Source organism: Ovis canadensis, chromosome 1 (assembly GCF_042477335.2).
Source record: "Ovis canadensis isolate MfBH-ARS-UI-01 breed Bighorn chromosome 1, ARS-UI_OviCan_v2, whole genome shotgun sequence".
Lineage (NCBI taxonomy): Eukaryota > Metazoa > Chordata > Mammalia > Artiodactyla > Bovidae > Ovis > Ovis canadensis.
Genome location: NC_091245.1, coordinates 70406888 through 70666184, shown reverse-complemented (window position 1 = coordinate 70666184; position 259297 = coordinate 70406888). Strand labels below are relative to the sequence as shown.

General features: G+C 37.7%; 1 protein-coding gene and 1 pseudogene across 17 annotated transcripts; one reads left to right on the top strand and one right to left on the bottom strand.

The window, feature by feature from the left end:
* The first annotated feature begins 18374 nt into the window (after nucleotides 1-18374).
* EVI5 (ecotropic viral integration site 5) lies at nucleotides 18375-245867 on the top strand. 17 transcript variants are annotated; one of them, XM_069597972.1, is made up of 20 exons: nucleotides 18375-19043; nucleotides 79678-79907; nucleotides 100709-100898; nucleotides 101534-101758; nucleotides 102553-102627; nucleotides 106939-107064; nucleotides 108483-108626; nucleotides 109585-109674; nucleotides 109780-109877; nucleotides 118580-118640; nucleotides 130475-130528; nucleotides 132374-132406; nucleotides 132963-133109; nucleotides 154552-154644; nucleotides 157937-158077; nucleotides 160028-160186; nucleotides 171581-171727; nucleotides 180622-180717; nucleotides 210368-210463; nucleotides 241650-245867. In XM_069597972.1, exons 2-20 carry the CDS (start codon nucleotides 79759-79761, stop codon nucleotides 241959-241961), a joined length of 2436 nt encoding a protein of 811 aa, XP_069454073.1. In that variant the 5' UTR covers nucleotides 18375-19043; nucleotides 79678-79758; the 3' UTR covers nucleotides 241962-245867. The 17 variants fall into 17 exon arrangements, with proteins under 17 accessions (XP_069454073.1, XP_069454070.1, XP_069454078.1 ...); XM_069597969.1 differs by having other exon boundaries at nucleotides 154510-154644; XM_069597965.1 differs by lacking the exon at nucleotides 18375-19043 and adding an exon at nucleotides 19061-19604.
* LOC138428547 (small ribosomal subunit protein mS38 pseudogene) lies at nucleotides 23835-26867 on the bottom strand (annotated as a pseudogene).
* Nucleotides 245868-259297: the final 13430 nt, after the last annotated feature.

Sequence of the window (259297 nt, the reverse complement as noted above, 5' to 3'; positions counted from 1 at the left end):
TGAATATTTATATTAAAAAATAGATAAAGCTCATAGAGTCTTAGGTGATAGTTTACAACTGATTGATAATTTCTTGACTACATACAGATAGCAATAAGTCAGACTTGATTATCATTCAGGCAAAATATATAAGTGGATTACATACACAACGTTTTTCAGAATCATTGTTAGATGTTAATTGTGAGCTGAATTAGATGTTATTTGAGACTCACAAAGTGCTGCACTCAATATGCCAGGAAATTTGGAAAACTCAGCAGTGGCCACAGGACTGGAAAAGGTCAGCTCTCATTCCAATCCCAAAGAAAGGCAATGCCAAAGAATGCTCAAACTACCACACAATTACACTCATCTCATGGACTAGCAAAATAATGCTCAAAATTCTCCAAACCAGGCTTCAACAGTACATGAATCATGAAATTCCAGATGTTCAAGCTGGATTTAGAAAACGCAGAGGAACCAGAGATCAAATTGTCAACATCGACTGGATTATTGAAAAAGCAAGAGAGTTCCAGAAAAACATCTACTTCTGCTTTATTGACCATGCCAAAGCCTTTGACTGTGTGGGTCACAACAAACTGAAAAATTCTGAAACAGATGGGAATACTAGACCACCTGACCTGCCTCCTGAGAAATCTATATGCAGGTCAAGAAGCAACAGTTAGGACTGGACATGGAACAACAGACTGATTCCAAATTGAAAAAGGTATATGTCAAGGCTGCATGTTGTCACCTTGCTTATTTAACTTCTAGGCAGAGTACAGCATGTGAAATGCCAGGCTGGATAAAGCACAAGCTGGAATCACGATTGCCGGGAGAAATATCAATAACCTCAGATATGCAGATGACACCACTCTTATGCCGGAAAGCAAAGAGGAACTAAATAGCCTTTTGATGAAAGTGAAAGAGGAGAGTGAAAAAGTTGGCTTAAAACTCAACATTCAAAAAACCAAGATCATGGCATCCAGTCCCATCACTTCATGACAAATAGATGGGGAAATAGTGGAAACAGTGACAGACTTAATTTTCTTGGGCTCCAAAATCACTGAAGATGGTGACAGCAGTCATGAAATTAAAAGACGCTTATTCCTTGAAAGAAAAGTTATGACAAATCTAGACAACATTTTAAAAGGCAGAGATAATACCTGACCAACAAAAGTCCATCTAGTCAAGACTATGGTTTTTCCAGTGGTCATGTAAGGTTGTGAGAGTTGGACCATAAAGAAAGCTGAGCGCCAAAGAATTGATGCTTTTGAACTGTGGTGCTGGAGAAGACTCTTGAGAGTCCCTTGGACTGCAGGGAGATCCAACCAGCCAATCCTAATGGAAATCAGTCCTGAATATTCACTGAAAGGACAGATGCTGAAGCTGAAGCTCCAGTGCTTTGGCCACTGATGGGAAGAATTGACTCATTGGAAAAGACCCTGATACTGAGAAAGCTTGAAGGCAGGAGGAGAAGGGGACGACAGAGGATGAGATGGTTGGATGACATCGCCAACTCGATGTACATGAGTTTGAGTAAACTCCAGGAGTTGGTGATGGACAGGGAAGCCTGGCGTGCTACAGTCCATGAGGTCCCAAAGAGTTGGACACGACTGAGTGAACTGAACTGAGACTCACAAAACTATAGTTTTGCCTTTTTTATACTTAAGTATCAGAAAACTAAGATCATGGCATCTGGTCCCATCACTTCATGGGAAATAGATGGGGAAACAGTGGAAACAGTGTCAGACTTTATTTTTTTGAGTTCCAGAATCACTGGAGATGGTGACTGCAGCCATGAAATTAAAAGACACTTACTCCTTGGAAGGAAAGTTATGACCAACCTAGATAGCATATTCAAAAGCAGAGACATTACTTTGCCAACAAAGGTCCATCTAGATAAGGCTATGGTTTTTCCGGTAGTCATGTATGGATGTGAGAGTTGGACTGTGAAGAAAGCTGAGCACCGAAGAATTGATGTTTTTGAACTGTGTTGTTGGAGAAGACCCTTGAGAGTCCCTTGGACTGCAAGGAGAGCCAACCAGTCCACTTTGAAGGAGATCAACCCTGGGATTTCTTTGGAAGGAATGATGCTAAAGCTGTAACTCCAGTACTTTGGCCACCTCATGTGAAGAGTTGACTCATAGGAAAAGACTCTGATGCTGGGAGGGATTGGAGGTAGGAGGAGAAGGGGACGACAGGGGATGAGATGGCTGGATGGCATCACGGACTCGATGGACGTGAGTTTGAGTGAACTCTGGGAGTTGGTGATTGTCAGGGAGGCCTGGCGTGCTGCAATTCATGGAGTCGCAAAGAGTTGGACACGACTGAGCGACTTAACTGAACTGAACTGACTGATACTTAATTATTAGGAAAACCGTATGGATCATAACTAGATAGGAGTTAAGCCCTTTAAATTCTGATAGGCCAGAGATAATAGAATTCTGTACCATTGTTTCAGGTCTACATCAAAAGATTACAGTCTTTCTATGGAACTCATCCATAGAAAAAGGACGAGATATTGCCATTTGCAGCAACATGGATGGACCTAGAGAGTTTCATTCTAAGAAAGTAAGTCAGACAGAGAAAGATATATAGTATATAACATTACTTAGATGTAGAATCTAAAAAATAATACAAATGAATCTATATATAAAAGAGAAACAGACTCACAAATGTAAAAAACACACTTATGGTTACCAAAGAGGAAAGGCAACAGGAGAGAGATAAATTAGGAATGTGGGATTAACAACTAGATAGCAACAATATTTACTGTTTAGCACAGTGAACTATAGAAAGATATCTTGTAATAATCTAATATGTAAAACAATCAAAGTAAAACCAAATCACTTTGTTGTACACTTGAAACTAACACAACGTTGTAAATCACTATATTTCAATTAAAAAACCTTAAATGATGAAATGAGCACAGGCTAGGATCCAGGACTAGTAAATTGTGTGTTGCCCATAACTTCCTCTTAATTACAAACAAAGATAAAATGTTCTCTTTCACTTTCCCCGCAATTATTACAGAATGAGTAGTATTGGGGCAGGGAAACCACTAACAGATATCAGTCTTTCGTTCCTTGTAAATGGAAACTCCATCCTTCTATTTGCCCAATCCCCAAATGTTGGAGTCATCTCTGATTTCTCTCTTTTAACCCACAGCCAACCTGAAGACAAATCATGTTGACTGAAAATACATTGATCACCTCTCACCTACTTGAACTTCCTACTCTGGCCCAGTCATTTTCTCATTAGCTTCCCTGTTTCTACCTTTCCCTAGAATCAATTTTGAGAAGGAAACGGCAACCCACTCCAGTATTCTTGCCTAGAGAATCCTGTGGACAGAGGAGCCTGGTGGGCTGCTGTCCATAGGGTCACATAGAGTCGGACACGACTGAAGCTACTTAAAATGCATTTATGCATTGGAAAAGGAAATGGCAACCCACTCTAGTGTTCTTGCCTGGAGAATCCCAGGGACGGAGGAGCCTGGTGGGCTGCCGTCTATGAGGTCGCACAGAGTCGGACACGACTGAAGCGACTTAGCAGCCCCAGCAGCTAGAATCAATTCGCTGCACAGCAGCCTGATGCTTTTAAACATAAAACAGATCAGAGCATGTCACTCTGCTTATCCATCCCACTTGAAGTAAAAGCCAAAGGCCTGAAGATGGCCTTCAGGGCACACTTTGTATCCTGGTTCTGTTTCTCTCTGATTTCATATCCTAGCATTTTCTATGTTGCTCATGCCATTCTAACAATAACACTAGCCTCTTTTCTGTTGCTTGATTACACTAGGTATATTCCTGCCTCGGAGCCTTTGTACTTGCTTTTCTCTCTGCCTGAAATACTCTTTGCTGGATGACTTGCTCTCTTACTACCTTGTTTGTGAGATCTTCCTCTGACTATTTTATTTAATAATTTAATAACCCTTCCCCATACTCCTTCCTTTCTGTGTTTTAATTTTCTCCTTGTACTTACACCATCGTATATACCATATATTTCTGGAAGGTTGTTTATATATTCAACTCACTATTTCAACTAAGTCAACTCAAGATTCTCTTTCTCATTTTTAGGAGGCTTTCTTTTCTCTTCCTATTGTGGAAATATATACATATATATCATGAAGTTTGCTATTTTAACTGTTTTTAGATCTACAATTCAGTGACATTAAGTACATTCACAATATTGTATAACCATCACCATTATCTAGTTTCAAAATATGTTCATTTCCTCAATCAGAAACTCTCTGCCCATTTAAGACTAATTTCCCACGTTCCCTTCCCCTGGACCCTAGTAACCCCTATTTTACTTTCTGTCTCTGTGAATACCTAGATAGCTCATACATGTGGAATCATATAATATTTGCTCTTTTGTGTCTGGTTTATTTCACTTAACATATTTGAGCTTTATTCATCTTGTAGTATATGGCACCCCACTCCAGTACTCTTGCCTGGAAAATCCCATGGAGGGAGGAGCCTGGTGGGTTGCAGTCCACCGGGTCGCTAAGAGTCGGACACGACTGAGCGACTTCACTTTCACTTTTCACGTTCATGCATTGGAGAAGGAAATGGCAACCCACTCCAGTGTTCTTGCCTGGAGAATCCCAGGGACGGCGGAGCCTGGTGGGCTGCCGTCTATGGGGTCGCACAGAGTCGAATACGACTGAAGTGACTTAGCAGCAGCAGCAGCAGCAGTATGTATCAGAACTTCATTGCCTTTTACAGCTGAATAATATTCCATTGTATGGATATACCATATCTTTTTTATCCATTCATTTGTTGATAGATTCTTGGGTTGTTTCTCCTTTTGGCCATTATAGATAGTGCTGCTATAAACTCTGGTGTATCTGTTTAAGTTTCTGAATTCCTTTAAGCAGCTTGAAAGATAATTTCAGGGTCAAATGGTGATTTTGTTTAACTGTTTGAGGAACTGCCAACTGTTTTCCACAGTGGCTTCATCAGTTTACATGTCCATCAGCAATGTGTAAGGGTTCTAATTTCTCCATGTACTCTGAAATATTTGTAATTTTCTGATTTTTTTTTCCTAATAGCCACCATACTGAGTGTCAAATGGTATTTCATTGTGGTGTTCATTTGCATTTTTCTAATGACTAATAATATTGTGCATCCTCTCAGGTGCTGTTTTATATCTTTTTTGGGTGAAATGTCTGTTCATGTTTTTTCCCCATTTTTTAATTGGCTTATTTGCTTTTTTGTTATTCAACTGTAGCATTCCTTTATATAGCTTAGATATTAATTCCTTATCAACTATATGATTTGAAAATATTTTCTCCCATTCCATGAGTTATTTTATAACTGTTTTGATAGTGTCCTTTGATGCAGACACATTTTTAATTTTGATGAAATCCAATTTATGTATTTTTCCTTTTGTTGCCTGTGTTTTTGGTGTCACATTTAAGAAATCCAATGTTATAAAAGTTTCCCCCTATTTTTAAAATGAGTTTATAGCTTCAATTCTTAAGTTGAAGTCTTTGATCCACTTTGAATTAATTTTTTTATGTGGTAGAAGACAAGGGTCCAACTTCATTCTTTTACATGTGGATATTCAGCTTTCCTAGTATTTTTTTTGCTTATAGTATATATCTGTTTATTGCCTGTTTTCTCCCACAAGAATTTGAGCTACGTGAAGGCATGGTTTCTGTCTGTTCTTGTCATTGACATATTGTATTAACTTTTTTTACTATTGCCATTTATTGCTATTTGTAGTAAAAAAAAAAAATTACTTTAAAATTTAGTGCCTGAGAACAGCAATAAGCATTTATTATTATTTAGGGTTTTTGGCTTCGCTGGGTCTTCGCCGCTGTGCGCAGGTTCCCCTAGCCATGGTGCGTGCGGGTTACTCCGTTGTGTGCACGGGTTTCTCACTGCGTTGGCTTCTCCTGGTGCAGAACTCTGGCTCGAGAAGGCAGGCTCAGTAGTTGTGGTGCAGAGGCTGATCATCTCGGACCAGGAACCAGACCAGTGTCCCCTGCCTTGGTGGGCGGATTCTCAACCCCTGGACCACCAGGGAAGCCCTAATAAATGTTTATTATCCCTTACAGTTTTGACATGTCAGGAATTTGGGAGCAGCTTGCTGAATGGCCCTGGTTTAGGGTTTCTTGTGGGATTCAGTCAGGTGTGGTCTAGGACTGAAGTCATCTGAAAACTTGACTGGGACTAAAGGGTCTATTTCCAAGGTGGTTCATTGACATGGGTTTCAAATTGGTTCTAGATGCTGATGGGAGGCTGTAGTTTTTGTTCTTAACAGAGTTGCTCACACATAGCTGCTGACTTCCCCCAAAGCAGGCAATCTAAGAGAACAGGGGAAAACTACAGTACCCTAACAACATTGTCTCAGAGGTTATAACCTATGCTTTTCCTGTATTTTATAGGTCACACAGTCCAGCCCTTATCGATGTGGGAGGGACTATACAAGGATAGAAGAATAAGCAGCAAGGATCACTGGGGGCCCCAAATAGAGGCTGGCTACCACTTGTATGTATCCCCAGTGCCTAGAAGAGTACCTAGAATAATAATCTGGTATAATAAGCCATATATTATTTAGGCAGCATATATATGTAAATGTTCAGAAAATACTTGATGAGTGAATGAGTTGCTTGGAGGTTCTTGGTGAGGCCACAGCATTAAAGAAAAATCAGAGCAACAGAGGCTTAGGAAAGGCAGGATTGACTGGAACCGAGGATTCTATATCTTCAGGATGCTCTCTGTTTCATTTTTTACTTCTTTGAGAATAGCCAGGATCTCTGGATTCAAATCCCTGAGCTTCATAATGAGAAGGCAAAGGGCAGCTTTGGCCTGAAAAATCCTCGGGGAGGTTTCTCCCAAGCCTACCCCCTTGAGCCAGTTATTGTGGTCAGGGGATCAAGGTAACATGATCGGTTTAGCTTGAGGTCAGGTGTCTACACCTGTTATTAGAAGATGGAAGGGGATGTGGGCAGATAAAAATAGTACAACTCCTTGGCCAGATTAAGTAGATCCCCATTCTGTATGTTCCAGTCATAGTATATCTCCAAATAATAGAACATATCATTATTGTCCATTTATTTGTTCACATGTCTGTCTTGTATAGGAAACCATATGTTCTTAAACTAGAGTCTCAACACAGGTACTACATTTTTGTAACTCCAAACAACACAGTGAAGAGAGAACTGTGATTGCATTTTTGCTTTTTGTTTTTCTGTCATTGTGGTTTTGGGCCAGCCATAGTGTCCTCGTCTTTTACATGGGCCAAATGATAGCTGTGGGCTTTCCAGGTGGTACCAGTGGTAAAGAACCCACTTGCCAATGCTGGAGGTATAAAAGTGCCTGACACAATTCTATGTTCTTGATAGGTTTGTAAGTGAATGATTGAATGAGTAAATAAATGAAGCATTCTTAGTGATTTGCTTGGGTTCACTTATCAGTTCAGTTCAGTTCAGTTCAGTCACTCAGTCGTGTCCGACTCTTTGCAACCCCGTGAATCGCAGCACGCCAGGCCTCCCTGTCCATCACCAACTCCCGGAGTTCACTCAGACTCACATCCATTGAGTCAGTGATGCCATCCAGCCATCTCATCCTCTGTTGTCCCCTTCTCCTCCTGCCCCCAATCCCTCCCAGCATCAGAGTCTTTTCCAATGAGTCAACTCTTTGCATGAGGTGGCCAAAGTACTGGAGTTTCAGCTTCAGCATCATTTCCTCCAGGGAAATCCCAGGGCTGATCTCCTTTAGAATGGACTGGTTGGATCTCCTTGCAGTCCAAGGGACTCTCAAGAGTCTTCTCCAGCACCACAGTTTAAAAGTATCAATTCTTTGGCGCTCAGCCTTCTTCACAATCCAACTCTCACATTCATACATGACCACAGGAAAAGCCATAACCTTGACTAGATGGACCTTAGTCAGCAAGGTAATGTCTCTGCTTTTGAATATACTATCTAGGTTGGTCATAACTTTTCTTCCAAGGAGCAAGTGTCTTTTAATTTCATGGCTGCAATCACCATCTGCAGTGATTTTGGAACCCAAAAAAATGAAGTCTGACACTGTTTCCACTGTTTCCCTATCTATTTCCCATGAAGTGATGGGACTGGATGCCATGATCTTTGTTTTCTGAATGTTGAGCTTTAAGCCAACTTTTTCACTCTCCTCTTTTACTTTCATCAAGAGGCTTTTTAGTTCTTCTTCACTTTCTGCCATAAGGGTGGTGTCATCTGCATATCTGAGGATATTGATATTTCTCCTGGCAATCTTGATTCCAGCTTGTGTTTCTTCCAGCCCAGCATTTCTCATGATGTACTCTGTATATAAGTTAAATAAGCAGGGTGACAATATACAGCCTTGACGTAGTCCTTTTCCTATTTGGAACCAGTCTGTTGTTCCATGTCCATTTCGAACTGTTGCTTCCTGACCTGCATACAGATTTCTCAAGAGGCAGGTCAGGTGGTCTGGTATTCCCATCTCTTGAAGAATTTTCCACAGTTTATTGTGGTTCACTTATAAATGAGGATAATAATAGGGTTACGGTGAAGATCGCCCAGTCGTGTCCGACTCTTTGCGACCCCATGGACTGTAGCCTACCAGGCTCCTCTGTCCATGGGATTTTCCAGGCAATAGTACTGGAGTGGACTGCCATTTCCTTCTCCAGGGACCATCCCAACCCAGGGATCAAATCTGGGTCTCCACATTGTTGACAGATGCTTAACTGTCTGAGCCACCAGGGAAGTTCCTCTTAAATAAAAAGTGCTTCCATAGCCCAACTCATGGAGAGTGGCTTATCTCTATTCAGATATCTCTCATAAGGTATATAACTTGCCTCTGTATTTCATAAAAACTGTCAATGAATAATCCTGAATAACACAAATGCAATATCCATTAACACAGTAGCCTGCAGTATTCCAAAACCTCAATTAAAGAGTAGAAAAAAACAAAAAATAGAACTTAACAAACTAATAATTTTGTCTAGAGTCAAATTTAGATACTGAAAGCAGCTAATATAAAGAAGCTTCTAACCAGTGGCTCAGACTTGGCACCCCAAACACAATAACAGTTAGTATTATAATTGTCATTCTGAGACAAATCAAATCATTGAAAGGAGGAAAGAAGGAAGGAAAATGAAAGAAAGAAAAGGGAGAGATGGAGGAAGAAAGGAAGGAAAGCTGGGGAAAAAAATTAGCACGCTTATGCCCAAAAAGCTTTGTTTATTACATTCCTAGTCCTCCATTCCCAGCTTCCCCCAGGGGTGCTACCTAAACAAAGGTATAGGGTGGAACTGAAAGGGTGTTGAATGGGCGGATCCCAGTGGCAATGTCATGTAAACACTCCCTATGAGTCAGCTATAAATTCAATTCAAATCCCCGGTCTCCCTGCCTTTGCTTATCATGGTTACCACCAAAATGATTTCTGCCTTTAGAAGGCCTAATAGGAAACAGGTAAATGTCTAAAACAATGTTTGATTTTTCATTAAAACTTTTGAAAATGTTATTACTCTAACAAGATACTTTGTGATTGAGTTAGGGTTAATATACCTTGCTTGATCTTCAAGTCACAGGAACAGCTTATTAACATATCAGCTTTATTTTGAGACTGTTATCTCCTTATTCTGCGGCCATTTGAGTGTCAGACAAAAATTTATGAAGTGTTAGGTTTAATTCCACACCTGTAAGAAAGGTTATTTTAATAACTGACTTCTGTAATTCAATACTGTTTCTCTCCTTGCTGTAATTGGCTGCTGGTTATCTTTTCTGAAAGTTCTTTTTCAGAGGAGACAGTGTGGCTGCATGGGTTTCAAATTTCTCATGTGGAGAAAATGATTAACTGGGGAAAAACCTGGTTACCACAGACTTTGCTGACAAATTCTGTTTGGTGGCAATGTTGATCGTTGTATGGCCTTTCAGTGATGACTTCAATAGTGGTTGCTACCAAGTTGTGTTTTGATGCTAAATTAATTTTATCGTAAAGTAAAATGTTACCTTCCTAATTGACCAACCTAGATAGCATATTCAAAAGCAGAGACATTACTTTGCCGACTAAGGTCCGACTAGTCAAGGCTATGGTTTTTCCTGTGGTCATATATGGATGTGAGAGTTGGACTGTGAAGAAGGCTGAGCACTGAAGAATTGATGCTTTTGAACTGTGGTGTTGGAGAAGACTCTTGAAAGTCCCTTGGACTGCAAGGAGATCTAACCAATCCCTTCTAAAGGAGATCAGTCCTGGATGTTCTTTGTAAGGAATGATGCTGAAGCTGAAACTCCAGTACTTTGGCCACCTCATGTGAAGAGTTGACTCATTGGAAAAGACTCTGATGCTGGGAGGGGTTGGGAGCAGGAGGAGAAGGGGCCGACAGAGGATGCCATGGCTGGATGGCATCACTGACTCGATGGACGTGAGTCTGAGTGAACTCTGGGAGTTGGTGATGGACAGGGAGGCCTGGCGTGCTGCGATTCATGGGATCGCAAAGAGTGGGACATGACTGAGCGACTGAACTGAACTGAACTGAATGTAGTTACTTAGTTTCATTTTTGGTAGAGGTTGAGACAAATTTAATTAACATTAGCTGATATTGTACTTTACTGTTTTTAGACATTTCTCACACAAATAACACTTCTGTTGTTGGCAACTCTTATTCTTACTTATCTGATGAAACAAGCTTACAGAGGCCAAACAATTATTAGCAGGTGGTAGAGTCAGGATTTTTCTGTTGCGGAGTCTTTTAGAAATCTATTTAAGTTTTTTTCATATTGATGTTTTGTAACTTTGGATAACAGCAATTACCATTCACTGAATGCTTATTTTGTGCCTTGGGTATATTATTTCACTTAATTGTCACTTCAATGGGTAAGTAGATCATTTTATTCTTTCCAGTTTATAATGAGAAGACAGGAGCTCAAAGAGGTTAAACACACTTTTGGCAAACACAGGTGAAATTTTAGGTTACAATCTAGTCACGTGCATTAATTTGGAAGTTACTAGTTCCCAGATAATTGGATAGATTGGAATTGCTACTCTAATTGCACTAAGTTTTGTCTTGCTCTAAAACAGACATTTTAGACTGTCAAGAAAAGAATGGACTTCTCCCTTGGTGGGTGAGGTGAAAACTGGCATAAAAGCTGTTGTTGGATTGATAGCATGAATGTCTGATATCGCAAGTAGAAATGATGCCCAATCACTGGAGCCCAAGACCTGGTTCTTTACAACTATGGCAGATCTAGTCCCTACTCGTGCACAAGTGCCAAGAGATGGCAATCAAATTGTGCGCCTCTTAACAATGTTCTTTCCTAATATAATGTGTCTTGCAAACCACAGAATGTGGTGGAGGTGAAGTGGTGAGGTTAAAGCCATTTTTATCACCTCAGTACAAAGAGAGGCCACAGCTTTTGTGCTTGAGTGCCTTTTGGTTTGCGCTATGGAAAGCACTGAACCAAGTGAAATAGGCTTTCATTTCACTATTTCATTGTGAGCCTTTGGGCTGAAGGTCACAATGGAGTGTTGTTCCTCCTTTTTCTGGAATAGTGCTGCCAAGAGAACTTTCTAATGGATAGAAATGGTGTATGTGTGCTGCCCAACTTAGTGACTAGCTGCCACATGTAGGCTATTATTAAACACTTGAAAGGTGTGACTGCTACTGAGAAACTGAAATTTTAAGTTTCAATGTAAATAGTCACATGGGGCTAGTGGCTGATGTATTGGACAGTGCAGTCCTAGAATGTAACTGAGATGCCCAAAGTGAAAATGGGCAGTGAGTTTAACACTAGTTAGTTCCTTTTCTGGACTCTGAGTAGTTTTTGCCTTTCATGGGAATATACTGAGGTTATAAGAGTGCCTCCCTTGCCTTTCCTTTCTGTGAGCAATGAGGCTCACATGGCTGACTCATAAAACATTGTTGGTGACTGAGAGCACAATGCTCTGATGTTTAAGCCTTACTTGGTTTAGAGGGGACTAGAACTCAGACGCTCCTTCTGTTCCCCTCCTAGTGTGTGCATGCAAAGTTGCTTCAGTCGTATCTGACTCTTTGCAAACCTGTGGACTGTAGCCTGTCAGGCTCCTCTGTCCATGGGAATCTTCAGGCAAGAATACTGGAGTGGGTTGCCATGCCCTCCTCCAGGGGATCTTCCTGACCCAGGGATCGAAATTGCATCCCCTGTGGCTCCTGAATTGCAGGCAGATTCTTTACAACTGAGCCGCCAGAGCAGCCCTCCCTTCTTAGATAGTGACCCAAATCAATATCAGAGGTGTGTGGTATTAGAACACAGGGAATCTTGAATCGCTAACTGAATTTGCCTCAGATTCAACTGTCTCTGAGGAGGGGACCCCTGCTCACTGCACCCACACTTCCTCTATCTTCTATTCTAGTTTCATTCGGAGTGTGAACAGCCAGGTGGCAGAGGGCTGAAGCAGAGGTGGTGTTGGTGTGAGATTCACACGGTGCAATTTCACTTATGCAAGTGTTTAAGCACTTGGGAGAAGTTAGAATTAGCTATTTCTCTAGTTAGATTTAGCTTTAACTTTAATCTTATTATTTATTTATACAGATTTTTTAAATTTTAAAAGAAAAAATTAATTTTCCAGTGAAAAACTAAAGTGTAAACTCTTTCATCAAATGAATAGGATGGTTAGAGCTAATGGGAGAAGCTTCTCTCCTCAGGCCTATGATCTCATTAGAGATAGTACATCTTAGGCACTTAACACAATGGTACTGATTATTTAGACTGTTTAGAATATTACACACACACACACACACACACACACATGCAAGCGCACACGTGTGCTCAGTCACTTTAGTCATGTTGGACTCTCTGAGGCTCTATGGGCTGTAGCCTGTCAGGCTCCTCTGTCCATGGGAATCCTCAGGCAAGAATACTGGAGTGGGTTGCCATGCCCTCCTCCAGGGGATCTTTCTGACCCAGGGATCAAAACTGTGTCCCCTGTGGCTCCTGAATTTGTACCAATTAAAAATACATAATTTGTACCAATAAAATCAACACCAAGCTTGTTCTTTATCATTCATTCAAAATATGTTAAGCAGCTACTAAGCAAAGTGCTGGGGCAACTGAATAGTCTAAGACAAAATATGATTTCAATCTTTGCAAAGCTCTTGATCTAGTGGGTAAGTAATATAAACCACTTCTGACATTAGACTTTCTGGGTTCAACCCCCATCATTTTCTATTTTTATAGATAGGGGCAAGTTACATGGTATTTACTAAGTCTTAGTTTTCTTATCTGCAAGGGGGTTATACTGATACCAGCCTCATGAACATAGCATGAGGATTAAAAGAAAAATTGTATTAATATATACAGTCCTTAGCCAATACTTACAGAGTGCACAACTGTATATTAGCTTATTTTTTAAATTGAATTGACTCATGATATATTAGTTTCAGATGTACGACATAGTGATTTGATGTTTTTATACATTACAAAATGATCACAACAGTATGGCTAGTTATTGGGTTGGTGCAAATGTAATCGTGGTTTTGGACTGTGAATTTTAAATAATTATAACTAGGCTCAAACACATCTTTATTAATCAAAATAGGAAACCATTACAATCAACACATTTTTGCCAATGAGAAATGTTTGTTTATTAATGTAGTATAAAAATCCATGCTTCTGGATTTGATGAACTCTTGGAAAGCATTTTCTGTCTCCTGTTGGTTGTGAAAACATTTTCCCTTCAAAAAGTTGTTGAGATGCTTGAAGAAGTGGTAGTCAGTTGGTGAGAGGTCAAGTGAATATGGCAGATGAGGCAAAATTTCAGGGCCTAATTTTTGTAGCATTGGTTGTGGGACATGCGGTCATGCATTGTTGTAGAGAAGAACTGGGCCTTTCCTGTTGGCCAGTGCCGGCTGCAGGGGCTGCAGTTTCTGGTGCATCTCATTGACTTGCTGAGCTTGCTTCTCAGATGTAATGGTTTTACCAGGACTCAGAAAGCTGTCGTGGAGCAGACTGGCAGCAGACCACCAGTGACCACGACTTGTTTTTTGGGTGCAACTCTGGCTTTGGGAAGTGCTTTGGAGCTTTTTCCAAAGCACTAAGCTGGTCCACTGAGCAGGTCGTCTCCAGTTATCCACTTTTCATCGCACATCACAATTCGATCGAGAGATGATTCATTGTTCTGTAGAATAAGAGAAGACGACACTTGAAAATGACAATTTTTTTGATTTTCAGTCAGCTCATGAGGAATTCACTTATAGAACTTTTTCACCTTTCCAATTTGCTTCAAATGCTGAACGACCTTAGCATGGTTGATGTTGAGTTCTTTGGCAACTTCTTGTGTAGTTTGTAAGAGGATCAGCTTCGATGATCCTCTCAATTGGTTGTTGTTAACTTCTGCTGGCCTGCCACTGTGCTCCTCATCTCGTCTCAAGGCTCTCATCTCCACTGCAAAACCAGCACTGCTCTGTACATTTGTTAGCAATTCCAAATGCGTTGTTGATGTTGCGAGTTGTCTCTGCTACTTTATGACCCATTTTGAACTTGAATAAGAAAACTGCTTAGGGAACTTCCCTGGCAGTTTAGACTTTCCTTTCCAATGCAGGGGGTGCAGGTTGGATCCCTAGTCGGAGAGCTAAGATCCCACATGCCTCATGGCCAAAAAGCCAAAAACATAAAACATAAATAATATTGTAAAAAATTCAATAAAGACTTTAGAAAAAAGAAAATTGCTTGAATTTGCTTTTTGTCTAACATCATTTTCCCAGTCTAAAATAAATATAAATACACAGCAAGTAATAAGCAAACAAAATAAAAGGAGAAATGTGCATTAAAATGATGTATAACATAACCACATTTATTTAAGAATGTATTCCAATATCAAACAGCAAATGTCAACAATATAAAACTGCAATTATTTTTGCACCAACCTAATATACTGTCACCAAAGTTATCACAACATTATTGATTATATTCTCTATATTACACTGTATATTACATTCCCATGACTTATTTTATTACTGGACATTTGTACTTCTTAATTCCCATAGCCTATTTCACTCAATTCCCCATTTGATTTGTTCTCTGAGTGTTTCTATTTTGTTATGTTTGTTTTGTTTTTTAGAGTCCACCTATAAGTGAAAACATATGATATTTTTTTTTCTCTGCCTGACTTTTTTTATATAGCATATTCCCTCTAGGTACATCTACGTTGTTGCAAATGGCAAGATTTCATTCTTTTTTATGACTAACATTTCACTGTGTTATATACACCATATCTTTATTCATTCATCTACTGATGGACACTTAAGTTGCTTCCATATCTTGGCTATTGTAAATAATCCTGCCGTGAACTTTGGGTGCACATATCTTTTGTTTTTTTGGCCACACTGAGAGGCTTGTGGGCTCTTAGTTTCCCAACCAGGAATCGAACTCGAGCCCCATGTAGGAGAAGCACTGAGTCCTAACCACTGGACCACCAGGGTATTCTCTGCACATATCTTTTTAAATTAGTGTTTTCATTTTCTTCAGATAAATATTCAGAAGTGAAATTGCTGGATTGTATGGTAGTTTTCAATTTTTTGAGGAATTTCCATACCATTTTCTACAGTGGTTGCACCAATAATGTGTTACTATTTTGAGTACTTGAACTCTCTAATCAGTAGAAATTGATAAAAGGCCAGATGAGAAATCCAGGCAAGTTATTGGATCTCATGCTGCAGCACAAGGGAAGCAAAATGAGTAACAGATGCCCTTACTGGCTCCAAGGGGTGGTGGGAGGCAAGATGGTTTCTTAAACGGACTGAGGGGATGGGCAAGTTGGTGGATTGGGCAGGAAGCATAGCTTCCTAAAAATATCCTATGGTACTTTGGGAGAAAAAGCACGGTCCGTCCACCCAACTGGTGGTGCTGTGTGCAGGAGTCATACATAGTACCCTGCTTTTGCTCCTGACACCTTGGAAACGGCAGTTGGTTTCTGATCTTTTTGTATCTGCACATGTGTGCAAGTATTTTTAGTCCCTTATAGCTCCTTTGTGTTCTGTTGCTTACGGAAATATTTGTGCATGTGAAAGCACTCCGGTAAAGAGTCCCAGGTCCCAGCCTAGCCCAAGCGGGACAGTTTTAAGACCCAGAAATTTCTCTCATGTACCTTCCCAATTTCCTGCCAGAGGCAATCCGTTACGATTTTTTCATCACAAACTAGTTTTGCCTTTTCTGGAATTTCAAATAAATAGAATCAGAGTATGAACTCTTTTGTGTTTTTATTTTCAAATAGGTAATATATTCACATGGCTTGAAATTAAGAAGGTACAAAAGGGCAGGCAGTCAAAAATCTTCCTCCCAGCCTTGACTCCCATTCAGTCTTCCTCCCTTGAAGCAACCATTATTAGGTTTACGTGGGACCATCCCATAGCAATCATTATTAATTCAGGGCTTTCTTTATACAGGTACTTTGAGAATTCAGTTTTAAAGGTTACCCAAAGGATCTTCGGACAACTCAGCTAATCAAAATAAAATCAATTTTAAAAATTACTGGAGTTCTTTTTAGACTCTGATTCCAAATGTCAGATTGTGACATTTTACCTATCTATGACTTAGGTCACCTTCAAACCATATCTAGTTCAAGTTCTAGTATTAGAATAATTAATTATTAATTACTTCTCATTTATTGAATTAACAAAACATACATTGAACAAACATAGAAATAGAGCCATGAACCAAAGAAAACCAAGCTTCTGGCCGGCCTCATTGGTGTAATTAGTTGAGTGAGGGAAACAAAAATCCACCAAAAAACCCCACATAATTACAGTTTCAGTGCCATGTGATATGAAAGGACCAAGGCAGGGGAGTCTGAAGGTACTTCTCAGGGGCAGAGACTAGAGGTGTGGTCAGAAGGATGAGTACTGGAAAAGGTTTCCAGGCACAGAGCAAAGCACACATGAAAAGTCTCTGGAGGGAGAAAACTGAGGAACTGGAAGAGGTCAGTGTGGCTGGAACAGAGATAGGACAGAATGTGGTCTGAGCAGTGAGAAGAGGTGGAGAGGTGGAGAAGAGGCCGCATGATCATGCAGATTAGTTAAGAGGTTTTGTCTAAGGAAGTGGGAAGCCATTGAAGTGGTAGTGCTGTGGTACACAGAGCCATTTGTGTGGAGACAGGATTAGAGTGGGGTAATGGCACCCCACTCCAGTGCTCTTGCCTGGCAAATCCCATGGACGGAGGAGCCTGGTAGGCTGCAGTCCATGGGGTCGCGAAGAGTCGGAGACGACTGAGCGACTTCACTTTCACTTTTCACTTTCATGCATTGGAGAAGGAAATGGCAACCCACTCCAGTGTTCTTGCCTGGAGAATCCCAGGGACAGAGGAGCCTGGTGGGCTGCCGTCTATAGGGTCCCACAGAGTCGGAAACGACTGAAGCGACTTGGCAGCAGCAGCAGAGGGCATGAAAGTAAACCAATCAGAGACTAAGTTAGTAGCCCAGGGCTTCCCTGGTAGCTCAGTCGGTAAAGAATCCGCCTGCAGCACAGGAGACCACGTTCCATCCCTGGGTGAGGAAGATCCCCTGGAGCAGGAAATGGCAATCCACTCCAGTATTCTTGCCTGGAAAATCTTACAGACAGAGGAGCCTGGCGGGTTACAGTCCATGGGGTCGCAAGAGTTGGACACAATTTAGTGACTAAACCACCATCACCCAGGCCCCTGGTCCTCCTAGGCAAAGGTAGTTTGGACTAGGGAGGTGATGGAAGACATAGAAGAGGCCAGATTCAAGGAAAATTTGGTAGGTAAAAATCTACAGGATTTTCTGATAAATGGAATTTAGGAAGGAAAGGTAGATTAACATGGTGTCTCAGCTTTCTTATACAAGATAGATTCAGCTGTGATGAAACTTGGTTGAAATTACTTTAATAACGCCATAATCTAAAGTTATGCAAAATTTTGCCTCAGATAAAATTTCAAGTTTTTATCTGCGTGGAAGGACATGGCTCTACTTCCTATTTTTTGAACTTCCTAATCTTTCTTTTTTTTTTTTAAATGGAGAGGTGGGTTTTTTTTTTTTTTTAAATGCTTATTACAGTGGAACCCTATCTGGAAATTATGGTTTTCAATTAGATAATAACCAGGGCTATCTAATTTCTAGGTTCTTTTTTGGGTGCTAATTACTATCATTTTGTCACTTCTAAATGTCTAATGAAAGTCATTTATATTGCTTTTGTTATTATTTTTTTTTTCCCGTTTTTCTGGGATTTGACTGGGATTAGTAGCTTGTTTCTGTTCCTCACTAAGTACTTTCCTTCTAAGAATGTCTTCGTTGATATTGGATGACTGCCCGACTGGACATCACATATTCGTGCCCATGTTCTGCCCGCTGCCGGACTCTGCATACCAATGTGTCGAGACGACTGATGGTCGAGGGATTTGCAATCACAAGTGCCATTTACACGTTAATTGTTTTTTCAGAGTGATCTGGTTGCCTCTCGAGGACGCTCTGGCGGCCGCTGGAAGCTTGCGCGTCTGCATCGCGTGGCCCCAGCCTGGGACCCCTGGCGCGTGGGCGGTGCGGCAATGCCAAGCCGGCAGCCTTAATGCTGGGGTCGCTTCGGGCCGGGAGCGGGAACGTTTGGTGCAGCTCTTACAGTCAAGGGGCGGTTCTAGAGACTGGGGAAGTCAGCAGTTTGTGCGTCCGATGGCTGGAGCTTTGAGAGAGAGGCGGAGGAACAGGCGAGAGCTCTCCGCCCCCGGTCCCCACTGTCCAATCCCTTCGGCTTCTCCTATTCTCGGCTGGCCGGCCCGACCCCTAACCTGCTCGAACCCATTATGCGGTAGAGACGGCCGGGTCTCTTTAAGGCCCTTGCCGCGCCTGCGCCTTAAGCCTTCCTGACGCGGCCGGGCCGGACCCGGGAGGAGCCGGCGGCGGGCACGCTGGGGGTCGGGTTGTAGTTGAAACCGCGGCGGCTCTGCAAGAGTGGGGTCAGGGTCGGAGGCTGCCCCGAGCTCCTGAGTGAGCGCGGCGCTCGAGAGGAGGCGCAGAGGGCGGCCCGCGAAGCCGGGAGCGAGGCCGAGGCGCTGAGACGCGGCGGCTCGGCTGCCGGCTGGATGGGAAGTTAATGTTTACGACGGAGTCCACCCAACGTTTCCAAGGTGAGGGGCGCCGCGCCAGGCCGGGCGGGCCGGGAGGCCGGGCGGGCCGCGAGCCCGAGTTCCGCGGGACGCACAGCCGGGCCGAGGCGCGGCGAGTCGGGGCCGCCGCTAAACTTGCGGCGCGAGCGGGGCGGGCGCCTCCGGCCCTACTGGGGCCTAAGTTCCCTGTGGCCACCGGGACCCTCCCCACCGCGGTCGCTGCGGAAGAAACTCGCCAGCGGGACTTCCAGTAGATTGCCAGGGAGGTGAAGGGACGAGGCTGCTTCGGGGGCGCTCCCTCGATATCCTGTGGGGCACACTGACTCTTCACCCCCGCCCTCGAGGCCAGGAGTCTGTTCCCTCCTGGGAGACCAGATGGGGCGAGACTGTCCGCGCCTCTTGCGAAGTTGGCGTCTTCGCTTGGCCTCGGGGATTCTGCGTAAGGCCGTGTCTCCAGGCAGGTGATGGGCGAGCCAGGTGTGTTAAATGACGCCCAAGGATGCAGTTGGGAGCGTTTGTAGCCATCACTATAATCACTTTATGACTAGAGGGGCAAGCCTCAAATTAACCACAGAATTTCCGGTAGGTTGGATTGTGGTAGTGTCTGATTTAGAGTTGCTGTGATTTCTTTGTGTTTTTCGTTCTGTCTTTTGGGCATCATAGATCAGCTCAGTTGGCATCCTTTCACTGAAGAGTTAACCAAAACTTTTGGAATGGTTCCTTCACTTTACTCCTGTCTGTCGTTGTTAGAAGTGGTTTCAAAAGGCAGCATTTTCTTGCAGAGATAGCTCTTCTGTGGGTTTCAGTGTAGAATAACAGAATTCTTCCATTGGTGAAAGCAATCTGGTGCTTCATGAAAATCAAGAAGTTATCTGTTCGTAGTTTTTACCTTTGTTCTGAACTGAAATGTATTAGTAGCTTTTTTGTTTTGTTTTTCAAAAATGTTATTAATGAAGTTTCTGCAGTTTACCAGACACTCCTATTCTAAAATGCTAGCCTTAAGGTCTCTGAGAAATTTGTGTTAAAGAGGTCTTAGAAAACTTATTGTAGTATAACGTGTTTTTTAAAAGTGCCAATCTTGAGTATGCAGGTAAAGACTTTTTACTAAGTGTACTATTACAGGTCAAGAAACAGAACATTGCAGGATTGGGGTATATATCCAGGAGTAGAACTGTTGATTTATGAGGTATGTGAATAATAAAATGTTAGCATTAGATCCAGTTGAACATTTTCCCAAAGTAGTTTTACTTTGGGAATTAGCAGGGAATGGTATTCCCATTTACCTCATATCCTTGCTAATGCTTCTCAGTTTTAAAAAATTTTGCTATTTTGGTTGAAGTGCAGTAATATATATGTAGCTTTATTTTACATTTTTCTGATGATTGTGGTTGAGTACCTTTTGTTGGCCATTTATATGTTGTCTTTTGTGAAGTGCCTGTTAAGTCTTCTTATTTTTTAAATTGGTTTGTAATTCTTTATTCAGAATATAAGTTCTGTTTGTGTGTGTGTATGTGTATGTATATACACATCTATTTCCCATGAGTCCTTTCTGGACTTAATCATTGTCCACTTTGTATCTTGTCTTTTCAATCTTGATGGCCTTTTTTTTTTGAAGAATGAAAATTGCTAATTTTAATGAAATATACTTAATCCTTGTCTTTATGATTACTGTTGTTTGTGACCTATTAAAGAAATCTTTGCTTCGCCTAAGAATATGGAGATGATTTCTCATGTTACCAAGTATGTGTGCTCAGTTGCTTCAGTTGTGTCTGGCTCTTTGTGACCTTAGCCTATGGACCTTAGCCGATTTGGCTTCTCCGTCCATGGGATTTTCCAGGCAAGAATACTGGAGTGGGTTGCCTTTGCCTGCTCCACCCATGTTATCATTACAGAAGTTTTATTTTTACTTTTTACATTTAAGTTGTACGATTTACAGTGAGTTGTAGGTGGATTGTAGGGGTCAAGATTCACTTTTTACCATATGGGTATATATTTGACCCAGCACCATTCACTGAATATATATCATCCCTGCCCCTCTGCACTGTGTGATACTTTTTTGTAAGTTAGGTGAACGTAGAAGTGTGGATCTGTTTCTGAACACTATTCTGTTTCATTGGTCTATTTGTTACCCTTGCGCCAATATCACTGTATTATTGATATAACTTTATAATAAGCCTTGATTTGGGTCATTCCTATTTTGTTCTTTAAGATGGTCTGGGCAGTTCTTGGCTCTCAATGTTTCCACATAAATTTCAGAATCTTGTCCATTCATACAGATTTTGGAGATTGGAATTGAATCTATTTATCAATTTGGAGAGAATTCAGTTCTTAACAGAACTGAGTTTTCCAGTTTATGAACGTGGTATGTTCTTCCACTTATGTCTTTTAAAATTTCTCTGATGTTTTGTAGTTTTCTGTATTAAAGTCTTGCATACCATTTGTTATTTATTTGTAGGTATTTTATATTTCTAATGTTGTTGTAAATGATATTTTAAAGCATTTGTGGCCAGTATACAGAAATACAACTGATTTTGGGAGTGAGGGGAGTGGCTCAGAAATTATTTTAAAACAAATCCCAGACATCATTTCATTAATAAATCCTAAATTTTTAATCTCCCTTCAAGACCTAGTCCAGATTACACCTTGTATGTTCTAATTTTCCAAGGTTTTCTAATCTTCTTCTATTTGCATGTTATCTCCTGGGTCGGAGACAAAGATTTGTAGAGTGTTTAATATAACGTGTGAATGTGTTAGGCTCTGGGGATACAAAGCTGATTAAGATGCTGCCCCTGCTTTTAAGGAGTTTAGAGTCTAGGAGCAGTTGGAGAAATTCAAGAAAAGACCTTTATCTTGCTATGATGAAAATTGGTTTGGCTGCATGCAAAAGGGACATTTAAATCAAACTGTGGGGGAGGTAATATGCCTGGCTCCCAGTGTTCTGAGAGCTGGGCAAAGGAAGTGGGCTGTGGGTGGGGGCTGCTATTCGCTATACATACTTCTGCTTTATTCCTTGGCTTTCAGCCTTGAGCCTCTCTCCACTCTTCTTGAGTCTGGAGTCTCTCCAAGTCTGTGTTTCCAGAGAATAAATTTATGAGAGGACGTGAATGGGGGAGAAGGGAAACTGCAGGTCCATATACAGACTTTGTGTGTGTGTGCTCAGTCATGCCCAACTCTTTGCGACCCCATGGACTGTAGCCCACCAGGCTCCTCTGTCCATGGGATTCTCCAGGCAAGAGTACTGGAGGGGGTTGCCATTTCCTTCTCCTGTGTAATTAACACACAGTACAGAGCATAGTGAAAAACCCAGACAATTCCTTCATATTCCTTTATCCTGTCTTCCCCATTCCCCGCCCAGAGGCAACCCCTATTCTGATTTCTCTCTGCATAGATTAGCACCAGTATTTTCTAAAGTTGCCCAGGTGATTCAAATGTATGGTCAGGATTGAAGCCGTTGGTTTGAGTAGGCTGTTTGAGCCTCTCTCCAGTGTCTGTCTTTCCTTTTGGCCTGATTCTATTTCCCAGAGAGTATGGAAATTTTCTGCTTGGAAGGCAGAGGTCTAGTTGCCAGTGGTCTGGGAACTCAGGAAAGGAGAGTCGGGTAATGAGCCATAAAGCATGTAATGTGAAGGGATACATATTGGCTTCATCTTTCGCAATGTTTGGTTTTACCCTTTTTAGAGACTGAATCCCTAATCTGCTGCCTTACTGAGATTAGATCACTCAGTGGCTTGAAAGAGGAATGCAGGTCTAGGTTTCTAACTATTCAAACAGTTTTCACCCCATCTTTCCTTCTTCAGTCCCCTACTTCTTTGCTCTGGCAGCTCCGGAACCCTTTGAGGATTCTGTACTGTCAACTGGGTTTGTTCTTGGTGGTCAGCGCACTGCTGTCTTTGCAAACACTACTTGTCTTTGACCAAATCAGTTACCACTCATCCATCTCTCCAGCCTTCAAGGGTTTGTTGCTGTTGTTTGTTCCATTCTCTTGATCCTTATGGTTAGTGTCCTAAAAACAACTGCAAAGTTTTCTTTATCCTTGTTTTATTAGAGTTTAGTTGTTGTTTAGTCACAGTACTGTCTAACTCTTCTGCGGTCCCATGAGCTGTAGCCGCCAGGCTCCTCTGTTCATAGGATTTCCCAAATAAGAGGTACTGGAGTGGGTTGCCGTTTCCTCCTCCAAGGAATCTTCCCAACCCAGGGATCGAACCCATGTCTCCTGCATTGCGAGACACATTCTTTACCACCGAGCCACCAAGGCAGCCCTGTTAGGATTCTGGGAGAGAGAATTAGATGTGTGTGATCCATCTGCCGTCTTAACCTGGAAGTCCCTCATCTTTCATCATACAAAAATGTGTTGCCATCTGTCCATCACTGTTGTCTCCTCCCTGTGGGGTTATAGCTTTTAAAGTTTCTTTACTGTTATCTACATAGAATGGTAGGAGGGAGAGCATCTAAATACTGGATCAAACTGTCATTTCTGTAGAAATCCCTAAATTCTTTTGAGACGTATCCTTTGTCCCAGAGTTTTATAATCTCAGGATTGGAAGTGATTTTAAAGATAAGACAGCTTAGTGAGCTATTTGATACTTTCTGTAGTGGGGACTCACATAGAAGAGATGAATGACTGGAGAAATGGAGTGGGCTGTGGATCTCTGCACTGGGTCTGGAAATCCATATGTGCATTAAACATTTAATAGTGAGTGAACAAATAGATCTTGCATATTTGTAACATATAAAAGTTATTAAAAAGTCATGTTGGTTTTGTTATTTTAATCAATAATTCTTAAATCTAGCTATGGTCATGGGGGGTAATACTTACAATTTTTTGTTTTTTGCTTTTGACTGAGTTCTCTGAATATTTATCACATAGGTCACAGCAGTAGCAGGGGTGAGGGAGAGACAGGAGACTCCTTTACCCTTTAGGTAGCTCTTGGAGGTCTGCCAGCCTACGGGGGTTTCCTTCAGGCCTGGCTTCTGCCAGATGTGCCTCAAGTTTGTCTTGAATTTGATCTGCTTCGCTTCCAGGCTGACTTTCCACTGCAGGAATCAGGTCCTCTTGACCAACTTGCAGTGCTTGAGGTGATGTTGGCACATCTTGAGCACATCTTTGCAGTACATCTCAGACCTCCTCACCCCCTCCTGCCTAACCCCTTCCCCAGCCTGGCTGGGCGGACGCTCAGAGTTGGGGTGAGGAGGTAGCAAATGGTCAGCCAGTTCTCCAGGGGCTGATGGATATCTTCCTGGGGACCAGCATCCCCTCAAACTCTGGGTGGACCTGCTGGCCAGGAAGGGAGGCAGCCCCGTGTGGGCCTGTTGGTTGCATGCTGTAGTGAGACTGGCAGTCTAGCCTGCCCAGCACCCCCGAGACAGGCCAGGGCTCACTGCAGCCTGCCCCAGGGTACATCCCCGAGCAGCTGGGAGTCAGGTGTGCCAGAACGTGGTCTGTGTGTGGCAGCAGCCTCGTGTGCTCAGCAGGGCCTTCCTGAGCCTCAGCTTCACTCTGAGGCGCCCACAGTGCGTTGCAGGTGGTATGGGTGCCTTGGCTGTTCCTGGAACCCACAGACTGTGGCCTCACGCTGACCCTCTCCAGATGTGGCCAGGCGACTGACCATTCCACCACCCAGAATTTTTTGTTTTGAAACACAAGATTCTGTACCAGAAAAAGTTGATAAATTGCTAAAGTTGTTGAAATCTTGATAGTTAACTTAAACTGGTAAGTTAATTAGAACTACCATTAAAACCTCTGTTACTCCTTTAATAACTTTGTTATGCTTTGCACTCTTTTTTTTTTGCTTTAAAACACTAAGTAGGTTTCCAAATGCTTTTTGAAATAAAAGTTTTTATCATAGAGTTCATGATATGAAAATATTATTCTCAATGTTACTTGCTTTCTGTTAGGCTAAATTTATAAAATTTTATTTGTTTACCCTTCAGTTGTATCCATGTTTCTGGGTTTCAGTGTCTTTTTGTTGTTGTTGCTCTTGTTCAGTCGCTCAGCTATATCCGACTCTTTGCAACCCGATGGACTGCAGCATACCAGGCTTCCCTGTCCTTCACCATCTCCTAGAGTTTGCTCAGACTCATATCCATTGAGTCCATGATGACATCCAATCAATCTCATCCTCTGTCACCCTCTTCTCCTCCTGCCCTCAATCTTTCTCAGCATCAAGGTCTTTTCCAGTGAATCAGCTGTTCTCATCAGGTGGCCAGAGTATTGGAGCTTCAGCATCAGTCCTTCCAGGGAATTTCAGGGTTGATTTCCTTTAGGATTGACTGGTTTGAGTTCTTTGCTGTCCAAGGGACTCTGAAGAGTCTGTCTCAAGAGTACTGTCTCTGTGCTTCATGAGAGGGTTCCCTGCCTGTGCTGTTTGTAGTTTATTAAGTAGCCAAAGACAATGTGGCTTTAGTGCTTGTTTATTTTACTTTGTACTAATCCAACCCTCACAGTTGTACTTTGAAAAATGTTCCCTAAAGCTGGTTAAACTGGCTTTTAATCTGGATTTTCATTGTAGGTTTTGGTATTCAGTGTCTTATGAATTTATGATTAGGGCTCTATCTTTAAGGAACTGCTGGCTCCTGTGTTCTTGAAAGGAACCTTGAAAGAGATAGGAACAGAATGGTTTTCTTATGGATCATTGCCCTTTTTGTTTTTCACAAGAACGTGTAAGCACTGACAGAGAAGTGACCATGGGCATTTTGTCTTACCTTTGAATTGGTGCTCAAATGATTAGTTGCTGTATTCGGCTTGGTACAGTTCTTTTGCCGTGTTAAAAATGAATCTAGGGACTTTCCTGGTGGTCTGGTGGTTAAGAATCCATCCTCCAGTGCAGGAGGCACGGATTTTATGCCTGATCGGGGAACTAAGATCCCACAGGCCATGGGGCAACTAAGCCCACGCACAGCTTCTACTGTCCCTGAGTATCACAACTAGAGAGCCTTTGTACTGCAATGAAAGACCCGATGCAGCCAAAAATAAATAAATCTTTTAGAAAATGAATGGAGCTTTCTCATAAATTATGCTAGTAAGTTTGTTAGAACAGTGTTAACAGATATATGGGATAAAAGTTTTACTTTAATGAACAATTGTGTAATATGATATTTGAATGAGATACATGAGAGAAAGAAAAATTTAATATATTTGGGTATACTAGAAATCATGATAGTTTAGAAGACTGAGCCAGAATTTGGTGGTGAGAAGATATAAGTAAATTGAAAATGAATCCTAGCTCATGCACCAAGTGTAGTGGCTTTAAATATTTAATTGAAATGCATGTAAGAGAGGAGCACAATGTTAAAGACTGAACTTGGCTCCCTTTTTGAAACTGGGGAGAAGCTTCTTTGCCACTGCTGGATGAACAAGGTTATAAATGTTGTCAAGCGTGGTATATTGACATTTAACACACAAGATCAGAAAAATGAATCAGTAGATGATCTAAAAATTTAATGGAGTTATAAACATTGTCAGTAAGTCATTAAGAATCAGCAAAGATAACATATATATAGCATCCCAAATGTGTCAAGTATAAGGATGGGTGTTGGGGTAATTGTGATCAATTCTCCATAGACAGAATCTTTGCTTTCACGGAATTTATAAACCAGAGGAACACACGGTGGCTACAGTCTTGCTTCTTTACTTTCTTTGTGTTTGGCCACACTGCTCAGCTTGTGGGATCTTAGATAGTTCCCCAACCAGTGATCGAACCCGGGCATATGGCATTGAGAATGCCAAGTCGTAACCACTGGACCGCCGGGTAATTTCTGGTGTAGTCTTGTTTCTGAGTGAGGCGATAAATAAAGAAGGGGGGGGGTGATTTAGTGATTGGTTTGTTTTAAATCTTGAGCCTTACAAAAAAATGAAGTATAATTGATTTTCAATGATGTGTTTCAGGTATACAGCAAAGTGATTCAGTTGTACATATATCCTTTTTCAGATTCTTTTTCTTTATAGGTTATTATAAGATATTAAATATAGGCCCCTATGCTATATAGTAGGTCTTCATTGTATATATAGTAGTATGTATCTGTTAATCCCAGTCTCCTATTTATCCCTCCTTTCCCCCACCTTTTTGCTTTGGTAACCATAAATTTATTTTTTATGTCTGTGAGTCTATTTCTGTTTTGTAAATAAGATCATTTGTATCTTTTCTTTTTTTTGATTCCACATATAAGTGATATCATATATTTGTTTTTCTCTGTCTGATTTACTTCACTTGGTATGATAATCTCCACAGGTCTGTCTGTGCTGCTGCAAATGGAATTATTTTATTCTTTTTTATGTGACTGAATAATATTCCAGTGTGCATGTATATATACCACATCTTTATCCATTCATTTCTGGATGGACATTTAGGTTGTTTCCATGTCTTGGTTATTTTCAGTAGCGCTGCTCTAAATATTGGAGTGCATGTATCTTTTCAAATTAGAATTTTTGTCTTGTTTGAATATATGCTCAGGAGTGGGATTGCTGGATCAGATGGTAACTCTCCTTTAGTTTTTATAAGGAACATCCAGACTGTTTCCATAGTGGCTGCACCAATTTACATTCCCACCAACAGTACAGGAGGGTTCTCTTTTTTCCCACAGCCTCTCCAGTGTTTGTTATTTGTAGACTTTGGTGATGGCTATTCTGACAGCTATGAGGCTTTTATATGGAAAAATGATGAGTTTTAAAAGTTTTAAATCTTAATATTTGCTTTAGAAATATTTGAGGTGAAGTTTATGTGTAGCGAAATGCTCAGAACTTAATTATAAAGCTGAATGAGTTTTTTAAAAATTGATGTGTAATTGTTTTACAGTGTTGTGTTTCTGCTGTACAGCAATGTGAATCAGCTGTAAGTATACATATACCCCCTCTCTTTAGCCTCCCTCCCATTTCAGCCTCCTAGGTCATCACAGAGCACGGAGCTGAGCTCCCTGTGTTCTGTACGGCAGCTTCACACCAGCTGTCTGTTTTATGCGAGGCAGTGGATAGATGTCAGTGTCCCTCTCTCAGTTTGGCTCACTTGCCCTCTCTTTCCCCTGCTGTGTCCACAAGTCCATTCTCTGCGTCTGCGTCTCTCTTCTTGCTTTGCAGATAGGTTTATCAGTATCATTTTTTCTAGTGAATGAGTTTCAATAAATATGTGCTCTTGTGTGACTCTCTGCCTTCCCAATAATCCCACGTAGTTCCTTTAATCAATTCCTGTTCTGATACTACCAGTTTAGTTTTTCTAGGTCTTGAATGTCACCTAATAGAAAAGTAGAATAAGCGTGTATTCTTTTCAGGCTGGCTTCTTTAGTTCAGTGTAATGTCTTTGAAATTCATCCATTGTTGCTCTTATCAGTAGTTCTTTTTTTTTTTCCTGTTGCTCGTTGGGGTATATCTGTCGTCTTCCTTTTTTAAAAAAAATTTAATTTTTTTTTTTTATTGAAGGATAGTTGCTTCGGTAGTTCTTTATAATTGATGTGTAGTAAAACATATGGGCTTCCCTGGTAGCTCTGCTGGTAAAGAATCCGCCTGAAATGCAGGAGACCCCAATTCAATTTCTGGGTCAGGAAGATCCCCTGGAGGAGGGCATGGCATCCCACTCCAGTATTCTTGCTAGGAGAATCCCAATGGACAGAGGAACTTGGTGGGCTACAGTCAGTGGGGTCACAAAGAGTCAGGTACAGCTGAGCAACTAAAGACAGCACAATACATTATATAACTAGAACAGTTTATTTATTCTCCCTTTAGGCTATTGTGAATATAACTGTTATGAACACATAACTGCTAGTCTTCTTGTAGACATACATTTTCATTTCTCTTGTATAAATAACTAATGGTGGATTTACTGCCTCATAGGGCAGCTGTATGTTTAACTTTAGAAGACATTGCCAATTTTCCCAAGGGGATATATCATTTTACATTGCAACCAGCAGCCTATGAAAGATCTACTTGAATGACACATCAGAACTGAGTTTCAGAAAGCCTTTTCTGGCACAGTGGGGTGTGAGACTTGAGATAGGGAGCATGCACAGTGAAGCGCCACAGCTGGAAACTGGTGTATTCCTGTTCTAAGGAACCGATAGGTCAGGAGAGAATCTTATGGACTCTAGAGCCTATGGTGTGTGGGGGGAACATAAAGCAGGGGTCAGGTGATCCCCACATGTCTGCCCATGTGTTAGTCGTTCAGTGGTGTCCAACCCTTTGGGACCCCATGGACTGTAGCCCGCCAGGCTCCTCTGTCCACGAGATTCTCCGGACAAGAATACTGGAGTGGGTAGCCATTCTCTTCTCTAGGGGATCTTTGTAATCCAGGTCTCCTGCTTTGCAGGCAGATTCTTTACCATTTAAGCCACCAGGGAAGTGCATATCTGCCATAGGCTGTTGGATATTGGTGCACCGGTCATTAATAAAATGGAGGAGTACATTTTAGCGGGAAGAGGGAGAAATCTGTTTGTAAGTAGTAATTGGGGTAAAAGGAAGTAGATGAGATAGCTGTGTATAAAGAGGAGAAAGCCCAGGATGGAATTGGAATTTTGGGGACCACTGACATGTAAGAAATAAGCTGATGAAGAGAAGTCTGGAAAGGAGCAGGAGGAATTCAGTAACTACTACAGAAGGGACACCGGAAGCAATTTTAACAAACTGAAAGAGTTAAACTTTGAAGAAGGGGGGAGAGGCTTGAATGTTGTTAATGTGAATAAACAGTGATAATAGCCTTTTTGGAGATTAACTTAAAAATCCATTAAAACTTAAAATATAATGTTATTTGACCAAATAGTTGCACTTTATGGAATAACTTCTAGAGAAATGTAGTATCTTACAGTTATGGAGGCCAGAAGTCTCAAGTGTTTTACTGGGCTAAAGTCAAGGTATTGACTCTTGCTGGTTACTGAGGTAGAATCCATTTCCTTCCCTTTTCCAGCTGTTAGAGTTGCATTTTGTGTATTCCTTGCATTGCATTCCTTGACCTCTTCCTGCATCTTCAAAGTCAACTGCATTGCATCTTCATGTGGGCCCAACTCAGATAATTCAGGATAATCTCTTCATCACAAAACCTTTCTCTTAAGTACCTCTGCAATATAAGTCCCTTTTGCAATTTAAGATAACATGCCCAGGTTCTGGGTTTTATAATGAGCTCTTTTGTTGTTGTTTAGTTGCTAAATTGTGTCTTGACTCTTTTGCAACCCCATGAACTGGAGCCTGCCGGACTCCTCGGTCCATGGAGTTTCCAGGCAAGAGTATTTGAGTGGGTTCACATTTCCTTCTTCCTGACTTAGGGATTGAACCTGCATCTCCTGCTTTGGCAGGTGAATTCTTTACCACTGAGCTTCTAGGCAAGAATACTGGGGTGGGTTGCCATGCCCTTCTGCTGGGGATCTTCCTGACTGAGGGATCGAATCCAGACCTCCTGCATTGCAGGTGCATTCTTTACCACCTGAGCCGCCAGGGAACCCTGAGTTCTTTAGGAGGCCGTTAATTATGCTGTCACATAATACTAACAAAGAAAATCAGGCACATTATGTAAAAATTTCTCAAAAATATATAGTATGATTTTTTTTTTTTTTGGCTGGGCTGAGCAGCATATGGGATCTTAGTTCCCAGACCAGGGATTGAACCCATGTTCCCTACAGTAATAGCTTGGAGTCTTAACCACTGGTCCACCAGGAAAGTCCCCAAGTATGATCTAATTTTTTGTTAACTTAATACATATACCCATATAGTAGCATATGTATAGCAATCTTAATGAATATATACTGTACTGCTAACAGTGGCTGTTTTTGAGAGTGGGATTACAGAGTACTCAAACTTTTCTGTTTTTTTCTATGATAATTTCAGTTCTTAATGAGCATGTATTTACTGATGAGAAAAATAAAAAACAAAAGGAAAGAGTATTGTGTGGGTCACATGTTACAGAGAGATCTGCAAGTCAGATGAAGATTGTAAATCATGTACTGAATTTAGCGCAAAGAGGCTGTTGGTGAGTGACTTTGATAAGTGTGGTTTTAGTAAAATGGTATGGTGGAAACCACATTGCAGTGAAAAAGTGGGAAATGAAGTAGGGAAGAATGAAAATTGAACGTGTGTCCAGTTGCGTAGCTGTGGGGGAGGGACAGTACTGTGAGACAGGGGGTATTTAGTGGGATGTAAGATCCAGTGAGAGTTCTCAATATGGCAGAGCAGCCTCTGTAAAAGATGAGAGCAGAAACTGGGAAGAAGAGACAGACTGCCTCCTGAGTTCCAGGACGAGAACAGGAGGCCTGTCTTCTGACTTTAGACAGAAACCCTACTTCTCTGTGGCTTGTGAGACTAGAGAGGTATGGATATGTGTAGTAGTTAAGATTATAACATTTTTGTTTTCTTTAACATTATCAGATTAAAAAAAAAAAAAATCTCTCGTAGTCCTAAATGTTCCTCTGGCATCTTGTTAAAGTCTCAAGTTATTGTGTACCTGGGTTAATTTACTCGAGTACTTGCTAATGTACTCCCACTTTGTTGGTTTGTCCCAGAACTTCTGATTGTTTCTGTAGCCTCATAGTGTATATGAGGTTCAGGGAATGAGACCTAGGTTTTCGAGTGCAGTGTTTTGGGGATTCCCCCTACTCCCTTGCCCCTTTGTTATTGAAACTAATAATACATAAAAATCTGCTGGTATGAGCTGATCGATTTTCTTTTGGCTCTACAATGTCTGAACAGAAAGGCATTGGAGATACCATTCACCCCAACCTTTTTTTTTTTTTTTAAGTTCTGACAAGGAAACAAGGATTAAAAACACTTTAACTTGTGAAGGCCCTGTGGCTTTGGTTGCTTGCATGCTCAGAAGGCCCTATGCACTTTGTCAGTAAAATGTGGTGCTTTTACCTTCCTGAAATGCTGAGGACCTTTCAAAAAATCATTTCATTGTTACTATATTTCTGCAAGGATTTCTTGAGTTTTCATGTGTCCTTCTATCCAATTTCAATTAACATACATTTTCCACTTCTTATTTCAATCAGTTTTTTTAAACCAGTATCAGTGTAATTAAATTAATTTAAATGGCAATTTAAAATATTTTTTAGGCCTTGCCATGATCTGTGCATTATTTGCCTGTTTTGGAGAATTATGTTACAGATTTTTATTGACATTTTAGGATTTTTCAAAACAGTGGTAATTCATTTTTTATTTCACCCTTGGTATGGAGTAATAGTGCTTAACACACTTTTTTTTTTTTTCACACTTCTTGGCATATTGTGTACATTAAATAAAAGATTCATGTAATGTGTGATATATTTTAAGAGATACTTGCTCTGAATTTGTGCTTTTTTCATACTAGATGGAAGCATAAGAAAAAAGGTATTTTAGTACTCTTGCTGCTGCCAGGAAAAAATTGTGTGTGCGGATATGCTTTTTTTAAAAAAACAATTTTGTGTTTGTAACAATAGAAGGTCGAGGTTGGGAACAGGCTTATTAGCTCTTTACTCATGAACTTGAACACCTTGGCTATAGAAATTTTAGGTTCAGCTCACAATGGCCAAATTTTAGTTATCTAGTATTCTTATCAGTGTATTTTACATAGCACTCTCTTCCAGTTTTAGTGCAAAAGTATTGATGGAGAAATTATATCAGTAGTTTGGTAATACAGTAAAATATTTCACATAATAGGAATTGCCTTTTCTTTGAAGGAAAGCAGCAGTAGTTTTTATTGAAGCAAGTGAAGTTCTGTTTCAGGAAGAATTTCGTTATGATATGAATTGATGGCCAGAGGGGAACAAAGTGGCATAATGTAGAAAGTGTGTGTTAGTCGCTCAGTCATGTCTGACTCTTTGCAACTCCAGGGTCTGTCCATGGAATTCTCCAGGCAAGGATACTGGAGTGGGCTGCCATTCTCTTCTCCAGGGCATCTTTCCAACCCAGGGATCGAACCTGGGTCTTCTGCATTGCAGGCAGATTCTTTACCATCTGAATAAAAAGAGCAAGCGTTTTGCTTTGTCATTTTCCTTCTCCTTTTAACCTGTCTGGGTCTGTTTCTTTATCAGAAGAATGTGTGTTTTCATATTTACCATGCAATATTGTTCATGAGGAATGGAAATAATAAATGTAAAGTATCTGGAACAGTGCTTGGCCTGTGTTTTGTGCTCAATATAAATAGCTGTTACGATTTTGTGGTTATCAGTTTCATAAAGGAAGTTTAAAAGAATGCAGAAAGCATGAATGGAATTGACTATAAAATATAAGGAAGACCCTTCTGATAGCAGGGTTGGTTTCAGTTTTGTGTTCAGTTTTCAATTACCAGAATGTCTCAAGTGGATTGCCAGAACTACCTGTGAGTTAGTTTTTTCCTGTCAGTCTGAGGAATTAATGCTGTACCTCATAAAGTTGTTTGATGCATTGTATATACTTAAAAATACTGATTATCTTATTTGAATGGTTTGGCCTATAGCAGGCAAGATTCTAGTTTTATATACTTTTTAAAATAGGTTGTGTCTGCCGAAGTATATAGCATTAAATAAGTCATTTTTAAGCATGAACAAAATTTAATTCAGATCCATAGCTCATGGTAATTTTTGTTTTATGATCAAGGTGATTTAAAAGGTCACTATTTTTTCTTAAAAAACCTAGCAATGACTATCCTGAATGTATGAAAACTCTTAATACTAGGTAGTAGGTGAAATGTCCAGTTAAAAGATTTCATTAAATCTTTGAATAAAATTGAACTTGAATAGCTCTTAGGTTTCAAAGACTGAAACAAATGCTAATTCCTTAAGATAACTAAGTACTATGTCTGGTACAGTTTTGTATGTTTAAAACATTTAAAATGCTAAACTTAGGACCTTATTCACGTGTAATGCTTCAATCACATAGTCTCTAAATATCGGCAGTACTCAGGTGTTTTGAATGGTTGGAAAAGTGTGTGAACCTTGTATGTAGTTTAAGGCATTTCTGAGCTGTGGCAGTCCATAGAGTTAAGGGCATTTGGTTAGCTAGAGAACAATGCATGCAGTTCTTTAAAGCTGAGTATAGATACAGATTTGCAGCTGTTAAACCATGAGCTTATGCTTTTGGAGCATCCAACAATACTGACATTTTATGTTTAGAAGATTTTTAGAAAACTTATAATTTATAAACAAGTTAGATCAGTTGCAGTTGAATGTTTCTGTTCCCCTTGGTAAATTTCCTTTTATCTCTGTTTCAGGCATGTAATTGTGATGTGGTTGCCGATGGTTGCTTTTCACTGTTCATTTTCTTTTCTTCCTTTCCTTCTTTTTCTTTAGAAATTACTGCTGTAGCTTACAAAGTGGGATGGTTTTCTTTTGTGCAAAATGTTAAAGTCAGGAAAATGTCAAATATTTCTGCAGTTATGCAGATCTGTTTACACTTACTATAAAAATTATAAAAGAGGTTTTTGTTGATATTCTTGAGACTTTTCTTTACACCAGTATTATACATTGATATAAAAGATAAAATAGTCAATAATACGCTCTTGTCAAAGGAAGTAGGAGTTTTGTGATACATTGACAGTTTATTTTCAAATATAGTTTCCATCTCGATATTTTAGTTAATTGAATCTCTTATAAGTAATCAGATTGGTTTGGGGCAGGTCCTGTCTGTCTGGCAAAATCCTTAGAGTCATGACATGTTCTGATGTGCTGTGTTTTTACTTTTATGCTCTTCTGTTAGTTTAGCTCACCTTCCGTTCAATGATTTACACTTGTGAAGACATTTTGGTTTTTAGGGCTGAATGTTTAGTATCCTGGCTCCATCACTTATTGGCTAATGGCTTCTTGGGCCAGTTGTTTAACCTCTATCAGTCAGTTCAGTTCAGTTGCTCAGTCGTGTCCAACTGTGACACCATGGACTGCTGCATGCCAGGCCTCCCTGTCCATCACCAGCTCTTGGAGTTTACTCAAACTCATGTCCATTGAGTCAGTGATGCCATCCAACCATCTCATCCTCTTGTCATCCCCTTCTCCTCTTGCCTTCAATCTTTCACAGCATCAGGGTCTTTTCAAATGAGTCAGTAGTTCGTATCAGATGGCCAAAGTATTGGAGTTTCAGCTTTAACATCAGTCCTTCCAATCAACATTCAGGACTGATTTCCTTTAGGTTGGACTGGTTGGATCTCCTTGCAGTCCAGGGGACTCTTAAGAGTCTTCTCCAACACCGAAGTTCAAAAGCATCAGTTCTTCGGTGCACAGCTTTCCTTATGGTCCAACTCTCACATCCATACATGACTACTGGAAAAACCATAGCTTTGACTGGATGGACCTTTGTTGGCAGAGTAGTGTCTCTGCTTTTTAATCTGCTGTCTAAGTTGATCATAACTTTTCTTCCAAGGAACAAGCGTCTTTTAATTTCATGGCTGCAGTCACCATCTGCAGTGATTTTGGAGCCCCCCAAAATAAAGTTTAACTTCTGTAAACTTCAGTAAAATCTGTATCTGGATTATCGTGAGGATTAAATAAGATAATGAATGTAAGTCTTGTCATAGTGCCTGGTAACGTAGTAAAATATACAGCAGCAATAATATATCACTGTGTGCAAATTTTCTGTTTCTTTTTTAAAAATTATAGTTGATTTACAATGTCATGTTAGTTGCAAGTTTTCTTTTCTGAAACTTTGCCCTAGAGGTAGGAAGGATCAGAGAGAGATGAATATATGCTGTGTGCATATTGAAAATAAATTAACTCAAGAGAAATTTGTCATATAGACATCTAAAGGAAGAAGACTTGTCAGCAGTGTTACCCTTTCTTCTGTTTTTTTCCCCTTTCGGTGTAATTTCTGTTTGCTATTTTTTTCTATTCTTATTGAAGTCAGTGTTTTTTATCTTTCTCTTCTTCCATCTGACAACTGTTAAATAAGTGAAAGACATAATTTGAAATTCTTCTTTGAAGATATTTATAGATTTTTAAAGATCTGTACTCCATATTTATTGATAATACTCAAAACATGCAAAACATTGCTGTTTATAATGTTGTTTATTCCCACATTTACAGAGCTGGAATAATACTTCCTTAGGACCTGCTTAAAGACTGAAGATAGATATTATATTTGTGTCAACTTTAAATCCTATTGGACTAATACTGAGTATAAATACATATATATTTTGCTTTCTACATGTTTTTCAGTTGTATATCAAGTTCTTTTATGGGTTCAGAATTTCTAGTACTTTGAAGAATAATGATGTGTGCAGATCACAAATTGATTATTTTTTATATTTATGTTGGCATAGACCATTTTGAAATTTGAGCATATATTTTAGGTGTATTTCTAAGTTTGATACATTGCTGTTTATTTTGGAAGCAAAGATGAAAAGACCTCTCTGGACCCATTTGGCAATACACACAGACAAATACCCACTTAAAAAGTATGATACTATAAGTTAACTCTGGGTTTGCAATCTTGTTAAGCAGTTAGAGTTGTAGTTTAAATAATAGTCCTAGAGGTGCAATTGCCTGTCATTCAGGTACTGGCCAATTTCTCCATAAGTTCATATAAAACTTACTGAAACTTGAGATGTTTCTAATAGTCCATTTCAGACTTGAGTATGAATACTTTAAAAAATATGATGTAGTTGGAGGAGCTCAGAGAGCTATAGAATTTGTCATCTATTTTTTAACCAATTTTTGTTGTTGAGTTTCTGATATGTACCAGGTGCTGTGCTAGGCATCACAGAGGGCAAGTAATACTTTGGTCAGTACAAAAAGGAGATGCCTTCTCAATAGTGCTCCTAACCTCAATCCTGACCTCAGTAATGATTTCTTAATATGTTATTTCAGTATTGTTGCTCTCTCCCTTTTGTTTCCTTGTTGCAAATATATTTTTCAGATTAGAACATATATAGTTGTCATGATTGGAGAAGGCAATGGCAACCCACTCCAGTACCCTTGCCTGGAAAATCCCATCGGCGGAGGGGCCTGGTGGGCTGTAGTCCATGGGGTCGTGAAAAGTCGGACACGACTGAGCGACTTCCCTTTCACTTTTCACTTTCATGCATTGGAGAAGGAAATGGCAGCCCACTCCAGTGTTCTTGCCTAGAGAATCCCAGGGACGGGGGAGCCTGGTGGGCTTCCGTCTATGGGGTCACACAGAGTCGGACACGACTGAAGCGACTTAGCAGCAGCAGTAGTCTGTCATGATAGAGGAGTCTAAAAAATGATTTCCCCTCAATAATGCACATAATACATATCTGTTTAGGAAAATTTGGAAAAATCAGAAGTATGGATAATTTTAAAACCATAAAGTTGGGACTTCCTCAGTGGTCCAGTGGTTAAGACTCTGTGCTTGCACTGCAGGGATTCTCTGCCTGGTCAGGGAACCAAGATCCTGCATGCCATGTGGTGCAGCTGAAAAAAAAATCCGTGAAGTTAATGTCTTATATTCTGTTCAATTCTGTTGTGGTAATTGCTGCTGGCAGCTTCTGTTGCTGTTTTCCTTTAGCCAGAGCAGACTATTAAAGGTCTGTTTGGCATTTGTATGCCGTGTTCATAGCAGCATTATTCACAATAACACAAAGTTGGCAACAACCCACATGTCCATCAATAGAAGAAGGGATAAACATTAGATGAGTAGAGTTCTTTCTTTCCTTCCTCTCTCCCTCCCTTCTCTCTCCTTCCACCTCCCCACAACCCTTCCTCCCTCCATACCTTCCTTTCTCTCTCCAGTTTTTCATGCCCTGAGTTTCTATTCTAGCACCATGAAGAATGAGAAAAGTATATATAATAGAATATTGTTCAGTCATAAAAAGAAATGAAGTTCTGATACATGCTGCCGTGTGGATGAACCTTGAAAACTTTATGGTGAATGAAATAAGCCAAGACACAAAAGGACAAATATTATATGTATTGTTTGCTGTTGTTTAGTCACTAAGTCATGTCTGACTCTTTGTGATCCTATGGACTGTAGCCTACCAGGCTCCTCTGTCCATGGGATTTCCCAGGCAAGAATACTGGAGTGGGTTGTCATTTCCTCCTCCAGATTGTATGTATTAATATGATTCTATTTGTATTTCTAGAATAGTTAAATTCACAAAGTCAGACAGTAGATTAGAGGTTACCTGAGGCTATGGAGAAAGAGGAATGGTAGTTTCTGTTTGGTAAAGAAAATGTTTTGGAAATAGACAGTGGTGATAGTTGTACCTCATTGTACATATAATTAATTCCAGTGAATTGCACACTTAAAAATTGTTACAACGGTGGGTTTTTATGTCCTGTATATTTTACCCTAGTTAGGAAACAGTCTGTTTGGAAACTGTGAGAGCCTTGTGGCTAGTTCACAGTTTTACTTCTTCGTAAGGCTAGGGTCTCATTCATGCTTCTTCATGTTTCCCTTCTTCATGCTCCATCGTTTTTGAAAAGAAAGACTAGCGCTGATTGAGTGGTGATTTTATGGATAATTTTTCTTCATGGTTTTTTCATTTTTTTTGTAAATATGGATCACAAATGAAAATATTCATAAACGAGACTTATTTTAAAAACAAATTAAAAAAATCAGAAAATATTTATCTTCTTTGTCTTATTACATAGTATTCTTTCTTTTAACCTTTATTTCTTCTTGATCATTTCACTTCCACTTCTTTCACTGTTTTTGGATGTATGTATCATTCTGTAATTTTATAGTTTTTAGTATAACTAAATTGGAGATAATTGGAAAAGGAAAGGATTCTTCACATCCCCACAATTCACTACTATATCATTGAGTTTCTTGGTTTTAATTTTAATATATTTTCTTCTATTCTCTTCTTTGCTTATGTCTTTGTCCTTATAAAAATTTATGTATAATTTGAGTTCCTTTTTCACTTTTTGCTACATTAGCATTCTGCATGTGGTCTGCCTTGTCTTCCTAACCATCTTTTTTTCCCCTAACCATCTTTTTAAAATAAAGTTACAACTTCCAGTTTCTGCAGTCAAATGCTCCACCCCTGAGCTGTACCCCGCTAATTTCCAGTTTCTGGTTCAGCATGGAAGTTGCCACTTCCCCTTAACAACAGGTGAAAAACTAAACAAAGTGAAAAATCAGTGATTCTTATATTCACAAAAAGTGAGGCCACAAGACAGAGCACTGCCCGCGAAGTTGGAGAAACACAGAGGTAGATACGGAGAATTACAACTTACTGGAGAGAAACCTGTGAGTTTGAACCTCTGTGGGAACTGGTGGTAGGGAAGGGAAGCCTGAACTAAAACTGATGAATTGCTGCAGGCTCAGTGTGAACAGGTCTGAGAGATAAAAACTCCAAGGGGACCCAGTCTTTGGTGCCCCAACACTTTTGTGAATTTTGCCTCCAGGAGCTTAGCCAGGTTTTCATAGTGAATATGAGAAAAAAAATCCCCTCTTGCTTCCAGCTGGAGGAAAAGAAAAGGAAATGTTTAGAAATATACCACAATATTCTTTTCTTAACAACATCTGCCCTCAGGAGAAAGTGTTTAACCAGAGCCTCATCTCCTGGAGTTTGATCAGGGCCTAACTGACCTGGGGGAAATAAACAGCTCTGGCCTTGTCTGGCCATTTTGTCTCACATAAGGGGAGGGAAGTGATGGGAGAGGGAGATGACTGAGTGGCACATGTAAAGTTCAAAGTTCAGAGATACAGGCTCACTGAGAGACTAAGATCTAATCATAGGACTATAAAATGCTTCCCTTCCCTCCACACTGTACTACCACATTGTTAATAAAGGGCTATTTACAGTAGTTCCTTTTACCCAGTACATCATATCTATAAAGCAGTTATAAGACACACTAAAGATGAAAAACAATTTGAAGAGATAGTGCAAGCATTAGAACCAGACTCAGATATGGTAAGGATGTTGGAATTATCAGACAAAAGAAGATTTTAAAGCAACTGTGATTAAGATGCTAAGGCCTCTAATGGGTAAAGTACATAGCTGACACGATAGATGGGCAATATTAGGAGAGGGTGGAAATTATAAGAAAGAAACCAAAAATAAATGGTAGAGATCAAAAACACTGTAACAGAAATGAAGAATGTATTTGGTTCAGCTTATAGTAGACTGGATATGCCTCAGGAAAGAATCTCTGAGTTTAAGAATAGCTAGGTAGAAACCACCAAAACTGAAAGGCAAAGAGGAAAAGTGACTAAAAAAATAGAATATCCAGTAATTGTGGGATAACTGCAAAAGGTATAACACATGTGTAATGGGAATTCCAGAAGGAAAGCAAAGAGAAAAGAAGAAATAATTGAAGCAATAATGACTGAGAATCGCCCTAAATTAATGTTGCATACCAAATCATAGATCCAGGAAACTCAGAATGAAGCAGGATAGGTGCCCAGAAAAATACATAGGCATATCATTTTCAAACTACAGAAAATCAAAGATTAAGAAAAAAAAAAAAATCCTGAAAGAAGCCAGAGCAAAAAAACACCTTACCTATAGAGAAGCAATTTTAAGAGTTACATCCAACTTCTCAGGAATCACATGATCAAGAAGGGAACAGAGCGAAATACTTAAAAGTGCTGAGAAGAATTCTGTGCTTTGCAGTATTATTCTTCAAAAGTGAGGGAAAAATAAAGATTTTCTCAGTCAAACAAAAATTAAGGGTTTTTGTTGCCAGTAGAGCTGCCTTGCAAGAAATGTTAAAATAAGTTCTTTACAGAGAAGGAAAGTAATGTAGATCAGAACCTCAGACCTTACTTCCTTAAATAAGGAAAAGAAGGGTCATGAAAAAAGGAATAAGTGAAGGTAAAATAAAACCTTTAATTTTTTTGTTATCATTGACCTAATAGATAAGTTTGTTCAAGATAATGTCAGTAGTGTGTTTCATTATGTATTCTTACATATATATATTTATGTATTCTTACATATATATGTATACACACACACACACACGTATGCTATGCATCAGTTCAGTCACTCAGTCGTGTCCAACTCTGCGACCCCGTGAATCGCAGCACGCCAGTACTCCCTGTTCATCACCATCTCCCGGGGTTCACTCAGACTCACGTCCGTCGAGTCCGTGATGCCATCTGGCCATCTCATCCTCGGTCGTCCCCTTCTCCTCCTGCCCCCAATCCCTCCCAGCATCAGAGTATTTTCCAGTGAGTCAACTCTTCTCATCAGGTGGCCAGAGTACTGGAGTTTCAGCTTCAGCATCATTCCTTCCAAAGAAATCCCAGGGTTGATCTCCTTCAGAATGGACTGGTTGGACCTCTTTGCAGTCCAAGGGACTCTCAAGAGTCTTCTCCAGCACCACAATTTAAAAGCATCAATTCTTTGGCACTCAGCCTTCTTCACAGTCCAACTCTCACATCCATACATGACCACAGGAAAAACCATAGCCTTGACTAGACGGACCTTAGTCGGCAAAGTAATGTCTCTGCTTTTGAATATACTATCTAGGTTGGTCATAACTTTTTTTCCAAAGAGTAAGCGTCTTTTAATTTCATGGCTGCAGTCACCATCTGCAGTGATTTTGGAGCCCCCCCAAAATAAAGTCTGACACTGTTTTCACTGTTTCCCCATCTATTTGCCATGAAGTGATGGGACCGGATGCCATGATCTTCGTTTTCTGAATGTTGAGCTTTAAGCCAACTTTTTCACTCTCCTCTTTCACTTTCATCAAGAGGCTTTTTAGTTCCTCTTCACTTTCTGCCATAAGGGTGGTGTCATCTGCATATCTGAAGTTATTGAAATTTCTCCCAGCAATCTTGATTCCAGCTTGTGTTTCTTCCAGTCCAGCATTTCTCATGATGTACTCTGCATGTAAGTTAAATAAGCAGGGTGACAATATACAGCCTTGACATACTCCTTTTCCTATTTGGAACCAGTCTGTTGTACCATGTCCAGTTCTAACTGTTGCTTCCTGACCTGCATACAGATTTCTCAAGAGGCAGTTCAGGTGGTCTGACTATTCCCATCTCTTTCAGAATTTTCCACAGTCTGTTGTGATCCACACAGTCAAAGGCTTTGGCATAGTCAAGAAAGCAGAAATAGATGTTTTTCTGGAACTCTCTTGCTTTTCCCATGATCCAGCGGATGTTGGCAATTTGATCTCTGGTTCCTCTGCCTTTTCGAAAACCAGCTTGAACATCAGGGAGTTCACGGTTCACGTATTGCTGAAGCCTGGCTTGGAGAATTTTGAGCATTACTTTACTAGCGTGTGAGATGAGTGCAATTGTGTGATAGTTTGAGCATTCTTTGGCATTGCCTTTCTTTGGGATTGGAATGAAAACGGACCTTTTCCAGTCCTGTGGCCACTGCTGAGTTTTCCAAATGTGCTGGCATACTGAGTGCAGCACTTTCACAGCATCATCCTTCAGGATTTTAAATAGCTCAACTGGAATTTCATTACCTCCACTAGCTTTGTTCGTAGTGATGCTTTCTAAGGCCCACTTGACTTCACTTTCCAAGATGTCTGGCTCTAGATTAGTGATCACATCATCATGATTATCTGGGTTGTGAAGATCTTTTTTGTACAGTTCTTCTGTGTATTCTTGCCACCTCTTCTTAGTATCTTCTGTTTCTGTTAGGTCCAGATCATTTCTGTCCTTTATCGAGCCCATCTTTGCATGAAATGTTCCCTTGGTGTCTCTAATTTTCTTGAAGCAATCTCTAGTCTTTCCCATTCTGTTGTTTCCCTCTATTTCTTTGCATTGATCGCTGGAGAAGGCTTTCTTATCTCTCCTTGCTATTCTTTGGAACTCTGCATTCAAATGGGTGTATCTTTCCTTTTCTCCTTTGCTTTTCGCCTCTCTTCTTTTCACAGCTATTTGTAAGGCCTCCCCAGACAGCCATTTTGCTTTTTGGCATTTCTTTTCCGTGGGGATGGTCTTGATCCCTGTCTCCTGTACAGTGTCACTAACCTCATTCCATAGTTCATCAGGCACTCTATCTATCAGATCTAAGCCCTTAAATCTATTTCTCACTTCTACTGTATAATCATAAGGGATTTGATTTAAGTCATACCGGAATGGTCTAGCAGTTTTCCCTACTTTCCTCAATTTAAGTCTGAATTTGGCAATAAGGAGTTCATGATCGGAGCCACAGTCAGCTCCTGGTCTTGTTCTTGTTGACTGTACAGAGCTTCTCCATCTTTGGCTGCATAGAAGCGTGGTCCACTGACAGAGCGTGGTCCACTGAAGAAGGGAATGGCAAGCCACTTCAGTATTCTTGCCTTGAGAACCCCATGAATAGTAGGAAAAGGCAATATGATAGGATACCAAAAGAGGAACTCCCCAGATCATTAGGTGCCCGATATGCTACTGGAGATCAGTGGAGAAATAACTCCAGAAAGAATGAAGGGATGAAGCCAAAGCGAAAACAATACCCAGTTGTGGATGTGACTGGTGATAGAAGCAAGGTCCGATGCTGTAAAGAGCAATGTTGCATAGGAACCTGGAATGTCAGGTCCATGAATCAAGGCAAATTGGAAGTGGTCAAACAAGAGATGGCAAGGGTGAACGTCGACATTCTAGGAATCAGCGAACTAAAATGGACTGGAATGGGTGAATTTAACTCAGATGACCATTATATCTACTACTGCGGGCAGGAATCCCGTAGAAGAAATGAAGTAGCCATTATAGTCAACAAGAGAGTCTGAAATGCAGTACTTGGATGCAATCTCAAAAATGAGAGAATGATCTCTGTTCGTCTCCAAGGCAAACCATTCAGTATCACAGTAATCCAAGTCTATGCCCCAGCCAGTAACGCTGAAGAAACTGAAGTTGAACGGTTCTATGAAGACCTACAAGACCTTTTAGAACTAACACCCAAAAAAGATGTCCTTTTCATTATAGGGGACTGGAATGCAAAAGTAGCAAGTCAAGAAACACCTGGAGTAACAGGCAAATTTGGCCTTCGAATGTGGAATGAAGCAGGGCAAAGACTAATAGAGTTTTGCCAAGAAAATGCACTGGTCATAGCAAACACCCTCTTCCAACAACACAAGAGAAGACTCTACACATGGACATCACCAGATGCTATGCATAAGTGCAATGAATAATACCAATGAAACATGGGCATGGGGGGAGGGGAGGATTTAGGATTATTTCCATATCATAAGGTTCTTATACTACCCATAAAGTGGTATAGTGTTCTTTGAAAGTAGAATTGGATTAGCTGTAATTGGGTAACCACTAAAAAATGTATAAAGGAAAAAATATAACCAATATACTAAGAAAGGAGAGAAAATAGAATCATATAAAGTTATTCTTAAAACCATGAAAGTCAGAATAGAAGACAAAAATAGCAACAAAGAACAAGGAAGCAAACAATAACAAATTTGGTAGGTATTAGTCCAACTGTATCAGTAATCACTTTGAATATCAATAGTATAAATGCACAAATTAAAAGAGATTGTTAGAGCAGGTAAAAAATAAGATTCAGCTATGTTGTCTATAGGAAATCCTCTTTAAATATAAAGACCCATACAGACAGGGGATTAAGAGGTTCAGACTACTATATATACAGTAAATAAGCTATAGGGATAGATAGTACAGGAAATGAATATAGCCAATGTTTTATAATAACCAAAAGTAGAGTATAGCCCTTAAAAATTGTGAATCACTGTTAGACACCTGAAACTTATATAATATTGTAAATCAACTATACCTCAAAAAAAAAAACCACATAGATTAAAAGTGAATGAATGGAGAAAGATATAAAAGATACACAGTTGCTAACACTCATTAAGACAGAACAGCTGTATTAATTTCAGACAGCAGATTTCAGACCAAGGAAATTTTTCAGGAATGAGCAGAGAAGGGGATATATAATGATAAGGGGATCAGTTCATCAGGAAGACATAACAATCCTTGATATGTATACATCTAAACCAGGACACCAAACTGAGACAAAAACTGAAGAATTGCAAGGAGAAATAAATGAATCCATTTTCATAGCTGGAGGCTTTAATACCCCTCTAAGAAATGGATGAACAAAGCTAGTGCAGGTAATGAAATTCCAGTTGAGCTATTTAAAATCCTGAAGGATGATGCTGTGAAAGTGCTGCACTCAGTATGCCAGCACATTTGGAAAACTCAGCAGTGGCCACAGGACTGGAAAAGGTCCGTTTTCATTCCAATCCCAAAGAAAGGCAATGCCAAAGAATGCTCAAACTATCACACAATTGCACTCATCTCACACGCTAGTAAAGTAATGCTCAAAATTCTCCAAGCCAGGCTTCAGCAATACGTGAACCGTGAACTCCCTGATGTTCAAGCTGGTTTTCGAAAAGGCAGAGGAACCAGAGATCAAATTGCCAACATCCGCTGGATCATGGGAAAAGCAAGAGAGTTCCAGAAAAACATCTATTTCTGCTTTCTTGACTATGCCAAAGCCTTTGACTGTGTGGATCACAACAGACTGTGGAAAATTCTGAAAGAGATGGGAATACCAGAGCACCTGACCTGCCTCTTGAGAAACCTATATGCAGGTCAGGAAGCAACAGTTAGAACTGGACATGGAACAACAGACTGGTTCCAAATAGGAAAAGGTTGTATATTGTCACCCTGCTTATTTAACTTACATGCAGAGTACATCATGAGAAACGCTGGACTGGAAGAAACACAAGCTGGAATCAAGATTGCTGGGAGAAATATCAATAACCTCAGATATGCAGATGACACCACCCTTATGGCAGAAAGTGAAGAGGAACTAAAAAGCCTCTTGATGAAAGTGAAAGAGGAGAGTGAAAAAGTTGGCTTAAAGCTCAACATTCAGAAAACGAAGATCATGGCATCCAGTCCCATCACTTCGTGGGAAATAGATGGGGAAACAGTGTCAGACTTTATTTTGGGGGGCTCCAAAATCACTGCAGATGGTGACTGCAGCCATGAAAGTAAAAGTTGCTTACTCTTGGAAGAAAAGTTATGACCAACCTAGATAGCATATTGAAAAGCAGAGACATTACTTTGGCACCAAAGGTCTGTCTTCGTCAAGGCTACGGTTTTTCCAGTGGTCATGTATGGATGTGAGAGTTGGACTATAAAGAAAGCTTAGCACCGAAGAATTGATGCTTTTGAACTGTGGTGCTGGAGAAGACTCTTGAGAGTCCCTTGGACTGCAAGGAGATCCAACCAGTCCATTCTGAAGGAGATCAGCCCTGGGATTTCTTTGGAAAGAATGATGCTAAAGCTGAAACTCTAGTACTTTGGCCACCTGATGAGAAGAGTTGACTCATAGGAAAAGACTGTGATGCTGGGAGGGATTGGGGGCAGGAGGAGAAAGGGACGACAGAGGATGAGATGGCTGGATGGCATCACTGACTTGATGGATGTGAGTGTGAGTGAACTCCGGGAGATGGTGATGAACAGGGAAGCCTGGCGTGCTGCGATTCATGGGGTCGCAAAGAGTTGGACGTGACTGAGCGACTGAACTGAACTGAAGAAATGGACACATTCAGTGGACAGTGAGGGCACAGTTGAGTTCAATAGCACCATCCATCAACTAAATATAACAAAAGTCTGTTAATACAGACTGCTTCATCCAACAACAGTAGAATGTACAGACTACTAAAGCTTACATGGAAGATTCATCAAGACAGATGACATTCTACCAATTGCTTGAGAGACACCATCTGCCCCAACTCACAGAAGAACAGGCAGGTTTTTTAATTAAAAATCTTTAATTATAAGATTTTTTTGGCCACACCATGCAGCATGTGAGATCTTAGCTTAGTTCTCTGACCAAAGATCCAACCCCTGCTCCTTGTAGTAGAAACATGGAGTCATAATCAGTGATCTGCCCGGGAAGTCCCAAGAGTTGACAATTTCTATTAAAGTAATTGAATCAAATTTAATAACATTCCAGAACAGAAAATACTAGACCCCTGTGAATTCACTGGTGAATTCTACTGAACAGTTAAGGATAAAATTATATCAATTCTCTACAGTCTCTTTAGGAAGATAGAAGCAGAGGAAGTACTTCCTAACTACATTCTGTGAGGCCAGCATTACCCTAATACCAAAACTGGACAAAGACATTAAAAGATAGCATGCAGACCCAAATATCTCATGAACGTAGATGGAAAAATTCTCAACAAAATATTAGCAAATTGAATCCAACAATGTATAAAAAGAATAACATTGTGATGAAATGGGATTCATCTCAGTTATGAAGCACTGGTGTAAGTTTTGAAAATCAGTTAATATAATCTACCACATCAACAGGCTAAAGTAGAAAAATTGTATCAATAGATGCAGAAAAGCATTTGACAAAATCCATCACCCATTTATGATGAAAACACCTAGCAAACTCTCTTTGAACTTGATAAAGAATGTATGCAAAATTATACAGCTGTTGTACTTAATAGTGAGAAACCTGTAGCTTTCCCACTAAGATCAGGAACAAAGCAAGGATGTTCCCTATCCCACTGCATTTCAACACTGTACTGGAAGTCCTAGTTAATGCAGTAAGATTCTTTTTTTTTTAAAAAGGGAAGGTAAAGGTATACAGACTGGGAGCAACAACAGCGAAAACTGTTCACAGATGACATGACTTAGAAACTCTGAAAGGTTTCCACCACAAAAACTTCATGGAACTAATAAGCAATTATAGGAGGGTTACAGGAAAAAAAACATAGTCAATTGATTTACTATATATCAGCAATGAATAGGTGGAATTTAAATTGAAAAGCACAATGCCATTTACAGTAACACCTTGAAAAATGAATTATTTAGGTATAAATCTAACAGTATATGCAGGGTCTATTTGAGGAAAACTATAAAACTCTGAATGAAAAAAGCTACTAAATAAATAGATATTCCATATTCATAGATTGAAATGCTCAGTTTGTAAGAAGGTCAGTTCTTGCCAACTTAAATCTGTAGATTCAATGCAATCCCTGTAAAACCCCCAGAAAATTATCTTGTTGATTTTGGCAGACTGACTGTAAAGTTTATAAGGAGAAGCAAAAGATCCAGAACAGCCAACACTGTTCAAGGTGAAGAAGAAAGCTGGAAGACTGACACAATTCGATTTTAAGATATACTATAAAGCTACAGTAATCAAGACAGTATGGTGGAGAGGAAGGGATAAATTGGGAGATTGGGATTGGCATATACACACTACTGTATATAAATAGATGACTAATAAGGACCTACTGTATAGCACAGGGAACTTTACTCAGCGCTCTGTAATGACCTATATGGGTAAAGAATCTAAAAAAGAGTGGGTATATGTATAACTGACTCACTTTGCTGTATAGCAGAAGCTAACATACATTGTAAATCAACTATACTTTAATAAAAATGAAAATTTTTTCTAAAGGGAGGGAGGAGAAAGGAATGAGTTGATGGTGACAGACAGATGGACAAACTCCACATGTTGATTGGGAGAAAAAAAAGGCAGTATGATGGATAAATAACAAGGTCCTATTGTATAACATGGGGAACTATACTCAGTATCCTGTGATAAACAATAATGGGAAAAGAATGTGAAAAAGTTATATATATATATGTATATATAATTGAATCACTTTGCTGTACCCTAGAAATTAACACTGTAAATCAACTATACTTCAATTAAAAAGTATAGTATTGATGAAAGAATATACAAAACAATAGAATGAAATAGCCCAGAAGTAGTCACACATAAATAGTCAACTGATTTTTGACAAAGGAACAAAGGCAATGAGATGGAGAGAAGATGTGTGTGGGTTAGTTGCTCAGTTGTGTGTGACTCTTTGCATCCCCACAAACTGTAGCCCGTCAGGCTCCTCTATCCATGAGATTCTCCAGGCAAGAATACTGGAGTGGATTGCCATTCCCTTCTCCAGAGGATCTTCCTCACCCAGGGATCGAACCCAGGTCTCCTGCATTGCAGGCAGATTCTTTAACATCTGAGCCACCAGGGAAGATCTCAGAGAGAAGATAGTCATTTCAACAAAAGATAACTGGAGTAACTAGGTATCTACATTAAAAAAAAAAAAAGGGTTCTAGGTATAGACTGTACATCCTTCACAAAAATTAATTCAAAATGGATCACAAACCTAAATGTGAAAGGCAAAACTGTAAAATCCCTAGAGGATAACATAGTAGAAAATCTAAGTGACCTTGGATTTGGCAATGACTTTTTAGACACAACACCAAAGGCACAATCCATGAAAAAAGAATTCATGCTTGAATTTCATTAAAATTAAAAATTTCTACTTTGTGTAAGACACTGTAATGAGAATGAAAAGGCAAGCCAAAAAATGAGAGTATTTTCTAAAGACGTATGTGATAGTGAAACCACACTCCTATTCACATAGGGTTTGAACTCAGCCAAAACTAAGGTTGAACCCATGGGCTAGGACTTGAAGCCACTGTCTTTTAATTAAAATCCGCTACTGAAGCTCAGTAAGGTTCTTTTTTCTCTGATATGGAAAATGTGGCCTGAGGCAAAGCGATTGGTAAAAAGTGAGTTTATTAGCATTGGACACTTTTGTAGGCAAGAGAGCACAGCTCTGAAAACAAAGAGGGCTTGATTTTTATGATCAAAGAAAAAGTAGGGAGGGAATAAGACCACCTTCTTCCTCATTCTTGGATAGATGTCAATCAGGGCTTTCATCATTAGTTCCTCTTTTGACCCTTTATGATCTGAGACTGTCATGATGCTATTTAAATCATATGTATATTAGCATACGAGTAGTTTAGTCAAGGCTATGGTTTTTCCAGTGGTCATGTATGGATGTAAGAGTTGGACTGTGAAGAAAGCTGAGCGCCGAAGAATTCATGCTTTTGAAGTGTGGTATTGGAGAAGACTCTTGAGAGTCCCTTGGACTGCAAGGAGATCCAACCAGTCCATTCTAAAGGAGATCAGTCCTGGGATTTCTTTGGAAGGAATGATGCTAAAGCTGAAACTCCAGTACTTTGGCCACCTCGTGCAAATAGTTGACTCATTGGAAAAAACTCTGATGCTGGGAGGGATTAGGGGCAGGAGGAGAAGGGGACGACAGAGGATGAGATGGCTGGATGGCATCACTGACTTGATGGATGTGAGTGTGAGTGAACTCCGGGAGATGGTGATGGACAGGGAGGCCTGGCGTGCTGCAATTCATGGGGTCGCAAAGAGTCGGACATGGCTGAGCGACTGAACTGAACTGAGTAACATAAATTAATATATGATAATTCACCTCAGCTTTCCTTATAAGGTACCCTTTCACTTACATTCCTGTTTTAGCTACATGCAGAGATGCTGCTTTTCAAGGACCGTTAGCTCCCTGACTTCAGGTAACAGGAGTCAGACCCCATGTCTATTATCTTGTGTTTTAGTTATCAGGATTTATGACTTGAGTGTGCCTGGTCTTCCTTCAACGTGTAGATTGTTGCTAGGTTCCTGTATTCTTTCCTTGAATGGTCATTGACTTATATCAGTTTCCCAAGACTCTCTTAAAATTCTGTCTCTGTCTTTAATCCCCTAGTGGAATTTTTAAACTAACCTTTTAATTTTCCTACTTTATCTGATATCCCTACTGATAGCCTATCAGTAATGGACTTTTTCTGATATCCCTATCAGTAATGGACTGTTAGCCAAAAATAGAGAATTCTTAAAACTCAACAGTAAGAGCTCAACACAATTAAGAAATGGACCAAAGACCTTATCAGACACCTCACCAAAGATATATAGAAGGAAAAAGCATATGAAAAGAAAACCCCACAACATATGTCATCCAGGAAATGCAAATTAAGATAACTGTAAAATACTACCATATTCTTATTGGAATAGCCACAATCTAGAACACTGACAACAACAAATACTGACAAGGCTATGGAGCAAGAGGAGCTATCATTCACTACTTGTTGCAATGCAAAATGGTACAGCCACTTTGGAACAGTTTGTCCAGTTTTTACAAAAGTGAACATACTTTTACCACACAGTCCAGAAGTTATACTCCTTGGTGTTTACTGAAAGGATTTGAAAAGTTACATCAATACAAAACCTACGTATAGATGTTTATAGCATCTTTACTCACAATTGCTAAAACTTGGAAACAACCAAGATATCCTTCAGTAAGGATAATGGGTAAGTAAACTGTGGTACATCCAGACAGTGGAATATTATTTAGCACTAAAAAGAAATGAGCTATTAAGCCCTGCCAAGACATCCAGGAAACTTAAATGCCTGTTACTAAGGAAAAGAAGCCAGTCTGAAAAGGCTTTACATAGTAAGAGTCCAACTCCATGATATTCTGGAAAAGGCAAAACCATAGAGATAGTAAATGGGTAAGTTGTTGCCAGGCATTGGGAGGAAAGATGAGATGAAAAAGCAGAGCACAGAGAATTTTTTGGGCAGTGCAGCCACTATGTATAATGCAATTGGACTTCCTTATTCTTGGGTTTCTCATTCATGGATTCAACCAACTACAGATGAAAATATTTTAAGAAATTCCAGGGACTTCTTTGGCACTCCAGTGGTTAATTAAGAATCTGGGTGCCAGTGCAGGGGACATGGGTTTGATCTGCAGTCCAGGAAGATTCTGCATGCCGTGGAACAACTTAAACCCATGTGCCACAACTACTGAGCCCACGCCCTAGAGCCTGTGCTCCACTAGAGAAGCCACTGCAATGAGCCCACGCACTGCAATGAAAGCCCAGTGCAGCCAAAAATACATATTTTTAAAAAATTCCAGAAAGTTCCAAAAAGCACAACTCGAATTTGCCACACTTCAGCAACTAGAATTATAAGTAATCTAAAGATGGTAAAGTATAGGAGGATGTATACAGGTCATATCCAAATACTACACCATTGTGAACATCCACAGATTTTGGTGTCCACAGGGGTTCCTGAAATCAATCCTCTGTGGATACTGAAGGGTGACTGCACTGTAATGATGAATACATACCTTTACGCATTTGTCTAAACCCACAGAATGTGCCGTAATTTAAATAATGGAATGACAGAATGGGAATAATGGAGTGGGAGGAATACAAATCAGCTAGGATCTTTTGTCAGTGTGACCAAAGCCATTCAATAATACCTTTGAACCCTTTGCTGCTGCTGCTGCTAAGTCTCTTCAGTCATGTCTGACTCTGTGCGACCCCATGGACGGCAGCCAATCAGGCTCCCCTGTCCCCGGGATTCTCCAGGCATGAACACTGGAGTGGGTCGCCATTTCCTTTACTTCTAGCCAAAGATGCAGAATTATTTGTTTATTTCTGTGTTACCTTTTATATGGTTCTTCAGCTTTTGTTACTTTATGTGTTAATTGTTTTTATGTTTGTCTGCTTACACTTCCATCAGTGGTGCTACTTGAGGACAGGGCAAGACAGGAACCAAATATATTCTTCTTCCCACTCAATGCTGTGCTTAGTAAATATCTGTTGAGTGAAATTATAGGGGCTTTGTGGAAGTAAATAAGTTAGAAGAAATGTTAAATTCCTGAAGCTGAGATAGGCAGGTTTTTGAGTCATTGTTAATGTGTGTAGACCACCCTGTTTCTTCTGAAGAGTGGTAACAGTAAGCTTCTGAACTACTAATGCCACTTTGGCTGTAGGAGTTTGGCACTGATTTTGAAGTCTTGGCATTTGGCTTTTATTTTGTTATTGTTCTCTGGGGCTTGGTTTAGGAGAAAATGTCTTCTGTAAAAGATTTTAATTGCAAACTCCTTCAGGGCATATTAATTGAAGGTAAACGTTTTTTTCTTTTCATTTTTCAAAATATGAAAGTGTAATAAAAGACTTAAAGGCCTTTCACTTGAGGATTTTGCTGATGGTGTCCTCAGGAGGCCATGCTTAGCTTCAGCTACATCCTAATGTGTTATTTTTATTTATAGATTTTGGAGAGACAGTGTATTTCTGTAGAGAGTAATATACCTAATTTTAGAATATCAAGGTTTGAGTCTCACTTTTAGTTTTTATTTTTAAGTGTGAGCCTCTCAGAACCTGTTTTCTTATTTGGAAAAGATTTCATGTTCATGAACTGTAGCACTCCCTGCCAAATAACAAAATGCCAATTTCTCTGGTTTTGGTAAATAGTGCCATCAGTTGCTCAAGTCAGAATAGATTGTACTCTTGATTTGTCTTTCGCCCTCATTGTCTACATCTGCTTCATCAGAAAGTCATTTTGTTTCCATCTCCACAGTATTATTTCGGGGGTAAATATTACATCTATTTTCTTAGTCTGTGCTGCCCTGTAATAGCTTAAATCTTGTTTCTTACCCAGATTTATGTAACAGTTTCCCACCTAGTCTCCCTACTTCTTCTCTTACTCCCCTATAATCTGTTTATAAAGTAGGGTACTTTTTTTTTTTTTGATAGAAAAGACCATATTATTCTTCTACACATGGTTAACATCTTAAATGACTCTCATATTCCAAATAGTTTCCTTTCTTACAAGATCCTTCCTGACTGAGCCCTGGTTGACTTTTCTAGTTTCATCTTTTTGCATGTCCCCTTAAACTACTATGAATTAGCCGTAATGCTCTCATCTTAGTTCTAACCTCTGCTGTTCAGTATGGAGGCCACTAGTCACGTATAACTGTTGAGCACTTGAACTGTGACTAGTCTCAACTGAAATGTGCTCCAAGTATAAAATAAGCTTCCTGGGTGGATCAGTAATAATCTGCCTGCCGATGCAGAAGATGCAGGAGACATGGGTTTGATCCCTGGGTCAGGAAGGTCCTCTGGAGTGGGAAATGGCAATCTGCTGCAATGTTCTTGTCTGGAAAATTCCATGGACAGAGGAACCTGGTGGACTATATATTTCATGGGGTCTGAAAGAGTCAAACACGACTGAGTACGCACTCACATACGTAAGTATAAAATACGCACTGAATTTCAGACTTAGTATTAAGGACAGAATGTAAAATATTTCATTAAATATTCATTTTCTGTTGAAATAATGTTTTTGGTATATTTGAGTTAAATAAAAGAATTTTATTTGCTTTTACTTTTTAAAGTTTAGCTACTAAAAAATTTAAAATAACTATTGTGGCTTGCACTAGGGCTCATCTTATATTTCTTTTGGGCAGCTCTTTTCTAACACATTAAGTTTCTTTGCTTAGCTCTTTGTATAGCTGGCTTCTTCTTGCTCACTTGGAAGATCCTAACTTGAATAATGCCTCCTCAGAAAGGCAGTCCTTAACTGCCCTAACAAATTGAGTTCTTGTTTGTTGTCCTCATGCCATATAACCTTCCATGCCTTTGTTCACAGTTTGTCTGGTTTAACTAGTTCCTTGAAGGTAAAGAACATGTCTCTTTTCGTTATGACTACATATTCATGTATATTTATCACCCAGTAAAGTGGTTTTCAGATTGGGTTCTAAATAACTGTGACTTGTCAAATAATACTTGTCAACATAATGATACTGGACGACTTCTCAGATCTGTTGTAAGAATTAAATATATGAAAATATTTTGTAAAGGCCAGTAGCAATGTTATTTGCTGGAGAAATTGGTTATGTGCCTCCTGAGAAATTAAAAATCAGTTAGATGAAGCAGTCTGAATTTAGCCTGCAGTTTGATGTGTCCTTCAACCTTTGCCTCTGATAGTTTGACACAACGGTACATGTATTATGTGACTTAGAACTTTGGAGGATTGTCATGTTTTAAAAATGGTTTTTTGGAAGGTTTTTTTACCTCTGTTTCTTTTCTCCAGTAGTTATTTTTATAGCTTTTATTTTCTTTGTTGGGTAGTTAGGGTATTCATTTAAAATAGTACCAGATCTCAGAATAGGTGATGGAGTACTTGTAGGTGTATTGTTACCTTCAGTTTTGACCATGTCTTTTTCTTGGCCGTTCCTTAAATATGCTGAGATTATCAGAATAAAACTTAGTATTCTAGTCAATATTCAGGTATCACTCATGCTAAGTTAAGATGACATTCTTTAAGAAATTATCTCCATAGGAAGAATTCTTGTCAAAAAGAAAATTTAATTTGATTTTTTATTCAGTGATTTCACAGATATATATTTTTATTTTAGAAAATAAAGGTTAACTCATGTAGTTTGTGACATACTGATTATAAACCCATCAATAGCAGAGATCTGGAGAACAATAATTCTTTTTTTAAAATTATTATTATTATTATTTTTACTTTACAATACTGTATTGGTTTTGCCATACATTGACATGAATCCACCATGGGTGTACATGAGTTCCCAATCCTGAACCCCCCTCCCACCACCCTCCCCATACCATCTCTCTGGGTATCCCAGTGCACCAGCCCCAAGCATCCTGTATCCTGTATCGAACCTAGACTGGCGATTCGTTTCTTACATGATAGTATACATGTTTCAATGCCATTCTCCCAAATGATCCCATCCTCTCCCTCTCCCACAGAGTCCAAAATTCTGTTCTGTACATCTGTGTCTCTTTTGCTGTCTCGCATACAGGGTCATCATTACCATCTTTCTAAATTCCATATATATGCATTAGTATACTGTATTGGTGTTTTTCTTTCTGGCTTACTTCACTCTGTATAATCAGCTCCAGTTTCATCCACCTCATTAGAACTGATTCAAATGTATTCTTTTTAATGGCTGAGTAATACTCCATTGTGTATATGTACCACAGCTTTCTTATCCATTCATCTGCTGATGGACATCTAGGTTGCTTCCATGTCCTGGCTATTATAAACAGTGCTGCGATGAACATTGGAGTACATGTGTCTCTTTCGATTCTGGTTTCCTCGGTGTGTATGCCCAGAAGTGGGATTGCTGGGTCATAAGGCAGTTCTATTTCCAGTTTTTTAAGGACTCTCCACACTGTGGAGAACAATAATTCTTACTTTGTGAACTATTAAAGATTGGGAGAGGAGACAAGCAAGGGTCCAGATATAATTAGTTTAAGCCTCTTGTAAAAGCTTAGGGGCTTCCCAGGTAGCTCAGTTGTAAAGCATCTGCCTGTCAGTGCAGGAGTGGTGGGTTCGATCCCTGGGTCGGGAAGATCCCCTGGGGCAGGACATGGCAGCGCCCTCCAGTGTTCTTGCCTGGAGAACCCCATGGACAGAGGCGCCTGCAGGCTGCAGCCTATGGGGTAGCAGAGTCCAGCACAAATGAATGATAGCACACACGCACAAACACAAAAGCTTAGGGGATAGTGGGGAGCACATCATGAGTCTGTTATTAATTAACAAATATGCAGCAGCATAGGCAGTAGAGGTAGCACTGATACAGCAGTCGTGGCAGGAGTTTGACTGCCTGCAGTGCCACGTGGCCTTCCAAGTGTCAGAAAAACATAGTTTTCATGACAGTCATAGGATATATGTTATCAACTCACTTCTATTTTTTCCCCATTTGGGGGTTAGAGGCATCAAGTGATGAAACAAATTGCCCAGGGTCACACGGCAACATCTGGGTACAGAGTTTGTGTTTGATTCAGCACAGAGTAAAAAGAGAAGTGGCCAAAGATGGACATCTGATAAAGCATAGAAAGGATCTAGCAAGAAAGAAACCTAAGAAGTAGAAGGAAAAACCTAAGAGCATGTCATCATAAAGGCTCCAGGAAGAGAGAGAAGAGGAAAGATTGTTAGGATGAAAATAGCTGCGTTTATTGAGTGCTCTACATATGCCAAATGCTTTGATTACATTTTATCTTTTATTTTTGACCCTGTTTTAGAGATAAGAAACTGAGACTTATTATTATCAGTAGTAAGGAGAGGAGCTGGTGTTGCACCCAGGTCTTTTTCCTTTTTTACTGGGGTATAGCCAGTTAACAATGTTGTGATAGTTTCACGTGAACAGTGAAGGAGACTCAGGCATACATATACATGCATTCATTTTCCCCCGACTGTCCTCCTCTCCAGGCTGCCACATAACATTGAGCAGAGTTCCCCATGCCATACAGGATTTCCTTGTTGGTTACCCATTTTAAATCTAGCTGTGTTTACCTGTCCACCCCAAACTCCCAAACTATCCCATCCCCCCAGCAACAGTAAGTTCGTTCTCTAAGTCTGTGAGTCTGATTCTATTTTGTAAGTAAGGAACCTCGGTCTCTAATTTCAAAGACCAAGTGCTCAATCTCTAAGCTGTCCTGGTTCCTAACAATATGAGGGTTTGTGGCAAATAGTGATCAAATTGGGAGGAACAGTAAATGTAGGAATCCAGCCCAAGAAGTACAGTAACTGAATAAGATGACTTTGGAAAAAAATATTGTCAAAGAAACAAATCAGGAAAACTTCCCAGAACTGAAGGACATGAATTTCTAAGTTAAAAGAGCCCGTCAGAGTGTTGAGCACAATGGAGGAGAAAAAGATTTGTATCAAAGCATTTCATTGCAAACTTTTACAACTTAAGAAACCAGAGAGTTGGAGAACTTCCCAGAGATGAAGGGAAAATGGGTTAATTAATAAAATTAGAGTGGTTTCAGATTTTTCAGTTAGAACAGTGAAAGGTAAAAGACAATTGAGTGCTATATCTACAAAATCTCAGGGAAAATTATTTCTAATCTGGTTTGTAATGCAGCCAGATTTTGAAGTGTGAGAATAGAATATAGATATTTTCAGGTATGCAGTGTCTCAAATTTACCTCTCATTCAGCCCTTCTCAGAGGCTTTTGAAGGTGTTAACCCACCAGAATGAGAGAATGTACCAACAAATAGAAAGACACAGGGTTTAGGAAGTAAATTACCCAAGCCAAATGAGGAATGGATAACAGTGAAGGGAAGTCCCTGAAGGACAGTTGTATACCAGGTGTAGAGAGCAATCAGTCCAGAATGGAGCAGGTCAGTTTTCAGAATGGACATGGTCAAAAATTGGTTACTCGTGTGATAAATATGTTGTGGAGATTTATAAAACTGGATGAACTGGGGAATAATTGGGCATGAATTAATAATGCATACATATTAAATAAAATGAAGATGTTTCTTAAGGGTATGTGAAAAGTACCTCTTCATGCACCACACCCTTGTCATGGTAAAGGGGCTTGCATTACTCCGTGAAGCTGAGCCATGTCATTTAGGGCCACCCAGGATGGATGGGTCACAGGGCAGAGTTCTGAAGGGTCTTAGTGAAGAGTTTTCTGGGTCCACTGCAGGAGGAAGTGGCAACCCACTCCAGTATTCTTGCCATGAGAACCCCATGGACAGTATGAAAAGGCAAAAAGATGACACTGGAAATGGGCCCCTAGGTTGGAAGGTATCCAGTGTGCTACTGGGTAAGAGCAGAGGACTATTACTAACAGCTCCAGAAAGAATGAAGCTGCTGAGCCAAAGCGGAAACAATGCTTAGTTGTGGATGTGTCTGGTAGTGAAAGTAAAGTCCAGTGCTGTAAAGAACAATATTGCATAGGAACCTGAGATGTTAGGTCCATGTATCAAAGTAAATTAGACATGGTCAAACAGGAGATGGCAAGATTGAACATTAACATCTTATGAATCAGTGAACTAAAATAGATGGGAATAGGTGAATTTAATTCAGATGACCATTATATCTACTACTGTGGGCAAGAATCCTTTAGAAGAAATGGAGTAGCCCTCATAGCCAACAGAAGAGTATGAATGCAGTACTTGGGTGCAACCTCAAAAACGGCAGGATGATCTCAGTTCATTTCCAAGGCAGACCATTCAGCATTACAGTAATCTAAGTTTATCTCCCAACCACTGATGCCAGAGAAGCTGAAGTTGACTGGTTCTGTGAAGACTTAGAACACCTTTTAAAACTAATTCCAAAAAAGATAACCTTTTCATCAGAGGGGATTGGAGTGCAAAAGTAAGAAGTCAGGAGATACCTGGAATAACTGGCAAGTTTGGCCTTGAAGTTCAATATGAAGCAGGGCAAAGACTAACAGAGAACATGCTGGTGATAACAAACACCCTTTTCCAACAACCCATGAGATGACTCTACACATGGACATCACCAGATGGTCAGTACCAAAATCAGATTGATTATGTTTGCAGCCAGAGGTAGAGAAGCTCTATACAGTCAGCAGAAACAAGACCTGGAGCTGACTGGCTCAGATTATGAGCTCCCTATTGCAAAATTCAGGCTTAAATTGAAGAAAGTAGAGAAAACCACTAGACCATTCTGATATGACCTAAATCAAATCTCTTATGATTATACAGTGGAAGTGACAAATAGATTTAAAGGATTAGATTTGGTAGACAGAATGCCTGAAGAACTATGGATGGAGGTTCATAACATTGTACAGCAAGCAGTACCCAAAACCATCCCAAAGGAAAAAAAAAATGAAAGAAGGCAAAGTGGTTGTCTGAGGAAGCCTTACCAATAGCTGAGAAAAGGAGAGAAGTGAAAGGCAAAGGAGAAAGGGAAAGATAGACACAACTGAATGCAGAGTTCCAGAGAACAGTCAGGAGAGATAAGAAAGCCTTCTTCAATGAGCAACGTGAAGAACTAGAGCAAGACAATAGAATGGGAAAGACTGGAGATCTCTTCAAGAAAATCAGAGATACCAAGGGAACTTTTCATCCCAAGTTGGGCACAATAAAGGAGAGAAATGGTATGGACCTAACAGAAGCAGGAGATATTATGAAGTGGAAGAATACACAGAAGAACTATACAAAAAAGATCTTCATGACCCAGATAACCATGATGATATCATCCCTCACCTAGAGTCAGACGTTCTCGAATGCAAGGTCAAGTGGGCCTTGGGAAGCATCACTATGAACACAGCTGGTGGAGGTGATGGAATTCCAGTTGAGCTATTTCTAATCCTAAAAGATGATGCTGTGAAAGTGCTGCACTCAATATGCCAGCAAATTTGTAAAACTCAGCAGTGGCCACAGGACTGGAAAAGGTCAGTTTTCATTCCAGTCCCAAAGAAAGGCAATGCCAAAGAATGCTCAAACTACTGCACACTTGCACTCATCTCACATGCTAGTAAAGTGAAGTGAAGTCGCTCAGTCGTGTCTGACTCTTTGCGACCCCATGGACTGTAGCCTACCAGGCTCCTCTGTCCATGGGATTTTCCAGGCAATGGTACTGGAGTGGATTGCCATTTCCTTAAGTAATGCTCAAAATTCTCCAAGCCAGGCTTCAATACTACGTGAACCATGAACTTCCAGATGTTCAAGCTGGATTTAGAAAAGGCAAATTGCCAACGTGTGTTGGATCATTGAAAAAGCAACAGAGTTCCAGAAAAACATCTATTTTTGCTTCATTGAGTATGCCAAAACCTTTGACTGTGTGGTACACAACAGACTGTGGAAAATTCAAGAGATTGGAATACCAGACCACCTGACCTGCCTCCTGAGAAATATGTGTGCAGGTCAAGAAGCAACAGTTAGAACTGAACATGGAACAACAGACTGGTTCCAAATAGGAAAAGGAGTACGTCAAAGCTGTATGTTGTCACCCTGCTTATTTAACTTATATACAGAGTACATCATGGCTGGGCTGGAGGAAGCACAAGTTGGAATCAAGATTGCCGGGAGAAATATCAATAACCTCAGATATGCAGATGACACCACCCTATGGCAGAAAGTGAAGAAGAACTAAAGAGCCTCTTGATGAAAGTGAAACAGGAGAGTGAAAAAGTTGGCTTAAAAATCAACATTCAGAAAACTAAGCTCCTGGCATCTGGTCCCATAACTTCATGGCAAATAGATGGGGAAACAATGGAAACATGAGAGACTATTTTTTGAGGCTCCAGAATCACTGCAGATGGTGATTGCAGTCAGGAAATGAAAAGACACATGCTCCTTGGAAGAAAAGTTATGACCAACCTAGACAGCATATTCAAAAGCAGAGACATTTCTTTGCCAGCAAAGGTCTGTCTAGTCAAAGCTATGGTTTTTCCAGTAGTCATGCATGGATGTGATAGTTGTAGTATAAAGAAAGCTGAGCGCCAAAGAATTGATGCTTTTGAACTGTGGTGTTAGAGAAGACTCTTGAGAGTCCTTTGGACTTCAAGGAGATCCAACCAGTCCATCCTAAAGGAGATCAGTCCTGAATATTCATTGGAAGGACTGATGCTAAACCTGCAACTCTAGTACTGTGGCCACCTGGTGTGAAGAACTGACTCCTTTCAAAAGACCCTAATGCTGGGGAAGATTGAAGGTGGGAGGAGAAGGGGATAACAGAGGATGTGATGGTTGGATGTCATCACCGACTCAATGGACATGAGTTTGAGTAAGCTCTGAGAACTGGTGATGGACAAGGGAGTCCTGGTGTGCTGCAGTCCATGGGGTTGCAAAGAATTGTACACGACTGAACTAAACTGAACTGAATGTAAAAGTAAAATGTGAAAAAGTAAAACAGATTTTACTTTTTTGGGCTCCAAAATCACTGGACAGTGACTGCAGCCATGAAATTAAAAGACTCTTGCTTCTTGGAAGGAAAGCTGTGACAAACCTAGGCAGTGTATTAAAAACCAGAGGTATCACTTTGCTGACAAAGATCCATATACTCAAATCTATGGCTTTTCAGTAGTCATGTACTGATGTGAGAGTTGGATCATGGATCATAAACAGGACTGTGTGTTGAAGAATTGATGCTTTTGAATTCTGGTATTGAAGACTCTTGAGAGTACCGTGGGCAGCAAGGAAGGAGTTTAAACCAGTCAATCCTTAACGAGATCAACCCGGAGTATTCATTGGAAGAACTGATGCTGAAGTGAAGCTCCAATACTTTGGCCATCTGATGTGAAGAGCTGTTTCATTGGAAAAGACTCTGTTGCTGGGCCAGATGGAAGGCCAGTGCAGAGGGCTTTAGTTAAATGGTTTGACAGCATCACTGACTCAATGGGCATGAATTTGAGCACACTTCGGGCAATAGTGGAAGACAGAGGACCTGAATAACAACAGCAACAGTGTAAAATGTTGGGCTAAGGGACTGTGAAGAAAGCTGAGCACCTAAGAATTGATGCTTTTGAACTGTGGTGTTGGAGAAGACTCTTGAGAGTCCCTTGGACTGCAAGGAGATCCAACCAGTCCATTCTAAAGGAGATCGGTCCTGGGTGTTCTTTGGAAGGAATGATGCTAAAACTCTTGGCCACCTTGTGCAGAGTTGACTCATTGGAAAAGACTCTGATGCTGGGAGGGATTGGGGGCAGGAGGAGAAGGGGGTGACAGAGGATGAGATGGCTGGATGGCATCACTGACTGGATGGACGTGAGTTTGAGTGAACTCCGGGAGTTGGTGATGGACAGGGAGGCCTGGCGTGCTGCAGTTTACGGGGTCGCAAAGAGTTGGACATAACTGACTGAGCGACTGAACTGAACTGAAGGGAGTAAAAGTAAACACAGCCAGTTTATAGAACTGCTGTGACTTAAGTTACATAGTCATGTTAATGTATATACTGAATCTTGATGTGACCAAAACTATGTTTTAATTAGGTAAGAGTGGTGAAATGTAAGAGATGTGTGCATGTTATGGTAGGCAAGGCATGGATGGTGTGGGTGATGGGGAAGAGAACTAAATTGTCCTGTTTCATAGGGAGAGGTCAGTAGATAAATTATTTAAAACTTTCTTTTTGGTCATAGACCTCATATGCTGATAAACATAGTGGGAGTAAGGGGAAGTAACAGTGACGGATCAGACATTAGCTGAAGGAAGGCCTGGTTTTCTCATTCGTGTGTCTGTGTGTTATGTGTACCTTTGAAAGCTATTTGCAAAATTTTGTTTATATGTTCCTGAAGTTTTCAGAGTGACCTTAAAAAATGTCCGGACTTCTGTCTTATAGGAGAAGTGTAAGGGGTGGTATGATTATAGTGATGGTGGTTTTCAGCATGCTTGACAGCTGAGGTTGTTTTGGTGTTGATTCTTTTTTTTTTTAATTTATTTTTTAAAAGTATTTTGGCTCCATGGCATGTAGGATTTTAGATTCCTGACCAGGGATTGAACCCTGCCCCCTGCACTGAAAGTACAGAGTCTTAACCACTGGACTGCCAGGCAAGTCCCCTGGTGTTGATTCTTGATTCATGTTTTTCTTCATGTATTATTTAATCATCTTATATGAAAAAAAAAAATCAGAGAGGGCAATGGCAACCCACTCCAGTGTTCTTGCCTGGAGGATCCCAGGGGTGGTGGAGCCTGGTGGTCAGCCGTCCATGGGGTCGCACAGAGTCCGACACTACCGAAGCGACTTAGCAGCAGCAGCATATGAAAAATGACATTGGGAAACTAACTACCATTTTGTTTCTGGTCCTTTATCAAGATAAATCTCTGGAGTATTGCTTTGTATCTTTGTGCTGCTTTATAAGTTAATATTCAGTTCTTCTAGTTCACCGATTTCCTCTTTATGGTTGGTTGTAACCTGTTTAACTCTCTCTCTCCCCCATCCTTCTCATTCCTGGTTTTTTCCTTGCTCATTTAAGATACTTTCTTTTATTGCTTTCAGCGTTGTAGATGTACTTAATTTATATTCTGTATTTGGTAACTCTAGTAGTCGAAGTGCTTCTTGATCTAATTCTGTGTTTATTTAATTTGTCATTATTATTTATATTATTATTATTTTTGACCACTGCAAGATCTTAGTTCCCTGATCAGGGGTCCTTTCCCCAGTTGAAGTGTGAAGTCTTAACCACTAGACTGCTAGAGAAGTCTTCAGTTGTTCTTTGAGCTTTGTTTCCTGTGTGCATTGTATTTTTAAATTGTGAGCTTTTTTCCATCTGTGTCTACTTTGGTGGTTTGATTAAGCATTTTTAATTAGAGAGATTTTAAGAGCAGTTATGTGAACATGAGTTAGTGTGGACATTTGGAAATTTGAGGTTGTGGGCCCAGTTTTAGCAGGATGCATATTGCACATGATAAGATAGAATCTGCATTTTAAAGATCATTTGAGTACTTAGCAAACTGCTTTATTTTTTAATGCCTTCGTGTGCTCTAAATAGGGAGGGAATTTCCCCCTAGATGTCTTGATGTCAGCATGATTTGGCTAATTGAATACGTATTGTATTTACTGGTTATTACTCTCATTTATTTTATATGTAACTTACTCTTCATTGCACAGACATCTGTTGAGTATCTGCTTTATGGTAGACGCAGTCTTTGGTACTAGGGATATATACATAGTCTTTGGTACTTGTATCTTGTACTAAGATACAAGACACAGTATCTTCTTTTGGGGAAGTCAAGTAGCAGTTGAAACTGAGAAAAACCTTCTTGAGAACTTACAAATTTCTCCATAAAATAACAAAGACCAGTTTATGATGCAGACAGTGCTTGACAGCTCTCCTTAGTTGTGGCATATGAGATCTAGTTCCCTGAGCAGGCATAGAACCTGGGCCCCCTGCATTGGGAGCACAGTCTTAGCCCCTGGACCACACGGAAAGTCTTTTTTTTTTTTTAAGTTAGGAGATTTGATTAGAGGTGAGGAGAGTTGTCAAGTATTGTCTGCATCATAAACTGGTCTTTGTTATTTTATGGAGAAATTTGTTCTAACCTAAATTTTATGTTGTTTTATATACACTATAATGCTAATTTTATTTAAAACACATAAAGTATGGAAGAAAATATATCCAATATTAATGGTACTGATCTGGAATTTTTTTTTTTTTTTTTTGTGGCTGTGCCGCGAGGCTTGTAGAATCTTAATTCCAGGGATTGAATCTGGGCCCTTGGCAGTGAGGCACTGAGTTCTAACTGCTGGACCACCTGGAATTCTCTGACCTGAACCTGAAAATTTTTAAATTTTATTCTGTTTTTTTGACTCTACTGGATCTTCGTTGCTACACACTAGCTTTCTTTAGTTGTGGTGAGGGGAGGATACTCTTTAGTTGTGATGCATGGGTTTCTCATTGTAGTGGCTTCTCTTGTTGAGGATCACAGGGTCCAGAGGGTGAGAGCTTAGTAGTTGTGGCACACGGACTTGGTTGCTCTATGAAATGTAGAATCTCTCGGACCAGGGATCGAACCTGTGTCCCTGCACTGGTCAGTGGATTCTTAACCACTGGATCATCAAGGAAGTCCTAACCTGAATTTTTAAAATAACCTTTTTTCAGACGTAATTTACCTCCTATACAATTCACCCATTTAAAATATATAATTGAATGGTTTTTGGTATATTCACAGGCATGTGCAACCGTCATCATAAACAATTTTAGAACATTTTCATCACTGCAGAAAGAAACCTAGTGCCCTTTAGCCGCCATCACATCCTGTTCCTACATCCTCCCCAGTCCTACGTAATCATTAATCAGCTTTTTGTCTCTAAGTAATGCCTATTCTAGACATCTCTTGTAAATGGGATCATTATTTGTGGTATTTTGTGGCGAGTTTCTTTTACTTAGTATAGACTATAGCTAGTTCATTCTGTTTTTAGCTGTGACCTATTTTTTAAAATGCAAATTTAATTAAAACTGCTTATACCATTGAACTAAGCTTTTTTGGATATTTTTACTGAAAGATTTCTTTCAGTAAAATAGAATAGGTTTCTATTTTAGTCACTTGTCTTAGTTAAAATATAAATATTTACAACTGTATCTTCAACTTAATTATATCCTGTATTACTCAAAAAACAAGGTTTCTATTTTAAGAGAATAGCCTACTTGTTAAACAAAAGGCTTCTTTGAATATCTTACTTCTTGGCATTGCTTTAACATACAATCAAAATGCTGTTTTAATAGCAGTGAAAAAATAATAACATGATTTAAAAGCATTTGACTCTGAGCTGCAAGTCAAGTGATACATTTTCTAATTTAATTAAATGCTGTTCTTTTAGCCTTTGGAACATTAATTTTATTTTCTGGTTCTGCTATTTACTTATATTTTCCTAGTATACTAACTTTGTTTTTTCTCAATTACATGTGTCCTCCATCCTCTCAAAAGCAAAAACAAGTGCAGTATGATGTCTCTACTAATGCAACTTCCTGGCTTTATTTTAAGTTTTGTTAAATATTTTACTTTTATTTTGTGATTTATAGCTGTGTATCAAGCCACCATAAAACTTAGTGACTTAAAATAATCATCTTAGTACATCTGTAGATTCTTTGAATCAGAAATTTGGACAGAGCTTTATGAGGAGAGCTTGTCTCTGCTTCATATTCATAATGCTTTTGAAGCTGAGAAATGGAGACCTTTCATCCAAGGCCTTGAGTTATTTGAGAGTGTATCTACACTCATGTCTGGTGGTTGCTGATGGGACCTCAGAGAAGCTGTCAGCCAGAATACGTACCTACACTTGGCCTTCCCATGTGGTCTCTGTGTGGACTAGTTTAGGCTTCTTAAGAGCATGGTGCCTGGGTTCCAAGAGTGAGCCTCAGTAATGACATTCGATGTACACTATTGGTTGAGGTAGTCAGACAGGTCTGCTCAGGTTAAAGAGCGCAAGACAGAGACTCTGCCACTCAATGGGGAGATACGGGATACGCAGTGTGGCTCGAGTTGTGCCTCTCCCTCCTCCGCCTCCACCCCAGTGGGTATGTTGGAGCCCTAGGCCCCAGTAACTCAGAATGCAGGCTTGTTTGGAAATAGGTTTGTTGCATATATAATTAGGGGAGAATGCCATAGAACACTGAAGGCTAAATTGAAGTCCTGCAGCTACAAGCCAGGAAATGACAAGGATTGTTGCCAAAGCACCGGAAGCTAGGAACGGACATGGAAGTGTTCTCTCTGTAGATTTTAGAGGGAGAATAACCTTCCTGATGCCTCGATTTTGGATTTTTAGCCTTCAGAACAGTGAGACAACAATATCTGTTGCTCTAAGCCACCCAAGTTGTGGTACTTTGTTAAGGAAGCCCTAGAAAACTAATACAGGACATCTTTAAAAAATACAGTTTGCTACAATGTTGTAAGATAGCTTTTTTCTCTCCAGTGAATATTCAGGACTAATTTCTTTTAGGATTGACTGGTTTGATTTCCTTGCAGTCCAGGGGACTCTCAAGAGTCTTTCCCAACACCACAGTTCAAAAGCATCAATTCTTCAGCACTGGTTTTGCAGTGGCAGTGGCTTTGCCCATCTACACTTTTATGTTAATACATCCAATGAAAACTTAACAGGAGGGACTATTTTAATAGTCATCAGCCTAGTTTATCTGCTAACATTTTTTGTTGAATGAGTACAAAACATAAAAGATTGTCAATGTATATAGCTGCAAAAAGAAGTTGGAATGGGACTTAGATTCATTGAAATGTAATGTTAATAAAAATTTATAAAGGGGATATTAATTTTGAGTGCCTACTATTCACATAATTTTGTTCCTTTTTTGTTTTTGAAGTATAGTTGATTTACTGTATATATATTGTTTTACATGTACAGCATAGTGATTCAATATTTTTGTAGATTATACTCCATTATAGGTTACTACAAGATAATAGGTATAATTACCTGTGCTATACAGTATATCCTTGTTGCTTATCTATTTTATATGTAGTATTGATAGTTTGTATATTGGATGTTAGTCTGGTACCCTTAATTTGTCCTCCCCTTCTCTCTCCCTTTTAGTGACTACAAGTTTGTTTTCTATATCTGTGAGTCTGTTTCAGTTTTGCAAATATATTCATTTGTGTTATTTTTTAGATTCCACATATAAAGGATAAATGTAGTATTTGTCTTTCTCTGACTGATTTCATTAAGCATAATATTCTGTATGTCCATCCGCTGCAAATGGCAGTATTTCATTTGTTTTTAATCCTTAGTCCATTTCCTTCACCCCTTCCTCCCCCCACACCCCCACACATCTTCTTAATCCAGTTATCTGTTGATGGGCACTTGGGTTGCTTCCACCAGTTTGCTGTTGTAAATAGTGCTGCTGTGAATCCTGGGTTGACGTATCTTTTTGAATTATGTGTTTTTGTTTTTTTAAGATACTGAGTTGGCAAAACAATTGAGTCAGGTTTTTCCATAACATCTTATAGAAAAACCCAAAAGAACTTTTTGACCAATTCAGTATATATCCAGGAGTGGAATTGCTGGATCATATGGTAGTTCAACATTCAACAACTCAAACATTCAAAAAAGTAAGACCTTGGTGTCCAGTCCCATCACTTCATGGCAAACAGATGGGGAAACAGTGGAAACAGTGACAAGTTATTTCCTTGGGCTCCAAAATCACTGCACATGTTGACTGCAGCCATGAAATTAAAAGACACTTGCTCCTTGGAAGAAAAGCTATGACTAACCTAGACAGCGTATTAAAAGGCAGAGACATTACTTAGCTGACAAAGTAATGCAGAGACATTACTATGCCAGCATAGTCAAAGCTATGGTTTTTCCAGTAGTCATGTATGGATGTGAGAGTTGGACCATAAAGAAAGCTGAGTGCTGAAGAATTGATGCTTGTGAACTGTGGTGTTGGGGAAGACTCTTGAGAGTCCCTTGGACTACAAGGAAATCAAACCAGTCAATCCTAAAGGAAATCAGTCCTGAATATTCATTGGAAGGACTGATGCTGAAGCTGAAGCTCCAATACTTTGGCCACCTGATGTGACTCATTAGAGTTAACTCACAAGAGCTGACTCATTAGAAAAGACACTGATGCTGGGAAAGGTTGAGGGCAGGAGGAGAAGGGGATGACAGAGGATGAGATGGTTGGATGGCATCACTGACTCAGTGGACATGAGTTTGAGCAAGCTCCGGGAGTTGGTGATGGACAGGGAATCCTGGCATGCTGCGGTCCCTGGGGTTGCAAAGAGTCAGACACGACTGAGCAACTGAACTAAACTGACTTGTATCACTGATTCTGTACATCATGCCTGTTGTCTTGCTGTTCACACTGTTTGCTGAACCCAGGATAGGCAAGGCTTGAGCTAAGAGACTGAAAGGAGACTCGAGGAGCTGTAGGAACTGCAGACACATTTATTGTCTCCTGGCTACCATGGCAGCCGTAATACAGCCTCTCTCCTGGCTGACGCAGTAGCTGTAGCAGCAGTCACAGTACAACCATAGCGTAGCCATGACATAGCCATAAGATAATGTCCATAACATAACCATGATGCTGCTTGAATGTAACCTCAGTGCAGTAGCAGCAGCCCTGGCTCTCATGGTGAAGCTCATACAGGTGTACTGTGTAAAGCAGCTCATGATCAAGTAAGTACCTTGTGATGCACATGCGCAGTCTACAAATGATCTCAGCTGTTACATGGTCTGTTCACAAAACATGGGGTGAGAAAGCCTGAACATGCCCTCATGGCCAATCTGCGCTCTCCCCACTTTCCACCTCTATAGGATCTTTCACCTCACATTCTGTGCGCAGTGCATCTTTAGCGATATTTCCTTGGTGAGTATCACTGACGCTTGGATTTATATCTTGGAACAGCAGTGGCTACAATAGCAGTTTCATACCCAGTACATAGCAAAACCCAATGCCAGGTATCACCTGGAACTCATGTTCCAGTCCTTGCCCTCAGGGGGCTAGAAGAGCCACCCTCCATGGTGGAGTGCCTTTATCTTCCATGGCCAAGTCCAGTCCACCATCTGACCTTGTGAGATTGCAGGAGAGCTTCCACAGGGGAAGCTCCACCCCTGCCAGGTTTATTATTAAGGACCCTGAAAACCTCCTACAGGTGCTGGGGCCCACCCCTTCAAGGTTGAGGCATTCCCAGGCCACCCTACATGATTCCAAATGCTCTCACACTCTTCTAAATCTGCAAGAGAATCAGTGGGTAGTAGCACATCATACGACATAGCCTTTTACAGTGCAGTGTCCTAAATCTAGAACACAGCCCAAGTCTCTACAGACTAAATCTGTATTATTTGGCTGCATCACCATCAGTGTATGCACTAGGACCGGGAAACTCCTCTGGCTTGCCACAAACAAGGCTGCATTCAGCACCAGTGTCAACCAGGGCCATTACTCTCTGCACATTGGCTAGCAACCAGTGACCTGCAAGTTCTACATGGGGCCGCCTGTCCTTGCTTGGGTTCTTCAGGAGGGCACCCTGGTCTGAGCCATATTCAGAGCCAGAAAAGGGCATTGTCCTCTTGGGAAATCTGTATGCAGGTCAGGAAGCAACAGTTAGAACTGGACATGGAACAACAGACTGGTTCCAAATAGGAAAAGGACTACGTCAAGGCTGTATATTGTCACCCTGCTTATTTAACTTACATGCAGAGTACATCATGAGAAACGCTGGACTGGAAGAAATACAAGCTGGAATCAAGATTGCCAGGAGAAATATCAATAACCTCAGATATGCAGATGATACCACCCTTATGGCAGAAAGTGAAGAGGAACTAAAAAGCCTCTTGATGAAAGTGCAAGAGGAGAGCGAAAAAGTTGGCTTAAAGCTCAACATTCAGAAAACGAAGACCATGGCATCTGGTCCCATCACTTCATGGCAAATAGATGGGGAAACAGTGTCAGACTTTATTTTGGGGGGGCTCCAAAATCACTGCAGATGATGAGTGCAGCCATGAAATTAAAAGACGCTTACTCCTTGAAAGAAAAGTTATGACCAACCTAGATAGTATATTCAAAAGCAGAGACATTACTTTGCCAACGAAGGTCTGTCTAGTCAAGGCTATGGTTTTTTCTGTGGTCGTGTATGGATGTGAGAGTTGGGCTGTGAAGAAGGCTGAGCGCTGAAGAATTGATGCTTTTGAACTCTGGTGTTGGAGAAGACTCTTGAGAGTCCCTTGGACTGCAAGGAGATCCAGCCAGTCCATTCTGAAGGAGATCAACCCTGGGATTTCTTTGGAAGCAATGATGCTAAAGCTGAAGCTCCAGTACTCTGGCCACCTGATGAGAAGAGTTGACTCACTGGAAAAGACTCTGATGCTGGGAGGGGTTGGGGGCAGGAGGAGAAGGGGACGACAGAGGATGAGATGGCTGGATGGCATCACGGACTCAATGGACGTGAGTCTGAGTGAACTCCGGGAGATGGTGATGGACAGGGAGGCCTGGCCTGCTGCGATTCATGGGGTCGCAAAGAGTCGGACATGACTGAGTGACTGAACTGAACTGAACTGAACTAAAGGAACGTCCTCGTGCGCCGTATGAACTTTTAGCTGAGCTGCCCATTTCCTGCTCTGGGTTCTTCCCAGACGTGGTAGACTGCTGCTCTGGCCTCAGTTACCTCCATGGCTCTAGGAGCAGAGCTTTGGGCTGTTCATCAGCTGTATTCCTATCAACTCCTGCTGCCAGCAGACCAACCCACGCTAGCATTCTCTTCGCCAGGACGGGGCCTTTACCAGCTTGGATCCCCTTTGGGGTCTTCACACGTCTAATCCCCTTTGGCCTGCTGCCACCCCTCAATTTTCTCCCAAACTAGCCACCATCAAGGTCACCTCATAGATGGGGTTCCCCACATAGGGTACTAGGATAGAAGTCAGGGGTCCAAAATAGGTAGATGGGGCATTGTTCAAAATGGCTTCTTGAATGCCGCCAGTAAAATGCTCGTCATTTGGCCTTGGGTATTTGGGTTGAATATTGACTGCTTCATGCCCAGTTCCCTCACTACTTGGGTCAACGTGGCATAGGTATGCCATTTACTCACAGTATCTGGGAGCTCTCCTGCGTTTGACCACACAATGTAGATGACGGCGTTAATCCAGTCCGTGAGGGTGTGCGTTTGTTTAGGCATCCCTTGCATTATTGCCTAGCATTCTGCTATGCAGAATGAAACCTTTGTTTCAATGAGGGGGTGAGTGGTTATAGATGCCAGCCATTCTATTTTGTCCCCAGAACACAGGATACCATCCACCCCTGTGTCTCAGAGTTGCAGGAGCCAAGTTGCCATGGTTTCCCTTGCTTTTGCTGAAACTGCATACCCAAGTCGACCAACTCCGCCTGAGTATATGGTTGGTAACGTTGTGAACTCAGTCGCATTGGGGGCCGTTGAAGATGTCCCCCGCAGCCACAGGCTGCTCATGCTTCAGTTTCTGCTGCACAGCAGGCCTCGCTGCCAAGTGAGGACCTGCAGTCTCACAGTGTTCATCATCATTATCCTCAGTCTCATGTTCATCATCACCGTCACTTACTGCCTCGTCGTCAGAGATGCTGGGTTCTTCAGGGCCACGGGGTTCTTGCTCTAATGCCAATATGTGTTGCTCTAGTTCTTCTAAGCATCTCTGCACATTATGCACTAGCATAGCAACAATGAGGGCGTTATCCATATTTGCCTTCAGGGCAGTCAGGAAAATCTACCCCATGGTGCCAGTGGCAGTCCATGCCACATTGTTTGGCAAACGGGAGCGCACTGCCTGTAATGCCTTTTCAGTGCTATCGGTGAACCATACATTGCCTCCCAGTCTTCCACCAGACCCCATGCTGAGAGAGTCGCCGCCACATGGTGCCACATGCTATATGGTGGCCACTGGCTTCCTCCATCCAGTGGCGCCTTAGGCTCCCTTACCTGCTGGTATCCTGCTGACCTTCTGGGAGCCTCAGGGTCTTCTGCCTGCTGGATATCCTGCCGACTGTGCCAATTGTATCACTGATCCTGTTCGTGACGCCAGTTGTCTTGCTGTTCCTACTGTTCGCTGAACCCAGGGTAGGCATGGCACAAACTGAGAGGCTGGAAGGAGACTCAAGGAGCTGTAGGAACTGAGACACGTTTATTCTCTCCTGACTGCCACGGCAGCCGTAACACAACCTCTCTCCTGGCTGACACAGCAGCCATAGCAGCAGTCACAATATGACCATAACATAGCCGTGACATAGCCATAACGTAATCTCATATAACATAACCATGAGGCTGCCCTGATGTAGCGCCAGTGCAACAGCAGCCATGGCTTTCTGGGGAGGCTCATACAGGCGTACTGCACAAAGCAGCCTGTGACCAAGTGAGTACCTCGTGATGTGCATGCGCAGTGCTACAGATGATCTCGGCTGTTCGGTAGCCTGTTCACAGAATGTGGGGCCAGAGAGCCTGAGCATGGCATCTTGGCCAATTTGCTCTCTCCCCACAGCACTTTCCAAGTGGTTGCACCAGTTTACATTCTGACCAACAGTGTACTAGGGTTTCTTTTCCTCCACAACCTCTCCAGCAATTATTATTTGTGGACTTTAAAAAAAAATTAACTCAATTATCTAAATATTTAAAAAAAATTTTGGCCATGCTGCGTGGCATGTGGGCTCTTTGTTCCCCATTCAGGGATTGAACCTGCACCCCTGCAGTGGGCATGGGGAATCTTAACTGTTGGACTGCCGGGGAAGCCCCTGCTTGTAGACTTTTTGATGATATATCTCATTGAGGTTTTGATTTGCATTTCCCTAGTAATTAATGATGCTGATCATCTTATGTGCTTGTTAGCCAGCTGTGGCTGACTTCTTTGGAGAAATGTCTAATCAGATTTTTGGCCCATTTTTTGACTGGTTGGATTTGTTTTTGGTGGGCAGGCATGGGGTTGTATGAGTTATTTGTGTATTTTGGATATTAACCTGTTGTTGGTTGCATCAGTTGCAAATATTTTCTCCCATTCCATAGGTTGGCTTTTTTTTTTTCTCAGTGACTTTATTTTCGCTTTTATTTCTTTTGCCTTAGGAGACTGCCCCAAGAAAATATTGCTACAATTTATGTCAAAAAGTGTTCTGCCTTTGTTTCTTGTAGAAGTTTTATGGTTTCAAGTCTTCTATTTAAGTCTCTAAAGCATTTTGTGTTTATTTTTGTGTATGGTGTGAAGGAATGTTCTAAACTTACTATTTGGCGTATAGCTGTCCAGTTTTCCCAGGACCACTGTTGAAGAGACTGTCTTTTCTCCATTGTGTATACTTGTGTATACTTTGTCCTGAATTAATTGACCATAGGTGTGTGGGTTTATTTCTGGGCTCTCTCTTCTGTTCCATTGATCTTTGTGTCTGCGTTTGTGTCAGTACCACTCTGTTTTGATTACCGTACATATAGCTTTGTTCTTGCTCATCAAGACAACTCATGAAGAGCAGTCTCGTTGACCTATTACATTCTTTTTGGTGACAATATGAATATATATGAAATATTACTTTTATTTCTTAAGGAACCTTTAACATCTAAATGGTTAATAATCCAACAATATAAAGATAATATGACACAGGTACCACAGGGTTGGAGGTTAAATTATGTGATATCAAATGTCTGAGTATAATTTGCTAAGTGCTTAGTAAATATTAACTGTTATTACTTTACTAATGAATGCTAAAGTATTCAATTAAGTTGTCTCTCAGTATCTGCAGGGGATTGATTCCAGGACCTCGTGGATACCAAAATTTGGGTTATCAGTGATACAGTATTTGCATATAACCTACACATATCTCTGAGTACTTTAAATCATATCTAGGTAACTTATAATACCTAATAAAATGTAAATGGAGCGTACATATAGTTATCAATGAGTGCAAATTCAGTTTTTTGCTTTTTGTAACTTTTTTGGAATTTTTTTTCCCGTCTATATTTTCTATCCTTGGTTGGTTGAATTGGTGGAAGTGGGACCAGCATTTACAGAGGACTGACCCTAAGGATGAAAAGTACCATAGAAATGGAGAGAAAAGTAAGAACACAGTTACAAACACCTTAAAGAATGAATACTGTTTGGAAATAGCATTTCTCAAAATATGTTTGCCTATAATGGTGAAAAAAAGGATTTATGGGCAGTTAAGATGGGAAAGTACATTCCTTTACCTTCTATCTTGACAGTAATATAGTAATATAATTCCTGCCTGTACAGTAATACAGTTCAGTCTCTGAGAAGTTGAATAATAAAAAAAAAAGTCACCTAACTTATAGGACTGCTTTAAGCAACATGGTTCACCACATAGCTTGGAAAATCTCTTCCTAGATAATGCATCTAGAAATACAAAAATCTTTTAAAATGCAAAATTGTATTTCAAAGAAGGTAAGGGAAATACTCCAGACGAAAAACAGTCAGAAACTGGAAACCAGATGGCCTTCTAACCCACCTATGTATTGTATAAATTATTTACTTTTTTGAATAATCAATAAAAAGCTGGAGTAGCTATGTTAATTTCAGACAAAGCAGACTTGAGAAGAAAAGTTTTCAGACATTATGTATTGATAAAGGGTCAAGTCCCCAAAAAGGCATAGTTGATGAGGCAAAAGCTGGTAGAATGTCAAGGAGAAATAGACACATTCACCATTATGGTTGGAGTCTTCAGCACCTGTTTTTCAGTAATTTAGATACAGCAGGTAGAAAGTCAGTAAGGATACAGGTGAACAATACCATCAGTCAACTGTATTTTATGATGTTTATCTGATAACCGCTGAGTATACGTTCTTTTCTGGCATCCATGTATCAGTCATCAGGATGCACTATATTCTGGGTCATATGGTTCAGCACACCTGAACATGTGCTCTCAGACCACAATGAAATTAAGTTAGAAATAATAGAAAGATAGCTGGAAAATGAAAATATTTAGAGATTAAAAAACACACTTCTAAATAACACATGGATCCAAAAAAATGTCCAAAGAAAAATTTTTAATATTTTCAACTAAAGCAAAATGAAAAGTAGCAGAAGCAGTATTAGAGGTTAATTTAGAGCATTTGAATATATTTTAAAACAGAAGAGAGACACAAAATGAGTATTCTAATCTTCCAGCTTAGAGAACCAGAGAAAAAGAGGGATATAAACCTTAAGCAAGTAGAAGAAAAGAAATTAAAATTAGAGTATGAGTAAGTAAAACTGAAAACAAGAAGACAGAAAAATCAACAAAACTATTAATAAAAGTTGATTCTCTGAAAAGATTGATAAACTTCTAGCCAGGCTAACAAAGACCAAAAGAGAGAAAGACACAAATTACTAATAAAAGGATGAAAATGAAAGATGTAAATTTCATTTTTAAATTTAATTGTGATACACTGCTGACCCTTGAACAACATGGTAGTTAAGGGCACTGACCCACATACAGTTGAAGATCCATGTATTACTACCAATCAACCTCTGTATTCATGCTTCTGCATCCTTGGATTTAGACCACCGCAGATCTTGCGGTACTGGGTAGTACATACTTGCTGCAAAAAACCTGCATATAAGTGGACCCACTCCCTGGTGGCTCAGATGGTAAAGAATCTGCCTGCAGTGCAGGAGACTGGAGTTTAATCCCTGAGTCGGGAAGATTCCCTAGAGAAGGAAATGGCAACCCACTCCGGTATTCTTGCCTGGAGAATTTCATGGACAGAAGAACCTGGTGGGCCAGAGTCCATGGGGTCGCAGAGTCAGACATGCCTGAGCAACTAACACATAGACACAGTGCAAACTCGCATTGTTCAGGGGCCAGCTGTACATGACGAAAGTTTACCATTTTAAGCATTTTTAAGTGTACAGTTCAGTGGCATTAAGTACATTCATTTTGTTATGCAACCATCATCACTATCCACTTCTAGAGAACCCATTAAACTTCCCATTTCCCACTTCCCTGGTAGCCACCATTCTGCGTTCTGCCTCTATGAATCTGACTGCTCTTTCGTACCTCTATAAGTGGAATCATGACATTTTTGTGATTTTGTGACTTGCTTATTTCACTTGGTAGCTCAGATGGTAAAGCGTCTGCCTACAATGCGGGAAACCCGGGTTCGATTCCTGGGTCTGGAGGATCCCCTGGAGAAGGAAATGGCAACTCACTCTAGTACTCTTGCCTGGAAAATCCCATAGATGGAGGATCCTGGTAAGCTACAGTCCACGGGGTTGCAAAGAGTTGGACATGACTGAGTGATAGAACTATTTCACTTGAAATAATATCTTAAGGGTTCATTCATATGTCAGAGTTTTTTTTTTAAGGCTGAATAATATTTCATTGCCATTTAAAAAATCCATTCCTCCATTAATGAACATTTGAGTTGCTTCTGCCATTTGAATATTGTGAATAATGCTGCTGTGAACTTGGGTGTATAAATACCTCATTTAGTCCCTGCTTTTAATCCTTTTGGGTACATTCCCAGAAGTGAAATTGCTGTATCATATAATAATTCTATGTTCACATTTTTGAGGAATCATCATACTCGTTTCTGGGCATCCCAGGTGGCTGTGGTAAAGAACCTGCCTGCCGATGGCAGGAGACACAGGAGATGTAAGTTTGATCTCTGGGCTGGGAAGATACCATGGAGGAGGACATGGCAGCCCACTCTAGTATTCTTGCCTGGAGAATTCCATGGACAAAAGAGCCTAGTGGGGCGCAGAGAGTCAGACATGACTTAGCAACTGAGCAAACAAAGTATTTTCACTGCCATGAAAGTCCTCTGTTCTCTGGCTGTTTGTCCCTTCTCTTGCCCAACTCCTGATCTTTTTATTATCTCCACAGTTTGTCTTTTCCAGAATGTTATATAGTTGGAATTATACGTTATGTAAAACTTTTCGGATCGACTAAGCCCTTTTAAAATTGAGATATAATTCACATACCATAGAATTCTCTCTTTTAAAGTGTTCAGCGGCATTTAGTGTATTCCCAAGCTGTATAACTCACTGCAGTCCAATCTCAGAGCATATTCATCGCTCTGGGAAGAACTGTACCCAGTAGTGGTCATTTTCCATACCCCCTCCTCCAATCTCTCCAGGTCACTAAACTACTTTCTCTCTCTAGGTTTGCTTCGTTTATGTAAGTGGAATCATATGCTATGTGGCCTTTTGTGCCTGATTACTAAGCCTTCTTGATGATGGCTTTAATCTTTTCAAAGTATGTTCATGTTTAAAAATAAATGCATAACACCTCTGTGAGGTAGACAGGAACTTTGTGACAAACTTTGTGACATAATTGCATTGTCAGATTTATTGTGTCTTCATGACACAGTTTCACATAAGATGAAGGAAAGAGGTTTAGAGGTGGCAGGGTAGAGATTTGAAAAAGTAGAGTTAAAGAAAAAATAGGACATGATGATATATGAAAAATAACTCAGTCCTGTGGGATTTCTACAACCATGAGTATTAAACATTATTAAAGTGGAACTGCAATTAATACTACAGTTAGAGTTAAGAATTTAAAATGCTAAAGATGGGTTGTTGAACCTTCAGTAGTTATAGACTGAATTTCATTTCATCAAGGTTGAAAGGATATCAGGATTGTGTTCTTGGTTATTCCAAACTCTTTAAATGGAAGCCTGTTGCTACAGTATGTAGAAGGGGTATGATAAATTTATTTTTTAAAATAAAGCAAATAATACATGTCTTTTGCCTTTGCTACAGTTAGCTGGAGTAGAGAACTTTTATATAAGGGAAGTGTAAAGCTTTCTTTCTTTAAAAATTATTTCCATATGTATTTTAAAATTGAAGTATAGTTGATTTACAGTATTTCAGGTGCATATAAAAGTGATCCAGTTATATATATATATTCTTTTTCAGATTCTTTTCCATAATAGGTTATTATAAGATATTGAATATAGTTCACTATGCTGCTATACAGTAGGTCTGTGTTATAAGTATTAATTCTTGAAAGTTGTTAATTATATTTGAAATTAATAGTAAAGGATAACATTTTTCTGTAAATTTTACATGTTAGGTTTTCTGTTTTACAATATAGTGTGCTTTGAGGATGCAAAGTAGTGCTATCCTCACAATTGAATTTGTATTTGTAACTATGTAGAAAAGATCAGTAGGATAACAAACCACAAGAGGCTGTTTTGTTGGACTGCCACGGCTCTTACCATTTCCTGGTACAGAGGAAGTTCTGGCTAAATTATTTGGTTCCTATATGACCTTTTACCCTAATAAACTGTGTTGCAAGTCTGTTCATTGGTGAGGACTGTTTGTTTGCCTGGAAGCCCTAAGATCTGCTCCATACTTCTTTTCCTTGATTCCCCTACTTCATCATGCTTGTCTTTCTTGGGGGTTCTTCCCTCAACAAAAAGAACTCCCTCATCCCATTCCAGGGGAAGTAAGTTCTAAAATAGAAAAGTTATTGGAAATGAAAATTAGAGGTAGGTCATGTATCTGTTGATGAGGTGAGAAGGCAAGACTGGGGCAACCTATGAGGAGAGAGTAGTATCTGCTAAGATAGTCTGGGTGGCCTTTTTATTTATATATATGTTGATGTTTTAATTTGTGTGTGTATAAATTGCTATATGAAACCAAGGTTAGCTGAGAACGTCTACATAGAATATAGTTTGTAGTGTTTTGGTCATTTACCTTTTGTGTAAAATTTCAGATTTGTATGCACATCTGCTTAAGACACTGGCATGATTTATGAAGCATATATCAGTTACATGGTTGTATATTTCATTGAATCTTGCAGATGGAAAGGATTTAGGATTTGAAAGGATTTTCTGGTCCTGGTTGCCCACCTAAAGCAGAAATTCATCTTCAGTCAACTGTTAACTTTTGACTCTTATAATTGATTCTTAATTGTAGCCATTGGCAGACAATGTCTACTCTTTCTAGGCATCCTATTCTATTTTTGACTAGTTCTGTTTGAAAATTGTACCCTGAAACTCTCTTACTCTGTTAACTCAAAACATTTATCATAATTTTGTTCTTCTATAACTAAATCCTCTTCTACGAAAACACTCAGTAGTTTGAAGGTTTATTATGAATCTCATTTAATCTTATTTATGCTAAGCCTAGTTTTTGTTGAGTTGTTGGTCATGTTATAGGATTTCCCTATCCTGATCACCTAATGGACATGTTTTGACTCCTTGGCTTTCAACTGTTTTTGACTACAACCCAAATGAAGAATGTATTTCATATTCCAACTCAACATATCCACATATACATACATGAAGTACACAATACATATATGTAACTGAGGCAGAAATTTTGTGACAATGTATCTTTACACTGATACTTTCTGCTCCTTTTCATTTTTTAAAAATGCTGATGTTACCTGTTAAATTTATTTTATCACTCCCTGATGGATTTCAGCCTGTAGTGTGGGAATCACTGTTTTAATTTATGCATGCTACAGAACTGAAATATGGAGTTTCCAAAAGCTGTGTGTTAGAACAGTCATTGCTAAAGCAGGTGTTACCTTTATTAACTCAAAGAGAATATTCTGATGGCTGGTTTTCAAATAAAACTAATGAGGATTATCAAGTTCTTGGTAATGCATAAAATAAAACTGAAATATATGTAAATTTTATTTTTATTCTTAGGTGGCGACAGACAAGGTTGCAGAAAAGTTGAGTTCTACTCTCTCATGGGTGAAGAACACAGTGTCACATACAGTCAGCCAGATGGCCAGTCAGGTGGCAAGTCCATCTGCTTCCTTACACACTACATCCTCGTCTACCACACTGTCAACACCAGCCCTTTCACCATCTTCACCATCACAGTTGAGTCCAGACGACTTAGAACTCCTGGCTAAACTGGAGGAACAAAATAGGTAAGTGAGGTTGCTTGGGTTGTCATTCTTTAATTGTCATCTGCACTTAACCATTCATATATGTATGTGTGTCATAATCAAAATTGTAAATATTTGTCCATATTAAGAATGTTTAGGGGAGTTCCCTGATAGCCTAGGGTTAGGATTCTGGGGTTTTACTGCCATGGCCTTGGTTCATTCCCTGATCAGGAAACTGAAATCGTGCAAGCCATGTTGAGGGGCCAAAAAAAGTTGAGTTTTTTAAAAATCAGAGTAAATTAACAGAAGTTTTCAAGTATTTTTTTTGAGGAGTTGGTCTTAAAACTAAAATCAGACTAAAATTTTCTTCAGACTTGGATAGCTGTAGACTTGTTTACTTAATGCAGCAAATTATCTAAATTCTCCCTGAATGGTTCTTTAGGGCATCAGCTACAAAAAGAGTTACTGAAAGAGCACCTTTTTATGTTCAGTCAAAATAAGGATAATTGCAGAGATAATTTCTAACAGCTCTTTTGATATGTGATTGACATAATAAAGTACACATACTTAAGGTATACAATTTGATAAGTTTGGACATAAGTATATACCTGAGGAATTATCACCAAAATCAGGAAAATGAACATATCTGTTATCTCCGTTTGTATCTCCAGATAGCCACAGATCTGCTTTTGGTCATTGTAGATTGGTTTGCATTTTCTACAGTTTTATAGAAATAGAATCATACAGTATATACTCTTTTTTAATGGGTTATTTCATTATTCTCCAAATGAACTGTTTTGAGATTCATGTGTGTTTAATACATATGAATGGTTCATTTCTTTTTATTGCTTAGTAGTATTTACTCTTGCCTGGAAAATCCCATGAACAGAGGAGCCTAGTAGGCTGTGGTCCATGGGGTTGCCAAGAGTTGGACACAACTAAGCATCTTCACTTTCACTTTTCACTTTCATGCATTGAAGGAAATGGCAACCCACTCCAGTGTTCTTGCCTAGAGAATCCCAGGGACGGGGGAGCCTGGTGGGCTGCCGTCTATGGGGTCGCACAGAGTCAGACATGACTGAAGTGACTTAGCAGCAGCAGCAGCAGTATTCCATTGTATGGATATATCACAGCTTACCTACTTACCTGTTGTGAAATGCTATAAACTTTTGTGTACAAACCTTTGTATCAATTTATGCTTTCATTTCTCCTGAATAAATACCTAGGAATGGAATGGCTGGTTTATATGGTAGAACTATATTTAATTGTCAAACTGTTTTCCAAAGGGCCTATAGTTTTTCACATTCTCATCATCAGTGTATGAACATAGCTGCTCTTCTGCAGCCTTACCAACATTGGGAATAGTCAGTCTTTTTAATTTTAGCTGTTCTTACAGGTATTTATATTTTATGGTTTTAACTGCATTTCCCTGTTGGTGTTGAGCACTTTTTGTATGTGCTAATTTGCCATTGATAAATCATCTTTGATTAAATGTCTGTTCCAAATTTTGCCCATTAAAAAAAATTAGGTTGTTTGCTTTCTCACTGTGTTTTAACAGTTTTTTATATAGTTTGGGTACAAGTTCTTTTTCTGTGTATATGCTTTTCAAATATTTTTTCACAATCTGTGGCTTATTCTCTTAGCAGTATCTTTTGAAGAGCAAAAGTTTTAGATTGTGATTAAGTCCAATTTGAAATTGTTCTTTTATAGACTGTGCTTTTGATAACTCAGAGTCACACAGATAGAATTCTGTGTTAAGTTTTAAGTTTTACGTTTACCATAGTCCAAAACAAAGGATAAATCAAAGTTGTTTTTGAGTATGCATGTTTGTTTTTGTATCTGTTGAAAAGACTGTCCTTTTTCCTCTTAATTACTTTTGCATTTTTGTCAAAAATCAGTTGTCTGTGTATGTATGTTTCTTGGCTCTTTTTCTGTTCCATTAATTAATTTTTCTACTTTAATGCTAATACTACACTATTGAATATTATAGCTGTATAATGTCTTGAAATCAGATATGTTAATCGTCTTTGTTCTTTTGACTGTTTTTGCTCCTTATCATACCTTTGTGAATTTTACGTCAAGTAATTTGTACAAAAACACTTGCTGAGATTTTGATCAGAATAGTGTTGAATTCCTAACAATGGTGCTTTCCACCCATGAACACATTATATTTTTCTTTTATTCGTTATTTGTCCATGGTATTGTTTTTGTAAATTTAATTTCTGATTGTTCATTGTCAGCATATAGAAATACAATCTTTTTTCTTTTATCATTCATGCATTCTGTTGCCTTGATAAATTCACTTGTTCTGGTAGTGTTTTTTTTTTTTTTTTTAGATTCCATTAGATTTTCTATATAGATGAGCATGTGGTCCATGAATAAAAGCACATTTGCATCTTTATAATATGAATACCTTTTATACTTTTTCTTGCCTTATTGCAGCTGGTTAGTACTTCCAGTAGAAATTTGAATACACATAATGAACAGATAGCCTTGTAATTTTCTCAATCTTGATGGGAAAGTTTAAAATTAAAATTATTTTAATTAAAAATTAAAAGACGCTTGCTCCTTGGCAGAAAAGCTATGACCAACCTAGACAGCATATTAAAAAGCAGAGACATTACTTTGCCAACAAAGGTCCATCTAGTCAAAGGCTATGATTTTTCCAGTAGTCATGTATGGCTGTAAGAGTTGGACTATAAAGAAAGCTGAGCACTGAAGAATTGATGTTTTTGAACCGTGGTGTTAGAAGACTCTTGAGAGTCCTTTGGACAGCAAGGAGATCCAATCTGTCTATCCTAAAGGAAATCAGTCTTGAATATTCATTGAAAGGGCTGATGCTCCAGTAGTTTGGCCACCTATGTGAAGAACTGACTCATTGGAAAAGACCCTGATGCTGGGAAAGATTGAGGGCAGGAGGAGAAGGGGACAACAGAGGATGAGATGTTTGGATGGCATCACCAACTAGATGGACGTCAGTTTGAGCAAGCTCTGGGAGTTGGTGATGGACAGGGAAGCCTGGCGTGCTGCAGTTCATGGGGTTGCAAAGAGTCGGACACTACTGAGCAACTGAACTGAAGGGGAAAGCATTAAAAATGAGTAAATTGTAGATTTCTGTAGACGACTTTTTATCAGGTTGAAGAAGTTCCTGTTTCTCATTTGTTAAGAATTTATAAGAAATAGATGTTGCTGTCAAATGTTTTTCCTGAATCTATCGGAATGATCAGTTGTTTTCCTCTTTTAATTTGACAGATTACTTTTTTTTTTTTTTGAAGTTAAACCCCACTTAGTCATATTGTCTTTATAGGATATTGTTGGGTTTGATGAGCTAAAATATTGTTTGGAATTTTTGCATGTGTGTTCAGGAGGAAGCTCAGTCTGTAGTTGTTATCTAATGTCTTTGGGTTTTGTTTGTAATGTCTTATGCCCTTGTAATATTTTTGTGATCTTTCCTCTTTTCTCATTTAAGTGGTTAATGGTATACATTTCTCCTGAAGCTCTGCTTTTGCAGAATCCCTTTGTTTTATAGTTCTGAGTATAGTCTGTTTTAATACATGTTTTATGTGCACTTGGGAAGATTGTATACTCATCTGTTATTTGGCAGCATATTCTATAAATGTTAATTGGTGCAAATTGATTGATGGTGTTGTTCAAGTCTACCGTATCTTTTCTGATTTTCTGTTTACTTGTTGTATCAGATATTGAGAGAAGGGTATTGAAACCTCCAACTATAATTGTAATTTATTTCTCTTTAAATTTTATCAGTCTTTGTTTCATATAATATGAAGTTAAATTGTTGTATATATAAACATTTAGAATTGTTACATCCTGTTGTCAAAATGCCTTCATTATTCCTAGTAATATTGTTTGCTGTAGAAATCTACTTTATCTCATATAGTCATTGTAACTTTTGAATAGTGTTAGTAGTTTATATACTTTTCTGTTTTTACTTTTTTTCTGTTTTTATCTTTACAGTTTGTCAGTTAGACAGTATATAGTGGCTCTTGCTTTTTGAAATTGTCTGACAGTCTTTACCTTTTAATTATGGTAGTTAGATCACTTTTAAAACAACTGTGACATAATTTTATTTCTTGCTTACATTTATGTTCATCTCAAACTTTAGGCTGAGTACATATTTATTGCACACTTCTTAATTTCTGGACCAGTGACCAGACTCTGCAGGATAAACCAGGCTTATGTTAAATGGGAAATGGATATAGAGGAAATACATCTTAAAACATCTACTGGGGAGTGATATACATAACTTCAACTTACATTTTATTGGCCAGAGCAAATCATATACTTACTCCTTATGGAGTGAAATTGGGATTAGAATCTTGCAGGGCTGGGTCTAGGAAAATTTATGCTTATTATTGTTTTAGAACCCTTTGCCAATATTCTTATTGTATTGCTCTTGTGCTTTTAATTATTCACTTACCATAAAAATCCACCCTTTTAAAGTGTAGAGTCTAGTAGTTTTTAGTATACTCACAGAGTTGTGTAAATATTACCATTATCCAATTTCAGAATGTTTCTATGACTCCCAAAAGAAACCTTGTATCCATTAGTCTCCCCTTTTCACCCTTCTTCCTGGTAACCACTGTCTCCATGGATTTGCTTATTCTGGCCATTTCATTGGTAGTCTTTTGTGACTAGCTTCTTTTACTGAACACAGTGTTTTCCAGATTTTGAGTAAAATAGACCGTTTACATTTAATGTAATTATTGATATGGTTATATTTCTGTTCTTTATCTTAGTATTTCTGCCTTTTGACTGAATGAAATATTATGATTCTGTTTTATCTTTTGTTAATTTGTTATTTATAACTGTTATTTTGCTGGAGTCATAGTGTATATCCTTAACTAACTTACATATTCTATCATCAAGAGATCTCATACCACTTCATATGTAGCATAAAAACTGAGAATAGTACATTTCCATTTCTCCTCTCTGGTCCTTTGTGCTAGTTTTGTCATGCATTTTGCTTTCGTATATGTTTTTTTTGGTTAACTTTTAAACTTTTGACTGCACTGGGTCTTCATTGTTGCGTGCAAGCTTTCTCTAGTTGTGGAAGCAGAGGGTACTCTCTTTTGGTGCGTGGGCTTCTCATTGCAGTGGCTTCTCTTGTTTTGGTGAAGGAAGTGATAACCCACTCCAGTATTCTTACTTGGAGAATTCCATGGACAGAGGAGCCTGGCAGGCTATATATAGTCCATGGGGTTGGAAAGAGTTGGACATGACTGAGCAACTATCACTCACACTCAGTTACTCTTGTTTTGGAGCACAGGCTCTAGGGCATGCGTGTTTAATGACTGGAGTGTGCAGGCTATAGAGTGCAGGCTCAGTAGTTGTGAGGCACAGGCTTAGCTGCCCTGAAGCATGTGGTATCTTCCTAGACCAGGGTTTGAATTGGTGTCCCTTCTGTTGCAGGGCAGATTCTTAACCACTGGACCACCAGGGAAAGCCACTTTTGTGTATGTTTTAAACCCCATGCTACATTGTTATTTTTGCTTCAACAGTCACTTACCTTTTAATGAGATTGATAAGGAAAAAATAAGGAAATAAGGAAAAAATTTACATTTTTTTATATAAATTTATGTTTGCCTATATAGCTTCCATTTCTGGTGTTTTTTGGTTCTATCTTTTTAGCTCCAGATTTCAAACTGATAGAATTTTCCTTCTGCACAGAGGACTTCCTTGAATGTTTCATGTAGTGTGGGCTGCTCCTATATGTCTGAGTCTTCATTTTGCCTTTGATTTTTAAAAATATTTTCTCTGAGTAAAAGTCTCTAGGTTGACAGGGTTTTTTTTTCTTTTTTTCTTTTTTTTCCTTCAGTGCTATAATAATGTGTCATTGACTTCACTTTTGCAGTGTTTACATCAGGAAATCGGATGCAATCCTTATCTTTGTTTCTGTGTGGATAATGTGTCTTTTTTCCTTTCTGTCTCCTTTTAAGATTTTTTCTTTATTCCTGGTTTTAAGTAAGTTGATTCTAAAGTGCCTAATTGTAGTTTTCTTCCTGTTTCTTACTTGTGAGTTTTGTTGAATTTCTTGTAGACTTACAATTTTCCTCAAATTTTAAAACTTTTTGATCATTTCTTCAAATTTTTAAAATTCTTTTCTTTCCTCCTCCTCAGTGACTAATTACACAGATATTAGGCCACTTGAAATTGTTCCATAGCTCATTAATATTGTGTTCATTTTGGGGAAAATTTTTATTGCTTTGTATTCAGGTTCTGTACATTGTGATTTGCCATGTCTGATTTGCCATTCATCCTATCCAGTGTGTTTTTCATCTCTCCCATTTTTCATCTCTAGAAGGTGGAGCTCAGTGGTGTTTGTATGTCTCTACTTAAGTTTTGAACATACAGAAATACAGAGTTAATACCTTTTAATGGCCTTATCTGGTAGTTCTAACATTTCTATCAAAATCATTTTCAGTTCAGTTCAGTTTAGTCACTCAGTCGTGTCCGACTCTTTGCAATCCCATGGACTGCAGCACGCCAGGTCTGTCCGTCACCAACTCCCGGAGTCTACCCAAATTCATGTCCATTGAGTCGGTGATGCCATCCAACCATCTCATCCTCAGTTTGCTTTTGATTAATTGTTTTTTCTTCTCATTAGTTACATTTTTCTGCTTCTTTGTGTGCCTGATAATATTTGATTGGATGTCTCACATTGTGAATTTTACCTTATTTGGTTTGGCTGTTTTCCTATAAAGATTCTTGAGCTTTGCCCAAGAATGCAGTTAAGTTACTTGGAAAGAATTTGTTCTTGAGTGAGTTGGTAGGTGGTTCAGTGGTAAGAGAATCCACCTGCTATTGAGGGAGGTGCTGGTTCAATCCTTGGGTTTTGAAGATCCACTGGAGAAGGAAATAACAACCCACTCCAGTATTCTTGCCTGGGAAATCCCTTGGAGAGAAGAGCCTGATGAGCTACAGCCCATAGAGTTGCTAAGAATTGGACACACCTGAGTGACTAAGCACGATGAACACGCAGAAGTACACAGCTTAGGGCTGTTATTCCCTCCTCCCGAGGCATGACCTTTTTGTGTACTCTACACAGTATGCCTTGAAACAGATTCTTCAGTCTCACCCATGGGGACAGTTACTATTCCTGGCCCTGTGTGAATGGTGGCTTTTATCGCTAGCCTTGGGTACTTTACTTACATACATATCTGATCAGTACACAGCTGAATACTTAATGGGTGCCCTCTGTCAATCTCTGAAGATCTTGTTTGTATACTTACCTTTCTGGTATTCTGTTCCTTGGACTCTAGCTATCTTGGTGTCCTCATGCCCTCAGCTCTATCCATTCAGTTGAGAAAGTTCACTAGGTTCTGTTGATTTTCCCTGCCCAAGCCAGGATCTGGAAACTCTCAAGACAGGTAAGATGGCAATCTTAGGACTTCACTTATCTCCTGAGTTTCAGTAATAGCTGTTCATTGTTGCCTGTTGTCCGGAGTCTTTCAAAAAAAGAAACATTGTTCTCATATAGTTGATATATCTTGTCCAGTATTTTTTGGTTGTTTCTTGGGAGGGAGTAAATCTCTTTACTGTTACTCTATCATGGCCATAATGAAGTAATTTTTTTTTTCTTTAAGAGAGTTTTGCATTTTCCTTTGGCTGGAAGAAGCTTGAATAAGATTAGAAAAATAGACATATTATTTGATAATTAGAAGTTAATACTATATGTAAATGTATTCTGAATATTAACTCTGCTCAGCTTTAAAATTATTTTATTGCTGAGATAGTTATTGATATTTTTGTTTTAAAATGACTTGTCCTTAGGTTTGGTCTCTTCCTGTTGGTATGGAGATAGAAAATAGAAGCATGAGAGCAATTTCCTGGAAAGAGAATTTATGAGCTAGAGATTTTGAACCTGGTCCATGTGAACCGCAAAAAGAAGACCTAATGTTAGCTCATACAAACCTGGCAATAGAAATTGCCCTCTTCTGATGATCATTTCCTAGAAAGTGCTTTTAAAAGGGATTTCTTTGGCTGTCAGCATTTGGGTAAGATGGAAAGCTTGGTGTGCCACATGATAATAACTTCATGTCGGTTTTATGTGTGTGTTGATTTTAACTTTGTGCCCCTTTGCTTATTATATTTGAAAGATTTAAAGCAGAGAGTTTTGGTTGAGGTTTCAGGAAGAGAGAGTTTTAATATGTGGTTTGGCAGAGTTTCTTGGATAAGATGAATTTGGAAGAGGGTCATAAATGAGCAGGGCTTTTCTGGTGGCTCAGCGGTAAAGAATTCTTCTCCAGTGCTCCAGATGAGGGTTTGATCTTGGATCAGGAAGATCCCCTGGAGGAAATGGCAAACCACGCCAATATTCTTGCTTAGAAAATCCTATGGACAGAGGAGCATGGCAGGCTACATACAGTCCACAGGATTGCAAGAGTCAGACACAGCTGAGCGACTGCACCACCACCACCACCAGTATAGAAAATACTATATTAAAAATTGTTGATCCCTGGTCTGGCAGATTCCACATGGGGCAACTAAGCCCGTGTGCCACAACTACTGAAGCCTGAGCACTGTAGAGCCTGTGCTCCTCAACAGTTCAGTTCAGTTCAGTTGCTCAGTCATATCCCACTCTGTGACCCCATGGACTGCAGCACGCCAGGCCTCCCTGTCCATCACCAGCTCCCGGAGTTTACTCAGACTCATGTCCATCAAGGCAGCGATGCCATCCAACCATCTCATCCTCTGTTGTACCCTTCTCTTCCTGCCTTCAATCTTTCCCAGCATCAGGATCTTTTCCAATAAGTCAGTTCTTTGCATCAGTTGGCCAAAGTATTGGAGTTTCAGCTTCAGCATCAGTCCTTCCAATGAATATTCAGGACTGATCTCCTTTAGGATGGACTGGTTGGATCTCCTTGCAGTCCAAGGGACTCTCAAGAGTCTTCTCCAACACCACAGTTCAAAAACATCAATTCTTCGGCACTCAGTTTTCCTTATAGTTCAACTCTCACATCCATACATCACTACTGGAAAAACCATACCTTTGACTAGACGGACCTTTGTCAACAAAATAATGCCTTTGCTTTTTAATAGGTTGGTCTAGGTTGGTCATAGATTTGCTGTCTAGGTTGGTCATTGGTTTTCTTCCGAGGAGCAAGCAACTTTTAATTTCATGGCTGCAGTCACCATCTGCAGTGATTTGGGAGCCCAAAAAAATAAAGTCTGACACTGTTTCCATTGCTTCCCCGTCTATTTGCCATGATGTGATGGGACCAGATGCCATGACCTTAGTTTTCTGAACGTTGAGCTTTATGCCAACTTTTTCACTCTCCTCTTTCACTTTCATCAAGAGGCTCTTTAGTTCTTCTTCACTTTCTGCCATAAGGGTAGTGTCATCTGCACATCTGAGATTATTGATATTTCTCCTGGCAATCTTGATTCCAGCTTGTGCTTCATCCGGTCCAGCATTTGTCATGATATATTCTGCATATAAGTTAAATCCATTACAGTGAGAAACCCATGCACTGCAACTAGAGAGCAACACCCACTCCCAGCAACCAGAGAAAGCCCAGGTGCAGCAACGAAGACCTAACACAGTTATAAATAAATAAAATTTAAAAATTATTGCAAGTGATGTGTGTGCATAGATGAACTTTTCCCCAAGTAATTAATAATTTATTCCAGAGTTCTAGATGCACTTGGCATATGTGTTAACAAATGATAATTGTGAGTTGTTTAAAGATATCTAGGAAAGAGATTTTTGACAAATAAGACTTTGAAGAAATAAAGGGAGCGCAAGATTTTCACCATTTGTTCTTGTGTAGAATTGCTCAAATCTTTTACTTTTTTGAGTTCACATTTTGAATCTCTTAAAAAATTGGTAAAACTCAGAATCCATGAGAAGGATTTACGAGTAGAGACTGGGTGAATGCAGCACTCTCTCTTTTGTTTTGCCTTAGGAAAACAATCCTGGTGGAAAAACACACCTTTCTGGCTTTAATAAAAAATAAAATGACAGACATTAAAATCTAACTCTCCTTCCTCTCTTCCGCTCTTCTTTCCACCAATGTATTATGTCTAAGGAGAAATTGCAAGAATAATAGCTTAAATTCTCTACGACCACTTTTGTGGTTTGTAACATAGATATGTAAGTTATGTATTTAAAGTAAAAATTAGGAGATGCAGCTAGTACTTGTAACAGGGAAGATGGTTTTATTTAGGATTTTTCCTTCTCTTCCCAATATGTAGATGAAACTCTTAGGTTGTTTAACTACTTTTGATTTAGAAAGTATAAAAAAGAGTATTTTAGAAAGTTAAAATTGAAGAAACATAAAAATATCAAGTCCTATAACGAAGCTATTTTTCCCTCCCATGGTTTTACTACAGTAGTCACTTTTTAAAATCAGTGCATGTGGCAATCCCAGTAAGATGTGAAGAAATGGTTCAATATAATATCAAAGATCTGTTTGATGAAAGTTAATTATTGATAGCCTTGAGGTTGAAATGGGATAGCTGTTTTTTTTCTATGTTAAATGTGTTTTTCATTTTAAAATTACAAAGACTTTTTGGCAGAGATGGATTCAAGAAGGTAAGGTTCAAGTGTAATAGCAGTGCATTTTAATTCAGGAGGGGAATAATGCTAATTTAAATTTTGAACGGGTCGTTATTTGTCTGGTTTAAAAGTTTGGCATTGCAACCATGTTTGCTTCCTTTTACTTAGAATCAGCTTTTACTTTTTAGCAGATTTGGGGGGGGTGAAATATGAGGACAAGAAAATGGAAAGAGTTCTTCTAAATTAAAGTAAATATATTTTATGTAACATCTAAGTCTACACTGTCAAATATGGAAGCCATTAGCCGTATGTGACAGTTGAGCACCTGAAATGTGACTGGTCTGAATTGTGATGAGCTGTAAAAGTAAAACATACTCCAGATTTTGAAGAGCTGATTTGGGGGGGGAAAAAAAAAAGGAGATCATCAATTAAAAAATTTTTGATTGTATAGTAAAAATATGTAATGTTTTGACTGTTTGATAAAGTAAATTATTAGAATTAAATTGCAACTATGTTTCATACTTTAAACTTGGCTATTAGAACATTTGAACTTATGTAAGGGGCTGGCATTATATTTCTGTTAGACAGTGCTGATCTCGGTGAGCTAACTTTTACATTTATAATTTTACCACCACAGCATTACCTCAGTTATCTAAGGGTACTCTCTGTAACACAGCCATGTGCATTTAAGGAAGTGGTAAAAAGCTTCTGAACAAAACAAGTATTTTCAAGTCTTTGTGTTAAAAACATATATTTTTAATCATAGAGTTCTTTAGAATGTCACTCTAACCTCTTATTCTTTTTCTTTTCATAGAAGAATTGTTTTAAATTTTTAATCAGTTGTCTGGTTTCTGATGATGGGATTAATTAAAAGAATTTATTGTACTACTCTTTCTGTTGCAACTTAGCTTCAGTGTGGAATAGCTGTATAAATCAGTCACTAACCCGTCAGTTTCTGATCAGAATATTTGAGAGTGGCCTGCAAGACTCATGCATTCACCTTCTCTGAGACCTTATCTTAAAGAAACAAAAGCCAAAGAAAAACCCCCTGTGCTTTCAGAACTGGAGAGATTCTTGTCATTTAGGCTCCTCCCTTCTGAGTTATCTCTGAGTTGTTGCTTCCTGTGCTAATTCCTTGTCTTTTTTCTTAATTCTCCCTCCTTTCTTCTGAGACATGTATATGCTTGATGATGTAGATGGGAATGGGTGTGACTCCTCTGTGAGTCAGATATGTATTCTGTTGCTATTGATTTGCAACAGCCTGGTTTTTTAGACAGCAGGCTGCTGTCTTTCTCCCTGTACTTTCATATCCTGTTTGTTTGGTGTAAGGTTACAAGAATATTTGAACTCTAAGTTTGAAAAGTTGCTCCCTCTGCAATGAAGTGCCAGTATATTTAGCTTTTCAAGTGTTTTTCTCACATAGCAGTATTTTTCCTTAGCTTTCTTAGCTCCTTCCTTAGCTCTTTATAAATTATCTTAACAGTTTACACATTCCCAGCTGGCATGTTGACCTGTTATTTTTGTATCCTTCTGTCTTATTTCTGGTATCCATGGGAAAGCATTATACTGAGTACAACAGGATATTAAAAAAGTTTGTCAAATAATTGCCAAATTTCCATTTGTAGACTTTTCAGCTGCTGTATTATCTACATGGATATGTCTCTCAAGTATTTCAAACTCCAAAAACCCAAAAGAAAACCCTTTTTTTCCTCTTCCTTTGTATTTTTCGTAGTATTGTAGAGAATTATTTTCTTTCATGTTTATCAAATATATGCATTGTACATAAATTATTTTTTTTCTCATATGCCCGTCATGAAGTGCACAATGTACCATTTTCCTCAGATAGGTGGCCCCTTGGTGAGATGAAGGTTCAGTTCTCAGTAGCAAGAATATGGTGAAGATAATGTCTAAAATACGACCTAAAGACCCAGTTACTCTCTTTGTTGGCATATACCGACAAAGTGTTGTTCTCGCTGTAGAGAACTGGAATTGGAAATGCTTTCTCTCTGCCAAGTATCCTAAGCTTCTGCAGTCAAAGAATCTTAGACATTTTCCATCCCTAATACTATTGGAAGTCCAACTGACACTGGGCTTTAGCAACCCCACCTCAGATAATGTGGAACTGTAGCTGCTTTGAATGCTACCCTTAGAGCTGGAGGTACAGAAAGTTGGAGTTGTTTAGGTGGAAGACTGCAGATTATATATTTATTCCCCAGTCAGTAGAGATCCAAGCTCTGATGCCTTAGTCTTGTGGCATTCTAGGAGGATGAATAAATTTAGGTCTCTCAGTTGTTGTATAGCAGCAGGCCACACCTACCTATGGAGAATGCCTTTGATTATCACCTACAATGTTCCTATCAGGCCAGTATGCTTTTACTTTAATTCAGTTCTTCTTGTTTTAGTCATAAGAAAATTATGATGGGATGGGAAGGTAGCTTCCTTTTTTTTTTTGTGGTAAATCCTTGCAAGGCAGTGAACCCATCTGCTCTGGGGAAAGGAAGGTAAATGAGTAACTTTTGAATAGACTTCTCACTATCCCACAGACCTCTGAGTAATGCTGTATTGCCACTTTCTCAGGTGCCCAGCTACATAGTCTTTGAAAACTTCTCACATTTTCAGGCAGTATGTGTTTACTACCATGTCAAGAGTATTTTAATTGAAACTAGGTTTGCAACCTGTCTAGGAGTCTTCTTGAGGTGATTAAAAAAAAAGAATCACTGCTTTTAGCAAAAATAAATAGAAATGTATGATTCTAACTACACATTCTGTAAAGTCTGCATATTCTTAATGAGTATGTAAATTCTTTTCCTACATACCATGATTAAGTAGCTAGTAGAGAGAGACTTGATAGTATCAGCTCAAGTATTACTTCTGGAAAATGTTCTCATTCTCTCAGACAGAAGGACTTCATTATATCCATAGCATTGAAAAAAAATTCTAAAGTTTTTAATGGAAAATTCTAAATTTTGATAGAATGACCAACAAATTTGAAAAAAGAGAAAGTAGTGTCTATATCTTCGTTTATAAAATAGATACACTTAATATATCAAAAATTGTCACTGTTTTTGTGATCATATTATAATCATGGTTTTAAAAAAAGTTTTGAAGGGCTTTCAGTAATATAAAGCAGTAGTTTCTCACCTAATTCTTACTATCCCTAATGTCATTAACCAGAGATAGTATTTTTAATAAATTTTTATGAAAGTGAAAAGTGAAAGTGTTAGTTGCTCAGTACGGTCTGATTTCTTTGCATCCCCAAGGACTGTAGCCTGCCAGGCTCCTCTGTCCATGAAACTTTCTGGAAAAGAATACTGGAGTGAGTAGCCATTCCCTTCTCCAGGGGCTCTTCCCAACTCAGGGATCTAACCCAGGTCTCCGGCACTGCAGGTGGATTCTTTACCTTCTGAGCTACGATTCAGTTCAGTTCAGTCGCTCAGTTGTGTCTGACTCTTTGGGACCCCATGGACTGCAGCACGCCAGGCCTCCCTGTCCATCACCAACTTCCAGAGTTTACTCAAACTCATGTCCATCAAATTGGTGATGCCATCCAACCGTCTCATCCTCTGTCATCCCCTTCTCCTCCTACCTTCGATCTTTCCCAGCATCAGGGTCTTTTCTAATGAGTCAGTTCTTCACATCAGGTGGCCAAAGTATTGGAGTTTCAGCGTCAGCATCTGTCCTTTCAATGAATATTCAGGACTGCTTTCTTTTAGGATGGACTGGTTGGATCTCCTTGCTGTCCAAGGGACTCTCAAGAGTCTTCTCCAACATCACAGTTCAAAAGCATCAAGTCTTCAGTGCTCAGCTTTCTTTATAGTCCCACTCTCACATCCATACATCACTACTGGAAAAACTGTAGCTTCGACTAGATGGACCTTTGTTGGCAAAGTAATGTCTCTGCTTTTTAATATGCTGTCTAGGTTGGTCATAGATTTTCTTCCAAGGAGCAAGCATCTTTTAATTTCATGGCTGTAGTCACCATCTGCAGTGATTTTGGAGCCCAAGAAAATAAAGTCTGCCACTGTTTCCACTGTTTCCCCATCTATTTGCCATGAAGTGATGGGACTGCATGCCATGATCTTAGTTTTCTGAATGTTGAATTGTTAGCCAACTTTTTCACTCTCCTCTTTCACTTGCATCAAGAGGCTCTTTAGTTCTTCACTTTCTTCCGTAAGGGTGGTGTCATTTGCATATCTGAGATTATTGATATTTCTCCCGGCAATCTTGATTTCAGCTTGTGCTTCATCCAGCCCAGCATTTCTCATGATGTATTCTGCATATAAGTTAAATAAGCAGGGTGACAACATACAGCCTTGATGTACTCCTTTTCCTATTTGGAACCAGTCTGTTGTTCCATGTTCAGTTCTAACTGTTGTTTCTTAATCTCCATACAGATTTCTCAAGAGGCAGGTCAGGTGGTCTGGTATGCCCATCTCTTTCAGAATTTTCCACAGTTTCTTGTGATCCACACAGTCAAAGGCTTTGGCATAGTCAATAAAGCAGAAGTAGATATTTTTCTGGAACTCCCTTGCTCTTTTGGTGATCCAACAGATGTTGGCAATTTGATCTCTGGTTCCTCTGCCTTTTCTAAATCCAGCTTGAACATCTGGAAGTTCATGGTTAACATGCTGTTGAAGCCCACCTTGGAGAATTTTGAGCATTACTTTGCTAGCATGTGAGATGAGTGCAATTGTGCGGTAGTTTAAGCATTCTTTGGCATTGCCTTTCTTTGGGATTGGAATGAAAACTGACCTTTTCCAGTCCTGTCGCCACTGCTGAGTTTTCCAAATTTCCAAAGTGCAGCACTTTGACAGCATCATCTCTTAGGATTTGAAATAGCTCAACTGGAATTCCATCATGTCCACTAGCTTTGTTTGTAGTGATGCTTCCTAAGACCCACTTGACTTCGCATATCCAGAATGTCTGGCTCTAGGTTGGTTGATGTATAATTTGCAAGAGAGAAATGCACAGTTCTTAAGTGTACAGTTTGAGCTTTAACAGATATAAACACCTAACAGATATATACACCTGTGTATAACCCTCACGCCCATTAATATGTAGACAGTTTTTTTCATTTTAGAAAATTCATTTGTGCCCTTTTTATCAACTCCTCCACCAGAAACTTTTCTTCTGATTTTTATGGATATATTTTGCTTATTCTTTTTGGTGAGGCTATAATTCATATACTATGCATCTCACCCATATGAAGTGAGTAATTCAGTGTTTTTTTTATGTATTTACAGAGTTTTGCAGTCATCACCACAATCATTTTTAGAACATTTTCATCACCCCCCAAAGAAACTATATCCATTAGCAGCAACTGTCCATCCCTCCTTGTTCCCTTACTCCCACTCCAGTCTTCAGCAACAACTAATCTACTTTCTGAATTCTAGGTATTGAATATAAATTGAGTCATATCATGTTTCCTTTTGTGACTGACTTCTTTCACTTAGCATGTTTTCAAGGTTCCATGTTCCAGCATCCATGTTGTAACCTGTATCTCTGCTTCATTTTTTTTTCAAGACTGAATGATACTATACCTTATGGATATACCAGTGTTTTTATCCATCCAGTACTTGATGGATATTTGGATTGTTTCCACTCTGGTTATTATGAATAATATTGCCATGAACACTTGTTATGTAGGTTTTGTGTGGACATAGATTTTCATTTCTCTTGAATATATACCTGGGAGTGGAATGGCTGGTTTGTATGATAATTCTATGTTTAACCATTTAAAAAATTGCCAGACTTTTTTTCCAAAGTGATTTTACCATTTTATATTCCCATCAGTGTGTCTGAGGGTTCCTGTGTCTCCATATCTTCACCAATACTTGTTGTTATTTGTCTTTTTCATTATAGCCATATTTTAATACCATACTGTGAAGGAGTGTGTTGTTATGTTTTGACTGGCATTTCCTAATCACTAGTGATGTAGATCATCTTTGTGTGTGTTTATTGGCCAATTATATATATTTGTGGATAATTATCTATTCTTATTCTGTGCCCATTTTTTAATTGGCTTTTTAGTATTGAGTTGTAAGGGTTATTTATATATTCTAGATAGAAGTCTTATGGGTTGTGCATATTTTTTCCCATTCTGTGGGTTTTCTTTTTACTTTCTTAATGGCATCCACTGAGGTACAGAACATCTAAAATTTTGATGAGTCCAGTTTAAATATATTCTTTATTTTACTTGTGCCTTTGGTGTCATATTTAGAAAGGCTTTTCTTCTGTAGTGTACGTGTTCTGGAACTTCTTGTAAGTGGAATCAAGCAGTATGTACTCTTTTGCATCAGGGTTCTTTCACCTGGTGGGCTCCATACAGTCCATGGGGTTGCAGAGAGTTGGAAAGGACTGAGCAAGTAACACTATACTTCACTTCTCTCACCTAATGTTTATAAGATTAATGTTATGTATCAGCAGCAGTTTGTATCTGAGTGATGTTGCAGTGAATGAATGTATCACAATTTGATCATTTATCTTTCTGGATATAGGGGTTGTTTTTGGACTTTGACTATTATGAATAACGCTTTTCTGAACTTTAAATTGTAAGTCTTTTTGTGGATGTAGGTTTTCATTTTTCTTGCTGTCATATAAAAATGTATTCAACTTTATGAAGAATTGCCAAATAGTCTTCATAGTGGTTGAACTCTTACATACTACTGACATGGATGTATTAAAGTCACAACTGGTTTCATCTTTGGCAGCACTTAGTATGGCCAGTCTTTAAAGTTGTAACCATGCTGATTGTGTACATGGTGTGGTTTTAACTTGGGTTTCTTTGGTGACTAAGGATGTTGAATGTTTTTCAGTTGCTTATCAGCCACTTGACTATTTTGTTTTGGAAGGTGTCAGTTTAAATCTCTTACTCATTTAAAAAATGTGTTGTTTGCCTTCTTAATTATCAATTTAAGTGTTCTTCCTGTATTCTGGATACCAGTCTTTTGTTAGATGCATATGTTGAGGATATTCTGTTTGTTTGGTTTTTTTCTTCAGTTTGTGGCTTACCTTTTCGTTTTCTTAAAAGTAGAGCTTTTAAAATTTGAAATGCAATTTAGTATTTTTTAGTCAATTTTTTCTTCTATGGTTAATGTTTGTTTGTGTCCCATTAACAAATTTTGCCTTTTCCAAGGTTGTGAAGACTTTTTCCTGTTTTTTTTAAGACGTTTTATAGTTTTTATATTCAACTCTGTTGTCCATTTTGAGTCTTTTTTTTTTTTTTTGTATTATGTGAATTAAGGCAGGGACAGTATCTTTAATATAAAGTCTGTACTTGGAATATTTCATTTGTAATGGTTTTCAAAGTTTTGTATATTTGTAGTACTTATTGCATTGTCCTCTGAAGATGAACTGGTTAACTCTCTTCTCTAAACTACCCATGAATTCATTTGGTTTTCCTGCTTATCCTAAAAGTTATAACATGGAGATCTCTGAGACCTTTCTGACTGTTAAAAAACAAACAGAACACCCTTCTTTTTAGGTACTTTTTCATTTATGCTTTCATTATATCTCAGATTTCTGTTTAGCTTAGGAAACACCAGTATTTCCTTTTTAACTGCATGTCTTTATTAATGGTAGTGGTGCAATTTAATTATTTGTCATATAGTGAAGTCACTCAGTCATGTCTGACTCTTTGTGACCCCCTGGAATGTAGCCCACCAGGCTTCTCCATCCATGGAATTTTCTAGGCAAGAGTGCTGGAGTGGGTTGCCATTTCCTTCTCCATGGGATCTTCCCGACCCAGGGATCAAAGCTGGGTCTCCTGCATTACAGGCAGACACTTTACTGTCCGAGCCATCAGGGAATCCTAAAAAAGTGAAAGTCACTCAGTTGTGTCAGACTCGTTGTGACCCCATGGACTATACAGTCCATGGAATTCTCCAGGTCAGAATACTGGAGTGGGTACCCTTTCCTTCTCCAGGGGATCTTCCCAACCCAGGGATCGAACCCAGGTCTCCCACATTGCAGGAGGATTCTTTACCAGCTGAGCCATAAGGGAAGTTAGCAAGCATTCAATGAATAATTAAGTGAAATAAACTTGGATTCAGGTTATTTCTGTAAAGTTTGTTTCTGTATTCCATTTATAAATCTTGAGGTTTAGAATCATACATAAAATTACTTTATACATACACTTATTTTTTTATGTTATATTGTGGACTTATTAAAATAATATCTATGGAAAATAGTATTTACAGCAAAACTTTATCATTAATTAGTTTTTTTCTGATTAAGACTATATATAGCAAATAATTGACCCTGAATTTAGCTGTTTTATAAATTTTTCTATTTCTGGCAATATTTGGGACATTTTATTTCATTTACTGTTGCCATGAAAAAAATGCATTAAATTTTGCCATGAATAAGGAAAGCTTTTTAGTTTATATTATTGTGTTATTGAGTTTGATCATCTCGTATTTGAAGTTTTTTTTTTCTTTAATATGGGGATTTGAGTTTTATTTCCATTCTGTCAGTTTTCAGTGTATTTTGTTTTGAGCTAAATACAAAGACAATATAAAGGGATATAAAGATGAGTAAGATATAACTGTGGCTTGCAAGGGATTTTTTATAATCTGCTAAATATAATTTGACTCATGTTTCTTTATTAGTTTTTATACATCATAAGTTAATATTGGGAGCATTTTTTGTCTAAGCAGATGATTTTCTGAAGGAGTTACTGGAAGTAAATAGTATCCATGTTAAATAGATGTTTTAGGACCCCATGGCATGTAATTTACATCTTAATAATGATAGAGCCACATTTTCCAGCCTTTTTTTTTGATAGCCTGTTTACATGTGAAAGAAGTAATGGGTTTGATGTTGTATTGAGTTATGGAATGGATCTCTGAAATTATCTTCACCTGTCTTTCTACAGATAAGGAAGAGGCCTTAAACAGGGCCTTAACAGTGAAGAGGTCTTAATTTAAAAGTGCAAGTCCAGTGATAAATGACAGTTGTTAGCTGGCCTGAGTTTCTGGGAGATAGTAGGGTTTATGGAGAGTTAGTGGATTAAAGTCCTTTCTCATTTAAAGGGAGAAGCTTCTACCCTGTTTTTCTGGAATATAGGCTAGTTTTGCCCTTTTTGTTTTTTAAGAGATCCAGAATTGTAAATACAAATATATGTTGGAGAAGGAAATGGCAACCCACTCCGATATTTTTGCCTGGAAAATCCCATGCCTAGAGAAGCCTGGTGAGTTGCAGTCCATCAGGTTGCAAAGAGTTGGACATGACTGAGCAACTAACACACACACATACACACAAATGTATGTGTATATAAACAAATGAAACCTTCTAATTTTAGTTTTAGTAATTGTTCTTTTTTTTTTTTTTACACAAACATTGCATGAGCCAGATAAAACACTCTTTGGACAGATCAGTTATACCTGGGTGAAGCAAAATTGAAAGAGACAAAAGATTTGATTAATTTGTGTGTCTGCCTTACTTTTTTAGTCCTAGACACATTTTAAACATGTTAGGATTAGTTCTTCCATAAAATTAGTTAATACCTCTTCCAAGTATAGTTTCTTTTTCCCTGAAGCCTTCCTAATGAATTTCTCCCCAGAAGATTTCTTCTAATTTGAATTTTTAGTGGAGATAAAGGGAAATTATAATGAGACTAATAGCACTAAAATATTTAACATAATTTACTTTATCAAATTTTTAAATTGCTATTCTTAGTAGAAAAAATATATAGCAATCAATTTTGTAGATGTCAACCAAATGTTTTTAAAATTACATATATTTTAAAAATATGGCTAAATTGCTATAGTGAAGCCCTTAAGTATCATCATGTTATTGCAGGAAGGGGGACCTCTTCCAGGGCCTGAGAGTGGGCTCGCTCTTGTCTAACACTCGGAAATGGATTGTCCAAGGAGGTACATATGGTGACAAAGCAAGATACTTTATTGGGAAGGGGCACCTGGTCAGAGAACAGGAGGGTAAGGGAACCCAGGAGGACTGCTCCGCTATGTGGCTTGCTGTCTCAGGTTTTGCATTGATGAGATTAGTTTCTGGGTTGTTTCTGGCCAATCACTCTCAAAAAAGAGTCCTTCCTGGTGGCATACCTATTGCTCAGGCAAGATGGATTTCAGGATCCTGGGAGGTGATAGGACAGGTGGTGTCTCCTTTTGGCCTTTCCTGAACTCTTCCATTTGGTGGTAGCTTATTAGTTCCATGTTCCTTACTGAGACCTCCTGTGGTAAAATACTCATGCAAATAGTTACTATGGTGCCTGGCCTGGGTGGGTGGTTTTAGTCAGTGTTTCCTCTAATATTGTCATCTAGTGTCACTGTGATATCTTGAACAATTTTTAATTATATTTTAGATTGTTAGAGACAGATAGTAAGTCTTTAAGATCTGTAAATGGATCAAGAAGGAACAGTGGCTCCTCCCTGGTATCAAGTTCATCAGCCTCTAGCAACCTCAGTCACCTTGAAGAAGACTCTTGGATTCTTTGGGGAAGAGTTGTTAATGAATGGGAAGATGTGCGCAAAAAGAAGGAGAAACAAGTAAAGGTATTCATATTTTTTGCTGAAGTTCTTCCTCTTATCCCATCAGGCAGAGATTGATAGAGGATTTAAAAAAAAAAAATTGGATTCTAGTATTCCCAGGTGCTGTGATGAAGAGGTTTGCTTTATATGTTTTCTTCAATTGTGCCAATAGAAGTTTTGATTTGCAGCTATCAGCTATTATAAAAGTCTCCTAGCTGTAGAAATATAGATTCAGAAATGAAGTGGTGACATCCAAAATCCTTTAGTTATCACTATTTTACTTTTTTTTTTAAAGCATAAAACAGCCCTTTGAAAGATCATGGTTACCATGCTATCTGTTATTCACAGCTCTGCAGATTATCAGTTTCTTAATACCTTGAGAGGCCATACTCTGAGTGAAATGACAGGAATTTATCCACAGCATTGTTGTTCCTCTGATCAGAACATAACACATCAGTATCTTAGCCAAATCTTAGCTTTGGTTAAAACATTCCCTAGTCTTATTATAAAAGTAGTTTGTGAATTAAAATTTGAGAAAGTAAAAAGAAAAAAAATTTTTTTGAAAACGTCATCTACTCCACTCCAGCTTCCAATCCCTGTGGTTTTCAAGGTAGGAAGCCTAAATAAGTCATTTAAACATTTTTATTTTTATTTTTTAGGAACTTGTTCGTAAAGGGATACCCCATCATTTTAGAGCAATAGTTTGGCAACTTTTGTGCAGTGCACAAAGTATGCCAATTAAGGATCAGTATTCAGAACTCCTGAAAATGACCTCACCTTGTGAAAAGTTGATCCGAAGGGACATTGCTAGAACTTATCCTGAACACAATTTTTTTAAGGAAAAAGATAGCCTTGGACAGGAAGTTTTGTTTAATGTAATGAAGGTAAGTTCTATTCATTCATTTTTTTTGGGGGGGGGTGAAATAAATTCTTATGTTCAAATTAAACATTTCTCATAATGAAGTATGAACTCATCCTAATAATCAGTTGCTTCGGCAATCAATTTGATTTTAGCATAATTTTGACTTTAATTCTGATGTTTAAGTTGCTGTCTGATTTGGAGAACTCTTGGAAAATTCCTTACATTGCTTGGTATTAGTTGAAGTCAAATAACCTATACATACCATAGAGAAGACCCTTCATGAAAATGAGTAATACACCTTCTGTGAGTTTCACAATCTGGGAGCAAATTTTCTGTTTGCTGTGGCCAGCGTCACTAAGAGCTCCTCACCCTTGAAAGTCTGTGGCATTGTAATTTTTTCTTCAATATTGTCTTTTCTCTTTGCATAATTCCTTTCCCTTTTAGCTACCCCTGTGAAATTATGATTTCTTGTTAAACCATATCAATTTTGTCAGTGCTTTACCATCATCCTACTCAAATTTTACTCTATCAGCTACATTATTTTTAATGATTTTTAAGCTTTGCCACTTCCCTGAGTACAAATTCCTTTATTTTCTTGTCCTTAAGAGCAAACAATTCCTAATTTGTAAATCATCAAAAGAAAATTTTATGTAGTAAATCATATAGGGTAGGATAGCATCTACAGCAAAGCAAGCAAGAGCTTCTCTAAAAAATAAATGGTCTTTAACCCACATTCTCACTATTTTTAGGCTTGTAGAGAAGGAAGGTATGCTATATCATGATAAAGTATTTTGAACAACATTTTTTACTTTTTAGGCGTATTCTTTAGTGGATCGTGAGGTTGGTTACTGTCAAGGAAGTGCTTTTATAGTTGGATTGCTGCTTATGCAGGTAAGTTATATAAGTATTACAGTTGGAGAATTTAAAAATCATCCTTGTTTTTAGTAAGTGGATTTTGGGTGTTTTTCTCCTAAGCATAATCTAAATAAGAACATTTAGTTTGCATTTTAAAATATTAAACATGTTGAAAATAACACATGGTAAATATCCTGCCACTAAATCAAATTTCATCTTATCTACATTTGGAATCTTACATGTCTGTATTTAATGAGGAATAATCTTTTCCCAGCTAAGGAGGACTGATTAAAGTGTTTTTATAGAAATCTTACTTTATGGGACTTCTCTGGTGGGTTTGATCCCTTATTGAACTAAGATCCCCCATATTGTGTGGCAAGGCTACATGCACACACAAGTCATAGTTATGATATACAGTGTCTTTGGAAGTTTATACAGTACTTTTATTTGTCACAGAACTGAGGGCTTGTTACACCTGTCTTATTATAGGCTTAAAAATAGTGGTACTCAGTCACTTCTGCTGCCTTAGGGATAAACATGTTTCCATTGGCAGTGGCTTGTATTGGGTGGGGTGTTTTTGGAAGTCAAGGACAGGGCAGTAAGTCATAGCTTTGACAGGAAATAGCATGTGATGTTATCTATTTAGCAGTATTGAAAATTTTTTTAAAGTCTATCTTACTCTTGTATTAAGTCTCAGACTGAAATATAACTTGAAAAGAAATCTTGGAGAAAACTTTTGAGTCATTTAGGCTTGTTTTTGCAACTCAGTTCTGCACTGAGTTCTGTAACCTTGGGCTAGATTATTTTAACATCTTTTTCTTAGCCTTAATTAGGTACTACTTCTACTTTTAGATTCATTATGAGGGTTATATAATATATGTAATAGGCTAGCATGGTGTTTGACACATGGTAGACATGCAATAGAAGTTCAGTGACTTGCCCAAGGTCACATATCTTGGTAGATAAGAGCAGTGTAGGAATCAGAAACTGTTTCTCCACTGTTACTGTTGTTCAGTCGCTCAGTAGTGTCACACTCTTTGTGACTACATGGTGTGCAGCATGCCAGGCTTCCCTGTCCTTCACCAACTTCCGGAGCTTGCTCAAACTCATGTCCATTGAGTCGGTGATGCCATCCAACTATCTCATGCTCTGTTGTCCCCTTCTCCTGCCTTCAATCTTTCCCAGCATCAGGGTCTTTTCTAATGAGTCAGTTCTTCACATCAGGTGGCCAAAGTTTTGGAGTTTCAGCTTCAGCATCAGTCCTTCCAATGAATATTCAGGACTGATGTCCTTTAGGATGGACTGGCTGTCCAAGGGACTCTTAAGAGTCTTCTCCAGCACCATAGTTCAAAAGCATCAATTCCTCGGCACTCAGCTTTCTTTGTAGTCCAACTTTCACATCCATACATAACTACTGGAAAAACCATAGCTTCGACTAGATGGACCTTCGTTGCCAAAGTAAGGTCGCTGCTTTTTAATATGCTGTCCAAGTTTGTTATAACTTTTCTTCCAAGGAGTAAGCATCTTTAATTTCATGGCTGCAGTCACCATCTGCAGTGATTTTGGAGCCCAAGAAAATAAAGTCTGCCACTGTTTCCACTGTTTCCCCATCTATTTGCCATGATGTGATGGGACCAGATGCCGCTCTCTTCATTTTTGGAATGTTGAGTTTCAAGTCAGCTTGAAAACTCTCCTCTTTCACCTTCATCAAGAGGCTCTTTAGTTCCTCTTCACTTTCTGCATAAGGGTGGTGGCATCTGCATATCTGAGGTTGTTGATATTTTTCCTTGTAATCTTGATTTCAGCTTGTGCTTCATCCACCCTGGCATTTCACGTGATGTACTTGCATATAAGTTAAATAAGCAGGGTGGCAGTATATATCCTTTCACAATTTTGAACCAGTCCATTGTGCCATGTCCGGTTCTAACTGTTGCTTCTTAACTGCATACAGGTTTCTCAGGAGGCAGATAAGGTGGTCTGGTATTCCCATCCCTTGAAGAATTTTCCCAGTTTGTTGTGATCCACACGGTCAAAGGCTTTAGCATAGTCAATGAAGCAGAAGTTGATGTTTTTCTGAAATTCTCTTGCTTTTTCTATAATCCAACGGATGTTGGCAATTTGATCTCTGGTTCCCCTGCCTTTTCTAAATCCAGCTTGAACATCTGGAAGTTCTCGGTTCTCATACTGTTGAAGTGGAGAATTTTCAGCATTACGTTACTAGCATGTGAGATGAGTATAATTGTGCGGTAGTTTGAACATTCTTTGGCATTGCCTTTCTTTGGGATTGAAATGAAAACTGACCTTTTTCAGTCCTGTGGCCACTGCTGAGTTTTCCAAATTTGCTGGCATATTGAGTGCAGCACTTTCACAGCATCCTCTTTTAGGATTTGAAATAGCTCAACTGAAATTCCATCACCTCCACTAGTTCATAATGATGCTTCCTAAGGCCCAGTTGACTTTGCATTCCAGGATGTCTGACTCTAGGTGAGTCAGACATGGTGTTAAAATAGTTAAGAGTACTGGGTATATGTTTTGTGTAATCTTAGTACTGCTTTAAAATTGGGCAAATAGTGTCCCCACTAGACCTTTGCAAAAGACATGATTCTTATTAACTCGGTGTCATAGAGAAAATGTGTATCAGAGAGAAGGGGCAGTTAGTGGCGATGAGGCATTGAGGTCCAAGGAGGGACATGTGCGTCTCTATTCCTGCCCTCTTCCAGTGCTGAGGGAGAGAAAACAGCTTCCTCAGGAGACAGCCAGATTTCGGTTTTGAAGTATCCTTAGGGGGAGTCAGGTTTCACTTAGAGAAAGACAGTGAAAGAACATTTGATGAGGAGATTGAGGGTATAGATAGGATATTTTATTGATGGCAGGCTATTAGTTCCAGAAAGTCCTGTGTAAAAGGTTTAGGGCATATTAGAAATGGGGTAGATTATGGAAGCACTGGAAGCACATGGGATGAGCGTTCTAGGATACTGGGTTTCTTGTAGTGACTGACATAAAAATCAGTGAGGCTATAAAGCTTGATAGGATTAATGAAGATATGTGTTGGGAGGAAGGAAGGAAGGATGAGTTTTGCTAAGAATAGTTCTTGGCTCCTGTTCATTCCCTGTGTTGAGGCCAGGGAAAATGTATTGTTAATAAATGTAGTCTTCAATAAGAAAAGCGCTTAGAGACCTTTTGAGGTTTCCTCTTTTGAAACACACTGGTATAGTGTGAGTGAATGAACATTAGAAAATTTTATCTTAATACACAAGAAATTCCCTGGCAGTCCAGTGGTTAGGACTGTATGCTCCCAGGGCATGGGTTTGGAGAACTCATATCTCTGCATGACACAAAAATAAAGATTACACAGTGATTTGTATGTTATGTATCTAAATTTAATATCTGTGTAACTCTACAGAGCTTTTATATTCAGTATCTTAGTTGATGTAATTATCTAGTGGGTTACACACAAAATGTGAAATTGAAACCTTTAAAACCCTAATTACATTTCTGCTCAGAACCCTTGAAAAGCCTCCCATCTCACTTAAGATAAAAGTTCAAGTCCTTACAGTGGTTTCTAAAATCCTAAGGTTTGGTTTGTTGTATTTCTCCTCTATAACCATACCTTCATTTGTAACATCACTCCTAATTTAGTAGTCCCCCATTTATTGTTCCTTGAGCATGCCACTCGTGATTCCATTTCAAGATATTTGTATTATTCTCTCAGTACTGTTCTTCCCTCAGTTGTTCCCTTACTTTCAGTATTCTGCTCCAGTGTTACCTTACCAAGAGACATTCTCTGACCTACATATAAATAAATAGAACGTATCTCCCCAGGATTCCCTGTTGCTTTACTTTGTCTTATTTCAATAGCACTTTGCACCATCTGACATATATTAATTGATTTATTCCATATATTGCCTGGAGAATCCCATACACAGAGGAGCCTGTCAGGCTACAGGGTGGGTCACAAGAATCGGGCACTATTAGGGACTAAACCACCATGTATTGTCTTATCTCCCCCTACTGGAAGGTTCAAACTCCCTGAAAGTAGACTATTTTGTTCACTGGTGTATGAGAGAGAGAGAAGTATCTGGCTTTAAATGAATATTTGTTGATTGAATTCATGAGTTAGGCAAGTGAGGCAGCTGGTCTCAGTTGTAAGATTTGCCTAATTTCTCATTGATGGTGATAGAATGGGAAGTTAGAATCTTCTGATTCCTAGTCCATTGCTCTTAATATTATATCACTTGGCACTCAAAACAGTGGTTATAGTTGGATAAGTACTTAGTTTAAATGTATTTAGCTTATTTGTTTATCACAGAACATTAATAGATGTTGCTTTTTTTCCTCCTAATGCAGATGCCAGAAGAAGAAGCTTTCTGTGTATTTGTTAAATTAATGCAAGATTATAGACTTCGTGAACTTTTTAAACCAAGTATGGCAGAATTAGGCCTTTGTATGTACCAGTTTGAATGCATGATACAGGTAAAAGTGTGGTGTTAACCAAAAACATACTGCCTTTGTATTTTTTGTCATCTTGGTTTGAGTGACAACTAAGCAAATTTAATGTCAAAAGCATTAAAGCAACTGAAAAAAAATCACTGTTTTGATTACATGATTATTTGTTGGTCCGTTAACCCACAGTTTAGACTTTACTTCCCAGTTAGGTGCTGTGCCAGGTAGATCATCTGGAACTTTACTACAATTTTTATGTTCAAATCTTAAACATTTGTGCCAAATATATCATAACCTAGGTGCATGAGTTTCTTTATTATGCTGTGTTGATCACATTATTTTATGTAGATTATACTCTCCTACAGAAGCCCATGACATTTGGACGCTGATACAATTCATTTCCTTTGAGATGGGATCTCATCTTTTCAATCCTCTCCCCTGCCTTTCCCCTACCTTTCTTTACTGCCTTTCATCTCACTTTTTCTGCTAACCTGTAATCTTAAAAAAATTACTGTCTCTATCCTTTTATATTGTTAATTTAAGATTCATAGTCTTATTGACTGTCTGAGGGTAAAGAGAAGAAGAAAGAGAGGAATCAAAACCAAGTAAAAAATACCTTTAAAGTATTTCACCTTTCTGGATTTAATTTTTGTATTTATATAAGTAGATTTGGTATTTTCCCCTGTGGTGTAATGGTATAAATATTCTCCATTTACTTACATTTCCATGAGGTAAGCAAACTTTAAGAATATAAGTTAAGGATTCAGCTGGCATAAGAGCCATTTTCCTGAGAAAAGTCTCCATTTCCCTGGCAGCCTTACCCACAGGAATTTTAAAATCCTTTACCTTTTCTATGTGTGATGAGAAGAAAGGGATATACCAAATGTTTTTGCATTTTAAAGAGAAAGACAAAGTAGGTCTTGATGATTCTTATTGGTCTTTTAAATAGTAAGTTTATTTTTATCAACCTTAAACTCCCTTGGTTTATTTTCAGTTAATGTGTCATTTATGTTTTGAATTACTAGAGTTACTGAAGTATCTCAGATGAGAAGGGAGCTTAGGATAGGCAGTCAGGGTTATATAGCACCTGAAAGTATTTCAACATAGCATCTTTCCTTTAAAAATTTTTTTTAAAAAAATATTATAGTTTATATAAAAGTAAAGAAAATTGTAAAAATTTTACTTATTTATTGTAATTTTTCTTATTAAGAAATCATTAGGAAGTTCCAACTTTTTAAGTTCCAACTCCACATCCTTTTTCCCTTCTTCCTTTTCCAAATAGTAACCACTATCTAAAGTGTCCATTTCTGCCTCTTATTTCTTCCATGTGATTCCTGAATTTTCATGTTTATGTTTGGTAAGGGCTAATTTAGTATGTGTACAATAGTTTGGCTTAAAATACTCAGTTTTATAGTGTTTTAGTTAATTAATTCCTTTCTTCTGTTTAGGAGCACCTTCCAGAGCTCTTTGTGCATTTTCAGTCTCAGAGTTTTCATACCTCAATGTATGCATCATCATGGTTTCTGACTATCTTCCTTACAACTTTTCCACTACCAATCGCAACAAGGATATTTGATATCTTTATGTCTGAGGTAAGTTAGTGGGCAGCTTACCAGACTGAGCAAAGGAATCACTGGGTTAATGAGAGCTAGGCAATGAGGAGAACAATAAAGGAGACTCATGTGTTCCATGCTAAGCTGCTTGCATGGATAATCTCATTTAATCCTATAACATCCCTATGAGTACTGTTCATCTCCTCATTTGATGGATGACAGGTGAAGAAACTGATACTTAGAGAAACATTAAGTAGCTTGTCTATGGACACATAACACATAAGTGGTATAGTAACCAAGATTCAAACATAGGCAGTCAAAATCAGGAGCCTGTACTCTTAATCAGACCTGAATTACCTCCTTTTTGATTTAGTGAGAATTAGTGAGGGTTAAAATTTCCTTTACAGTTAATATTGTTGCAATGCATCTGTTACCCAAAGAAGAAGTAATGAGTATAATTTTCTTCTATCCCATGAACACCTTGCAGGTAGTCCTTTTAACTGTCACTGACATGTAGTGGTGACCCTTTGTCTTCTGTATTTTGACTGAGAAAGTAGGAAGGTAAGGATAGGTGATCAGTGATAGAGAGCACCTAAGAATGTTATTAATTATTATTAATTACATCTTGGGAAGATCAATTTATATAACATAGCTTAATTCGGTTAGTCTGGAGCCAGGAAACTATGAATCGTGTACTGATCTATCCTGGTTTGCCTGCCAAATCTGTCCTTTCTGTAAATAAAGTTTCTTGGAACATAGCCATCACTGTTTGTTGATATGATGTCTGTGTCTGCTTTTCAGCTGCAATTCCAGGGTTGATTATTTGTGACACTTATAGGTAGGGCCTAAAGCCTAAAACATTTGTTTTCCAACTCTTTACAGAAAATGTGTGCTCTCCTCTAGTTTAGGTACCTAAGTGTTTACCTTAATATTCTTTTGAGTGATTAGTTGTTGTGGAAGAGTAAGTTAAATTTGACTTTATAATTTGATTCTTCAGGGTTTAGAAATAGTGTTTCGGGTAGGATTAGCGCTTCTTCAGATGAATCAGGCAGAACTGATGCAACTCGACATGGAAGGGATGTTACAGGTAAGCCAGGTCATGATTTCTTAAATGTCTTTAGATTTTACTATGTATTGGTGAATAATAAATGGCACTAAGTAATTCTTATGTTTTTCTTCTGTTGTATCTTAGCACTTTCAGAAGGTCATTCCACATCAGTTTGATGGTGGTCCAGACAAATTAATCCAGGCAGCTTACCAAGTCAAGTATAACTCTAAAAAAATGAAAAAGTAAGTTAAGTATTTTATATTTTGTTTTTTTAGTTAATATTGTTTTGTCAGTGCATTTTAGGAGATGAAATAGAAGCAGCAAAACATTCTAGTGGTGAGTACAATTTTGTTTCATGTCCAGTTCTAACTGTTGCTTCCTGACCTGCATATAGGTTTCTCAAGAGGCAGGTCAGGTGGTCTGGTATGCCCATCTCTTTTAGAATTTTCCACAGTTTATTTTGATCCATACAGTCAAAGCTTTGGCATATTCAATAAAGCAGAAATAATGTTTTTCTGGAACTCTCTTGGCTTTTTCGATGATCCAGTGGGTGTTGGCAATTTGATCTCTGGTTCCTCTGCCTTTTCTAAAACAAGCTTGAACATCTGGAAGTTCACGGTCCACGTATTGCTGAAGTCTGGCTTGGAGAATTTTAAGCATTACTTTACTAGTGTGTGAGATGAGTGCAATTGTGCGGTAGTTTGAGCATTCTTTGGCATTGCCTTTCTTAGGGATTGGAATGAAAATTGACCTTTTCCAGTCCTGTGGCCACTGCTGAGTTTTCCAAATGTGCTGGCATATTGAATGCAGCACTTTGACAGCATCATCTTTCAGGATTTTAAATAGCTCAACTGGAATTACTTTCTAGTGAAACTTTGTTTTGTATGTATTTCATTAAAGTTCGAGATAAGCAGTCTTGTCACGTAAAGTTTGATTTCTGAAATAATAATAAAAGTGTTAAGAACAATGGCTCTTATTCTTCTAGCTTTCAACGGTTAAATAAATCTTAACCTGAGGTCATAATTAGCATTCCTGACACTTGTTAATGTGGTACGAGATGCTTTAAAATGATAGCAGTACTAGCCTCACAGTTCTTAATATCTTTGCTGCTGCATAATAAAATTACATTAGCATGTTCAATGTACTCCCATAGAGATTCCTACTCCAAAAATATATTAGAATATGAGTAAATATTTTGTTATTAAAATTAGTTAACTCTAATTTGTGAAAACAGATAATCTATCATGTTCAGCCAGTATTGTTAATAAATTACCTGTGAAATTACTAATAACCAATTACATCACAATATCATTTTGAGACTTTAGACTGAAAAGCTGTTCTGTTCTATAAAACCTTAGGAACCGTCTCAGTTTCTGCCTCTTAACCTTAATTTAAAAGTACTTTATTGCTAAAAAATGCTAATCATTTGATCCTTTAGTAAGTTGTAATCTTTTACAGTAGTAACCAAAGATCCCTGATCACAAGTCACCATAACAAATATGCTTCTGTTTTTTTCCTTTTTTTTTTTTCCTTTTATTGGTACTTGCCTTCCTTTTCCATTGTAATATCTACTTCTTACTGCTTATTATGCATATTCTGGAGAGTAATGTTTTATCAGTATTAAAGGATGAGTTTCGTCTGTTTCTAATAAGTACCACTCTCAGAATATAATGAACTTAGACTTGGACCTGGTTCTGAAAAAGGTTCAAGCTTCCTGTACATAGGATGATGGGAGAGCAGGGAAGTAAATAGCTTATTACAGTTATAGTTTCAGTTCAGTTTAGTCTCTCAGTCCTGTCTGAGTCTTTGCTACCCTATGGACTACAGTATGCCAGGCTTCCCTGTCCATCACCAACTCCCGGAGCTTGCTCAGACTCATGTCCAAACTCATGACTCTCATCCTCTGTCGTCCCCATCTCCTCCTGCCTTCAGTCTTTTCCAGCATCAGGGTCTTTGTCAATATAACAGGTTATTAATTTGTCATGTAAGAGATGCATAGTCTATGTGTCTTTAAACTGTATACACAGTCTAGTCCACTGGGGCCCAGGAAAATGTTCAGAGCATGGTCAACATTTATATTTATATCATTTATATTTATATAAATTAATTTATATTTATATAAATTTATATAAATAATAGATATTTCCATTTATATTCTTTCCTAACTTTTATGTGCATGATAATATTCCTGAGTTAGAGGTATTTTTACTGAGTTCAAGCATAGAATAGTCACCACATGACAGGCCAGTTAATCAAGAGTCAAGGAATAGTGCCTTCATTTGGAAAGCCAGCAGACTAAGAAGATGGAGGACTGGTGTCCCAATGAACAATCTTACCTGAGTTAGGATTTAGGCCTGTTTAATGCTAACAGGGGAGTGAGGGTAGCTGGTTGTTGCAGATGTCTTGGTGCTGGAATTCTTTTTTTTGCAGCAGTCCACAGATCTGGTCACAATGTTCCTATAAACCCCCAACAAGACAAATTTTCTTCATTTTGCATCTTTTTATCTCCATATGAATAGAAAAGTGCTGTCCTTTTATTTTTTTTAATTTTTATTTATTTATTTATTTTATTTTTATTTTTTAGTTTTTTATTTTTAATTTTAAAATCTTTAATTCTTACATGCGTTCCCAAACATGAACCCCCCTCCCACCTCCCTCCCCATAACATCTCTGTGGGTCATCCCCATGCACCAGCCCCAGGCATGCTGTATCCTGCGTCAGACATAGACTGGCAATTCAATTCTTACATGATAGTATACATGTTAGAATGCCATTCTCCCAAATCATCCCACCCTCTCCCTCTCCCTCTGAGTCCAAAAGTCTGTTATACACATCTGTGTCTTTTTTCCTGTCTTGTATACAGGGTCGTCATTGCCATCTTTCTAAATTCCATATATATGTGTTAGTATACTGTATTGGTGTTTTTCTTTCTGGCTTACTTCACTCTGTATAATCGGCTCCAGTTTCATCCATCTCATCAGAACTGATTCAAATGAATTCTTTTTAACAGCTGAGTAATACTCCATTGTGTATATGTACCACAGCTTTCTTATCCAGTCATCTGCTGATGGACATCTAGGTTGTTTCCATGTCCTGGCTATTATAAACAGTGCTGCGATGAACATTGGGGTACATGTGTCTCTTTCCATTCTGGTTTCCTTGGTGTGTATGCCCAGCAGTGGGATTGCTGGGTCATAAGGTAGTTCTATTTGCAATTTTTTAAGGAATCTCCACACTGTTCTCCATAGTGGCTGTACTAGTTTGCATTCCCACCAACAGTGTAGGAGGGTTCCCTTTTCTCCACACCCTCTCCAGCATTTATTGCTTGCAGATATTTGGATCGCAGCCATTCTGACTGGTGTGAAGTGGTACCTCATTGTGGTTTTGATTTGCATTTCTCTAATAATGAGTGATGTTGAGCATCTTTTCATGTGTTTGTTAGCCATCCGTATGTCTTCTTTGGAGAAATGTCTATTTAGTTCTTTGGCCCATTTTTTGATTGGGTCGTTTATTTTTCTGGAATTGAGCTGCATAAGTTGCTTGTATATTTTTGAGATTAGTTGTTTGTCAGTTGCTTCATTTGCTATTATTTTCTCCCATTCAGAAGGCTGTCTTTTCACCTTGCTTATATTTTCCTTTGTTGTGCAGAAGCTTTTAATTTTAATTAGATCCCATTTGTTTATTTTTGCTTTTATTTCCAGAATTCTGGGAGGTGGATCATAGAGGATCCTGCTGTGATTTATGTCTGAGAGTGTTTTGCCTATGTTCTCCTCTAGGAGTTTTATAGTTTCTGGTCTTACATTTAGATCTTTAATCCATTTTGAGTTTATTTTTGTGTGCGGTGTTAGGAAGTGATCTAGTTTCATTCTTTTACAAGTGGTTGACCAGTTTTCCCAGCACCACTTGTTAAAGAGATTGTCTTTACTTCATTGTATATTCTTGCCTCCTTTGTCAAAGATAAGGTGTCCATATGTGTGTGGATTTATCTCTGGGCTTTCTATTTTGTTCCATTGATCTATATGTCTGTCTTTGTGCCAGTACCATACTGTCTTGATGACTGTGGCTTTGTAGTAGAGCCTGAAGTCAGGCAAGTTGATTCCTCCAGTTCCATTCTTCTTTCTCCAGATTGCTTTGGCTATTCGAGGTTTTTTGTATTTCCATACAAATCTTGAAATTATTTGTTCTAGTTCTGTGAAAAATACGGCTGGTAGCTTGATAGGGATTGCATTGAATTTGTAAATTGCTTTAGGTAGTATACTCATCTTCACTATATTGATTCTTCCGATCCATGAACATGGTATATTTCTCCATCTATTAGTGTCCTCTTTGATTTCTTTCATCAGTGTTTTATAGTTTTCTATATATAGGTCTTTAGTTTCTTTAGGTAGATATATTCCTAAGTATTTTATTCTAGAAAAGTGCTGTCCTTTTAATGATCAAGCCTGGGAGGCGGAGCCTTGAGAATGGGCTCTCATTTGTATTTCAGGCTCGTGTATCTAGGCAACATCTTTGTACAACAGTTCAGAGCCAAAATGATTAAGCACAGGTAACAAAGCACAAAGGTTAGAGCTAAAGGAGTAGATCCAATGTGGAGTCAGGTCTGTTCTTCATTACAGTATCTTTGTGTTCCTTTCTACCTTCCCTTTTACAGTCTGCCTTCTACTACTTTATGAACGTAAGGCAAACCTGTCATGCTCCAGTTCTTACTGTGGTACGTTAACTCTGGGATATAAAAATATCCGGGATTCCAAGTCAGAGGGGCATTTTCAGAAAATTTTGCTTCAGAAGGAGTGTGCCCTGAGAGAACAAAGCAAGAAAAATCAGATGGAGCAGCTTCTTACCTTATCCAGCTAATAGATGCTTGGCACTACTGCCTTATCTTGCTTACACCTAGAATTGAAAGTTAAAATGGTGATGATGGAGTTAAGTATTCAGTTCAGTTCAGTTCAGTTCAGTAGCTCAGTCATGTCCGACTCTCTGCGACCCCATGAGTCACAGCACACCAGGCCTCCCTGTCCATCACCAACTCCCGGAGTTCACTCAGACTTGCGTCCATCGAGTCAGTGATGCCATCCAGCCATCTCATCCTCTGTCGTCCCCTTCTCCTGGCCCCAATCCCTCCCAGCATCAGAGTCTTTCTAATGAGTCAACTCTTCGCATGAGGTGGCCAAAGTACTGGAGTTTCAGCTTCAGCATCATTCCCTCCAAAGAAATCCCAGGACTGATCTCCTTCAGAATGGACTGGTTGGATCTCCTTGCAGTCCAAGGGACTCTCAAGAGTCTTCTCCAACACCACAGTTCAAAAGTATCAATTCTTCGGCGCTCAGCTTTCTTCACACTCCAACTCTCACATCCATACATGACCACAGGAAAAACCATAGCCTTGACTAGACAGACCTTTGTTGGCAAAGTAATGTCTCTGCTTTTGAATATTCTGTCTAGGTTGGTCATAACTTTTCTTCCAAGGAGTAAGCGTCTTTTAATTTCATGGCTGCAGTCACCATCTGCAGTGATTTGGGAGCCCCCCCGAAATAAAGTCTGACACCGTTTCCACCGTTTCCCCATCTATTTGCCATGAAGTGATAGGACCGGATGCCATGATCTTCGTTTTCTGAATGTTGAGCTTTAAGCCAACTTTTTCACTCTCCTCTTTCACTTTCATCAAGAGGCTTTTTAGCTCTTCTTCACTTTCTGCCATAAGGGTGGTGTCATCCTCATATCTGAGGTTATTGATATCTCCCGACAATCTTGATTCCAGCTTGTGCTTCTTCCAGCCCAGCGTTTCTCATGATCTATTCTGCATATAAGTTAAATAAGCAGGGTGACAATATACAGCCTTGACGTAGTCCTTTTCCTATTTGGAACCAGTCTGTTGTTCCATGTCCATTTCTAACTGTTGCTTCCTTACCTGCATATAGGTGTCTCAAGAGGCAGGTCAGGTGCTCTGGTATTCCCATCTCTTTCAGAATTTTCCGCAGTTTATTGTGATCCACACAGTCAAAGGCTTTGGCATAGTCAGTAAAGCAGAAATAGATGTTTTTCTGGAACTCTCTTGCTTTTTCCATGATCCAGCGGATGTTGGCAATTTGATCTCTGGTTCCTCTGCCTTTTCTAAAACCAGCTTGAACATCTGGAAGTTCATGGTTCACGTATTGCTGAAGCCTGGCTTGGAGAATTTTGAGCATTACTTTGCTAGCATGTGAGATGAGTGCAATTGTGCGGTAGTTTGAGCATTCTTTGGCATTGCCTTTCTTTGGAATTGGAATGAACACTGACCTTTTCCAGTCCTGTGGCCACTGCTGAGTTTTCCAAATTTGCTGGCATATTGAGTGCAGCACTGTCACAGAGTCATCTTTCAGGATTTGAAATAGCTTAACTGGAATTCCATCACCTCTACTAGCTTTGTTCATAGTGATGCTTTCTAAGGCCCACTTGACTTCACATTCCAGGATGTCTGGCTCTAGGTGAGTGATCACACCATTGTGATTATCTTGGTCATGAAGATCCTTTTTTGTATAGTTCTTCTGTGCATTCTTGCCACCTCTTCTTAATATCGTTTGCTTCTGTTAGGTCTATCCATTAGAGACTCTTAAAATTTAAAAATAAAATATGTTCAAAAATTTTTGTGTATTCTAAGAAAGACGCTTAACAGAAAAGACAATCCACAGAATGGGAGAAAACAATTACAAATCACATATCTGATAAAAGGTTAATACCTATATAGAGAACTCTTACCTATATATTATCCACTTACTCTTATCTATATATTAATATATAGATATATTAATATCTATATAGAGAACTCCTAAAACTCAACAGCCATAGCCAAACAGCTGAATTTAAAAATGGACAGTGGATTTGAATGGACATTTCTCCAAAGAGATATAAGTGGTCAGTAGGCACATAAAATGATGCTCAGTATACAGCATAATATGGGTAAACTATGGAGACATGATACTGAGTGAAATAAACCAGTCACAACAGGACAAATACTGTATAATTCCATTTCTGTGAGATATTTAGTATTGTCAGACTCACATACATAGAGCATAAAACGGTTGTTGTCAAGACCTGGTGAGAGGGGGCAGTGGAATGTTATTCTTTCACAGGTATACAGTTTCATTTTTTAAGATGAAAAAAGCTATGGACGTGGTGGTGGTGACAGCTTCACAGCCTTCTCTGTGTGTGTGTATGTGCGAATGCATGCACTCAGTAGTGCTTGACTTTGACATCGCATGGACTGTAGCTCGCCAGGCTCCTCTGTACATGGGTTTCTCCAGGCAAGAATACTGGAATGGGTTGCTATTTCCTATTCCAGGGGATCTTCCTGGCCTAGGGATCGACCGCCCCATCTCTTATATCTCCTGCATTAGCAGGCAGATTACCACTAGCGCCACTGGGAGAGACACTGAATCGAACATTTAAAAATAGTGAAGATGGTAAAATTTGCTATATGTATTTTACCACAATACAAAAGTGTTCTGTGAGCTAAGTGAGACTGAAAGTAAAAGAAAGTAAAAGTGAGTGAGATTAAACATAGTAAATAATAGGTTCTTGTCTCTCGAGGGAGAACTTGATTTTTCAAAGGAGCTATAAGTTATGTGGAACTTGGTTATTATTTGGAGGGTTAAACTTGTTATTAACATTTTTGACTGAGAACAATATTTAAAAAAAGAAACTTGGTAGTACTAATTTTTGGATGGCCAGTAATTTTTTAAGATAATTTTATGCTTTAATAGTAAAGTTGCAAATATAGTACCTTACATTTGTTTCTCATTTCTTACTGTCTTACAGTCTGTGACAGTTCCTTAATCTTTTCTTATGTTTTCTGACCTTGACACTTCTGATTGAGCTGGCCAAATGTAATTTATTTAGAATGTCCTTCAGTTGGGGTTTAATGATTTCTCTTGATTAGATTGAGGATATGCGTTACTGGGTAGTATACCACAGAGGTGAGGTGCCTTTCTCAGTACATCTTAACACGGAGTGTGTGATGTTTGTATGCATTACTAGTGATGTTAACCTTGATCATTTGGCTCAGATGTTGTCTGCTAAGATCCTATACTATAAATTTTCTATTTTTTTCCTTTGTAATTACTAAACATTTTGGGAGAGATACTCTGATATTGCGTTTAAACTTCTACCCACTGATTTTAGCATCCATTTTTCTTGCCGATGGCAGTTATTTATTGTGGAGCTCTAATGGTGATTTTTATATTTGCCTCATTCTTTCCACATTTATTAACTGGAATTTTTTTTGGTAGGAGCAGTTGTTCCTTTTCTCCCCTTACAGATTTCTTAGTCAAGCTTAGTTAAGATCCAATTGAATTTTATCAGTGTATTCCAATTTGAGGGGGAAGGATAGGTGGTTCTTCTGTAAGTAAAGGCCTAAATAGAATCTATAAGCTCAGTTCTATGTTTTGTGCTTTATATTTATAGCATTTTGCTTTTTAAAGTTTACTTTTCTGTGGTTCTTATTTTTATCATTATTTTAAAATATTTATCCTATTATTTATTTGGCTGTACCAGGTCTTAGTTGTAACATGTGAGATTGTTGATCTTTGTTGAGGCATGCAGGATCTTTAGTTGTGGCATGTGGGATTTTTTTAGTTGCAGCGATTGAACTTAGTTGTGGGACATGGGATCTAGTTCCCTGACCAGGGATTGCACCCCGGCCCCCTGCAGTGGGAGCTTAGAATCATAGCCACTGGACCACCAAGGAAGCCTCTTTTTTGTTTGTTTGTTTTTGAAATAATTTTTTTTGTGTGAAAACGCATACAACTATTGAGATGATTTTTCTGATTTCAAATATTGCAAATCATAAGTTAAGGGGAACATAGCAAAATTATATTTTGTGTTAATATATGGCTTTAAATTTTATAATTTCTGTAACTAAATTGGAATGAAAGCATACCTTTAACTTTCTTTTTCCCCTCTTTCTTAGGCTTGAAAAGGAATATACTACAATAAAAACTAAAGAAATGGAAGAACAAGTTGAAATTAAAGTAAGTATCTTAGAACTTTTAAAAGTACTGAATATAACTTGATTGAAGTCAGTTATTTGGCAATATATGTTAGGTTATGTGACATATGTTGATATATTGTAGATTTAATGATGGTGTTTGTATTTATTGATAAATTTACCATCCCACTAGGTTATAGTTAAAAACAGACATTTCAAAAAATAATGTGACTGAAGTGGTTTTCATTTTAATATGGAAGAAAGCAGCTTTTCCTTTTTCTGGATTTATTGGCAGGTCATCAGGAGAAAATACTTCTTTGGGGGAAGAATAATTATCATTCCATTTAAGCATGTTTTAAAAAGTTACAGAGAAGATAATCTATAACATGCTGAGACTAAAAGCAGTATAGTATAAGGGAGACCAAATAGAGGAGATTATTGCATTAGAAATAATTTTGGCTGCTTTAGAGAAGCAAAAAGCTTTGACTAATTCAATCTTCCAGTCTCTAAGCAAAGGTTATATTTTAATTACTATTGAGAGAAACAGGTAGGTTTTCAATCTGAAGGGCATGTAAATTCACATGTGCGTCTTATAAACTGTTTGTATCCCTGTAGGCTAGAAACTGTTGTGGATCCTTTAGCATTGTGTAAGCTGTGTGTTAAGGAAAATTAGATTGGCTCTTATGCTGATATTTCAAGATGGGGATAATGAATAGAAATGTGAGTTAGTGAAGGAACTCGGTGACTGGCTGATCCAATTTCTTACCTTTTATTTTCTCCCTAACTCCTGCAAAAGAAAAAGAAAAAACAAATTTATTAAATGACTCCACTTTAAAAAACAAAACAAAACACAACTGTATGTTTGAATGTGTCTGATTTTTAACTTGGACCTAACAAGACATTTGATGACCATCTTATTTACAGTTTCACTAGCCATGTATTAATTCAGCCTTGCTATAAAATAAGACTTCATTACTCACATCCTACAGGCAGGCCCTTTTTACTAGGGAATGAGTTCTGCTAAATTGCTACTCTTTCTTACCATAATCCTTCTCAAAAGCCTCCTGGAACACAATTTCTTCCCTCATCAACTCTGTCTCTCTTTCATTTCCATTTCTATCACCTACTTACTACCTGTTGGAAATAGATACTTCTAAATTTTTCAGAGAGACAGAGAGAGAAAGAAAAGACCCCTGTGGATTCCCCCCCCCCTTTTTTTTTTAAAAAAGGTCTGTCATCCAACTGCTGCTCTACTATTTGCTTTTTTTTTAGGTTCCATGAGTAAGAGTAATATTAAATCATACCCTCCACTTCAACCTACTGAAAGTAAAAAGTACGCCATCCTGATGACTGGGGCGAGACCATGGGTTATTCGGAACTGCAAATCAAGAATCTGAGGATGGGGAAACCATCCTGTTCATTTCATCATGCTTTGTTGTTGGAAAAAAAAAACAAACAAACCCTCAGTTCTATGAACAATCCTTGCTCTTGAAGTTTTTTTTCTAAGATTAAGTCACATATGTAGGAATATCAAAAGACCTTTTCAAAAAGATCTAGCAGACTTTAGCCTATATTTGCAGTTTTTTTCAAATTTTTATTTTTGGGTAAAGTAAGAGTTGACATACCTCACAAAATACTTTCAAACATGTTTTAGGCAAAAACAGATGGCTTATAAAGTTGTTTATAGACAAGAATCTGGGGAAAAAATGTTTTAAAAGTTAGTGGAATGCATTGGGTAAATAAAGTATGCTGATTTCAAAGGTAGTTCCTTTTATAAAATCTTGTTTCCACTTAGTTCTTTTTTACTCTTGTACCATTTTCTTTCCTTTCCTCATTCCTCCTGCTCCTTAAAGGGCAAAGCCAAAACAATTTTTGTGTAACTGTACTTTTTAAACTTCGTTTGCACATGTCTGATTTTTAAGTTGGATCTGGCAATTACTCTCAGTCATAATCAGAAGACCACGTTATTTACAGTTAATTAGCCATGTATTCTTGGAGCCATTCCTTATTCACATTCCCTTCCCCTCCCACAAGGTCCCTTTTACAAGGGAATTAATTGTGTTAAACTAGTACTTTCTTGCTTTGGTTCTAAAAGCCTTTGGGAGATAATTGTATATTGTTCTTTTCACAAATAGTATGATCATAATTATGTGATTCCCCCCCCCCCCATTTTATTGCAGTTTGTAGATACTGTATTTTTTTTGTTTATTTTAAATTGGAGGATAATTGTTTTACAAGGTTGTATTGATTTCTGCTGTACAGCAACATGAATCAACCATAAGTAACCATACGTTTCCTCCCTGGTGACCCTCCCCCCACCCATCTATCCCTCTAAGTTGTTATAGAGCCCTTGGTTGAGCTCCCTCGTGTTAATACAGCAGCTTCCCACTAGCTCTCTGTTTTACACAATGTAATATATGTGTTTCAGTGCCACTCTTTGAACTTTGAACTCTCTCCTTCCCCCAGTGTCCACAAGTCTGTTCTCTGTCTGTGTCACCATTGTTGCCCTGCAAACAGGTTCATCAGTACCATCTTTCTAGACGCCATATATATGTGTTAATATACGGCATTTGTTTTTTTCTTTCTGACTTCACTCTGTATAAAAGGCTCTAGGTTCATCCACATCTGTTCAACTGACTCAAATTTGTTCCTTTTTATGGCCGAGTAATATTCCATTGCATATATGTACCACAACTCTTTTTATTCATTCATCTGCCAGTGGACCTGTTGGTTGCTTCCATATCCTGGCTATTGTAAATGTTAATCTCCAAAATACACAAGCAACTTGTTGCAGCCCAATATTTGAAAAGCAAAAAATCCAGTCAAAAAATAGGCTGCAGACCTAAACAGACATTTCTTCAAAGAAAACATATAAATGGCCCAACAAACACATGAAAAGATGCTCAACATGGCTCATTATTAGAGAAATGCAAAGAAAAACTACAATGAGTTATCATCCCACACTGATCAGAAGTGCCATCATCAAAAAATTTGCAAACAGTAAATGCTGAAGTGGATGTGGAGTAAAGGAAACCCTCTTGCACCATTGATGGGATTGTAAATTGATATAGCCACTATGGACAGCATAGAGGGTCCTTAAAAAACTAGGAATGAAACCACAGTATTACCCACATCTAGGCATATACTGAGAAAACCATAATTCATAAGCACACGTGTACCCCAGTGTTCATCCAGCGCTATTTACAATAGCCAGGACATGGAAGCAACTTTGATGTCTGTCAGCAGATGGATGGATAAAGAAATTGTGACGATATTTTGATGTAGAAGTAAAAGATCATTCTTTGATGTTGTGAGATGTGTTTAATGTTTGACCTTCAGGTCAATAACTTATGCTAAGAATTCTATCTGTCAGCTTCTTGATCAAGAAAGTGACTTTCAAGTATTTTCCATTCTTTCTCTGAAAGTGTTATAGAAAGATTTTGTTAATAACAATTTCATACGGTGAATGTTACATTTTACCGTGTGAAATTTTTGGTAAATAGAAACACCTTTGTCAGTATCTTCTTCCAATCTCTTGATGTTCTACCTGAGGGGGAGGAGGTAAGAAATACTAAAATTCTAGCTTATTTAGGGGTAAACCACAGATCTTTAAAAAAGAAGAGCCTTTATCCCCTGCTCTATTTAAGACAGACATATGAATTTATGTTTAAATTTGTGCTTTGGGGCATAGAGATTTAAGTCCTGTGAAGAGGAGTTAGAAATTCTGACTGGTTATTAGTCAGATTTGGATATTTTTTACTTCAAAAATTTTGAGATATTCCAGATATGCTGAAAACTAGAGCATATATATAAAATATATTTTTATGCATATATAAAACATCTGTTTTCACTGCCTGACATAAATAATACAAACATGACAAGTGTTATTTAAGTCATTCAGGAGTTATATTAAACAATCAATATAAAGTACTAGTATTTGCACATTTATTCAACACAATATATAAACGATAATTTATATTTAATCTTTGGTAACCTTCTGAAACGGTTGTTCATCTTTTTGTGAAGAAACGAAGATTCAGGAAGCTCAAATAATATGCTGGTGGTTATATTGATAGAGGGCTTCCCTGGTGGCTTAGATGGTAAAGAATCCACATGCAGTGCAGGAAACCTGAGTTCGATCCCTGGGTTGGAACGATTGCCTGGAGAAGGAAATGGCAACCCTCTCCAGTGTTCTTGCCTGGAGAAACCCATGAACAGAGGAGCCTGGAGGGCTACAGTCCATGGGGTCTCAAAGAGTAGGACATGACTGAGTGACTAAGCACGCAAGGACATGTTGATAGAAGATTGTCAAGGGTTAGAACTCTGATTTGGGTTAGTGTTAGATTCATACATGTTCTTAAGTGTATACATTGTGCTGCTTGCCAAGAGAAACTTGAATGTATTGTTATCTAAAAAGGACTTGTATGCCAGTTTTTCTGTGGCTTTACAAGCTTTTTATTAAAAAATGAATAGCTACTTAATAAAATCCAGTGGGGAAACAAGAGCATAATTTATTGAAGAAATCATTCATTTAACAGATATCTACAGTGCCTACTGCATACCCAAACACTGTTCTAGGCATTTGAGATGTGTTTATGAAACAGACCAATTCCTTCCCTCGTGATGCTTGCATTCTAGTGTGGAAAATATACAATAGGTAAAATGTGCAGTATTTTAGATGGTGATAAGTGTAAAACAGAGGGGGAAAATCTTAAGGAAGGGCAAATAAACTGATGGTGTTTGGATTAAAAATTTAGAGTAATTGACCACTTTCCTTTGAATAAAGACCTGAAGGAAGTGAGGGAGCAAGATATATAAGGAGAGCTGAGTCTGATCAGGAGAGTGCTGATGAGGAGTAGTGATAGGACAGCATGAAAATGAAGGAGGTAATAAGACATAAGATGCTGCACGTTACAAATAATATAGGGAGTTGCTGAACACATGAAGACTTTAGCTTTTCCTCTGGGAGCCGTCAGAGTTTTCAGTAGAGAATGACAAGGTATGACTTAAGTTTTCAGTGGGTCTTCTAGTTGCTGTGTTGAGAGTATATTGCAGAGGGTAGGCACAGAATCAAGAGAAATAAGTAGAAAGCTGTTAAAGTAATGCAGGCAAGAGGAGGTGGTGGCTTGGACTGAGGTGTTAATGATTGGATGGTATAACTGATGTGGAGTTGTCAGAGGGACAGGAATCAAGGACTTTGTCCTGAGCAATTAGGAAAATGCAGTTCCTAGTGGCTGCAATGGGAAAGTATACAGAAGGAATATCAAGAGCTCCAGTTTTGGCTCTATTAAGTATGAGATACCTAGGAGCTGTTCAGATAGCTCCTTAAAATATTCAGAGTTGGAGTTGAGAGAGCACAGGCTGGAAATACAAATCTGACAGCTACTGACACGATTATATTAGTATTAAAAGCCATGAGAGTGGGTGAGATTAACTGGGGAATGGATGTAGATAGAAGACTGCAAGAATTAAGCCTGAGAGCATGTCAACATCTAAAAGCTAGGAAGACCAAGAACTAATCAGTAAAGCACAGGGAAATGTAACACCTAGAAGTGGAGAGACAAAAAAAAAAAAAGAGTGTTTCACCGAGAGTCATTTACTGTGTCAAATGCTAAAGAAAGATTTTGTGCAATGAGGATGACAAGATAATGACTGAGTTTATCAACATGGAAATAGATTAGTAAAAGTGTTGGAAACTAAAGCTTGACTAGAATGAACTAGAAAAAATTGGAGTTAGAGAGTATAGGTATTTTTCAGGGAATTTGCTATAAGGAAGAAAGAAATGGAACAGGATGCTTAGGGTAGTGATTTTGAAGAGATTTTAAATTTGTTTTTCCTTCCTTTTTTGTTAAGATGGCATAATTAAATAGGAAACATTCATGATGTATGATTGTCAGGATAATTGCTGGAATGAGCAGGATTATGAGGTTTAGGCCCGAGGTGGAAGACTCCTGGTCTGCTGTATAGATCAGTTTAGTTCAGTCGCTTAGTTGTGTCTGACTCTTTGCGACCCCATGGACTGCAGCACGCCAGGCCTCCCTGTCCATCACCAACTCCTGGAGCCTGCTCAAACTCATGTCCATTGAGTTGGTAATGCCATCCAACCATGTCATCCTCTGTTGTACCCTTCTCCTCCTGCCTTCAATTTTTCCAGCATCAGGGTCTTTTCCAATGAGTCAGTTCTTTGCATCAGGTGGCCAAAGTATTGGAGTTTCAGATTCAGCATCAGGCCTTCCAATGAATACTCAAGATTGATCTCCTTTAGGATGGACTAGTTGGATTTCCTTGCAGTCCAAGGGACTCTGAAGAGTCTTCTCCAAAACCACAGTTCAAAAGCATCAATTCTTTGGTGCTCAGCTTTCTTTATAGTCCAACTCTCACATCCATACATGCTGCTGCTGCTGTCGCTTCAGTTGTGTCCGACTCTGTGCGACCCCATGGTCTGCAGCCTACCAGGCTCCTCTGTCCATGGGATTTTCCAGGCAAGAGTACTGGAGTGGGGTGCCATTGCCTTCTCCGATCCATGCATGACTACTGCAAAAACCATAGCTTTGACTAGATGGACCTTTGTTGGCAAAGTAATGTCTCTGCTTTCTAACATGCTATCTAGGTTGGTCATAGCTTTTCTTCCAAGGAGCAAGCATCTTTTAATTTCATGGCTGCAGTCACCATCTGCAGTGATTTTGGAGCCCAAAAAGATAAAGTCTGTCACCGTTTACATTGTTTCCTCATCTGTTTGCCATGAAGTGATGGGACCAGATGCCATGATCTTAGTTTTCTGAATGTTGAGTTTTAAGCCAACTTTTTCACTCTCCTCTTTCACTTTCATAAAGAGGCTCCTTAGTTCTTCACTTTCTGCCCTAAGGGTGGTGTCATATGCATATTGAGGTTATTGATATTTCTCCTGGAGGTCTTGATTCCAGCTTGTGCTTCATCCAGCCTGGCATTTTGCATGATGTACTCTACATGTAAGTTAAATAAGCAGGGTGACAAAATACAGCTTTGACATACTCCTTTTCCAATTTGGAACCAGTCTGTTGTTCCATGTCCAGTTCTAACTGTTGCTTCTTGACCTGCATACAGATTTCTCAGGAGGCAGGTCAGTTGGTCTGATATTACAATCTCTTGAAGAATCTCCCATAGTTTGTTGTGATCCACGCAGTCAAGGCTTAGTGGCATGTTCAATAAAGCAAAAGTAGATGTTTTTCTGGAACTCTCTTGCTTTCTCAGGGATCCAATGGATGTTGGCAATTTGTTCTCTGGTTCCTCTGCCTTTTCTAAATCCAGCTTGAACACCTGGAAGTTCACGGTTCACATACTGTTGAAGCCTGGCTTGGAGAATTTTGAGCATTATTTTGCTAGTACATGAGATGAGTGCAGTTGTGTGGTAGTTTGAGCATTCTTTGGCATTGCCTTTCTTTGAGATTGGAATGAAAGCTGACCTTTTCCAGTCCTGTGCCCACTGCTGAGTTTTCCAAATGTGCTGGCATATTGAGTGCAACATTTTCACAGCATCATCTTTTAGGATTTGAAATAGCTCAACTAGAATTCCATCACCTCCACTAGCTTTGTTCGTAGTGACGCTTCCCATCGCCCACTTGACTTCGCATTCCAGGATGTCTGGCTCTAGGTGAGTGATCACATCGTCCTGATTATCTGGGTTGTGAAGATCTTTTTTGTACAGTTCTTCTGTGTGTTTTTGCTACTTCTTCATATTTTCTGCTTCTGTTAGGTCCATGCCATTTCTGTCCTTTATCGAGCCCATCTTTGCATGAAATGTTCCCTTGGTATCTCTGATTTTCTTGAAGAGATCTCTAGTCTTTCCCATTCTATTGTTTTCCTCTATTTCTTTGCATTGATCGCTGAGGAAGGCTTTCTTATCTCTCCTTGCTTTCTTTGGAACTCTGCATTCAAGCGTGTATATCTTTTCTTTTCTCCTTTACCTTTCACCTCTCTTCTTTTTACGGCTACTTGTAAGGCCTCCTCAGACAACCATTTTGCCTTTCTTTTTCTTGGGGATGGTTTTAATCCCTGTCCCTGTACAATGTCATGAACCTCTGTCCATAGTTCTTCAGGCACTCTGTCTATCAGATCTAATCCCTTGAATCTATTTAGTCACTTCCAGTGCATAATCGTAAGATACTATGTAGATAATTAGTCCACAAAAAGAAGAGAAAATGTAAAATATATGGGCAAAAAAGTAGTAAGGTGTCAGATGTAGTTGTGGGATGTAGTGAAGTTCTGTTTTGATCGTTTTAATTTTTTCAGGAACTCAGAAACAAGATTATCATCTGATAGTGACAGTAGGGTGTGAAGAGAGTTGCTTTTGAAGAGCGGAAAGTATGAAATAGTGATCTAAGAGGGCAGGAGAAAGAGTGGACTAAGGACACATTATTATTGCTAGGATGCATTGAGTCCAGCTGAATTTAGTGATTGTTAATTGAAATAAACTTCATGATTTTATTTTTCTTCGATTGTATTTACTGCGTGAGACTCAGAATCGTTAGTGTGTTTTCATCCAGAGTGGTGGTTTCCCAGGTAAGTGTGCTGACTACTAAAGGAGAGAAGGGATAGGGGAAATAAAAGCAGGGGGAGAGTCTGCAGTGATTGGAAATTGAACTTTGGGAAGAAAGGATATTAGGGAATGAGAGACAGTAAAAATTTGGTAGGATCAATGGATTATCCCAACTAAACACATTATTATTGTATTTGGGTTATTTCATAAAATAAGTAAGCTGGAAAGAATAGAGTAAGTTGTTTTAAACTAATATTCCTTGATTTGGGGATATTTAGGTTGTTTTCATCATTAAAAAATAATGCATATACTTTCCATCTTTGTATATAAAGTTTTGTGGTACCTTGTATCTCCATTGTTGTTATTTAGTAGTTAAATCATGTTTGACTCTTTTGCGACCCCATGGATTGTAGCCCACCAGACTCCTCTGTCCATGGAGTTCTCCAGGCAAGAATACTGAAGTGGATTGCCATTTCCTTCTGCAAGGGGTCTTCCCGACCCAGGGATTGAACCCATGTCTCCTGCTTAGCAGTCAGATTCTTTACCACTGAGCCACCGGGGAAACTTTTAAAAGCTGTATTTGCTAAAATACTGTCACGGTAACCCTGAAACAGTCTTTAATAACTCAAAAAGACTATTATATATTTTCCATCTCCTCAGGAAGTGGATATTACACAAATGAGGAATTGATAATTTATTGATGATAAAAAGTGATATTTGTGTAGCTGCTATAGGGGAACATATTTGTGTGGGGAAAATGAATTTAGGATTTATAGCAAAATTTCAGAAAATTTAAATGGTGTGGGAAGGGAAATCAAAGTGAGTGTTTTTAGTTTTAAATTTTATTATTTTTTAATCATTTCAAGTGTAATATTAACTATTCTCTTAATTGTCTGGTTGAGCTTTACATCCTAAGTCTTTTAGAATAAACAAAATGCTACTTTTTTTTTTTTTCAAGAAATATGTTGAGAAGATACTGAGACTGTTAATTTTTTTAGCTTTCCAGACTTTAGCAGCATTTAATAGTTGTTTATTTGTGTAGACCATTTTACTATATGTACTATGAGTAGCCAAGAAGTATTTTATTCTCCTTAAACTATTTTGTAGTCTGAGATCACATATTAGGTAATATCTGTTCATATCACCCAAATATATTCTAGTGAATAGAGCAAGAAAATTTAATTTGCAAAGTTCTTTGTAATAACTCTAAGATATATTCCGCTTTATGGTCTACCTAATAAGAGAACAATAATTCATAGTCTTTTGTTTTCTTACGAGATTTTATATGTTCTGTGCTCAGTCGCTCAGTTGTATCCTACTCTTTGTGGCCCCATGGACCATAGGCTGCCCGTGGGGTTTCCCAGGCAAGAATACCAGAGTGGGGTGCCATTTTAGTCCTTGCTGACAAAATAATGGGTTGAATCATAGAAAAATTTTCTGAGGAAGACATTTTTAGCAGAAAGTTAGAGAAAAGTAGGGTTGAAAGAAAGTTAGATTGCACTCTAGAGCAAATTGGTACAGAAAGGTAAGAGGGAGTTTGAAATTACAGTGATGGCAAAATGAAGGGATGACTTATATTGGTAGACTATACAAAAAGGAGATAATTTTTTTTAATGTAGAGTGATTTTTTTTTGTATATCTGACTTACAGTGGTGTGTTAATTTTTGCTGTATGGCAAAGTGATTCAGTTACATGCATATATATTCTTTTTCATATTATTTTCTGTTACATTGTCACAGGATATTAACTATCCTCTCTGCTGTACAGAAGGACCTTGTTGTTTATCCATCCTGTATATAGTAGTTTGCAGCTGCTAGTCCCAAACTCCCAGTCCATCCCTTCCCCGTCCTCAGTCTCCCCCTTAGCAACCACAAGTCTGTTCTCTATGTCTGTGTGTCTGTTTTTGTTTCATGGATATGTTCATTAGTGTTGTATTTTAGATTCCACTTGTAAGTGATACCGTATGGTATTTGTGTTTCTCATTCTGCCTTACTTCACATAGTATGACCATCCTTGTTGTTGCAAGTGGCATTGTCATTCTTTTTTATGCCTACTGAGTAATATTCCATTGTGTATGTGTATTGCATCTTCTTTATCCATTCGTCTATTGGTGAAGATCTAGGTTGTTTCCATGTCTTGGCAATTGTAAATCCTGCTGCTGTGAACATAGTGGTGCATATATCTTTTTGAATTACAGTTTTTTCTTGATGTATATGGGGATTCCCAGGTGGTGCAGTGGTAAAGAATCCACCTGCCAGTGCAGGAGATGCAAGAGATGTGGGTTTGATTCCTGGGTTGGGAAGATCCTCTGGATAGCAAATGGTAACCCACTTCAGTATTCTTGCCTGGAAGATTCCATGGACAAAGAAATGTGGCGGGCTACAGACCATGGGGTCACAAAGAATTGGACATAACTGAACAACTGAGCACACACGCTTGATATGTATGCCCAGGAGTGGGATTGCAGGATCAAGTGGCAACTCAATTTTTAATTTTTTGAGAACCTCCATATTGTTTTCCGTAGTGACTGCACCAATTTATAGGATGTTAGGTTTGATACTTTATAGCAGTAATTTGACAGAGTTCTGAGAGTTGGGCATTGAATAATTAGGTGCAGAGTTTTTTTTAAATCAGGTTTTACTTTGTAGGAAAATGCTAGTAATTAAGTTTGATGCAACTCATCATAAATAATTCATTTGATGAAAACAACTCATTATATTTTCAGAGTGGAAATTTGCAACTTTGCATGTACAGGACTTTATAATTGGAAGCTGATCTAGTTTTAAACTGACAATTTGATATTATCCTATTAATATACATTTTTCAGGTTTCTTTTTTATTTAATAATAGACAATTGACTATTATTTATGTTGTCTTTGTAGGAGATAAATGAGTTAGAATCTTTTCTATCTAATGGGGATGTTAAGACATATAAGAAAATACTGGGAATTACCCGGCAGTCCAGTGGTTAGGACTCTGTACTTTCAGTGCTGAGGACCTGGGTTCAGTCCCTGGTCGAGGAACTAAGATCCTGTAAGCTGCAAGGTGAGGCCAAAAAAAAAAAAAAAAAAAGTAAATACTGATTATGAGTCTTTTTGCTGGGTACAGAAAAGAAAGATTATTTCTATATGTACTCTAGCTTATATTTAAAATTCAAACATAGGCAGAATGATAAATATGGTCATTTCTTTTTCCATGCATTTCTTATTCTGAACCTTTAAGAATTTCACAGATGATAATGTAGCCATTTCTTAGACTCTTTTCCAGTTTATTAAAGGTAGTACATTTTATGAACTATGATTTAGGTGTCATTTTTCCTTCTCAGGAATGTTTGCAAACAAACCTTTGTTTTTTTTCTGCAGAGGTTACGAACAGAAAATAGACTTTTAAAACAGCGCATTGAAACATTAGAAAAAGTAAGTAAATTGCTACTTCTTTAAACATCTGTTGAATTCACAATAACTTTTCTATTTTAAATAAAGGCTCAAAAATCTAGCACATGTCTCCAAAATTGTGGTACTGACTGCTTAGCTTGCATAGCTTAACTAAATAACTTGTCAATAAAAATTGATCATTACTAGTCCTTGAACTCTCAGGTTAAAGTTTCAAACTAAGGTTATTAATAGAGTAACATATTAATATTATTTGTTCTCATTATATAATATCTAAAAAGTGTGTTCTTCAGGGGTAACCTAATTGAGAATCTATTCTGTGTAGTATTTTAAAGATGACTTTCAAATGTTGCCCTGACTGTCCAGACATATATTAAATGTGGCAGGAATTTCTTTAAGGCCTAGGCTTGCTTTAAATTTAGTCAAAATGACTGACTAATTTCTTACATAAAAACTCATCATGTAGTTTGTTGATTTTCAATTCAGGAATTGTGCCTAAACTTTTGGGTCTTAGAATTATTTTGATAACACTTGTTACCTCTTCCTCTCTATTTCATATAAAATAATGGGTAGATATTGCAATTTTGTGTTTTTTTGTTATGCTTTTGATATAACTTCTTTTGTAGTCTTTTTTCCTCGTGCTGTAAGAATATATTGAGTAATAAAAGCATAGTCTAAGACACTTGTTTTATTAAAGATGTCCTAATTCACAAACCCTTGGTGTGTTTTTTGTTTTTTTTTTTCTTTTAACCAAAGATACGAATTAGTTGTTTAAAAAATACTCCTCATGATATTACCAAATAAAAATCTTCCCTGAAAATTGATTGGTCAGTATTTAGAAACAAAATGAATGAAGATACAGATTATTTGCATTTTTTCTTTTGTTTGGAAGTATTGATGGTTTCATATTAAATAGCATAGCACAAAGACAGGACTTTATTACATATGTATTTTTGTTGTATAATAATTGCAGGTACATTATATTAAGGATATAATGCCTTCATCTTATTAGAGTTGCTTTGAAGATAATTCTGCTTTTTTGTTAACTGCAGAAGGTTGTGCTCTTAATTGTCTTTAAGTCATTTTAATTTTATATGTATATATTTTAAACTAAATATTCAGTTCATAGTAAACTATACCTCTTTCTAGGTGGTCTTTTATCTTTGGAGTAAGACATTTTCACAGAGAAAGTATTTTTATTTCCTCGAACGTTGAGAATAATAAAGGTGCTGTTTGAAAGTGTTAAGTTTGGATTTTGCTTCAGAAAATTAAATACTTTTTTGCTGGCTTATTTGGCCTAGGTGTGTTCTTTAGCACTTAGAATCCTATAAATACTTAGATATCAATTAAAGCCCATAACCACAATGTTTACTTACTCTGTTATTCCTAGAATTTATTATGGTTGAGCTCATTAATATCATTTGTCATGTTTTCCTTGCTTTGTTTCTTTGGAAGTTGCTGTTGCACGAATTGCTGTCACACTTTATAAGTGGAATTGCTTACTCAAATTCCTTCTCCCTTTCATATAAATGATTTGACCATATGGATAATGCTAAAAATACTTTAAAAATATGCTTTAAAAAGATATTGGTTTGTCCCAAGTTATGAAAAAAAAAACCCTCTTGGAATTTGTGTTTGGTTTCTTCTAGAAGTACATGATGTTCTCCCATTTATCTTTATTTTGATATATTTTTCTTTAAGAATGGAAATACATACAATAAAAAACTCTTTTAAAATCTAAATGCCGATTTTAATTGCAGTGAAAAGTAGGTGGAATTTGGGTATGTGTTGTTTCTTCTTATTCCTAATTTTAGCACCTTTGTTTTATTTCTGTCTCTTATATTCCTATCTGAATTTTTCCTTTTGTAGGAAAGTGCTTCCTTGGCAGATAGATTGATACAGGTATAGTTTTTTGGCTTTTTTTTTAAAAGCATTTTCTCTAACATCTAAGGGAAGTCCTAAACCTAGAAATTCATATTTTAATGCATGCAATTTTACATGCATTTTTCTGGAAATAATTTTTGGGTGGTATCTATGGGTGTAAACTTAATTTTTGATAACAATGTGTTACTTTTATTAAAATAAGCCCATCTTTTGCACGTTGTAGAGCTAACCTTATTTTAAAGTATTTATTTCAAAGTGGCAATCAGTGGATTCTGCAAAATTAACCACTATTCATTGAAAACATTAGTCCTGCATGTACAGTAATATTGCATGAATTGAATTTTTATTGACTGAAAGAGGAATTGTTCGTAAGATTATCAGATGAATTTTTCATTGAGTCTCCCAAAATTTGCTGGAGCAATAATAAGCTGCTGGCTAATGATTACTTAGGTTATTCTGTTTTCTGAGGTGATTTTTTTTTTAATATGTCAAAGTAAGTAACTAAACCTCACAAAGGCAGTCTTTCTTGAATCTATCCTAAATTGCTTTACACACACAAAAATTATGTCCTAAGGGACAAGTGACAAGAGCCCAGGAGGCTGAGGAAAACTACCTCATAAAACGGGAGCTGGCCACCATCAAACAGCAGAGTGATGAGGCCAGTGCTAAACTGGAGCAAGCTGAAAGTACCATCAGGAAGCTCCAGCACCAGCAGCAATGGGTAAGGAGTCCGGTAGTGTTTTTTCTCACCTTCCTCATCCCCTTCCTTTAAACTTTTTTTTTAAGCACAACTTCTGTGCTGTAGTTTTTTAACAATTTTGTTTTCTACTGTAATTGAATTCTTAATCAATTTTAAGCTTTATAATACTTAGGGGTCTTATTGTGGCCTAAAGACTCCTCGTTCTAACATTTTTTTTTTCTGTTTTCACAGTTTTGTTAGAAATGGGTATTATTTTGTTTCCTTACATTATGTTTTAAGTCACAGCAAATAAGTGGTGTTTGTCAGACCTGCTTTTTAGATTTTAGATATCTGTTTTATAAAAAGTAGTTTTTCATTTTACAAATTAAAAGATTAATTTGTAAATCTTTTGCCAGTTTTTGTTAACTGTGTACGTAAGATACTACCTAGCATATAGAAAATATGTAAATATCTCATTTAGATCTTTGATAATATGGTGATTTATGTCTCAGAAATACTGTAGTCTTCATACATCGAGACATTAAATTATGGGTTCAGTTGTATGCTTAAGTTTTTCCCAGAAGAGAGAAATTGTCAAAATGAAAAAAAAAAAGGATTTAAAAAATATTATGTTAACTGTCTTTGTGACCCCATGGACTGTAGCCTATCAGGCTCCTCAGTCCATGGATTTTTCCAGGCAAGAGTACTGGAGTGGGTTGCCATTTCCTTTTCCATAACTTACAGTAGTAAACTGCTACTGATCATAGAACTATCCTCAAGTATCTTTTGTAACTTAGATACTACTTTCTATTGGCAAATTCAGACCAGTGTGATCTTAAGCAAAAATTTGGAAGTTAAAAAAAAACCAACTATATGATAGTTAAAAAGAAAAGCCAGCTGTTTATCTTTGAGAAAATATTATTTCTTATTTCAGCTTTCTGTTTTCAAGTAAGAATTGGATTGTAACAAGAATAGGAAGAAAAAGTGTTAAACCTAGAACTCTGTAATGGGTAGAGTTAAAGTGTTAAACTTAGAACTCTGTAAAGCAAAAAGAATGACTTCAAAGTTGGATGTTGTTTTTATTCAGAAAAATTAAGAAATGGTATTCTCTTCTGAGCATGAAAATCAGAAAACTAAAAGCAGAAAGAAGAAATTGTTAATTGAAAAAAACATAGATTTTTTTCTTATTATGTTAATTGAATATGATTACCAAAAGAGTGGTCAAAGAATATATCACTGCTTATTATCTGTAGAAGACTGGTTCCAGGACACCTGAGGATACCAAATTGTTGTGTGCTCAAGTCCCTTCTGTAAAAGGCATCATATTGGCATTTAATCTGCATGCATCCTCTCATATACTTTAAATCATCTCCAGGTAACTTATAATGCCTAGTACAATCTATTATGTTGGCCAAAAGTTCATTCAGGTTTGTCTGTACCATTTTACAAACCTGAATGAGCTCTTTGGCCAACCCAATAAATGCTATGTAAATAGTTGCCTTTGTATGACAAATTTAAATTTTGCTTTTTGGCACTTTTTCAGGAATTTTTTTTCCTGAATATTTTCAACCCACGGTTGGTTGAATCTGCAAGTGTAGAACCTGTGGCTGTGGAAGGCTAGCTGTACTAAAAAGATGGGAACTCAGATGTTTTATTTTGCCTTTGAATAAAATATCAGTAATATCAAAGTATAAAAACAGGAAAAACAATTGAGAGGTCATGTGGAGAAGGCAGTGGCAGCCCACTCCAGTACTCTTGCCTGGAAAATCCCATGGATGGAGGAGCCTGGTAGGCTGCAGTCCACGGGGTCCTGAAGAGTCAGACACAACTGAGCGACTTCACTTTCACTTTTCACTTTCATGCATTGGAGAAGGAAATGGCAACCCACTCCAGTGTTCTTGCCTGGAGAATCCCAGGGATGGCAGAGCCTGGTACGCTGCCATCTATGGGGTCACACAGAGTTGGGCATGACTGAAGTGACTTAGTAGCAGCAGCCGCAGCAGCAGCTGAGAATTAAGCTGAACTGAGTTATCAGTGTAATCTGATTTTGTCATGGGGAAAGATAAATATTATGTTTACATTTAGTATAAGCTACAGTCTTAATAAACTACATTAGAATTATGAATTATTAGTTTTTTACATAGTTTTTCAAATAATAAAACCTGTGGATAGGTGTGTATCAAAGATAAAAGAAATACTGGTTTAAAATGAAAGAGCTAAGTGAGCAGACAAAAACAGCCAGAATGAACTGAAGCTTTTGAAAATAGTCAAGTGTAACAAAAAGAATATTTGTACTCTAATTCAGGGACAGTTCAGAGCAGTTCAGTCACTCAGTTGTGTCCAACTCTTTGCAACCCCATGAACCTCAGCACGCCAGGCCTCCCTGTCCATCACCAACTCCCAGAGTCCACCCAAACCCATGTCCATTGAGTCAGTGATGCCATCCAACCATCTCATCCTCCGCCATCCCCTTCTCCTCCTGCCCTCAATCTTTCCCAGCATCAGGGTCTTTTCAAATGAGTCAACTCTCTGCATCAGGTGACCAAAGTATTGGAGTTTCAGCTTCAACATCAGTCCCTCCGGTGAACACCCAGGACTGATCTCCTTTAGGATGGACTGGTTGGATCTCCTTGCAGTCCAAGGGACTCTCAAGAGACTTCTCCAACACAGACCCATACTGAGGGCCTATGATACAGCAAGTAAAAAGCAGGTTTCTACTTCTATTTTTTAACCATCTAAGCAAGCATTCTCTTAAACTGAAATAAACTGTAAAGCAGACGTATAAAACAATAATGCACAAAAATAGGTGAAAATATCAGAACCTTGGTTAAAATTTCAATTTCAAAGTAAAATGTATATCCTTGGGTAATTAGTAACTTCCAGGATGATCACAGGAATATTACTGTTTTAAAAGGATCTTACAAAATAAGAGATACTAAAGGCTTTGAGGTTGGCAACTGCAGCTAAGTAATAATGGCTGCATATCTCAAAAGAAGATCAGTGACCTTGATAATGCTTCATTAAAAATTCCTGAAGCATGTGGTTTGTGAATAAATAGAAAAATAACTTACATTAACTGAATGCTAATTTACTCTGTATGTCATAACAAACTAACTTTATTTCTGTAATAAACAAAAATTTTTAGAAGTTATTGATAGTCTCTCATAATATCATTCTTAACAAAGTAGAAAAATATAGATGGAATTAGTAAACACGTGGTTTTACAAGTGACTGTGTCAAAACGGCTATTTGTGTTGAAGAGATATCAGAGGTCTTTGTCTCCTAAATCTGTGCTTCAAATATATATTATTTAAATCTTCATATATAAGGTATGTTTAAAGTTTATATATGAAATATTTTAGGAATGTAGGTAATATGCTAATGGTGAGTCAAGATTTCAAAATATTTAAACAGTCTGTTCAGAATAAGAAACTAAATAAAAGATTGTCTCTTAGAAATAAATCTATAGTTTTGTCTTGAAGTTTAAATGTTAAAGATATATCTTAGTGATGCTTTATGTAACAAAACCTTGAAATTGATTGAGAATCAGGAATTACCAGTAATAATATGATACTCCCCAAATCCCAAGTGTAGTCTTCTAGAAGTATAGTAATCCAGTTCTAAGTATCTTGTAGAAACTTAGTGGTGGTGTATCTAGTTTGCATACCAAAACTCATATGCAATGTTTACAGACTGTATTATGGCAAGTTTAGGAAGATGTGGAATCCCTGTATATTTTTAGATTCCACTAAAGAAGGTTTTAAAGATCATCATAGATATAGTTATTTTTAAGTATTTGTGAGGTGAGTTTATGGAAAAGTAGTTAGTCTCTTTTGATATTGCTTCAGAGGCAGAATGTGTTTAAGATCCAAAGGTACAAAATCTTATTGGAATTTTGACAAATGGACTAATTTCTTTGCAAAGTACTGAGAATACCACTCCTTGAAACTGACCAATTAACATGGCTAAATGTCTTGATTAAGCCTTCCAATATAACATCATGAAGTCTTCAAAATTCTCTAAGGTTTTCAAGTTTATCCAGCAGGAGATATTGAATTACCAATATAATCAATGACCACCACCACCCTCTACTGCCAGTAGTGTCATTTTATATGATATACATAGCTTTGGATTTCATATAGGGAGCTGAATTCTAATCCTGTTTTGCTAGCTTTGTGACTTTGGATACTCAAGGATTGGGTTTCTTTTCTTTTCTAAATGATTGTATAAGGCTAAATCGTGACAGGTCTTTCTCTTTAATTTTTTAAATGAACTTTGTTGAGGTATAAGTTACATGCAATCGAATTCATCAAATTAAAGTTAAAATATATGGTTTGATGTGTTTTGACATTAGCTGTATAACCTTCACAGTCAGAATATAGAGCATTTCCATCACCCCCACAATTTCCTTCATGTCCCTTTGCATTTCACCTTTTCACTCCCAGGACTTCCCTGGTGGCTCAGACGGTAAAGCGTCTGTCTGCAATGCGGGAGACCTGGATTTGAACCCTGGGTCAGGAAGATCCCCTGGAGAAGGAAATGGCGATCCACTCCAGTACTGTGGCCTGGAAAATCCCATGGACAGAGGAGCCTGGTAGGCTACAGTCCATGGGGTTGCAAAGAGTCGGACACGACTGAGCAACTTCACTCACTTCACTTTTTCACTCCCAGCAGCCTTTCTGCTTTCTGTCACTGTGGGTTTTCCTTTTTTAGAATTTCATATAAATGGAATTGTAAGGTATGAGGCTTTTGTGTCTGGTTTCTTTCACTTAACATATTCACTCACTTTTTTTCTTCTTGAAAATTTTTTTCATTGTGGTAAAATAGACACAACATAAAATGTACCATTTAAGTGCTCAGCTCAGTGGCACTAAATACACTTTTACTGTTGTATGACAATAACTACTGTATTTCTAGAGCTTTGTCATCATCTCAGACAGAAACCTCATGCCCATTAAAAAATAACTCTCCACCTCCACCTCTTCACCCTTGGTAAGCTCCATTGTATCATATAAGTAGAATCATATAATATTCATCCTTTTGTATCTGGCTTATTTCATTTAGCATAATGCTTTCAAGGCTCATCCTTATAGCATTGCATTAATATCAGAATTTCCCTAGTTTTTACTGTGGCTGCATAATATCCATTGCATGTGTATATGTTTTGTTTACCCACTCATCTGTTTACGGTCATTTTGGTTGGTTCTACTTTTTGGCTGTCATGAAGAATACTGCTGTGATCATTGATCATTAACACACAAATATCTGTTTATGTCCCTGCTTTTAATTCTTTTGAGTATATACCTAGAAGCAGAGTTGCTGCACCAAATGGTGATTCCATGTTTAACTTTTTGTAGATTCAGCAGACTATTTCCCACAGCTGCTGCTTCATTTCACATTCCCTCCAGCAATGTACAAGGGTTCCAATTAATTCCTCTACATCCTCAACAACTCTTGTTCTTTGCTTTGCTTTTTTTCTTCACTGTTTTTTATTTAAAGAAAAAAAAATAGCCATCCTGTGGTAGATGTTAAGTGATAATTCATTATGGTACATAGGAGTAAATTTAACTAGGAAGATGAAAGACTGTGCACTGAAGACTATGAATCATTGTTTATCCAGTCATCTGTTGATGAAAGAAATTAAGGTATAAATAAATGGAAAGATCCCATGTTCATGTATTGGAAGATTCTTATTATTAAGATGTCAGTGCTACCTAATACGACATATAGATTTAATTACGTCAACCATTTTGGTCTTTTACAGAAATGAGAAAACTTATCCTGCAGTTCAAATGGAATTGCAAAGAGCTCTAAATAGGGAAAACAATCTTGAAAAAGAACAGAGTTGGCAGACTCACATTTCCCAATTTGAAAACCTACTACAAAGCTAGAATAATCAAAACAATGTGGTACTGGCAAGAAGATAGACATATAGATCACTGAAGTAGAAATTGAGAGTTCAGAAATAAGCCAATACATCTATGGCCAATTGATTTTCAAAAAAGGGTACCAAGACCAATTGATAAGGAAGAATAGGTTCTTTAATAAATGGTTCTTGGAAAACAGGATACCCCCATGCAAAAAGATAAACTTGGACTCCTATCATACACCACATTAAAAAATTACTCAAAATGGATATCAGCCATCTTTGTGCTTTTAAAATGCATAAGGATTTAAAAAAAACTCATAAGGATACACCTTCATGAGCTCAGATATGGCAGTGGATTCTTAGATATGAATTCTTTGTCACCAAAAGGATGAGCAACAACTACAACCAAAAAACAGGTAAACTGAACTTCAAAAGTAAACCCTTTGAACATCAAAGAACATTATCCAAAAAATGAAAAGACAGCCAACAAAATGGTAGAGAATATTTGCAAATCACATATTTAATTGTTCAGCGTCTAGAATATATAGACAACTCTGAACAAAAAGACTACTCAGTTTTAAAATGAACAGAGAATTATACAGCATCAACCAAGACATGGAAACAACCTACCTGTCCACCAATGGATGAATGGATGAAGAAAATGATACACATAAATACACATGATACACGCCTGCATGCTAGAATATTATTCAGCCATGAAAACAATGAAACCTTGCTATTTGCAACAACATGGATGGATGTTGAAGGCATAATGCTAAGTGAAATGTCAGTGAAGGCACATATCACATGGCTCACTTATATGTGAACCCCAAAACAAAAAGTCCACCAAGCTCATAAATAGAGGCAACAGATTGGTGGTTTCAAGAGATGGGAGGATGAGTGAAATGTAGTTAAGGGAATCAAAAGGTAGAAATTTCCAGTTATAAATAAGTCATGGGAATGTAATATACAGCATGGTGATTATAGTTGACAGTACTATATTGCATATTTGAAAGTTGCTGAGAATAAGTTTTGAAAGTGAAAAAAAATTGTAACTGCATGTGGTGATGAATGTTAGACATTGTGGTGATCCTTTCACAGTTTATACAAATACTGAATCATGATTTTGTATATCTATAGTTAATATAATGTTATATGTCAATTGTATTTCAATAAGACATTTTTTTAAGTAGGCAGAAGACTTGAATAGACCTTTCTCCAAAGAAATACACAAAAGGCAACAAACATTTTAAAAGATCCTCAACATCATTAAGCTTTAAAATCACCTGTCAATTACTTAAAAATGACTACCAATGTAGTATTGTAAAATAAAGTAAAATTTTAAAAAAATGACTACCTAGAGCATTGCCTAGTGAAAAATTTATAGCAGCAAATGCTTATATTAGGAAAGGAAGTAAGTCTCAAACCAACAATCTGTTCTTCTACCTTAAGAAACTAGATTTGTGTGAGAAAATTGAACCTAAAGCAAGTAGAAGGAACAAGTATAACAGAGTAGAAATTAATGAAATTGAAAACAGTATAAAACAAAAATAGAGAAGATCTGTGAAATCAAATCCTGGTTCTTTTAAATCATCAATGAAGTTGATAAAACTGTCTAGACTGACTAAAGACAGAAAAAATAATAGCCCATTTAGGGATAACATTGGCTTTTTACATATGTAACTAATTTGTCTTGTCTTATAGCCTGATTTTGTCTGATTCCTTCTTCGTGGTATCATATTTTCTGTAAACTAGGTTCAGTTAAATATTTTTAACATTTAGATGATGTTGTGAGCTTTGCTTTAAATCAGGAATCCCATAATATAAGTTCCCGCTATTTAGTTCATTTGCCATGCTGACTTTGATTACCACACACCCTCTCCCTTGTAAAGGTATGGTTTCTTCTTTGCAGTAATTAATATATTGGGAAATACTTTTGTACCAAATAAATATCTTATCCTCATTCACCTATTACCTAATGGTTTTAGCATCCTCTGATTGGGTTTCCAAGATGGTGATTTCCATATTTTCCCATTTTTTCCTACTCTGTTAGCTAATGTTTTTCTGTAAAAGAGAATTTTTTCTTTTTTTCCCCTTCAATCTCTCTCTTTTATGTACTTTGAATGCTTTTGTATCATTCCAGACTCTCATGCTTTTATTTGTTTTGATGTTTCATATCATTTTTAATGATTTTAATGCAGTTGGTACAATGATATATATTAAACTTTTGAGTGGCAGTTTTTTGTATAATTTTAATAGAGTTTGAATATTGATATTGCTTAAAAAGCATTTGTGCAGTACACAATTATTGAGTAATTGTCTTTAACAGGTCAGTGGTTCCATTTCATGCTAGCTCTTTGAACGTGATATTGCTCGTTTTCAAAAATGATGTTATTTTATTATAATTTTTAATTGAAATATGTAGTTGATTTACAATATTAGTTTCAGGTATATAACATATTTACTCCATTTAAAGTTATCACGAAGTAATGGCTATATTTTCTTGTGCTGTACAATGGTCTGTGTTAATTTATTGCTTGTATTTACTGTACTAAATAAAATTTACTTCCATTTAGTAATTTTAAATGATAAACATTAACCATAAGATAAAACCAAGCATTTAGATTAAACTATTCTAGTCAAGGCTGTGGTTTTCCCAGTAGTCATGTATGGATGTGAGAGTTGGACTATAAAGAAAGCTGAGCACAGAGGAATTGATGCTTTTGAACTGTGGTGTTGGAGGAGACTCTTGAGAATCCCTTGGACTGCAAGGAGATCCAACCAGTCCATCCTAAAGGAGATCAGTCCTGGGTGTTCATTGGAGGGACTGATGTTGAAGCTGAAACTCCAATACTTTGGTCACCTGATGCAGAGAGTTGACTCATTTGAAAAGACCCTGATGCTGGGGAAGATTGAGGGCAGGAGGAGAAGGCGACAACGAAGGATGAGATGGTTCGATGGCATCCCCGACACAATGGACATGGGTTTGGGTGGACTCGGGGAGTTGGTGATGAACAGGGAGGCCTGGCGTGCTGCAATTCATGGGGTCGCAAAGAGTCGGACACGACTGAGCAACTGAACTGAACTGATGGTCCCTTGAAGTGTTTGTTATACAAGGTTACACATCAGTTTTCCTAGGAAGCCCCTAGAGGCAGAAATGATCCTGTAATACTTGTACAGTCACATGTCTGACTCTGTTCCTTTTGAGTGTGATGAGGCACAGATGTGTTTATGTTGGGTGATTTTTCCTGAGGAGATCTACTGTCTGAGTCTTGCTTGATCTATTAATATTTAAAAACTTTTTATCCTACACATGACTGCCTATCATTCAGGTGTCCTGAATAAGTAATCTTTGTCCATCAGTTTATTGGCTAGGATCAGCGTATACAAGAAGGATTGTAACAGTTAACATTGTTGACTGCTGAAGTGACTGCCTTTCAGATGGTTGGGACCTTCGTACCAGGAGGTACTAAACAGGAGGCTAGGCAAGGTTTCGTTTGATCCTCCTTCCTCTTCCTATAATTCTAGAAGAAATTATGAAATAATTATGTGATAATCTTAAGAACCAAGGATTTGGTGTGAGGAATAAAAACTAATTGTACTTAGAGTAAACATATGAATAAACATTAAAGACTAAAACTGTTAGTGCAAGTTGTGAAATCTTTTAGATAATTTAGAAAATGTGTTTGTTGAGCAGCATTTAGAATTGCCCAACACCTGCTTTTACCTAGTGGGTTTGTTTTTCTTTATGAATATGGAAGTTAATATCTAACATCTCTTCCTGCACAATAAACACTTAAACTTTGGTGACATTTCAAGAAAAAGCCATTTAATTTTAAAAAACCATGTAATTATTGGTAAATTTATTTAAATTTCCTAGAAATCCAAAATAGACTATATTCAGTTCAGTTCAGTCGCTCAGTCGTGTCCAACTCTTTGCAACCCCATGAACCACAGCACGCCAGGCCTCCCTGTCCATCACCAACTCCCGGAGTCCACCCAAACCCATGTGCATCAAGTTGGTGATGCCATCCAACCATCTCATCCTCCGTCATCCATGTCTCCTCTTGCCCTCAATCTTTCCCAGCATCAGGGTCTTTTCAAATGAGTCAGCTCTTCGCATCAGGTGACCAAAGTATTGGAGTTTCAGCTTCAAAATCAGGCCTACCAGTGAACACCCAGGACTGATCTCTGTCAGGATGGAGATCCAGGTTGGATCTCCTTGCAGTCCAAGGGACCCTCAAGAGTCTTCTCCAACACCACAGTTCAAAAGCATCTATTCTTTGGCGCTCAGCCTTCTTTATAGTCCAACATTTGCATCCATACATGACCACTGGAAAAACCATAGCCTTGACTAGACGGACCTTTGTCAACAAAGTAATGTCTGCTTTTTATTTTATTTTATTTTATTTTTTTTAAATTTTTTAAATTTTAAAATCTTTAATTCTTACATGCGTTCCCAAACATGTCTGCTTTTTAATATGCTGTCTAGGTTGGTCATAACTTTCCTTCCAAGGAGTAAGCATCTTTTAATTTCATGGCTGCAGTCACCATCTGCAGTGATTTTGGAGCGCAGAAAAATAAAGTCTGGCACTGTTTCCACTGTTTCCCCATCTATTTGCTATGAAGTGATGCGACCAGATGCCATGATCTTAGTTTTCTGAATGTTGAGCTTTAAGCCAACTTTTTAAGCTTGGTAAATTCTTACACTCTTGGTCAGTATGCCTAGAAATCTGAACAGAAGTTTTCTTCCAAAATAATTTTGGCCTTAGTCTAAGATTAAATGTTTTACATTCTTATGTAATCATTTCTTTTCAGCCCAAATAATAAATGAATGCTCACTTTAATGGAAATAATTGTTTTCTTAGCATTTTTTTCATCAGAATATCTTGCAATTGAGGATAAAAGTAATCAGAGATGATCTTCCACCTTAAAGGATATATGTAAGTTTTCAGGTGTTGGAAATCATTTAAAAAATGATATACCATTTTTTCAAAAGAGTTTGGTGTGGCAAATCTTTACATAGGGCATCCATGTTGTTTGGATTTCTTTTAAACAAAGACTACATGGAGCATGTGGTAGGGAGGATTACAAACATCTTTTGGGATCATATGCTGGGTGGGAGAGCAAGATACAACTTTTTATTTAAATTTTTTTACCTTCTGATATTGCTTTGCATAGAATCATATTCTGGATTATTTACCTATGTAAATAGTATAGATGCTTTAGCCATAACAGTAGAATGTACCATGTACTGTGCTGTGCTTAGTCACTCAGTTGTGTCCAACTCTTTGCAACCCCAGGGACTGTAACCCGCCAAGCACCTCTGTCTGTGGGTATTCTCTAGATAAGAATACTTCAGTGGATTGATATGCCCTTCTCCTGGGGATCTTCTTTACTCAGGAATTGAACCTGACTCTCTGGCATCTCCTGCATTGGCAGGCAGATTCTTTACCACTGAGCCACCTGGGAAGCTCTAATTCTTAGAACAGTACATATTAAAATTCTCCCCTGGTGGCTCAGACAGTAAAAATTCTCACTGCAATACAGGAGACCAGTGTTCAGTCCTTGGACCAGGAAGATATGCTGGAGAAGGACATGGCTACTCACTCCAGTATTCTTGCCTGGAGAATTCCGTGGACAGAGGAGCTAAAATCCATGGGGTTGCAAAGAGTTAGACATGACTGAGGGACTAATACTTTCACATATTAAAACAATATATTAAGCTCTAAAAAGTATTATTTCATCTTTATATGGCTTGCAAGTTAAGACATGGGCTCTGTACTCCATATTCCCAATTGACAGAATTGCTAGTTTTTTTTTACTTGCTGGGTCTTTTAAGGTTACTTAGGTTAAGTGATAATACAAAGTGCTTAGCATAGCCTGACATATAATGAGCACTCAGTAGATGTTAGCTACTATCATCATTGTTGTTATCATCATAAACTTTAAAATCTGTTTTATAGTGAGTGTGACAGGAACATCTTAAAACAAAACAGCTGCACTGGAAATGATCAGGGCTTGGGCTCAATATGATAGTTTAATTGTTATTAAACCTCACTTTGAGCTTCTCTGGCGTTGATGATTTTTTTAATAATTATATTTATTTATTTCGGCTGTGCCGGGTCTTTGTTGCTGCATGGTGTTTTCTCTCGCTGAGGTGAGTAGGGGCTACTCTCTAGTTGCAGTGTGTAGACTTCTCATGCTGCAACTTCTCTTGTTGCGAAGGGGCTTAGTTTCTCTGTGACATGTGAGATCTTCCTGGATCAGGGATAGAACCCATGTTTCCTGCGTTGGCAGGCAGATTCTTTACCAGTGAGCCACTGTGGAAGCCCCTTGATGATTCCTTTCTTCTCCCAAAAGTTTATCATTCTTTTCCTCATCTCAAGTCAACCTCATACATAAAAGACCAATTTTTGTTGATTTGTTTTAAAATTTTCAATGCAGTGTTCTTGGTTTCCAGATTTTTATTGTTTTTTAATTATTTTTTTCTATTTGGTTTGGGAAAACTATAAAGTGAAGTGGACTATCCATGTTAAAAAGTTTTCTACTCGGAATTTTTGTTCCCCGGTGTTCACTTGTTTCATAGCCACTGTCTTCATGGCACATCCTCCTAATAAGCAGCTGGAAATGCCCACATGTGCTGCAGTTTTTTTCAGACTGTGTGGCATCCATAGTCTTTCTTGACATCTCTCATTACACTGGAGGTAGTTAGGTTAAAAAGCTTAATGAAAACAAGAGAAACAAAACTCCTTGTTTTATAAATGACACTCCCCACTTCCCACCCCATGGAAAAAATTAAAAAATTGAAACAGGTGTTTTACAGTGCACAGTAATGTCTTTTAACAGTGGCTTTAAAAAAAATTATTTATTTTAATTGGAGGTTAATTACTTTACAATATCCCAATTCTCCCACTCACTATTTGCCCTTTTACAAATTACTTAACTTCTGTATATAATATAAAATTTTTTATCCTATATATAATAAAGGATTATTGAGATTTGAGTGAGTTGGTCCTCTGGAATAATGCTTGGCATAGAATGAGTGCTCAATAAGTGGTAGTTACTGTTAAGATTAATATTAACATTATTTCATTATTACCAGCTTGTTTGGTCAGTGGCATAAATGGCTAATAATAACCAAAACTTAAAAGACTAAAACTGACAGGTGAAGTTTTAATATCAGAAGTATATCATTTTCCTGATCAAATTTAGATCTGCAAAATTTTGAACAGCAAAATCGGAAATGTAGAAATAAATGCCGAATAAGAGAATTCCATTGCAGAAGCTCTGAGCCAATTGAAACGGACCAAAACCAAGCAAGAATAATAAAACCTCTATAATCAATAAATTTAATCTTATAAAGTTTACCCTGTATTAGAGTTCTGCAGAGTAATGAAAGTAATTCCAGTCCAAGGGTAGGAGAAGACTAATGTCTTAGCTCAGGCAGCAGGCAGGAACAGAATGAATCCTCCGTTTTTCTGCTACATGTTCTATTAAGGCCCTGAACAGATTGGCTGGTCCCCACTTACGTTGGGAGGGCAGTCTACTAAGTCATCTGAAAACACCTTCACAGAAACACCCAGAAGTAATGTCTAATCTGGGCATCCCATGTCCTAGTCAAGTTGATGAAAGTTAACCATCACAAGTCCAGCCTTTGTCAACTTGGCACCCATGTGCATCTTATTAATCTATACTTAATCTCCAGGTAGAGAAAACAATAAGGTCATAATTCTGCATAACTGCATACAGTTATATCCTGAGCATAACAAAAAATGTACTAATGCCTTCCCCAGGAGAGGTGGTAGAGTTCTTGAGTAATGTTTTCCCTTCTTGATATCTTGTAATTTAATTACAGGATATACTGTAAAATTAACAATACTTCAATGCTATAATATAAAGTCTCTTATTATATTGCATAATAAGAGAATAAGAGAGAAAAGAAAACACACATATTCAAAGAAAACAGAAAACATTCATAGCAAAATTGGGAGGAAACACTCATGGCAGTTACAGTCCTCATTTATGTAACTGATCATGTGGTAGTATTTGTAACTACCTTCTTCCACTACCCACTCTATTCCTTTACCTTCAACAAGCACCTCAGCTGGTCATGGTTCTTTGCTTGGTGGGGTGACCCAAACCTTGAATCCTGAAGGATCTGGGCCATAAGCATTCCTTCCTGAATTGAATTATTGTGGTTTTTTTTTTACCTTAACTACAAGGCATGATAAGAGACACATGAAAGGATTTCCTATGTTTCACATATATTCTTCCAAATCTCCATTGTAGTGTAATGGACTACTCGGTAGTGATCAGTCAGGCAAACCAACACCGTAATTCTCTTTTTTTACTCACTAATTCAGATGTGTGAGGCCTCAAAGTGGTTTGCCTTAACTTCCAGTTTACTGTCTCTTCATGGAACCATTTCTCCCTCAGGAACTAAGAAATCTAGACCAGCAGAAGATAATGTTGCAAAGCAGCCATTTTGTTGATGAGTCCGTAGCAGTAATAGTGTCACTCCTGTTTACACCCCTTGATTCCTGTATCTGTGAATTATGGGAGAAAAATGACACTGTATATTGCACAGTGGCACACAGCATATTCATTCTTCTGGAGAACCTTGTCCCAGTCTTGTAAGGTATTGCCACCTAGCTGGCACTGGAAGTGAGTTTTCAAATGGTCATTCCACCCTTCTGTCAGTCCAGCTCTTGATATTAGGGAATTTGATAAGACTGATGAGTTCCATGAGCATGGGCCCATTGCTGTTCTTATTTCGCTATGATCAGAAGCAGTGCTGTGTAGAATACCATCACAGTGGAGAAGGCATTCTGTAATTCCACGGATGATAGCTTTGACAGAAGCATTGCATGCTGGGAAAGCAAGTTCATATCCAGAGTAAGTGTGTATTCCAGTAAGAGCAAAACATCCCTTCCATTTTGGAACTGGTCTAGTATGATTAATCTGCTATCGGGTAGTAGGTTGATTACCCCCAGGAATGGTGTCGTATCAGGGATGTAGTGTTGATCTCTGTTGCTGGCAGATTGGACACTTAGCAGTGGCAGTAGCCAGATCACCTTGGCGAGTAGAAATGTGTTGCTGAGCCCATGTATAACCTCTGTTCCAGCTGCTGTAGCTACTTTGTTCATAAGTTTATTGGGCTTTCTGAGGATAGAGGCTGACTGGTATCCACGGAATGGGTCATCCCATTCAGTTGAGGTTTTTTTTTTTTCTTTTTATGACTTAAAACCTTTTATTCCTCTAACTTGAGAGCACCATTTTCCCCTTTCTCTATCAAGCAATGAAAAATATTTGACTCCAAAAGTAAAAAGCAAGAAACAAAAAAACAGAACTTTTTAGTGCTCAATAGCAAATAGTATTACAGTTTTCAGAGATGAGCTGGAACTGACCTCATAGTGCAGAGAGCATAGTATAAGAAGCAGATATTATTATATTCCTTTCATCTAAGTAGGGCAACACTGCAGTTTTTGTGATTTGTCCAGCCCAGAAGGGAAGAATGAGAATGCTCTTGCCACAAGAAATTTTGGATCACACTTTCCTTAGAGCCTAAATCAGAATCTTATACATTCAACTGATTTTTTAAAATCCTCTGCTGAGGTCACCCTTTGGCGAGCATTCACGTGGGAAGCAGCATCTTCACAGTTTTAGCATATTCAGAAAAGTATGTCTCCATATATCTTCTCTAGTTTCTTTGTCACCAGTTTTCTCTTTCTTTACATTGAACCAAGGCATGTCCAGCATTTCCAGTTCATTCACCATGGGCCACCCTTTGGTCCATATTTCAACCAAACAAATGTTAGTTTTTTTCCTAAACCTCCAAGTCATAGCACTAAATGCAGAATCTCCAGTGAGCCCATATCAGTACTAAGAACTGATCCCAATAAAAGCTTTTTGTTCAATAATGCATATATATGTAATTGAATAGAGCTAGTTGCTATATACAAAAATTGATAACGAGATGAAATTGGCTTAGTGAAGTTAGATTTATTCTGAATGTTAAAGTGTATCACTGCTTGTATAATTTTCATTAACATGTTTGTACTAATAAACATGGAATTAAAACTTCTTTAGTCTCAGTACAAAAGGGAAAGAAAACACCTACGTGGGCCGGGTGGCAAAATTGTAAAAATGCTTCTACTACAATTTAGTATGAGCTGTAACATAAAATACAGGTATACCTCAGATTGTGGGTGCAATTCCAGGCCACTGCAATAAAGCAAATATCACAAAAATTGAGTCACACAAATTATTTGGTTTTCCAGTGCATATAAAAGTTACGTTTACACTGTATTGAAGCCTATGAAGTATGCAGTAGCACTATGTCAAAGAAAAACAATGTACACACATTAATTAAAAGATATTTATTGCCAAAAATGCTAACCATCATCTGAGCCTTCAGTGAGTTGTAATCTTTTTGTTGGTGAAAGGTCTTGCCTCGATGTTGTGGCTGCTGGCTTATCAGGGTGGTGGTTGCTGAAGATTGACAATTTACATTTTTAAAAAGGCAAAGTGAAGTTTGTTACAATGATTTTGATTCCTTTCATGAAAAATTTCTCTGTACCATGCAATGCTGTTTGATAACATTTTGCCCACAGTAGAACTTCTTTCACAGTTGGGGTCAATACTCTTAAACCCTGCCAGTGCTTTATTAAGTAAGCATGTGTAATATTCTCAGTCCTTTGCTGTCATTTCCATAATCCACGTGCATTGTCACCAGAAGTAGATTCCATCTCAAGAAAGCATTTTCTTTGCAAGTTTTACCATGAGTTTGCAGCACGTCAGTCACATCTTCAGGCTCCACTTCTAACTCTAGTTCTCTTGCTCTTTTTGTTACATCTGTGCTTGCTTCTTCCACTGGTCTTGAACACCTCCAAATCATCCATGAAGGTTAGAATCAGCTTCTTCAGTTAATGTTGATATTTTGACATTTCCCTACGAATCATGAATTTTCTTAATGGCACCTAGAATGGTGAATCTTTTCCAGAACGTTTTCAGTTTACTTTTCACAGATCCATCTGAGGAATGGCTCGTTTTTGACAGCTATAGCCTTACAAAATGTATTTCTTAAATAATAAGACTTGAAAATCAGGATTATTCCTTGATCCCTGGGCTGCAGAATGGATGTTGTGTTAGGAGGCATGAAAACAACATTAATCTCATTGTACATCTCCATCAGAGTTTTTGGGTGACCAGGTGCACTGTCAGTGAACAGTAATATGTTGAAAGGAATCTTTTTCTGAGCATTAGGTTTCAACAGTGGGGCTTACAGTGGTAAGCCACGTCATAAACAAATGTGCTATCATCAAGGCTATGTCATTAATTTTTAGAGAGCACAGACAGTAGATTTAGCTTAATTCTGAAGGGTCCTAAGATTTTCAGAATGGTAAATGAGCACTGGCTTTGACTTCAAGCCTCTAGCTTCATTAGCCCCTAACAAGAAAATCAGCCTATTCTTTGAAACTGTGACCCAAGCATTGACTTCTCTTCTAGCTATGAAAGCTTTAGGTGGCACATACTTCCAATAGGAGGCTGTTTCATCTACATAAACAATCTATTGTTTAATGTAGTCACCTTCATTAATGATCTTAGCAAAATCTTCTGGATAAGTTGCTACAGTTTCTACATTAGAACTTGCTGCTTCAGATTGCACATTCATTTTATGGAGATGGCTTCTTTCTTTAAACCTCATCAAACAATCTCTTTTTAACTTCAAACTTTTCTTCTGAAGCTTCTTCGCCTCTTTCTGCCTTCATAGAATTGAAGAAAGTTAGGTCCTTGTTCTGGATAAGACTTTGGCTTCAAGGAGTGTTGTGGCTGGTTTGATCTTCTATTCAGGCCACTAAAACTATTGCCATTATCAGCAGTAAGGCTGTTGTGCATTTTTACCATTTATGTGTTCAGTGGAGTAGCACTTTTAATTTCCTTCAAGAACTTTTTCTTTGCATTCACAACTTGGCTGTTTGGGACAAGAGCCCTAGTTTTTGGCTTATCTTGGCTTTCCGCATGCCTTCCTCACTAAGCTTGATCATTCCTAGCTTTCAGTTTAAAATGAGAGATATGCAATGCTTCCTTTCTCTTGAACACTTAGAGGCCATTGTGGGTTATCAAATGGCCTGATTTCAACAGTGTTGTATCTCAGGGAATAAGGAGGCGCAAGGAAAAGGAGAGAAATGTGGGGAATGGCTGGCTGGTCAGTGGAGCTGTCAGAATGCACACAACATTTATCAGTTAAGTTCACCATCTTAAATGGGTGTGTGGTTCATGGCACCTGAAAACAGTTGCAGTAGAAACAGCAGAGCTCACTGATCACAAGCCAAAAATAATAATAATAAAAAAGTTTGAAATATTGTGAGAACTACCAAAATATGACACAGTGAACTACAATGAGAAGTACAAAATATGACTTGACGTGAGCAAATGTTGTAAAAACAGTGCCAATAAACTTGGTTTGAAGTAGGGTTGCCACAGACCTTCAATTTGTTAAAAAACAAAAACAAAAAGTATCTTCAAAGTGTGATAAAGTGAGGAGCAATAAAATGAGGTATGCTTATATTGAATAATACCCACTAAGCACTGTAATTAATAGTTAGATGGTCATATATGTAAGACTATTGCAGTAGTTCAAAGAAAGATGAGAGCATAAATAAAAACAATGACTGTTAAGATAGAAAGGAGCAGACAAATTCAAGAGGTAGCTGGAAGGAAAACTAAGATGTGGTGATTGATTTGGTATGGGTTGAGTATAATAATAGGGAAAGTTTTTACTTGGATGGTGGTTAGATGATGGGATCCTTAGCATATAAGGAGGAAAAGATAAGGAGTCCAGTTTTGAAAGGTTGAATGTGAGGTGAGTGTGAGGCTAAACAGACGAAGAAAACCAGTAGGAAGTTGTAATATGAATCTGTAGTTTATTAGAAAGATCAGGGTGAGAATACAGACTTGAGAGTCATCACTCTTTATATATCTGTATATCTGTCGATTTCCATCTATATTTATTGTCCTCAGAGTTCCACTATTGTATGTTCCTTTCCCTCTCCCCGACACCGCCTTTGCTTTTTTTTAAACTATTTTGCAGGTTCTTCGTTGGTGATCTTATTCATTGTCCATATAGAATTAGAGTAAAGATCTGATATACATTGTATCTGATAATGTCTTTGTATGGACTGTATTAGACAATGGATGAAATCACATAGGAGGAATCTACAAAATAAGAAAATTAACAGAAAGATTGAGAGAAATCACAGAATATAGAAACTCTGAGGCCTGCTGCTTGATATACACATATATACACACATAAACACATAGACATATCTATAATGAAGTAGTAGAACTGACAGAGCACACAGAGAAGATATGAGGTAAAACCATGAAAGAGTAACACCTCAGAATCTGGGGGAGGAGAAATTTTTAATGAGTGGTCAGTTGTTTTAAATTCCATAGACTATCTGGTGAAGCTAAGAGCTGAACAAAAGGGCTTTCCATTGAGTTTTTATATTGTTATTGGATATTAATACTGTTAGTGATTAGAGCAGTTTCATCAAGGGATGAAGGCTAAAATTAGTTTGTAGTGGATTGAGAAACAAACTGGAGAGAAGAGAAATAACATGCACACTGTAGAAAGAATCCCTTGAACAACAGAGAGAGGATGATTAGAAGTTTGGTAAATTTTATTGCTAAAAATTTGTTCCCGATATTACTAGTCTTTTTTTTCTTTTTTTAACGCTTGGTTGGATGGGTTGGTTTACACCAGATCAATGGTTCCATTCTCATATTGGCCGTTTCGGTTTGATGTATTCCTTGAGCCCTCCTAATAAAGTCTTAACAAGTAAGCCTGAATTAGTCTTGTCAGAGCTTTAGATTAAAGGCAAAATATTCTAGTATTACTCATAAAATAACTGTGATCTAATTAAACAAAATCATGACACCTGCATTTTGGCTGCAGCCATTCTAAAGCTGTCATTTTTCTGTTTGGTAAGGTAAGTATTTGCTAAGGTGATACACCTATTGCAAATCTATTTCTTATACTGAAATATTGTTTTAATAGTATCAGAAAGTTACTGGGAGAAATAAGACTGAGTTTAAAAGTTCTCATTTGCCCAGTAGCTGAACTGTGCATTTTTAAAACACAACTTTTTGAGTAATGGGCAAGGGAGTACTGCATATTTTAATTAAGTATTTAATAGTTTTTAAATAGTTTTAATTTGCTATCTGTTTTGTTCCTAATATATTAAAGAGTAAAAATACCCATTCTTTGGCATTGAAACATGTATACTATCATGTAAAAAATGAAACACCAGTCTGTGTTCGATACAAGATACAGGATGCTTGGGGCTGATGCACGGGGATGATCCAGAGAGATGATATGGGGTGGGAGGTGGGAGGGGGATTCAGGATTGGGTGCTCGTATACACCTGTGGCAGATTCATGTCAATGTATGGCAAAACCAATACAGTATTGTAAAGTAAAATAAAGTAAAAATAAAATTTTAAAATGTATATAAAAAAAAGTAATAAATAAAATACCCATTCTTTGCTTATGTTAGTTCAGTAGGAGATTATTCTCTGTGACTCTTATTTTGGAATTATGAGTTGTCACTATTTTTTAATCACGTAGTAATTACTACGTAAATTGAATGTGAAGTGATAGTTTATTTTAGGAAGTCTTTTATAGTGGTATTTCTTAAATAGCTACATTGGTGTAAAGTAGGAAAGGAGATGGAAGAGTTTCATCCTTTCATGGTTAATTTCTTTATGCAGCATCGTTGCTTCTAGCAATCATTTTCATGAGTATATTTAAAGAAATCAGTACATTTCTAACAGCAAATACGTTTTTGTTCTTTTGGGATTTAGGATGGTTTACGTTATTATAGATGCCTTATTTTTATTCCTATTAGGTTAAAGTAGAATTTACAGTAGATTTGTACTTGTCTTCTGTAGTCTATATCAGTGCTGTCTAATATCAATATAATGTGAGCCACATATGCCTTTTAAAGTGCCATAATAAAAGAAGTAACTAACAATGAAATTAATGATAAAATTTTATTTGATTAAATCAGTATTTTAACTCAGTACATTTGAAATATTATTTCAACATACAGTCAGTATTAAAATTAATGAGATATTTTGACTTTTTATTTCACATTAAGCCTTCAAAATCCAGAATTTGTATTTTACACTGACAACCTTTCTTAATTTGTAGCCACATTTCAAGTGCTCAGTAACCATATATGACTGGTGGTTACGGTGTTGTTCAGTTCAGGTCTGTAGAGCTGGAACAAATTCTTAGCATCTGGATGAATGGACAGATAAAAGAAGATATTTATCTTCTATGAATTGGATTTGATTATAAACACCTGATAATATGATCATCATTATAGATATCAAACCTGGAATTTTTAATTTTCTGGAAAAGAGATAAGCTGGAAATACTAGGTGGATGGAACTTTTACAGTCTGGTTACCCTCAACAGCTGTATTGTGTAATTGCACTTATTTTTATTATATATACATGTTCAAACTTCTGAAAAATTTCAGTGTATGTCTATAACTTGTAGCATAAATGCAGTTCCAACTACAATGAAGATTTTGTGCTACAGCTAGAGAAGGAATTGGTCCAAGCCCGACTGAGTGAAGCTGAGTCTCAATGTGCGCTGAAGGAAATGCAGGATAAAGTTCTGGATATAGAAAAGGTAAGAACAATATGAAGGCTGTCATTCCCAAACTAGACGGGACATATGATAGATATTTAAGTGCTTATTGAGTGGTGAAATTTGGCATGGTTTTTTGCACATTAAAAATCTTACATGTTATAAGAGAGGAAAGGAAAAAATACATGTTTCCTATTTAATTTTTATTGTTACCATACTAGTCAAAGCCCCATATTTTGGGTAAAAATAGAGATTAACGTCCTTTTAGAGGGAAGCAACCAGGATAATTTTGATATAAATGATATTTAATTATTGGAGAAAAGAAACTTAAGGAATACAGATTAACTGTTGTCAAGATAAGTAGTACTTAACAGCCTTTAGAGTCACCCAACAATAGCTGACACAGTATCTTTCAGATTGCTGCTGCTGCTGCTAAGTCACTTCAGTCGTGTCCGACTCTGTGTGACCCCATAGATGGCAGCCCACCAGGCTCCTCTGTCCACAGGATTCTCCAGGCAAAAATACTGGAGTGGGTTACCATTTCCTTCTCCAACGCATGCATGCATACCAAGTCGCTTCGGTCGTGTCTGACTCTATGCGACCCCATGGACAGCAGCCCACCAGGCTCCTCTGTCCACAGGATTCTCTAGGCAAAGAATAGTGGAGTGGGCTGCCGTTCCCTTAAAATCCTGGGGCAAATGGGATGATATGAACTATAACAGTCTACAACGTAGTAATATTGCATCTTGGCCATTGACCGAATGCTGACCCTTTTTGTTTTTAGTATATAAAATATGCTGAAAACATTCCTCTTAAGCACATTTCAGTTAATGTAATTAAACAGAAGGCAGCAATTTCCTTCTAGAAGAATTAGATTTAGCTTTGAAAAATTTGCCATATATTTGTTAAATTAATTTATGGAATACTTTTGGGTCAGTGTAGACCACAGTGTATTTTTTAATTTAAAGCCTGTGCTAAACATCAGTAAAAATAACTAAAACCATAACCACATTTGTAGTTCTTTTAAAAATGAATATTACCATTTTTATCCCAACAGTGTATAAATATATCACTTGCTTTTCTCCCAATTCAAGGTAAATTTTTAAAAATCCACTGTGAAATTTGCATCCTAAGCACAAAATACACAAATATTCATTTTAATCAAATTTCAGCTGAGAAGTGAACATTTTCACTTTGAATTATGTAGATCTGATATATAGAAGTGAATTTTTTGATTGAAACACATTGCAAATGTGTCTTGTTTTTCTTGTAAATTTGTTTAAAGAAAGAAATTAACCATTTTTTCAAATATTATAATAGTTTTATCTGCAACAGTGTAGAAATAGACTAGCTAAATACGTAAGCATTTCAGGGAAATTTTCATCTGAGTATAACTGTTATAGCTTTCCAAGCTACAGAAAACCATCAAGTTTATATAGGAAGATTTTAGCTGGAGATGTACTTACAGAAGTTAACTTACCTCTTTTGAAGGTTATTAAAGAACAGATGAGTAGTGGAAATAGAAACACTTTTAGGTTTCTTATAACCTCAGACTTAAGAGTCTGTGTTCCAAATCACAAATTCTGAATCTCTGTTTTCTCATCTATAAAATCATAGATGATTTGGGTTCTGTGTTGCATTTTTTTCGCTTACCCTTAGGTAGTATCTAGCCATTGATTCAGAATCTCATGAACAATGGACATGAAAGAGCCTCAAATTCTTAACTGTTTCTTAATGAAAATAACTACAGTTAATAGTGGAATAATTGTGCTAGAAATCTACTTGCTATTTTTATATTATCTTTGGAAAACTTTTTTTCCTATTTATTGAGAAAAAAGCCAGAAAAAAATAAAAAGTGCCTAATGGGGAGTATTCTGGGCTCCATGATTTAGTTAAGAGTCTGGATCTTTCTGTTTTGAATATTTGGAAGAAGGAAATGTTCTTGGGTCCAATTTTTTTAAAGTAGCTTTGTTAGTATTCATGCATCCTATGGTTAATTTCTTCATGCAAGATAGGTTTTTCTTAAAATACATATACAGTAAATTTCTGGTTTTCAGTTGAGAAAATATTTAAAATCCATCACAAAAAATGTGTAGTTGGCAAGAATAACTTTATTCAGCCATCTCTGTGGGCTAAAATGTTAATGAAAAATTTCAGAGATAGAAAATTTTAAGACTTGGAACTTAGTTTACTTAAGGAACTTTTATTAGAGCCTAATTTAGAATTCTTTGGTCATTCCTGAGAGCAGTTTAATATGGCAACCCTATATCTGAAGATGGGTCTTTCAGTACCCATCTTGTATCCTTGAAGGAAATACTTAGATTACCTTAGAACTAATTTTTTGAGTATTGATTAGTCACAGTAGTTACTAATGTACATATATTTTATACTCCTTTTCCAAAGTGGTATGTTGAAAAAATAAAATTTGAACTGCTCTCTTCCATAAATCTTTAAAATATAAATGATGTTCATGCTTTGTTTGAAGTCCTAATCAGAGGTTAGTAAGTTTATTGCCATGTTGAAAAACATTTTTAATCTTGTTGCTCCATAATTCTGATTAGTATTTTATTAAAACAGAATTAGACTCTCTGTGTCCTTAAAATTAAAGACAGTTCCTTCCTGGTGGGGATGTAAAACATGCAACTGCTTTTGAAAAGTTTGCCAGTTTCTTAAAAATTAGATGTAGAATTACCATCTGATCTAGCATTTCTGCTGTTTCACATATACTCGAGAGTTAAAAACATACATCTACACAAAATCACGTAAATGTCCATAGCAGTGTTACTCATAGTAACCTCAAAGTGGAAACAACTCACATTTCCATCAACTGATGAATGTATAAATAAAATGTGGTATATCTGGACATTGAAACTATTATTTGGCAATTTTTTAAAAAGATGAAATTTGAAAACATGCTGAGTGAAAGAAGCTAGTCATAAAAGGCCATACATTGTATGATAGCATTTTATGAAATATTCCAAATAGGCAAGTTCATAGAGACATAGATTAGTGATTGTCAGGGCCCGGGGGTGTCGAAAACATAAAGTAACTGCTAATGGGTATAGCGTTTCTTGGGGGTGATTAAAATGTGCTGAAATTGGTTTGTGATGATGGTTGCATAACCCTGTGAATACTGTTAAAAACTGCTGACTAGTGTTCATTAAAAGGATAAGTTTTATAGTTTGTGGATTATATCTCAATAAGATTGTATCAAATTAAGCACAATTACATGTGAGATAAAATAGCTCTTGTTATTTTGATGTATTGTTGTATATGCTATATTTTATTCTTTAAATTAAAAAAAAATCCCCAATTAAATTCTCTCTTGCTTTAGAGAAACAACTCCTTTCCTGATGAGAATAACATTGCAAGACTTCAGGAAGAGCTCATTGCTGTGAAACTGAGAGAAGCAGAAGCTATTATGGGTTTGAAAGAGCTTAGACAGCAAGTCAAGGATTTGGAGGAACACTGGCAGGTATATGAGTATATTTTGTGTGCTTTTTTAAAAAAATGTAAAACCTGAAAATCCATTTTGTGTAAATTTGAAGTAGTTAACAACCAACACTAGGGTTTGAGTTTAAAGTGAGAAAGACTCTGTTAGGTAGAAAACTGAGAGCATTTAGAAATTGAAAGCACTTTTAAGCTTTTTTTCCCTTTGATTTTTAGAATTAAATAAAATGTAAAATAGAAACCAAGTCATATTTTTGTTGTCTTATTATACCATTGTGATTTGTGTTAACTTTTTCTAAAGAACTAAGAGAAAATTCTTTTTGTATTGTACTTATTTCTTCTAGTGTTAAATTCATTGGTCATTATGAAACATCAGAAGGGTGCGTGGCATCAACATAAATTTATGAATTTGTAACTTCTTTTCAAAATGGTTTTATCACAAAATAAAATAGTCATTTAGTTAGTTATATGCCACAAATTTATTCACGTATGAGGGAAACTACTGATAAGTAGCAAAAAAAAGAAAAATAGAATCTATAAGACAAGAAGGGAGAACAGAAAAGGAAAAAAACTACATATTATTTCAGAAAGTGATGAAGGTATGAATTGGGGTGGGGAATATATCTAACAAAGTTCTTTACATTGCCATGGCTTTTTTTTTTTTTTTGAAGAAATATCAGACAGCAATAAACTGGAAATTAATTAAAAACAAATGAAAGAATTTTTTGAGAACACTGCTGTTAATTTCTGCTATTGTTTCCCTAATTCATGAATGGTTCCGTTTTCCCCTTTTCCTGGGATTTCACTAAAAAATAATGTAAAAATCTCTCAGGGAAAAATGAGGATAAAAATTATATTTTTTACAGTAATTAATCTACAGAATATGCAGATAATTAATTAATCTCAAATATGCAGATGACACCACCCTTATGGCAGAAAGTGAAGAAGAACTAAAAAGCCTCTTGATGAAAGTGAAAGTGGAGAGTGAAAAAGTTGGCTTAAAGCTTAACATTCAGAAAACGAAGATCATGGCATCCGGTCCCATCACTTCATGGGAAATAGATGGGGAAACAGTAGAAACAATGCCAGACTTTATTTTGGGGGGCTCCAAAATCACTGCAGATGGTGACTGCAGCCATGAAATTAAAAGACGCTTACTCCTTGGAAGAAAAGTTATGACCAACCTAGATAGCACATTCAAAAGCAGAGACATTACTTTGTCAACAGAGGTCCATCTAGTCAAGGCTATGGTTTTTCCTGTGGTCATGTATGGATGTGAGAGTTGGAGTGTGAAGAAGGCTGAGTGCCGAAGAATTGATGCTTTTGAACTGTGGTGTTGGAGAATACTCTTGAGAGTCCCTTGGACTGCAAGGAGATCCAGCCAGTCCATTCTGAAGGAGATCAGTCCTAGGATTTCTTTGGAAGGAGTGATGCTAAAGCTGAAACTCTAGTACTTCGGCCACCTCATGCAAAGAGTTAACTCATTGGCAAAGACTCTGATGCTGGGAGGGATTGGGGGCAGGAGGAGAAGGGGACGACAGAGGATGAGATGGCTGGATGGCATCACTGACTCGATATACGTGAGTCTGAGTGAACAGCGGGAGCTGGTCATGGACAGGGAGGCCTGGCGTGCTGCGATTCATGGGGTCGCAAAGAGTCGGACATGACTGAGCGACTGAACTGAACTGAATCTACAGAATAAAAACATTTGAACTGTATCTGAATTTATATCCCGAATCTGCCACTTACTGGCTGTGGGACCTTTCTGGAGTTACTTAATCACGATTTCCGTTTTCTTTTCTGTACAGTGAAAATAATAGCGTTTAACTTTTGAGATTTTCTGGGAATTAAATAAAATGACACATATAAAGTGGTTATACAGTACTGGGCCTGAAATAAGTGCTCAGTTAATTTGGCTTTTATTTTAGTACTGGGAATATTTGTTGCAATATAATTTTTTTTTTTTTAATTTTAGCGCCACTTAGCTCGTACTACTGGTAGATGGAAAGACCCACCTAAGAAAAATGCCATGATTGAGTTACAAGATGAACTGATGACCATCCGACTTAGAGAAGCTGAAACACAAGCAGAAATAAAAGAAATAAAACAGAGGATGATGGAAATGGAAACACAGGTAGCCCAATAACTTTAAAAACTATTGTTAACCCATCAAAAGTTTATGCTCAAATTGTATCATCCTTACAATAGAGCTAAAAGGTGGACATATGAAACTGTCTCGTCTACAATTTTCTATCCCAAATGAAAAGGACTAAAACGTAATACTATATATATATATATTTTTGGCCATGCCATGTGGCATGCAGGAACTTAGTTCCCCAACCAGGGTTTGAACCTGTGCCCCCTGCACTGGAAGTGCAGGGGCAGTTTTGATCACTGAACCACTAGGAAAGTCCCAAAACCCATATTCCTTGATGGCAGAGATTGAGTGTCTTCTTTCAGTCTTTTAGCAAAGTTGAAGCAAGTCGTAAAACTCCATTTGACTTTGTTTCCTTATTGCACAACCTGAAAGGGAATATTCAGGTTGAGCAAAATTTCTTAACACAATTTAACATTTGGGGCCAGATAATTTTTTATTGTGAGACTGGGCTGTGCATTGTAGTACGTTTAGCAGCATCTATGGCCTCTTAACTACTACCACATCCCCTACCCTCTATTCAGAAGCACCACACCCCCACCTCCCTATGATGGCTGAAAGCATCTCCACACAGATGTCAAATGTCCCTGGGAAGGCAAAATTGCCCCTGCTTGAGAACCACTGATACAGAATGTAATGTGAAGGATGCTTCCTAAAATTGTGTAATGTGGTGACTGAGCAGTCAGTTCCAAAGTTACACTTCTTTCTTCTCATGTCCCCTGTTTCTCTAATAAATATTATCTCATATATTCTTGACTTAAAACCTACAAAGTCCTTTTTATGACACCCATTTGCATTATAAAAGTACATTTGGGATATTTGGTTTTTATGTGGTACATCTATTCTCTGTAATGTTATTTGGTTTTCAAAATACTTTTTCAGTCAGTAGGGGGCATAGTTAACTCATGTATCATTCTATACACTTAAATGTAAAATCATCATCCCAACTTGGATTTACATAACATAGATATGTAAATCCTTCAGAATAAATATATCTTATTTTACATTGTTCACAGAGTTTTATTTTCATGTGTTTTTCGTTGTAGTTAAAAATAACAGTAAGATTATAAAAAGTAGAAATCCAGCTTTATGATGGGAGGTTTTACTCTTATGATCAGATTTTACCTCAATATCTCAATATAAATATTAAATATGCAACCACAACTTTTTAGCCATTGTTCAGGATTTATTTCAGAGTGACTATAGGTAAATGAATCAAACTCAACAAATGTAGTTTTACGAACTTATGAATACAGAGCAATGTGTAGCCATCAAAGATCTTATACTTGAGATGTCAGTCATGCACAAACTATATTTAAATTCACTATATAAGACAAATGTTAACTAAATTTACTGTGGTAATCATTTCACATTATATGTAAATCAAGTTATACTGTACACTTTAGACTTATACAATGCTGTATGTTTACTTCCATTGCTCAGTCATGTCTGACTCTTTGCACCACGAATCGCAGCACGCCAGGCCTCCTGTTCCATCATCAACTGCCAGAGTCCACCCAAACCCATGTCCATTGAGTTGGTAGTACCATCCAACCTTCTCATCCTCTGTCGTCACCTTCTCCTCCTGCCTTCAATCTTTCCCAGCATCAGGGTCTTTTCAGATGAGTCAACTCTTCACATCAGGTGACCAAAGTATTGGAGTTTCAGCTTCAACATCAGTCCTTCCAATGAACACCTAGGACTGATCTCCTATAGGATGGACTGGTTGGATCTCCTTGCAGTCCAAGGGACTCTCAAGAGTCTTCTCCAACACCACAGTTCAAAAGCATCAATTCTTCGGCACTCAGCCTTCTTCACACTCCAACTCTCACATCCATACATGACCACAGGAAAAACCATAGCCTTGACTAGACGGACCTCTGTTGACAAAGTAATGTCTCTGCTTTTTAATATGCTATCTAGGTTGGTTATAACTTTCCTTCCAAGGAGTAAGCGTCTTTTAATTTCATGGCTGCAGTCACCATCTGCAGTGATTTTGGAGCCCAGAAAAATAAAGTCTGGCACTGTTTCTACTGTTTCCCCATCTATTTCCCATGAAGTGATGGGACCGGATGCCATTATCTTCGTTTTCTGAATGTTGAGCTTTAAGCCAACTTTATCACTCCCCTCTTTCACTTTCATCAAGAGGCTTTTTAGTTCCTCTTCACTTTCTGCCATAAGGGTGATGTCATCTGCATATCTGAGGTTATTGATATTTCTCCTGGCAATCTTGATTCCAGCTTGTGCTTCTTCCAGCCCAGCATTTCTCATGATGTACTCTGCATATAAGTTAAATAAGCAGGGTGACAATATACAGCCTTGACGTAGTCCTTTTCCTATTTGGAACCAGTCTGTTGTTCCCTGTCCAGTTCTAACTGTTGCTTCCTGACCTGCATACAGGTTTCTCAAGAGGTACATCAGGTGGTCTTGTATTCCCACCTTTCTCAGAATTTTCCACAGTTTATTGTGATCCACACAGTCAAAGGCTTTGGCATAGTCAAGCAGAAATAGATGTTTTTCTGGAACTCTCTTGCTTTTTCCATGATCCAGCGGATGTTGGCAATTTGATCTCTGGTTCCTCTGCCTTTTCGAAAACCAGCTTGAACATCTGGAAGTTCATGGTTCACATATTGCTGAAGCCTGGCTTGGAGAATTTTGAGCATTACTTTACTAGTGTGTGAGATGAGTACAATTGTGTGGTAGTTTGAACATTCTTTGGCATTGCCTTTCTTTGGTATTGGAATGAAAATGGACCTTTTCCAGTCCTGTGGCCACTGCTGAGTTTTCCAAATGTGCTGGCATATTGAGTGTAGCACTTTCACAGCATCATCTTTTAGGATTTGAAATAGCTTAACTGGAATTCCATCACCTCCACTAGCTTTGTTAGTAGTGATGCTTTCTAAGGCCCACTTGACTTCACATTCCAGGATGTCTGGCTCTAGGTGAGTGTGAGTGATCACACCAGCGTGATTAACTGGGTTGTGAAGTTCTTTTTTGTGCAGTTCTTCTGTGTATTCTTGCCACCTCTTCTTAATATCTTCTGCTTCTGTTAGGTCCATACCATTTCTGTCCTTTATTGAGCTCATCTTTGCATGAAATGTTCCCTTGGTATCTCTAATTTATCAATAAAACTGGAAGCACTATATAATTCATAAATTTGTAATTAGAGAATTAAATACAAATTGCTATGAAGAATAGGACAGGACAGTTAATTCCAACTAGGTGGTTTGGAAAACCTAGAAGAAATTTGGAAAGGAGAAAACCTTCCTAAGGAATTTGTATTTTGCACTATAGCTGGCTAATGGATATGGTTCCTAAATGTCAGTGCATGTACTGGTGATGATCCATGATGCTTTCTCATTGCAAAGTGAGAAAAATAAAATAGTGTGGTATGTTGGTTATCTAAAGAATATTGCGTTAAACACCCATGTATCCAGCATCCAGATTAAGAAATAGATCCTTGCTGATACATGTAGCTCCAGTACCTTCATTTTAATGACTTTTAGAACAGTGCGCCTGGTAAGTATACCTTAGTTTATGGAGCCGCTTTCCTCCTTGTACTGACATTTGCTATTACAGACATTGCTGCCCTGAACGTTCTTGCATGTTGCCTTATGTATATCTCCAATAGGAGTTTCTTTAGTACAGGGGTTCTTATCTCTTTTGTGTGCCATGCACCCCTTTGGGAGCCTGAAACCTATGAACCTCTTTTCAAAATAACATTTTTTAATGCATAAAATAAAATATATAGGGTTGCGAAGAAAACTAGTTATATTGAGGTACAGTTATCAAAATACAGGTTTGTGATATGAGGGCAGACACAGAAACATACACAACATATTCCCATTGCAGGAATCAGGTTTTTCATAATTTAGATTTTTTTTGTACCTGAATTAGATTGTACTATAATTTTCTTTTGCGGAGAGACTTTTATCTGGTTTTGGCACCAAGGTTATAGTAAGTTTGATAAATGAGTTGGCTTGTATTTAACTTTTTCTATTCTCAGAAGTTTTTTGTAAGATTGAAATTACCTGTTACTTAAATATTTGCTGGAATTCATTCCTTTTAACTCTTTTTTTTTTTTTTTTGGTCATGGGGCAGTTGGGATCTCAGTTCCCCTACCAGTGAATGGAACCCCTGCCCCCTGCAGTGGAAGCAAAGACCACTGAACCACCGGGGAAGTCCCTGGAATTCATTCCTTTAAACAGTCTTGTCTTTTTGTTTTGTGGGCATGTTTAAGCGATACATTTGAAATTCGAATCTTTAGATGAAGTGGACAATTTCCTAGGGAAATACAATTTGACTTGCTGTGACTTTTGCTTGTTTTTTCCTTGAGCTTCTGGGAACTGTGAATTTGTGACTGCCATGAAATTTGGAAATTTCTTGGTCATTATTTCATCACATACTTATTGTCCCACACTCTCTTCTTCAGGAATTCCAGTCATACCTACATTAAATTTTTGATGTTGTCCAGCAATTCTTGGTTATTCTTTGCCTTCCCATTATTTTTCCTCATTGTACTTCAGTTTCTGTTGACTGACCTATTTCTCTTGATTTATCACTAAGTTCATTGATTCTTTCCTACACTTTGTGAGTTGTCTGATGAGCCATTGAAGACGTTCTTTACTCTGTTACTATGCTTTTTACTTCTACTATTTCCTTTTAATTCTTACAGTCTTCATTTCCTTGCTGATATTACCTATCTGATGTTGCATATCTTCCACCTTTCCCATAGAGCCCTTAATTTAAATTCCCTGTCAGAAAACTTCAATATCTGTGTCATATATGAGGCTGGTTCTGTTGATTGCTTTATCTCTTGGAAGTGTTTGGTTTTTTTACCTTTTCCTATGCTATGTAATTTTTTTTTTAAACTAGATGTGCATCTTGTGTAGGAGAGTAGACTAAAGTAAATGGTTTGTATGCCTGGAAATGGGTACATCTTTCCTTCTACTAGGCCTTTAATGTGGGGGGTTTGAGTTAATACAGTCAGGAGTTGGGCAGGCTTGAGGTTTGTTGTTTCTGTGGTTACCCTCATTGCACCACAGGCTTCAAATTCCTCTAGCAATGTCTTATTTTTAGGTTAGGGGCTGGTTTGCCAGAGGGTTTTCTCACTATCTTTAGGTCTTCTCTTTGCACAGCACTTGAGGAGTTGTTAGTCCCCAGCAGTGTCCCACTGTTACTTTTGTTCCACAGGAAACTAGAAGAGCAGAGAACACGTCTGCCCTGTTGTTCTGAGAAAGCCACAGTCTTTCGCTGCATTAGTGTGTTCCTGTATCTGGGGCATTTGGCCTCATTAGTGCTCCTGTCCTGTGTGTTAGTCGCTCAGTCGTGTCTGACTCTTTGAAACCCCATGAACTGTAGCCTACCAGGCTCCTCTGTCCATGGAATTCTTTAGGCAAGAATACTGGAGTGGGTTGTTATGCCCTTCTCCAGGGGATTGTCCCAACCCAGGGATCAAACCCAGGTCTCCTACCCTGCAGGCAGATTCTTTACCATCTGAACCATCGGGCACCCTATTCCCAAGCTATAGTGCAGCCCCTTCCCCAGATGCACCTGTTTTCCCAGTGCCCAGGGGACAGCAGTGTTTGTTGTTCTGCTCCAAGCAAATTAACCTTTGGTTCCCTAGAGGAGATAAGCAAGGATTAGTGCCCTTTCCCCCTCCCTGAGGCCTGTACTATGGAGATCTGTTTCTCAAGACTCTCATCCATCTTTTTGGTCTGTTCTGTTGAAGAAAAATGTACAAGAGTTTGTGAACTCTTTTGTCCCTGTGGCTCCATGCATTCTAACCAGCCCATACTTATGCTCCACCAGTTTGATGTTTATTCAGGTGAATTATTCTTAACAGCTTCTGCCACGTCCCTTCTTAGATTTGGGGCTGGTTAGTTGTCCTGTGACCTCTCAGTGTGTTCAACAGTAGTCATGAACTTAGAGTTTGGCTGCCCTTTTTTTTAAAATTGAAAACCAGTGTTCTTTCTGACTCTACATCCTCAATCAGAAATCAAAAGTCTTTATTATGATGTATTTGAAATTATTTTATTTTATACTCTATCTCCTTTTTTCTATGTTTTTTCCTCCTTTCTCGCTTTTTATTGAATTTGTTTTTCTTTTTCCTTCTATTCAGTTCAGTTGCTCAGTCATGTCCGACTCTTTGCAGCCCTATAGACTGCAGCACGCCCAGGCTTCCCTGTCCATCATGAACTCCCAAAGCTTGCTCAAGCTCATGTCCATCGAATTGATAATGCAGTCCAACCACCTCATCCTCTGTCGTCCCCTTCTCCTCCTGCCTTCAGTCTTTCCCAGCATCAGGGTCTTTCCAGTGAGACAGTTCTTTGCATCAAGTGGCCAAAGTATTGGAGTTTCAGCTTTAACATCAGTCCTTCCAATGAATATTCAGGACTGATTTCCTTTAGGATTGACTGGTTGTATCTCCTTGCAATCCAAGGGACTCTCAAGAGTCTTCAACACCACAGTTCAAAAGCATCAGTTCTTCAGCGCTCAGCTTTCTTAATGGTTCCAACTCTCACATCCATACATGACTACTGGAAAACCATAGGTGGACCTTTGTTAGCAAAGTGTCTCTGCTTTTTAATATGCTGTCTAGGTTTGTCATAGCTTTTCTTCCGAGGAGCAAGCATCTTTTAATTTCATGGCTGCAGTCACCATCTGCAGTGATTTTGGAGCCCAAAAAAATGAAGTCTCTTACTGTTTCCATTGTTTCCCCATCTATTTGCCATGAGTGGTGGGACTGGATGCCATGATCTTTGTTTTCTGAATGTTGAGTTTTAAGCCAGCTTTTTCACTCTCCACTTTCACTTTCATCAAGAGGCTTTTTAGTTCCTCTTCACTTTCTGCCATAAGGGTGGTGTCATCTGCATAACTGAGGTTATTGATATTTCTCCTGGCAATCTTGATTCCAGCTTGTGCTTCATCCAGCCCAGCATTTCACATGAGATACTCTGAATATAAGTTAAATAAGCAGGGTGACAATATACAGCCTTGACGTACTCCTTTCCCAATTGGGAACCAGTCTGTTGTTCAGTGTCCAGTTCTATCTGTTGCTTCTTGACCTGCATATAGATTTCCCAGAAGGCAGGTAAGGTGGTCTGGTATTCCCATATTAATTTGGCTTTTATAATTCCTTTTCTTTTCTACTAGTGTTTATTACCTGGAAAAAAAAAATGCTTCCCTGATGGAACAAAGTCTAAAGTTACTAATTATCTCTGTTTTTTTCCAAATTGTATTAGGTCCTTAGAAGAACTCCCATGTGCTCTTTCATCTTCTAGTCTTACATCTTACTATTATTGTACCTCCAAATTCCTATAATTTTTTTACCTCCAAATTCCTAGACATTATTGTCTTATGGAGTCAATATTCCTGTGGTTTTGGTTGAAAAGTGAAAGTGAAAGTCGCTCAGTCATGTCCAACTCTTTGTGACTCTATACAGTCCGTGGATTCTCCAGGCCAGAATACTTGAGTGGGTAGCCTTTCCCTTCTCCAGGGGATCTTCCCAACCCAGGGATCGAACTCAGGTCTCCTGCACTGCAGGCAGATTCTTTACCAGCTGAGCCACAAGGGAAGCTTGTGGTTTCGTCTACCTGCTTGCTAGTTTTTTTGCTCTATTCTTACTTTTATTTAACAGTTTCCTCCCAGTTTCAATGATGAGTTGTAAACTCTCTCACTTTCTTAAAATAAATGTACTTTTCTCTCTTCTGTGATAGTTGGCTGAGTATACTTTTATAGGATGAATTTTTTTTAAACACTACCAGTTTTTCCTGTTGAGTTGTCTGCTAGATATTTCACTTTCCACTTTCACAGATACTGTTTTTCCCTTGATTTGCCTCTGCTTTACTTTAGCATTCTATAAGTTTTGATATAATGCATTTTGATAAGGATTTATTTCTATTTATCCCAAATAGTATTTGGAACTAATTGTGCTTCCTAGGGTATAGATGCATATGTGATTTTTGTTGTAAAAATTCTCAATTATTATCATCTTCTTAAGCCATCACAGCTCACTTTTTTTGGTGGGGGGCAACACCTGTAAAGTATATTTTATACCTTTTTATTCTCTTTTCTGTCTCTTGACATCTTCTGGGGCACTAATTTTTTCTTCATTGTGTCTAGTTCTTAGTTGCTTAGTTTTATCTGACTTTTTCTGACCCCATGGACTGTAGCCTGCCAGGCTCCTCTGCTCAAGGGGATTGTCCAGGCAAGAATACTGGAGAGGGTTGCCATGCCCTCCTCCAGGGGATCTTCCCAATCTAGGGATCGAACCCAGGTCTCCCACATTGCAGGCAGATTTTTTACTGTCTGAAACACCAGGGAAGCCCAAGAATACTGGAGTGGGTACCCTTCCCTTCCTTAGGGGATCTTCATGACTCAGGAGTCAAACCAGGGTCTCCTGCATTGCAAGTGGATTCTTCACAAGCTGAGCTACCAGGAAAGTCCGACTCTTTGCAACCCCAGGTGCTGTAGCCTGCCAGGCTTCTCAGTCCATGGAATTCTCCAGGCAGGAATACTGGAGTGGGTTCCAATGGTCATCTCCAGGGGGTCTTCCTGACCCAGGGATTGAACCTGAGTCTCCTGCATTGCAGACAGATTCTTTACTGACTGAGCCACCAGGGAAGCCCTCATCATGTTTAATCTCCCATTTAACCCTTTAATTGAATTTATTATCAGTGTCTGTTAATTTTGGAAATTATATTTGGTTATCTTTCAAATTTGCTGGTATTTTGACAGTGACTAGTTCTTTGTTTATGCTTCTTTTTATGTTTAATATGTAAATATGTAAACTATTTTGTATAAAATCCTCATGTGATTATTATCTAAAGTTCTTAAGAATCTAGCATATTTTTTGTCTGCCATTTCTCACTCATAGTCAATTCTTAGGTTTTAATTATTTGTGTGAATATTTTGTAATTTTGGAGCATGGAATGGTATTTAGGGGTACAGGGAGGAGTTTTGGAGTGTATGTTGAAGGTGTGTCCCTCTGAAGTATAGTTACTTGTTTTAATGGTAACTGGAGGCAGGATCATTTTCATAGAATGAGTTAGAATAGGTTTAGTAATAGTAATAATCGAGTATTTGTTAAATGTCTTCTCTTTCAAGCATTAGGAGAGAACTACTTTCATAAACTTTTCTCATGTAATTCCCAGAACACAGCCTTAAAAGTCAAGCAGTAATATCTACACTTCTATTAGTGTACTAAAACTTGATAGAATTAGATAGCTTCACCAAGATTGAGAAATTGTTAAATGAGGAGCTGAATTTTGCCTGTGTTTGGTTATGAAAATGTTTACTGTTTCTTTCAGGCCCCTAATAGAGTAATTAAGAATTGAGAAACTCAAGCTGAGTCAAGCCTGAATATGAAAACTACCTCATGTCAGTGAATTCATGATCTATAATGTTAAGGTCCTATTGTATAGCAAAGGGAACTATATTCAATATCCTATAATAAACCATAATGGAAAAGTATTTAAAACGGGAAAAAAAAAAAAAATATATATATATATACACACACATAATTGAATCATTTTGCTGTATCCCAGAAACTAAAAGGGCTTCTCTGGTGGCTCAGAAAAGTAAAGAATCTGCCTGTAATCCAGGAGACCTGCGTTCAATCCCTGTGTCAGGAAGGTCTCCTCGAGAAGGGAACGTCAACCCACTCCAGTATTCTTGCCTGGAGAATCCCAGGGGCAGAGGAGCCTAGGGGGCTACAGTTCATGAACTAATTGTAAAGAGAATTAAATGAAAAATAGACAGTATTTTACATATGGTTTTCTTTAAAAAAAAAAAAAAAGTATTATTGTTGTATAGTCAATACGTCTTGTCCAGCTGTTTTTCAACCCCATGGACTGTAGCCTGCCTGGCTTCTCTGCCTATGGGATTTCCCAGACAAGAATACTGGAGTGAGTTGCCATTTTCTTCTCCAGAGAATCTTCCCAACTTAAGGATCCATCCCAAGTCTCCTACATTGCAAGAGATTCTTTACCACTGAATCACCTGGGAAGCCCTGTGTACATTTTTCAAATGAGGAAATAGAAATTGGATATTAATTAGTTTGTTTAATCACCAAATGGCAAGCCAGAATTCAAAGCTAGTCCATAAGCCATGAACAGACTGTGCTATACATTATAGGAATGTAGTTAACATGACACGGTGTGACATCAAAAAGTTTGCAGTTCAGTAAGTGGTGGTGATATCTTTTCAGCAGTCTGTGCTTGCTTTTGTGAACTGGAAAGGGGAGTTAAATACATCATACCTCTGTATCTATCTGTTTATACCATATTGCCTGTTTCAGAAATTTATACCTAAAACTTCTGTATAAGCATCCTTATAGTTAAAAGATATTTATTGTATGAAAGGTAAATGGATCTTTAATGAAAGTTTCTAATGTGACCCTTACGCATTCTCTTGATTTTTAAAGCAGTTTTATAATTTTTTTAAGTAGTTAACTATTTGTTGAATAAAATAGACCTATAACTAACAATAACATTGAAAATATTGCTGAGACATAATATACACACCTAGAAATTTATAAGTTTTGTGATAGTCACTCAGTCATGTCCAACTCTTTGCCACCCCGTGGACTATAGCCCGCCAGGTTCCTCGGTCCGTGGAATTCTTCAGGCAAGAATACTCAAGTGGGTTCCCGTTCCCATCTCCAGGGAATCTTCCCAACCCAGGGATTGAACCCTATCTCCTGCATTGCAGGCAGATTCTTTTTTTTTTTTTTTTTTTTAATTTTATTTTATTTTATTATTTTTTTTTTTTTTTTTTATTTTTTTAATTTTAAAATCTTTAATTCTTACATGCATTCCCAAACATGAACCCCCCTCCCACCTCCCTCCCCATAACATCTTTCTGGGTCATCCCCATGCACCAGCCCCAAGCATGCTGCATCCTGCGTCAGACACAGACTGGCGATTCAATTCACATGATAGTATACATGTTAGAATGTCATTCTCCCAAATCATCCCACCCTCTCCCTCTCCCTCTGAGTCCAAAAGTCCGTTATACACATCTGTGTCTCTTTCCCTGTCTTGCATACAGGGTCGTCATTGCCATCTTCCTAAATTCCATATATATGTGTTAGTATACTGTATTGGTGTTTTTCTTTCTGGCTTACTTCACTCTGTATAATCGGCTCCAGTTTCATCCATCTCATCAGAACTGATTCAAATGAATTCTTTTTAACGGCTGAGTAATATTCCATTGTGTATATGTACCACAGCTTTCTTATCCATTCATCTGCTGATGGACATTGCAGGCAGATTCTTTACCTTCTGAGCCACCAGTTTTTTCAGGCCTTTTATCTGTATTCTCATATTTATATTTTTATCTGTATTCTGTATTTATATTTTTAATTGTTAGAACCAGATCAATAGTAATCATCTTCGAAGAGCAGAGCAAGAGGTGACCAATCTACAGGAGAAGGTGCAATATCTTTCTGCACAGAACAAGGGATTGCTTACCCAACTGAGTGAAGCAAAGCGCAAACAAGCAGAGATTGAATGCAAGGTAAACATATCAACTAGCAAGTTTATGTTTTAGTCAATATAATAATGTTTTTTGTTTTTATCTCATCACTGAGTACATTATCATAAAACTAAAAGAAACTAGTCTTATTTCCTACTTTTCCTGAACTTAGTTTGGCAGTTGATTTTGGGCCAGGTTACCTCATCATGCTCTGGGTAAATTTCAGGCTGGAAACTTCATTTTCAATCACTTGGTTAGGAAATTAAGTTAACCAAGTGATTGAAGGTTGGTATCTCTGTTGACCTGTAGCCCTTTAAAACTGAAACTTTTAATGTCTCAACCAGAAAGATAGGTAATTTAGAGAAGTTGGGTCTACTCTGCTTTGATTGGCACCTTATTAGTGAGCTGTCAATATTGATATATGTTTTCTGGATAGAGAATAAAAGAGCTGTGTGTGTACCCAAAGGTTGGCAAAATTGTGTGAATTTCAAGTTATTATTTTAATCGATCTTTTAAATTTTTATGGGGTGTTTGGATTCATAAAGCATGGAAAAGTTTTTGAATGCAAGTATTTTTTTTCCTTAAATAAATTCATAATACAACAATGATGAGAGAAGGTGAAGTTGGAAAATGGGGTGGAAGGAGAGGGGTTGTATGTATGTGTGTTTGTGAAATAACTAAAGAGATGACTGTGGTAAACATTAGAATGAATTACGAGGGCAAGTTTGTTTTTTGGTAAGTTTGGTTTTGTTTATGAGATTTTTTCAAAAAAACTAGACATTCATCTTTCCATGGTGAGAGAGTAGGAATAATGCCCTTTAAAGGTTCCAGCCTTATTCTATGATAAGAAATAAGACTTTCAATGGCAGATATAAAGCTGTAATTCCATCAACTTGTTCTAGTGTCATTAAAAACCAAAAGTGAAGCTTGAGTGGTTTATCAGTGTCACTGAAATCCAGAGATGAAATTACATCCTAATAAATATGGATGACTGTTACAGTTTACTCTGACAGAAATCTGTAGGCAGTACTGAAATTTGTACTAATGTAAGAGTAGTCCCTCCTGAAGTATGTGACTAAGTGTGCTTCTTTTTTTCTGTTTTGTGGGATCTTAATTCTTGGACCTGGGATTGAACCCAAGCCACGGCAGGGAAAGTGCTGAGTCCTAACCATTGGACTGCCAGGAAATTCCCTAGGCTAATTTAAAAATAAGATGATGTAACATGAGATTACATCAATTTGATTTATTATACTAATATCTTTTTCAGTTTTTTATTTTGCAGTGTCTGTCCTGACTTATTTTTAATAAAGAACTAAATTTAGTATTTTATTATTGATATGATTTCCTTTAAACATGTTGATAACATTGGTACTGGATTTAATATTGTACCCCAAATACCTTAGCACCTTTTAATCAAAGTAAAGTGCTATTTGGAAATAAATATTTGGGGAGTTTGCCAGTGAAAATAATTGTTTGCTTTGAATTTGTGTAAGTAATGGGCCCACATTCAGAATTCTGAGAACTGATATGAGATCTTATTTAACTTTAACTTTTCATTAATACCTCTGTAAAGTATATACAGATGGTGATTCTGAAATCTCCCCTGTGTTTAAGGTGTATATTGGTTTATTCAAATTTTTTAAATGCCTTTTGCAGATTTCCAGCATGACCAATTTTAATTGTCACCCTAGTATCTGGCACATTCTGATTAAGTGTTAAATATTTTACTTTGTCATATTGAAACAATTCAGCAATAAACCGAACTTTTTCAGAGAGCTAGTCTTTCAGTTATATAAATCTGATAGTTTTCATTTCATTTTATGTGATTATAGCTTGTGGTTTGTTGATAAGTAATTATTAAAGCTCGTGTTGTTTTTCATTGATGTAAAGCAGGATGCTGTTTTTGCTTGTTTTTAATTTCATTTTGTTTTTTTGGCTGCACTGGGTCTTTGTTGCTGCTTGCGGACTTTTTCTAGTTGCAGCAAGCGGGGGCTACTCTTCATTGCAGTGTGCGGACTTCTCATTGTGGTGGCTTTTGTTATTGGGGAGCACAGGCTCTTGGCATTCACGCTTCAGTGGGTGTGGTACACAGTCTTAGCTGCTATGGCATGTGGACTCTTTCAGAACCAGGGACTGAACCTGTGTTCCCTGCATTGGCAGACAGATTCTCATCCACCATACCACTGGGGAAGTCTGGGATACTGTTTTTAATATTAGCATTATTTTCCCTCTGTAATTGAATTTGAGTGTTCCAACTTCAAACAATATAAGTCTAAGATCCCCAATATGAAAATCCAAAACACTTTGAAACCTACATCTTTTCATAAATTTCACACAAATTCATTTGGAAGCAGAACTTGATTTGAACTAATACATAGCCATTTATCATTGTTATTTATCCCACTTGGTTTGAGTACTTATACATCACTGCTTCATTTTTGTTGAGCATTGAGCATACTGTTTCATTTTGGACACTGCCTCAGAACCCATTGGATAGTATAGTGTTCCATTTATGCACCTTATTACTCTTCTAAAGTCTGAAAAATCTGAAATTCCATGACATACCTGGCCCCCAGAATTTCAGTGATAAGATTGTTGGATTTCCTGTATAAATCTAAATTTGAAAATTATAGAAAGATTTTATGCTCTAATAACAGATATATAATTTTTTATCTCCAGGAGAAAAGGTATTACATATTCATATACAAACTTATAAATTGTGTAATAAATAATGTTAAGTGAGGAAAGCTGAGCAAAGTATTTTATGATTATAATATTGTGCATATATGGAATAATGATAGGAAGAAAACAAGAAATTAAACCTGTTGCTTATATGTAATTTTTAGTAGCTTAATATTGTGCATTTTTCATAATGCTTTGATGTTTTTAAAGCTAAATATAAACAAAAACATTTAAATGCTTTTTATCTTATTCTCTTCCTGACCCTACCACGTACACCCCTTTATTTTTTCCCCAGATAATGGCTTTTATTATTTTCTGATAACTTCCTTTAGAGTTTCTTTTAGGCAGATACTAGTAATTAAAAGTATATACTTTTTCTTCTCACAGTCTTATGTGAAAGTTAGCAAACAGTAGTATATTCTGCTTTTTGCTTTTTATGTTTATATGTTTTGTGCAGCTTTCTGTCATCAGTGCTTAGAGTCTCCTCGTTAGTTTCTAAGACACATTATTTTCCATTGCATGTATATACCACAGCATCCTTAACTAGGTCCATATTGATGGATACATGGTTTGTTCCCCATGTTTTACTACTACAAGCAGTGTATAGTGAATAACTTCGTACATACATAATCTCAAATGTATAGAGGTATATCTATACATTTCTATAGAATAAATTACTATAAATTTGATTGCTTGGTCAGAGAGTAAATACCTTGGTACTTTTCATAGTTTTTGTGTAATTACTCTCCTTAGGTTTGTACCATTTTGTGCTTTGATGTGCAGGGCATGATGGTACCTGTTAATTTATCATGTTTCTTACAAATTGTATAACAAAATCTTTTCATTTTAATTAGATGTAATTTATATGTTCTAGGACAGTGATTTTCAAATAGGGATTGGAGGAGGTGAAATTATGAGACTAAAAAGAATGATAACATCAGCGTACATATTTGTCAAATATTTGGGTGTCTTCTTGTAGGTTATTCTTGCAAGCATTGGGGATACGGAAATGGAGAAGGTAGACCTAATGTTTATTGAAACAATAAATAAGAAATAGAAAATATCATTAGTAATAATGTTCTATAGAGTGAGAAGTTAGAGGAAGTGGTAATTAAGATCAAGTGCCAGGAGATGGTATCAGAGCTGAAGAATAAGAAAGAACCAGCCATATGAAGAGTAGAGGGGGAGATCCTTACATGAAAAAGGTCAGAGATCAAGACCCAGAAAGCAGGAAAGAACTTGGTTGCTGAGTCTCATATATAATGCAGAGCTGAATGAGATAAAGCCAGGGAGGTAAGCTAGGACTTAGCTTCTTACCATGTAGATATTTATAGGTCATGGTAACAAGTTTGAGTTTTACTCTTAAATGCTGTGGGAGGCCACTGAGAGGTAAGATAAAAAACATGGTACATTTTTTTGATTTGCTATATTTGCTTCAGTTTTTTATTTAAATTTTATTCATTATTTTATTTTTGTTTGTGCTGGGTCTTTGCTTTACAAGAGCTTTTTCTCTAGTTGTGAGTGGGGGCTTCTCTTTAGTTGTGGCATGGGGGCTTCTCTTTGCAGTAGCTTCTCTTGTTGCAGAGCACAGGCTTTTGAGCTTGCAGGCTTCAGAAGCACGTGGGCTCAGTAGTTGTGACACACAGCTTAGTTGCCCTGCAGCATGTGGAATCTTCCTGGACTAGGGATTAAACCCCTATCCCCTGCATTGGCAGGCAGATTCTTAACCAATGGACCACCAGGGAAGTCCTTTGCTTCAGTTTTTTACTTTTACTTTTGAAATAATTTTATGTTTACAGTAAAGTGGCAAAGATGGTACAGAGAGTTCCCATATACCCTTTAATCAGCTCCTCCTAATTTTAACCTGTTACATAAACATGACACATTTATTAGTACTAAGAAGTGAACATTAGTAATAATTTTATTACTGAATTACAGACTTCATTCAGATTTCCCCATCATGTCTCATTCTTCTTTGATCTGTGAGGTATGTTGTAGAAATCCTTCAATTTAGGATTGTCTGATGTTTTCTTACACTTAGACTGAGGTTGTATGTCTTAGGCCCTTTCTTAGTATATTATATCAGGGTCATGTATATGTTCAGTTGCTAAGTTGTGTCCAGCTCTTTTGCAGCCCCATGGACTATAGCCCCGCCAGGCTTCTCTGTCCATGGGATTTCCCAGGCAAGAATACTGGAGTGGGTGGCCACATCTTCCTCCAGTGGACTTTGACCCAGGGCTCAAACCTGCGTCTCTAGCAATGGCAGCATATTCTTTACCAGTGAGCCATCTGGGAAGCCCATCAGGGGGCATTCTGTATTAATACGCCTTACGTCTGGTCCTATTAACTTTGGTCATTTGCTTAAGTTGGTATCTGCTAGCTTTCTCCACTACAGAAGTCCCCCCATTCCTACTCTGTTCCTTACAGGCAAGTTACTGAGCCTAGACAATGGTCCAAGTGGAGGAAAGGGCATTAAGTTACAACTCCTGAAGGAAAGAGTATCAAAGAATTTGCTACAACCACCACAATAGGACAATAATTAATAAGTATTTGGAGGAACTATTATGACCAACTTAGACTGCAAGGAGATCATTCTCTGGTGGCTTAGATGGTAGAGCGTCTGCCTACAATGCAGGAGACCCGGGTTCAATCCCTAGGTTGGGAAGATCTCCTGGAGAAGGAAATGGCAACCCACTCCAGTATTCTGCCTGGAAAATCCCATGGATGGAGGACCCCAGTAGGCTACAGTCCATGAGGTTGCAAAGAGTCAGACACGACTGAGCGACTTTACTCATGACCAACCTAGATTGCATATTAAAAAGCAGAGACATTACTTTGCCAACAAAGGTCCATCTAGTCAAGGCTATGGTTTTTCCAGTGGTCATGTATGGATGTGAAAGTTGGACTGTGAAGAAAGCTGACTGCTGAAGAATTGATGCTTTTGAACTGTGGTGTTGGAGAAGACTCTTGAGAGTCCCTTGGACTGCAAGGAGATCCAACCAGTCCATCCTAAAGGAGATCAGCCCTGGGTGTTCACTGGAAGGACTGATGCTGAAGCTGAAACTCCAGTACTTTGGCCACCTCATGCGAAGAGCTGACTCATTTGAAAAGACTCTGATACTGGGAGAGATTGGGGGCAGGAGGAGAAGGTGATGACAGAGGATGAAATGGCTGGATGGCATCACCAACTCGATGGACATGAGTTTGGGTGAACTCTGGGAGTTGGCGATGGACAGGGAGGCCTGGCGTGCTGCAGTTCGTGGGGTTGCAAAGAGTTGTACACAACTGAGCGACTGAACTGAACTGGAGGAACTATTTTGCATTTATGTAAATATGCTTAAGGTTTCAGCAGTTAACTTTATTAGGAGATAATGCATGTAACAATTAATAATTATTTTTTAAAAGAACACACATGCCACTGTGTGTGGACATGGTTTTGAGGTGGCTTTGGAGAGAGGCGATATGAGATTATCAGGTAATAGAACAAGACAGAGGTGCTAGCTTTGGCTCAGGTGTTGGCAATGGAACTAAAGTAGAGTAGATCAATCCAGTATTTTTATAGCGACTCAGTGATTGGGTTGGAGAGGGAGGAAAAGTAGGAGAAAGTTGGTGCACAAATATTTGGTGTTTTACCTGATGGATATAATATTTTTATACAATGTTAAAATTAGTAGAGTAAATATGTATTAGTTATCTATTGCTGTTTAACAGATAACCTCTAAAATTTAGTAGCTTAAAATAATAGTAACCACTAATACCCCAGAGTTTCTGTGGATCTGAAATTCAGAAGCAGCTTCATCTAGTGATTCTGATTTAGAGTCTCATGAGGTTACAGTCATTTCAGGCTTAGCTAAAGCTAAAGGATGAGGCTTTTTAAGTGGCGCACTCAGTGGTTGCAAGGTGGTGCTGGCTGTTGGAAAGAGATCTTTGTCCTCAAGGGGCTCTGTCTTAGCAAAGGATACAGACAAACACACCATTACAATGCAGTATGAGTGGTGCTATTATTGAGGTGGTACATTGGATCCTGTAATGTGAGTTTAGTGTTAGATTTATGGTTCAAGGAAAGCTCACTAAGGAATGATTCAGCTGAGACCTTAAGGATATGTAGGAAGTTGAGGAAAGGCAAGAGAGAGTTCACTAGGCGAAGCGAATAACACATGTGAAGAGCAAAACAGAGAAGGTTGTTTGCTTGAACTAAAAGTTCATTCGAGTTGGAGGGGAGTGTGTGATAAGGAATACTCGTAATATATGAAGCTAGAGCAGTAGATAGGGAAGAAATCTTGGAGAATCCTAGACATCAGTAAAAGAACCTGTTATCTCAAGATCTGTGGAGTACTATTAAAGGGTTTAAAATAAGGAAGTGACAGAGATTTGAGTTTTGTTAAACATAGACACAATGGTGTGCTGGAACTAGCTGGTAAAGACTTGTAAGAACCAATTGTTAAATTTTCAGGAATTTTGTGACACAATTGTTAAACAGCCATATTAAAAATTAAATTATTTAACATAATCAACAAATTATGATAAAATGATAGTAAATACTCAAACTTCATGATTTCCTAATTTTTACATTTGTGTATTTCAGATTATTTATACTTAATTATATTTGTATTGTAGAAATACCATGGTGTGCCACTAATGTTATCTTCACTAATGTTCCCTAATGTTATGTCAAGTTGAAAGGAGCCACGGTGGGAGTAGTTTTACCACATGAATTGGCAAACTACAAATCAAAGCTTGACTTACTGTTTTGTTGATTATCTAGACCAGAAGTTGGCAAACTATAGCCCATGTTCCAAATCTGTCTGTTTACCTGTTTCTGTAAATAAAGTTTTATTGGAATACATTCATTTGTATATTGAAATATATTCATTTATTTCTTATTCATTTGTATATCATCTGTGACCACTGTCACACTCCTGTGGTGGATAGAGTAGTTGTAATAGCCTGTATGACCCATAAGTCTGAAATTATTTACTATCTGGCCCTTTAGAGTTTTTGTCTCCTTCTCTAGACTGTTAAAGCTTCAAAATGTGTTGTGTCGTCACTCTTTACATTATGAATAGCACAATAATATTGAGGAAATTTTCCTCCAGTATTTGATCACTGTTATCAGAATGATAATAACTCTATTATCAGAATAAATAACACGAACAAAAATTAACCAGAGTTCACATCAACACTTTACTTTTTCCTCATTTTCAGTGGTAGGTGACCTGTGGACACAAGATTTGGCAAAAATTAGGGAAAGTATTCTGTGAGAATATATTGACTAAGTAGAATTTATAATAATGAGTGCTACATATCTTAACTGTTATATACTGTACATCTGCTGTTTCAATCTAGATTTAAAATATATTATAAATGTACATACAGACATATTTGTACACGGACACACACACACACTTGCTTGAGAGCTGGTCATTAATTTGGTGCAGAAACTATACTTAGTGGCCGTGTACAACTTGGCAAAAATATTTAAAGCAATATTTGCTTGAAATGAAGTACCAGGATCATATCTAAAAAGATAAAAGAATGAATATATTTTAATTTAAAAGTTTAATTATATTTTTACTAGGTTTGAAATTTTAAAAATTTTTGATATTACTGTCAGGTGCTAAATTTCTCCTGTGGTCACCATGCTGCCCATTTTTGATACTGATTGCTAAATTTCAACTGAAGTTAATATTTCCTCAATATTATATATTTTTGTATATCCCATCTTTCTCTTCTATTATCTCCTTTGTAGTATAAAGTAAATATTCGTTAACATTCATTGCCTCAAAAAATGTAATTTTAAAGATATTATATGGCTAATATACAGTATTTATATTCCCTATCAATCTATTGTCCTAGTTACATATTTGAAAGTTCTCAATAATTGTTCTTGGATAAAAAATTAATTTTTCACAGTCAACAGTAATTTTAATAGCTTTAATTAAGTTAACTTTTAATTTAAAAGTTTGAGCAATATTTATATACAAGTGCTCTTAAAGATGGAATGCTGTTCTATATATTTATTCTTCATTTTATACCAAGTTCAAGATGTAATGGCATTTAAAAAGATTTTTTAATTGGAGTATAGTTGATTTACAATGTTGTGTTAGTTATAATGGCTTTTTTTCCCCCCTCTGATTTAATCAGGGGTCTATTTGTTACTTTCTAAATTTGAGGCAAGTTACAGTGTTTATGTTTTATTAATGGTTTGCTTTATTGTGTGGTTTATTTTTGGTTTGTTTTGTTTACCACCGTAGAACAAGGAAGAAGTGATGGCTGTGAGACTCCGGGAAGCAGATAGCATAGCAGCTGTTGCTGAACTACAGCAGCACATTGCTGAGCTTGAAATCCAGGTACCATATGAAAATAGTAAAGTAAATGTAATAATAGTGCAGTTATTTCCCCTTTCCTTTGCACCTGGATAGTGAGTTATCTCTTCATCCTAATGACTGTTTCTGTTTTCGATACTCCCTTCCAAGTCCAGTTTTTTAAACTGCAATAAAAATATACTTATTGTGGTGAAATTTATAATTTTAATGTATACAGCCTTTCATTAAGTACATTCTCATTGTTGTGCAACCAATTTCCAAAACTCTTCACCTTGTAAAACTGAAACTTGTGCCTGTTCAACAACTCCACATTCCCTCTTCCCTCAACTCCTGGAAACCACCCTTGTACTTTCTGTCTCTGAATTTGACTCCTCTAATTAATCTCACATAAGTAAAATCATAGAGTATTTGTTTTTCTGTGACTGGCTTATTTTACTAAGGGTAATGTCCTCAAGGTTCATTCATGTTGTAATGTTGTATTAGAATTTCCTTCCTTTTTTGTGGCTGAATAATACTCCATTGTGTGCATACTACTTTTTGTTTATCTGTTTATTCATTGATTTAGATTGCTTCTGCCTTTTGGCTGTTGTGAGTAATGCTGCTATGATTATGAGTGTACAAATGACTATTTGAGCCCATGTTTTCATTTGTGGGGGGTATATACCCAGAAGTGAAATTGCTGAACCATGTGATAATTCTGTGTTTAATTTTTTGAGGAATTGCTATACTGTTTTCTGCAGCAGCTGCACCATTTTACATTCTTAGCAACAATTCACAGGAGACTAGTTTTTCCACATCCTCATCAATACTTGTTAATTCTCTGTTGTCCTTTTTTTATAAAGTCATCATCCTAATGAGTGTGAAGTGGTATCTCATTGTGCCTTTGATATGCATTTCCCTAGTGATTAATAAAGGTCTTCCCTTGTAGCTCAGTTGGTAAAGAATCTGCCTGCAATTCAGGAGACCCAGGTTCAATTCCTGGGTCTGGAAGATCCCCTGGAGAAGGAGATGGCAACCCACTCCAGTATTCTTGCCTGAAAAATCCCATGGACAGAATAGCTTGGTGGGCTACAGTCTGTGGGGTCGTAAGACTGGAACATGACCTAGCAACTAAACCACCACCAGTGATTAATAATGTTGACCATCTTTTCATGTGCTTATTTGCCATTATGTCTTCTTTAGGGAAATGGTAGGTTCAGTACTTTGCCTGATTTTAAATGGATTGTTGTTAAGTTATGGAAGTTTCTTATATATTCTCAAGGTCAATCCATATCAGATATATGCACATATTTGTGAAGGCATTTCATCTCATTCTGTGGGCTGTCTTTTTGTTTTGTTGTTAATGTCCTCTGAAACACAAAAGGTTTTATTTTTGAAGTCCAACTTACCTATTTTTCCTTTTGTTACCTGTATCATATTTCCTTATTGTCAAAGCTATTTTTGAAGGAAAATTCAAAACTTTGAAAATAAGTGTTTTGTCATTTATTATGAACTATTTATTTTATAATATAAATACATTTGTTTTATATTATTTTATAAGTATATTTGCAATATGGGCAAAGTATTATATTTAAAAATCTTATTTTAAAAAATGTTTTCTTATATTCTATTCCAACCCATAATACAGTTTTGGCTGCAACATCTAGAATTTTCTTCCCACCTGAAATGCCTTTTTGTCTATAAATTTCAATTTAAGATCTGGGTCAAAAGTAATCACAACACATTATGATTTGCAGAAGTTTATAAAACAGTATCCTTTATGTTCTTTTGATCGTATTCCCCAGAAATTATTGCATATCCACAAAAACTTCAGGGCTTCCCTGATAGCTCAGTTGGTAAAGAATTTGCCTGCAATGCAGGAGACCCTGGTTCAATTCCTGGGTCAGGAAGATCCTCTGGAGAAAGGATAGGCTACCCACTCTAGTATTCTTGGGCTTCCCCTGTGGCTCAGTTGGTAAAGAATCCACCTGCAGTGCACAAGACCTGGGTTCAATCCCTGGGTTGGGAAGATCCCCCAGAGAAGGGAAAGTCTACCCACCCCAGTATTCTCTGGAGAATTTGATGGGGTCGCAAAGAGTCGGACATGGCTGAGTGACTTTCACTTTCAAAGAAAAACTTCAAACAAGAACCAACTGCATAAGATATCTGTAATCAGCTATTTAAGTCATGGTATCATATGCAATTCTAGTTTTAGTCATTACTTTTATATCATGAAAATTATAAAATTTTGCCACGTTTCTGTACATCTTAGTCACAAAATAGCAAGATTTGAATTACTCTTTTTGTTGATTCTTAAATGCTAAATTAAGTGAAGAACCTGGTATGCTGCATGCTTTGTTTAAAATGAAATATAACGTATTTCACCAGTTTTTTAAAAAACAAAAGGAGTGCATAAAATTTTACTATAAATTTTTTTTTTTTTTTACTGTTAATAGGAGTACTTTTCACTTTCATGCATTGGAGAAGGAAATGGCAACCCACTCCAGTGTTCTTGCCTGGAGAATCCCAGGGATGGGGGAGCCTAGTGGGCTGCCATCTATGGGGTCGCACAGAGTCGGACATGACTGAAGCGACTTAGCAGCAGCAGCAGCCTCAAATGGCTCATAAGTGAATCTTAATTGCTCGTTCATTGGTATTTTTTCAATACTTAACTGGCTGGAGCTTATCTCATTTGTCATTGACCCCTTTGTCCTCTTAGCTTTTTTCGTCTCTTGGCTTTCCTAGCACCATCCACTTTTGACTCTTTGATTGTTGAAGTTGTTTTAAATTCTGTGTGTTTGTATCCCTCTGAGAATCCAAGATTTTTAGGTTTTAGAAACTATTCAGTGTACAATGAAGGACCTCACTTATATAGCTTCAAGAGCCATCTTTACAGCAATAAATTCTAATCTATCTCCATCCTAGCATGTTTTCTCCTAACAGTCTTACACCCTGATAAAAAATTACTCATTTGCTTGGCTGTGCCAGGTCTTAGCTGGGGCAAGTAGGATCTTTAGCTGGGGCATGCCGACTCTTAGTTGCAGCCCTTTGAATCCCTTCCCTGACCAGAGATTGATCCCAGGCCCCCTGCATTGGGAGCATGGAGTCTTACCAGGGAAGTCCCGTAATCCTATATCTTCTAAAAATATTATGGACATAGTGTACAGAAAAATTCATAAAACAAAGCTATATTATATGTAAAACTAGTATCTGTATCACTACTACTTAGGTCAAGATAGAATATTGTCTGTATTCCAGAAGTCTGCGGGATCATACCGTGCTCCCTTATCCTGAACTTTATAGCAGTGACTCCTCTGCTTTACCTTACAGTAGTGTCATCTTTGTATTCATCTCTCATCCATACAGTTTAGTTTTCTGATCCTGAATTTCGTGTAAAGTCATGTTGAATATTTGTGTCTCTTCTTTCTTTGTTCACTGTTACTTTAGTGAGTCATCATTTTTCTCCTTGCAACAGTTCCATTTTATAAATATATCGCAATGTGTATGTCCATTTTAATTTTAGTGGTCATTTTTAAATTTCCAGATTGGGACTGTTACAAACAATGTTGTGATTATAAGCAATTTTATACACTATACTGACTACAAGTGCACAAGAGTTTCTTTAGCATGTATGGCAGGGTGTGGAATGACTGGGTCATAAGCATGCAGATCTTCAGTGTTATTTTCCAAAGTGTTTGTGCCAGTTTTAACTTCCAACCACAGCATATGAAAGTTCTGTTGTTCCACAACACTTGGTGGTGTCAGATATTTTAATTTTTGCCATTCTGGTGGGTATGCAGTTATATTTCATCATGATTTTAATTTCCATTTGCTGTATTACTAATGAGGTTGACAACTTGGATTTCATCTTTTATAGAGTGCCTAGCCTGTTACAATCTTCTGTATTTTTTCATGTGGGTTGTTTATCTTTTTCTTATGTATATTTAGTTCTTTTAAGTTTTATTTTATTTTTAATTGGAAGATAATTACTATAAAGATTGTGATGGTTTCTGTCATATGTTATGTTCTATAGATATCTACTTCCATTTTGTAACTTGTCTTTTGTTGTTGTTTTTAACATATTATGCCTTTTGATCAGTAGACTAATGTTTTTAATGGACAGTAGAGAGTTCCTCCTGGAAGCTGTACAGGAACTCCACATTCAAGATGTTTAAGATGAAATGTGTTTCTCTTCCATCCAAACTGTTTTTATACTTTCGTGTCTCAAGTCTTGTTTGATGGTGTCACCTCTTACCAAATTACTCAAACTTAGTAGGAACTTCACATGCCTTTCTTAATGTTCTGCCGTATTTATCAAGGCTGAGGATGTACATTTTCAACTTTATTTGAGAATATGAAGTTATTTTCATAAAGTGCTTGTGCTAGTTAACATTCCTACTAGCATTTCAACTGCTCACCTACTCGTGTAGGTTTGCCTTCAGTGCAGTCAGCTCAATTCAGATCAGGCACTCAGTCGTGTCTGACTCATTGCATCTGCACGCCAGGCTTCCCTGTTCATCACCAGCTCCCAGAGCTTACTCAGACTCATGTCCACGAGTCAGTGATGCCATCCAACCATCTCATCTTCTGTCGCCCCTTCTCCTCCTGCCTTCAATCTTTCCCAGCATCAGGGTCTTTACCAGTGACTCTGTTCTTTGCATCAGGTGGCCAAAGAATTAGAGCTTCAGCCTCAGCATCAGTCTTTCGAATGAATAGTCAGGACTGATTTCCTTTAGGATTGACTGGTTTCAGATAGTTCTTAATAATTCATATAGATTAAACATGTCCAGCTCTTCAGTTTCTTCAAAAGATAAAAGTCATGGGGTAAATATAAAACTAAATCAAAGGTAATTTTACTCATTTCAGAAACTTAAAAAAAAAAATCTTTCAGGGCCTTTCTGTTTCTCCCTGCTACTCCCTAATGTTTCTGCATTCGTCCCTACCTGAACATCACAACTTCCTGTTCAACTTCTTTTTCTCTGGCCTGAGCTCTCCCACGGAGCCACCAAAATTATCTTTCTAAGATAATTTATTGACTGCCTTTTACCTACCAAATCACATCAAAACTCCTCAGCACAAATGCTAGCCTTTTCATTATTGTTGAAACTTTCACCTCCAGCCTCTTCTTTGACCATTACCACCTCCTCTCTCCCTAACATCTACACACAAACACACACACTTTCACTCTTTAAAAGTTTTTATATTCTTTTAAAATTTTGTACCATTTACAAGCTATCATGTCTTCAGAAAATTGCTGTTTTCCTGTATCCCCTAGTCCTCTGCTTTTTACATCTTTCTGCTTACTGAGTTTTCCTTGACCAGTTTGATATTACATGTGATAGATATGTTTTCAGTAAACATCTTAATGATTCAACCTTCATTCATTTATTATATACAAGTTAAGATCCATAAATAGATCTTTTGTTAAAATCCTAAACTCCTTTTTTAATTACAAAAACAATACATTTTAGGTTATGTTTAATCATGGAAACATAGATCATTTTCAAGTTCCACTAGGGGGAGAACTCAACTTAGTCAAATATTTTTATACTTCAAATCTCTTAAGACCAACTCTTCCAGTTACTATTGCTCTCTTGTAAATAAAAATTTTACCCACAAATCAAATTCTTTCAAACCCTTCATATCTTAAATTACATGACTATGTAATTAGTTATTGATAAAAATAAAGGCTACCTTTTTAAAAAGTAGTTAAGAAAAGTGTACTTTTGTGAATGTCTCGTTTAGATGAGGAAATACTCATTTATGTATATACTGTAGCATTCTATAGAAGATATACTTATGAGTTGAAGTTTATTGTATTTATTTTCAAAGAGTCTATAGTCAACTTGAAACTTTCAGGTCTGGTTCATAATCACTACCCTGCCATGTTATTCTGAGTGAACTACATTTGTAATATGCTTAATGGTCTTTATGATAATGCCTTTTCCACAGTCTTTGGAGGAGCTATTTTACATTAGTGTCTCATAGTGAATTTAATTTTTTTTTAATGTGGCATCTTTCAAATTTGAACCATTTTCCTGAGCTATTTATAAAAGTTATTGCTGAGGTTTCCTCCTCCTCAAGCAGAATGGCACTTATTAATGGATTTTAGTCACTATGTAATGCTTGTTTGAAGCAGATCATACCCTTATAGAATTAAGGGGTGAACTCTAAAGTGACATTAAATATAAAAAATATGATATCATGTATATCATTTTAATATTTTTCAGAGTAATCATTATGAACTTTAAATACTATATAATCTCACTTCATTCAGGTCTCTATAGTTTTCTTAGATAAAGCTCCTGTTGCCAAATTTCTGTCTAAAATAATATTCATATCCTAATCACTGTACTCTTACGCTGTTTTATATTTCTGCAAAACAATTGTTCTTGCCATAAATCATACATGTTTGATGTTGTCCACATTCTCCACTAGAATGGAAGCTCCATAAGAGAGCAATGTTTGCCTGTTTTATTCAGTCACTGTCTTTCTCAGTGTTGGTATATAATGCTTAGTATATAACCATCATTCAAAAATTTGTATTTGAAGAAGTTAAATTAACATAATAATTTGTTCACCTGTTGTTTCTACAGTAAGTGGTTTTTATTGTTTGTAATTTGAGTATTCAGAATTTTTTTTAATTCAGCAGTTACCACTGTATTCACACATGTAAGAATTTGTATTTTTTGATCATTAGGTCACTACTGGCTAGGAAAGATAAAATGAAATAGACAGAAGGAGTGATTGAGTCTGGGTCCCTTCTTTGCAGTATCACTGAGTAGAATTTAAAGCTCTGAAAATGTATGTACGTTATTGGTGTTAGTAATAACTAACATTTATTAGTTAATAAGTGTTTTATTAATAATAAATGTTTTAATTACTAATAAATGTTTATTATTCATTAATAATATTAGTAATAACTAACTAATGTTATTAGTAACAGTATAATAAAAGAGTTGGACATGACTGAGAGAGAACAGCAATTATTAATGGCTTTAATTACATGTGAGATGATGCCATTGTTATCTTTTAAAGGAGAAATTTATTTTTTACTTGCTATCTGCACATATACTTTACAAGCTAATTGAATAGCTCAGGTTAATGGAATTTCTATAAGTAGCCTGAAAAAATAAATATGATATACCTTGATCAGAATTAAAAGGGTCAATAAACTTAGTTTTTATTGGAAATGAGAATTTTAGAATACTAAGTAACTCTGTGGTCACAATTTTTGTCTTTCTGTTTTCTTGTAATTGCTAGAGATTTTTTTGATTGGTTGACAGTATAGATTTTGAAGACAACTTCTTAGCTGTCTTGTCTGACAAGTTATTTAACTTGATTTTGAATTTACTCACTCAAACCTAAAGTTATCTGCTTTAGAGTTGGTATTAAATGAGAAAGCTTGTATCAAGTTATCAAGTGTTCTTTCTTCCCTAACTAGTTTCCAGAAAATCAGCTTATCAATGACCTTATGTAAAAGATCACACTCAGCATTGTAAGGGCTTCCAAAAATTACAACCAAATTTCAGAAAGTCTTCTGAGTTCCCTTTAAGATAATTTTTATCCACTTTCCAAGAACTAGATGTAGCTTCAAATTAAGAATTGCTTTGACTTTTTTGGGGGGAAGGGGTGACCTTATTTCTGTCCGCTGTAAGTTAGTCTTCATTTTTGTGTATTTAAAGTATTAAATAGCTAGCATCATTGAATACTTAAAACTTGCCAGGCATTATTATTAGCAATATATTTGTATTTACTTATTTAATCCTTGTAACAGTCATATGATGTTAGTTATTGTTAATATTCCCATCTAATAGTGGAGGAAACTGAAGCATAAAGATTTTTAAATGAGATTTTATTGTAAGTTTAAGAACCCACTCTGTAACTTAAATTCCTTCCATAACTAAAATGAATTTTTTTTTCTTTAGTTTTACAAGTACTATCGTGTTAATTATATGGAGGCTCTTGACAGACTCCCTCCTGCAGCTTTGTTACTGCTAGTTCCCTGTTCTTGACCTGCGTCTTTCCATAGCTCCCATGGCTTTCAGGATGAAATTCAAACTCTGGCTATTCTCTCAAGACCATTCCTGCTCTGATTCTTACCACCCTTTCTGACTTCATTTCCTGCTTTTCCCAGTGTATACCTGTGCTTGAGCCACCATAAACTAGTTAAGAACTCTTTGAATCTGTCATTGAGATTCACTCTGTTATTCTTCTCTCCTCCTTTGATCTTGCTTATCATTTCAATGCCAGTCCAGCCAATTTTGTTGTGTCTCTGCTCTCATAACCACCCCCCCCCCCCGTTATAGAGCTCTGTTATTTCATCTTATATTATATTAATCATTCTCATTTAAAAGCCCAGATTGTGGAGAACAGATTAAATTATTTAAGTGGAGTATTAGTTTCCATTCAGCAAATATTTATGGAATACCTGCTATGTACTAGTCACTACTCTAAACACTTTACAAGAATTAGTGAACAAAATGCATAAAAAAGATTGCTTTCCTCATCAATCAAGCTTACTGGGAGAGGAAGAAATAGGATGAACAAAACAAATGAATCTTATAGTGTGTAATTCAGAAGATGATGAGTACAATAGAGAGAAAAATGTAGGAAAAGGAGAGTATTCAGGTGTTTAGGTAGGCTACCATTGCTATTTTAAGTAGTGTGATCAGGAAAGGCTCATTAGAAGGGGTTTTTTAAACAAAGATTTGCAATGCAGATTTGTGATAGGAATGCCCTGCTAAGGGAATCAGAAGAACAAAGGGCCTAATGCCAGGGGCACATCTCAGTCCCCAGGTGGAGTAAGAGGGGACCTTAGAAGGAAGTCTGAGAGGTAAATAGAGCCAAATATGTATGGCCAAGGAACTTCAGCCCTTCTCTGAGTAAGGGAGAAAATCATGGGAGGGTTCTGAGCATAGGAGTCATCAGTTAGATGACATTTAACCTTTTAAAAAGATTAATTTGAACTTCATTCAGAAAAAAATATGCTTGTAGGAATTCATAGTATTTAGATGGGAGGAAGTGGTGGTTAAAAATTGTTTCCTTCTCTTCATGGAATTTTCCACCTTTATTTTATTGATCCAAATGTTACTTACTAGTTGAGGACTATATTTTTGTATTAATACTCTCTGCACTTTCCAAGTGGTAGAACAAAACACAGAAAAGTTAAGTTTTTGCTTAGTTTGTTGGGGAAAACAGATGAGAATTGAACCCAAGCCTTCTGATATTTAACTGGAATTGAGTTTGTGTTTTGATTTTTATAAAGATAAACATATTAATTTGTCATAACCATATTAAAAGCTTCTGTGAGCTAAGCACATCTATAAAATTAATGCTGCTTTGTTATAAATAATGAAAAGTTTAAAATTTAAAACAGTTCTATTCAGATCCAAATTTGTGTTCCTTTCCTGGTACCCAGTAACATTTACCCACTTTCGTTAGTTTGCCCAACAGATCACCTCTAGGGATGCCTCATATGGGCAATACCCCAACCACTCTTGGCTTAAAAACACCCACTCAGAATTCTGTTCTGACATAAAATGAGGGAGTTAGATTTAAATCAGTGTGCCCAGATCAGTAGGCAGTTTTGACAGAGATAGAGAGGAAGTGATAAAAATCTTTACCATTTAACTTAAGAAAATATATCTTAATAATGTAAAATTACAATGACATTACTAAATGATGGAGTTTATCATGAGGCTTTGTGATTAGTTTGTTTTTCCTAGTTTTCTGAGCTAATTTAACTTGTTAATAGTTTCACAGCAGGTGGTAGTTTATATGCCAACTCTTGACTAACAGACTTCTTTTTGGAGGATTTTTTTCCCCTTTTAAGTACAGTGGTTTCTGTTTTGAGCAACTTATTTAAATATTAAAATGTTTTTCATTTTTCTTTCATGATCTTTCTTGAATTTTTAAGCATTTTTAAGTTAGGAAAATAGCTATTTTGTCATTTTATCTGGTCTTAATACTAGTTCTCAACAAAGGGAGTTAATGTATACAGAGTGTTTTATTCAGCTTGCTATCTTATCTGGTCATTAGGTATTGTAAATTACATTAATTTTTTTTAACGAAAGTGCTTAGAACTGGTTCTCTGGTCTCCAGCTTTATGCAATTAAATATAAAGTATGCAATTAAATATAAAGGGATTAAGTATCTAGAGGTTTTTAAGATACTGCTGTATCCAGGAATGAAGGATGTCATTCACCTACCTGAGACCAGCTCTTAATAGCATCTAAAGAATTAATGAAAGAATTAAGAATTAGACCCTCACTGTCAGTGATCATCTTGTGTTATTAAAAATTAGTTTAGGGAATTCCATGGTGGTCCAGTGATTAGGACTTGGTGCTTTCGTGCCATGACCAGGGTTCAGTCCCTGTGTATGTGTACTCGCTTGTGTCCGACTCTGCCATCCCATGAACTGTAGCCTGCCAGGTTCCTCTGGCTGTGGGATTTCCCAAGCAAGAATACTGGAGTAGGTTGCCGTTTCCTTTTCCAGGGGATCTTCAGGGATCAAATCCGCGTTTCTTGCCATCTAGTCTGCTGGGATGGAGAAGGCAATGGCACCCCACTCCAGTCCTCTTGCCTGGCAAATCCCATGGACAGAGGAGCCTAGTAGGCTGCAGTCCATGGGGTCTCTAGGAGTTGGACACGACGGAGCAACTTCACTTTCACTTTTCACTTTCATGCATTGGAGAAGGAAATGGCAACCCACTCCAGTGTTCTTGCCTGGAGAATCCCAGGGACGGGGGAGCCTGGTGGGCTGCCATCTGTGGGGTTGCACAGAGTCGGACACGACTAAAGCGACTTAGCAGCAGCAGCAGCACATTGGGAGGAGGATTCTTTACCATTGTGCCACCTGGGAGGCCCTACTAGGGGAACTAAGAGGCCATAAGTAGTTTAGTGTGGCCATAAAATTTTTTTAAAAATTAGTTTATGTACACTTAGCACATAGATCTTGATTTCTAATACCATTCTCCAATAAAAGAAACCAAGGTTCCTCAGAGAAATAGCTGATTCCAGGCCTGGAACATGAAATATACAGGATGAGCTTGGATATCTTACAATGTCAGAAAATAAGGAAGTGCTGCAAAACAAAATAAAATAAAACCCTACATTAATGGAACAGAGAGAGGCCAACGGAAAGAGCTCCCAATGGCCAAAGGTGGAACAATATTTAAAATAGGAAAAAATTATTAACATAGTAGTAGATTATAGATCAAGGTGCAGTGAGTTAATAAATTAATAAATGAGGAAGAAGAGATAAATCTCTATGCAGAAGAATTCCAAATAGTTTTTGTAGATACTCTGCCTTTAAAGGGGAATCATAAATTTCTACTCTTTAAATGTAGGTTGTGCACAGTGACTTCCTTCCATGGAGTCTGGAATGGAAAGGGTAAGGAAAAAAGACTTTTTTTTTTTTTTTTTAGTATTTATTTATTTGGTTGAATTGGATCTTAGTTGTGGTGCTCTGGCTCAGTAGCTCTGCAGCACCTGGGATCTTAGTTCCCTGACCAGGAACTGAACCTGCATCCTCTGCATTGGAAGGCAGATTCTTAACCACTGGACCACCGGGGAAGTCCCCAACACTCACTTTTTAAAAGAAACCTGACAAAACACTGCCTAACCCAGATAATCAAATCAGCATCAACAGTTGTAAATCACACTGATAGTATATAGTCTTAATAGGATGTGATGAAATGGCACCTTACCTCTGTGGTCTTCCAGTAACCCATAATCACATTCTTACTATGAGAAAAATATCAGACAAATTTCAGTAGTGGGGCATCTGACAAAACACCTGACCAGCATGCCTCAAACTGTCAAGGTCACCAAAAACGTGGAAAATCTGAGAGACTACCACAGCTAAGAGGAACCTAACGAGACTGTAATGTGGTATCCTGCATAGATCCTAGAACAGAGAAAGGACTTTGGGTTTAAAACAAAAAACAAAAACATCTAAGAAAATCTGAATAAACTTTAAATGTTAGTTACTAACAGTGTATCAGTGTTGGTTCATTAATTGTAACAACACAGAAGATAGTAATAATAGGGGAAACGGTGCAGAGGAGTATATGGTGCTCGTCTCAGTTTTCTGTAAACTTAAAACTGTTTGAGAATCAATGTCTATTATAAACAATAATTTATGAGAATTCCCCGGAGTGCCAGTGTTCAGGACTCAGTGCTCTCACTCCAACGGGCCTGGGTTCAATCCCTGATCAGGGAACTAAGATCCCACAAGCCATGCAATGCAGATGGGAAAAAAAATTTTTTTGTTTCAATTTTTTAAAAATTAAAAGTACTTGATAAAAATTCCATGGTTTTTAGGAACCCCTGAAATTTGATAGAATTTTAAGTATAGGTCACAAAATTGATCTGTTTCTAATTAAATTGATTTATAAGAAATATTTTCTAGCTTTTGGACCTTGTGCAAATGCTTATTTTTTTCATGTGTATATTTAACTGCTCTAGTAAGAAACATCACTTTAAAAATGTGTTTGTGTCAGTAGGGGAAGGAGACAGTGGAACGAATCGAGGGAATAGCATAGAAATATATATATTACCATATGTAAAATAGATAGCAAGTGAGATATTGCTGTGTGACACAGGGCACAGAACCCAGTGTTCCGTGACAACCTAGAAGGATGGGATGGGGTGGGAGAAGGGAAGGGGGTCCAAGAGGGAGGGGACATATGTATACCTATGGCTGATTCATGTTGATGTATGGCAGAAACCAACACCATATTGTAAAGCAATTATCCTCCACTTAAAAAAAGAAAATGCAATTAAATCAATCTTAATAGTGAGAAAAAAATTTTATTTTCCTTTCCATACTTTTCAACTTATTTTATTATTTCTTAAAAAATTTGTATGTATTTTTTTTTCTAGTTACTAAAACATAAAGAGTATTCAAACCTTTTTGTCTGTGACTTGAAATTACAGGAAATTGTTTTAGAAACTTACCAATAGTGCATGATATGAGTATGATTTGTTTTTAGATGTTTCAAATGAGTCACCTTGAAGTCATGGAGAGGCTACCATTTACCACATTTACTATTCTGAATAATTGTTCCTAAGGCAAAGTACAAATCAGTAAAAACCTACTAAAGCTTAGTGGTTGCTATTGATGTTTCAGTAAGGTTATGTTGATTAATCACAGTGATTGCTTATCAACTGTCACGGATTTATTCAAATCATTGTGTTTTCTGCTACTATCATAATTTCATATGTAGTTATAATTTACTTAATATATTTTGCTTTAACTGAAAAACATCACATTAGGACTTAGAAATTGTGCCGCTGCTTGTTGCAAGTTAATATGGTTGCCTCTGTGACCGTTGAACATAGTTTCATAATATAGCCTTTAAAAAAAGTATTATTTAACCTTTAAAACAGTCAAGATAGTGCCTTTTAATGGTCTCTAAAGTGGTTTAATTTTTACTGGGTAGAAAAAGAGCTCTTATATATCTTTATGTAGCATAATCTCTCTTTTTGTTACATTTTTCATCTGTGGGTATAATTTAAAATATTTTTTAATGTAAGCTTTACACTTGCATTTGAAACTAAGCAACCTGCATTGTGTCATGACCCTTCTAATACCACAAACCTTCTGTAATACTACTCCGAGCGAAAAACCCACATCCTATGTATAACCTTAGATTTATTTTGAAATCTCTATGAAGAGAGCATAGAGAGATTACTAATTGTTTCTGTTATTTCCTTTAAGGGTGTGATGTCTATTTGTAAACCATGTTTTAAGTTTTACTTTGTCAGGCTTAAAATGTTAAAGTTTATCAAGTACTGATTTCCTATTCAAGAGTTCCTGTATAAAAGTTTAAAAACTAATGATGTTTCAGTTTAGAATTGGGTAGTATATTAGATATCTGTAGGGCATTCAAGAAAGGAGAAAGCAATGGAACTGACAGTAGCCAATATTTCTAATACCACTGGCCACCGCAATACTAGCAAACAATTACAATTTAAAGAATAAGCTACCCCCCACCCCGTTTTATTCCCGCTCTTTTATTACTTCCTATTTTAGGTTTGGTTTGTATTCTCTATGTAACTTCTTAAGATGGATGCATAAATCTAACATTTTTAGTATTTAAAAGCATTAAATACTATGATGAGGTTAACTACTCATCATAAGGAGAATGGTTAAACCATAGTAGATGCATATTTATAAAAGTCTGTATCTTTAAGAAAGAATAAGGAAAGCTCTGCAAGACATAATGAGAAAAATTATAAACAGTGTGTGTGATAATTCCATTTGTGTATGTTAAAAAGTATCCACGTGTGTGTGTATAAGTACATTGGGATGTCTTCTCTGGTTTTAAAGTCTTTGAGTGGTCTGGCTCCTGCCTACTTCTGTGACCGACTCATAAACCACATTCCCCTTCACATCATGCTCTAGCAACACCAACTTTCTTTTTGTTTCTTGAATCAAGCTCATTCACTCCTACAGGTTTTTGCTCTTGCTCTTCCCTGTATTTGGAATGCTGTGCTCCCTGATCTTCCCATGGCTGATTGCTTTTCGTCATTTATATCTAAATTTAAAAGTCACCAACTCATAGAGATTTTTCCTGACCACCTTTGTCAAGTAAATCCCTAATGCTGTTACTCTCTATTTCATCATCGTGTTTTATATTATTTGTAGCTCTTATAAGTGTCTGAAATTAACTTCACTTTAAAAATTAACTCACAGACACATGTAATATATTAGAACCTTACTTGTCTTATTTACTGGTGTATACTGTATGCCTGGCATATAATGGGTGATCAAAAAATAATTGTTGAATGAATCTTAGGGAGCAGGAAGCAGCCATATGTATGAAAACTTAATATTCTTATGCCATAGGAGCAGGTAGGTTCAAAGTACTGTTTTCCTTGAAACATAATTGATGTTTTACAGTATTATATAAGTTTCAGGTGTGTAAATACTGAACAAAATTCATTTGTTTAAATGCTGCCCCAGAGGTGGACTGAAACTGCTCTTATAATTTCCTACCCCAGCCATCTAACAAAATAGTATTTTTTTTTAAGGCATATGCTTTCCCACTAAAAGGATCTTAGTCTTTCAAATAAACTTTCAAAGGAAAAGCTAAGGAAAGAAAGAAAACTGTTTTAGAGCACAAAGGCCTACTAGAGCTCAGGTTCTAACCTCAACTATCTTCCCCTCTCCTTTGTCACCACGCTGCATAAGTAAGTCAGCAAAACCCTCAGAGCATTCAGTCATATCCCAAATGTGGCCAGAAGGAAAATAAGTGTGTCTGACTGAGATGTTGTAGAAACTTTTAGAAGGAACCCAGTGAAAGAGATTAGAAAGTGAGCATCTGAGTCTTAAGTAAAGTGAAGGCCTTGGAACAACACACTCTATTTCAGAAATTTTCTGAATCCTTAAGCCCAGGTTTTGGCCTGTATCCCCTCAGTTAGGTAATACGAAATATCCAAAAAAATCTCAGAAGAATAAACAGAGCCCTTGTTTAGGTAGGTTCTCCCTTTCCCCATGCTATCCCTCAGACCATGGAGAAATGAAAATAAAGTTGAGCTTGGAGGGCACAGAAAATAGATTTTAAATATGATAAAAAAAAAAAAAGACTTAATGAGTAACTCACACCATTAGAGCATTGAGAATATGCTGGGAGAGAGTGAGGGCAAGAGGAGAAGGGGATGACAGGATGATTGTTGGATGTCATCACCCACTCAACGGACATGGGTTTGGGTGGACTCTGGGAGTTGGTGATGGACAGGGAGGCCTGGCGTGCTGCAATTCATGGGTTCGCAAAAAGTCAGACACGACTGAGCGACTGAACTGAACTGAACTGAACACCATTGCAGAAATCACAAAAGAATCACCTATTCAATGGACCATGCTGAAAATTGGACTATTGGCATAGAAGAAAAGCTTGAGAAAATATTCACAGTGAATGTAGAGGTTAAGAAGGTAAAGCATATTAGTTAATCTGACAGATACTCTAACACTGAGAATAATTGGTATCCCACCACAAATGGAAAGAAGATATATGCAAAAATAAGCAAGAAGAGGTCCTTGAAATTAATGAAGATTCAAATATGCAAATTAAAAGAATACCCCGTGTTCTAGGAAAATTTGACGCTATGCTCCATAAACACTTAAAGCAAATTATGTACAAAGTTATATGGGAAGATTAAAGACTTGTCCTCCAGATTGCTCACAGCATATTCAGTGCCAGAAATCGACAGAGCAATGGCTCTGCTGCAGTCTTCAGTACGATAGCCACTAGCCACTCTCTTGTGGTTGTAGCCTCATGTTGCACAGTAGCTACTAGCTACCATATTAGATAGTGCAGATAGACAACATTTCCATCACTGCAGAAAGTTACCTTAGTGCTAGTCTACAACATTCTGAGTTTGGCTGACCCAGAAATATTATAGTCAAACAATGTGTAAACCAGACAAACAGGTTGACATTTTCCAGTGTGAAAAGGTTGGCAGATTACTACTCTCACAATCTTGAAAAAAGTTACTAGATAGTGAAATCCAACTTAAAACAAGTTAAAATAAAGAATGATGAAATACAGGCACTATTTGGGAAAATGGAAAAATACTGAATCTGTTTAAATATAGAACCAACACTTTAAAAATATGGGAATAATGGTTCCAGGTGAGAAAAGTTTTTATTTTTTTAATAAACTTTGACAATGTAAAAATAACATAGCTAATAAAAATCCAAAAGTGGAAGGGAAGGGGACTTGAAAGCAGGTATAAATGCACTCATATCCAAGCAAGATAGTCGATCAATACCACACACATTTAAAATGTTAGTAAAATGTAGACTCTAACATCTTAATGATTTTTGTAATCTCTTTTGTTTTGAGGTTTTCTAAAAAAGGAAATTATCTCTCATACTGAAGACACGCTTTGCATTCACTGTATTTTGTTTTCCTGTTACTTTCAGCTAATGTTTATTTTTCACTTTTGTATTTTTAGCTTTTCTTAACTTGCTTAAAGAGAACATGTAAATTTTACAGAAACAATTATTTTTCTTAAAGTCTGGGTGCACATATTACGTATTCCAAGATGTTAGCATTGATCAATTCTGAGGAGTATGAATAGAAACAATTGTTACTGTCTTTGTTTTTTTAATTAAAATTTTTTTCCTGCATTTTCCTCCTCAAGTATTTAAGTTCCAGTGTACAAAAGGTGAACTCCACATACTAAGCTAAAGGTGATTAATGTTTGATGGAAGAATATATGCAGAGGAAAAATGACTCTGGAAAAATGTAACTGTATTATTCACAGCCAAGCCAAACCACCTCACTGAAATTGTTGAGAAAGGATATTAAGTTTATAGTTCAGTTCACTCACTCAGTCATGTCCGATTCTTTGCAACCCCCTGGACTGCAGCACGCCAGGCTTCCCTGTCCATCACCAACGCCCAGAGCTTACTCAAACTTGTGTCCATTGAGTCAGTAATGCCATCCAACCATCTCATCTTCTGTCGTCCCCTTCTCCACCCACCTTCAGTCTTTCCCAGCATCAGGGTCTTTTCAAATGAGTCAGTTCTTCACATCAGGTGGCCAAAGTATTGAAGTTTCAACTTTAGCATTAGTCCTTCCAGTGAATATTCAGGACTGATTTCCTTTAGGATGGACTGGTTGAATCTCCTTGCTGTCCAAGGGACTCTCAGGAGTACTAATTTGAAATTTATAAACTATTATTGACATTATGTGGCTGTCTTTGGTTTATGTGTTTTTTTGTACTTGGTCTCCCTTGACTTCACATGGGATGGGATTACTGAATTTGTAATATTTTTATTTTTTCACACTGACCCTCTATACTTAAAGTGTCTGGCTCCCTGTCAAGTTCTTTCAGGGATGGGGAGGAGGTGCTGTACCACGTGGTTTGCAGGATCTTAGTTCCCCAACCAGGGATTGAACCCATGCTGCCTACAGTGGAAGTGCAGAGTCCTAGCCACCCGACCGCCAGGGAAGTGCCCCTATCAAGATCTAATGGGTTGATAAAGATGCTTTTTAGCAAAATTATCTGTACGTGTATCCTTTAAACAGGCCACAGAAAGGCATGTCTTATCCTTGAGATGAATATATAAGAATCATATATATGGTCATCTGATGCTAAGGAAGGTACATGAGAAAATTTGACAGCTAACAACTTTTGGCTTACTAATACTCTTTACAGAGGGTCCAGAAAAAGATAAACAAGTAACATAAGCAATGTCATTTTTGGAAAACAACAGTTCTAGCGCATTTCCTGTTGTGATTTGTCTTAGAATTAAGGTACTAGTAATAAAATGTGACTTCTATTCTTGGCTAGCCATGTGACCCTTGATGAGTTAGCCATGACTGTTTAATCTTCTAGTGCTGTTGTCACCAGGCTGTGCTTAGATCAGTTCATCTATGAGGACAGTATTCTAGGAAAGCACCTTGCCAGAAAAGAACACATATTATGAGTCTGTCAGTCTGGAGAAAATCTGGTTAAGAGAGAGACGTGCTGATACAAGAATCCAGAGGATGGGAATAGTAGATCTAGATCGCAGCTGCCCTCAAGCTGGGAAAGGGCAACCTAGAGGAATAAAAGCGATGGATAGTAAAATGACAGTGATGACATGACGTTTGCATAGATCTGGAGAGGCTTTTTGTAACTGATTCTTCAGAAGTCTTGGTTTCTTAGACAGTACTCCCCAAAGGGTTTGTCCGGTATTAACTCAGCCTAGCATAACAGTGTTTATCGTTAGTAAATGGATACATCATCATATATCCTTTCCTCATAGGGGAAAAGTGAGACAAAAGCCTCTCTACCATGCATAAAAGTACGTATTTGGAGTTAAGTTTGCAGTATCAAGAACGAAAAAAAAAACAAGAAACAGATAAATCTTTCGCTGAGATGATAACCCCCATGACATGAAATTTAAAGAAAATTAAAATCTGACAGTGTCAACTATCCAGAAGATGAATCACGTTTTCTTCAGTTACAGTTTTCTAGCAATGAGCACTCTCTCAGTAAGCAAGATAAAGCTTAATGAGTGGTTGTTTTATGCTTTTTTTTAAAAGGTTAGGTAGGACAGTTACTAACTCCTAGAGGGTACATGTTGGAATATATAGTAGTAAAATGTCGTACTTGCAGTTAGCATTCAGATGGTTCAAACAATACATATAAATAGAACAAAAGCAAATGTGGCAAAACAGTAATTGGTGAATTTTAGGAGTATATGGATATTGTACTGTAATTGTAGCTCTTCTGTAGATTTAAAACTTTTAAAAACTAAAAAGCTAGAGAAAATTTTTGCAAGAAGTTAATGATAGACTACATGTTTTTATATTTGATCTAGGGTGCTTTCTACTACCTCATCTACACATCTAGTATATTAAGTAGGTGTTAACTGGTTAAATTCTTTAAAAAAATAAAATCTTCTAAGCAAATTATCTGGTTGTAAAGAGTATGAAAAAACCTATGACTTGAAACATAGCTTTTAAAATCTGCTATCTTCCTGTCTAAGGAAGTGTCCTTCCTGTGGCAATATAGGGTAAGTTATAACCAGCATTAAAAACATAGATAAAGAAACAAACAAGAATGGACTCTTAGGCTTGGCTATTACAATTTCTCTTTAAAAACGAGAGTAATTCATAAATTTAAACAAACCTAGACCCCTCCCTCTTTCCTCACTGCCACAATACTTTTTAATGTAAAAACCACACTTTTCTTCCAGACACTTGTTCAAAGCAACTTAACAACATATTTATCTCAGTTTTGTTGCAGCATAACATGCAAAATCATGCTCCTTAGAGCTATAGAGCATACACTTCATGTTTTCTCTTCCATCTTTTAGCTTGATAGGCATCACCATACTTAATTGTTAAACCTTTTAAATAGTATGTTGGAGTATAATAGATATAGGTGAAGATATTTCTCATTAAAATGTCTACTTTCTGCTGTGGCTTGCACAAATACATAATTCGTTTTTTTCCCTGCTGACCACAGCATTTATGATTTTTCAATCAATAGGTTGAAAATATTCCTGTAACAGAATATTGTCACATCGTGACCACAGTCCATCTCTACCTCATTCTTTCTATGATTAAAGCTCCCAAAAGTTGCAGGAACAAGACAGGTGAAAACATATGCCTAAGGTTGTTAATCAACAATCTAGGTGGTTGAATACCAGAATCACTACTCTAAGTAAAAGACTTCTCTATACACATTCATGGGTTATATTAAAGAACATAACTCTGGGGCTATTAACAATCTGTTACCTGATTAAAAATTTACAGAATTGGATTCCATTTTCTCTTATTTATTGCCGTATCTCCTCATAAATATTGCTGTGGTTTTTTTTTTTAAGTTTTAAAAGAATTGTTTTCTTGGTACCCAGATCTTGGCTTTTTTTTTCATTCTTTAGAATAATTAGTTTTCAGTCTTACAGGTCATATGTGTAGAATTTTCTCAGATCCTAAACATTTTATTTAGTTCCTCATCATACATTACCAAACTTTAAAATTATATTTTCTGTTTGAGAGCTAGGTTAACCAAGAAAGGGATTTGAGTTCAAAATTGAACCAACCTCTGTAGACAGGGAACTGACCAGCTGAAACTATCACGGAAATAACATGAAGTGAAACTGATAGCAGAATTGAAAGAAATTAAAGAACCCTTGACAGCTCTCTTCTCTTTTTGTTTTTAAATGTATTTGTTCTGGAAACATAGAGACTATTTGTAAATAAGTTTTTGAGTCTTGGTCATTTACATTTACACAACAGCATTCACTGTTGTTGTAGTTTAAAAAATATCTCCTTTTTTAAAAAATATGTAAAATTATACTATGTAAATTCTGTAATGAGTATCAACTCATAAAGTATTGAGATTTTTAAGAAATTAATAAACATTTTATACTTGGCACATGAATTTTAGATTTGTGTTTTTTAAGAAATAATTTTCAAAGACAGTTCAAACCAGTGCGTTTCAGTGTAGTTTTGTCACACTGGTTATGTCAGAATCACCCGTTGTTTAGAGATTTCAAGCTCCATTCCCAGACATTTAGAATTCAGTAGATCCGAAATAAATTCTCTTAATCTATAAGTTTACAAAACTCCCAAAGTAATGGTTTTTTTTTTCATAATCATCTTTGGGAATCATTGTTTTAAACATTTCATAGGTTATGTTGTTTACATTATGGTGTTTGTTTCCTTGGGCTTCCCAGGTGACACTGGTAGTAAAGAACCTGCCTGCCAATGAGACACAAGAGACCTGTGTTCAATCCCTGGGTCGGGAAGATCCCTGGAGGAGGGTACGGCAACCCACTCCAGTGTTCTTGCCTGGAGAATCCCATGGACAGAGGAGCCTGGCAGGCTACAATCCATAGGGTCTCAAAGAGTCAGACTTGACTAAAGTAGCACATGTGCATTTACTTAGACATATTTTTTAAAATATTTATTAGGTAGGATGTTTTATTGCAGGTAATAGAAAATCCATTTCTGGTTTTGTTTATGGCATAAATAATATGGCTTAAATAAATACTAAATGGTATTTATTGGCTTATGTGCCTGAAAAGTCCAGAAGTTATGCTTTAGGAAAAGTTTAGTTTGAGCTCCATCTTGTATTTAACCATGAATCTTAAGGCTCTTTTCCCTCCTGATCATGTTTATCTTCTGGAAGTTTTCCTTATTGTGTTAAAATGGCTAACAAGTGAGCTTTATACCCACGTGTCATAATGTCCAGAATAAGAAACTATACCCCATACTTTGTGGCAGAAGTTTTGAGTGTCACGCTTTGAGAAACTCCTGAACCAATCACTGTGTAAAATAGATGTGTTTATCTTGTTTGGGTTAAATTCCACCAATCAGGACCTACCTATGGAGTTGAGGATCAGGATAATTCCAATCCTATTACCACTACATAATGAAGGAGAGAGAATGGATCTTGAGGTAACAACCAGAAAATCTACTGTATGTTATTATAGAGATGAACTATAACTTGTGACTTCCCTGGTGGCTCAGACGGTAAAGCGTCTGTCTACAATGCAGGAGACCCGGATTCGATCCCTGGGTCGGGAATATCCCCTGGAGAAGGAAATGGCAGTCCACTCCAGGACTATTGCCTGGAAAATCCTGTGGACAGAGGAGCCTGTTATTATAGAGATGAACTATAACTTAGCCTACTCCAAAATTATATTCTGTTTAATGAAGTACTAATTGTATGGTTTAATCATACTCCTTTTTCATTTCTTGAGTTTTCAGTAAAATGTGAAGAAAGCAGTGTCCATTCTAGAGCAAAACATGGATTTCTGTTTTGCTTGTTTTATTTTTTGTCCCCACTACTTGGCATGTGGAATCTTAGTTTCCTGACCAGGAGTTGAACCCACGTTCCCTGCAGTAGAAACATGGGGTCTTAACCACTGGACTGCCAGGAAAGTCCCAAAACATGGATTTTTAAGAAGAATCATTAAGTAACTTTGGGAGATAAGAACAGTTTGGACCAAGTGCTTACTTTTTAGCAGACTGGGAAGGGAGAGGAAATTAGTTGTTTGTTATTGATGAGTTCTTTCCATACTTTATTATGAAAAATTTCGAAAACACAGAAGTTGAAAGAATTGTATAGTGAACACCATAAATTCACCACCTCCATTCTAAAATTAATATTTTGATATATTTGTTTTATCTCTTGTTTCATCATATACTCACCTATCCACCATTCTAGCGAATTTATTTTTTCAGTGCATGTCAGAGTAAGTTAAAGTTGTCATACTTTACCCCAGTCACTTAAGCTTGCATATTATTAACTAGAATTATTAATGACCTTTTGACTAAGAGGTTCATATATAAAGTTCGGTGACTTGAGGCCTTAATATGAATTAGATTATTTTAGACATCATAATGATAATTACTAAAATTATTTTTCAAAAGTAGATCCAAGTGTGAAATGTATGTTTAAAGCTTTTATTAGTGTTACTTTATGCTATCTTGATGTAAAGTTTCTTTTGCTGTGTGACAAAAAATATTTAAGGTCTGTTCATTGAAATTGCTGAATGCCAAAATTGTTGACACGTTGGATCTCTCTTCCTTTAAGTTTGTTACTTACCTTATTGTTTTGCTTAGGAAACCAGCTAACTGGCAATCTGTTGTTATCAGCTGGACCAAAACAAAACCTCAAGAAAATTCAGGTTCCTGGTAAATTTACCACTGTAGCTGACATTTTCCCACCATCTTATCAGAAAGAACCATGTGGACATTTCTTGAAAATAGAAAAGTGTAAAAATACTTTCAAAAAAACTCCTTCAATTCAGTTCAGTCGCTCAATCATGTCCGACTCTTTGCAACCCCATGAATTGCAGCACGCCAGGTCTCCCTGTCCATCACCAACTCCCAGAGTTCACTCAAACTCATGTCCATCGAGTCGGTGATGCCATCCAGCCATCTCATCCTTTGTTGTCCCCTTCTCCTCCTGCCCCCAATCCCTCCCAACATCAGAGTCTTTTCCAATGAGTCAACTCTTCACATGAGGTGTCCAAAGTACTGGAGTTTCAGCTTTAGCATAAACATTAGATAATTGAATGAACTGCCGCAGAAGTAAAATTAAATTGATACCTACTTATTAGACTATAGCAGTTATATATGTTCTTTGGTATTGTAAGCATACAGTTATTCAATTTTACATTTAAAAAGAATCTTTGAAAGACTTTATATTAACATATTTAAGTGAGACCCTATTTGTAGAATATAAAATCATAGACTTAAAAATAAAACATCATTTTTATACATCTCAGTTCATTATATAGCATTCAGGACATCTCTTACTTTTTAATCTCTGTTATTGAAATATCAGCTATATTCCCTTAAAGCCGGCTATTGAATCAAAATACCCCAGTGGAGCTTTCCGCTTGTATCTATCACCCTGTTGTGCTCCTAATGTGTGACGGTGTGCCTGGATGGTAATTGTCTTCTTCTGGGGTCACTGCTAAAGCCTGGCACCACTTATTCACTCTTCCTCTTTCTTCAGTTTTGCCAGTGCCTTACAGGTTGTTTACTGGGGTATCTGTCCACAGAAACAGTGATTTAATAGGCATCAGAATGTTTTTATTTATAAAAGTTTTTTAAAAAAACTAACAGTAATCTTTATATTTAAATTAAGAACAACTATATGCAGTTAGAGTTCATCAAATATATAGTGTTTCTCTTTGAAATTCTGCCTTTTTTCCTACAGTTAACAGACATTGAAAGGACACCTATTTTTAACTATAAAATCTAAAAGGACTTCTTTGATTTTCACAAGTGTCTTTCAGGAGTCTTTTTTTAAGTTAAAAGCTTTCCATTTTTTATTGTAAAATTTCTTAATTGCTCTGTTTTTTTTTTTTTTTCATTAAATTCTACCTTCCCTCCAAAGAAATCAAAGTGCTATAGCAAACTTTTTAGCCAAACCCTACAATGACCCACCTTTGGAAGAAACAAATCGTTGGAGTAATTTGATCATTTTTTGTAAAACAGACTTAATGATTTCTGTCTTGCCAAGCCTTTTTTCCAGTGGTCTCAATTATTATTACTGGTCATTCTACAGCCATTCAGACCTAAAGCACTTCTACATTCTTACAGCTTTAGCACTTACCTTGGGCTTTGTTGTTTTTTGTTGTTGTTTAGTTGCTAAGACGTGTCCAACTCTTAGTGACCCCATGGACTATAGCCTACCAGGCTCCTCTCTCCATGGGGTTTTCTAGGCAAGAACACTGGAGTGGTTTTGCCATTTTATTTACCCTGAAAATGTTGCGTTATCCCACATGATAACATTGCTCTATAATGACCAAAATCCTCAAGACTTTTAACTTTATTGAGGACCTAATTAAAAATCACCTTTATCCAAGTATGATTCCAAACCATAAACATTTAGCTTATTTCATTCAGAAGGATATCTTCCAAGTAGTAGATTGCACTTACCATTTAATCACCCATTTCAAGAGAATTAATAAGACTTTTTATTTTATTATAGTAATAAAATTAGACTAAAATAAAAAGCCAGCTGAACACATATATTCAAATGGATAATTCTTATCACATTTCCTTGCTTTGGAAATATAGTTGCTTACTATATTTACTCCTTGGAAGAAAAGTTATGACCAACCTAGATAGTATATTCAAAAACAAAGGCATTACTTTGCCGACTAAGGTCCGTCTAGTCAAGGCTATGGTTTTTCCTGTAGTCATGTATGGATGTGAGAGTTGGACTGTGAAGAAGGCTGAGCACCGAAGAATTGATGCGTTTGAACTGTAGTGTTGGAGAAGACTCTTGAGGGTCCCTTGGACTGCAAGGAGATCCAACCAGTCCATTCTGAAGGAGATCAGCCCTGGGATTTCTTTGAAAGGAATGATGCTAAAGCTGAAGCTCCAGTACTTTGGACTCCTCATGCGAAGAGTTGACTCACTGGAAAAGACCCTGATGCTGGGAGGGATTGGGGGCAGGAGGAGAAGGGGACGACCGAGGATGAGATGGCTGGATGGCATCATGGACTCGATGGACGTGAGTCTGAGTGAACTCCGGGAGTTGGTGATGGACAGGGAGGCCTGGCGTGCTGCGATTCATGGGGTCGCAAAGAGTCGGACACAACTGAGCAACTGAACTGAACTAAAAATATGCTACCCTTTCTCATGTCACATAGGATTTAGAAAGTACATTCTGTAAGAATAATGGCTTTATTTTATTTATATTAATGAATATTCTCCTTCCAAAATTTTTTTTTACATTCTTCCTTGTCTTCCTTCTTCTTTCAGTTATTCACCACTTAATCCTTTCTACCTGACATCATCTTTTCCATCTTTGAGATATACAGGACTAAAGGTAGAGTAAGTCTAGAGCCAAGGAAAAATCTTAGAATGAGATATAGTCATGCAACAGGCTGAATATAGGTGGTGGGTTCATTAGTCTTTATTTTATTACACTTTTGTTCTTATTCTTCCTTTGAAATATTTCATTTAAAAAGTGGATGATTAAAAAAATAAGATGCAGGCATAAGAACATGTGGGACTTCCCTGGTGGCTCAGACAGTTAAGCGTCTGTCTACAATGTGGGAGACCTGGGTTGGGAAGGTCCCTGGAGAAGGAAATGGCAATCCACTCCAGTACTATTGCCTGGAAAATCCCATGGACAGAGGAGCCTGGTAGGCTACAGTCCATGGGGTCGCAAAGAGTCAGACACAACTGGGCAATCTTCACTGTATAAGAACATGTAAGTTGTATTGGACAACTGTAAATTGATAATATGGATCATATTAGCTTAGGGCCATAGATGCAAGTAGCTATAGCATTTTAAATTCTTTTGGTATTGCAATTCCTGTTTAAATCGGCAGGAAAAGTGCAAGTGTTAGTCATTTAGTCATGTTTGCAACCCCATGGATTGTAGCCCACCAGGCTCCTCTGTCCATGGGATTTCCTAGGTAAGAGTACTAGAGTGGGTTGCCATTTCCTCCTTCCCAACACAGGGATCAAACCTAGGTCTCCTGCATTGCAGGCAGATTTTTTACCGTCTGAGCCACCAGGGAAGCCCTTAAGTCAGCAGAGGCTAAAATAAGTATTTTTGTAACAAATCTAAGAAAGCTAATTTAGATCTCCATATATTCTGTTTCATTATTTCTCATGGTCAAAGTGCCATAATTTAAGGTAGAAAATGTGTCATCTATTGTTGTGACTTTTGAGCATCCAGTTCACTCAGTCTTTCATTTAAGTGTCCTTATCTAGGAAATAGAAATAAAAGTGGCATCACTGACTCAATGGACATGAGTTTGAGCAAGCTCCAGGAGATGATGAGGACAGAGAAGCCTGGAGTGCCACAGTCCTTAGGGTCACAAAGAATCCTACACGACTGAGGGACTGAACAACAACAGTTATACACGTTGTGATGATTACATATAAAGGGCTTAGAACAATTCCTAGCTCATTGTAAGCCTTTCTCTACCACCACTCCTCCTATAGAGAAGCTCTACAGAAAATTGAGTAGCTATTTTCTCAGTTGTTCTAAGGATGATACAAAGCTAGTACCATTTTAGATGTATAGGAGGTAAGTTGGATCATTACATACAAGGATACTTCAGGCATTAGGGCTTAATTCCTGTGATAAGTAATATGAGTTTATATGCTCAGTCATGTCTGACTCTTTGCAGCCCCGTGGACTGTATGTAGGCCGACAGGCTCTTCTGTCTGTGGAATTTTCCAGGCAAGAATACTGGAGTGGGTTGCCATTTCCTTCTCAAGGGCATCTTCCTGACCAAGGACTGAACCTGTGTTTCCTCCATTGCAGGCAGATTCTTTACCCACTGAGTCACTGGGGAAGCCTGTGGGGAAACCTCAATTGTGAAGTCCTAATAAGTGCTCAAGATATGTTAGCTTTTATTTTTTTGGTTGTTAGTGACAGATCCATATTCAAACTGGTTTAAATAATCAAGAGATTTTATTGGTTTATATAAATGAAAAAATCAGTAAGGAAGGCTTCAGAGATGGTTTGATTAGGGTTTTGTTTTGGTATCCTTGCTGTTTTGTTGGTTCTGCTCTCATTTATCTTGCCATTGTATTAATATTTCTAACTAAATCTTCAAAAGAATTTTTATCTTAAATATGGGAATATGGCTAAAAACCATAAGATGTCTTATGTATTTTGAAGGTGCTGTATGTTTGAAATATAGTAATTGTTAAATTCTTTTTTTTAGATGATTATATGTGATATCCATGTGTTTAAATGTATAAGAAAAGTTTTAAAGCCTGTGGAGTAGGGAATGGCAATCCACTCCCATATTCTTGACTGGAGAATTCCATGAACAGAAGAGCCTGGTGGGCTACAGTCCATGGGGTCACAAAGCGCGGACATGACTGAGCGTTAACACTGATGAGACAGAAACAGTAGTAGTTCTTTTGTTGTTTAGTTGCTAAGTCATTTCCAACTCTTTTGTGACCCCATGGACTGTAGCCTGCCAGGCTCCTCTTGCCAAGAAATTTCCATGGAATTTCCCAGGCAAGAATTCTGGAATGGTTTGCCATTTTCTTCTCCAGGGTATCTCCCCAGCCCAGGGATCAAACCCACATCTCCTGCATTGCAGGCGGCTTCTTACCACTGAGCCACCAGGGAAACTCAATTGTTTTTTTACCTCTCTACAAATATTAGTTACATCAAACTGCTTCAGCAGGCCACATTCCAATAAAAGGTTTTTAAGTCAAATTGCCATAAGAAAAAAAGAGAGGGAAGGATCATATAGGAATAACTTGATGAAAGGATTGCAGAACAGACTAAAGGGTACATAAGAATGAAATTAAGGTGGCAGGAATAGAGTAACGCAGAAGAGCAGTCTTGTTGGGGTGGTTGCCAATACTCTGCAGAGGAGCTGCCCATCCTGTTGCCGAGGCAGTTCTGGCTAGTTCATCTTTTTGCCAAGGATGTTAGCGGAGGGCATGTGGAAGCAAAGTAGAGGCTGCATGTGATTGCAGTCAGAGTTCCAAACCAGATTATGTCCAAGGTCCCTTCTTACTGTGAGTGGAAAGATACATTTTACATGTTGGAAAATGCTCTTCACTACAACCGATTATACTCAAGGTAATTGTACAGAACCTAAGGCACCTTTTACAACTTACTTTTAAGTAACTGATAAATGTTTAGATACCACTAAGATAACTTTTACAGGAACTCCAGAATTCTCTCAAATCACAATGTATTATCCTTCTGCTGCATGCTGATACTGAATGATCTTCAAGTACTATTCTTGAGATAATAGCAAGTGTAGGACAGCTTGTATGGTGTCTGTAGTATGAGTAAAAATATGTGTTATACATGTGAGTTTACACATGTCTGTGCAAAATACCATGGGAAGACTACATGAAAAAAACTGTTAACAGTGGTTGTCTCCATGAAAGGAAACTGAGTGGTCACTATTGAAGGTAAATTGGTACTTTTCTGGCATCAGGAGTTGCTCAGTAGTTTTCAGTAGATGTCTCTGAATCAGAGCTTCTTAACATTTTAAACATCAGACATGGCCTCCTAAACAAATAAACTGAAGACACCAAAAACAATCCTGTTTTTTTCCCTTTACCTTAAAAGTTCCATTTGTTTTCAGGTGGTGTAAGAAAAAGGCAGTTCCTTCTCTTTCCAGTCTGTCTCCCTGGAAAATGATTCCAGCATGATTCTGTAACTAGTTCTCAGGATTGGAACACCTTTTAATCACATTCCTGAGCTAATTAAACAGAGGTTATTCAGAACCATCTTCCCCTTGTAAGAGGGTTTTGAAGAACCTTTTCTCTTTTTTTTTTTCCCCTTTCTGTTCCCCAGCAAAAGCAACTTCCTACTGTAATTGTAGGTGGCTTACCACTTTCCCAATTAAGCATTGAATCTCTTATGGAATGGATAGAAAAGCATTTACCCTCAAAATGACTAAATGAATGGCTTTCAAATTCTAGGGTAATTTTTTTTCACTAGTAGACCCTTTCAATTACTGATTTCTAAGAGTCTCTCAAAAGATACAGTTTATAAGTTGTGTTAATTATATTAATACAGTTAATCAGCATTATTTAGAAATAGTATAGTTTTCTATTAACTTTACAGAAATAGCTTGAGAATATATTTGTTCAGAATTTAGCCAGTTAAAGGATATGCCTTTATGCTGTCCTGTATCTTCAAATACTTGAGTACAGGCTGTGAAAATTGTATCTTGATTTTGCTTTATTATATTGTCACAAAACAGAAAGAAGAAGGAAAGCTTCAAGGACAGCTTAACAAGTCTGATTCTAACCAGTACATTAGGGAACTGAAAGATCAGATAGCAGAGCTGAATCATGAGGTAAGTGATAAATTTTGATCGTCACGTATTTCTTTCTTCCTTCCTCTGTATTGTGACAACACTTTATTATTGCTTATGATTGACTCTTTCATGGTAGATACTTTTTGTGACTCTTTGATTATTATTAATAATAGTATTTTAGAAGAGTATCTTCTTTTTAACACACATTTTTCTGTTCTAATATTAAGGATTTGTTGTCCTTAAACCTCTTTAATCATATCTGAAATGATCAATTAATGTTTGTATAGCAAATATTTTACTTTCTTATTGAGATCAGAAAACACTTGATAGTTTGCCTGGGTTTCAAAGTTACTTCAATTAAACTAAAATTTTCTTTTTATCTCTATAGTAGATTTGTGGTATTACCGTTGTGACTAAAGGGAAGTCTTTTTTACTCTTGTCTTCTTTTTCACTTCATAGCAGTATTACTGAGATTGCAAAAAAGGATACTTGCCTAATATCAGTTAACAGATTTCTTAGTATCTGACTACTTTTTAAACTGGCACTAACTTGAATCTGTGAGAGTCAACTCATGAAATTTTCAAGTAGTTTTTACTAGATAGTTTTATTATCCTAGGTAATTTAAATTATTTAAAATAATGTGTTTTGATAGAGAGACACTTTTTAATTAATGTGATTCTAGGTCAGTTTCCTTGGGTTTTTTCCTAATGATAACTATCTAACTAAACAAATGGAAAAGTATGCTTCTTATATTGAACTATTTGTACAATAATGTTTATTCACAGTTATTTGAAGGGGTAACATAAACCTCACTTCTTAAGAAAGAAACTCATTTTCTTCACTAAATTAATTTAACCTCAAAGGAAAAAGTTTGGACATTACCCTTTCCTGGTATTACACTCTTCAGTTACAGTCTGTATTTTGGGTAATACCTCCTGGAGGCAGTCAATCTAAGTAAATTCTGAATGAAAAGAAAAAAAAAGCTAACAAAAATGATCAATCTTAGATGTGGTTTAATTTAATTTGCCTCGAAGTTTTGTAGGTCTTTCCTATAAATACTGATTTTTCAGCTGTGATAGCATTTGAGGGATCCAAGATCATGTGTAATCATATTCATGTGAATTTTTTAATAATCTGATCTGATAGTCATACATGAAAAAACAAGTTACAAGTAAGCATATTCTAGAGATTGTTGTTGAGAACCCTAGGGATTATTCCTTACGTTCAAAAGATTTTCTCAAAGAAAATTATGGCTGAAATAAATCAATCTCCCATTTATAATTTTGACATCTAGTGATAAGGGAACATATCTTAACTAAAAATAATGATACTCTCTCCTTATCAGGAATGGCAGAAAATAGTTAACATGAGGTTTAACTTTAATGTCAGATTTTTAGGTGTGGCTTGTGAAAACAATCTTTAATTTTAGAACAGTTTGTGATAAGATGCTAATTGGGTGATTCAGAATAGGCCAGAGTCGTGGGCTTAAACAAGTCCCAGGTAGAAAACAGTAGAGAGGAGATGAGTATAGTTGGGGACCACACTCCCAACCCACTCCAGTATTCTTGCCTGGGAAATCCCATGGACAGAGAAGGCTGGCAGGCTATGGTCCATAGGTTGCAAAGAGTGGGACACAGCTTAGCAACTAAACAGCAGCAGCAGCAGGAAACCACACAGGCACACAGGTGACAGTGAGTATAGGGTTGGGAGTTTAGAGGAGGCCAGGTTTGATTAAGAAGTAATGTGACTGAGTTGTGGAAATAAAGTTAGATTGAATAGGATCAGTTTATGGTGAATCTTCAAAGCTAGAAGAGATTAAGTTTGCTAGATACTGTGAAACCACTATAGGTCTTTAGTTGGAGACTTATTTTCATTATGTTTTTGGAGTAAATTGAAACAGTATTCACCTGTTCAAAGTTTTATAACTAAAGAAAGCATAAGGGAAAACAGGTGAAAGTTTAAAATGAGATACTGGCTGTAGTTGACTTAGTACAAAAATTACTATTTATTGGCCAGCTTCTTGAGAGATTTAAACAAATTTCACCTTTTTATTCTATTGATTTTATTTTATTTTTCTTCATTCTTGTGTATAGCACTTCACAGTGGGGGGAAAAAAACAGATAAACTGAAGTCAGTCTAATTGCTCCACCTTAACTTTTGCTTGTGTGCTAGAATTTGCCAGAATCTTTGGCTTTCAACATAAGAATTGACTTTTAAGTATTAATGTTGTATTTGAGCATGTGACTGTTAATAGTTACTGTGTTAGCTGATTTTTGTACTTCTCTAAATGTTGAAGGAAATATTGAAACAGCTTTGCAGATTCATCTTCCTGAAGATATAGCAATGTTGTACATGTTCTAACAGCTATGACCACTTAGCATAGCTGTCTGTATGAAATGGTAAAGAAGATTAAAGAAGTTATTTTTCATGAATGGCTGAATATATTGTTAATCTATAAAGTAGCAATAATATATACCGTTTATTGGTCTGTCACTCAAGCATGGTGTCAGACACTTCATATTTATTATTACTAATCTTCATAATAATCCCATATGATGGTAGTATCCTCAGTTGAATAGATGTGGAAACAGACTCAGAATAATTAAGTAACTTTCCCCAAGATGATACAAATAGTAAACGATTGCACCAGGATTTAATCCAGAGTGGCCTATCTTTTCTGTGCTATTTACAGAGAGTTTAGATTAGAAAACAATATTTAAAATCTTAAGAATATCCATTAATGGCCATATTTTAACTGTGTTGTCCTTGACACATGAATTTGCATATATCCTGTAAGTAAATTCTGCAGTTGACCTAGTCACAAGAGCTCCCTATCTCTCTCTGTTAGCATTATAATTAGAGATTTATATTCATGTTCTGCAGCTTACTATCATCCAACCACACACCTTCTCTGACTCCCAACCCCTGTGATTCTTACCCTTACCACCTAACTAATTTTGCTCCTAGTATTACCTATCTACCATAGAAATCTTTTAATTTGAAGCCTCTTATGTGAGTCTGAGTGAACTCTGGGAGTTGGTGATGGACAGGGAGGCCTGGCATGCTGCGATTCATGGGGTCGCAAAGAGTTGGACACGACTGAGCAACTGAACTGAACTGAACTGAACTGAACTGAACCCTGCCAAGAGCTTCACAGAAGCCACTGTGGAAGCTCTTGCTGCCCCAGACCTGGAAGGGGCTGTGATTAAATCCTCTCCTAACCCTACGTTCTGTCCTCATGGCAGACATAGAAAAGACCCAAGGTCCCAATTTAAGTGCATTCCTTTCACTATCTTCCCACCTTCTGTCCTTTGATCCATCTATCATCACAGCACCCACTCTGTCCTAGGCACTGGGTTTAGAACTGAATATAGAGGAGATTGAAATACAATTCATAGCCTCAAGGGACTCACAGTCTAACAAAGGAGATTGTTGTTGTTCAGTTGTTCAGTCCTGTCTGGCTCTTTGCAACGCTATGCCAGGCTTCTCTGTCCCTTACTGTCTCCCTTCACTCTCTCCTTCATTGTTTGCTCAAACTCATGTCCATTGAGTCAGTGATGCCATCTAACCATCTCATCCTCTTGTCACCCCCCTTCTCCTCCTGCCCTCAGTCTTTCCAGGCATCAGGGTCTTTTCCCATGAGTCAGCTCTTTGCATCAGATGGCTAAGGTATTGGAGCTTCAGCATCAGTCCTTTCAATGAATATTCAGACTGATTTTCTTTAGAATTGACTGGTTTGATCTCCTTGCAGTCCAAGAGACTCAGGAGTCTTCTCCAGCACCGCAGTTCGAAAGCATCAATTCTGCTGTGATCAGCCTTCTTTATGGTCCAGCTATGACATCGTACATGACTACTGGTAAAACCATAGCTTTGACTAGACGGACTTTTGTCAGCAACGTGATGTCTCTGCTTTTTAATATGCTCTCTGGGTTTGATATAGCTTTTCTTCCAAGGAGCAAGCGTCTTTTAATTTCATGGCTACAGTCACTGTCCACAGTGATTTTGGAGCCCAAGAAAATAAAGTCTGTGATTGTTTCCATTTTTTTCCCCATCTATTTTCCACGAAGTGATGAGACCAGATGCCACTGTCTTAGTTTTTGGAATTCTTTAGCCTTCATCATGAGACTCTTTAGTTCCTCTTCACTTTCTGCCATAAGGGTGGTTTCGTCTGCATATCTGAGGTTATTGATATCTTTCCCAGCAATCTTGATTCCAGCTTGTGCTTCATCCAGCCCAGCATTTCTCATGATGTACTCTGCATAGAAGTTAAATAAGCAGGGTGACAATATACAGCCTTGACGTACTCCTTTCCCGATTTGGAACCAGTCCGTTGTTACATGTCGAGTTCTAACTGTTGCTTCTTGACCTACATACAGGTTTCTCAGGAGGCAGATAAGGTGGTCTGGTATTCCCATCTCTTGAAGAATTTTCCACAGTTTATTGTGATCCACACAGTCAAAGGCTTTAGCATAGTCAATGAAGCAGAAGTAGATGCTTTCCTGGAATTCTCTTGCTTTTTCTGTGATCCAACAGATGTTGGCAATTTGGTCTCTGGTTCCTCTGCTTTTTCTAAATCCAGTTTATACATCTGGAAGTTCTTGGTTCAAGTACTGGTGAAGCCTAACTTGTAGGGTTTTAAGCATTACCTTGTTAGCATGTGAATAGAACACAATTGTGCGGTACTTAGAACATTCTTTGGCATTGCCTTTCTTTGTGATTGGAATGAAAACTAACCTTTTCCAGTCCTGTGACCACTGCTGAGTTTTCCAAATTTGCCGACATGTTGAGTGCAGCATATTAACAGCACCGTTTTTTAGGATTTTAAATAGCTCATCTAGAATTCGATCACCTCCACTAGCTTTGTTTGTTGTAATGCTTCCTAAGGCCCACTTGACTTTACACTCCAGAATGTCTGACTCTAGTGATCATACCATCGTGGTTATCTGGGTCATTAAGACCTTTTTTGTACAATTCTTCTGTGTATTCTAGCCACCTCTTCTTAACCTCTTTTGCTTTTGTTAGGTCCTTACCGTTTCTGTCCTTTATTGTGGCCATCTTTACATGAAATGATCCTTTGGTATTTCCAATTTTCTTGAGATCTGGTCTTTCCCATTCTGTTGTTTTCCTCTACTTCTTTGCATTGTTCTCATAAGAAAGCTTTCTTATCTCTCCTTGCTATTCTTTGGAACTCTGCATTCAGATCAGTAAATCTTTCCTGTTCTCCTTTGCCTTTCGCTTCTCTTCTTTTCTCAGCTATTTGTAAGGAAATAGGCATGCAGATAAACAAATTGTAATACATAATGAAAAGTATACATTATAGTAGATACCATTTGTTCAGTAGTTGTTCTGTGTCAGACACTGTACTAACTATTAAACTTCCTTTGCTTCTTTTAATCTTCATAGCAAACTTCTGAAGTAGGTAGCATGATTCTTATTCATGCTTTACATGTCATAAGGACTTCTCTGGTGGCTCAATGGTAAACCATCTGCCTGCAATGCAGGAGACCCAGGTTCAGTCCCTGGGTCGGGAAGATCCTCTGGAGAAGGAAATGGCAATCCACTCCAGTACTCTTGCCTGGAAAATCCCATGGAGGGAGGAGTGTGGTAGGCTACAGTCCATGGGATCACAAAGAGTCGGACATGACAGAGTGACTTCACTTTCTACATGTCATAAAACTGAGGTTCTTGGGTATTAAATAACTCCCCATGGCCATACTAGTCAGTGATAGAGGTAGGAGATTAGACTACATAACTTTAAATCCACCAATGCACTTAATTCCCATATGCTACATAGCCTCCTTTGAAACATAGTGGGATAAGATGGCAACAGCATCTGGGCAGGGTTTTGAAAAATTAAACTTTTTCAGGAGGTTTGGACGTCAGGAACATTTAAGTCAGAAGACATAAAGCTATAAGTTCCAGAAATGAATGAGCCGTCTGCTTCAGCATTTGATCCATCTTCTTATAGCTGCTAACCATTAAAGACAAACAAAGAATATCTTCTAACTGCCTGGAAAGGAAGATAGAAGGAAGTAGAAAGTTAATCTCATTTAGAAGCCAAAAGAAATGTACTCAGAAGTCATTTAGGTATTGACATATTGAGAAGTATAATCATACAGTTCAGCCACAGTATCAATTGACAAAGCTTCTCTGGGTTCCTTTAAGCCTTGCTGTCATTTACAGTATTTTTTCCTGTGAAAATGCTCACCAAACAGCTGATCTGGAAATGTTTTTGAAATACAAATTTTATGCTTTAAGTTTTTCTTGGTGCTGATGTGTTCTAGTAGATCTAGGATTAGGTAGATTTATTCCAGACTGAAGATAGTCCGCTTATACTGAAAATTAAATATTTCCCCATTATACAGCTTTGCTGAATTTTTATGATGTCTTAATAAAATAGTTTTAATGTACTTTATATCCTTAAAATCCCACAAAAGTAATTCTAGTCTAATCACTTAGTAGCTTTTCTTTTTTATTTTTTTAGTAGCTTCTCTATATAAACAAGATATTCCCTGTTTTTATTAAACTTTCTGTGTGGTAGTTGCTAAACCAGATATAGATCTTTTGGATGACTCTTTTAATCTTCATAGTTATCCTGTGAAAATTGTTAATATTTCCACTTTATAGGCTCAATGAGGCTAAATAATTCATCTAAAGTTACATAACCAGAAAGTGGCAGAACCTGGAATTTAGGGTCAGGACTTCTAGTCAGATTACAGTGCATTAAACAAGAATGAAGTAAAACCAAACATATTGAAGTAAAACCAAACCATATATTTTTTAAAAGAAAGAAAAGAATTAGAGCATTTTTTATTCACTAATACCATGCCTTGTTCCAGATAGGATAAAGGAAGTTTGCAAATGATTAAAAAAAAAAAAAAGCAAAGTGTAATTTTGTGAGAAAAAGTCAAGAACACTAGGAATGAAACATGGACCCTTAAATAAGACCAATACAAAATAGCATACCACAAAAGTATCTTACACATTTTTTTCATGGGCCTTAAGCTTAGCTCAAAAAATAAGGTTTTCGGCAATCAGCAGAAAGGGAAAATCTGGTCACTTAAACTTTTCATAGTGTCTTTGTGATAAAACAGACCAGTTGGTTAGAAGAGCCACACCTGTTCCTGACACTAAGACCAAGCAACAGTTTCTTCATTGCTCTTTATATGATGGAGACCTTCTAAAATTAGTCCACCGGCTATTATCCTTAACATTCTGCAGTCGTATGGGTTCATAGTCATAAAAATTGAACAATCTAAAGAACACAAACTTCTAAAACTTTTCTAAAGAAGTATTACTTATAGAAAAGTGCCCAGGTGACAAGTTTATAGCTCAGTAAGTTATCACACGGAGAAGGCAATGGCACCCCACTCCAGTACTCTTGCCTGGAAAATCCCATGGGCAGAGGAGCCTGGTAGGCTACAGTCCATGGGGTCGCGAAGAGTCGGACACAACTGAGCGACTTCACTTTCACTTTTCACGTTCATGCATTGGAGAAGGAAATGTCAACCCACTCCAGTGTTCTTGTCTGAAGAATCCCAGGGACGCAGAGCCTGGTAGGCTGCCGTCTATGGGGTCGCACAGAGTCAGACACGACTGAAGCGACTTACTAAGTAGTAGTAGTAAGTTATCACAGAGATCACATACATGTAACCACGAGCCAGGTCCAAGAGATAGACTGCAAAGCTCCATTCATACTCTCTCCCAACCTCTCTTCAGTCATACCCTCCTCCTCAGAAATAACTGTGATCTCAAATTCTAATACGGTGGTTTAAGTTTTTAAATGTTCTATAAATGACTTCTTATGGTGCATCTTCTTTTGTGCCGTGCTTCTTTTGCTCAGAGTTGCTAGTGAAATTTAACCGACTCTTTGCAACCCCATAAATCACAGCACGCCAGGCCTCCCTGTCCATCACCAACTCCCAGAGTTCACTCAAACTCATGTCTATCCAGTCAGTGATTCCTTCCAGCCATCTCATCCTCTGTCGTCCCCTTCTCCTCCTGCCCCCAATCCCTCCCAGCATCAGGGTCTTTTCCAATGAGTCAACTGTTTGCATGAGGTAGCCAAAGTATTGGAGTTATAGCTTCAACATCAGTCCTTCCAATGAACACCCAGGACTGATCTCCTTTAGAATGGACTGGTTGGATCTCCTTGCAGTCCAAGGGACTCTCAAGAGTCTTCAACACCACAGTGCAAAAGCATCAATTCTTTGGCGCTCAGCTTTCTTCACAGTCCAACTCTCACATCCATACATGACCACAGGAAAAACCATAGCCTTGACTAGACGGACCTTTGTCAACAAAGTAATGTCTCTGCTTTTTAATATGCTATCTAGGTTGGTCATAACTTTCCTTCCAAGGAGTAAGTATCTTAATTTCATGGCTGCAGTCACCATCTGCAGTGATCTTGGAGCCCAAAAAAAATAAAGTCTGACACTGTTTCCACTGTTTCCCTATAATATTTCCCATGAAGTGATGGGACTGGATGCCATGATCTTAGTTTTCTGAATGCTGAGCTTTAAGCCAACTTTTTCACTCTCCTCTTTTACTTTCATCAAGAGGCTTTTTAGTTCCTCTTCACTTTCTGCCATAAGGGTGGTGTCATCTGCATATCTGAGGTTATTGATATTTCTGCCGGCAATCTTGATTCTAGCTTGTGTTTCTTCCAGTCCAGCGTTTCTCATGATGTACTCTGCATATAAGTTAAATAAGCAGGGTGACAATATACAGCCTTGACATACTCCTTTTCCTATTTGGAACCAACTGTGGTTCTATGTCCAGTTCGAACTGTTGCTGCCTGACCTGCATGTAAGTTCCTCAAGAGGCAGGTCAGGTGGTCTGGTATTCCCATCTCTCTCAGAATTTTCCACAGTTTATTATGATCCACACAGTCAAAGGCTTTGACATAGTCAATAAAGCAGAAATAGATGTTTTTCTGGAACTCTCTTGCTTTTTCCATGATCCAGCAGATGTTGGCAATTTGATCTCTGGTTCCTCTGCCTTTTCTAAAACCAGCTTAAACATCTGGAAGTTCACGGTCCACGTATTGCTGAAGCCTGGCTTGGAGAATTTTGAGCATTACTTTACTAGCATGTGAGATGAGTGCAATTGTGTGGTCGTTTGATCATTCTTTGGCATTGCCTTTCTTTGGTATTGGAATGAAAACTGACCTTTTCCAGTCCTGTGGCCACTGCTGAGTTTTCCAAATGTGCTGGCATATTGAGTGTAGCACTTTCACAGCATCATCTTTCAGGATTTGAAATAGTTCAACTGGAATTCCATCACCTCCACTAGCTTTGTTTGTAGCGATGCTTTCTAAGGCCCACTTAACTTCACATTCCAGGATGTCTGGCTCTAGGTGAGTGTGAGTGATCACGCCATTGTAGTTATCTGGGTCATGAAGATATTTTTTGTACAGTTCTGTGTGTTTTTGCCACTTCTTCTTCATATCTTCTGCTTCTGTTAGGTCCATGCCATTTCTGTCCTTTATTGAGCCCATCTTTGCATGAAATGTTCCCTTGGTATCTCTAATTTTCTTTTTTTTTTTTTTTTATGACCCCCCCTCCCACCTCCCTCCCCACAACATCTCTCTGGGTCATCCCCATGTACCAGCCCCAAGCATGCTGCACCCTACGTCAGACATGGACTGGCGATTCAATTCTTACATGATAGTATACATGTTAGAATTCCCATTCTCCCAAATCATCCCACCCTCTCCCTCTCCCTCTGAGACCAAAAGTCCGTTATACCCATCTGTGTCTTTTTTCCTGACTTGCATACAGGGTCGTCATTGCCATCTTCCTAAATTCCATATATATGTGTTAGTATACTGTATTGGTGTTTTTCTTTCTGGCTTACTTCACTCTGTATAATTGGCTCCAGTTTCATCCATCTCATCAGAACTGATTCAAATGAATTCTTTTTAACGGCTGAGTAATACTCCATTGTGTATATGTACCACAGCTTTCTTATCCATTCATCTGCTGATGGACATCTAGGTTGTTTCCATGTCCTGGCTATTATAAACAGTGCTGCGATGAACATTGGGGTACATGTGTCTCTTTCAATTCTGGTTTCCTCGGTGTGTATGCCCAGAAGTGGGATTGCTGGGTCATAAGGGAGTTCTATTTGCAATTTTTTAAGGAATCTCCACACTGTTCTCCGAAGAGATCTCTAGTCTTTCCCATTCTGTTGTTTTCCTCTATTTCTTTGCATTGATCGCTGAGGAAGGCTTTCTTATCTCTCCTTGCTATTCTTTGGAACTGCATTCAGATGCTTATATCTTTCCTTTTCTCCTTTGCTTTTCGCTTCTCTTCTTTTCACAGCTATTTGTAAGGCCTCCCCAGACAGCCATTTTGCTCTTTTACATTTCTTTTCCATGGGGATGGTCTTGATCCCTGTCTCCTGTACAATGTCACGAACCTCCATCCATAGTTCATTAGGCACTCTGTCTATAATAGAGCATAATTGTATTCTATGAAAATTGCTTTAAGGCTGTTGAATGAAATGTGTAGCACTGGTTTTTAATCTTACCATTTCCATTTATCGATAAAAAACTGATTCTTTAATGACTTCTTTAAATGATTTATTACTCTTCACATGTTCCATTTTCTCAGGTAAGCAGTTCATCTTATTAAAGTTAAAAATATATTTATTGAACAGTGTCCAGTATTTTATGTCTGGAATAATAGCAGTATGTAAAAGACTTAAAACTCAAATTTCAGATATACATATATATTTTTTTTAACCAGACTTTTTCTCAAAGTTTATCTAGTTTTTCACTTAATAAATGAGGAACCTGAGTACCCAAGAGTTGAAGGGACTTACCCAAAGTTGCGCAGCTATTTAGTGGCAGAGACGGAAGTACTGCCTGGGCACTGTAGCTTCTGATCAACTCCAATCCACTGCCTTACCAATCCTGTCGACCAGTTCAGGTGTCTCATGGTAGACAAAGTAAGAGTTTCATAGGAGTTTAATTGAATTAAAATTAATTCTCTCTCTCAGATGAGAGTCAGTTTTTAGGTAGGAGAAGTCTATCCTCATTTCGTATTCTTTACTTTTCTTTCTTCTTCAGGTTTTAGACTTCTATATGATCTAAGACTGGGGAAGTGGTCTGACTTGACCCTTCAATTCTGCTTTAGTTTCCAGTGGTTGCCGCTAAAATCTTAGCTTTTAAATATTAGATGATTTTCTGGAAACAGAGGCAACTGAGATTTTTTAGCCAAATCTGACATTTCTAGAAACCTAGAATTAAGTAAAAATCGTCAACCCATTTTCATATATGCGTATTAAGAAATACAAACTTATTCGACTATGTAAATTAGCTCAGCTATTTGATATATTCTGTGTCAAGAATCTGTTTATAGAAAGTCAAATATCATATGCTATCACTTGTATGTGGAATTTTAAAAATTACACAAATGAACTTATTTAAAAACCAAAATAGACTCATAGACATAGAAAACAAGTTTATGGTTACCAAAGAAGGGAGAGGGGGAGAGAAATTAGCAGTTTGGAATTAACATATGTACACTATTGTATGTATAATAGGTAGCAACAAGGACATACTACATAGCACAGGGAACTATCTCAATATCTTATAATGACCTAAATGAAAAAGTAATCTAACCCGTGGCCAAACTTCCAGCAGTTGTTTCCAGATGTTTTTAAAATCTCCAGTGATATGTTTCCATTCATTCTTTGCCTCTGAAAAGAATAATATACCACATTCATATGTAAAACAATAATAATCCAACGCAGGACTTTTCAGTTCAGTTCAGTCGCTCAGTCGTGTCTGACTCTTTCCGACTCCATGAATCGCAGCACGCTAGGCCACCCTGTCCATCACCAACTCCCGGAGTTCACTCAGACTCACATCCATCCAGTCAGTGATGCCATCCAGCCATCTCATCCTCGGTCGTCCCCTTCTCCTCCTGCCCCCAATCCCTCCCAGCATCAGAGTCTTTTCCAATGAGTCAGCTAATCGCATGAGGTGGCCAAAGTACTGGAGTTGCAGCTTTAGCATCATTCCTTCCAGAGAAATCCCAGGGTTGATCTCCTTCAGAATGGACTAGTTGGATCTCCTTGCAGTCCAAGGGGCTCTCAAGAGTCTTCTCCAACACCACAGTTCAAAAGCATAAATTCTTCGCCGCTCAGCCTTCTTCACAGTCCAACTCTCACATCCATACATGACCACAGGAAAAACCATAGCCTTAACTAGACGGACCTTAGTCGGCAAAGTAATGTCTCTGCTTTTTAATATGCTATCTAGGTTGGTCATAACTTTTCTTCCAAGGAGTAAGTGTCTCTTAATTTCATGGCTATAGTCACCATCTGCAGTGATTTTGGAGCCCCCAAAAATAAAGTCTGACACTGTTTCCACTGTTTCCCCATCTATTTCCCATGAAGTGATGGGACCAGATGCCATGAGCTTCGTTTTCTGAATGTTGAGCTTTAAGCCAACTTTTTCACTCTCCTCTTTCACTTTCATCAAGAGGCTTTTTAGTTCCTCTTCACTTTCTGCCATAAGGGTGGTGTCATCTGCATATCTGAGGTTATTGATATTTCTCCTGGCAATCTTGATTCCAGCTTGTGCTTCTTCCAGCCCAGTGTTTCTCATGATGTACTCTGCATATAAGTTAAATAAGCAGGGTGACAATATACAGCCTTGACGTAGTCCTTTTCCTATTTGGAACCAGTCTGTTGTTCCCTGTCCAGTTCTAACTGTTGCTTCCTGACCTGCATACAGATTTCTCAAGAGGCAGGTCATGTGGTCTGGTATTCCCATCTCTCTCAGAATTTTCCACAGTTTCTTGTGATCCACACAGTCAAAGGCTTTGACATAGTCAATAAAGCAGAAATAGATGTTTTCCTGGAACTCTCTTGCTTTTTCGATGATCCAGCAGATGTTGGCAATTTGATCTCTGGTTCCTCTGCCTTTTCGAAAACCAGCTTGAACATCTGGAAGTTCACGGTTCACGTATTGCTGAAGCCTGGCTTGGAGAATTTTGAGCACTACTTTACTAGCGTGTGAGATGAGTGCAATTGAGTGGTCATTTGATCATTCTTTGGCATTGCCTTTCTTTGGTATTGGAATGAAAACTGACCTTTTCCAGTCCTGTGGCCACTGCTGAGTTTTCCAAATGTGCTGGCATATTGAGTGTAGCACTTTCACAGCATCATCTTTCAGGATTTGAAATAGCTCAACTGGAATTCCATCACTTCCACTAGCTTTGTTCGTAGTGATGCTAAGACCCACTTAACTTCATATTCCAGGATGTCTGGCTCTAGATGAGTGATCACACCATCGTGATTATCTGGGTCATGAAGATCTTTTTTGTACCGTTCTTCTGTGTATTCTTGCCACCTCGTCTTAATATCTTCTGCTTCTGTTAGGTCCATACCATTTCTGTCCTTTATCGAGCCCATCTTTGCATGAAATGTTCCCTTGGTATCTCTAATTTTCTTGAAGAGATCTCCAGTCTTTCCCATTCTGTTGTTTTCCTCTATTTCTTTGCATTGATCGCTAAAGAAGGCTTTCTTATCTCTTCTTGCTATTCTTTGGAACTCTGCATTCAGACGCTTATATCTTTCCTTTTCTCCTTTGCTTTTCGCTTCTCTTCTTTTCACAGCTATTTGTAAGGCCTCCCCAGACAGCCAGTTTGCATTTTTGCATTTGTTTTCCATGAGGATGGTCTTGATCCCTGTCTCCTGTACAAAGTCATGAATCTCATTCCATAGTCCATCAGGCACTCTATCTATCAGATCTAGGCCCTTAAATCTATTTCTACTCAACCACATACATCTGTGTATCCTGGTTGCTGTAGGTAAAACAAAAATTTTGATTTGTTAGTGATTAATAATGTTTCTAATGATGGTAGTTTCATTAAGAAATTGTAGTTGAATTGTGAGACTACGAAGAAAAAAGTTTCTGGTAGGAGAGGGTAAAGTGAAATAATTAAATCACTTAGAAAAGAAAAATGAAAAATATAAAACAATTAGCTGTATACCTGCAACTAATATAACATTATAAATCAACTATACTCCAATATCAGTTTCTGAAAAACTATAAAACAAGGCGAGAAGGAACTAGAATCCAGAAAAGATGAGGTACCAGGGAAAGAAGCCTTTTAGAAGTATTGACTAAAGTAGGACATGCCTCTAGAAGGGTTTCTTTACAAAATTTCTAGGACAAAATCTGGATGAACTGACAGTTTACAGAATAAAGAATCAGTGCGATGAACATTGGAGAATGGCACTGAAACATGTATAATATCATATAAGAAATGCATCGCCAGTCCAGGTTCGATGCAGGATACAGGATGCTTGGGGCTGGTGCACTGGGAGGACCCAGAGGGATAGTACGGGGAGGGATGTGGGAGGGGGGTTCAGGATGGGGAACACGGGTACACCCACGGTGGATTCGTGTTGATGAATGGCAAAACCAATACAATAAAGTAATTAGCCTCCAATTAAATAAATTTAAATTAAAAAAAGAATCAGTCTGGAACTAGGAATTCGGATCTGGTACTCTGAATTAAAGGACCAAGTAAATGTCCTCAAGAAATAATATGACATTGGCCAAGGAACAGAACCAGTTATAAGTGTAAAGTCAGGCTTGAATATTAAGCTGTATCAGATGGAATTTTTTCTGATATTGTGCAAGACATTGTAGGAAGTATACTTTTCTAGGCAAGAATATTAGAGCGGGTTGCCATTTCTTTCTCCAGGGGATCTTGCAAACCCAGGGATCGAACCTGCATCTCCTGCATTGGCAGGTGGATTCTTTACCACTGAGCCACCAGGGAATCCGTGTATTTAGAGATTACTTAAATTATACAGAAGGATGTGTACAGGTTATATGCAAATACTACTCCATATTATATGAGGACTTGATCATCTGTGGATTTTGGTATCCACAGGGTCCTGATCCAGTCTCCCTTGGATACTGAGTTACAACTGTACTGATCTTTAAGTTGCTAAATAAATGGTCCCAGCAATTACTCTGTGGCTGTTAGATTGGAAACATACCTCACAAGAAACCACTTCAAAGAAACTGCATATACCCAAGTGGTCAAATGCCACTTGGGTTATAAGAAATAAAGGCAGATAATACTAAGCATTTTTAAAGGAAATGGAACTAACTATAAAGCCTAGAGTGACAGTTTGTATAGTTACTTGTTAGTACTCCTTGGGAGAAAAGTTATGACCAACCTGTTGCTGCTGCTGCTAAGTTGCTTCAGTCGTGTCCAACTCTGTGCAACCCCAGAGATGGCAGCCCACTAGGCTCCCCCATCCCTGGGATTCTCCAGGCAAGACCACTGGAGTGGGTTGCCGTTTCCTTCTCCAATGCATGAAAGTGAAAAGTGAAAGTGAAGTCGCTCAGTTGTGTCTGAATCCTAGCGACCCCATGGACTGCAGCCTACCAGGCTCCTCCGTAGACAGCATATTAAAAAGCAGAGATGTTACTTTGCCAACAGAGGTCCATCTAGTCAAGGCTATGGTTTTTCCAGTAGTCGTGTATGGATGTGAGAGTTGGACTATAAGGAAAGTTGAGTGCTGAAGAATTAATGCTTTTGAACCATGGGTTAGAGAAGACTCTTGAGAGTCCCTTGGACTGCAAGGAGATCAAATTAGTCAATCCTAAAGGAAATCAGTCCTGACTATTCATTGGAAGGACTGATGTTGAAGCTGAAACTCCAATACTCCGGCCACCTGATTCGAAGAGCTGACTCATTTGAAAAGACCCTGATGCTGAGATTGAAGGTGGGAGGAGAAGGGATCGACAAAGGATGAGATGGTTGGATGGCATCACTGACTCAATGGACATGAGTTTGAGTAAACTCTGGGAGTTGGTGAATGGACAGGGAGGCCTGATGTGCTGCAGTCCTTAGGGTCACAAAGAGTCAGACACGACTAAGCAACTGAACTGAAATGGATTGTTTCAGTAAGGGTGGAAGAGGCTTCCTTTAAGATCTAAGACATGAGGAAAATAAGATATAAATGCCTAAAGACATTTCAGTCATATGTATGATACCAATAAGGTTTTAGCATGATTACAGTATTGTTTGTTGACATTTGGAATGACAGTGATAAGATGTGCTTGAAGATTTTCATTCAGCCTTACATGGGGCAACCAAAATGAGCTATGATTTTAAAATCCAGGGAATTTATTTGTTTGCTCAGGTTTCAAGACTTTAGTGTTTATTTTTAAAATTTATTTCATCTATTTGAAAGCTGATTATCCCGACTCTTCATCTAACTCTGACTTTCTCCTTCACTGTCGTGCCACTACTGCTAAACACATTAATAAAATAAAGAAGAGGGGGAAAATAGATATCCATGCAACTTATCAGGTTCTTAATAGCATTCTGGATTTTGTTTGTTGTTCTTTGGGTGTTTTCATTTAATAAGTTTAGTCTTGTTTCTGAATTTTTTGTCTTTGCTGTCCATCTTACTGCAGGTGGTTGAGAAATGGTCATCCTGGATTGTAGGGCTAGTTCTGCCACTGATTAACTGTGTGGCCTTAGGATGCCTATTCATACATTCATTCAGTCAATGAATATTTGGACATCTTTTAACTCTCAGGCATACTTCAGGCCTTGCCTCAATTTCTGCATCCTAAAACAGTTATTTAAATGTTCATTATAAAGTCCTTTCCATCCCAGTCCTATGCTAGGTGTATAAAAGTCATAGTCCCAATTGTGAAGGAATTCAGACTGGTAGGGAGAGCCAGTCAGTATGGGCAATGCTGTGGTAGAACCATATGGTGCCACAGCCTAGAAATATGAAAAGATTTCTGGGCGTGGGGGTGCCTAAGCTCTTTATTGAAGGACGAATAGAAGTTAGCCAGGAAAAGGAGAGTAGAAAGCTGTTTCAGGCAGAGAAACCATCATATGCAAAGGTTCAGAGGTGTGTAAAGAGCTCAAGAAGAAATAACTAGAAATCAGTAAAGAGGGGCACCTCTAAAACCAGAGTGCCTTCTGGTTAGTCTGTTTTTAGTGTGTGGTGGTAAAGAAAAGCACTTACAGAGATTTAGCTAACAAGAGGAAGTGCATTAAATAAAATCTTCCTTAATTATGTTTTAAGTTATATTCCTATTAAGGCCTTGGTTTAAATGATGCATTTCAGAGCCAATTTGGATTTTTTTCAGTCTAATTTAGATATTCTTGTGCTATTTTTTACCAAGCTACCCAATACTTCATACTTGTTTGTTAATGCTATCTATTCTTAAATATTAATCCAGTTTCTTCAACTACACTAAGATTTGGAAATATAATAAGTTATTTTAAAACTTTGGGGTATTTTTTTGCGTCTTGTAATTCAGTTTTAAAGAAACAATAGTATAGTATTGATAGTGTTTCAAACTAGGAACCTTAGAAAATGTGCTCTGCAAATTTACTGTCGATTAAAGGAAAATTGATACAAGGTGAATAGCTAGCTCTCTCAGATTTACAAAAACGAAAACTTTTACATTGTGGTTGGAAGTTTTAGTGCAGTAAGTCATGTGCTTTTCATGGGCCATATCTCGCAGATGCAGTTGGACATGAGATAATCAGATTTTCACTCCCCGCAAGCTGGACAGCTGAAAATGTCATACCAATATACGTGTCAAAGACTCAGTGCTGCTTTCCTGACTGTCTGATTTAAGTTGTTGTGGTCAGTGTGAGGAACCTGTGATATGATAAGATAGCATTCATGAGGTCATGTGGTTTGCAAGTACCCAATCTTAACTAAGCAGCCTGTGAGTACCTCCAAATGAGGAAGAGGGGATACTAACCTTGTCTGTTTGAAAGCTTATTTTGTGTTCAGTGATAAAATAGCATGGGTTTGTGGCTATGTATGTATATTGTATATTTTTAAAATTATTTTTCCATCAGAAGTTTTAGTTTCTGAAAAAAAGTAAATACTATAAATGAATTCATCTCCTTTAACTTCAGTCTAAAGAAATAAACATTTTATTGTGAATATTTTCTGCCTGTTTAAAATGAAGCTGTAGAAGGTAGCCATCGTTTCTTTTTACGTTGAGGAAAAAGCTAAATGTTGAAGGTTAACGTTGGTGAACTTTTTTTTAATCAATTAAGTTTTCTTCATTTCCTAAATAGAAAATTATTTCTTTTCAGTCTGGCAATATCTCTGTTGAAAATATATCCACAGAATGGCTATCTGACGTATATGTAAATAGAAATATTTTGTGTGTGTGTATATGTATATATAAAACAGCTTTATTGAGCTTTAATTCATGTCTAATACACTTCACCCACCTAAAGTGTGCAATTCAGTGGTTTTTAGTGTATTCACTGAGTTGTGCAACCATCATCACAATAAATTGTAGAACATTTTTATCATTCAAAAGTTAGTCACATTCCCATTAGCAGTCACTCCTCATTTCCCCTCAAGGTTCCCGATAGTTCTAGGCAAACACTAATCTGTTGATACTTTCTGTCTCTGTTGATTTCTCCATGGATATTTCATTTAAATGGAATTATACAATATGTGGTCATCTGTGATTGGTTTCTTGTACTTAGTGTAATCTTGTCAGAGTTCATCCTTGTAGTAGCATGTATCAGTACTTCTTCATTCATAATGCCTAATAATATTCCTTCATATGGATATACCATAATTTATATATCCATGCATCAGTTGATAGACATTTGGGATGTTTTCACTTTGGGGCTATTTTAAATAATGCTGCTGCAAGCATCTATATACAGGTTTCTTTGTGAACATTTTCATTTGTCTTGAATGTGTACTTATTAATGATATTGCTGAGTTATATGATAACTCTACTTTTAACCATTTGAGGAACTGCCGTACTGTTTTCCAAAGAAGGTGTACCGTTGTATATTCCCACCAGCTATTTATGAGGGTTCTGGTTTCTTCACATTCTTGGCAGTACTTGTCATTCTCTATTTTTGGGTGAGGGGATCGAGAGCTATCCTAGTAAGTGTAAATGTTATCTCATTTTGTTTTTTTGATTTGTATTCTGTCTATAGTTAATGACAATGGACCATCTTTCCCTATACTTATTAGCTATTTGTATCTTTAGAGACATATCTACTCAGACCTTTTGCCCATTTCAAATTGGGTTATCTTTTTATAATTTAGTTGTAAGAATTCTTTATATTGTCCAGACACAAATCCTTTATCAAGTAAATGATTTAAAATTTGGTTGATTGGATGGGCTGATAAAACCTATGATTCAGCTTTAGAGAAGAAAAATTCCTCCTAGAAATTCAATCCAGATAGAAAAAAATACCTTGTTTTTATGAGGATGTTTTGCTAAAGGTTTGAATATTTTTTTCAGTGCTCCAGCTAAAGGTTAAATCATATGAAATGTACGTGGTACTTTGATGTAGCTTTAAAAGTTCAGAGTGAAACAAGTGTGAAGTGATTTATTTCCTGTAATTGGTCATAAATTTACATAGAACCTCATATATTCCTAACCTCATCACCATTGACATTAGAATACCTTCTAAATAATGTTAATGGTTTCAATTTTATCAAGATGTGTCAGCTGCCAGGAAGAGAGCAATGGCAGTTTCATTTTGTTTGCCTCAGTGTACTGGATAAATCTAAGTATGCACTAGAGAAAAACTAACAGTTCTTTGTAAATGGCTTTTATTTCTTCCCCCTCTGTCCTTCTCTCATAACAAATGCACAGTATAGGTTTCTTAAGTTCCAAACTTTGCTTTCCTTCTTTTTCACTTATTAATGTGTATACATATTTTTTCTTTGCTTCTAACAGTATGAGTTTTAACTGTTGCGTTTTATACATTTAACATAGACTCTATATATTTTTTTAATTTTAAGAGTTTCATCTGGCTTTAAAGAGATTTATATAGATTAATGCCAAAAACATTGTCAGCATTGTCTATTTTATATTATTTCAATAAAATTCTTGAATTTTCTCAGCTTAATCTGAATTTTAATTACTGTAAGTCTGAATTTTGGCTGTTGTCTATGTATGTAATGCAATGATCAGCAGGTCATGACCTCTGATTGATCACTGTTATTGGTTTCCGGTTCTGATTCACTGGAAATCTTTTCGTTTGTGTGCTTGTCACCAGTTTTAATCTTTGTCATGTGTGAATTCAGTTTTTAAAGCTGATAATTGAGAATAAATATACTGTATCATTTTTCATTTACATGTATTTAAAAATTTGAAAACTATTAAAATTATTTTGTAGGGAATCCAACAAAATCACTGATTAAACTTTGGGGGAAAAGAGTAAAGCCTTTATAAATTAGAAATACAAATCTATGTTATTGGACTTTACATCTGCTCATATAAGATAATGTATAGTTTTTTTTTATATTATAGGTCACTTATAGAATTGTTACCTTTAGCTTTAAAAGCTATAGCCCTGTGTTTTACAAAGATTGATTATAGAGACCCAAATGTACAAATAGGAGCTTTTATAATCTGATATGACTCAGTCTTGGAAACTTACTGCAACTGTTTTGCAGTTCGCTTGGTATCACATGACTCACTTCAATGGTTTAAACCCTGTCTAGTAGTGATCAAAGTTCATTTGGTTAGGGGTTTTTTTGGTGTGTGGATGACTTTTTTCCACTTTGTTGTGGATTGATTGTCTTTCAAAATACTCAGTGCAGTCCTTCTTATTCTTTTGAATCTCAGAAAGTAGTAGTTGCCTGTACAATTCAACCTCCAAGCAGACACATGGGGAAAAAATTTTAACTTGAAATAATATACGCAGAACTTTAACTTTAAAGCATCATATCAATATAAGTGTTCATTATTAATTCTGTTACCTCTACATGTTGAAAATGGCAGATTAACCTGTTGTGTCACTTTAAAATCAACTGTAAAGTTAACCCTAACTTTTTCAAGGTACCACTGTTCTGTAATGTGCAGAAAGAAAGCAAATACATAGAGAACATGTTGTGTCCTCTGTCTACATGGTCAGCAGCCCAGATGAACAAGTTTTCTTAGAACAAATTTCCGTGTTACTTATTAAGTTATATTAAAAGCTGTATATCTGTAAAACATATCACATTTTTCTGTTTCATGAAAGAAACTTCTGTCTTAACCTTTAGTTATTTAGTAAATGAAGTAGACCAAGGAAAAAATTACAAAAAATACTTCTATATCCTTCATGATTATGAAGTCCTTTGAGGCTTCAGAATATTCACCCCTGCAGATTCTCCCTGCTTTAAAATTTTAATGTGATTTTTATGTGAAATAATTGTAATAGTTTTTAATACTCTTTTTTTAGTGTCTGAATTTTTACTGTCTTGCAGTTAGAAACACTGCTGTTTCCTGTCAAAACCTATGTTCATCAGACTGAACATGACAGTTTCCTGTTTTCTTATTAACTATACTGCGTTTTGTTTTATTCTTTATAAGTTGTATGTCTTCACTTATCACTTTCCTTTTCTAATTACTAAATGCCTTCTTTGGTAAGCATTGCTTAATATGTGCAGAGAAATCCTTAAATCCAATCTCTTTGTTGATAGTGAGAGTTTAAGATTTTGTTAACTTTTTAAAGTTGTAATGTGTATATCAGAATGTCTTAAGTATTATTTAAATAAATTCTATATGTTTTTACTTTTTTTACTCTGTCTCTTAATGCATAACATGATGAAGCAGTCCACATCAGGTAAGAAATAGTTCATTATTTGGGTCTTGTATATTAGTAGCTCCATCTATATGCTTACTAGTTTTCTCTTTCAGCATTTAAAAGGACTGGATGGATAATCAATGCCCGAGAATTTTTTCAAGAATCCTGCTGTTTAGTGTAATTCATCAACATTCTTATGTGCCTACTCTGGTCAAGCCAGAAAGCTCAGTTCTAGGATACGCAAATGATTAAGAAATAATCCTCATCATTAGGGGCTGACAGAAGAGGTAAAGTGTATGTACAGCAACCAATCATTCCATATTTTCCCAGACTGATTTTAAATATTTAATTCCAGTGTTAAATCATATAATTTGGAAAAAAAATCTATAAATGAAAACTCAGGGACTTCCCTGGCTGTCCAGTGGTAGAGACTCTATCCTTCCTCTGCAAGGGACACATGTTCGATCCCTGGTCAGGAAGCTAAGATCCCTCATGTTGTGCAGCATGGCCAATAATAATAAAAGCGCAAATATGCATATACGTATGTGTGAATCACTACAGTATTAAAGTATTTATGCCTGTTGATTTATTTAAAATGCTATAAAAGTTATAAAAATGGTTTATAAAATGCTAATATTTTAAACTTAATAGCAAAATACTGGAAAACAAAAGAAAATATTTTTTAAAATAAAGGAAGCAGTTTTTTTTTTGTCTTTATTATTATTGGATTATTTGGAAATTTTGTTCTGGTGAATGTAACTACTTTATTATCAAAATGGTCAAGTTACAGATAAATTTGGAAGCATATTTGAGAGGTTTTATTGATCACCTAGTCTTGGGATACAACTAAACAAATAATTGAAACTAAAAAACTTAATATGCATGATGGGAAATGTTTGTTTTTAGATTTGTACTCCTCCTTGTTCCCTAAAGATTTTGAGGCAGTTTGCATGAATGTATATAATACAGAAATAACCAAAAATTAGGTTAATTAAATATAATTATTTATAAATATGTAAGTCAACACAGTCATGTCTGATTCTTTGTGACCCATGGACTGAATACTGGAGTGGGTAGCCTTTCCCCTCTCCAGGGGATCTTTCCAACCCAGGGATCAAATCCATGTCTCCTGCATTGCAGGCAGATTCTTTACCAGCTGAGCTACAAGGGAAGCCCAAGAACACTGGAGTGGGTAGCCTATCCCTTCTCCAGAGGATCTTCCTGACCTAGGAATTGACCTGGGGTCTCCTGCGTTGCAGGCAGTTTCTTCAACTGAGCTATCAGGGAAGCCCAGTTAAACCAAAGGAAATTGCTAATACTTAAACTTTCACTTACAAATATGGTGGTATCATATGGGTCAATCTAATAGTTAAAATAATTAGTTCTAATCTAATAGAATCAGAGTTATTATTAGCATGCAGAAATGCCTACAGTATCAAAGTGGTCTGCATAAGTGGCCAGTGTAAAGCATGGACCATAATATGTTAAAGATTCATGTTGTCTGGTAAGACAAAACCAAATCAGTTATTCCTTTTCCTGCTCCTTAACTTTGATTTCTTTTATGGATTCACATATGGTACTGGAAAATACACTGAATAGGAAAGTGTTAGGCTAAATAAGAGCACTGTTATAATGGACTAAAATAGTGGAGTCCAGATATATAACTAGTGATTGTCTGGTTAGAGCCAAAGGTAGAGTTTACAAATACTAGCAGAAGAAAGAAAAAAAAAAAAAGAAGAAGAATGAATGGCAATTGCATGTCTTTCTAGCAACCTTCCATAGATATTATTTCTTGGATTTTTATTTAATAATAGACATTTTATTCTTAAAGTATCAGTTATATACAGAAAAATTCATGAATCCTAAGTGGTCCAGCTTGATGAATTATTGCAAAAAAAAAAATGCTTATTTAATCTTCCATCAAAGTCAAGAACTAGAACCTTGCCATCATTTCAAAGGTTTCTTTGTCACTCTTCCACTTACTGCCTAGTTTTTAACCTTATACTAATGGAATCATACAGAATGAATTATTTTGTGCTTCACTTCTTTTGCTCATACTGTGAGATTTATCCATGTTGTTCCATGTAGCAGTAAAAGTTCATTTTCATTATTGTATTGTATCAATTATATGAATATACCATAACTTATTTACTCATTCTGTTGTTATTTCTATTTAGGGTTATTATGAATAAAATTGCTATGAAATCCCATTATAAATGTTTTTTCAGTATATTATACTTATTTCTATTGTTTATATACTTAGGAATGGAATTGTTAAGTGACTTACTATATATGGTTCAAATCAGGGCACTTTTGAGAATGAAAATAGTTTGTCCCAAGAAAACTGTAATCTATGGTTATTTTAGGTGTAAGGTGTATAAGTGTTCAACTTTAGAAAATACTACCAAACCATTTTCAATCATTTTACTGATTTACACTTATGCCATCAGTTTACAAGAATTACCACATTACCATGTAATTACAAGAATCACATATCTCTGCTAATGTGATTGAACAACTGAAAATTCAGTGTTGTATTTTCTAATAAGAGGCTAGATGAATTTAATCAGGATGATCAGTTAAAGGACCATTAATTTGCTTTGACAGTCAATCTGGCAGAAGGCAAGGCAAAAGTATTCTTGCAAAATTTAAAGAGGTTATGTTATAATACTTTGGGAAATGATTTGGCACTTTATTAGAGCTTAATAATACAGTGACCCAACTTAATAATACAATGACCCAGCAGTTATAAAGAACATGAGCCTAAACATTGTCTTGAAACAGACATACTCTAAAAATTTGCTCAAGCAATTCTGACATTATAGACAAATATGGTCATAGACATAGATGGTCATAGACATAGACAAATATCACAGACCATCTCGATTTTTTTTAATTGAAGACTTTATTTTGGGAAACACTCTTAGGTTTACAGAAAAATTGAGCAGAAAGTGAAGAGATAAACCCCCTCAGCACCTTCCCACAGTTCCCCCCATGAACATCTGTGTCAGTGTCATACATGAGCTAATATTGGCATATTAACCAAAGTCTGTCTTTACATTAGGATGCACTCTTTGTGTTGTACACCCTGTGGGTTTTTACAAATGTACTAGTTACGATGACTTGTAACTGCCGTTACTGTGTCATACAGAATAATTCACTGCCTCAGTCTCCTGTGCCCCACCTATTCATTCTTCTCTCTCTCCCTTTTAACCTCTGACAGCCACTGGTCTACTTACTGTCGCTACAATTTTGCCTTTTCCAAAATGTTGTATTTGGAATTATATAGTATTTAGCTTTTTCAGATTGACTGCTTTGACTTAGCAGTAGGCACTTAAGATACTTCCATGTATCTTCTTGCAACCCCAGCATCCCTAACAACCTAATATTAAACTGCTTAGCAGTTCTTAAGACCTCTGTTTGGCCTGCATACTTTTAGTACATGCTTCATCTTTTTAATGGAGCCTTTCAAATGTGTGTTACCATGAGATACTGTTTAACCAGAAAGAATTATTGGTACAGATTCAATCATTTGGAAAGAAACCAGGATCCTACTTAAAGATTTGGAAAGGATCCACTCTTTCAAAAGGTGTATTTTGTGTGTGTGTGTGTGTGTGTGTGTGTGTTTTAAAGCTCCTGAGTTTCCTTGGAGGCCTCTCCTCCAGAGTGGAAACCAAAGGCCTTGAAAATCTTATTTTTAACAAGTTTCCAAGGTAGTCTTATCAGGGAAGTTTGGTAATGCTTTAGGTAGGATTTGTTTATTTTTCTGGCTCTAGTTGTTAATATTTTAAGCAGATTTATTGAGGCAAAACTTACATATCATAAAGTTCTTCCATTTTAAGTGTAAAATTCAATAGCTTTTAGTGTATTTACAGAGTTGTGTGACAGTAACCACAACCTAATTTTAGAATATTTCTGTCACCCCAGAAAGAAGCCTCATGTCCACTTTCAACCGTTGTCTTTCCCCTCCGCTCTTCCCTGGTCATAGGCAGCCACTAGTCTACTTTGTCTCTGTGGACTTGCCTATTCTGGACTCTGTATAAACAGAATCCCGTAATATGTTGTCCTTTGTATTTGGCTTTGACTCAGCTTAATGTTTTTGAGGTTCATTCATGTATCAGTACTTCATTCCTTTTTACTGCCTTTCAGTTGTACGGAGCAGTGTCTTGTGATTATTTCACCTGCATACATTCATTCAAAGGATTGTCTTAGTGTTTTTCATTTTATTGATGTGTTCTCTTATGTTTAACTCTCCTCTTGTTGTTCAGTCGCTAAGTCATGTCTGACTCTTTGCTACCCCATGAACTGCAGCACGCCAGACTTCCCTGTCCTCCACTGTCTCCCAGAGTTTGCTCAAGTTCATGTCCATTGAGTCAGTGATGCTATCTATCTCATCCTCTCCTGCCCTCTTCTCCTTTTGCCTTCAATCTTTCCCAACATCGAGGTCTTTTCCAGTGAGTTGGCTCTTCGCATCAGGTGGCCAAAGTATTGGAGCTTCAGCTTTAGCATCATTCCCTCCAGTGAATATTCAGGGTTGATTTCCTTTAGGATTGATTAGTTTGATCTCCTTGCTATCCAGGGGACTCTCATACAGTGCAAACTCTTCTCTAATACAGTATAAATCTCCTGTTATGTTTTAGTTCTCTTCTTTCAGTTTAGGTGTACTATTAATTTTACCTTTGTTTTAAAAATTCATCTTTGTCTTTGCATGGTTTGACAGCTTATTCCTTTTATTTATTTACTTATTTATTTGGCTGCACTGGGTCTTAGTTGTGGCACATGGGATCTTTGTTGTGGGGGCAGGATCTTTAGTTGCAGCATGCAGACTTTTAGTTGTGGCAAAGGGGAGCTAGTTCCCTGACCAGGGATCGAACCCAGGCTCCCTGAATTGGGAGCGTGGAGTCTTAGCCACTAGACCACCCAGAAAGTCCCTGATTTCACCTTCTTGAAAAAATCTTTCCTCTGGCCTGCTTGTCTACTTCAGAGAGCTGTCACCATGTACAGGTGGAGGCCTCCTGCATAGCTGTCATCATGGGAACTTTCTTTGTTATCCTAGGGATTCCTTTTGCCTCACTTCTGCATTAGACTTCCTTTTTCCTGGATCAAAAATAAAAGCATGTCTTTCTTGGTATACTTCATTTTGGTGGACATATCACTTACCTTTCTGGGGGGAAAAAAAGATGGAGATAAACTATAGAAAAGATTTATCTGATTTATCATGATTGACCCCAGATTTTAAGTCCTTGATGCTTTTAACTCATACTTTAGCCTCACATTTACTTGATAGTTTGTATGAGTATAAATTTTTTAAGATAATTATAATTTTTTTAAATATCAGTTAGAAATTTTTTTTCAGAATTTTGAAAGCATTAATCTATTGTCTAATACTGTTCTGATTCTTAATCTTCTATGTAAAATTTGTTGGTTTGGGGTGGATACTTTGTCTTTTCTTTGTTCCCAGTGTCCTGAAATTTCATTGTGATCTATACCATGATATAGGTTTACTTTTAAACCATTGCCTTGGGCACTTGATAGGCTTTTTCAATATCAAAGCTCATATCTTTCAGGTCAGAGAAATTTAAGTCTAAGACCCCTTTTTAGAATATCACTTTTTCTTTTTACTTGGATGCAGTGTCTTCAGAAGCAATGAGTAATGCTTTTTTTTTTTTTAAGTTTTTTCTTCCCAAATAGTCTGTTAACTTGTTGCCTTTTTTATGGTTCTCTTAAATGCTTTCCTTAAATGTCTGATAATATTTGACTCTCTGCAGAACTTTAAAACCTGACAGGAAGGTCTGAATGCCTGGGTAGGATGCATTGACTAAAACCATCATTGTATCATGATCCTGCTGAGATCCTTCTATGAGGAATTCAAAGACTTCCCAGAAAAGATCCCTTTACATACAATTCCAGAGAGTCCTGGTGCCTTTCTTTCCTTGTGAAATCTCAGAAGTACTTTGAGGCACATTCGTTGCCTTTAGAGCCTATGTCTAACTTCACCTAGAAAAATAATACTTTCTCTTTTCCATGATATGAGTGCATTATTGGCACTTCACAATTTAAAATTTTTGTCTTTGCTTTTAGTATTATGAAGATATTCCTATAGTTTTTATAAAATTAGAAGACTGTGGGCCTCAAAAAGGTACACTCAAGAATATATGTGTACTTTTCAAGACTAGAGTCAATAGCTTTTATCAGGTTCTTTATCCTGTGATTGACCCCCACAAAAATGTCAAACAAAACCAAACAAAAGAAAAAAGTGAAATATTGTGTAAAGGGTGGTCCTTACCCTTGAATGTACATCAAAATTATTCCGCTTTTTTGAGCATATACATTTCTAGATTCTACTCTTATACCAGGAAAAGGTTTCAGGAAAAGATATTTCAACAGACTACTTGTTTCAACCACCAGAAGGTAGAATCGGCCCAAAACAGCTTGGTTGTACTACTGAAAGATGGTGTCCATTTGTATATACCAGACACACACACAGGCAGAAAGATGTTCATAGTTCAGCAGCACTTTTGTCCTGAATAAATGATAGTTCCATTTTGGGTAAATCAACTCCTTTCTGAGTCAGCCTCATTTGGTTTGAACAGAGGATCTACCTCAGTGATCCTTTAACTGAGCATATCAACATCTCCTGAAGTACTTTTAAAATATATAAATTCTGGGTTTTCACGCTCTGGATTTGGGTTCATTAAATCTGGGGAGCAAGTCTACATTTTTCGTAGGCATCCTCGGTTATTCTGATGCTGATGATCAGTGAGCCATATTTTGAGATATGCTAATCTAAACTTGTGGCCAGTGTTATCCTTGAACGTTTTTGTAGTGGGGTTGGGTTGAGAAGGTTACTTGTCTGCATTTTTGTTGTTTTTTTAAATATGATTAGTTCCTAGAAGTCTAGTAAAAAGGCTGAGCAGTACAGCTCTTAGACACAGACAGCAAAAATGGCACTTTAAAAGGCACAGCTCTGGACTTCTCCCAGGAAGACTCCTTTTCAGAGGATGTGGAGTCCCAGAGGACATCCCTCCCTGGAAGTGAAAATGTTAGTTGCTCAGTCATGTCCAACTCTCGGGGACCCACTATATAGCCCGTCAGGCTCCTCTGTCCATGGATTCTCCAGGCAAGCATACTGGAGTAGGTTGCCATTGCCTTCTTCAGGGGATCTTCCTGACCCAGGGAGCAAACCCAGGTCTCCTGCATTGTAGGCAGATACTTTACCATCTGAGCCACCTTGAAGACTAACCCATTTGAGCCCACACTCTGGGTACTGGTACCCTGGAATTCCTTGACCAGATGTTTATTTTCAGGGCCTGCATAGGCCTCTACCCTCTCAGAACCAATATGCACACTCCTAGGTCCAGGGGATAACTAGATAGCTTCAGTTTTATCAAACAGTCCCTTCCCTTCAGATTTTTCTTCTCTCCACCAAAAACTTTTTATGTGCCTTTGCTATTCTGTATTAGCAATTATCAAATAAGGAAGCATTTTTTAAATTGCATCTCTGATGTTGAAGAAATGACCCTTCTATCTATAGTTTTATTTCCTATAATATTTGAGGTTAGTGATTACATTTGATATGAGGCTTTGGTGTTTTAATTGCAGTAAATTTTGTTAAAGAAAAGCTACAGCTTTCCAACAACCGGGAAGTTGTAGTTCCTCTGCCACAATCCTCCTTTATAGCCAGGAAGAAGGAGGACATGCACTCTGTATTATTTCTTCAAAAGGGTCTGGGGACAAGAGAAAGGAAGAGATTAACTGACTTAATTTTATATTTGGAGCTATAAATCATGTGTTGCAATTCGGTGATAGGATGTTGCATCAGAGCATGGCAGTTGTAGTAATGCAGTGGGTATCACAACCACGGGAAGGTCTCTGTGGTGCTCTATGCCCTTTCCCTGGAGATTCAACTCGAAGTTTATCTCCCTTGTGCTATGCCAAAGAGGAAGGTTTTACTTCAGTTACATAGTAACTCACAGTGATGTTCTCTTAGCCTAGGGCACAAGAATTTCTTAATGTCTGACGCTTCCCCTGAGGCAGACATCGCTTTGTTGAGCCCCAGCATCCTTCTTGTTTCCCATTGTCACATACCAACAGAGATTTACTAGGGTTTCTTCACTTCTTCCCGGATGTCTATCAGGAAAGCTAGGAGGTGTTATGGCAAAGCTGTAATGTCTTTACTCTCAGAACCGTTAGTTTTGAAAGTGTATGTAATATTTCCTGAATATTTCACATTGCCTTTATCTCAAGATTGGAAAGGTAGTTAGTGACCAGGAATTTGTCCCTAAAGAACAAAAATTGCAGGTTGATAATACTGATAAAGACAAGAGATATGAAGTGTATTTTTAGCAAATTCTTGATAGTCAAAGTAGATTTGGGTAGTTATTTGTTTTTGTTGTTTTAGATTAAAAAAAAAACTCTTGTAGGAGAAAATTCATGATGAATGAGAGAAATTAAACAAGTGATAATATCAAGATTAAATTTTATATTTTTGAAACAAATTCTTGAAAAGAGGCTGATGTCTTAATTGTATGGTAGTGGACATGATAGTATCTGTTGGTGGGGGGGGTGGGAATTTGAAGGAACTGAGGCAAAGAAGGGACAGATGATGAAAAGAAAATCACTCAGTACTGGTAAAACTGGTTTGGGAGAATGTGGTTTTTGATGTGTGACAACAGTGGGTTTTTCAGTATTGAGCTTTAGAGTTTGTCTGACTTGCACACCCAGTAATAGATAGCATTTGATCTCCATAGCCCTTCCCACACAAGGGTATGGCCCTGTAAGACTCCAGGGATGGAGAAGCAGAACCTGGTTCCCAAAGATGGAAAGAGAAGAAAAAAGAGCTGAGTAGTATGTGCCATTCCTCTCCACTACCCCTTAGTGAGAGAAGTCACTCTCTCCCTGGGAAGAATAGGGGAGAGAAGACAGAAATATTATACGTTCCCTCTACACAGAAGAACATATCATGGTGGGAAGAAAGCATCTCTGCTCTTACTGAGTGATAGTGGTATGGTGGTCTTTAGGCTGTTTTACAGGATGGAGACTCAGCAAATGTTTTTGATTTGTAAACCATTATCATCATCATTATTCACAAAATTATGGAGACATGCTCTAAGACAGGGTATGTGATAGTTCAGAGTATTGTCTTTATTAAGTTCATTTCTTCTGCAGACATACTCTGAAATATTTACAGGTGAACTGACAGGATGAGATTTACCTCAAAATAATCAGGAATATGAGAGGTATATTGTAAGAAGACTGTCCATGATGTGTTAGATGTTGAAATTGATGATGGGTACAGGGGGTTTATGTTATTTCTAACATAGCAGAGGTTCAGTTTGAATCTAAACTTGACTGTTGTGTGTCCTCAGCATGCCTTACTACCTGAGTCTCTCATTTCCTAATCTCTAAAATGAAGACAGTAAAATCAACCACATAGGATTGTTATGATGATTTAACTAAAAATAAATTATGTGCCCATTGCATGATATTTAAGAGTCACTAAAAAATTGGTAGTTACTATTTATATCCATAAATTGAAAAAAGATCAAGGTATCTTCTTGCTTAAATATGAAATGTTTCCTTTCTTGGAGTGTGTGCATTTCCCCAAGTTGAGTATATTAACTTGGATTTTGTTTTGACAGCTCAGGTGCCTAAAAGGCCAGAGAGGCTTCTCCAGCCAACCCCCTTTTGATGGAATCCACATCGTCAACCATTTAATAGGAGATGATGAATCATTCCATTCCTCTGATGAAGAGTTTATAGATAATTCCTTACAGGAAAGTGGCATTGGTTTCCCTTTGCACACAAAATCTGGTCCAATGTCTTTGGACCCCACTCTGGCAGATGGTAGTGAAAGCGAGGCAGAAGGCAGCACTCTGGAGACCAGAGAGGGCAGTCGAGTGGCTCAAAAGGAGCAGCCCCTAAGAAGAGCGTCGTACTCAACCGCTGTCTGACCATCACTGTGACCTAGACTGTGCATTTTTCTTTAAGGGATCAGTTATCATGACAAAGGGTTTTTGGAACATATCTGTTTCATATGTATATGTGTGTGTGTATATATATATAAATATATATTTTACAGTCTTATCTGCCTTTTTATCTTTGCCAAATCTTCACCACTGACTTACCATTGCCATAAAGTAGAATAGAATATGGTTAATGGGAAAAACGAGGTTCTAACAGTATTACTAAATATTAACATTTCTTGTTTAGAAAATGCAATTATATCTATATGTGGGGAACCATTTTGAAGTTCAGAACTATGGAAAATTGAATTTTCTTCAGACAAAGCTGTTCTCGTGCAATATTTTATGCTCAGTGAACAAATTGTATATTTATATTTATCAGTTTGTTTTCAGAGCAGCTGTCTACACACATTTAACCAAGACATACATCTGAGTTATCTTGGTATTTTGTGTTTGGAAACTTTTTTTTTTTTAACTAAAATTACTGCTTTATTAGTGGGCCATTGAAAATTCCCAAACACAAAGCCTTTTTTCACATAATTTTATAAACACAAGTTAATGGCTGTCTTAAGAATTTTAAGTTTTGTTTTAATTTCAAATTTTTATGTGCATATGATGCTTCCATGTGTTGCCTACCAGAGTACTAGTTAGCTACAAATATATTGGGTTTTTGTACATATTTATAAATCTGTACCACCCAACATTGAACATTTTATATGGAGAATGTACTTGTTGAAAAATGACTGCCTTCAGCATTATAACTGGACCTATGTAAATAATAGATTAAAGAAAACGGAAAATAAAACCAAACACTAATATTGCAATAGCTTTAGTATTTTGCTTAGCATTCAACACTAGCAGATTCATAACTGATGCTTATTCAAAGACACTATTGGTGAAATCTTTTACTTCATGTGTATGTAACTACTAAATTTTTCTTGATTAGAGAGGTTATAGCAGGCATCACTTAGTGTTAATATTCTACTTAATATAATTTAAGCAATGAACTGAGGTCCACAATGCACAACAATTATATCTGCAAATAATCTATGAATGTTATCTTCAGATTCTCTAGTTACTGATCTATAGGTGATGCAAGCCATAAGAATCCGTTCCTACCAGTTCTTTATCATCTAGATTTTTTTTTCCCTAGAAAACTGATGTCTGTCATTGATAAATTAGAGGAAACACCCAAACTACATTTCCACTATGGAAAGACTCCAGAAATGTGGTGGCTGGATGCTTTCTACTCTAATTTTCCTCAGCAGCTTATGAAAAGAAAATAATCCTCAAGAATAAGAGGAGGGCAGAATTCAGTAAATACAGAGGTAAATTTTGTACAATATGTTGCATGCAGAAAAAAAAATTACATGATAAAATGGAATAGAAGAGACAAAACTAGTTTTCTAACAAGGAGGTAAGCCTTATGGTACATTGTAAGCAACGCTTTCCCAGCAAGCCCTTTGTAAGCAAGCTCTTGAGAGACAAGATTGAAAACACGCCTCCTGTGTCCATAGCTCCAGGCTAAATTCTAGTGGTTAAGTAATTTAACTGTGGCCACAAGTTAGTAAATATCAGAGCTAAAGTTTTAATCCAGATTGTTCTGACACCAAAGCATTTGAAAAGGCTCAACTAAATGAATTTATCAATTCCCTGCTTTTCTGGCAGTTAATGTGATTTAAATAAATTTGATTTAAACTGTTTCCTGGATATATTACAGATATATATATATGTATGTATAGATATGTGAGTATCAACATTCATAAGCTACATAAAGCTTATGAACGTAGGTGCTACTAGAATTGTCTGACGGGTGCCTTTGAGATTCACTTTTTGGGTTCATTGCTGTCATTCTTGAGGCTGTTGATGCCCAAGTGAAGTGAGATGATTTATGGCAACAAGATAGCTTTGACCCCCACATCAAGAAATCTGACTGGTCCAGCCCGTAAGCTAGTTCCAGCCAACAGCCTATTTTTACATGACCCACAAGCTAAGGGTGATTTTTATATTTTTAAAGAGTTGAGGGAAAAAAAAAATCACATGACAATCATATGACCTTCAAATTTCAGTGTCAATAAAGTTTTATTAGAGCATACCCATGCTTCTTCATTTGCATATTGTCTGTTACTGCTTTTGTGCTACAGTAGCAGAGTGAAAGTGAAAGTGAAGTCGCTCAGTCTTGTTCGACTCTGTGAACCCATGGACTGTAGCCTACCAGGCTCCTCCCTCCATGGGATTTTCCAGGCAAGAGTGCTGGAGTGGGTTGCCATTTCCTTCCCCAGGGGATCTTCCCAACCCAGGGATCAAATCCAAGTCTCCCGCATTGCAGGCAGACGCTTTAGCTTAAAATATCTACTGGCTGTCACTTTAGAGAAAGTTTGCTGATTTTAATTTAGATACTCTAACATGTAGGTTTACCTCTTCAGTTTGTCTCAAGTAGAAGATTTGCTTTTGCTATTGAGCTAATGGTTTGGACCTAAAATTTCCTGGTGGATCCTATACTTAAAACTATTCAAAATGGAGACGGTGCCAGCTATTTTAGATTATGAAGTATTTGAAGCCATAGAAAATTCGGAAGGATATCTGTGCCTTTGGAAATGGAGGAAAAAGGGAAAGAATTCCAGAATCTTGACACCATTCTCTAAAGCATGCATCATTGACCTTTAGGGTATGCTTCATTGAGTCATTGTTATAATTTGACTTTAAAAGTATGAACATCCTTTTAGAATCATGTTTCAATTCTAAACTTTGAAAGATATCCTTAGAGAATTTCCTAAGTACTGTTTCTGGTTAGGAATTAGTTGTTAAGTAAACCTTAATCTGTTGGGACTGTTATAATTTGAATAATGAAAAACTAGAAACAACAGTCTTTTCTTTCAAGATCTTTGATTCAGATGCCTCTTAGAAGGGTTTAAAATCTTCCTGGCCTTTAGGATGTAATAGGATAACTTGCTCCCTTGGAATAGTTTATTTCTGGTGTCATTGTCATCCTGGGTTGAAATGCTGAGAAGAGGTTACAAGTCACTTGAATAAAGTGGAAATTACATTGAGGTGATTAAACAGAGACCTTACAGACCAAGAAAATATTTCAATAGCCTATTAAAAAATTAGCGGAAAAAATTTTTCTTCCTGGAAATATATGTCAAAGATATAACTACGTGATTTCTACCCTTTTTGTTGATAGGTATTAAGCATTCAGTGTTTGATGACTAACTGAGACATCAAGTCCCTAAAGTGGCTGGCTATTTGGGGAAGGAAAAAAAAAACCTTTTCTTGGCTCTGAATGCAGCTTGTTACTCTCCAGATAGTGCCTTTGATTGAAAATAAGGTCTAGACCTTGTTAAGTATTTTATTTCTGACATCATTAGAAATGACATGGTTCCTCATGCTTCTTTTTCTTTACATAATGCACTATAATGTTCAGATTTAAAGTAAAATGAGTGTATAAATTGTTTTAATAAAGCCCTTTCATGGCCAGCTTGATTTTTGTATAAGTACCAGGCATCAAAAGCTAACATTTCATTAAATCAGTGATTTACTTTGTTAAAACAATGAACTTTAGCCTGAAAGTTATTGCTGCTCTGTCATTAATGAAACAATGTTTTTTAGTTAATTGTTAATTTAATTCATTCTGAAATTAAATTTTCTGATTAAAAATGGGGTGAATGCTATTTATAATCCAAGTTTTTACATTACATCCATTGATCCGCCTATACCTTCTTTTCATTCCAAAGAAGAGAAGATAGAATAATACATTAAATATACTATAGAGATGCAAAATTATAATGTATTTCATTTTACCTTTGGAATTTCTTATTGTAACATTGTATGATAACCTGAAATGTTTACTTGTGCCTTTGCTTTAAACAATTAAAGTTTTCCATTTTATAAGAATTTCTGTTTCCTTAAACTATTCAACTGAAAAGGGAGTAGGCATCAAAGGTCTGTCTGAAAAGGTATAGGCTAACATCAGGTGTTCATGAGTGAGGCATGTGTTCTCTGGGTATAGGGACCATATCCACCTGGTCCACCCATGTGTAACTAGTGCCAAACACAGAGCCTGGTATATATTTTTCAATAATGAAAGGCCTAAAATACCAGGATTTGTTATTTCCTTCAGAAACATTGTTATTTTTTGAAGATTGTAATGGCAGTATTTTTATCTCACATTGTGTTTTAGGTTATTTGATTAGTAACTGATTCAATAAATATATTTAAATATATAATTTGAATATATATATAGAGGTAGTTATAAAAAGAAATTTATGCCTTCTGCATCATTACAATTGTAGTATCATTTAATTCAGAAGCAGTAGTTCATTGTGTATGCTGCTTTATTCCCAGAAGGATTTAAGGCACTTTACAAGGGTACCTGAACTATGACAGAATAGTTATAATCCAGGGCTTCTTACCTTGGCACTGTTGACAGTTGGGGCCAAGTTGTTGCCAGTGGCTGTCCAATACCTCGTCAGATGTTTGTCAGCACCCCTCAGCTCTATGCACTAAGGGCCAGCAGCAACCCCTCCTTCAGTCATGATAACCTAGAATGTCTCCAGTTGCCAAAAGCTGGGAGGACTGAGAATGAAAATCACCCCTGGTTAAAAATCTCTGGTATATATTTAGAAGTGAGTCAGAAAACAAAAAGCCACTAGGACCAAAACTAAAAATATATGCACCTATTGAAGGTGAGTAACAAATTCGGCTGTTTCTAGTAGCCAGTGAGAAAAGTAAAACCTGAACCACAGTGAGGTGTCTCTTCACACTTTATGATGGCTATTAAGACACATTAACAAGTGTTGGTAAGGGTATGGGAAAATTGGAACACTTGTCCATTGCTACTGGAAATGTAAAATGGTGCAACAATTGTGGGAAAGTTTTGTCAGTTCCTCAGAAAAGCTAAACATAGACTTACCATATGATCCAGCAATTCCACTTCTAGATAAATATTCAAAATAAGCCCTCAAACATACTTGTACAACAGTGTTTATAACATCATTTTCACAATAGCAAGAAGATAGAAATGACAAATGACAACAGATGAGTGGGTAAATAAAATGTGGTATACACATGTAATGGACTATTATTCAACTATAATAAGGAATAATTTTTTTTTTTTTCATGCCATACCTTGTGACTTGCTGGATCTTAGTTCCCCACCTAGGAATTGAACCTGGGCCCCAGCAGTGAAAGCACCTAACCACTGGACCAAGAGGGAAAACCCTAGGAATGGAATTCTGATACATACTACAATATGGATGGCTTGAAAAATGCTAAGTGAAATAAACCAGACACGTAGTGTATTTCCACCAATCCAAAGTACCTACAGTAGCAGATTTATAGACATATACCAGTATTTTTGTACTTGGCCCACATATCTAATGTGTAGACATCAACCATGGGATGGGGGAAAGGGGAATTACTGTTTAATGGATACAGATCTTCTGTTTGGGATGATGAGAAAGTGCTGGAAATGAATAGTAGAGATAGTTGCACAACACTGCATGTATTTAATGCTACTAAATTGTACACTTAAAAATGGTTGACATAGGGACTTCCCTGGTGGCGCAGTGGATAAGAATCCACTTGCCAGTGCAGGGGACACCAATTTGGTCCCTGGCCTGGGAGGATTCCACATGCCACGGAATAGCTAAGCCTGTGTGCCACAGCTGCTGTACTCTAGAGCCCGTGAGCCACAAATACTAAGCCTGTGTGCCAAAGTACTGAACCCTGTGTGTGTAAAGACTGTGCTCCTCAACAGGAGAAGCCACTGCAATGAGAAGCTCGCACACTGCAATGAAGAGTAGCCCCAGTTTTCCGGAACTAGGGAAAGCCCACACAAAGCCAGAAGATCCAGCACATCCAAAAATAAATAATTTTTTTTAATGGTTGAAATAGTTTTTTAAAAATAGGCATGTTGAGGACTTAGAGTTGGCTTATAAGTTAATATGTTTAAGTGAGGATATATATAGGAGGGAAAAAACCTAAGAGTCATAAGATTTGCAATGCCCATGAAATAAGGTTTTTAGGTGTGGAGTTCTGACACTAGACTGTGACTCAAGCTTTGTGTCGATGAAACCTGGACAAGTCACAGACGTTGGTGGCTTCCTTACTGCTCCCGGGTCACCAGACTCCTGGGTCCTTTCCCTTCCTGCAGTGGCCATTGGCCACATTTCACATTCCACAATCCTCACTCCCTATCTCCATTTGAACTCTGTTCACGTATCAGCTGCGTAGGAGGCTGCTTCTGACCCTTCCTTTCTAAAAGCCCCTTCCCAGCTTTATTTTTCTCCATTGCATTGATAACTATCTATGTATTTTATATTCATTTGTTTTTATTCATCTGCCCACACTAGAGTGCAAGCTTTATGATTTTTGTCCCTGTCCCCAGAATTCAGGACGACGTCTTAGCTCACGATACATGTTTATTGAGTGAGTGAATGAATAGTTGAATAAATCACTGTACCTCAGTTTGTTCACTGTTGAAATGGGATAAACATCTGCAAAATACAAATGTCAGTGGAAAACCCAGAATCTCAGTGTACCCAGCCTGACTTCAGAGTCCTCTAATTACTGAATAACTGCTTCAGCAAAAGACATCCACCAGGCACTGTTGAGGAGGCAGAACCAGACCACCTTCGGTCCTCACACGTGGTAGGAGAGATAGAATAAGTACAGATACAGTGCTGCTGGAGGTCAGAGATTACGTCCGACTTGTGAGAAAGGGCCTGCTTCATGCCCCTTCCTCACTCTCTGCCATCCCAAAGCCCCACCCGGCACCAGGGCCAGGCCTGTGATCCCTGCTACTACTGTGAATCCCATCGGCTCCTGTCCAATGACTTGCTCTCACCCAGACACTAAGTTCTCCTGATCAGGGACTTTGGCTTCATCTCTTCCGCACTCTAGACTTTACCAAGGATGTCTAGAAATGAAGAATCATAAGCCAGAGTGGGGGATTTCAGGCCCAGAGTATTTTTTTATATCCTGAGTTGACTCTTACAAACTAGCTGCTGCTGCAAGGGATCTTCTTCAGGCTGTCCTCAGTAAAAGGAAGAGCAGGGCCAGGTGGAAGGAGACTGGTTGACTTTCAAGATGTTTCTCTGATTTTTTTTTTTTTTAAAGGAAATGCATACTGAACACATGAGAGACTCCAAGGCTGAGAGGTGCTGTGGCAGTTGAGATGCACCTGGGAGCGCCTAACTGTTCCCTGCCTCTGCCGCAGGGGGTGGGCCAGGCAGCCCCTGCCCACAGCCCGCCTCAGCATACTGACCAGAGCCACCCAGCAAGTCACAGCTCCCTGTTTCCTCCCCTGCCAAGGACTCTTTCTCTCCAGGCAAAGGCTGTCCTGGTCTCTGGTGTCTTCTCTGACATGCCCACCCATGTCTGGTCTACGGGACCCTCCTTGGTGTTCACTGTACTTCTATCTTCAAGGCACCATTGTGTGTGGACCTGCCTAACCCCAGCCAGGCTGATGCTTCTCTGTGGGTAGAAGAGCCAACAGCTGTTCCCCAGAGCCTTGCACTGTCTCTCTCTTTTGTACGTCTCAAAATCCAGCTTCCTCTATCCTTGTGCCTGGTGCTCAGGACTGGGCCAACTACACTCCATTTACAAAGAGAGTTTTAAAACTTTGGGTGCATGAATAAATATTTTTCTCTGCAGCCTTTTCACAACAGATAAACTTCTGGTCAGGCCTAAGCTGTCAGTTTAAAGGAGTCTCTGAGCTGCCAGACTTCTCTGGTGGCTCAGATGGTAAAGCGACTGCCTGCAATGCGGGAGACCCGCGTTCGATTCCTGGGTCGGGAAGATCCCCTGGAGAAGGAAATGGCAATCCACTCCAGCACTCTTGCCTGGAAAATCCCATTGACGGAGGAGCCTGATAGGCTACAGTCCCTGGGGTCACAAAGAGTCGGACACGACTGAGTGACTTCACTTTCACTGAGCCACTTACCTCCCCCTGCCTCATCACCCCACTGAGCCGCTGCCAGAACTGCAGAAGCCAGCTTCCAGGAGAGGAGGTGGAAACCCCAATGGTGAGGAGTTGTGATGGTCAGCATAAATTTATAAAGGAAAAGTGTCGGGCATTCCCCTGCCCCCCGCCCCAATTAATGCCTAGTCAATTCAAAGGCGAAGGCCAGGTACAGCTCTGCCCTGTTCCAGCAAACTGCCTTCCAGTTGGGCTCTGAGGAGGGTTGTCCCTGGCAGGCAGTGCCCCGGGGCAGTGCTGGGATTTGAGTAATCACAGGCCCAAGTTGGGTGTGTGGGAAGGTGTATTGTTTGGCCTGGCTCATAGCCCTTAACACTCTGCAGCTATTTTAAACAGATCCCACAACCTTTTATTTGCTTCACTAATTTCTCTAAAATAGAATTGTTTATTTGTGGGTCAAAATTGGAGAAGCTTCTTATTCATCACCAAACTGCTCTTTGATGAGACTGGAGAATACATAAGCCCCAGAGCCCAGAAGGACTTGGAACTGAGTCAGTACTCAATCAACATTAGCTAACAGCGAGACCGTGTGTGGCTTCTCTGAATCCCCAGAACCAGAACAGGCCACTCAGTAGTCATGGATTTGCATGTTCCTTCATCTGCCCTGACCTTCCCTGGTGGCTCAGATGGTAAAGAATCTGCCCACAATGTGGGAGACCTAGGTTTGATCCCTGGGTCGGGAAGATCCCCTGGAGAAGGGAATGGCAACTCACTCCAGAATTCTTGTCTGGAGAATTCCATGAACAGAGAAACCGGGCAGGCTAATCGCAAAAAAGTCAGACACACTTTCTCCTGCCCTGACTTCTCATCTGTCCTCCAGTTCTCTATTTTCACTGTCTAAATGGTATTTCCACATAAATACGTTTGAGGTGATGGGCCAACACTGTTTCCTAATTTCTGCCAGTGGTGGTAATTATGCTAGTTTTTGTTGTTGTTATTAATACGTGGCCTAGAATCTCATGGCTTACAGTGTTAGGTCTCGCTCATGCGAAATGTCCATCGAAAGCTGGCTGCAGCTCTGCTCTCCATTGGTTTGTTTATGCTTTCCCTAGCTGCAGTGAGCGGGGGCTACTCTCTAGTCGTGGTGCCGTGGCTTCTCTTGTTGCAGAGCACAGGCTCTAGAGCATGGGCTTGAGGAGCTGTGGCTCATGGGCTTAGTTGCCCTGAGACATGTGGAATCTTCCCGGACCACGGGTCGAATCCGTGCCCCCTTATTGGCATGAGGATTCTTAACCGCTGGACCACCAGGGAAGCCCTCTGCATTGTTTTTGCTGATGAAGCCACTTCTATTTTGAATGTTGCTGATTGCTACAGCAGAGGGGAAAGTGATATGGTGGCTCCCAAAGCTTCCAGGAAGTGATATACATCATTTTCAGCCACATTTCATTGACTAAGGTAAGTCACACAACTAAAACTTTTACAAGGAGAGGCAGTAAATATTCAGAAACATAGTATTTACTTTATCCCAGCAACTATTCTAAATACATCTTTAAAATAACAGTTTTATTGTGATATAATTCGCACATCATAAAATTTAGCCTTTCAAAGTATATGATTACATAAATTTTAGTATATACACAGTTTTTCAGTCACCACCACTAGTAATAATGGTTCACACCAATTTCAGAATATTCATATCAGTTTCAGATTATTTTCATCACTCAAAAAAAAAAAAACCCGTGCCTATTAGTGGTCTCTCTCTATTCTCTGCTCCCTCAACCCCTACTGTTAGTAGGCAACTCTTTTTTTCTGAATACTATTCCAGTATGTGAGTATACTATATTTTGTTTATCCAGTCATCAGTTGATAATGTGGGTTGTTACTAGCTCTTTGCTCTTGTGATTGATGCTGCTGTGAACATTTGTGTCCATATTTGTTTGTGAACATAGGTTTCCAGTTCTCTTGGGTATATACTTAAGCGTGGAATTTCTTTCTCATGTGGTAATTCTGTTTAACATTTTGGGGAACTACCATTCAGTTTTAAGTGTCTACAATATTTTACCATCCCACCAACAATGTGTGATGGTTCCAACTTCTCCACATTCTCAACTCTTATTACTGTCTGTCCTTTTTATTTTAGGCAGCCTAGTGAGTGTGAAGTGGTATCTAACTGAGGTTTTGATTTGCATTTCCCTAATGACTAGTGATGTTGAGCATCTTTTCAGGTGCTCATTGACCCTTTGTGTATTTTCTTTGAAAGTGTCTATTTAAATCCCTTGTCCATTTTTTTAACTGGATTGTTTGTTTTTTTATTGTTGAATTAGTAACAATACTTTGTATATTCTGCATACCAGTCCCTTATCAGACATATGATTTGCAAACTTTGTCTATTCCATTAACTATCTTTTCACTTTCTTAATGTGCTTCCCTGGTGGCTCAGAGGTTAAAGTGTCTGCCTGCAATGCAGGAGACCTGGGTTTGATCCCTGGATTGGGAAGATTCCCCTGGAGAAGGAAATGGCAACCCACTCCAGTATTCTTACCTGGAGAATCCCATGGATGGAGAAACCTGGTGGGCTACACCCCACAGGGTCGCAAAGAGTCGGACACGACTGAGCGACTTCACTTTCACTTTCAAAGCATAAAAGTGTTTAATTTTGATGAAGTCAGTTTTGTCTGTTTTTCCTTTTGTTGCTGTGTTTTTCATCTAAGAAACCATTGCCTAAGTTAAGGTAACTATGTTACAGTTTTATGTAAAGGAGTTTTATAGTTTTAGCTCTTACATTTACGTTAATGATCTATTTTGGTATGAAGTAAGAGTCAATAGTTTTTTTAAATTAATCTTTTATTTTGGAATAATTTTAGATTTGCAGTACAGTTGCACAGATAGTACAGTTCCCATATACGTTTCACCCAACTTCCCCTAATGTCTAATAGAACTATAGTACATTTGTCAAAACAAGAAACTTTAAATGATATGATAGTTTTAATGAAACTATAAACTTTATTTGGATCCTATCATTTTTTCCACTTCTATACTTTTTTTTAATTCCAAGATCTAATCCAGGATAAAATACTGCATTTAGCTAAATACATTTTTATATATTAAGTAATTTAATCCTCAACAATATAATTATCTTCCCATTACAGAGGAAATGAGAATGGCTCAGACAGTAAGGAATCTGTCTACAATGCAGAAGACCCAGGTTCGATCCCTGGGTCAGGAAGATCCCCTGCAGAAGGGAATAGCAATCCACTCCAGTATTCTTACCTGGAGAATCCCATGGACAGAGGAGCCTGGCGGACTCCAGTCCATGGGGTTACAAGGAGTCGGTTGTGACTGAGCGACCCAACACTTTCACTTTCACAGAGGAAATTAAGGCTTAAAGAGCTTAAGTAACTTACCCAAGGTTATATTGCTAGTAAGTGATGGAATTTTTCTCATCTACATTGTCAATCCAAAATTCTAGGTAAATTACGCTGCATCCTTCAGTCACCTCTCAAAGAAGGTGCATGGGAGTTGAATTTTGTGAGATGATGTTAGTCTGAAAAATTTATATTGTTTTTATTCTATTTGACTGGCACTTTGGGCAATGTGATAGACTGCTTGATGTACTCCAATATCTCAGGGTTCTGAAATTTCACCCTGGTATCTCCTGATATAGGGACTTTTTTATTCATTGTGTTGAGCCCTCCCTAGTCCCTTTCAATAGGGAGACTGATATCCTTTAGATTTGGAAATATTGTTCTTATTTCTGTGGTAATTTACTTTCTATTCTGTTAGTGGAATAGATTTCTCCTCTAATTTTCCTGTCTTTTTCTCTCCTGTTTTCCTTTCTTTGTTTTTATTTAATTATTTTTTAAACTTGGGAATATATATACATATTGTCATGTGGCCTGACTTTTTTAATTTACTTTTTTATACATATTTAAATGGCTATACATCATATGAACATTCTTTAATTTTTTTGACCAGTGTTCTTTGATTGGGCATGTGTTCCTATTAGTGCCATGAGGTTAAAGCATCTACCTGCAATGTGGGAGACCTGGGTTCGATCCCTGGGTCAGGAAGATCCCCTGGAGAAGGAAATGGCAACCCACTCCAGAATCCTTGCCTGGAGAATCCCATGGACGGAGGAGTCTGGTGGGCTACAGTCCATGGGGTCGCAAAGAGTCGGACACAACTGAGTGACTTCACTAACTAACCTGGTTTAAATAAGTTGTAACAAAATTTTGCTTCTTTATGAAATATTACTAAAAGTGGAATTCCTAGATCAGAGAATATATATATTTTAAATACATTTTTCTGGTACATTTTATCAATTTACCCTCTACAAATTAACATTCTCATTAATAATATATAAGAATATTTATTCATTTTCCTTGTAAAGCATACTTTTGGGAACATATTCTTTGTAAATAGAAACTGGTAATATTGAATACATTCAAGGGAAATTTTCCTCTCTAATCTGAGAGATTACTTTATATGTGGTAGTTTTAACATATGTTATCACTATTATGCTGCTAACCATCCTTAGAACAAATACTCTGGTTTACGTATAGAGTTATCTCTTCTCTGGCTTAACTAAGAGCATCCTTGTCATACAGCCATAATACCTAAGAGTTAGATCAGGGTGGCCAGGGCACTGAGAAGCCCAAGACGGCTAACAGCTTTGAAAACCTGGTGATTTGTCATGAGGTGAATTTCACATAAACCACTTTGGATGCAGAAAACTCAGCCAGTTTTCCTGAAAATTAAGGTTTTACCTTCTTAGTAGTACATGATTTGCTAAGGACCATTGGTTAGCCAAGAAAACCTTTGTAGGGTCAATGATGAAAAAGCAAAGATCTTCTGTAGTTTTTCTTTGCTTCAAAAGCTATTGCTAAGAAGAATCCTTATTCTTTATAGAGACATTGAAATGTTTATAGAAGAAATGATATGATATTTGGGGTTTATTTCAAAATAGATGGAGCAAGGGAGCAGTGGGTGGGGAGATAAGAGATAAAATGCAAAAAGTTTGGCCATAGATTTACTGTTGAAACTGGGTGACCGGTACTTGGGGTACATTTTACCATTCTTTCTGTATATGTTTGATATTTTCCATGAAAACAAAACAAAAACAAGGAAACCTCCTTTGCTATGGTCTTTTGGGAGAAACTGAGGCAAGCTATTAGATTTGGCAATGAACCTGATCCCAAGTCAAGATGATGGAGTGACATCCCAGATATGAGCTGGCTCAGGGAGGTTCACTTGACCCAACTCTACAAACCATGGTCAATGGCCTGGATTTTTGTAGGTCCCAAGGAAATTTTAACCAGTCATGTCCTCCCACTTTAAGCAACTGGTTAAAAAATATAAATTCAATATAGCACCCAAAGTGCTGAAAATAATCTAGGTCTTGACTTGGGTATATATCTATGTAAAAATTAACCAAGCTATAGTCTTAAGATGTGTGCACTTTCACACATGTATATATATGTATACATGTGTGTATATATGTATTATGTGTTATGTGTATATATACATATACAATATTATATAATATGTTTATAAATATTAATTATATAACAATAAAAATTTATAAAAGAGAATAAAGTATCCAAGACTTTATTTCTAGAACTGTTTAAGAATTATTGTGAATCACAAGCTCTGATCCTTATAAACAAGAGGTATTTCTGACGTGTTCCCTCTGCAAACATGATCATAGCTGGCAGAAAAGCAGCATTTATTCTGTCCTCGAAAAAGCCAGCCTAATTCAAGGGTCATCTAGTATGTTTGCTTATTAGACGGGGCAGCAAAAACAGAGTTTAAAAGTCTAGGCTTTAATATTAAATTCACTTAGGTTTGAATCCTACCAAGTAGTGGCATTACTTTGGGCAATGTTACCTCTCAACTTCAGTTACCTCATCCATAAAGTAGCAATAATAACAATAACACTGCCTACCTCATAGAGCTGTTGCAGTCAGTGAGATAAAATGTGAAAAGAACTCATAGTCAGCAACCAAAAAAAAAATGAGTTATTAACTCGATTGACAAATTTTGAGCCTGGGTTTTTCTAGGTAGTTGTACATAAGGAATAGGCAGACTTTAGACATAGTTTATCTATTATATGCAATATTATATTCCTTTGAAATTTTCTCAGGCTTTAGAGCTGTTGGCAGGAATTGGGTATGGCACCATCTGCACAAGTTCAACACAGATACACTCTATCCTGCTGCCCGCCTACTAACACTTACATTAAATCTTAAAGAATCTGAGCAATGTTTTCATAGATGAGCTTGAAAACTCCTCTCTGTTGTAAAAAACAGAAAAGCAAGCACTTTTCTATATGCAGATAAAATGAGTCATTTCAAACTCAGAGCTCATGATAAAACCTTCTTGGTAATCACTGCTGGAGAAGTTAAACATTTGTAAAATAAATTTACACTTGGTATGTATTTGGTAGGTATTTCTCATCTTCTAACTGGTTCATAATGTTAAACCAATGTTATATAAGTTTCTTTGTTTATCTCTGTATATATCATAAATACTCTCTATATATCACAAATATTTAATACAATACCCAGAGGGTAGATACGGCAGAAAGTATCCTTACTAAAAGTTTTGACTTCTGGAAATGCTTAATTAAGATTTTCTTGGGCTTCCCTAGTAGTCCAGTGGTTAAGAATCCCCCTGCCAATGCAGGGGACACGGGTCCAATCCCTGGTGCAGGAAGATTCCACGTGCCATGGAGTCACCAAGTCCCTGTGGCACAGCTGCTGAAGCCCACACGCCTAGAGGCTGTGCTCTGCAACAAGAGGAGCCACCACGATGAAAAGCCCTCACACCGCAACAGAGCAGCCCCCACTCACCACAACTAGAGGAAGCCCCCACACAGTAAGGAAAACCCTGTACAGCGAATAAAACTTTTTAATTAAAAAAAGATTTTCATGTTAACATTTTCATTCAATTTTTTTGTTAAGGTTATGTTGGAGTTGAATCTAATTAGAATTATTTGGATGGTCATTGTACTATTCTCTTTGAAGTTTTCTGTGTTGAAAGAATAAATTTGGAAAAATGTAACTTTCGCCATGTTCTATGGATGTGACCTTTTAGAGTCTAATTTGTGTGCTACAAAGACTTCAAACAATCTCCTCAGGAAAAGTCTACACCTGACTTTGGTTTTTTCTTGTAGATGAGAAAAGCCTTTTACTCAATCAGTGGTCCTTAGGTACCTCAGCTTTCACAATAGGTCAAACTCTACCCTTGAATTGTCTGTTAAGGCATGTGTGTCTGAATTGAGACAACTCAGGATTTACAGTCCAGGATTAGGTTGGGAATATAATCTCATCTTGTCACCCAGTATTTATTAAAAACTCAGTAGGGAGAAGCAGTTTTCAGGAAGTGCATGGTGCATGCGTGCGTGCTCAGTCGTGTCTGACTCTTTGCCTCTTCGTGGACTGTAGCCCACCAGGCTCCTCTGTCCATGAAATTTTCCAGGCAAGAGTACTGGAGCGGGTTGCCACTTCCTTCTCCAGGGGATCTTTCTGATCCAGGGACTGAACCCGCGTCTCTTGTGTCTCCTGTGTTGGCAGGTGGATTCTTTACCACTGCACCACCTGGAAAGGATTATACTTTTTCAGACAATCTAGTCTAAAACATATCACGGATTGAACAGGATCATTAGACAGCTGGTGCCTTGCTGGACAGTGCATGGTTTCTCAAAGTATAATTCTTACTGATTTGTACTTTTGTATGATATCAACATTGTATAATAAGTGTTACATATATTATAAGGAGATATGAGAATATTGTTCATTTCTATCATAGAGTAGTTAACCACTTTTTAGGATTTCAGAAAGAAATACAGCTGGTCTTATAATATATAGCTAGTTATAATTTATATATTATAAAATATAGCTCATCTTATAACTACCAAAAATAGTTAATAGTAATAGTCTCAGCTTTGCATTAGAAAGAATGAGAGAGAGAGAGAGAAGAAAAAGAAATAAAACATTTTCGTCTACCCTCTCTGACTCCTTCCCAGAGAATCCAAGCAAAAAACATGGAGAAGTTTTGGTTAGATAAGTATCATGGAATATGTCAAAATCAAATAAGTGATTTTTTACAATCCAAACTGTAAAAATACTTCCCAAACCAGAAGCAAAAATGTGTGTGCAAAGAGTAGATCTCACTCTTGGGTTTCCCCGGTGGCTCAGTGGTAGAGAATCCACCTGCCAATGCAGGGACATGGGTTCGATCCCTGATCCAGGAAGATCCCACGTGCCCTGGAGCTACTCAGCCCGTGAGCCACAACTGTTGAGCCTGTGCTCTAGAGCCTGGGAGCCCCAGCTACTCAAGCCTGTGCGCCTAGAGCTGGTGCACCGCAAGGGAAGCACTGAGATGAAGACCAGCCCCGCTCACCGCAACTAAAGCCCACGCAGCAATGAAGACCCAGTACAGCCAAAAATAAATGAATAGAATTATAAAACCAACAGAAAACGAAATTCTAACCCCAGCTTCATGTCTTCTGGGAGTCTCAGATCTGTAGTAGAAACTGTGCCATGGTGCTGACTGGCTGTGCTTATCAGGGTTCTCCAGAGAAACAGAACCAGTAGGATGTATCTAGATATAGATGAGAAAATTTATTACAGGAATTAGCTAACCCTGTTATGGAGGCCAGGAAGTGCCATGATCAGCAAGCTGGAGAACCAGGAGACCAATGGTATAATTCAGGCTGTGTCTAAATGTTTGAGAACCAGGACAACTGATGGTGTAATTCCAGTCTGAAGCTGAAGGCCTGACAACAGAAATTCCACCGTCCAAGGCTAAAAGCAGATGGGATGGAGGGTGGAATTTACCCTTCGTCTCCATCTTTCTGTTCTCTTAGGGCCCTCTATAGATTGAATGATACCAGCCCACATTGTTAAGGGCAATATTTTTTACTTTATTTACCGATTCAAAGTCTAATCTCTTTGGGAAACACCCTCACAGATACATCCAGAAATAGCATTTTGCCAGTTATCTGGGTATCCCTTTTTGTGTCAAGATGACACAAAAAGTTAATCATCACACTGGTCAAAAGAAAAGTCCCTGGGGAATTCCCTGGAGTCCTAGTGGTTAAGACTCTGCTTTTCACTGCCATGGACAGGGGTTCAATCTCTGGTCAGGGAATTGAGATCCCACAGGCAGCATGGTCATCTCAGAGGCCTGGAGTAGGACAGAAATATTCTTCATTCATTAATTTTGTCTTTTATTTACCTTCCATGCTATAGTCACTTCTTGGTTGGTAAAAGAGAGCAGAGACTCCCATATCCATCTCTGTACCCATCATGGGGCACAGTATGTGAAATTCATACAGTATTCACTAAATATTTGCTGAATTAGACTGAATCAAGCTACTGGGAATCATTCCCTGGCAATC

Excerpts from the sequence above, each read along its gene's own strand:
- EVI5 (XM_069597964.1), top strand. The coding sequence starts at position 19,509 with ATGACGCCCAAGGATGCAGTTGGGAGCGTTTGTAGCCATCACTATAAT. Across the intron at positions 109,675-109,779 it reads ACATGGAAGGGATGTTACAG|CACTTTCAGAAGGTCATTCC; the intron begins GTAAGCCAGGTC and ends GTTGTATCTTAG. Across the intron at positions 130,529-132,373 it reads GCATTGAAACATTAGAAAAA|GAAAGTGCTTCCTTGGCAGA; the intron begins GTAAGTAAATTG and ends TTCCTTTTGTAG.